At 43.5% G+C, this 288,358-nt stretch overlaps 6 protein-coding genes across 9 annotated transcripts in view; 3 read left to right on the forward strand and 3 right to left on the reverse strand.

Moving 5' to 3' along the window:
* Nucleotides 1–40,005: 40,005 nt before the first annotated feature.
* Nucleotides 40,006–42,528, reverse strand: LOC120048042 (leukocyte cell-derived chemotaxin-2-like). The gene is made up of 4 exons (XM_038993721.1): nucleotides 42,396–42,528; nucleotides 40,939–41,050; nucleotides 40,507–40,658; nucleotides 40,006–40,219 (listed from the first exon to the last, which is right to left on the reverse strand). The coding sequence occupies exons 1-4, from the start codon at nucleotides 42,433–42,435 to the stop codon at nucleotides 40,053–40,055; spliced, it is 471 nt and encodes a 156-aa protein (XP_038849649.1). The 5' UTR covers nucleotides 42,436–42,528; the 3' UTR covers nucleotides 40,006–40,052.
* Nucleotides 42,529–50,943: 8,415 nt separating this feature from the next.
* LOC120046965 (proteinase-activated receptor 4-like) lies at nucleotides 50,944–51,996 on the reverse strand. Its single transcript, XM_038992517.1, has one exon. It carries the CDS (start codon nucleotides 51,994–51,996, stop codon nucleotides 50,944–50,946), a length of 1,053 nt encoding a protein of 350 aa, XP_038848445.1.
* A 13,021-nt stretch (nucleotides 51,997–65,017) lies between these two features.
* On the forward strand, nucleotides 65,018–134,087 carry LOC120048043 (E3 ubiquitin-protein ligase RNF130-like). Of its 2 annotated transcripts, XM_038993722.1 has the most exons (10): nucleotides 65,018–65,150; nucleotides 65,712–66,173; nucleotides 89,153–89,347; nucleotides 105,036–105,286; nucleotides 114,062–114,133; nucleotides 118,843–118,925; nucleotides 125,706–125,802; nucleotides 128,204–128,426; nucleotides 130,694–130,787; nucleotides 131,503–132,256. In XM_038993722.1, exons 2-10 carry the CDS (start codon nucleotides 65,906–65,908, stop codon nucleotides 131,519–131,521), a joined length of 1,302 nt encoding a protein of 433 aa, XP_038849650.1. In that variant the 5' UTR covers nucleotides 65,018–65,150; nucleotides 65,712–65,905; the 3' UTR covers nucleotides 131,522–132,256. The 2 variants fall into 2 exon arrangements, with proteins under 2 accessions (XP_038849650.1, XP_038849651.1); XM_038993723.1 differs by lacking the exons at nucleotides 130,694–130,787; nucleotides 131,503–132,256 and adding an exon at nucleotides 133,034–134,087.
* Nucleotides 134,088–138,520: 4,433 nt separating this feature from the next.
* On the forward strand, nucleotides 138,521–195,487 carry LOC120048044 (TBC1 domain family member 9B-like). Of its 2 annotated transcripts, XM_038993724.1 has the most exons (22): nucleotides 138,521–139,012; nucleotides 148,449–148,556; nucleotides 152,906–153,024; nucleotides 153,962–154,190; nucleotides 157,915–158,173; nucleotides 158,516–158,723; nucleotides 159,109–159,273; nucleotides 162,789–162,959; nucleotides 163,512–163,662; nucleotides 165,853–166,067; nucleotides 176,280–176,397; nucleotides 182,518–182,803; nucleotides 183,048–183,177; nucleotides 183,321–183,419; nucleotides 186,824–186,892; nucleotides 187,366–187,606; nucleotides 187,845–187,910; nucleotides 188,290–188,361; nucleotides 188,829–188,879; nucleotides 189,674–189,733; nucleotides 192,488–192,579; nucleotides 192,677–195,487. In XM_038993724.1, exons 1-22 carry the CDS (start codon nucleotides 138,895–138,897, stop codon nucleotides 193,301–193,303), a joined length of 3,654 nt encoding a protein of 1,217 aa, XP_038849652.1. In that variant the 5' UTR covers nucleotides 138,521–138,894; the 3' UTR covers nucleotides 193,304–195,487. The 2 variants fall into 2 exon arrangements, with proteins under 2 accessions (XP_038849652.1, XP_038849653.1); XM_038993725.1 differs by lacking the exon at nucleotides 188,829–188,879.
* A 10,064-nt stretch (nucleotides 195,488–205,551) lies between these two features.
* On the reverse strand, nucleotides 205,552–209,634 carry LOC120048046 (sequestosome-1-like). 2 transcript variants are annotated; one of them, XM_038993726.1, is made up of 7 exons: nucleotides 209,319–209,634; nucleotides 208,149–208,244; nucleotides 207,564–207,886; nucleotides 207,160–207,448; nucleotides 206,835–207,037; nucleotides 206,492–206,708; nucleotides 205,552–206,274 (listed from the first exon to the last, which is right to left on the reverse strand). In XM_038993726.1, the coding sequence occupies exons 1-7, from the start codon at nucleotides 209,485–209,487 to the stop codon at nucleotides 206,120–206,122; spliced, it is 1,452 nt and encodes a 483-aa protein (XP_038849654.1). In that variant the 5' UTR covers nucleotides 209,488–209,634; the 3' UTR covers nucleotides 205,552–206,119. The 2 variants fall into 2 exon arrangements, with proteins under 2 accessions (XP_038849654.1, XP_038849655.1); XM_038993727.1 differs by having other exon boundaries at nucleotides 207,160–207,382; nucleotides 209,319–209,633.
* A 4,928-nt stretch (nucleotides 209,635–214,562) lies between these two features.
* LOC120048047 (alpha-1,3-mannosyl-glycoprotein 4-beta-N-acetylglucosaminyltransferase B) overlaps nucleotides 214,563–288,358 on the forward strand; it is a 182,480-nt gene continuing 108,684 nt past the window's right edge. Inside the window, exon 1 of the mRNA XM_038993728.1 lies at nucleotides 214,563–214,892. Coding sequence (XP_038849656.1) covers nucleotides 214,796–214,892 — 97 coding nt within the window. The 5' untranslated portion in view covers nucleotides 214,563–214,795. The remainder of the gene's footprint in view (nucleotides 214,893–288,358) is intronic.

Genomic DNA, 288,358 nt, shown 5'->3' on the forward strand with positions numbered 1-288,358 from the left:
TAAAAACATATACCAATTTCATTTAAGGACCAAAAACCTGACAGCTGTGCCATATAAATTGCAAAATAGTTGGGAAGAGATTCCATGGCACATGGTTTATGAATTGATTCACAAAACAACGCCGGATTCAAAACTTCAAATTTTTCAATTTAAATTACTATACAAAATTCTTGGAACTAATAGAATGTTATATATATGGGGGATACAATCTTCCCAGCTCTGCAGATTCTGCTGTGAGGAGGCAGAGTCATTAGATCATTTATTTTGGTATTTTGGTATATATTTTGGTATATGTAGCTCGTTTTTGGTCACAGGTCCAGGAATGGCTGAAGAATTGCAACATTTGCCTAGAACTAACGCTACAGATAGCAATACTAGGTGATTTGAAAAGCCATAGTCAATCAATCAATAATATAATAATTATTTTTGCAAAAATGTTTATTTTTAATTTACAATCTGTAGAAGCTATGAGAATATGAAGGTTCAATTCTTTTGTGAAGCACACAGCACAGTTGAAAAATATATGGCAAATAGAAATCCGAAATGGATGATGTTGAGAGATAGATGGGAGGGGTTGAATGGAGCTGAAGGGTGGGACTAATAACAAGATAAACAATGTAAAGCATACGGGATCTGTAAAATGTATATAGGTTTGGAACTTTTGTGAAATAGCATAGTTACAAATAGAAATCAAACTGGATGGACATCAGAAATAGAGGAAGGACTAAGAACAAACAAGAGAGAACTATTGTAAAGTAGACTGTGTCTGTAAAATGTGTATAAGGTGTATAAATTGAAGGTAAAAGCAGAAGTGTTTATTAGTTTACTCCAATTGGGGGATCGGTGGTAGGGTTTGCGGGGAATAATAATAAAGGTATATTCTTTAAAAAAGTATGTATGTCTATATAGGTATGTGTATGTATATAAGTGTATATGTATGCATGCGTGTATGGATACATATATTTAACAAAAAAGAAAAAAAAGAAAAAAGAAAATAACGAAAAACCCTTGAATGAGTAGGTGCATTCAAACTTTTGACTGGTACTGTATATATATATACATATATAATCTCGGTATACATAATCTTAATAGCAGGGCACTGTAAAGTCCATTATCCCTCTGAAGAGTATGAATTAGGTTGTTTGAGAATGTTTGAATCCTATGCAACCTGCCGAGACATAGTTTGAAGTACAATACCAATATAGCTACTGTAGTAGTTCAAAGCTGTGTGCTAGAAAACATTGGTAGAGCATGGTTGGAGTAGGCATTGTGGTGAGAAATTGCACCCGCTGATTTGGCCTAGCTTTTTGGCTTGCTCCTTACATGTTTCTGTGAACACATACACAATCACAGTTCGATTACCAATGGCAGTTAAGATAGTACCTGTTTGTGTATCAGATATTACCTATGTTGAAGTTAGAACACTTTAGATAAAACAATTATGGTCTCCACATCAAACGACTGAGGCTGGCGTCTGGCAAAAGCATCTCCAGTCCATCTGTAGAAATAGGCAGAGTTGAGGCACAGTTCATCAGTGACACATGGAAGGAAAAGGGTGTTGCTATTACTGGACATTTCTGCTATACTGTGTTATTAGTAATCACCTTATTGTGGATGTGTTGAGAGCCAGGTATCTCTGCATCTCATGCATCCACGAACACACACACAGTCACTGTACTATTACCAATGGAAGTTAGAGGTAGGGGATATCTGATACACAACATATACTATGTTGAAGTTTGAACAGGTCAGACTAAACATACCTAATTATCTTCTCCCCATAAACAACCATTGGTGAGCAGGCAAGAGGTGAGGCTGGAGGTGAGGTCTTTGCCAGAGCCACATTGATGGGCATAGCAGTGTAGATCAGTTCCTGGACTATCATCAAAAAGGTTGGTCACACACGCTGAAGAGGGCCCCCTTGCTGGTCTTCTCTAAGGTGCATGTTCGGCTGCAAACTGGATCTCTCAATCAACTGGTGGTGTAGACTGGGAGGGCAAGGCTGATTTAGTAAACAACCAAGTCGTAAATTTAATTTTGTTCTAAAAAAAGGACAAAGCTTTTTGCTAATGCACTTCACAACTAGTTTTTATTTTATTTAACCTTTAGTTAACTAGGCAAGTCAGTTAAGAACAAATTCTTATTTACAATGACGGCCTACCAAAAGGCAAAAGGCCTCCTGCGGGGACAGTGTTTTGTTCTAATAATATAGGACAAAACACACATCACGACAAGAGAGACAACACTACACAAAGAGAGACCTAAGACAACAACATAGCTTGGCAATAACACATGACAACACAGTATGGTAACAATACAACATGACAACAACATGGCAGCAGCACAAAACAGTGTACAAACATTATGGGGCACAGACAACAGCACAAAGGGCAAGAAGGTAGAGACAACAATACATCACGCAAAGCAGCCACAAAGGTCAGTAAAAGTGTCCATGATTAAGTCTTTGAATGAAGAGATTGAGATAAAACTGTCCAGTTTCAGTGTTTGTTGCTGCTCGTTCCAGTCGCTAGCTGCAGCGAACTGAAAAGACGAGCGACCCATGTGTGTGCTTTGGGGACCTTTAATAGAATATGACTGGCAGAACGGGAGTTGTATGTGGAGGATGAGGGCTGCAGTAAATATCTCAGATAGGGGGGAGTGAGGCCTAAGAGTGTTTTATAAATAAGCATCAACCAGTGGGTCTTGCGACAGGTATACAGAGATGACCAGTTTACAAAGGAGTATAGAGTACAGTGATGTGTCCTATGAGGAGCATTGGTGGCAAATCTGATGGCCGATTGGTAAAGAACATCTAGCCGCTCGAGAGGACCCTTACCTGCCGATCTATACATGATGTATTACGTCTCAGGGATCTAGCATAGGTAGGATTGTCATCTGAATCAGGGTTAGTTTGGCAGCTGGGGTGAAAGAGAAACGATTATGATAGAGGAAACCAAGTCTAGATTTAACTTTAGCCTGCAGCTTTGATATGTGCTGAGAGAAGAACAGTATACTGTTTAGCCATACTCCCAAGTACTTGTATGAGGTGATTACCTCAAGCTCTAAACCCTCAGAGGTAGTAATCACACCTGTGGGGAGAGAGGCATTCTTCCTACCAAACCACATTACTTTTGTTTTGGAGGAGTTCAGAACAAGGTTAAGGGCAGAGAAATCTTGTTGGACACTAAGAAAGCTTTGTTGTAGAGCGTTTAACACAAAATCCAGGGAGGGGCCAGCTGAGTATAAGACTGTATCATCTGCATATAAATGGAAGAGAGAGCTTCCTACTGCCTGAGCTTTGTTGTTGATGTAAATTGAGAGGAGCTTGGGGCCTAGGATCGAGCCTTGGGGTACACACTTGGTGACAGGCACTGGCTGAGACAGCAGATGTTCTGACTTTATACACTGCCCTCTTTGAGAGAGGTAGTTAGCAAACCAGGCCAAAGTCCCCTCAAAGACACCAATACTCCTTGGCTGGCCGACAAGAACGGAATGGTCTACCGTATCAAAAGCTAGGGCCAAGTCAATAAAAATAGCAGCACAACATTGCTTAGAATCAAGGGCAATGGTGACATCATTGAGGACCTTTTAAGGTTGTAGTGACATTTCCATAACCTGAGTGGAAAACCAGATTGCATACCAGAGAGAATACTATAGACATTAAGAAAGCCAGTCAGTTGATTGTTGACAAGATTTTCCCACACTTTTGCAAAATAGAAAATAGAAATAGGCCTATAATAGTTAGGATCAGCTTGATCTCCCCCTTTAAATAAAGGACGAACCGTGGCTGCCTTCCAAGCAATGGGAACCTCCCCAGAGAGGAGAAACAGGTTAAAGAGGTTAGAGATAGGCTTGGCGTCAACCTTAAAGAAGAAAGGATCTAAACTATCTAACTTTGGGGTCAAGTTTAAGGAGCTCCTTCAGCACCTCAGTGACCGCCTGCAGGGAGAAACTTTGTAGCGGGCAGGGGAAAAAGAGGGAGGAGTATCGGGGCTAGTCGCATTAGAAGGGGTGGGAGATGAGGAAATGTTGGACGGGCAAGGAGGAATGGCTGAGTCAAATAGGAATCCTGACTTAATGAAGTGGTGATTAAAGAGCTCAGCCATGTGCTTCTTGTCAGTAACAACCACATCAACTTTAAGGGACATGGGCAGCTGTGAGGAGGAGGGTTTATTCTCCAGGTCTTTAAACCATTTTACAGAACTTCTTGGGGTTAGAGCCACAGAGAGAGAACTGCTCCTTAAAATAACTAACTTAGGCCTTCGGGATAGCCTGAGTGCACTTATTTCTCATTTGCCTGAATGAGAGCCAGTCAGCCTGAGTATGCGTGTGCCGAGCCTTCACCAAATGCAATTCTTGAGGTGGAGTAACTCTGCAAAATCATGGTCGAACCAGGAGCTGAACCTGTTTTTAATTGTAATTTTCTTCATGGGGGTGTTGGTTAAGAATACCACTGAAAATATCAAAAAAGAAGGTCCAAGTGTCTTTGACAGAGGGGATCAAGCTGATCCTATACCAATTTACAGAGGCCGGGTCATGAAGGAAGACTTGCTCATTAAAGTTTTTTACCAAGCGTCTATGACAAATCAAGGCAGGTCGTTTTACTGAGCAGCCATTACGAACACTGTAAAACAATGATCACTCATTACAGTATTACAGTATTTTTTATTTTTTATTTTAATTTAACCTTTATTAAGTAAACACCAGACTGATACCTACCAGGATTATTTGTGAGGATAACATCGAGGAGAGTAGCCTTTTCTGGGTGCTTGGAGTCATAACTTGTGGGATTGGTAATAATCTGAGAAAGATTTAGGGAGTCCCATTGCTTTAGGACTTGGTCAGGTGGCCAGGAGAGAGCTTCGGGCAGGTAGGATACAGGCCGGTGCTGATGGAGGACGATAACACCCAGCAACAGTCAACGAAGAGCTATTTGAAAGTTTAATGCTTAAAACCAGCAAATCAAATTGTTTGGGGACAAACCTGGTGGAGACAACCGAGCACTGAAGGTGATCCTTGGTAAAGATTGCCACTCCTCCACCTTTGGAAGATCTCTCTTGCCGAAAAAGGTTATAACCAGAAAGGTTAACATCAGTATTCAAAACATTCTTCCTTAACCACGTCTCAGTAATGACAAACACATCTGGATTGGAGCTGTGAACCTACACTTTCAATTGATCAATTTTAGGTAATAAGCTTCTAGTGTTAACGTACAGAAAACCCAGGCTTTCACGAGAGCAGAAATCAGTGAAGCAGATATCAGAGCTAGCAACAGTAGATGGGCCAGGGTGTACATGCACATCATCAACAGTAATACAATAAAGGCACGGTGCAGGACAGGCAGAGCTCTGCAGTGTTAATTTATGACATTTGAATGTGCGTTAGATCATATTGTACAGCAATTTCATCAGGTAACATGAATACAAAGCCGGCGAGGTGTGGTTAGAATAGGATGGGAGGCCAAAAGTCTGTGTAACCAATAGAGAGTCAGAGTCCCGAGTGTGGGAACCAACATAGTCTGTCCCACGGTTGGGTAAACAAGAAAGTTCATAGTCAACAAAGCATGCAGGAGTCATGAGGCAAATAGTAAAATAGCTAAATGCACAAGAAAAAAAATATAACGACTTGGGGCTAGCCATTGTAAGTTCAGAGTCACTCACCCCAGCAGTGCCTGTATGCTGGAGGCAAGCAAAAGCTCGGGAGAGAGGGGGAATGTGGTGGGGGTACCAGTACCAGACAGGGCGAGACAAGCCAGGGCAGACGGTGGACAGATCGCCAGGTGGAATCCAAGCAGCAGTGCAGCAGTGCAGCAGGCAACGGGAGTAAGTGTCACCCACTTGGGAGAAGCTTTTATTTCTGGAGGCAGATTTATTGTAGAAAATGCCAGTGGATGGTCTCTGAACAGCGGGAGAGGACTTCAAAGACCTCTGGATTTTGGTGGGGTAGCCTGTGAGACTCCTGCCATTTGTTGGGCTCAAAGGGTTCGACACCGCTCACTTCACACCTCAGTGCGAATTGAAGTTGTATCTGGTCTGTCTCAGTTCCAGGTTGGATGGTGTCCTCAGGTCTCTGCTCTTTGTTTGCTAGAGCACCCGCTGTATATCTTGGAAAAATGAGTCCTTGGTAGTAGTAATCTTTCCAGGTAATTTTGTCCAAAATTAGGTGTAGGTCTGGAGTTTTGATCTGGAGTGAAGGTTATGCTGGGGAGGGTAGCATCCTGTATATGTCCCTGCCAAAAAATCCAAGTTTATCTAACTCCAACATGTTGAAAAATGTGAGAGCTCACTTGCAGCTGTCTCTCTCTCTCCCTTCCTTTGTGAATAGTTGTATCTACTTGGCTGTGGAAATAGCCTACAAGTCTATCAAGCTGTGTATTTTCGAAAACAAATTTTCAAATATATACTGAACAAAAGTATAAATGTAAAGTGTTGGTCCCACGTTTCATGAGCTGAAATAAAAGATCCCATAAATGTTCCATACGCACAAAAAGCTTTTTTCTCTAAGATGCTGTGCACACATTTTTTTACGTCACTGTTAATGAGCATTTCTCCATTGACAAGATAATCCATCCACCTGACAGGTGTGGCATATCAAGAAGCTGGGGACAATAAAAGGCCACCATAAAATGTGTAGTTTTGTTACACAACAAAATGCCACAGATGTCTCAAGTTCTGAGGGAGCATGGAATTGGCATGCTGACTGCAGGAATGTTTACCAGAGCTGTTGCCAGATAATTTTATGGTAATTTCTCTACCATAATCCACCTTTAACGTTGTTTTAGAGAATTTGGCAGTATGTCCAACCAGCCTCACAACCGCAGACCACGTGTAACCACATCAGCCCAGGACCTGCACATCCAGCTTCTTCACCTGCGGGATCGTCTGAGACCAGCCAGCCGGACAGCTGCTGAAACTGTGGGTTTGCATAACCGAAGGTGTTCTGCACAAACTGTCAGAAGCAGTATCAGGGAAGCTCGTCTGTGTGCTTGTCGTCCTCACCAGGGTCTTGACCTGACTGCAGTTCAGCGTCATAACCATCTTCAGTGGGCAAATGTTCACCTTCAATGGACACCCTCACACTGGAGAAATGTGCTCTTCACGGATGAATCCCGGTTTCAACTGTACAGGGCAGATGGCAGACAGAATATATGGCATTGTGTGGGCAAGCGGTTTGTTGATGTCAACGTTGTGAACATAGTGACCCATGGTGGCAGTGGGGTTATGGTATGGGCAAGCACTACGGACAATGAACACAATTGCATTTTATCGATGTCAATTGGATTGCACAGACATACCGTGTTGAGATCCTGAGGCCATTGCGTGCCATTCATCCTCCACCATCACCTCATGTTTCAGCATGATAATGCACGGCCCCATGTCGCAAGGATCTGTATAAATTCCTGGAAGCTGAAAATGTCCCAGTTCTTCCATGGCCTGCCTACTCACCAGACATGTCACCCATTGAGCATGTTTGGGACACTCTGGATCGACGTGTACGACAGCATGTTTCAGTTCCCGCCAATACCCAGCAACTTTGCACAATCATTGAAGAGGAGTGGGACAACTTTTCACAGGACACAATCAACAGCCTGATCCACTCTATGGAAAGGCGATGTTTCGCGCTGCATGAGGCAAATGGTGGTCATACCAGATACTGACTGGTTTTCTGATTAACGCCCCTACCTGTTTTGGGGGGGTATCTGTGACCAACAGAGGCATATCTGTATTCACAGTCATGTGAAATCCATAGATTAGGGCCTAATGAGTTTATTTAAATTGATAGATTTCCTTATATGATCTGTAACTCAGTAGAACTAGATACATAACCAGAAGTCTATGGTCTAGCTACCACTGCACTGGGGACCAACAAACTCCAACCACCTATTCTGCATGGGCTGAGGGAAGCTGAAGGTTGGGATGTGGAACTGGAGACAAGTGGGAGTGAAGTTGCTGGTCGGGGGTTAGAATGACGGTCAAAGATAAAATCAACATTTAAAAAAAAAAAAAGTTATAGTGACACTAAAAAGGAACATTGTTAGGTTACATCCAATACCTGTTTGCCTGAGGTTGATGACACGCAAGCGCTTTCGCCCCCCACAATGTGACAAAACAATCCTTCCTCGTTATAGAAATAGAGAACAGCTCAAACTCCTGGACGGGTTGGAATATCTGGTCACACGCAGAGCCTTCGCTCCCTTGTTGTAGGGAGAACCGTTCACATGCAATTAAAGTCTAAATAGATTGCATTGCAAAACAACCGTCCCCATTTAATTCCTGGATAATGACATTGCAGTTAAGTGGACCCATTCCTCTAGAGGTGTAGTGCAGGAAAAACCTCATTAACTTTTTTTGTATTCCGTTAATTTTTTTCACAAGAATCCCACCCTTATCTGTTGACTGATTAAAAGTGCACTGAGGGAAATTTTGTACAGATAACACACAGAAAATCTCAGCGGGGACACCTCCCGAGATATGCAAATCATTCTATTTTTACAGTGATGAAAGAGGAAGAATGAAAAAAAAAACATGATGCCGTTTCACCAGAACTGGGTTCAAGTACTATTTGAAATCGTTCAACTAGATCTAGCGTTTGCTTTAACCTGCCTGGAGTGCCAAATAAGCAGGTTTACAGTTTTGTGACTATTCTATTGCAGCAGACAAGCTGAATTAAGTCTACAGTTTTGAAATGAGGTCGGTGTTTCATGTTAGATTATGGCCTGGAAGAAGGTCACACTTTATTTGGATAGTCCGATGTAGAAGGTCATACTGTCAACACACTATCTGTTGATAAGCAACTGCTTGCTAAGGTTACTGTTAGGGTTGGGTTTAAAATAAGGGTTAGGGTAAGGGTTAAGGCTAAAGGTTAGGTTTAGGGATAGGATAATGGTTGGGGCTAGGTTTCGTAGATAGTTAGTTAAAATGTTACTGATAGTCCATCTGTAGATGCTCTACAGGCTATCCAAATCAAGTGTTACCTGGAAGAATGCTGTGGATCAAGTCCCCGACCAAAATGCAAAATGGCTGCCATGAGTACAGGAGACAAATGCTTATCAAAATGGGTCTGCATGTTGTTTTTCTGCTCCCTATCCTGGTCAATAATTAATCCATGACATGAATGATTTATGCTCTGTGTGGTCGAAAAAGGTTTGTTTCAGCATGGGTCAGGTATTGTTTTATGGTATTAACTGGGGACACCGGTGTCGGATTTAATTGGGGAAAGTATGTGGTATCCGTGTAGCTTTGGTTTTTGCTTATTAAGTTAAAGGCCTTATGCATGTGATTCTATTGTTTTCTTACATGCACGTACTAGCATATTGGCTAAACAGTACATGTATAGTCACTGGAGGTTGGTGGCAGTGGTTAGCATGCGCACAGTGTCCATAATGGGACAGCTACACGTTGGTGGTGGATGAAGTGAGTAATCTACTTAAGACATGAAGTGCTTTGAGACTCAACAAAATGTGCTGCTAGACAAATGCATTTCATTGTTTGTTTTTTTTTTCTTCTCTAAAGCAACTTAAGTGGCATAGACATGGATCAACAACACAAAGTACCAGGCACCATCTGTTGCACAATACAAGTACGGCAACTTTAACTACTGTAAGCAAATCTTTTTAAGCACATTCAATTTATTTAATGTGACGCCGACTGAAATATATACATGTATCTTCTCTTCTACTTGAAGATGTGGCAGTGTGTTTTGCTTCACAGGGTAACTAATTGCCAAGGGGTTTTGCGGCTATAAATAAATGCTGATATTTTAGTTTTTTAGTTCCAGGGTGTGGAAGTGAAAGAATCTAATCCTAGTCTTCATTCTCAGAAGAGGTTCTTATCGGGAAGCCCTGGGGGCACCAGTGTTTATCCTACGAAAAAGATGACATCAGACGGAAGCAGAGCGAAGGATTATGGGGGCTTGTAGGACGTGCTCAGCTGCCACTCAAGACAGCCGGGTTCAGAGGGGTGAGTCTTAAGAGGAGTCTGCCAGGTGAAAGCAAACATAATCCAAAAAAGCCAATGCGCAGTGGGTTTACCCATGAATTAACCATTGCAAGTATATTCTCTCCTATTGCAAAGCACAAGGCAGCCAACATAGTAGCACCTCCAGAGAACCATGACAACATGAAAGGTTTCACATTTTAATTGGACAGACTTGAACAAGTTAACGTTGGATAATACTTTTTTTTAACGGTTCTACTGACAGTGTCTGTAATTTGTAAAGTAATGTACACATTCTTGATGCAAAAGATTAGTATGTTGTCCCTAACCTCGGTCCTCTTGCACCAAATATACCATGAATCAATCTTTAACAAAGCGCTGAGGGGCGCAATCGTATCCCGAAAAGTCGGAATTAAAATTCCCCTCATGAAACTGATTTAACTGGCAGGGGCACATGTCATTAAATCTTTGTGTTTAGTTTCTTCTAATTACAAATGAATGGAATCACGCTGGCTGCATTCTGTCACAGCTATAGCAGTAAATAAAGACTGTTAAGGAGAACTCAGGAGATTTTCTTTACTTTCTGCTTCTTGATATCACATTGAGTAATTCTGGACCCAGTAAGGACATCTCCTCACGTCAACTCAAAGTAAGGCTTTTGACAGTCTTTTGAGGACCGATCATCAAGCCTCACACTAATCCTGGCACTCTGTACATTCTGCAGCACTCAGACACTGAGGGTAATAGAAATGTACGAATCCATGGTAAACAAGGTCATATTTTTAGTGTGCAGCACTATGGTAGCCTACATTCCATTTTCTTCTATCCGTAACTTAGTTGGCTAAGAGTGCTTTTCAGTGAAATGCCTCAACAATATTGATAATTTCACATTTCATTTGATTGTCATCTTTCTGAGCACACAAGCTTACCATATGTCAGTACATGCACTAAGAGATGAGGTGAAGGGTGAAAGGTGACACATTCAAGAATTATCTCTGTTAACTAATTGGTCAGCCTCTAGATTTAAGTTCTGGGTCCATACATGCTAAGAGAAGGGATTAAGAGATTCTACAACAAGGAGTGGAACCGGAACGAGGAGCTCCACTTCTTGTTATTTACAGATGAATGTCTGTGACAATAAAACAAATGGTTTTTACTGAATATAAACAATCCACAGTGTGTACTTTGTCCTGTTATGTATATACCAGTACACAATATGTTTGCTCTGTTTCTCCTGGTTACCCATTCTGCTCTGTTTCTCCTGGTTACCCACTCTGCTCTGTTTCTCCTGGTTAACCACTCTGCTCTGTTTCTCCTGGTTAACCAGTCTCCTCTTTTCTCCAATACACTGAAATTAATTCCTTGGCCCACTTGTTACAGTAAAGCATCCTTTAATAACTATAGCTCCATGTTTATCGGAGTGGGGTGCACCTACTTTGATTATTTTGACAATCAATATTGCTGTGGTAACAGTAGTTCTTGTTAACCCAGGTTGTGTATGAGGTCAAAGTACACAAGTGGGTCTGAACAATCAATTATTTCCAGCGAGGTATCATTACTTAAGGAAGGGCCAATTTTTCAATCAACAACCTACTTCACAATCTCTCACAGGAATGGAGCTCAAACCTGTGTACCGCTGTATGAGACAACCAGAGATCCGTGTGTTCACACGTGCATGTGTGTGTGTGCCGTCACTGTTAATCACTTCCTCCACCTTTCAAAATAGGGAGGGCAGCCAAAAGCCCCCTGCCAGGCTTCCTCATAGAGCTACGCCACAGGGCCAGTCAGGCCTCATCAAAGAGGGGCACCACAGGGCCAGTCAGGTGTCGTACGAGACACAGCGAGGACCCAAATTGATTTCAAAAGCCAGGGGGACTTACACGTTTACCTCGTCAAGCGAGCGGCAGAGCAAAGAGCATACACAAAATGAAGTGGAAAGTAAAATAAAGCAGAGGAAAGGGTTATGGGGTTGTGTGGGGTTCCCACGATAATGACATTCTCTCCCTCCCAGCTGCACCTTGCCAGTTTTCATATCCCCCTTATCCGAGATGGGCAGAGGCTGTAAAGGGGCCACCGACTGATACAATTCCTGGCACTGCTTTTGCTTCATGCTACTCTCCTCACAATTATCTTCCCCTGGCAATCATTCCTCCCTCTACTGGCGGATGTAAGGGGCTCCTCTCTCCCCCCTTTAGATTGGGCTCCCTGGTGACCCTGGTAGCCCGGCCAAGTCGGAAATCATCCCTACTGTAGCATTACTTGCATTATCTGGCTGGTTGATGCAATCTCTTTCTTCAAGATTTTCCCAAAATGGCTGCAGGTATGACTTCAGAGACCTCGCACTGACTCTAGATTACTCTAGATTTCCAGATACAACTGGGAATTACAAGAAGGTGAAAGAAAAATCTCAGGCAACAGTTGTGTCTATGTCAAATGGCTTTGAAAAATGGCTGCAGGCTGGGGAAATAGAGGGGGGTGTATCTATGTGCAAGTGGGGGAGGAGAGATAGAGAAAAAATACATAGTGATGTGTTCTTTATCATATAGTTATTTATTGTCATTGTCAAATGGCAGCATACACACTGAGCTACTCAGGTTTGGCAGGCACGAACACAACTCTGAGTAAATGATCGATCCTCAAAAGCAATGCAAGTCTATGTGTATAAAACATTTACAGTACAATGAAATCACACACTGTATTGCATAAATTCATGATCAATAATAGCAGAAAGTAATTTGGTGCCCTTGCATGACCATTGGTTGTGCTGGTTGGAATGGAGATCTGGGGAGGGAGAGGGCCCAGTGGGTTGACAGTGGGGTTGAGGGGTGGGAGAGGTGCTGGAGGTCATTCTAGACTCTGGGCCCAGGTGATTGGCCCAATGGTGAGGGGGTTGAGGGAGACAGACTTGGCCACAGAGCGGGACCTCCTCCTGGAAAACACTGGAGAGCAGGATGAGCTTCTGTGGTTACACAGGCTGAGGCGGCAGTGCAGGAAGACGTAACGGTAGCCCCCATACAGCAGAGCAGAGAATCGAGCCTGGAGGGATGAGGCGCTTTCCTCGACTGTCACGTGGGTACGATTGCTTGGACAGCTGTCCTGAATTATGTAGTATCAAAGGAGGTTGTCAGGCCTGGGGGATTCCGTGGTGAAGCAGTCGTCTAGAACGACCACGAAAAGCCCCGGGTCTGACTCGTCTACGGACACGCCCACATGCAGGGTGGAAGCCAGAAGCATAGTGACTGCCTGACCAGCTGGGTAATGCTCTGTGTAGTTGGAGTTACGATACAGAAACATGGAGGCTCTGGCCTTGGCACCGACTGCGACAACTGCATTGTCAGTTGGTATATGGGGTCTGATGGGCACATCCAGGCTGCTCTCTATCTCCAGAGGATAGATACAGGAGAAAGGAAAGCTAAGGGGAGAATAATTTTGTGCATCTACTGGATAAACTAATATGCTGTTGAAGTAGACAGCATGAGTGCCATTTGTCTTCACTGTGTTTCCACAGTGTCCCTCCCTGCGCTCCACCTGGTACCACACCATGCCATTGCGATCCTCGTGGGCGGAGCAGCGCCGGTCAGCCAGGTGAGCAGTGGTAGCGTTTATACCAGCAGCCTCCAGATGAGCTCTGCTGAGACCCACCTGTAGGAGGCTCCGCCCACATACCAGCTCTGGAGCTTTCCTCTCACATCTCCAGTTGATCTTATCCTCACTCACACAAGTCGGATCATTTCTACAGGTAGCACATACCATAGTGTTGACGTCTGCACAGTAGGCAAAGGTGCAATATGTTGGACTGACAAACTTGTAGACATAGTCGTTTCTATAGCAGGCTTTGACATGGATTGGGGTTTGTTTATATTGGCAGCAGCTATCATAGCTCCCACAGATACCCCCCTGAACCACTCCGTCCGACAGCTGGGGGTGGGGATCTGTGAGCCACATCGGGCTGTTGGTACTGTAGTGTCTTAGCTCTTATTACTTATTTATATAATAAGAAAGACTCTGAATACAAGAAATGGAACTGGAGCTTCACATTTACTGAACTGAGTGAGTACCAGAATAAACATAGAACAACCTGCGCATGACCAAGGATGCTCCATTCTTAAAGGGGACATCAGTAATTAACAGAACATAACATTCCTTCTTTTATACAATCAGAGTTATTTTTACCAAACCACAACTGAAACACTTCCCAGAACTTGTTGTAGTTATTTTGCATCTTTTAATTTGAACTTGAACAGTTAGTTTTTGTTTGTTTGTTTATAAGTCCAGTCTGTCTGGTGGACTGTGCCTTCGTTCTGGGTAGCGCCTAGGATTGTCCGGAGGCTCCTGAACATCCTCAGTGTGTGCTTGCTCCCTTATAGCTTCTGCTATAGCAGCACCTTCATCAACACGTTCCCTTCTTTCAGCCTGGGGTCTCTTTACTGCTCCACCATCCTCTACAGTTCCTTGTGTGTCACTCTCAGGAGCTCTCTGTGCCTGTTCTCTCTCGATTGTTGTGCTGTTTTCCGTGGAATGCATTTGGTTAATGTGACGCCGCCACATTATGTCTGGGCTCACTTGAACCTGGTAAGTTCTGGGTCCCGTTTGTGTATGTACGGTCCCTCTTGTCCATTTCCCTCCTCTTCTGTAGTCTCGCACCATCACTTCCTGTCCTGTTTGGAGATGGCGCTCCCGGCCACCGGAGAGCATCTTGGCTTGTTTGTTCAGCACTTCATTACGCCTGTTAGGCTTCATGATGTCCAGCCGTGTGCGGAGAGGCCTCCCGAACATCAATGCGGCTGGGCTTTCATTTGTCGTGGCATGTGGGGTGTTTCGGTAGGAGACCAGGAACTTGGCCAGTTTTGTTTGCAAAGTCCCTTCATCTCGTTTTGCTGCCCGGAGTCCTTGCTTTAGGGTTTGCACAAAGCGTTCTGCCAGCCCATTGGTGGCAGGGTGGTAAGGAGCTGAGGTTGAGTGTTTGATTCCATTTACTGACATGAATCTTGTAAACTCGTCACTTACAAAAGCTTGCGCGTTGTCACTTACTAGCTGCAGCGGCAATCCGAAGCGTGCAAACGTTGTTCTGAGACACTCTATCGTCTGAGCTGAGGTGGAGGAGTCAGTGCAAAACACCTCTGGCCATTTGGAATGGGCATCAACTATAACCAGAAACATGTGCTTTTCAAAGGGACCAGCGTAGTCCACATGAATTCTCTGCCATGGCTCTGTGGGCCATTCCCAAGGGTGGACTGGGACAGGAGCAGGCATGTGAATGGTTTCCAAACATCCGCTACAGTTCTTTGCCATATTTTCTATCTGTTGATCCAGACCTGGCCACCAGAAGTGGCTCCTTGCGAGCAGCTTCATTTTGACAATTCCAACATGACCTTCATGTAGTTGCTGCAAAACCTGATGTTGGCATTTCTGGGGTATCATGACTCTCATTCCCCACATCAAACATCCTTGGTACGTTGTAATTTCGTTTCTCCGCTAGAAATACGGAGTCAGCTCCTTTCTGCCAGTAGCTGGCCATCCTGACATGGTGTAGGTGTACACTTTTGACAAGGTCACATCTTTCCTTGTCTCCTGTTTGATAACTGTGCTTGTGACCGGTAGTGCCTCGAGCTGAGCGGTATGGAAAATGTCCACTGCATCCACACTCCTTTGTCTTTCTCTTGTACACGGCAGTCTGGATAATCCATCTGCATTTGTGTGGAGGGACGACGGCTTAAACTCAATGTCATACATATGACTGGCAAGGAACAAGGCGTATCGCTGTAACCTGGCTGCTGTCATTGCCGGAATGCCTTTCTTTGGTGAGAAAATGGAAAGCAACGGCTGGTGATCCGTAGCTAGTGTGAAACGCTTGCCATATAGGTATGCGTGGAATTTCTTGACGCCCCACACTAGCGCCAGTGCTTCTTTGTCAATTTGTGAGTAGTTTTTCTCTGCATCATTCAATGTTCGTGACGCGAATGCAACTGGCCTCTCTGACCCATCTTTCAGTGTGTGTGAAAGGACGGCCCCTAAGCCATAAGGGGACGAGTCACAAGCCAACTTCACTGGCAGTTCAGGGTCGTAATGCATCAGGACCTGTTCAGATGTGATGAGCCGTTTTGCCTCAAGAAATGCATTTTCACACTGTTCTGTCCACCGCCATGTCCTATTCTTTTCCAGGAGCTGATTTAGAGGCTGGAGTACTGCTGAAAGGTTTGGGAGGAATCTTCTGTAGTAATTGATCAGTCCCGCAAAAGATCTCAATTCTGTGATATTTTGTGGTCGTGGTGCCTGTACCATTGCCTCGACTTTGTCCTGTGTTTTGTGCAATCCATTGCGGTCGATTTCATGTCCACAGAAGACAATCTTGTCTTTGAAGAACTCACACTTCTGTAAGTTTGCCTGTAGACACCATACTCTTTCAGTCTTTTCAGGACCTCTTCCAGGTTAGCCAGGTGTTCTTTGTCGGTGCGTCCTGTTATGATCATGTCATCCAGTTCCTGGGATTGGGTTCCTGGGATTCCTTGCAAAATCTGGTCAATAGTTCATTGCCAAATGGCTGGGGCCGATGCGATGCCAAAAACCAGGCGGTTATACCTGTATAGACCTTTGTGTGTGTTTATTGTCAGGTACTGTTTGGAGCTCTCTTCAACCGGTAGCTACAGGTAAGCCTGTTTCAGATCGATTTTACTGAAGTGTTTCCCACCAGCTAGTGCAGCAAAGATGTCCTCCAGACGTGGCAAGGGGTATTGGTCCACATGCAACATTGAATTCACAGTTACCTTGAAGTCCCCACACATTCTAACAGACCCGTCTTTCTTCACAATAGGAACTATGGGTGTGGCCCATTCGCTTCTGTCCACTTTCGTCAGGATCCCTGTATCCTGCAAGCGATCGATTTCCGCTTCCACCTTTGGTCTCAGGGAGTATGGAACAGATCTGGCTTTGCAGAATTTTGGGGTTGCGTCATCTCTCAGTACAAGTTTTGCTGTGAAGCCTTTTACTGTTCCCATCTGATCACTGAAAACTGTGTTGTATTTCTTCCGCAAGTGTTCCAGTGTTTGGTCTGTGTCTTTCTCTTTGGACTGGAACGTGTGGAGCATTTTCAAATCACACCAGTTCAGCTTTATTTTTGAAAGCCATTCCCTGCCAAATAATGGGGGCCAGTTCCAGGCACCACATACAGCTGTAACTGCTGTGTTTGCCCCCCATAACTCACTCTGACCTGCAACGCCCCCATTGGGCTCAATCTCTCTCCTGAGTAGGTCTTCAGCAACACATTTGTGTTCTTCAGCTTGATAGCCTTGAAGTGCTCATTGTAGACAGTAGTGGAAATTATAGACACTGCAGATCCTGTGTCCAGCTCCATTTTGAGGGGTTTGCCTTCGATATCTGGTGTCACCCATATTATGCTACTGTTGGGAGAAGTCACTGTGTTTAACTCCATTGTACCAATTAATCGTTCATCTGAATCACTGCCACTGTTCTCTGCTAGTGCATTCACAGACCCTTTAATTTTCTCAGTTTTCCTGTTGTGACTGAATTTTGCTCTGCATGCTCTTTGAATGTGCCCCCTTCTACTGCATTTGTGACAAATTTCGTCTTTGAAACGGCAGTCCTCTGCTCTGTGACCATCTCTGTCACACCTGTTGCATTTTTCGGCCACACGGGGGCGCTGTCGGCTGCGTGAAAACTTGTGCAGGGAAGTTTGTGATAGGTCAGTATTTCTTTTACGTTGCAACTCAAATGCATCTTTCGTCGCGATTTCCATAGTCACAGCAATTTCAACAGCCTTTACAAACGTAATATCTGATTCTGTGAGCAAACGTTTTTGAATGTGTTCATGTTTCAGTCCACAAACAAATCTATCCCTTAATGTGTCATTTAGGTTCTCTCCAAACTGGCAATGTTCAGACAGTTTCTTCAACTCTGCTACATATGTACTAACACCCTCACCCTCATTCTGATCTCTCTTGTGGAAACGAAAACGTTCCGCGATGAGGAGTGGTTTAGGTGATAGGTGATTTTGCAATATCTCCACAATCTCTGTGAATGTTTTATTTGAGGGCTTCAGAGGGGCAGTCAGATCTCTTAGCAAACTGTACGTTTTTGGGCCAATTAAACTCAACAACGCTGGTACTCTCTTGTTATCAGCAATGTCGTTTGCAATGAAGTACTGTTCCAGTCGTTCAATGTAAGTTGCCCAGTTTTCTTGCGTGTCATCAAACACATCTATTTTTCCGATGCTAGCCATTCTCTTTACCTCCGGCTCCACGGGTCTTTGATCTGCCGCCTCGTTCTCGTTAGCTCTCCCCTCGTCGTCACTGCTTGCTAGCTGTTGTGCTACAGGGTCAAAATCTTCCTCTCTTCCTACGAGCTCCATCTGCATTCGTGATGCACACTGCAGGTAATCATCCTCGTCACCATTGTAGTGTCTTAGCTCTTATTTCTTATTTATATAATAAGAAAGACTCTGAATACAAGAAATGGAACTGGAGCTTCACATTTACTGAACTGAGTGAGTACCAGAATAAACATAGAACAACCTGCGCATGACCAAGGATGCTCCATTCTTAAAGGGGACATCAGTAATTAACAGAACATAACAGGTACCACATGTGTGCTTTTGCACACACCTCTCTGGCATCTGAACACTGGTGTTCCCCAGGAATATGCGATACTAGCCCCGAAAGTTGATATCCTTGTCGCAGTTCCCTATACCCCTGTAGTTGGTGGCACGCCAGGCGTCATTCAGTACAGAGTAGTGCTGGCAGGGGTCTGCACAACGAGATGTTCCACCAATACTGATACAGTCCTGTCCCACTGGACACTCTGTGTCTCCACACATAAACTGGACAGAGTGGGGGTCCACGTTTGGGCTGGTGTGCTGGACTGAGTGGAGGTTATCGTCAGAAGGCACCAGGCAGTTGAAGGACCCAAGGGTGTTCTCACAGACCTGAGGGGCGCAGGGCTGGTCAGGAAGGGAACACTCGTCAACGTCCACACAACACAGTATAGAGGACCAGCGGTAACCTTGACGACAGCAGGAGCCGCTTTCGCAGATCTTGGGGTCATAGCAGGTGATGCCGTTGCCAACAAAAGCCGTCTTGACAGGTGCAGGTGAAAGACCGTGTTGGAAAGGCATCTACCCTCTCACGTTCTACAGATGAGTCCAGACAGGTGGCTTGGTCGTGACACGTCTCACAGCTGGTGACAACTGTACCTGACCTATCACCAGTGCTGGCCTGTATAAACAGGAGCAGCAGCAGAGCCCCTGATGTCATCACTAAGAACCCCATCATTTAGATCAAAACAGCCTACACACCATTCACAGGAAGTATGTGCTGGCTTCTACCTGTGAACTTGAGAATTTATATTTTTCCAGAGACATCATGTGACTATCGATAAAATACTTTTATGTTGTGATTACGTGCTCTTCTTCTGAAAAATATGGCTCCGCTTAATCTGCGTAATTCTTGTCCCATGTAAAATACAACCTTGGAGATTCTAAAGTTGTTGAACCGATAAGCTTTGACTTAATTTACAATTGTACATCTGACACTGACAAATGTATTTGATTAGGTTTTGATTGTGTTATTTTTCCCATAATAGTCCCCCTGCAGAATGAGTCATGCAAAGTAAACTTCCCTAGTGAAAAGTAAACTTCCCTAGTGAAAAGTAAACTTCCCTATTGCATAATTGTCCCTATTGCCACAGCACACATAAAAAACAGAAACGGCACAAACAAAAGAACAACATGAATGACCTTAACTTGGAATCGGATTGAGTCGTGATGCTTTGTGGTTTTAAATATCATTTGTTTGGCATATTGGAAGTTGTCTTTCTGTTGCACTATGCGGATACAAGTTGAAAAGCCACAGAATATTAAAAGTAACATTTAGAATTAAAGAATTAAAGAGTCACAAAATTCTGAGTGAGAATCCGCATCAAACCCACCAAACAGATCAGTATGTAAATAGACAATGTTCTAATAGCTAGTTTTATTGCTGTTCTGATGTCCTTGGGGAAATATAATGGCTTCCAGAACGTGCAAAAAAATCCTTGAAATCCATCATGTTAGAAGTTGCTTCTTGGATGTTAATCTGACTTTAAGTATCCATTTACGCACAACAAAAGCAGAGCTGGCTATCACTTTGTTTTTTGTATCACATTTCCACAACGCATGTAAAGAAAAAATGATGACCCCATTATCTGTGCCGTGCAAGCATTGGAATAGCTTGATATGTTTCATTTCTTCACTAAGACCTCTGTTCAAAATATATTTCCAAATGAGGAGTGAGCTACTCATATTAAAGGGAAATTTCACCGTTTTTCAACTTCATCTCCAGCACCACCCCAACATCAACATATGTGAAAATTGCACGTTTCTATGTTTTGTCGAAAAGAAGATAGAGGAAGTTAAGTGTTTCCAATGTCATCATCAACCAATTAGTAGGCAATGTGTGCTCATAATTGGTTAAAATCACACAATGCACACCGATGATGTCATTGGAAACACTTATCTTCCTCTATCTTCTTTTCGACAAAACATAGAAACGTGCAATTTTCACCTATGTTGATGTCGGGGTGGTGCTTTTTTAAATGTCCCTTTAAAGCCACTCACAAGATTAACATTCTCATTTCAAAGGAGGCCAGACATTGTGGTTGTGCTTTGCCTGCCTAGCCTGCTCTTCGTCGGCCTGTAGTATTTATTACCATTGGCTCAGAAGGTATTATCAGCGTTCATTCAGTGCAGCACTTGCACACATGACAGTTCATTTTCTGCATGATGTCACAAAAGTCGATACCATCTTGTAAAGACAAATACCAGATAACGCTGGCTAACTGATGCAATTTAGGGGACGACCCTTAATCATGGGGTCATAGCAGGTGGTGCCTTCATGAACCATAAACCACTTCAAATCTCATACAACAAGACAGTCTGTCTATCTAATTAGCTGGACTTCATAAATGTTTTGCTGGCCTGCCCCTTATTTGAGTATGTTTCCATGTTTATTGCTATATTAAACTCAATTACTTGAGCATATTGCATAATAGTTAAGTGCTACACCTGTACAATGTTGTGCATTGCATGTGATGCACTTTTCTTTCTAAACTGAAATGAACATCCCTTTGAATAAGAGTTGTTATAAAGTAAGCAAGGCAAGGGAAATATGTAACTTGCCACAAAGCAGCCATCCCCTGCCCAGCAGGGAACTGAGAAGTGGTAGAACACAAAGCAGCCATCCCCTGCCCAGCAGGGAACTGAGAAGTGGTAGAACACAAAGCAGCCATCCCCTGCCCAGCAGGGAACTGAGAAGTGGTACAACACAAAGCAGCCATCCCCTGTCCAGCAGGGAACTGAGAAGTGGTACTACACAAAGCAGCCATCCCCTGCCCAGCAGGGAACTGAGAAGTGGTACAACACAAAGCAGCCATCCCCTGCCCAGCAGGGAACTGAGAAGTGGTAGAACACAAAGCAGCCATCCCCTGCCCAGCAGGGAACTGAGAAGTGGTAGAACACAAAGCAGCCATCCCCTGCCCAGCAGGGAACTGAGAAGTGGTACAACACAAAGCAGCCATCCCCTGCCCAGCAGGGAACTGAGAAGTGGTAGAACACAAAGCAGCCATCCCCTGCCCAGCAGGGAACTGAGAAGTGGTAGAACACAAAGCAGCCATCCCCTGCCCAGCAGGGAACTGAGAAGTGGTACAACACAAAGCAGCCATCCCCTGCCCAGCAGGGAACTGAGAAGTGGTAGAACACAAAGCAGCCACCCCCTGCCCAGCAGGGAACTGAGAAGTGGTAGAACACAAAGCAGCCATCCCCTGCCCAGCAGGGAACTGAGAAGTGGTAGAACACAAAGCAGCCACCCCCTGCCCAGCAGGGAACTGAGAAGTGGTAGAACACAAAGCAGCCATCCCCTGCCCAGCAGGGAACTGAGAAGTGGAAGCAATACAAAAGACAACCATTAGTTTGAGAGTATTTTAACTTTTTGTATTGTTTGTTGTTGTTTGGCAATGCCACTGTCAGCCAGAGAAATATGCTGAGAAGGATTATCACCACAGCAAGCAAGGTACTTAGAGTGAAACAGACAGGCCTGGATGAGATCTTTAAGGTCAGGGGCCTCCGAAAGGCTCACAAAATAATTTTAGACCCAAGCCACCCCCTGTACCCGGACTTTGAACTACTCCCCTCTGGACACAGGTATAGAGCACCCCTCGGCAGGAAAAACAGAACTAGACAATCATTTGTGCCAGGTGTGATATCTCTCCTAAATAGCTCGGGCTAATGTTCCTATCGACCCAGTAAGACCAGCAGGCTAGTCTCTTTTTATTGGCATGTAACTGTTATGAAAGTTGTATTGTCAATTTGTTTTGTATTTAAACGCCACTTTAAACGTGTACATGACACTGTAACACAATTTCCCCATGGGAAAAACAATATGCAACAATCTTCCTAATAAGGTCAATGCTTTAAGCTTGAATATTTTAGTGGGTCGCAAAAGTTTATTTCCTTGTGTTAAGTGAGCTAAGCACAGATTGAAAGCTTGAGTGAGTCAGGTTTTTTACCTGACTTTGTCTGTTAAGATTCTGAGAACTGTATGGTGTCCATGTTAGGACATCCTTGGTCTCAGACACTGTCGTACAAGTTACATACAACAACATGTTGGTAGGGAAGATGCAAGGTCATAATGATGTGGATTTACTACAATACAGGTCTGATTCAATCAATTTGTTTAACGTATACACAATACACTGTCCACAACATATTTGATCATCTTATTATAAGAATCCTGTTCTAATGCTACAATAGCCCCGAGTTGATCACATGGGGGATATTACGATGTAAGAGATGTAATGACGTATTAAACGATAGGTTCGCTCATTTATCTATATCAGGACTAATTAGGGTTCTGAATTCAATTGTTAATTTGTGAAAATGTATTATGTGCCTAAAACATGCATGTTCCTCATTAAGCTCTTACAGAATGTAAAGTAAACAACACCATTAACTACTCTGAAGGCAAGGACATGGTAGTAAAAGTAGCATGGTACTAAACACATACTGTATGCAGATATTAACCCACAGTGATACACGTTCAATTTACAGTGAATCCCCTACACAGGACAATTGAAGTTTTAGGGATATTTACTTTTATCAAAGTTAACTTTCCGGACCCCCTGCACTGACTGAATGCCTGATGTACTGTTAATATCCAGCACCATATTGCCGCTAAGCCTATCACTGGTGATATCAACTACGAACACTGAAAGGTCCTTTCTTCCTCAGAGAGATAAGCATTATAGCATGAGATGAGAATGAATGTCTCCATTCTGGGAGTGTTAAATCACCCAAAAGCCGCTCTTAATGTGGGCAACTCATGGTGATATGATATACTGTATAATGAAGTCCCTTATAAGAATTAAGCTGTAGCTTTCACGTCTCAGCATGGACCCTCAGATAAAGTCGGCCATCAGAATAGGACAACGGAGGAACACAGAGAGACGTTGTCACACCAGACTAGCATGGCTTTTTACGTTGCAAATGTCTGTTTTATATCTCTGTCTGGAAGAGGGAAAGAGAATACTGGGAGGGCAATTTAGATGTGAAACTTGTTTTTTTGGTTCAGAAGTTAAGCTGTAATATGTGACGGCTTTGCTTGGTTAAAGATTAATATGATGAAAAGAGGGAACATTTTCTGATCTCTATGGATATGCTGGTCTCTCTGGTCTCCTCCCCCCACATGTTTTTTTGATCTCTTCTTTCTTCCAGATGAACATCTCTGTCTGCATAATGACAACAGCGTTGGGGACAGCTGCCACAAAGATTCTCTCCAGAAGCAATTGTTTAAAAAAATGTTGAATTATGATATATTGTAATTGGCCTGAGGCCCCACCGAGACCTCTCCATAACCTAAAGCTGAATACATGCTAAATAATTCTCATGCCATGTTTTTGCATTAACTAGTCCTTAGGCTGCCCTGTGCCTCTTAGATACAGTCCAGACTTCTCTTAAATCGTTCTAGTTAAATCAGTTAGCAAACACTTAATCTATACCCGCGGGATGCTTTAGTCCATTCACAGAAGAAGCAGGTGGCTATTGCTATTCGGTGGTTTATATGCTTTTGAAAGAGTTCGTAAAAAAAATCTGCCTTATCTCTGAAGGGTTCCTATCGTTTGAAATATGCCTTATTGTTGAGAGAACCAATTTAGCAGTACATTTTTACAACACACTCCACCACACACTCTCTTTCTTCTCCCTCATTCTCGCCCCCTCCCATATGCGGAGTGTGATCACCATAATCATAAGTGACTAGTTTGACTTTCTGAGGAATGGACTTTTGTTTTCTCTAGATATTCTGGCAATACTGTCCATGAAAATTAACCACTCCCAAAACATTCCACGTCGTCATCTAACACACATGCATGCATGTTCACACACACATAAACACACACACTTCTATAAACACTATACAGACAGAAATATCCAGAAGAAGTGCATGGGTAGTTAAAAAGCTATAACCATGTCTGTATTTATACCAGAAGGCAGTTATTATAATTTGTGCAGTGATACAGACAGGAGTGTTGTCTCTAGGGAAAGAAGTTCTGGTTAACTGGTCTGTGCATACAGTAGTATTAGTCCTACTGCAACATTTACTTCCTTATTACCTCACAATGAACAATGCCCATGGTGGATTTATGTGTACAGTATGAGTATAATGTTCCATTGCACTCATTATTGCTTCTCATCACTGTTCTAGCCTGCAATTCTCCCACCATGCAATCTAAGACTGTTATCTGCAGCATGAGGGATGGAGAATAAGTTATTACCATGCTTAGGAAGTAAAATGGACAGCTTGCGGCCTCGCAACATGGACAATATTTACAGTTGAAGTCGGACGTTTACATACACCTTAGCCAAATACATTTAAACTCAGTTTTTCACAATTCCTGACATTTAATCCTAGTAAAAATTCCCTGTCTTAGGACAGTTAGGATCACCACTTCATTTTAAGAATGTGAAATGTCCGTATAATAGTAGAGAGAATTATTTATTTCATCACATTCCCGGTGGGTCAGCAGTTTACATACACTCAATTAGTATTTGGTAGCATTGCCTTTAAATTGTTTAACTTGGGTCAAACATTTCGTGTAGCATTCCACAAGCTTCCCACAATAAGTTGGGTGAATTTTGGTCCATTCCTCTTGACAGAGCTGGTGTAACTGAATCAGGTTTGTAGGCCTCCTTGCTCGCACACGCTTTTTCAGTTCTGCCCACATATTTTCCATAGGATTGGCTTTGTGATGACCACTCCAATACCTTGACTTTGTTGTACTTAAGCTATTTTGCCACAACTTTGGAAGTATGCTTGGGATCATTGTTCATTTGGAAGACCCATTTGCGATCAAGATTTAACTTCCTGACTGATGTCTTGAGATGTTGCTTCAATATATCCACATAATTGTCCTTCCTCATTCCGTCCCCATGATGCCATCTATTTTGTGAAGTTCACCAGTCCCTCCTGCAGCAAAGCACCCCCACAACATGATGCTGCCACCCCCGTGCTTCCCGGTTGGGATGGTGTTCTTCGGCTTGCAAGCCTCCCCCTTTTTCCTCCAAACATAACGATGGTCATTATGGCCAAACAGTTCAATTTTGTTTCATCAGACCAGAGGACATTTCTTCAAAAAGTACGATCTTTGTCCCCATGTGCAGTTGCAAACCGTAGTCTGGCTTTTTTATGGCAGTTTTGGAGCAGGGGCTTCTTCCTTGCGGAGCGGCCTTTCAGGTTATGTCGATATAGGACTCGTTTTACTGTGGATATAGATACTTTTGTACCTGTTTCCTCCAGCATCTTCACAAGGTCCTTTGCTGTTGTTCTGGGAGTGATTTGCACTTTTCACACCAAAGTACGTTCATCTCTAGGAGACAGAATGCGTCTCCTTCCTGAGCGGTATGAAGGCTGCGTGGTCCCATGGTGTTTATACTTGCATACTATTGTTTGTACAGATGAACGTGGTACCTTCAGGCGTTTGGAAATTGCTCCCAAGGATGAACAGTCAACTTAGTGTATGTAAACTTCTGACCCACTGGAATTGTGATACAGTGAATTATAAGTGAAATTATCTGTCTGTAAACAATTGTTGGAAAGATTACTTGTGTCATGCACAAAGTAGATGTCCTAACCAACATGCCAAAACTATAGTTTGTTAAGAAGAAATTTGTGGAGTGGTTGAAAAACGAGTTTTAATGACTCCAACCTAATTGTATGTAAACTTCCGACTTCAACTGTAGATGCAGTCTATCAATTCTAATTTGGCCATTTCATCCTTGAAATATAATAATACATTGCTGCCATCTACTGCTTTAGGTAGAGCAAAGCATCACATCTAATTTCCCATTTCTAATTGCCTTTGTGGAGCTAAGGAACATTGATTTGTAATTCTACATTAGATGCTATGTTAATGGTTCTTAAAGGGAGAGAGCGAGATTTTGGCAATCAAGCCCTTTTTCTATTTACCCAGAGTCAGATGAACTCATGGTTACCATTGTTAAGTCTCTGCATGCAGTTTGAAGGAAGTCTCTAATTAGCATTAACATAATTGCTAATTAACTGGAATTCTATGGGAACAGTCATTGCACTAATGCTAGTTAGCAATGGCTTGTGAAACTACCTTCAACTTCCTTCAAACTGCACGCAGAGACATACATTTTCATCTGAATATGGGGAAGTACTAAAGGGCTTAATTGCTGAAATCTCACACTATCTCATCAAGACAGTGACAGTTCAAATATCAAAAAATTGTATACATAGTAAATGTGTTACAAATATAAATTCATTTGTAAAAGGTGACATTAGGTTGACATTTGGATTAGATGTACATTAACAGTCAAAAGGTGTCTCTTTGACTGTTAATGTACAGTCAAAGAGACACCTTTGAGGGTGGGGTCAATGCTTGGGTCTGTCATTTTGACATAAACATGAGAGGTAATGCTTCTGTAAGCTCTGACATACTGCATTGGCATCATTGTAGAAATTATTTCCCCCTTCCATACCCAATCTCCACGCTTTATGTCTGAGTCCACAAAGAACAGCTTAAAGACCTGGCAAAGGGGGCACAGCCAGACCATTACCCAACCAATCCATGCAATCAATCAACCTTGACCTAATTGTTCCTTTATATAGCTTTACTCTACAAATTATACAGATGTAGGATCTTCATTTGAGACAGTTTTGCTACAGCAGGAAAAGAATCATGCAGCAACAGGAAATGTGAATTATTATGTGGATTATAATTCATGGATATTTTTTATAGGGGTTGATACATATTTTTCTTAGGGCAAATCAAGTCTGACATTTTTAAAGTGAAAATTACAAACTTTAGGAGCCTTTTAAACATCGCATACGCTACAAGTTTGCATTTCTTGCTGTGCAGGAAAATTCTCAGCAACAAAAGTGATCAAATTAAGATCCTACATCTGTAGCGTCTAATTATAGTCAAAACAGGGTGAATTATTAATAGACATACATTAACCTCCCACTTAATCACACACCAAATGTTCAAACAGACTCCCCTTGTCACGCCCTGACCATAGAGAGCCCTCGGTTCTCTATGGTGTTTAGGTCAGAGCCTGACTGGGGGGGTTATCTAGTTTATAGATTCTAGGTTGGTGGTTTGTGTGGTTCCCAATTAGAGGCGGCTGGTAATCGTTTTTCTTTAATTGGGGATCATATTTAGGTAGGCTTTTTCCCCACCTACATTTGTGGGATATTGTTTGTGTTAGTGTGTTTGGCCACTATGTCCTCACGGTTTTTTTGTTTTGTTAGTTTCACTTTAATAAATTATGTGGAACTATACTCATGCTGCGCCTTGGTCCGGTCATTTCCAAGATCGTGACACCCCTGGTGTCACGCCCTGACCATAGAGAGGCTTTTTATTCTCTATTTTGGTTAGGTCGGGGTGTGACTAGAGTGGGTAATCTAGGTTGTTTTATTTCTATGTTGGCCTGGTATGGTTCCCAATCAGAGGCAGCTGTGTATCGTTGTCTCTGATTGGGAATCATATTTAGGCAGCCATTTTCCCCACTGTGTTTTGTGGGATCTTGTTTTGAGTTAGTGCATGTGGCTCCGCTGATGTCACGGTTCGTTGTTTGTTTCTTTTTGTTTGGAAGTTTCGCGTAAATAAATATCTGGAACTTTAATCATGCTGCGCCTTGGTCCGTCTCTCCACACAACCGTGAGACCTGGACAGATACAGACCTTCTCCACTGAGTTTGATCCCCTTATTGATGACTTCCTTTCTGCTATCCTCTCCAGCGTACACTGGGGAAAAACGTTGAATGGAGCAAGGACTTCAATCATCCCACACAATGTCAACACCTGCATGAGGCCCATATGACTGTTTGAGCACAGATAAGAAAAGGTAGTTTAGCACACATAAAGAATTGTTTTGAAGTTGTGTGAACTGTTTTGACAGCATGGAGCCTTGATTCTAAAAAGGTGTTAAATTAATAAAAGCCCCTCTGGGTTTCTTACTTCTCCTGCACGTGTTTGCTTTGTTTACCTTTTAAACATTCATCATTGTTTTGTATTCTCTTGTATGCAAAACATTTATTTCACAATCATATATAAGCAGTCATCATGCTACATATAGGGTGATATAAAAGATAAGGTATCATGCTACATGTAGGGTGAAACATAAAAGATAACAGTTATCATGCCACATGTAGGGTGATATAAAAGATAACAGTTATCATGCTACATATATGATGAAATAAAATATAGTAATCACGCTACATGTAGGGTGAAATAAAATATAACTGTTATCATGCTACATGTAGGGTGATATAAAATATAACTGTTATCATGCCACATATAGGGTGATATAAAATATAACTGTTATCATGCTACATGTAGGGTGATATAAAATATAACTGTTATCATGCTACATGTAGGGTGATATAAAATATAACTGTTATCATGCTACATGTAGGGTGATATAAAAGATAGTCATTACGTTTAGGTTGACATAAAAGATAACCGTCATCATGCTACATGTAGGGTGATATAAAATATAACAGCTATTACGCTACATGTAGGGTGATATAAAATATAAGTTATCATGCCACATGTAGGGTGATATAATAGATTACAGTTATAATGCTACATGTAGGGTGATATAAAATATAACATTTATAACGCTAAATGTAGGGTGATATAAAAGATAACAGTTATCATGCTACATGTAGGGTGATATAAAATACAACAGTTATCATGCTACATTGTAGGGTGATATAAAATATAACAGTTATCATGCTACATGTAGGGTGATATAAAAGATAGTCATCATGCGACATGTAGGGTGATATAAAATACAACAGTTATCATGCTACATGTAGGGTGATATAAAAGATAACAGTTATCATGCCACATGTAGGGTGATATAAAATATAACAGTTATCATGCTACATGTAGGGTGATATAAAATACAACAGTTATCATGCTAGATGTAGGGTGATATAAAAGATAACAGTTATCATGCTACATGTAGGGTGATATAAAAGATAGTCATCATGCAACATGTAGGGTGATGTAAAAGATAACAGTTATCATGCTACATGTAGGGTGATATAAAAGATAACAGTTATCATGCTACATGTAGGGTGATATAAAAGATAACAGTTATCATGCTACATGTAGGGTGATATAAAATACAACAGTTATCATGCTACATGTAGGGTGATATAAAAGATAACAGTTATCATGCCACATGTAGAGTGATATAAAAGATAACAGTTATCATGCTACATGTAGGGTGATATAAAAGATAACAGTTATCATGCTACATGTAGGGTGATATAAAAGATAACAGTTATCATGCTACATGTAGGGTAATATAAAAGATAACAGTTATCATGCCACATGTAGGGTGATATAAAAGATAACAGTTATCATGCTAGATGTAGGGTGATATAAAAGATAACAGTTATCATGCTACATGTAGGGTGATATAAAAGATAACAGTTATCATGCTACTTGCAGGGTGATATAAAATATAGTCACCATGCTACATGTAGGGTGATATAAAATTTAACAGTCTTCATGCTACATGCAGGGTGATATTAAAAATAACAGTTATAGTACCACATTTGGGGTGATATAAAATATAGTCATCATGCTACATGCATGTTGATTTAAAAGATAACAGTTATCATGCTACATGTAGAGTGATATAAAAGATAGTCATCATGCTATAGTACATGTAGGGTGATATAAAATATTGTTATCATGCAACATGTAGGGTGATATAGAATATAGGTTATCATGCTATATGTAGGGTGATATAAAAGATAACAGTTATCATGCTACATGTAGGGTGACATAAAATATAGTCATCATGCTACATGTAGGGTGATTTAAAATATAGATATCATGCTACATGTAGGGTGATATAAAATATAGTTAACATGCTACATGTAGGGTTGAATTAAAAATAACAGTTATCATGCAGCGTGATATAAAAGATAGTAATCATTACCAGAATGTTACATTTGAACCTTCTTAGGTAATTGTTGTACCTGATCCAAAATAGATAATCTGGCTGTGTTGAGGCACAAAGTGAACTCTGAGCTTTGAACAATCTGGGATATTTTGTTTTTGATTGCTCAGTCTGAGCAATCCTTACAATTTATTTCCACAAAGTGGTATATATTCATGACACTGTAACAGCATGTTGAATTACATTATGGTTAAGGTATTCACAACACCATCAACATTATCTCATTGTACTACAGCTTTCGGGAAACGGCTAAAGATATGAATTAATCAATAGCTTTTGCTGTGGATTTTGGTTATTTTGCTATATTGAAGTCTATTTCGATTGGTGTGTTTACTGTGTTTCCCACAATATGCCAAATCAATAGAGAAACATTTAAATATTCAATTGGTTTCAAAAAAATGTCAAGACCGATACATGGGATAAGTATTACTGAGGGGATAGCATGTTTATTGTGAAAAAGAGTGAATGTTTAAACAAGACATTATCTCCATGTTATCCCAGATTTGCACATACAGCACATTCGGAAAGTATTCAGACCACTTGACTTTTCACATTTTGTTATGTTACAACCTTATTCTAAATGAATATTAAAAAAATTATCCACAATCTACACACAATACCCCATAATGACAAAGCAAAAACAGGTTTTTAGGAATGTTCTCTAATTTATAAAAAAGAAAAACCTGAAATATGACATTTACATAAGTATTCAGACCCTTTACTCAGTACTTTGTTGAAGCACCTTTAGCAGCGACTACAGTCTCGAGTCTTGTTGGGTATGACACTACAAGCTTGGCACACCTGTACTTGGGGAGTTTCTCCCATTCTTCTCTGCAGATCCTCTCAAGCTATGTCAGGTTGGATGGGGAATGTCACTGCACAGCTATTTTTGGGCTCTGGCTGGGCCACTCAAGGACATGCAGAGATTTGTCCCGAAGCCACTCCTGTGTTGTCTTGGCTGTGTGCTTAGGGTCGTTGTCCTGTTGGAAGGTGAACCTTCACCCAAGTCTGAGGTCCTGAGCACTCTGAAGCAGGTTTCATCAAGGGTCTCTCTGTACTTTACTCCGTTCATCTTTCCCTTGATCCTGACTAGTCTCCCTGTCCCTGCTGCTGAAAAACATTCCCACAGCATGAATGCTGCTTCCCTGCCACAACCATGCTTCCCCATAGGGATGGTGCCAGGCTTCCTCCAGACGTGATGATTGGCATTCAGGCCAAAGAGTTCAATCTTGGTTTCATCGGACCAGAGAATCTTGTTTCTCATGGACTGAATCCTTTAGGTGCTTTTTGGCAAACTCCAAGCGGCCTGTCGTGTGCATTTTACTGAGGAGTGGCTTCCGTCTGGCTACTCTACCATAAAGGCCTGATTGGTGGAGTTCTGACGAGATGGTTGTCCTTCTGGAAGGTTCTCCCATCTACACAGAGGAACTCTGGAGCTCTGTCAGAATGACCATCAGGTTCTTGGTCTCCTCACTGACCAAGGCCCTTCTCCTCCGATTGCTCAGTTTGGCTGGGTGGCCAGCTTTAGGAAGAGTCTTGGTGGTTCCAAACGTTTTCCATTTAAGAATGATGGAGGTCACTGTGTTCTTGGGGACTTTCAATACTGCAGAAATGTTTTGGTATCTTTCCCCAGATCTGTGCCTCGACACAATCCTTTCTTGGCGCTCTACGGACAATTCCTTCGACTTCATGGCTTGGTTTTTGCTCTGACGTGCACTGTTAACTGTGGGACCTTATATAGACAGGTTTGTGCTTTCCAAATCATGTCCAATCAATTGAATTCACCACAGGTGGACTCCAATCAAGTTGTAGAAACATCTCAAGGATGATCAATGGAAACAGGATGCACCTGAGCTCAATTTCGAGTGTCATAGCAAAGGCTCTGAATACTTACTGTATGTAAATATTTCTGTTTTTTCGGGGGGGTTTTGCAAACATTTCTTACAACCTGTTTTCTATTTGTCATTATGGGGTATCGTGTGTAGATTGATGAAGAACATTTTTATTGAATCCATTTTAGAATAAGGCTGTAGTGTAACAAAATGTGGAAAAACTTTCCGAATGCATTGTAAGGCATCATGCTCACTGCAGAATTCAATGGCCCAGATTTTCCCCCTGACATGATTCCCTTTTTTCCTAGCAACTGTATAACCTTTATTTACCTTCCATGGGGTCATTTTGACTTCACTGTTAGTTTTTCTCCATTGATTGGACACATTGTGGACACACAAATATCCAAGATCTTTTGTCCTCGTCTTGTCGTGTCCCGTGTATATATCTTTTTATATATTTTTCTTCTCATATCTTTTCATAGTTTTTTCTAAAACTCAACTTCAAAACACTCTCCTGCAACCCGCCTCACCCAATGTGGTGCGGATCTGGTTTTATTCTAAAGTATTATTCACCTCGAATCCGGAATCCCCCAACAGAAGCTAGCCAGCTCACTAGCTACTAGCTAGTAGTCAGCTAACCTTTAGCTCGGAAAGCTCTCGCCAGTTTGTACAACGCGACTCAAACCAGAGCATACCGGACCTATTTTCTCTCCATATCCCCGAATTCCTACCGCAAGCTTTGGACATTTTCCCCTGGATCTTCGCAGCTAGCTAGCTGCTATCTGAGTGACTACTGGCTAACATTGGTCCCGGAGCAAGCACCAATTAGCCTGGAGCTAGCCCATGCTAGGCCCTTTCTCCCGGCTAGCTAAAGAGGCCCATCAGCCACTCCTGGGCTACAATACCCGGACGCCTTCTACTGCCGGTACGGGGTATGGAACCCCACCGATCCTTCACGACTGGACTACGAAGTAATCTGCTCGAGGGGGTACTCAACTGCCTCTACATCGCGACGTCCCCTGAATGCCCATCCGCTAGCCAAGGCCCTCTAGCCGCAGCCCGCTAGCTGCTAGACGTGGCTCGCTAGCTGTCTAGAGCATATTGGACTGTAAGCTGTATAGATCCATCGACCAATTTCTTGGGCCACTATACCTATTTTGCCAATTGGACCTCTGCTACTCGGAACCCTACTAATCCATCACAACTGGTCTATCGATGACACCGCACGCGGAGGCTAAAACAGACTTTCCTCCATCGAGACGCCCTCTAAGGCCCTTCTGCTAGCTTGCTAGCCCCGGTCTGCTAGCTTGCTAACCCCGGCCTGCTAGCTGCTAACCCCGGCCTGCTAACTGGACCCCTATTGATCACCCGGCTACGCATGCCTCTCCCTAATATCAACATGCCTTGTCCATTACTGTCCTGGTTAGTGATTACTGTCTTATTTCACTGTGAGCCTCTAGCCCTGCTCAATATACCTTAATTAACCTACCAAGTTCCACCTCCCACATATGCGGTGACATCACCTGGTTTAAATGTCTCTAGAGACAATATCTCTCTCATCATTACTCAATGCCTAGGTTTACCTCCAATGTACTCACATCCTACCATACCTTTGTCTGTACATTATGCCTTGAATCTATTCTTTCACGCCCACAAACCTGCTCCTTTTACTCTCTGCTCTAAACGCACTAGACGTCCAGTCCCGATAGCCTTTAGCCGTACCCTCATCCTACTCCTCCTCTGTTCCTCTGGTGATGTAGAGATTAATCCAGGCCCTGCAGTGCCTAGCTCCACTCCTACTCCCCAGGTGCTCTCATTTGTTGACTTCTGTAACCGTAAAAGCCTTTGTTTCATGAATGTTAACATTAGAAACCTCCTCCCTAAGTTTGTTTTATTCACTGCTTTAGCACACTTTGCCAACCCGGATGTCCTAGCCATGTCTGAATCCTGGCTTAGGAAGTCCACCAAAAATCCTGAAATGTCCATCCCTAACTATAACATTTTCCAAAAAGATAGAACTGCCAAAGGGGGCGGTGTTGCAATCTACTGCAGAGATAGCCTGCAGAGTTTTGTCTTACTATCCAGGTCTGTACCCAAACAATTCAAACTTCTACTTTTAAAGATCCATCTTTCCACAAACAAGTCTCTCACCGTTGCCGTTTGCTATAGACCACCCTCTGCCCCCAGCTGTGCCCTGGACACCATATGTGAATTGATTGCCCCCCCCCCATCTATCTTCAGAGCGCGTGCTGCTAGGTGACCTAAACTGTGACATGCTTAACACCCCGCCATCCTAAAATCTAAGCTAGATGCCCTCAATCTCACACAAATTATCAATGAACCCACCAGGTACAACCCCAAATCCGTAAACACGGGCACCCTCATAGATATCATCCTAACTAACTTGCCCATCCAAATACACCTCTGCTGTTTTCAACAAAGATCTCAGCGATCATTGCCTGCATCCATAATGGGTCTGCGGTCAAACGACCACCCCTCATCACTGTCAAACGCTCCCTAAAACACTTCAGCGAGCAGGCCTTTCTAATCGACCTGGCCCGGGTATCCTGGAAGGATGTTGACTTCATCCCGTCAGTAGAGGATGCCTGGTTATTCTTTAAAAGTGCCTTCCTCACCATCTTAAATAAGCATGCCCCATTCAAAAAATGTAGAAAAATGTAGAAAAACAGATATAGCCCTTGGTTCTCTCCAGACCTGACTACCCTTGACCAGCACAAAAACATCCTGTGGCGTTCTGCATTAGCATCGAACAGCCCCCGTGATATGCAACTTTTCAGAGAAGTTAGCAACAAATATACACAGGCAGTTAGGAAAACTAAGGCTAGCTTTTTCAAGCAGAAATTTGCATCCTGTAGCACAAACTCAAAAAGGTTCTGGGACACTGTAAAGTCCATAGAGAATAAGAGCACCTCCTCCCAGCTGCCCAGTGCACTGAGGCTAGGAAACACTGTCAGCACTGACACATCCACTATAATTGAGAATTTCAATAAGCATTTTTCTACGGCTGGCCATGCTTTCCACCTGGCTATCCCTACCCCGATCAACAGCCCTCCAACCCCCACAGCAACTCGCCAAAACCGCCCCCACTTCTCCTTCACCCAAATCCAGATAGCTGATGTTCTGAAAGAGCTGCAAAATCTGGACCCCTACAAATCAGCCAGGCTAGACAGTCTGGACCCTCTCTTTCTAAAATTATCTTCCAAAACTGTTGCAACCCCTATTACTAGCCTGTTCAACCTCTCTTTCGTATAGTCTGAGATTCCCATAGATTAGAAAGCAGCCGCGGTCATCCCCCTCTTCAAAGGGGAGACACTCTAGACCCAAACTGCTACAGACCTATATCTATTCTACCCTGCCTTTCTAAGGTCTTTGAAAGCCAAGTTAACAAACAGATTACTGACCATTTTGAATCCCACCGTACCTTCTCCGCTATGCAATCTGGTTTCAGAGCTGGTCATGGGTGCACCTCATGTCACACCCTGGCCTCTGTTATATTGATTTTCTTTATTAGTTTAGTTAGGTCAGGGTGTGACATGGGGGATGTTTGTGTGTTTTGTCTAGTTTAGGGTGTGTGTATTGTTTAGGGGGTTGTGTATAGTGTATGGGGTTGTGTTCAGTATAGAGGTTTAGGAAAGTCTATGGTTGCCTGGTTTGGTTCTCAATCTGAGACAGCTGTTTATTGTTGTCTCTGATTGGGAGCCATATTTAAGGCAGCCATAGGCTTTAGGTGATCGTGGGTAATTGTCTATGTCTAAACGTTAGTAGCTTGTGTGTGCACTTTCGTTTTGTAGCTTCACGGTCGTTTGTTGTTTTGTATAGTTTGTAAAAGTGTTTCGTTTCGTGTTCATCTTCGTTATAAATAAAAGGGAAGATGTATTCATATCACGCTGCGACTTGGTCCACTCTTTCACCAGAAGACGATCGTGACAGAATTACCCACCAAACCAGGACCAAGCAGCGTGTTAAGCAGCAGCAGGAGCATACACAGGATTTCTGGACGTGGGAGGAAATTCTGGACGGTAAGGGACCCTGGGCACAACCTGGAGAATATCGCCGCCCTCGTGAAGAGCTGGAGGCAGCTAAAGCCGAGAGGCGGCGATATGAGGAGGCAGCACGGAAGCGAGGCTGGAAGCCTGAGAATCAAGCCCAAGAATTTCTTGGGGGGGGCTCTCGGGGAGTGTAGCTGGATCAAGTAGGAGACTTGAGCCAGCTCCCCGTGCTTCTCGTGAGGAGCCGAAGAAAGAACCAGAGACAGTCGGGCTGATATTGGAGGTGAGCAATGGGAATGAAGCTGAGACTGTGGATGAATTAATGGGGAAATTGGAGGAGAGAGAGAAGAGGGATTTGCTGTTGTGGAGCATAAAGCACCTCATCCGCTTGAAGGAGCGTGTGCGGGATTTGATGTCACCTGAGTCAGCTCTTCATGCTCGTCCTGAGGTGCGTGCTAGCAGTCTGGTGAAGACTGTGCCAACACCACACACTAGGCCTAATGTGCGTCTCCAGAGCCCTGTACGCACTGTTCCTTCTCCCTGCACTCGCCCTGAGGTGCGTGCCCTCAGTCCGGTACCACCAGTTCCGGCACCACGCACCAGGCCTATAGTGCGCTTTGAGAGACCAGTGTGCCCTGTTCCTGCTCCCCGCACTAGCCCTGAGATGCGTGTCCCCAGCCCGGTACCACCAGTTCCGGCACCACGCACTAGGCCTAATGTGCGTCTCCAGGGTCCAGTATGCCCTGTTCCTTCTCCCTGCACTAGCCTTGAGGTGCGTGTCTCCAGTCCGGTACCACCAGTTCCGGCACCACGCACCAGGCCTACAGTGCGCCTCAGCCGGCCAGAGTCTGCCGTCTGCCCAGCGGCACCTGAACTGCCCGTCTGCCCAGCGGCGCCTGAACTGCCCGTCTGCCCAACGGCGCCTGAACTGCCCGTCTGCCCAACGCCGTCTGAACTGTCCGTCTGCCAAGCGCCGCATGAACTACCTGTCTGTACTGAGCCTTCAAAGCCGCCCGTCTGTACTGAGCCTGCAAAGCCGCCCGTCTGTACTGAGCCTTCAAAGCCGCCCGTCTGTCATGAGCCTTCAGAGCCAGCCAGGATCCGCCAGAGCCGTCAGCCAGCCAGGATCCGCCAGAGCCGCCAGCCAGCCAGGATCCGCCAGAGCCAGCCAGCCAGGATCCGCCAGAGCCGTCAGTCAGCCAGGATCCGCCAGAGCCATCTGTCAGTCCGGAGCTGCCCCTCAGTCCGGAGCTGCCCCTCAGTCCGGAGCTGCCCCTCAGTCCGGAGCTGCCCCTCAGTCCGGAGCTGCCCCTCCGTCCAGTGGCGCCCTCTGGGATGGTATTCAATCCGGGACTCGCCGTTCCAGAGGCGCCACCAAAGCGGTTAGTGACTATGGTGGAGGGGGGTCCACGTCCCGCACCCGAGCCGCCACCATAGGAAGGCCCACCCGGACCCTCCCCTTCTGTGTCAGGTTTTGCGGCCGGAGTCCGCACCTTTGGGGGGGGGGGGTACTGTCACACCCTGGCCTCTGTTATATTGATTTTCTTTATTAGTTTAGTTAGGTCAGGGTGTGACATGGGGGATGTTTGTGTGTTTTGTCTAGTTTAGGGTGTGTGTATTGTTTAGGGGGTTGTGTATAGTGTATGGGGTTGTGTTCAGTATAGAGGTTTAGGAAAGTCTATGGTTGCCTGGTTTGGTTCTCAATCAGAGACAGCTGTTTATTGTTGTCTCTGATTGGGAGCCATATTTAAGGCAGCCATAGGCTTTAGGTGATTGTGGGTAATTGTCTATGTCTAAACGTTAGTAGCTTGTGTGTGCACTTTCGTTTTGTAGCTTCACGGTCGTTTGTTGTTTTGTATAGTTTGTAAAAGTGTTTCGTTTCGTGTTCATCTTCGTTATAAATAAAAGGGAAGATGTATTCATATCACGCTGCGACTTGGTCCACTCTTTCACCAGAAGACGATCGTGACACCTCAGCCACGCTCAAGGTCCTAAACGAAATCATAACCGCCATCGATAAGAGACGTTATTGTGCAGCCGTATTCATCGACCTGGCTAAGGTTTTCCACTCTGTCAATCACAACATTCTTTTTTGCAGACTCAACAGCCTTGGTTTCTCAAATGATTGCCTCGCCTGGTTCACCAACTACTTCTCTGATAGAGTTCAGTGTGTCAAATTGGAGGGCCTGTTGTCCGGACCTCTGGCAGTCTCTAAGGGGGTGCCACAGGGTTCAATTCTCGGGCCGACTCTCTTCTCTGTATACATCAATGATGTCGCTCTTGCTGCTGGTGATTCTCTGATCCACCTCTACGCAGACGACACCATTCTGTATACCTCTGTCCCTTCTTTGGACACTGTGTTAACTAACCTCCAGACGAGCTTCATTGCCATACAGTTCTCCTTCCATGGCCTCCAACTGCTCTTAAATGCAAGAAAAACTAAATGCATGCTCTTCAACCGATCGCTGCCCGCATCTGCCCGCCTGCCCGGTTCTGACTTAGAATATGTGGACAAGTACAAATACCTAGGTGTCTGGTTAGACTGTAAACTCTCCTTCCTGCTCTTATCCTACCTCATTTGCACATGCTGTATATAGTTTTTCTACTGTATTATTGATTGTATGTTTGTTTATTCCATGTGTAGCTCTGTGTTGTTGTATGTGTCGAACTGCTTTGCTTTATCTTGGCCGGGTCGCAGTTGCAAATGAGAACTTGTTCTCAACTAGCCTACCTGGTTAAATAAAGGTGAAATAAAAATAAATAAATAAAATTGTGGGAAACTATGGTTGCATTTACACAGGAGACCAAATTATTGGCAAAATATCTGATTTGATTGGTCAAAGATCTGTGCAAACACACGTAATGTCTCAACACCAAAAAACACTGAATCTGATCTTTTGAGTTCCGATTTATATCACATTCGTATGTGGTTCTCAATCATGATAGAATATTGGCTGCGTTTACACAGTCAGCCCAATTCTGATCTTTTCCCACAAATTTTTATTTTAACCTATCAGATCAGCTCTTTTGACAATAATTGGGCAAAATATCATAACTGAACTGCCTGTTGATCTGCCATTACCAAGACAACCACCAAAAAGTGACAGGAAATTAGCATTGCATCTGCATGCTACTTCAAAGGCTACATCAGCGTAAATGTGCAAATCTGATATGGGTCACATAAAACTAAGTGTGGACAGTCAGAAAAAAAGATTGGATATAAAAAAATATAGAATTGGGTTCATAGGATGACTGTGTAAACACTGCCAAAGGTCAGACACACACACTACTTGGCACCTTCTTGTAACAATTAAATTATGAATATAATGTAAACATAATTATTGCCAGAGACCGTTGTCTTGTAGACAGCTTTATAATCTCTCACGTGCCTCCAGTGCTTCCCATAAAGAAATAACAGCAGCATAACGGGTTTGCTGCTTGATATCCTTGTATGAATCATAAGACATCTGATATGTGTTTAATGTAGATAAACAAGGAAGTGAATAGTAGTGTATAACCAGTAACCCATATCAATGATAAATGTCATGTTGAGCTCTTTGAAACTTCAACACGTTGTTTGTTGTGGGAGTATCACAAAGGTAAGAGGTCAGAATATGATCAATTCATGATGGGTGGATAAATAAAAAGGATAAATAAAAAGGATAAATAATTGTTTTCACACAGTAAGGTCTATCATTGTGCTAATTTTGAGTATTTATTTAACCAATCAATCAGAAGTACTTGGTGGGGTCGGACTTGTCACACATCTGGACGTGGACGTGAGAAGTGGTTCCTGGGTAGACACTCTGCATGGGGAGCAGTGTCCCAATCCTCTGGCCCTTCTTCACCACCCCAGAGTAACTGTCAGGCTTCACGTAGAACAGCTTAAAGCACAGACCTGCAAGACAGAAAATCACAGTGTGAGTCAATCAATCAATCATTCAACCAGTCAATCAATTAATTTGCCATATATTCTTCCATTTCATTCTGCCATGACACATTAGTTGCCGGTATGTACTGTACCTCAGTGAAACAGTAGTCATTACATTGGGATGCATTATTAAAATAGGCATAGCATTTACAGTACTATTGATCTCCTTCCAGGGTATTAAAACAAATAATTCAGGATAGACTATTGATCTCCTTCCAGGGTATTAAAATAAATTATTCAGGGTAGACACTGACCCTCCCCACTGAGGTTGATCCCATCGTTGATGGCTGCCTTCTTCGGGTCTTTGTACACTATCACTTTGCCTTTGAGTGTCACGTCAAATGGAGCGTACACTGTGGCCCCGTCGTTACACATGATGTCAATGCCCTCATGCACATTTTTTGTTCTGAACATAGAGATTGGAAGGGGTTAATGCAGAAGGATTCACAAAGCATTCACAGTCTCTCAATCAGACCACTATGGTATGTTTTCACTTGTTGTTTTGTGAGTTTTGTACTGTGTACAGTCAGAGCAGGGGTCTCAGATCAAATTGATATTATTAATATTGTACTAATGGGTTCTTAGAAATAATTATTATGTGGTTACCATCTTACCAACTAAATTATGACGTAAACTGCGGACAGTCAAATGAAGCAAAACCAAACTGATACATTAACTTGCCATACCTGCTTGCTCCGTAGTGTCCTTGTCCCCATTTGTCCCCTGTCCTCCTCCTGTTACTGGAATTTCCGCTACACAGCTGACCAAACTTGGCCATCTGACACTCTGGCAACACAGCTAGAGATTAAATGGACAACAGATATGTTGACTGAGGAGGAAACCCTTTTATGCTGATATTCTTTTCCACTCAACAAACTAAAGGGCATTTATATTAAAGGGGCAGTGCTGTCAAAAAGGTGATTTCCTGTGTTTTATATACACTACCGTTCAAAGGTTTGGGGTCACTTAGAAAACAATTTTCTTTGTAGCTGGAAACAGTTCCAATGGCACATTGTGTTAGCTAATCCAAGTGTATCATTATCAAAGGATAATTGATCATTAGAAAACCCTTTTGCAATTATGTTAGCACAGCTGAAACTGTTGTTCTGATTAAAGAAGAAATAAAAATTGCCTTCTTTAGACGAGTTTAGTATCTGGAGCATCAGCATTTGTGGGTTCGATTATAGGTTCAAAATGGCCAGAACAAAGACCTTTCTTCAGAAACTCATCAGTCTATTCCTGTTCTGAAAAATGAAGGCTATTCCATGCGAGAAACTGCCAAGAAACTGAAGATCTCGTATGACGCTGTGTACTACTCCCTTCACAGAACAGCGCAAACTGGCTCTAACCAGAATAGAAAGAGGAGAAAGTTTGAGAAACAGACGCCTCACAAGTCCTCAACTGGCAGCTTCATTGAATAGTACCCGCAAAACACCAGTCTCAACGTCATCAGTGAAGAGGCGACTTCGGGATGCTGGCCTTCTAGGCAGAGCACTGACCAGAATAGAAAGAGGAGTGGGAGGCAGTAGTGTATATTGTATTTGAATGGTAGTGTATATTTCCTTTAATGTATACGCCGGGAGTCAGAAAGCAGGTGCAGAAGGTGAGTTTTAATACTGAAGAGATACAAAAGAACAAACATGGAACGCATACTGAACGTGAGAGAAAAACCAATAACACCTAAAGACTGATGATAAGAGAGGGCTAAATAAAGTACATTTTAAATACATTTTTGGATAAGTTTTTGGATTTGACCAATAATAAAGAGTTTTCCCTCTCTGCCATTAACAGCTTGTTTTCAGGTTACACGCCCATTAAGCTCCTCCAATTAAGCCCCTCTCTCAGATTTCTCCCAGACAGTCCTAGCAAAATGCTTGCCTGAGAAATTGCATTTTGCTAAGAAGTGCTTTTTTTAACCATTTTAATTGAAAACAATCACACTAAGGTACTAAATTATTACCCAGAAATGATTTGATATTGAGATAAAAACTGCATTGGACCTTTAAAATGCCAAAGTAATATTGAACACTAACAGCACCCAGAACCAAATCGCATGTTTGAGCTGACCAGCTACTTGATTTGATATATTTAATCTATTTGACAATGTGATAGCTATCGCAATGGATTGATCAAATAGTCTTACCTATGAGGACAACAGTAAGCAGAAGAATAGTAGTCTTCATGTTGAAGCCTGAGGGGATGCTTTCACTCAAGGAGAAACTCTACAAGGTCTTGCTCAGCAAGGTCTGTGCTTTAAGTACCTCATAGTGAGAACTTTCCCACATTACACACCCTTGTTTAAAACAATTGCCACAGAATGGAAAACCCAGGATTAGGAAATTCTTTGTTTAATTTGTGAAACCCAGAGAAAAATATTTGGTGTTCTCAATTGGTAGAACAAAATGGTGGACAGCAGGGTAAACAAATGGTGACATTAACCTAAACTCTGACCTTACCTGTTACTTGGCTAACAGGGTTAGTTCAGAACAGAGTATGTGAGGCTGAGTGGAGGGAGGAGTGGAGCGTGCCCAATTTGACTGGAGCATTTTTCCCAAATGCTGGAGCTTCAGCCTTCGCACCAGCTCCAATTTCCATCTAGTGGCCAAAATCGAAATTACACCTACACTCCTATCTGAATGTATGTCCTTTCTCTTAAATTTCATAGATGATGGGAAAAAAATGTGGAAACGCATGTTTTGTTTGTATTATCTTTTACCAGAACGAATGTGTTATTCTCCTACATTAATTTCATATTTCCACAAACTTCAAAGTGTTTTCTTTCAAATGGTATCAAGAATATGCATATCCTTGCTTCAGGTCCTGAGCTACAGGCAGTTAGATTTGGGTATGTCATTTTAGACGGGATATGAAAAAAGCGTGCAATCCTTATTAAGTAGTGCTCATTTCAGGAGCTCAGGGCATGCCTGGCCCATTATGCATTTGTAGTCTGCTTGTGTGCTGCTACAGCCCCTTGCTGTAACTACTGTCATGGATTTCGCAAAATATTTTCATAAAGAAACTGATTAAAACACACAGGTGAAAAATCAAGGTGACTTAAAGATGAGGACCCAGAGCAAGAGCGTGAGTGCGGTGATATAGTGTCCACAACTAAAGAATCATTGTGGAATCTGAAAAGACCGGTATACCGAAAGTATCAAAGTGTACTTACTACGTGCACATGCTAACAGAAAGGAACGAGGTGGGCAGCTAGCTAAGTGTGTGATTGTACAAAAGTATTTATAAACTAAAAGTCAATCTTTTAAAATGTTATTTCATTTTTGTTCTATTATCTACAGTTGAAGTCGGAAGTTTACATACAATTAGGTTGGAATCATTAAAACTCGTTTTTCAACCACTCCACAAATTTCTTGTCATCAAACTATAGTTTTGGCAAGTCGGTTAGGACATCTACTTTGTACACGACACAAGTAATTCTTCCAACAATTGTTTACAGACAGATTATTTCACTTATAATTCACTGTATCACATTTCCAGTGGGTCAGAAGTTTACATACACTAAGTTGACTGTGCCTTTAAACAGCTTGGAAAATTCCAGAAAATGTCTTTAGCTTTAGAAGCTTCAAATAGCTTTAGAAGCTTCTGATAGGCTAATTGACATAATTTGAGTCAATTGGAGGTGTACCTGTGAATGTATTTCAAGGCCTGCCTTCAAACTCAGTGCCTCTTTGCTTGACATCATGGGAAAATCAAAAGAAATCAGCCAAGACCTCAGACCAGGAAAAAAATTGTAGACCTCCACAAGTCTGGTTCATCCTTGGGAGCAATTTCCAAATGCCTGAAGGTACCACGTTCATCTGTACAAACAATAGTATGTAAGTATAAACACCATGGGACTACGCAGTCGCTATGACCTCAGGTAGGAGACGCGTTGTGTCTCCTAGAGATTAATGTACTTTGGTGCGAAAAGTGCAAATCAATCCCAGAACAACAGCAAAGGACCTTGTGAAGATGCTGGAGGAAACCGGTACAAAACTATCTATATCCACAGTAAAACGAGTCCTATATTGACATAACCTGAAAAGCCGCCCAGCAAGGAAGAAGCCACTGCTCCAAAACAGCCCAAAAAAAAGCCAGACTACGGTTTGCAACTGCACATGGGGACAAAGATCGTACTTTTTGGAGAAATGTCCTCTGGTCTGATAAGGACAACAAAGTCAAGGTATTGGAGTGGCCATCACAAAGCCCTGACCTCAATCCTATAGAAAATTTGTGGGAAGAACTGAAAAAGCTTTTGCGAGAAAGGAGGTCTACAAACCTGACTGTTACACCAGCTCTGTCAGGAGGAATGGGCAAAAATTCACCCAACTAATTGTGGAAAGCTTGTGGAAGGCTACCTGAAACGTTTGACCAAATGCTACCTGAAACGTTTGACCAAATACAATGCTACCAAATACTAATTGTGTGAATGTAAACTTCTGACCCACTGGGAATGTGATGAAAGAAATAAAAGCTGAAATAAATCATTCTCTCTACTCTTATTCTGACATTTCACATTCTCAAAATAAAGTGGTGATCCTAACTGACCTAAGACAGGGAATTTTTACTAGGATTAAATGTCAGGAATTGTGAAAAACTGAGTTTAAATGTATTTGGCTAAGGTGTATGTAAACTTCCGACTTCAACTGTATGTCAGAGGGACCATCAGGTTCTTGGTCACCTCCCTGACCAAGTTCCTTCTCCCCCGATTGCTCAGTTTGGCCGGGCGGCCAGCTCTAGGAAGAGTCTTGGTGGTTCCAAACTTCTTCCATTTAAGAATGATGGAGGCCATTGTGTTCTTGGGGACCTTCAATGCTGCAGACACTTTTCGATACCCTTCCCCAGATCTGTGCCTCGACACAATCCTGTCTCGGAGCTCTACGGACAATTAATTCGACCTCATGGCTTGGTTTTTGCTCTGACATGCACTGACAACTGTGGGACCTTATATAGACAGGTGTGTGCCTTTCCATATCATGTCCAATCAATTGAATTTACCACAGGTGGACTCCAAGTTGTAGAACCATCTCAAGGGTTGTCAATGGAAACAGGATGCACTTGAGCTCAATTTTGAGTCTCATAGCAAAGGGTCTGAATACTTATGTAAATGTGATATTTCCATTTTATATTTTTAATACATTTGTAAAAATGTCTAAAAACCTGTTATTGCTTTGTCATTATGGAGTATTGTGTGTAGATTGATGAGGAAATAAAGCTATTTAATTAATTTTAGAATAAGGCTGTAACATAACTAAATGTTGGAAAAGTCAAGGCATCTGAATACTTTCCAAATGCACTGTAGTTCAAATGTTTTACTTTGTCAGGCTTTTATTGTGTTACATGTATGTGCTTAACTTCAGACAAATCGTCTGTGCCTGTAACCTCAGAATATATACTCCTAGTATTCTCTCACCGTCAATCATTGTGTTGAGAATGAGATCCATTGTGCAATCAAACATGCGTACTCACCTGCAAAAGCTATAATAGGTCAAAATGACAGGTACGTCACAATGCATTAGCAGATAGTCACAGTGAGACTACATGTCACATGCTGGAGTTTTTTCTTGTCGCTTTACATAGGTTACATAGGTTACAGTTTATCTTTCTTTTGCAGTGAATGCATCAATACCAATAACATATTAATCCCAATAATAACATAGAAAAGTAGAAAGGGTATCTGATCTTAAGTTGAACATTAGCTCTTTGGAGGCACTTCAATGTCAATAGGAGTGAGAGCAGATGTGGGCTTTTCAGAGGCCGCTGAATATGATCTCAATGTGCTCAATCTCAACTTCTCCACTAGATGTCAGGCTACACCACTTTTGTTACTGGCATGTTTTTGTGCTTCATACAAGCGTTGAATCTTAATTTGACCAGTAACGCCATAGCAAAATAATCCTGCAGCAACAGGATTTGAACGTTTAGTCCATAATGTTGCTTGATCGGTGGTTAGGCTATTAGCTTGACAAAGGTAGGCTACATGAAAAGTGCAATAGTGTTAATATAACCATGTGTTAGTGCAGGTTTTCAGTGAATTTATATAAATGGCAAAGCTTAGCTGCATTTCCTGTGGCGCAGGAAACTTACCAGCAAATTAAGATATTTTCTATGTACCACTTCCCTTCTGTTTAATTAACCACTTAGCTACAAACAGTATCTGAACTGCAATCAAACCAACTAAGCTGTTTGGTTGGCTGGCTGGCCAGACCTAGCTGTGTGGCCGAACGGCCGGATCTAGCTGTGTGGCCTGACGGGTGTATCTAGTTGTCTGTCCGAACCTAGCGGCCGGCCAGATATCTGTGCTCTCAAGCTCTGGCTGGCAGGCCGGACCTAGCTATATGGCCGGTTGGCCAAACCTAGCTTTCTGTCCAGCAGGCTAGACCTAGCTGTCTGGCCGGCCGACCGGACCTAACTGTCTGGACGGCCAGCTGGACTTAGCTATCTGGACGGAGGGCCAGCCGGATGTAGGTATCTGGCCAAACGGCTGGATTTAGCTTTGGCCAGATTGCTTGGTCCGTACAGCCGGCCGGCCAGATATCTAGGTCCGGCAGGCCGGATACCTTGTTACCATTCATCAAATCATCACCAGTATTGTATCCACATTATATTATATATATTATATAGCACAAATACTTGGACAAAGGCCAGTGTTAATGATATGGTGACAAAGAAGTTGAGATGAAGATCCCACTTCCATTTAGACGTTATATTTGTCTTACCACTTTCCTTTTGTTCATGTCTCTTGAATTGTATTTTGAGTCTCACTGCCAACCTCAAACGACATGCAAATGCTTTCTTGGGTATATCTGATGCCTACATTTCAAAAATACATATATATATATTTTAGTAATTTAGCAGATACTCTTCTCCAGAGCGACTTACAGGAGCAATTTGGGTTAAGTGCCTTGCTCAAGGGCACATTGACAGATTTTTCACCAAGTTGTCTCAGGGATTCAAACCAGCAACTTTTCAGTTAGTGGCCCAATGCTTTTAACCGCTAGACTATCTACCACCTTAGCATATTTCATCACATCTGAACATCATTCAGGTTACTGTGGTCTCAGACCTTCCTGACGGTATTCAAACCCTATTTTCCCAACGTTTAAAATAATGTTCGAAAGAAAATAAATTCCCTTTGAGAGCCTCTTTGGAGAATCAATATAAACGACGTTCGAGAATTACTCTGGGGATGCTGTGAAATCCTAAACCTAATTATCTGTGTTTTAATGCCGATGCTAAGGCTAAGGCATTCCAGACCATTAGAGGAAGAAGCCATTAGCCTCACAGGTCATTTAGCCTCTATTTTGTCAGCCCACTATGAGGCTGGTAGTGTCTGCTATGGGTTTGCTAAGGCTAACCCTGTTAACATGCAAAGAGTCCTTTGATTGGTGGAGTAGTTATGTGTGTGACTGTTTGCATCCTAATAGCTCACAGGCATGTACGCACACAGTTACACACATACAGTACACGCGCATTCATACACATGCAAACATAGAGGTACACTCACAAACATATAGGTATGTACAGTGCATTCGGAAAGTATTCAGACCCCTTGACTTTTTCAAAATGTTGTGCAGCCTTGGATTCTAAAATGGATTACATTTTTTTAAATCCTCATCAATCTACACACAATACCCCATAATAACATAATGTACACGCATGTAAACACACTAAAATCCATGCTAATTTCATTATTGAGTAAAATGTATAAGTAGTAGCATTTTTTTCCTAATCGAAGTTAACCTTCTCCGCTTCTATTTTGGTAACGCTCAAACAAAGACTAGCCTCACTAACCACATACAGGAAGAGAAGAATTTGGTACGTTGCAAAGGCAGCATATGTCTAACCCACTTATTCTCAAACACGAACCTACAGTATTTCAGATTTTTTAAATGAATTTATTTAACCAGGCAAGTCAGTTAAGAACAAATTCTTATTTACAATGACTGCCTACCCCGCTGGGCCAATTGTGCGCTGCCCTATGGGACTCCCAATCACAGCTGGTTGTGATACAGCCTGGAATTGAACCAGGGTCTGTAGTGGCACCTTGAGCATTGAGATGCAGTGCCTTAGACTGCCGCGCCACTCGGGAGCCCAAGCCAAATGTGCAAAAGTATTTTTAAACAATAGTTTTTCTTTGCATGTCCATTTTCCACTAGAAACATGCAGATATAGTTTTCAATATCAGTATTAACAATGTTTATGAACAAAAAATACATACTTAGTCAAATGTATTGCAATCCCAATGGAGACGATTGTTATTATTCTGGTTCAGACCCACCCAACTGGTCACGGACAGCTTATGGTTCATTGAACAAGCACGGGACAGGTACAGGATGGCAAGAACAACTGCCGAGTTACACCAGGAATGCACAATCCCTCCATCAGTGCTCAGACTGTCCGCAATAGGCTGAGAGAGGCTGGACTGAGGGCTTGTAGGCCTGTTGTAAGGCAGGTCCTCACCAGACATCACCGGCAACAATGTCGACTATGGGCACAAACACACCGTCGCTGGACCAGACAGGACTGGCAAAAAGTGCTCTTCACTGACGAGTCGCGGTTTTGTCTCACCAGGGGTGATGGTCGGATTCGCGTTTATCGTCGAAGGAATGAGCGTTACACTGAGGCCTGTACTCTGTAGCGGGATCGATTTGGAGATGGAGGGTACGTCATGGTCTGGAGCGGTGTGTCACAGCATCATCGGACTGAGCTGGCAATCTCAACGCTGCATGTTACAGGGAAGACATCCTCCTCCCTCATGTGGTACCTTTCCTGCAGACTCATCCTGACATGACCCTCCAGCATGACAATGCCACCAGCCATACTGCTCGTTCTGTGCGTGATTTCCTGCAAGACAGGAATGTCAGTGTTCTGCCATGACCAGCGAAGAGCCCGGATCTCAATCCCATTGAGCACGTCTGGGACCTGTTGGATCGGAGAGTGAGGGCTAGGGCCATTCCCCCAAGAAATGTCCAGGAACTTGTAGGTGCCTTGGAGGAAGAGTGGGGTAACATCTCACAGCAAGAACTGGCAAATCTGGTGCAGTCCATGAGGAGGAGATGCACTGCAGTACTTAATGCAGCTGGTGGCCACACCAGATACTGACTGTTACTTTTGATTTTGACCCCCCCCCTTTGTTCAGGGACACATTATTCCATTTCTGTTAGTCACATGTCTGTGGAACTTGTTCAGTTTATGTCTCAGTTGTTGAATCTTGTTATGTTCATACAAATATTTACGCATGTTAAGTTTGCTGAAAATGAACACAGTTGACAGTGAGAGGACGTTTCTTTTTTACAAACTGTTTACAGTTTACAAACTGACATTTTGGTATACTGTTGTATTTCGTACTGTTCTTGATAGCTTTGTCATGTTTTCTATGTTGTGGTTTGATATTTCAATGGAGTTTCAGAGTACTGATGAACAGAAGTATTAACATGTTGGTGGTGTGAGCTGGTTTTGATGTATGGCTGCTGTCTGAATGTTCCACAGCAAACGCTTGGCCTTGTTGTTCTCTGCCCTGTGTTTTCCTGTGCACTGTGTATGCCTTGGCTTCAGAGTCGACAAGGAAGCATCCCTCTGTGTTTGATTTTGAACAAAAGCATTGTCAGCAGATTAACACAGGACCCATTTGGTTTCCACTCAAGTGATGACAGGGAAGTTTGAGAGAGTGTGAAATATATGTTTGGGGTGATACATCCTATAAAATGCTGAAGCACAAATATAAGTCCCATCATATTAAAAAAAAGTCAATATAACTTTACGGAAAGGAAATTAACCTGTGGATATCTTGTAAGCATAATACCCCATACTTTCATTGCAAATGTTGGTAAACAAATACCAGTGGAAACAATACAAGTTAAAATATTCAATCAGAAACATTTACTGGGTGTTTTAATTTTTAATTACTAAATTACCGGTACACATTCTGACAAAGCCACATCATGATGTTTTAGTAACTAAATACTTTACCTTGAAAACATACTCTAGGATCTATAATTCATGAAGGAAATGTCCAAAACTTGAATTGGTTCAATACATAAGCAGTCAGTCACACCTGGTATAAACAGAATGCATTCCAGACGCCTGCCCATTTTCACATGGACAAGCCTGAATTTGGCCAAAAAGTCTAAATAGAAACAAATGGTGGCATCACTTACGTGATATGCTGTTGGTGACCTCACAGCTACAAGCTATGCAGTTTATATTCCGCAGACAATTACCACGTAGCTGTAATACTGTACTGCTGATTCTGTACTCTGAGATATTCTTGTCAGTAAAGAATCTATAGTAGGATCTTCGCCTAAACAGTACAAAACATACAAATACAAACATAACTATATCACACCTGCCCAGACCCACTAGCCCTCACCCCTATCTCCAGTGCCCTTTACTTCTGTCATGTCAAAAACTGTATCCCTGCGTGATGATGATTCCTAAAGACTTAATTCCTCACCTCCCTCCATTGACTGCTTGTTTATGGGAATGGCACGGAAATGGCAAAGGAAGACCATCCATTTGGAGTTGTCTATGACAAGTCCTCACATCTGGCATAGCTGTGTATACCGAGTCACTGGATGTATACATGAGATGTCTCACATATACCATAAGAAAACATTGCGTGCCACAACAATGGAGTGAGCCTGAGTCTGATCTAGGTGTCTATACGTCTAGGCCTCTATTGCCTATTGGCCTCATGCTGCCTCCCCCTCTGACGTCCCCGGCCTCTGACTAGACATGGATAGCAGTGTGACCTTTGACCTTTGCGTCCCCTGTAAGGAGGACGAATAGGGCACCTGATTCCCCGTGGTCGAGTCTCTCCCGTTGTTGCCGCGGCAACACAGCACCATCATGACCTTGTCCCTGAAGTCGTCAGAGATGTAGTAGAAGATGAAGGGGTCGATGCAGCTATTCAACGTGCTAACGGCTAGGCTAACCATGTAGGGCACATACAGATCCTCCCCATTGTCCACCAGATAGGAGTCTGAGTAGTGCAGGAGGAGGAGGACGTTGCTGGGCAGCAGGCAGCCCACGAACACCACCAGGACCAACATGGTGACGTGCATTGCGTGGGCGTAGCGCTGGCCTCCTGCCACCAGGGTGCGTATCACAGAGACGTAGCAGTAGAGGACGACCAAAAGGGGGAGCAGGAAGCCGAGAAAAAAGAGTGTGAGGAAGTAGGGCAGGAAGTAGTTCTCGTGCATCTTCTCAGGCAGCGCGTCGTGGCAGGTGGTGATGCGCGGCTCATCCAGTGTGTAGGACTGGCGTGAGATGAGGAGAGGCAGCATGGCAGCCAACACCGCCACCCACACGCATAGGCTCATGTAGAAAGAGGTGCGGCGGCTGCGGAGGGTCTTGGCACCGAACGGGTGCACCAAAGCCACGTAGCGGTCCACAGCGATGAATGCCAGACACAGCACCGAGCCATACATGTTGCCGTAGAAGAGCGCCGTGACCACGCGGCAGAATGGCTCACCAAAGGCCCAGTCGTTGCCCTGTAAGTGGTAGACGATGCGGAAAGGGAGCACCATCAGTATCATGAGGTCGGTGGCGGTGAGGTTGATGAGGAGGATGGTGGAGGGCAGCTTCTTGGTACGGAACAGAAGGACCCACAGGGCCAGGAGGTTAGCTGGGAGGCCCAGAGTGAAGGCAATTATGTAGAGGATGGGTACGTAGAGCACAGTGGTGGAAGCCTGCACCTCCTTGATCTGCTTGTCATTCAGGGTGGTGAAGTTACACTTGGACATCAGCGTAAAGGAGCGCAGCCCTGTCCAAGAAGGCACAGAAGATTTGGCGATTCATTAGACATTATACATGCTACAAGCATTATACAAGGATTCTCAGCATACTGTATTTCATGTATGTTGATTCAAGGATTTAGTGTGGGCTTACATTACAAGTTTGTCAATATATTTCATTTGATATTAACAGTTCGTACACATACTGTACTGATGTTTTATCCAGGAGAAACTTTGCATCCAAGTCAAGCATTCAGACTCAAATTTCCTATTGACATGAATATGTGATTTACAGAAAAGATTGAGCTGGGCATATCTCAAATTAGGATTCAGCCCACTTTGTTAAGCTTGCAAGACTTTCACGTATTTAAATCATGCCGTGATGTCAAAGGGAGATTTGGGTGAAAATTTGAGTCAGTCAAGAGGATCTCAAGCTAGGATTCAACACATTAACCACGTTTCCATCCATAGTTTTTATGCAAGTAAAATCATATCATATTAAAAAAATCATGACAGCTGTGATGGAAAAGGTCTTCTCAGGAAAACATCTGTAGCATCCTGAAGGTTTAGCCTACAAACTACAGACCCCTCTACGGAAAGATGACTGTCAGGAACGCGACTTGTCTGAAGGTAGCCCAGTACCAGTTTGAAAAATGAATCGAAGTAGTTTGCCTAAAAAATGTATTAAGAAAGTGTCACAAAATATGGTAAAAATGTATTAAAAAAGTGTCACAAAATACCATACAAATATTCTTACTCATCATGTAGGCTAGTTCTTGAGCCTATGGGGGCGCCATTTCGACTTTGTTAAAATGAGTTCCCAAATTAAACTGCCTCGTACTCAATTCTTGCTCGTACAATATGCATATTATTATTACTATTGGATAGAAAACACTCTCTAGTTTCTAAAACCGTTTGAATTATTTCTCTGAGTGAAACAGAACTCATTCTGCAGCACATTTCCTGTCAGGGAGTGAGATTTCAGAAATCGAGGTCCCTGTTCTGAGGCCAGTTTATAAGTCCCCATGTAAGCCATCGGGCTACATGCACTGCATACGTCTTCCTCTAGATGTCAGTAAGCGGGGAGAATTTGAATGGAGTGGATTGCGCAATCTGGGGCCCTTTATAAGACCGTGGAACGGAAGTACCGTCCTTTTCAACGGTGCGCCTGACGCATGAAGACATCACAATGGCGTCCTGCAAACGCTTTCGTTTTAGTAGTTCTATATCTCCGGTCATGTTTTTATTCGTTATAGGTGTTAAAGACATCATAAGGTAGTTAATTTAAACCGACTTAGCAGTTTATAGCAGTTTATTGCGATTTTCTGGGATTTCTTTGTCATGCGCTTTCACGAGTTGGACACCTCTCCAGTTGGCGGCTAACATTAGCGGCTATTTCGACCGGACAAGAGGACATCTTTCAACCCAAAGACGATTGTTCTGGAGAAAGGACACCTTGCCCAAGATTCTGATGGAAGCTCAGCTAATAGTAAGCAGTCTTTATGCTGTTAATTCATACTTATGTTGACAAATGTCAGATAATAATTCCGCCATGAATTATGGTGCGGTCTCGCTTTAGCGCACGCTGTATGCTTGAAGTAACGTTAATTTTAAAAATGTAAGCCAGCGATTGCATTAAGAACTAATTTGTCTTTCAATTGCTGTCCAACCTGTATTTTTTAGTCAAGTTTTGGAATAGTTACTGATTAGAATAGGTGCCTCTTCAAAGATTTCTCCTGACATTTTCTGGGCAGCTTTGCTACTTTTCTCATTGTATAACCACGATTTGTGGCGCTAAATATGCACATTTTCGAACAAACTCTATATGCATTGTGTAATATGATGTTATAGGACTGTCAACTGAAGAATTCTGAGAAGGTTAGTGAAAAAATTAATATCTTTTGGTGGTTTATACGTAATCGCTATGTTTGGCTTGAATCAATGCGGTTGTGATGTTTGCTATTGTGGTATGCTAATATAACGCTATATTGTGTTTTCGCTGTAAAACACTTAGAAAATCTGAAATATTGTCTGGATTCACAAGATCTGTGTCTTTCAATTGCTGTACGCTGTGTATTTTTAAGAAATGTTTTATGATGAGTAGTTAGGTAATACACGTTGCTCTCTGTAGTTATTCTAGTCGCTTTTGTGAGTTGTGATGGTGGCTGCAATGGTAAACTATGATTTATACCTGAAATATGCACATTTTTCTAACAAAACATATGCTATACAATAAATATGTTATCAGACTGTCATCTGATGAAGTTGTTTCTTGGTTAGTGGCTATTTATATCTTTATTTGGTCGAATTTGTGATAGCTACTGATGGAGTAAAAAACTGGTGGAGTAAAAAAAGTGGTGTCTTTTGCTAACGTGGTTAGCTAATAGATTTACATATTGTGTCTTCCCTGTAAAACATATTAAAAATCAGAAATGATGTCTGGATTCACAAGATGTGTATCTTTCATCTGGTGTCTTGGACTTGTGATTTAATGATATTTAGATGCTAGTATTTACTTGTGACGCTATGCTAGGCTATGCTAGTAGCTTTTCTACTGATGGGGGTGCTCCCGGATCCGGGTTTGGGAGGTGTTAGAGGCTAGACTACCTGCACTGCATCTGCAAGCTGTTGGCTAGAGCACACATGCCAAGACTAGAGAAGGTACATTTACTATTTAAGTTTTTGTGATAAATCTATAGGTAGAGTTGAAAATGTGATGGAAACACATTGAACTTCAGATTTTTATTCTGTACATGTAAACTTAAGCAAAAAATGTAAATTTTGTGTGCAGTATGTTGTCACACAGTGATTTTGATCTGCAACAAGTCCGTTTGGTGTAGTGCTGAGCGATTAACCAAAACGACGGTTCTTTTTGGTTTTTAAATACTAATTGACCAATGTCAGTTGAGTATTTGAATTCCATTTGGTTCAGTTTTTTTCTGTGAGCTCAAGGCGCACATTGCAGTTTCTCTAGAGATAAATCCGATCCAGCCTGAACTGTGCGATGTAGCAGGGAGTTGTAGTTTCCAACAGGGCCAATACACTACATAGTTTAGCGTATAAAACTTGGTAAAACTACAATGGCCATAATCTACTGCGCATCTATTTGTCCAGTCTCTGTTTATTTTATGCCTGTTATGGAAGAGGCAGAAGAATGTTGTGAGGGGATATAGAGAGCAGCAGTGCCTTATTTACTTTGAAGAACTACAAAATAGTGATTTCGACAGACAGCAGCAGCTCTATGAGTTGATGACTTGGAATGAAATACTAAATTAATCAAATAAAACAAATGTAATATACACAACAACTGAAATATTTTATTAAAGTAAAGCAATGTGAATAAATTATGCTTAATAAGTGATAAGCAGTAATGTCAGTCACTATCATCATGGGACTTTTATTTATTGTTTTATTCTGTGTTGTTACAGCAACTCAAATAATCAAAACCGAAATCAAAAACCTTGATTATTTTTTAATAATCTAATCAAAACCGAACCAACCTCAAAAAGCACTAATTGCTCAACACTAGTTTGCCGGAAACACACCACTGGTGGGAAAATGCGCATATTTTCTTTATATTCACATGAAATCTGTCGCCAATTGGATGGAAACCTAGCTATTGTCACGTTCCTGACCTGTTTTCTCTTGTTTTTGTATGTGTTTAGTTGGTCAGGGCGTGAGTTGGGGTGGGCATTCTATGTTATGTGTTTCTATGTTTAGGTTCATTGTCTGTTAGCCTTATATGGTTCTCAATCAGGGACAGGTGTTTTTCATTTCCTCTGATTGAGAATCATATATAGGTAGGCTGTTTCACACTGTTTGTTTGTTGGGTGATTGTCTTCCGTGTCTGTATGTATGTTCGTACCACACAGGACTGTAGCGTTTGTTTGTAGTCTGTACCTGTTCGTGCGTTCTTCGTGTATTTGTAAGTTCTCATGTTTTAGGTCAGTCTACGTCGTTTATTTGTTTTGTAGTTTGTTTAAGAGTTTTCGTGTTTCGTCGTTCTGTTAATAAATATTCATTATGTCTTCATCACCCGCTGCGCCTTGGTCCGCTCATTCACCACAAGACGACCGTTACAGAATCACCCAACCAACGAAGGATCAAGCAGCGTGAGAAGCAACAGCAGCGATCGCAGGATTAGTGGACATGGGAGGAAATACTGGACGGGAAAGGTCCATGGGCTCAACCTGGAGAATATCGCCGCCCTCGTGAAGAGCTGGAGGCAGCTAAAGCCGAGAGGCGGTGGTATGAGGAGGCAGCACGGAGGCGAGGCTGGAAGCCTGTTAATCAAGCCCAAAAATTTCTTGGGGGGGGGCTAAAAGGGAGTGTGGCGAAGTCAGGTAGGAGACCTGCGCCTACTCCCTGTACTTACCGTGGAGAGCGAGAGTACGGGCAGACACCGTGTTACGCAGTAGAGCGCATGGTGTCTTCTGTACGTGTGCATAGCCCGGTGCGGTACATACCAGCTCCTCGTATCGGCCGGGCTAGATTGAGTATTGAGCCAGGTGCCATGAAGCCGGCTCAACGCGTCTGGTCTCCAGTGCGTCTCCTCGGGCCGGCTTACATGGCACCAGCCTTACGCATGGTGTCCCCGGTTCGCCTACATAGCCCGGTGCGGGTTATTCCACCTCCCCGCACTGGTCGGGCGATGGGGAGCATACAACCAGGTAAGGTTGGGCAGGCTCAGTGCTCAAGGGAGCCAGTACGCCTGCACGGTCCGGTATTTCCGGAGCCACCTCCCCGCCCTAGCCCAGTACCACCAGTGCCTACACCACGCATCAGGCTTCCTGTGCGTCTCCAGAGCCCTGTTCCTCCTCCACGCACTAGCCCTGTGGTGCGTGTCTCCAGCCCATTACCACCAGTGCCTACACCACGCACCAAGCCTCCTGTGCGTCTCCAGAGTCCTGTGCGTCCTGTTGCTGCTCCCCGCACTAGCCTGAAGGTGCGTGTCCTTAGCCCGGTACCTCCAGTTCCGGCACCACGCACCAGGCCTACAGTGCGCCTCAGCCGGTCAGAGCTGCCCGTCTGCCAAGCACCGTCAGAGCTGCCCGTCTGCCAAGCACCGTCAGAGCTGCCCGTCTGCCAAGCACCGTCAGAGCTGCCCGTCTGTCCCGAGCCGTTAGAGCTGCCCGTCTGTCCCGAGCCGTTAGAGCTGCCCGTCTGTCCCGAGCCGTCAGAGCTGCCCGTCTGTCCCGAGCCGTCAGAGCTGCCCGTCTGTCCTGAGCCGTCAGAGCTGCCCGTCTGTCCCGAGCCGTCAGAGCTGCCCGTCTGTCCCGAGCCGTCAAAGCCGCCCGTCTGTCCCGAGCCTTCAAAGCCGCCCGTCTGTCCCGAGCCTTCAGAGCCGTCCGCCAGACAGGAGCCGCTAGAGCCGTCCGCCAGACAGGAGCCGCCAGAGCCTTCCGCCAGACAGGAGCCGCCAGAGCCTTCCGCCAGACAGGAGCCGCCAGAGCCTTCCGCCAGACAGGAGCCGCCAGAGCCTTCCGCCAGACAGGAGCAGCCAGAGCCTTCCGCCAGACAGGAGCAGCCAGAGCCTTCCGCCAGACAGGAGCAGCCAGAGCCTTCCGCCAGACAGGAGCCGCCAGAGCCTTCCGCCAGACAGGAGCAGCCAGAGCCGTCCGCCAGACAGGAGCCGCCAGAGCCGTCCGCCAGACAGGAGCCGCCAGAGCCGTCCGCCAGCCAGGAGCCGCCAGAGCCGTCCCCCAGCCATGAGCCGCCAGAGCCGTCAGCCAGCCATGAGCCGCCAGAGCCGTCAGCCAGCCATGAGCCGCCAGAGCCGTCAGCCAGCCATGAGCAGCCAGAGCCGTCAGCCAGCCATGAGCAGCCAGAGCCGTCAGCCAGCCATGAGCAGCCAGAGCCGTCAGCCAGCCATGAGCAGCCAGAGCCGTCAGCCAGCCATGAGCAGCCAGAGCCGTCAGCCAGCCATGAGCAGCCAGAGCCGTCAGCCAGCCATGAGCAGCCAGAGCCGTCAGCCAGCCATGAGCAGCCAGAGCCGTCAGCCAGCCATGAGCAGCCAGAGCCGTCAGGCAGCCAGAGCCGTCAGCCAGTCCAGAGCTGCCGTCCCTCAGTCCGGAGCTGCCGTCCCTCAGTCCGGAGCTGCCGTCCCTCAGTCCGGAGCTGCCGTCCCTCAGTCCGGAGCTGCCGTCCCTCAGTCCGGAGCTGCTTCCCCTCATTCCGGTGCTGCCCCTTAGTCCGGTGCTGCCCCTTAATCCAGTGGGGTTAATTTGGAGGGTGGTCATTGGGAGGAGGCTACAAAACCGGGGATTGACTATGGTGGGATGGGGACCACGCCCAGAGCCTGAGCCGCCACCGTGGACAGATGCCCAACCAGACCCTCCCCTAGACTTTTGGTGGTGCGCCCGGAGTTCGCACCTTGAGGGGGGGGTTATGTCACGTTCCTGACCTGTTTTCTCTTGTTTTTGTATGTGTTTAGTTGGTCAGGGCGTGAGTTGGGGTGGGCATTCTATGTTATGTGTTTCTATGTTTAGGTTCATTGTCTGTTAGCCTTATATGGTTCTCAATCAGGGACAGGTGTTTTTCATTTCCTCTGATTGAGAATCATATATAGGTAGGCTGTTTCACACTGTTTGTTTGTTGGGTGATTGTCTTCCGTGTCTGTATGTATGTTCGTACCACACGGGACTGTAGCGTTTGTTTGTAGTCTGTACCTGTTTGTGCGTTCTTCGTGTATTTGTAAGTTCTCATGTTTTAGGTCAGTCTACGTCGTTTATTTGTTTTGTAGTTTGTTTAAGAGTTTTCGTGTTTCGTCGTTCTGTTAATAAATATTCATTATGTCTTCATCACCCGCTGCGCCTTGGTCCGCTCATTCACCACAAGACGACCGTTACAGCTATTAAGAAAAAATGTGTCTCATCAGCTTCAAAAGACGCTAGGGTCATGGGAGGGATCTAGCAAGAACATTAAAGTGGTCTGTGGTGTGTCAAAAGGTCAGCTTGACTCATCACATCCTCAGGCAGATCCTCTTGACGCTGAACAAATAACCCCTTAACTATGTAATTGACATTTACGCTGCAGCTGAAAGCACATAATGACCTCATGTCCCCTTTGAGACCTGGATGTTTAATAAATATTAATCTATGTGAGCTGGAAAGTTGAGAGTTAATGTGCATTAACCTAATAACAACAGCACTAACTGTGGTAAAATGCAAATGGATATTTTGGTATCCAGATTTAGAACTGTTACAGGTCTACAGTTGAGCATGTAGTGGCCAGGGTTGAGGAGTTACATGTAATCTGATTACCCCCAAAATACTTAACTGTAATTAGTTACATTACCAGATAAAATATTATAATCAGATTACAGATACTTTTGAAAAACGTAACTTCTTGGATTACTTTTAAATTCAGAAATTATGTTTGCGAGAAAAAAAATACATTATGACACCTTGCCGTTTTCTCAATGACATTCAATTCAGCATTGAAAAATGTTTACGTTTGTTCCACCTGAGCGAGTCACAGACCACTATGATGACACACCATATGCGTTTGATGGATCCTCTTTGTCTTCTTCTAATGCCTCTTAAGGGAAAAGTAATCCAAAAGTAACTGAAAGTTATCAGATTACGTTACTGAGTTTGTGTAATTTCAAAGTTCCGTTACTGATAAACATTTTGGACAGGTAACTAGTAACTGTGTCATTCCACGAAATGAGTGCCTTTTGCGTCCCTTTTGATATTTTAAGTAGAAATTGTGCAACAAGATTGGATTTTAACACAGAGAAATCAATCAATCAGATTTTTTGTGTCAATAAAGACTTAATAATGTGAGAAAATTCATCATTTTGACATGCCCCTCCATGCACCCTTTGTGACTTCTAGAAAGATTTTAACCCACTTAACCCCAAAATGTATCCAGGTTTCACCATCATTGTAAAGCCCTAGTTATTTTGCAGCTTTGACAGTCATTTCTGAAGATGATTATTTATTTCATGTGATTCATTTACGTCTGTCCCTCATTTTAAGGTCAACCCTTTCACGTGAACTAAACTGTTGTTTTAATATGGTGGATCTATTCCTTTTAAAATAATTATTTCAGAAGAAAAATTTAACATCTAAAAGTCAAATCATGGTGTAAAAGCAGGTAAGTTGGTTCTACTCATTTTTGCCATTTTCTGGTGTTTAGTGGTGGAAAACTGAGTGGGTCGAGCTTTAACACGTCAACTCTGTTACCCACTAGATAGTCAGGCTAGACTTGTTTGAACATGTATTCAAAAAATTGTGAAGCTTGGATTCAATTGCCACTCTGTTGTACACTGTCACGCCCTGACATTAGAGATCCTTTTAATTCTCTATTTGGTTAGGTCAGGGTGTGACTAGGGTGGGCAATCTATGTTTTCTATTTCTTTGATGGCCGGGTATGGTTCCCAATCAGAGGCAGCTGTCTATCGTTGTCTCTGATTGGGGATCATACTTAGGCAGCTTTTTCCACCTGTAGTTTGTGGGATCTTGTTTTTGGTACTGTGCTGTTTACCTCTACTAGATGTTAGGGTGTGTATTTGTTGTTTTTTCAGTGTTCATTTAATAAATTTTAATATATGCCTACCACGCTGCACCTTGGTTCACTCATTCCACCAACGAGCGTAACACACACAACAAGCTTACATCCCCCCTGTCACAAGGGTATTTATGGCTGATTTAAGATTAAATAGTCAACCCTGTTACTTTTTTTGGCACTTAATAGGCACTTACTATAATATTTGTTTTATTTAACCTCTTGAGATGGGAAAACATGTTTTTTTGTATCAAGTTGAACATGTGCTCTTCATGACCAAATGTGATATTAGGTGAAATCAATTGTGTGTTTTTTTTTACCAAGTTCCAACTGTAACGGAATACATTTAAAAAGTAACCTACCCAACCCTGGTAGTGGCTCAGTGTTGTGGACACATTTTTTCAAATCAGCCATGGAATTCATGCTTGCTGTTTAGCCATAACAGCTAGGCGGCAGGCTATAGTAAAAGTTCCCAGAGAGTTCAGGCCCATTTCAGCGAATGACCCTATAGGGAACGCATTCCTACTCTGTAGATAAGAGGTGTGTTCAGCTTGCATGCTGGTATCTTCAACATCACAAAAAAACCAAGACGAGTAAGATTGAACATGAACACCTACACACAAAAAATTCACACACATTTTGAATGTTTTAGGACAAAGCCTCGGTTAATGGTTTGCCTGATGGAAAAAAGACCTAAAGGAGTTTGGAATGAAGAAGAGATGCACCAACTTACGGATGCCGGTGCACTCCTCCGTGGTGGAAGAGGGGGAACAGCCATGTAGAAGAGAGGAGAGAAAGAACAGCAAAAGAAGAGTCCCGGCTGGGGCAGAGAGAGCCATGGTTCAGTAGAGGATCTGTAAGTTGTGGCTAGGATGTACTTCCGCAAGCAGAGAGCTCCCTTCCTTTCTCTTCTCTGTGTTCCACAGCCTCTCCTCCTATTACCACCTGCTCAGTAATATATTTTAGCCCCCTACTGGAGTTGTGTGAGTACTCCTCTTATCCGAATCCACTTGATGAAAGGAGATGCAGTCTGGAATTTGAATCTGAAGTGGCGGTGTAGAGCTGGTTCTTTTCTTACCAAGTCCACTTGTAATGCAGTGACTGTCTCTACAGTGGCAGTCACACACAAACACATTAAAAAACACACAAACACATACTTCATAGGTAATTGTCATTGTGTTCAAGAGCTCCATGCTCTGACATTCATTGAAATATCCTGTCCTAATCAACGCCTACACACTCCCTATCCTCTCCCTTGAAGCAATCTTTTTCTAATCCATACTGGACTCAATAGTGCATCTTCAGACACCATTTAAAACACAATCCACAAAAAGGCCCTCAGGTGTTGATGCCAGAAGAAAGACATTCCTGTCATTCTTCGGAGGACAACCTATTGTTGAATAAGCTTACAGTATGTCAATAATCATGCACTGGGCAGAGAGGATGTGCTTTCCACCCAAAGACAGAATGGAGAAGTATCCAACTATTGCTTTTATGTGCGACCTGGATTATTGTTTACGTAGCTTAGTTTATTGCTCCTCCTTAGGATTGTGGCACCAACTGAACATATTTGTGCAGTTAGTCCTTAATCTGCACACATACCCGAACCATTCCAAACCATACCATACCATAGCAAACCATAACAAACCATACCATACCTAACCATACGACAGTTGCGTGGTTGGATGTTGATCATAGCTGACACATGGTCAATTCCATGGTAACAGAATGACGCTGAGACACTTTAAAAGTACCAAACAAAAACTACTGATTGATCAATACAACATTACAAAGGAACAAATATCATACCCCCAAGACATGCTAACCTCACCATTACAATGACAGGGAAGGTTAGCATGTCTTGGGAGTATGATATTTGACTCTCTGCAACGTTCTCACTCACCATTATTCGTGATTCATTCATGGTTATATGTAATCATGGTAGCATAATGTAGAAGTGTTTCGAAACATATTCTATTCTTATTTACAATAAAAGTGACACCAAAATGACACAATACATTATTTACCATATATTTACATTGGGCACAAAATAATCTGAAACACAACCAAAATGAACTGCAAATGCATCCAACAAGTTTGTAGAGTCACAAGCTTGATTTAGTCATTGCAGACTAGGAATATGGGACCAAATACTAAACTTACTTTACTTTATTTATAAGAATCTGTAGTGGTGTCAATAAATTTGACCCCTACCTTTTGAAAAAAAAATGTGTACTTGTTAAACAAAATATCTTTCATGTTGGTCTGTATTAGTATAACCTAATATAATTTCCCCTGTTTTTAGCATACAATATAACTCACTATTTGAAGAATTTACTTTCTACAGACATTACTGCTCATCTTTAACAAGGGTGACAATCATTTTGGACCCCAGTGTATATCTCTTATTTTCACTAAAATATAGACCCTTATCTTTCATTTGACACAAATTTGTTGTGCTCCTATGAACTTCACGTTCATGTTAATGCGGCTTTTTACATGGAAATGCCCACATGCAAACTGGACAGAACTACGGTGTCATTTTCATTTGACCTAGTTCATTGTTTTAATAGTCTACAGACGAGAATGGATGTAGATTTAACTTTCTTTTTTTTTTACAGAATTATCAAAAGTATTAATTTCTTAGAAGTCACTTTTGCCTAATAGAGTAATGTTGGTCCGTATTTAACTAAAATAAACAGGAAATTACAAGACACAAAATGTTGTGGAGTTCTGTTTGGCTTTTTCCAGACTGTTCACTGTTACCTACTTCAACCACCAGAGGTCAGTCTTGACAAACAAAAGTAAAAAGCGCAACTGTTTTCTTGAGCTGAGAAAATATGTGGGTGGAATTTGGAAAATACTCCGTTGCCTGTAGGCCCTGCACGCAGTCTCTGATTCATCAGAACGTCAGCAAGACAGCAACAGTGGTATGCATTAATATAGGACATCTCAAACCTAATTCCACTACTGATAAGAGGGCAGAGGAAGCGAAAGAATACCTGCATAAAAACAAATGACAGGCCCAATCAATGTTTCTTAGGTAAAAACAGATATTTTATATCAGAGACAGCTCTGACACCTTTATTTACTTCAATTAAAGTGGACACCATGTCGCCCCCTTAGTTTTTCTGTCATATCAGGAGTGACATCTCAGAGATGCTGTAGTTAAACAGCCCATCGTTCCTAATTTACTGTAACTTCAACCGCGCACCAAAGCCTCAGTGATTTAGTACACAGCCATCCATACATAACAGTATCCAGGTTTGATGTACTGTAACAACAACCCAGCCATCTCTCTACTGTCTGTACTGGACCAAGTCCCACCTCTTTGATCTTTACTGCACGACTCCATTGAGAATCAGATCTTATATCATTCAGTCATTTTCCCACCTCAGCAGGTCTCTCCAGTGCCGCACGGATTTAGTGACAGGAGCAAGCCCGAGCGACATGTATCAATTAGCTTGTCACTGAGCCCCGGGTGGCCGCGGGCTCTCTTCTTACCAAAGGTAAGCCGATCCCTCAATGTAGCCACCTGCCTGGTCTAAGGGGAGACAATTTACTCTCTCCTCTCCTTTTCTGTTGCCAGACTCCCCCTCTCCTCCTCTACCACACTCTCCCTCTCTCCTGTCCTCCTCCACCACACTCTCCCTTTCCTCCTCCCCATCAGTCCCCCTCTCCTATCCTCCTCTGCCAGAATCCCTCTCTCCCTCATCCTCCCACGTCCTTCCTCCTAGTCATGATTTTAATAATGGATGAAAGTCTGTACACTGGCCATGGACTGGAGAGACTCATCTCAAACTCCCCCGCGTCATCCTGAGGCTACTGTTGGCTGTTAGTTTAAAATCGACTGGCTTTTGTGCAGAGCACAGCACAGGTGGGAAAATACAAGAGCCTGTCAACAATGGATAGAGCGGAACCAGAGGGTATAGTGGCAAATGGACAAAGCAGTGGAACACCAAGGGAAGCCATTTTGTGTTCAGATTGGAACAGTGTAACACACACACACACTGTGTGTGAAGGGGATCCATAAGCTTTGAGCAGGTGCTCGTTGTCTGGATGATTGTCATGTCCTATGGTCCCTTTTCCCCGAAATTGGTCTTGGTGAAAACACTGTCATAAAATCCCAAAATTCACAAGCAAAATTGATTAGGCTACATAAAGAGATCTTTATAGCTTAGTTTGGTTTTGATAGCATAAACCTGTCACTGCAGGATAGTGACATATTGGTTCCTCTAATCAATAAGACTATAGCCTACCAGTTTAGAACATGTCTTGAAAACGTTTTACCTAATTGACTGCCTACAGTTGGATATGAGGGACACTGTGACCGAACCACGCTTTATCAGTAGGCTATCATTTATTAAATAACGGTACCATTAATGTTGACAGGTGGGGTGATTGTAAGGCTATCTACAGGTGGCCGTCTTTTCAGATATTGAGAACGTTGGCGTGTTGGTTGGCCTACAAGCGCAGCTGTCGTCCTCTTCTAAGTCGCGCTGCGCTTGCGCTGTGTGGATCCAGAAGGGAAAGACCAGAGAGTGAAACGCATTATCGTTGTTTTGATGGCAAGGGCCACTGAACGTTCATAATAATAAAGCAAGTCAAGAGGTTTTGTATCAATATCGTTTTGGTTCGAGGAAATGGAGAAGGTAGGTACCGCGTCATGGCTTTCGAAGCTGTGAATCAATGCGAAAAAATTCGAACATTAGTGGCTCCGAGCAAAGGTAGCTCGCAATCATTGGCACGCTATTGTGAACACAAATCAGTAATGACAGCTGTTCACTTGTGGCAATAATACACAGCTGTAACGTTTGCATATTTTAGAAAGACATTGCCACTCAGACAGCGTGCCGGCTATTGAAAATCTGGATACGGTCTATAGGCTTTTCATAACCTTCTAATTTTAATGCATAGGCTATGTATTTGTTTTCGGGATAGCCTGCTAAGTACTCGAACGATATACATGCGCATTATAGTTGACATTAATATAGAGCCTATGATATTCAAGTGAAGGGCTCTCCTTAGGTTTTCATGCGATAAAAGGTTACATGTATTGTCTTGTAATATTAAGCAATTGACAGCAAATAGGAAAACTATAACATAAGGATATAGTCTACATCTGCCCAAAGCCATTTAATTTCATTATTTCAGCTTGTCTCCCTACAGTTCTAATGTGCGCTTTCATTATTAATTATTTTTTCGTTCCAAAGGAAGTGTAGGCTACACATGTATTGGAATAAGAAAACTGTGTGAAGAGCACAGCATGCTTTTATGACGGGACGCCACACGGAAGACGCCGAGCCCCTGTCTTTTTTTTTTTGGTGGAGGGGAATCGTTGGAGTGGTTCGATTCCCTGAATAACAGCTTGGATGTAAAGGGGACATTACAGTAAGACATTCCGAAGATGCCCAAGAGGTGGACCACAGCAACGCCATGCAGCTATCTCCCGGTCGTCTTGTTGGTGCTCGTTCTGCCCAGATGTATACTGTCGATCCGTGCTGACAAAACCATCAGCAAGGAAGATCATGTTAGTGCTACGGTCAATGCCACCGTACTTGACTCCAAAGGCAATCCTAAGCAAATTCTAACCAAGGACGATGGCATGTACGGCCAGAATTCACCGAAAGTGGACGCGAAAGGAATCGTGATTGCACCTGCACCGAATCATGGAGGTAGGTTGGCACAAGTGTGCAACTCTTGCTGCTTATGCACAGCAGACAATTCAAATAATTTTTTCACTAATTGGTCTTTTGACCAATCAGCTCTGTGATAAGAATTTGGCTGACTGTGTAAACGCATCCATTGTAGCCTATCTTTTACCGGCAGTGATGCATCATTGCATGCATGTTAAAATGTATGGTATTAATGCATGCATTACTTTTTGTACTCCATTAATGTATTTTTGAGTGATATTGAGGAATTGCCTTGTACTCAAGGTGTCAATAATACTACCCACACACACACACACTTTGCTTCTAAGTGAAACCTGTTCCCATAAAATGTTCAAGTTCCAGACATTGCATCTGTGTAATCTTCAACATCAGTGTGTGAATGAGAGGGAAATCATTTTCATACAGAGACCCTTTACGTGTTATATTTTCTAAAAGCCTTTTATAACCTCTAACATCTTATATAACACTAATTTAAAAAACTAGAGGTCAAGGTATGAGTTTGTCAAGCAATTGTATCTATAAAAACATCTGAACTATTTGACTCTGCTAGTGACACACACAGTAAACCAGACAGATGCAGTGCCTCTCCAAATGACACACAGTAACAAACTACTGTGATGTTAAGGATCCCTTTTGAAGGGCCTTCTACCAAATTGCTGCTGGATTAATTTAATAAATTCCCAATTGTTTGGGCAATATTTTCCTGTTATTTCAAGATGCAATATTATCACTCTCTTTCTTCAGTAGTCGCATTTCCCCTCCCGCCCCTGTTATGGGGCCACGGGTTGGAAATAGACTATGTTTCTGCAAAGCTAAACTAATTTCTCAGAATATCAAAATACATCTCTGACATGGACTACTTCCTGGAGATTTTCATTCACATTCTATTTTGTTCTGAACCGAGCACTACCTCCTTTTCAAGATTTGCAAACAGTGGTAACTTTTCTGTTCAAATTTTATCCTGTACGCTCACATTGGCTTTTTGGCTCTCCTTGCTGTGCAAACTCATATTTACCCCATTTCCCTAAGCCGCTTGTTTGAGTGCCTTCGGGCTAATCTGGCTGTGGTAAACAGACTGGACAGGCTGGATACAGCTGTCCTGTGTCTTTTCCTCAGCTTTCGGTAAGCACTAAACAGCAGCGTCCCCTAAATACCCTTTCCTAGGGCGTAACAGTTCTGAGGAGGCTCTGAAGGACTTGTGAGGGCTCGGCTTGTTGGGGAATCTGAGAAACACTCAGAAGGGTGGTTGGGGGCCATTTGGTTATGCTTGTTATTTACAACCATAACTTCATATTCCACCCCTTACATAGCAGGCCAAATGGCCCCCAAATGGCTTCTTGTGTGTTTGTGTGACTGCATTACTGAGCATAATTTCCCCCTATAGCTATGAACATTGTGTACTCTCTTTTGGTCCACTTCTCCCCTACTCCAACAACCATTAACCAGGTCTCTAAGCTACTGTAGTAGAACATTACATAGTGGGTAACTTAAACGTTTTAGCTGAATCATCCTGGTCCTTAGACTGTATTGCAGCGATAAGCCAATGGGGATGTACTATGTCAGTAATGCCACCGATGGGGGGCCATATCATCTTTCTGGCGTCGTAGGTGTGAACCTACGATCTTCACCGATCCTCTACGTCTGTCAAAGGAAGAAAGAGAGGAAGCAAGTAAACATCAGTAAAACTGTTTCTACCTTTTTGTTCTTGGTATAAGGACTTTGTTCTGAACAGTTTTTGTCTTGCTTGTTCACAAAGAACAAAAGGATACCCTTTGAAAGGTTTTACTCGTCCCTTTGGAGGATGATATGGAACACGATAGGTGTGTAGTTGCTATGGAAACTGAAGTGGCCAGATAAGCAGCACTACGGTTGCCATCCCTGTTGTGGGCAGAAGGCACCTTTTGATTCGTCCTAAGTGTATTATCAAACTTCAGTATGGGCAGCCTAAAGTGAGTTACAACGCTCCTGTTCTTGTAATGTCCGAACGTTTTATCAAGAACTTCATTGGTTGAAATCTGATTTGACGTAGATTAGCCTTGTGTCCTAGACTCTGCCTTGTTTTTGGTGTCGCTCGGGTTGACGACCAATCACCTAGTTTCCTTTGTCTGCTGCTGGTGCCGTAGTGGCAGTTTGGCCTTGGGGGAGTGGTGTGACCTGTGCTACAACCCTGCCAGCGAAAGTCAAACCGCCAACCCCAAACTCGGTCAGGCAAAGTGGAACGCCAACAGCATGTTAACAACCATATGACCAAAGGAAGGGCTAATGTTCACCAAAGTAACAAATGGACTTGTTTGTATGACTTGGGCCATAGTTACTTGGGAGATCCCTGTTGTAGTGTATTACATCAAAGGAGAAGTGCTATTAGTCATGGTAAGGTTCTTCAAAGTTATTTATATAGCCCTTCTTACATCAGCTGATATTCTTCTGTTGAAGGGGTTACTGGACTGAAATAAAATTGGTTTCCCCGCTGGCCGCACTCTGCGAGTGCCGTACAGGAGTCCGTTACTCTGCTTGCTCCATTGCGTCTGTACATAGGCGAGCAGGAACACTACCCTGTTTTTGGTCTTTCTTCAATTCAATAGGTCTGACAGAAATCAATCTCTTAGCACCACACATGTACCTGACTCGATGGAATTATCATCAGCACTCCATTTGATTTCAAGGATGTCGCATGGCTGTTGACTCTAAAACACCATGCTTTGGCAGTCACCTGCATTCCATTTGACACTTGTGTTTGTATAGCTGACGAAATGAGAAAGAAATGACTTAGGATAAGGTAGAAGTTGCCTGTGTAACATTTTATTCTAATGTAGCCTTTTCCTCAGTATGAGACTACAGCATCAAGCCTCTTTGGCCACCCACCTTCACTTCTATCTATCCAACAATCCATCCACCTGATTTTGCAGAGTCACTAGTGCTAGGTGTGTTGCAGGCCCTTGGCTTCCAAATACTGTGCTCAAATTTTTTCGACTGCTATTCTAAGAAATTTAACACGTTCTACACCAGGACCCAATATTGTAAGGACCTCATAACAATGGCAAATATATTGCTGCAGTGGCTGCCAGCTGTCGCTTCAATGGAGGACATGAATAGAAATGGAAACAAAATCCTGGCTTCATCAAAGACTCTGACTCTGGAGTCTTGGCAGAATCAGAGCACCTATAAAGTACAACTACTCTCTTCGCATTGACCTTTCTTTGTCTGTAGCCTTTGAACCTTGACCCTTAGTTGTGCCTAGGACATTTTAATTCAAACTACGCTCTGCTGATATTTTGAACCTTGAACTCTTTCTTTGCTCTTTTACTGTCAAATTACTCAAGGTGAGGTGTCAAACCAATCGTATCCGTTTAATTCAGTTCTCTTTTTATATTAGGAAAGTTTTTTTAAATATCTTGTAACATTCTCACATAACCTTTTTATAGCCCCTTAATTAAAATGGTTTATTATACCAAGTGTGAGTACCGGTAGTACTTCAGGAGAGAAGTAAAAACATGATCTACAGCCTCCTCCAGATTCAGGGCCTCTTGGAACATAAACCAGTTGATTTAGCACTTCCTGCCTTTCCATCTATGGCTCTATGTCTGTCTGGCTGTGGAACTGTAGGACTGAGGCGGAAGGCATATGGTGGGGAGATCAAACGATCAGAACCAAAGCTGTTCTGAGCCCTTCGGCGAACCATAAAGATGAGCAGTCCCTCGGATGAATCCTTGCCTTGCTTCTTCTCTCCCATTCTCTCCTATGCTCCATTTACTTCGACTAGTCTCTCCTCACCACATGTCTGACTCAGCAGCCAATGAGAAATCATTCCAAAAACTAGCCAACCTATCAAGACATTCAGCATCCCACTAACACCCAAACAGAATTAAGACCGAGCAGCCTTGTCAGATGGATGGAGGCCTGTCGTAAAAAATACTTGGCCAACAAGACCATGTGTCAATGGAAACCCTGTTATGCCATTGCGTAGTTGCCGAGCCCAGGGATTTGACGTGCTTGAGTGAGCACACATGGTGGTAAATGACCCTGGCAATGCGTGGCTCTGTGGGATGTTGGCTAATTAGCCCCACCCCAGGCCATGGACGACCAACTCTCCCTAGCTACTGGGAAGAAGGAAGGACAACTGTCGGCTTGCCCAGTTATTTGTACTGTCCTTACAGGCTGTCACACTTGAAATTGTGCACAGCAACTGATGGCCAAGGCCGGCCCACTCGTTAGGCAGGATTAGGAGTCAGATTGAATAGGGTGTCATTTTCTGAGCTAAACTGACCAAGACGCACCTCCAACAACACACAAAACCTCACATAATTCTGCCCAAGTGACAATTTCTCTCAACCAGTGGCATATGGGCTTTTTAGGTGAGCGCTGATGCCGCCTTGTGACACGCAGTGCTCATTCGGTTAGACGGGGGCGCAAAATATTTCACTTACCCATTCCCAGCGTGCCTCTCCAGGGTGCTGTTGTAGAGACGCATCGCTGCGGCGCTCCACCAATGTGCCGTCATAAAAATCATCTAACATAAACCATGTAGCAGATACTCTTTCTACCATATCCTGTCTGTGGCCTTTTCTGCAGCCTGTAGGCTGGCGATACAATGTAATGAGACAGACACTTTTTACATCATGCAGGTTTCTCCGATCAAATAGTCTAACCTAAATGGCACCCAATCAAATAAAAAATGTGCTGACATGTTAACAAACATATCCTAAAAACAGGAGAGTTAAAAGTAAAATGGACAATATGGAATGGACAATCAGGCTGCTCACAACTGCTGTCCAGGAGTTTCATTCTGTGGGCTAAATTGTCATGATCAATGGTTTCAAGTTTGTAAATGTAAATTTTTGACTAGCTGATCTTAGCAAAAAATTAAATCCTTTGCATGTCCTGCTATGTAAACACATTACAAATAGGCTCAGGTTAACTCCAGAGGAAGGCCCCAAAAATTGTCAAAGACTCCAGCCACCCAAGTCAGACTGTTTGTTCTCTCTGCTACCTCACGGCAAGCGGTACCGGAGCACCAAGTCTGGGAACAAAAGGCTCCTTAATAGCTTCTACGCCAAGCCATAAGACTGCTGAATAGCTAATCAAATGGCTAACTGGACTATTTGCATTGACCCTCTTATTTTATTACTGTTTGCACAGGCTCGATGTACACTCACTGGACTCTAACCACACATACTACATTGACACTCCAACACACACACACACGGACACACACACTTGCATATTGACGCCATACACACACACTCACATTCCTTCACACTCTTCACATACGCTGCTGCTACTCTCTGTTTATTATCTATGCCTAATCACTTTACCCCTACCTACATGTACATATTACCTCGACTAACCCGTACCCCTGCACATTCACTCAGTACCGGTACCCCTTGTATATAGCCTCATTATTGTTATTTTATTGTGTTACTATTTTTCCTTTCTGGTAGCAAAGGTTTCTTACTTACTTTTTAATAACTCTGCATTGTTGTTTAAAGGCTGGTAATTAAGCTTTTCATTACAACACCTGTTGTAATCGGCGCATGCGACCAATAACATTTTATTTGACAAAGATCGGTAGCTGATATTCAGAGCTTAAATAGCCAAAATGATTAGTCACAGGAATCAGGACCAGTAAAGCCAATGCAATGGCCTGTTTTACAAATGGTGGGGCTAACACATGGATAGGCATTCATACAATTCTATTGCAGGCCTACCTTCCAGTAAGGATGTATTTTTTTGGTCCTGTCCAGACCAGCAGTCTTTGTTGGAGCATTCCAGACCAGCAATGACTTCCACAGACATTTGCTTTTGGTTCGGTCTGGACCAGCCTTGATTTGACCCAAACCTAGATGTCTATGTATGGTTCAGATTTTGTCTGTTCTGGACCGGCCTTGATTTGGTCTAAATATAGACGTCTAGAAATGACGTCTTTTCAACTTTCATTTAAACCTGATTTAAACATCCAGAAAATATGCATTTTCAACGTTTCAAATTTTTGTTAATTCAGAACTGAAAATGAACCTTATCCAGAAAATACAGATTTTATTTTTGCAGGGCAGCAATATTTTTGTCTCACCTAGGGTGGCAGAATAGCCAGGACCTGCTTATAGCTGTACTACTGTATGCCTTGTGAACTTTCTCTCAGTATCACTATATCTACTGAATCGCACAATTAACATTCAAAAGGAATTTGGGTGGTAACATGTAATATTGTAATACCATACAACATACACTCTGATCAGGGCAGGGCAAAATAGGACAAACAGAGGATTTTAGTCAGTGGTGACCATTGACAACCTTGGTAGTGGTGTTCCATCCAGTGTTCTGTTATTAGACTGCAGTGTATTATTTCCATTGTGTGCTGCGAGCTATGGCTCGGTGTATGTGAGTGAGGGAAGCCCTGGAGCAGATGGAGGGAGAGCGCAGTCTCCTAAGCCCTCAGTGATGATGACGGATGGGACATTTTTGATTGGCGGAAGGGTGGTGAGTCGAACAGAACGCTCCATCCGCATTATTAAGGAGAAAATGTGCCGTTAAATGACCTCGGCCCCATCAGCCTAGCCACAGAGACAAGATGAATGTAAGCACAAAGGGCAGCAGCATGCACTCTCTGTCATAACGGCATCTCTCTGGAGTTTTACTGGGGTTTTACTGTACTGTACATTTGGTAATGTTGGTATATTGAATAAGTCCCAATTGGTTGTCTGTGGTAGGGTGGATGCCACGTGCCCTGCACAATTCAGACTTTTGTTAGCCTTTGTTATTTGATCATTTGATTTGATTTATTTGGATCCCCATTAGCCAATGTCAATGGCGACAGCTAGTCTTACTGGGGTTCGACATATAACGAAAAATACATTACAGACAAGATTTTACAATTTACGTACATTTTAAAAACATGAACATGTAGTGTGTGTGTGCATCTACCAGTTACACATGTCAGTACATACACACAACAGGTAGGTCACATTGGGGGGAGGTGTTGTGCCCTGAGGTGTTGCTTTATTATAATTTTTTAAACCATGACTTTACTTGTACAGGATGATGCCCAAGGGATTGACATTCATGACAGAATTCCACTCACTCACTCACCAGCATCTTTATTACTGTCCATAATTTTGAATATAAGGTTATTTGAGGGAATAAGTAGGCTATAATAACCTTCCCTTGACCCTGTCCTTAAGAGGGCGTCTATATAATTCCTGTGTGAGATTGTTACTTCACAGCAGGTGAGTCAGATGAGCTTATGTAATATGTTTCCCAGCACCAGTCCTCGAGTACCTCCAACCGCACACATTTTTGTTGGAGTTGTTGGGGGTACTCAAGCACTGGAGTTGGGAAACACTGTATGACATCAAAGTTTTAGAGCTTTCTTGGTTGAAAAACTAATCTGGGAAAGATACAGTATGTTCACTAATAGCCCAATTCGTACGTGACTAAAAATGTGTCAAATTGCAGGAAATGAACTCGACAACAGAGAGAAAAAAATGTCAGTTTTAAAGAGTGAGGTCGCTAATGTCACGTTCTGACCATAGTTCTTGTGTGTTTTGCTTGTTTTAGTGTTGGTCAGGATGTGAGCTGGGTGGGCATTCTATGTTGTGTGTCTAGTTTGTCTGTTTCTATGTTTGGCCTAATATGGTTCTCAATCAGAGGCAGATGTTTTGTGTTGTCTCTGATTGGGAATCATATATAGGTGGCTTGTTTTGTGTTGGGGTTTGTGGGTGGTTGTTTCCTGTCTCTGTGTTTTTCTCTGCACCAGATAGGGCTGTTTCGGTTTGCCACGTTTGTTATTTTGTTAGTTGTAAGTGTTCACAGTTTTCGTCTTGTTTATTAAAGTCATGTTGAACACGAGCTACGCTGCGTCTTGGTCCGATACCTGTTACACCCTCTCTTCTCGTGAAGAGAGGGAAGGCTGCCGTTACAGCTAAAATGTTTTGCTCGCAAGATGGGCTCTGTATGGATGTGGGTACGCAGATCCACGAGCCACTGTGGCACTATTTTTATGGCCCCCACCCACATCAGTTTTAGAGCTTTCTTGGTTGAAAAACTCATTATAGTATGTTCACTAAAAGCCCTATTCATACGAGACTAGTATTACTATAGAACGTTCGTTATGTGATTATTACCCCAGCATGTCCATTTTGCAGTGGTCGATTGGGATGGGATGAGTTTTCCCAAACTGTCCTTGTAATTCTTTTTTTTCCTCATTCAAAATTATGACAGAAGCCTGGAGGCTCCTTTAGGTGTGAAGATATTTCATATGTCTAGGGATAGCCTAATGGCCTTCAGTTTGGAGAAAGTCAAAATAATAATGTGTGTCAATACTTTTAAAAGAGAAGTATGGCAAGTTGATATGACAAACAGATCCTTCATCTGTAGGCTACATGCATAGCACTTTGTTTTAAGCATCAATTTGTTCCCATTTTCTTGCCCAAACTGGATGCAGCACCTGTTTTAAACTCTGTAATATCCCTCAAAACACAAGGATGACGATTCACACGGTATACGTATTATCAGGGTACCTGGGAGTTTGCTGAAAAACTAACATGGCCGATTCGGGCAGGACTAAACAACAGATGTGGTGATTTGTGCTTGGTCATACTTAAGACACCTCTGAAATGGCTGTTGAGATACTTCTGCAAAACCCCAGTCTAGGTTTCAGTTTAACACCACTGCATTTCACAACATCCCACGTTTTGATCGTTTCACTTTGAGGTTAGCTTTGCAACGCTGTGATGTTCAGTACACAGGTGTCCTTCCTCCTAAACGCCGCTCTCGCTGTATTGTATATATGCCATCATGCCAAGCAAATAGAAGTGAGATGTCAAAGAGGAACAGGTGCTTTCGTGACATCAAACCCCACCAACATCTCGCTAACGGTTGGCGCCATGCACCGTGTAAAGTGTTGTTGATTCTCGCCACGATACCAGCAGCAGTTTTCCTGTGTTATCGGGTCAGATTCAAGCTTCCTGTTGTTCTCCCAACTGCATAGTGCAACATTGCTCTGAGTCACCCCACAACTCTTCTTCTGATTTAATATCTCACCCAAGAAGGCGCTTCAGGAACAACATTCTAAATTGCAGCGTAACGCTCAGATATTAGTAGGAATGAAAATGACCCTGTTGAAAACGTCAGCATTGTCTTTGTAGTGATGTGCACTATAAATGGTGGTTTCCAGTCTGTTTTTCAAGGCCCTTTGCTATAAGGGCTATTGCAAATGCTCTGTTGTTTCCGCTGAGACATTACCATACATACATGTAGGGTTTTTAAGCCTGAGAACTAGGCCACGCCTCCAGTGGTTGAATCTCTATGGAGTCAGCTTATTAGTAAGCCGATTGCCAATTGGCCAATCAGTTCAAATGTTGGTCAACTCATTTCATATTAACTTACCTCAGGTGAAAAGAATAAAGAGGTCTTCATAATTTCAAGCAGCAATACTCTGCTCATTGATTACCCAGAGTGCCTGTGGGTGTTCAATTCACATCTTTCCACTATAGCCCATGTCCCAAATTTAGAATGCCAATGATGATTAAAACAAACTCTGTGACCCTTAATTACTGTCTAGCCATTTAATGAGTATTGATGGCAGCGTAGGCATCTGGGATACCGTTCACCCTCAGGCACTCTGGGTAATCATCATTATGCTCTGTGTTTGTCATACTGTGTGTGTGTCGTGCACGCAAGTGATTTACTTGCAACTTTTCTGTGGTATATTGCAAGCCTTTTATTTGATCCCATCACTTCATATGAGATGGAATACTGTGCTCCCTCCATCTCTTTGAACAGTAAGCCAACTTCATAATTTTCACAGTCAGGGTGGCTTAGCCATCTAATGTCAGCCCTGACATTGATACAGTATGGAGCATTGTGTGTGGATGGGTCTGTGCTTGTCCTGTGCGCATGCCCCAACTGCCAATTCCAATGCCTCGAAGGCAGACCCTAACTGTCACTACTAAGCGCCAAAACCATCAAATGCAGCCAAAACCATCAAATGCAGCCAAAACCATCAAATGCAGCCAAAACCATCAAATGCAGCCAAAACCATCAAATGTAGCTAAAAACATCACATTTTGCTAAAACCCGGCCTAATCAATATGTGCAAATGATTGGAGCGCTGAGAAAAACTGTTCAACAATGTGGTAAAGTCATTTTTCCCTGGAAGGGTTGCGACTACTGCTACTACTACCGCTGCTACTGCTACTACTACCGCTGCTACTGCTACCCCTGCTACTACTACTGCCACTGCTACTGCTACCCCTGCTACTACTACTACTACCGCTACTACCACTGCTGCCGCTGCTACTGCTACCCCTGCTACTACTACTGCTACTACCACTGCTGCCGCTGCTACTGCTACCCCTGCTACTACTACTGCTACTACCACTGCTGCCGCTGCTACTGCTACCCCTGCTACTGCTACCGCTGCTACTGCTACCGCTGCTACTACTACCGCTACTACCACTGCTGCCGCTGCTACTGCTACCCCTGCTGCTGCTACTACTACTACTACCGCTGCTGCTGCTGCTACTACTACTACTACTACTACCACTGCTGCTGCTACCCCTGCTGCTACTACTACCACTGCTGCTGCTACCCCTGCTGCTACTACTACCGCTGCTGCTGCTACCCCTGCTGCTACTACTACCGCTGCTACTGCTACCCCTGCTGCTGCTGCTACTACTACTGCTACTGCTACCCCTGCTGCTGCTACTACTACTACCGCTGCTGCTGCTACCCCTGCTGCTGCTACTACTACTACTACTACCACTGCTGCTGCTACCCCTGCTGCTACTACTACTACTACTACTACCGCTGCTACTGATACCCCTGCTGCTGCTACTACTACTACTACCGCTGCTGCTGCTACCGCTGCTGCTACTACTACTACTACTACTACCGCTGCTGCTGCTACCCCTGCTGCTACTACTACCGCTGCTGCTGCTCCCGCTGCTGCTGCTGCTACTACTACTGCTACCCCTGCTGCTGCTGCTACTACTACTACCGCTGCTACTGCTACCGCTGCTGCTGCCGCTACTACTACTACCGCTGCTGCTGCTGCTACTACTACTACTACTACTACCGCTGCTGCTGCTACCGCTGCTGCTGCTGCTACTACTACCGCTGCTACTGCTACTACTACCCCTGCTGCTACTACTACTGCTACCCCTGCTGCTACTACTACTACTAGTACTACCGCTGCTGCTGCTACCCCTGCTGCTACTGCTACCCCTGCTGCTACTGCTACCCCTGCGGCTACTGCTACCCCTGCGGCTACTGCTACCCCTGCGGCTGCTACTACTACCCCTGCTCCTACTACTACTACTATCGCTGCTGCTGCTACCCCTGCTACTACTACTACTTTTCTGTGAAATGCGTACTTACGAGCCCTTTCCCAACAATGCAGAGTTCAAAAGTAAGACATTTGCTTTAAAAAAATATATGTTTTATTGTTTTACTAATTCCAAGACTAGGGCCACCGAGTGGCGCAGTGGTCTAAGGCACTGCATCACAGTGCTGGCTGTGCTACTAGAAATCCTGGTTCGAGTCCAGGCTCTGTCGCAGCCGGCCGCGACCGGGAGACACATTTGGCCCAGCGTCGTCCGAGTTAGGGGAGGGTTTGGCCGGCAGGAATGTCGTTGTCCCATCGCACTCTAGTGACTCCTGTGGCAGGCCAGGCGCATGCACGCTGACACGGTCGCCAGGTGTACGGTGTTTCCTCCGACACATTGATGCGGCTGGCTTACTGGTTAAGCGGGCATTGTGTCAAGAAGCAGTGTAGCTTGGTTGGGTTGTGTTTCAGAGGACTCGCGGCCTTCGTCTCTCCCGAGTCCGTACGGGAGTTGCAGCGATGGGACAGGACTGTAAATACCAATTAGATACCACGAAATTGGGGAGAAAGAGTAATTTTTTAAAAATAAGGCTATATGCAAGGGCTACCGGTACTGAGTCAATGTGCAGGGATACGAGGTAATTGAGGGTGTGTGTGTGTTTGCCTACCCTCACCACCTGGGGGCGGCAGAAAGTCCGTGGTATGCAAATTGGAGTGGGTCTAGGCTAGGGTGTCTGAGATGGTGTTGATGTGAGCCATAACCAGCTTTTCAAAGCATTTCATGGCTACAGATGTGAGTGCAATTGTTTGGACATGATTTAGAAAGAAACGCACACAAACCTATGTAAATTAGATTTTTCTATATTTAACTTTCAATACATTTTGCAAAGTTTTCACTTTGTCATTATGCGGTGTTTGTGTGTAGATGGGAGAAGAGAAATAATTTTAGTACATTGTCTTACGTAAGACAACAAAATAAGTCAAGGGTATGAATACTTTCTGAAGGCACTGTAAATGTTCAGGAATGGGATAGTGCTGACACGCCAACGATAGTGGCTAAATTTAATCTGCCCAAATTCGCCTGGAAGGCGGTTTATTAACATTAAACAGCCATTTTGTGTGCATTTCTTCCCCCATACATTATACATGTTCACATCATACACGCGCTCACACCCTTAAAGGTGCGATCTGCAGTTGCTGCATCCATTTTTAGACTTTTAAATGAATGATGTATACCCATTGATTTTTGAAGAATATATTTTACTTCTTTGTTTGTAAACAAACACTGTATAGCCTCTAACTATAATTGTTAGATCATAGATAGTCAGTCCTTGTACCCATAGCTCTGTCTGTGTTTGAGGTTACATTGCCCCATCCCTCAGCTCTTTACCAAATCAGTGGCAGGATGGCACTTGCTATTGTTTGAACTGCAGATTGCCACTTTAAATCATCCTTCCTGAATGAGTGCCTGTTCATTAGGCTAAAATGAACGTCGGGCATGGTTCTCATGGCATTGAGTGAAGTCAATAGAAGTCGTCCTGACTGCGGCCTTTTTACAGTGAACAGTCAAGTACTGTACCGCTCTACCTTTTCTCTCCTAAGAGCTATTGACCTGCTGCTCACGTTTTACCAGGCTGTGTATGAAGCACTTTTTTTTGTGTTTGGGGCACATTTGGGTTGCTAGTTTTGTGCATGTGTATTAAATCTTGACGGCCTGTGTATGATTCATTTAGTGAATATGTTTAGTTAATGATAACGTTACGTACGTGATAGTGTGTTGTCTCTCTTAAATTCTCAGAATTTTAAATGAACTGCTCATTATGCGCTCAACTATAGTACATGCTCACACACACACGCAGATATAGACATACACGCATATGCCAGGACTGACTCAATGAGCCACACACACATGTAGAGTAAATCCTATGGGGACAGTGAGCATTTGCTCCCTAGTGTTGACACTGCAGCCTGATGAATATTACACTGTCTGTCTCTGAGTGTGTGTCCATGGAAGGTGAACCTACAGGACAGGGACCATGCCGCCACCATGCACTAGAGGGAAAGAGGGGTAAAAACACACACACACACACCCTCACTCACAGAATACACTATCAATCACCAGTCCCTAGTACACACACCCTCACTCACAGAATACAACTAGCAATCACCAGTCCCTAGTACACACACACACCCTCACTCACACAAGCTCACATTACAGTATTTTAATGCATAGATCCATCAGCGCTGATTTGAGTGTTTACGGGAACAAGAAAGGACGCTGAAACAAGCAGAAACACTCGCTTCTCCTTCCCTGCCTTTCTGAAACACAATACAAGGTCACAGACATTGATTGTATCAGCCCAGTCTCTATCAGCCCTCTGTCTGCTGGGTCTTTGCTATTAACAGTAGAACCGCTGGGCATCGATGGACCCCCCCCTTCAAGCTAATGAGCAGTCATTCTGACTGCAACATTCTAACGGTGTAATTAATACATTTCATATATGCTATTGCGAAATTAATAATTTGGTTGTGTTTATGAAAGTCTTAGGTAACATTACAATACTGTAGGCTATATGTAAACAACATATTACAACTATGAAACAGAGCATGTGTTGGAACGCGGTAAGAGTATCTTTTTATAATGACGCACAGTCAAATGATGAAAACATAAGTAGCCTAAACATCACTTTAAGCACCAAGTGGGCTTGATAAATAGTGAAAATCAGCACAGAAGCAATAATGTCATTATAATGAATGTGTCGATATGACAGCAGTCAAAAAATGTCAATTATTGTCAGCTCGTGCTTAAATGGTGTCAGGGAATGGCATCAATCGGAGCATGCCCATGTCACATAAATAATGAATATAGCCCGTAGCATTGTCATCATATAATTTGGTGGTGGCACATGCTCAGTGCGCATCATTCTGTTTTTTAAATGTTTTAGATTATAATTAGAATAGATCAATACGATAGAATGGGACACTGTTCTTCATTCACAATTGGTGATTATATAATTATGCATAGTTCGCTTCCACTCGCTCATTATCTCACCCAATCTCCCCCTTTCTTCCCCATCATACTGATACTTTATTGCTTAGTTTACGAGCCCTTTTCCAACAATGTTCTCTCCTCACCGTTTCATTTGCTGTTATGTGTGAAATTAGTTTCGGTTTGATTCCTGGCTGTGTCACAGCCAGCCGTGACCGGGAGCCCCATGGGGCGGCACACAATTAGCCCAGCGTCGTCCGGGTTAGGAGAAGGTTTGGCTGGTGGTATTTCCTTGGCTGGGTACGTCTCTAATAGCTATCCCCACCTGGATTGTGCAACATTTACCTATTATTCTTTTCAAAAAGCTCTGAAATTAATTGTCATTGCTAGACAACCATTTTCAGGTCTTGCCATAGATTTTGAAGTACAGACGATTTTGTCAAAGCTGTAACTTGGCAACTCAAGTGCAGATATGGCTTTGTGTTTTAGGTTATTGTCCTGCTGAATGGTAAACTCATCTCTGTGTCTGGCAGAAAGCAGACTGAATCAGGTTTTCCTCTAGGATTTTTGCCTGTGCTTAGCTCCATTTCTTTTTATCCTGAAAAAGACCCCAGTCCTTAACGATTACAAGCATACCCATACCATGATGCAGCCACCACTATGCTTGAAAATATGGAGAGTGGTACTCAGTAAAATGTTGTATTGGATTTGCCTCAAACATTACACATTGTATTCTGGACAAAAAGTTAACTGCTTTGCGGCATTTGTGCAGTATTACTTTAGTGCCTTGTGGCAAACAGAATGCATGTTTTGGAATATTTCCATTCTGTACATTCTTCTTTTCACTCTGTCAGTAAGGTTAGTATTGTGGAGTAACTTCAATGTTGTTGATCCAGCCTCAGTTTTATCCTATCACAGCCATTAAAGTCTGTAACTGTTTTAGTCACCATTGGCTTCATGGTGAAATCCCTGAGCAGTTTCCTTCCTCTCCGGTACTGAGTTAAGAAGGGTGCCTGTTCTTTGTGGTGACTGGTTGTATTGACACACCATCCAAAGTGTAATTAATAACTTCACCATGCTCAAAGGGATATTCAATGTCTGCTTTAAAAAATTGTATCCATCTACCAATAGGTGAACGTCTTTGTGAGGCATTGGAAAACCTCCCTGGTCTTTGTGGTTGAATCTGTGTTTGAAATTCAATGCTCGACTAAAACCTTACAGATTATTGTATGTGTGGGGTACAGAGATGAGGTAGTCATTAAAAAATCATGTTAAACACTGTTATTACACACAGAGTGAGTCCATGGAACTTATGTGGCTTAAGCTCATTTTTACTCCTGAACTTATTTAGGCTTGACATAACAAATATGTTGAATCCTTATTGACTCTACATTTGAGCTTTTCATTTTTAATTAATTTGTAAAAATACAAATAAAACACAATTCAACTTTGACATTATGTGGTATTGTGTTTAGGCCAGTGACAAAAATCTCAATTTAATCAATTTTAAATTCAGGCTGTAACACAACAAAATGTGGAAAAAGTCAAGGGGTGTGAATACTTTCTGAAGGCACTGTCAAAAGTAGTGAATTATATAAGGAAAAGGGTGCAATTTTAGATGCACATAACATATTTTGTTATGGGTTTCCTGCCGTAATGAAAAGCTTTGCAGTCCACTGGTTTAGCAGGGCATGGCTAGTACACAACATTAGGGTTGCAAAGGGTCAGGAACTTTCCGGTAAATTTCAGGATTCTTTTCTGAAATTTTCCATGGGAAGTTAAGCCTTGGAATTTGGGGAATTTTGCTTAAATTCATCAAAGTTAGCTTAACAGTGAACCTTTTTTATGGGATACACACAATTCTAGGTCTTGTGGCATACTTTGGTTAAACTATCCCCAATTCAATGGAATTGCAACCCTCTGCATGCACAGTGCATTCTTCCATCACATATGCAGTGCACTCTTCCATCACATGTACAGCTGATTCTCAAGATCTTGCACACTAATGAGATGCTATTGAGCCCACGCTACTACACTGCCTGAGCCAAGGACTACATGTTTTCTGGTAAGTTTTGATTACAATACTGGGTGGGGTGGGGTGAATATATTTTATGACATGATTCTTTTTTGTTAACTAGTCAATAGTATCTTACATCTTAAGTGTATAGTATCTTAAGTGTATTTAAATAATTTCTAACTTGTTAACAATTTCTGCTAATTAGTTTGTGGGTTTTAGCTTCCTTGAGCCTTGGGGCACCTTAAATAATACATTTGGGTAAAAAAGCCAACTCTGCTCCTTCATTCATTGAATCAGATGGCTCATTCATCACAAAGCCCACTGAAATTGCAAACGTCTTTGCTTATCTTGCCAATGAAAAAGTAATTAAACTTAGGGATGACATGCCAGCAACAAACGCTGACACTACACATCCAATTATATCGGACCAAATTATGAAAGACAAGAATTGTACTTTTGAATTCCGTAAAGTCCGTGTGGAAGAGGTGAAAAAATTGTCTATCAACAATGATAAGCCACTGGGGTCTGACAATCTGGATGGACAATTACTGAGGATAATAGCAGACGATAATGCCACTCCTATTTGCCACATCTTCAATGTAAGCCTACTGGAGAGTGTGTGCCCTCAGGCCTGGAGAGAAGATGAAAGTCATTCCGCTACCCAAGAATACTAAAGCCCCCTTAACTGGCTCAAATAGCCGAGCAATCAGCCTGTTACCAACCCTTCGTAAACTTCTGGAAAAATTATGTTTGACTAGATACAATGGTATTTCACAGTAAACAAATTGACAACAGAATTTCAGCATGCTTATAGGAAAGGACACTCAACAAGCACAGCACTTACACAAATTACTGATGGTTGGCTGAGAGAAATTGATGATAAAATGATTGTGGGGGCTGTCTTGTTAGACTTCAGTGCAGCTTTTGACATTATCGATCATAGTCTGCTGCTGGAAAAACGTATGTGTTATGGCTTTACACCCCCTGCTATAATGTAGATAAATAGTTACTTGTCTAACAGAACACAGAGGGTGTTCTTTAATGGAAGCCTCAAATATAGACCAGTTAGAATCAGGAATTCCCCAGGGTAGCTGTTTAGGCCCCTTGCTTTTTTCAATTTTACTAAAGACATGCCACTGGTTTTGAGTAAAGCCAGAGTGTCTATGTATGCGGATGACTCAACACTATACACGACAGCTACTACAGCGACTGAGATGACTGCAACACTCAACAAAGAGTTGCAGTTAGTTTCAGAGTGGGTGTCAATGAATACAGTCGTGGCCAAAAGTTTTAAGAATGACACAAATATTAATTTCCACAAAGTTTGCTGCTTCATTATCTTTAGATATTTTTGTCAGATGTTACTATGGAATACTGAAGTATAATTACAAGCATTTCATAAGTGTCAAAGGCTTTTATTGACAATTACATGAAGTTGATGCAAAGAGTCAATATTTGCAGTGTTGACCCTTCTTTTTCAAGACGTCTGCAAACCGCCCTGGCATGCTGTCAATTAACTTCTGGGCCACATCCTGACTGATGGCAGCCCATTCTTGCATAATCAATGCTTGGAGTGTGTCAGAATTTGTGGGTTTTTGTTTGTCCACCCGCCTCTTGAGGATTGACCACAAGTTCTCAATGGGATTAAGGTCTGGGGAGTTTCCTGGCCATGGACCCAAAATATCAATGTTTTGTTCCCCGAGCCACTTAGTTATCACTTTCACCTTATGACAAGGTGCTCCATCATGCTGGAAAAGGCATTGTTCATCACCAAACTGTTCCTGGATGGTTGGGAGAAGATGCTCTCGGAGGATGTGTTGGTACCATTCTTTATTCATGGCTGTGTTCTTAGGCAAAATTGTGAGTGAGCCCACTCCCTTGGCTGAGAAGCAACCCCACACATGAATGGTCTCAGGATGCTTTGCTGTTGGCATGACACCGGACTGATGGTAGCGCTCACCTTGTCTTCTCCGTACAAGCTTTTTTCCGGATGCCCCAAACAATCGGAAAGGGGATTCATCAGAAAAAATGACTTTACCCCAGTCCTCAGCAGTCCAATCGCTGTACCTTTTGCAGAATATCAGTCTGTCCCTGATGTTTTTCCTCGAGAGAAGTGGCTTCTTTGCTGCCCTTGACACCAGGCCATTCTCCAAAAGTCTTTGCATCACTGTGCGTGCAGATGCACTCACACTTGCCTGCTGTCATTCCTGAGCAAGCTCTGTACTGGTGGTGCCCCGATCCCACAGCTGAATCAAATATAGGAGATGGTCCTGGTGCTTGCTGGACTTTCTTGGGTGCCCTGAAGCCTTCTTCACAACAATTGAACCGCTCTCCTTGAAGTTCTTGATGATCCAATAAATGTTTGATTTAGGTGGAATCTTACTGGCAGCAATATCATTGCCTGTGAAGCCCTTTTTGTGCAAAGCAATGATGACGGCATGTGTTTCCTTGCAGGTAACCATGCTTGACAGAGGAAGAACAATGATTCCAAGCACCACTCTTGTTTTACATTTACATTTAAGTCATTTAGCAGACGCTCTTATCCAGAGCGACTTACAAGTACATACATTCATACTTTTTTTGTACTGGCCCCCCGTGGGAATCGAACCCACAACCCTGGCGTTGCAAGCACCATGCTCTACCAACTGAGCCACTGAAGCTTCCAGTCTGTTATTCGAACTCAATCAGCATGACAGAGTGATCTCCAGCCTTGTCCTCGTCAACACTAACACCTGTGTTAACGAGAGAATCACTGACATGATGTCAGCTGGTCCTTTTGTGGCAGGGCTGAAATGCAGTGGAAATGTTTTTGGGGGATTCAGTTCATTTGCATGGCAAAGAGGGACTTTGCAATTAATCTGATCACTCTTCATAACATTCTGGAGTATATGCAAATTGCCATCATACAAACTGAGGTAGCAGACTTTGTGAAAATTAATATTTGTGTAATTCTCAAAACTTTTGGCCACGACTAAGTTAGCCCTGGATTGTAAACTGTCATGGTCAAAACATATTGATGCAGTAGTAGCTAAGATGGGGAGAAGTCTGTTTATAATAAAGCGATGCTCTGCCTTAACAACACTATGAACAAGGCAGGCCCTAGTTTTGTCGCACCTGGACTACTGTTCAGTCGTGTGGTCAGGTGCTACAAAGAAAATTGCAATTAGCTCAGAACAGGACAGCATGGCTGGCCCTTGGATGTACACAGAGAGCTAATATTAATAATATGTATGTCAATCTCTCCTGGCTGAAAGTGGAGGTGAGTGACTTTATCACTACTTTTATTTATGAGAGGTGCTTGAATGCACCGAGCTGTCTGACTAAACTACTGGCACACAGGTCAGACACTACTGGCACACCCATGCATACCCAACAAAACATGCCACAAGAGGTCTCTTCACAGTCCCCAAGTCTAGAATAGAGCCACGACTACATGGAACTCTATTCCAGATCAAGTAACTGACGCAAGCAGTAAAATTTGATTTAAAAAAACAGATTAAAAAAGCACCTTGTGGAACAGCGGGGACTGTGAAGCAACACAAACATTGGCACAGACACACGCATACACACACGATAACATACGCACTATACATACACATCGATTTAGTACTGTAGATATGTGGAAGTGTTGGAGTAGGGGCCTGAGGGCACACAGTGTATTGTGAAATCTGTGAATGTATTGTAATGTTTTTAAATTTAATAAACTGCCTTAATTTTGCTGGACCCCAGGAAGAGTAGCTGCTGCTTTGGCAGCAGCTAATGGGGATCCATGATAAATACAAAACAGAGTGTTAATTCACCTGTTTCCACACATGTTTCATTTTAAAACATTCATCTTACAAAGGAGTTGTTTAATCTAACTGCTTAACTATTTATCTCTACATGGAATTGTATTTTTTGTATTTTTTTTTTTAAATGTTTCTTATCCTTACAGGAAAATGCCACGGGCACTATTTGATGTGTGGAGACATTTCACTGCTGCTAATGTAGAAGGAAAAGCTGTGTAAATTTGCAAATGCTGTGCCAAATCATATGTGAAGAATGCAACAGATGCAGAATCATCGGGCCAAGTGCATAAATTTCCCTCAGTGCTCACAACAAGAAACCTCTGACAAAAGTCCCTCTACTTCTATTCGAGGTGAAAATTCTGAGTCAGACACCTTATCGATAGCAACAGCTCATGGTCCTCCTTTTTTTGACTCAATGGAGGAACGTAGTCAGAGATGCTGATTAATGTCTTGCTCGAGCTGTGTATGCAACTGGTTCACCTCTGATGCTCACCATCAATGCGTACTGGAAGAGATTTCTGAATGTTCTTCGCCCAGCATATACCCCTCCAACCAGACATGCTTTATCTACTCATTTGCTGGATGCAGAGTTCAACAGAGTTCAAGTGATGGTCAAGCAAATCATAGAGAAAGCAGACTGTATTACAATCATCTCTGATGGGTGGTCGAATGTTCGTGGGCAAGGAATAATTAACTACGTAATCTCCACCCCTCAACCAGTATTCTACAAGAGCACAGACACAAGGGACAATAGACACACCGGTCTCTACATTGCAGATGAGCTGAAGGCAGTCATCAATGACCTTGGACCACAGAAGGTATTTGCACTGTGCTGCTCATGCATTGAATCTGCTCCTCAAGGACATCATGGCACTGAAAACAATGGATACACTCTACAAGAGAGCCAAGGAAATGGTTAGGTAGGTGAAGGGTCATCAAGTTTTAGCAGCAATCTACCTCACCAAGCAAAGTGAGAAGAATAAGAGCACCACATTGAAGCTGCCCAGCAACACTCGTTGGGGTGGTGTTGTCATCATGTTTGACAGTCTGCTGGAGGAGAAGGAGTCTCTCCAAAAAATGGCCATATCACAGTCTGATGATATGGACAGCCCCATCAAGAGGATCCTCCTGGATGATGTATTTTGGGAGAGAGTGGTAAGCAGCCTGAAACTCCTGAAACCTATAGCAGTAGCCATTGCACGGATTGAGGGAGAGACTGCCATCCTGTCTGATGTTCAGTCTCTGCTTGCAGATGTAAGAGAATGAAATCTGTACTGCCCTGCCCACTTCACTGTTGCTCCAAGCAGAGGAAACTGCAGTTTTGAAATGCATCAAAAAGCGTGAAGACTTCTGCCTGAAGCTCATACAAGCCACAGCGTACATGTTGGACCCCAAGTATGCTGACAAGAGCATCCTGTCTGGCGCAGAGATCAACAAGGCCTATGGTGTCATCACTACTGTGTCTCGCCAACTTGGCCTGAATGAGGGCAAGGCTCTTGGCAGTCTGGCGAAGTACACTTCTAAGCAAGGGCTTTGGGATGGAGATGCAATATGGCAGTCATGCCAACATATCTCATCAGCCACCTGGTGGAAGGGACTTTGTGGATCTGAGGCTCTTTCCTCGTTGCCTCCATCATCCTCCAAATCCCACCAACATCAGCCGCCTCAGAGCGCAACTAGTCCTTGTTTGGGAACACACACACACACCAAAGCACGCATCAGGTTGACCAATACAAGGGTTGAAAAATTGGTGGCCAACCGGGCAAATTTGAGGCTTTTTGATCCTGACAACGAGCCATCCTCAACAAGGTTGGAACTTGACAGTGAAGATGAGGCCTCAGAGTCTGATGTTCAAGAGGTGGACATTGAGAAGGTCCAGGGAGAAGACATGGCAGCATGAGAGGAAGACAACCAAGGCTTTAGTTTCTAGACTATCATTTTACAGATGTATGTTAAACGTTTTGGGGAGATGCGATGGATCATTCAATATTCCCTTTCTTTTATTGTTCAGTGAAATCATCCCATGTGAAGAGTCAACTCATTTAAAGTTCAATTCATAATTAAATAGTTTTCTATTGGAAGGATTTAGTCATTTGCAATTGTCTACTTATGATAAGGTAAAAGGTTTATGTTTCTGTCTCCATATAAAATGGTACATATATCTAATACAAAAAACATCTACATTTTAAATGGTATTAATATTAATTTGCATATATTTCCGTTAATTCCCATATATTCCCACGGAAATTTTCCACCTCCTGAATATTCCCCAAAATGTGCAACCCTACACAACATTGACCTGAGTGACTGGTAACTACTGAAGAGTTTCCCATTTTGTAAACGGCTCATGCTTTCTGCTTAATGTGTAAACCTTTTTTCTTTTATGTCTTCTCGGCAGTCACTCCGTGCAGTACTTAGCGTTGATGTTGTGATTTGTTTTTCTATAGTGACCACTGGATTTCCACTGGATAAGCCACTGGATTTCCTGGTTGTGGATTTGTTAAAGGGCATTAAACTGTGTTTTTTTAATTAGCACGAAATGTGAGCTAGTGACTGCTGTCCATAGGCAGCTGTGTGCATTTTTAACTACTTCATACACTGGCAGAGGTTAAGCAACTCACGGAGACTGAGGTGTGTGTGGGGGGGTTCTAATCCACTCACTCTATGCTGCATCTGTGCAGGGGTGAAACCCCCACAGTAGTTCCATGCTATGACTTTTGATTTACAATTACTTTATTTGATTACTCAATTACATATTCATGAGTTATAAATAGTTTATCAGCATCCCTTCAAATACACTGACACCACTCACCATTTTATACAGCCTGGTATGGTTCCTAACCCTTCACCCCTCCCCCTCTCCAGTTGTGGACCGCCAGGGCTGCGACCCCCACACTCGCTTCGCGGTGCCTCCCCGGACGGGGCACTGGGTGGCCCTGCTGCAGCGCGGCAACTGCACCTTCAAGGAGAAGATCCTCAAGGCCTCGGCCTTCAACGCCTCCGCCGTGCTCATCTACAACAACAACTCCAATGAGGACACCGTCAAGATGGGCCACGAAGGTGAGGTCACATAGTATCATATTCAAATGGGTTGTTTATACGGCTAAGGCACTTAACGGTTCATTTGCTCCAGCGGCGCCGTACTACTATGGCTGACCCTGTAGAACAACACATTTCACTGCACCTATCCAGTGTATGTGACAACAAAATATCAAATTAAAATGTATTAATTGTATGGCTTGGAATTCTTATATGGCTTAAGGATTATGTATGGCTTGTATATGGGTTTTGATTTGACTCATAAAAGAACTCCTTGGAGGACACTGTCTAGATGTATCCATATGGCTTATGCCTGACCAGGTAGTCATATTCTTATGGGTACGTATGGCTTGGCCTATTTATATGGGTTCATTGTTTATACATCCTATTCGTCTGCCTTGTTTGTATGGCTCTTGTTATATGGTCTTATAGCCAGCTAGCCTGCTGTGTTGGTGGTGAAGTTAGCATTTAGCTCTTGTTATATGGTGTTATAGCCAGCTAACCTGCTGTGTTGGTGAAGTTAGCATTTCGCTCTTGTTATATGGTGCTTATAGCCAGCTAGCCTGCTGTGTTGGTGGTGAAGTTAGCATGTAGCTCTTGTTATATGGTGTTATAGCTGGCTAACCTGCTGTGTTGGTGGTGAAGTTAGCATTTAGCTCTTGTTATATGGTGCTTATAGCCAGCTAGCCTGCTGTGTTGGTGGTGAAGTTAGCATTTAGCTCTTGTTATATGGTGTTATAGCTGGCTAACCTGCTGTGTTGGTGGTGAAGTTAGCATTTAGCTCTTGTTGTATGGTGTTATAGCCAGTTAACCTGCTGCATTGGTGGGTGTATGGCATTATACTGCCTGCCAAGGGTCATTTGATAGTGTGTGTGTGGGGGGGGTGGCATATACCAGTCATAGTGCAGTGTGTTTGCTGGCAGTTTGTTGTTTGTGGCTGCAGGGGACAGTAGAGGGGACAGACAGTGTGGCTGTCCTGACTGAAGGACATGGAGACTGACTCCTGCGTGCTGGACCTCAGCCACAATCACAGCCAAACACCAACACAGCCAGCAGGCTTGGGTATGGCCGGTGTACTGTTACACTGCAACACTCACAGATACACACACGTGGGCCAACACGGGCACACAAACATATTTTGTCACAGCTGTCTCTTTCTCTCCTTTGCTTCACATGTGTTTCTTCCTACTCACTCTCTGTCATTGATACGACCACTGTCTTTCTCAGCTTATTTTGGCCACAATGTAAAGTTGTATGAGTAAAGTCAGACTTTCTGACCTTTTGATCACAACTTTTTCCATGAAGCTCGTCTAAAAACAGACATCCCATATAATATAACCAGATACTTGAATGAGTGTCCTGTATGAGTGAGTGATTGACAGTAGCTGACGGCTAGCCTAGAGCTGTTTTGCACGTCACCTTAGCGTCACCCCACCCCAGGGGATACTCTGAGCTAATTCAAGCTAACGTTGAAAAGCCTGTATGAATGAGACAATAAAGAAAGATTCTAGTGAGGAGGTGAAGAGAGAATGAGAGGGGGCGGGAGCTGGTGTAGAATCACTATAGCACTGAGGACCCGATCGTTGGGAATGTGTAACCTTTTTTTAACTAGCCAAGTTAGTTAGGATCAAATTCTTATTTACAATGACGGCCTACCCCACCCAAACCCGGACGACTCTGGGCCAATTGTGCTCCGCCCTATGGGACTCCCAATCAAAGCTGGATGTGATACAGCCTGAATTCGAACCAGGGACTGTAGTAATGCCTCTTGCTCTGAGATGCAGTGCCTTAGACCTCTGTGCCACTCGGGAGCCCAGGCAGGCAGACAGTGGTGGTTAGAGGACAGGAAACGGGAGGAGTGAGGAAAATAAATACTGAGAAGAAGGGAGAGAGGGGATGAAAGAAAACAAAGTAAGAAATATTGTATAGCATCCATAGACCTGGTAAGCCGTGCAGACAATGGTTGTCTGAGTCTCGCAGCGGTAGGAGAAGGAGGGAGGAAGTGGGAGGGGTAGAGAAGAGTCAGAAGGTGTGACAGCACTATCTGGGTTTGATCGATGGACTGTTTATAAATATAGAAGGAGTCCCATGACTAATTTATAAGGTCATTTTCTACCATGAACGAACGGTGGAATGCTGATAGTTCCCCCGAGCGCATACTATTCAGTATCGATCATTGTTTGCCTGAAAAGCACATAATTTATCACGGGTGGGAATTATTTATTAATGTCATGGAATATGGGATATGCTGTATATGGATTTGACTTTGAAGGAAGAAGAATCACAGCTGTGGTGTGTGTGTGGGGGGGTGTATGCGTGTTGTACACATACATATTTGTGTGTTTCAGTGCAGCAGCAGCACTGATACAGTGCAAGAGGGATAAGGGCATACCAGAGATGATGCGTGGAGATATGGGTCAGAGATAGACATCAGCCTTGCACAAGAAGGCACACTGACAACCTATTAAGGTTCCGACCCTTTTTTTCAATTTGCGCCTAAAATGAAATACCCAAATCTAACTGCCTGTAGCTCAGGCCCTGAAGCAAGGATATGCATATTCTTGGGTACCATTTGAAAGGAAACATTGTTTTTATGGAAATGTGAAAGGAGTGTAGGAGAATATAACACAATAGATCTGGTAAATGATAATACAAAGAAAAAAAACAAGCATTATTTTTTTTTGTACCATCTTTGAAATGCAAGAGAATGGCCATAATGTATTATTCCAGCCCAGGTGCAAATTGGACTTTGGCCACTAGATGGCAGCAGTGTATGTGCAAAGTTTTAGACTGACGTAATGAACCATTGCATTTCTGTTCAAAATTCTGTATCAAGACTGCCCAAATGTGCCTAATTTGGTTATTAATAACTTTTCATGTCCAAAATTGTGGACTCTCCTCAAACAATAGCATGGTATTATTTCACTGTAATAGCTACTGTAAATTGGACAGTGCAGTTAGCTTAAATTCTTGTTAATCTTTCTGCCAATATCAGATATGTCTATGTCCTGGGAAATGTTCTTGTTAATTACAAACTCATGCTAATCGCATTAGCCTATGTTTGCTCAACCGTCCCGTGGAACTAGGCAAGTCAGTGAAGAACAAATTCTTATTTACAATGACTGCCTACACCGGCCAAACCCGGACGACGTTGGGCCAATTGTGCGCCGCCCTATGGGACTCCCAATCACAGCCGGTTGTGATACAGCCTGGATTCGAACCAGGGTGTCTGTAGTGACGCCTTCTGGCGTTTGGACGTTTCTCCCAGGATGAACCAGACATGTCTATAATTTTTTTCTGAGGTCTTGGCTGATTTCTCTTTGTTTTCCCATGATGTCAAGCAAGAGGCACTGAGTTTGAAGGTAGGCCTTGAAATGAATCCACAGGTACACCTCCAATTATGTCAATTAGCCTATCAGAAGCTTCTAAAGCCATGACATAATTTTTTTTAATTTTCCAAGCTGTTTAAAGGCACAGTCAACTTAGTGTATGTAAACTTCTGACCCACTGGAGTTGTGATAGTGAATTATAAGTGAAATAATCTGTCTGTTAACAATTATTGGAAAAATACTTGTCATGCACAAAGTAGATGTCCTAACCAACTTGCCAAAACTATAGTTTATTAACAAGAAATTGGTTGTGGTTGAAAAACTAGTTTTAATGAATCCAACCTATGTTTTTGTAAACTTCCTACTTCAATTGTGTGTGTGTGTGTGTGTGTGTGTGTGTGTGTGTGTGTGTGTGTGTGTGTGTGTGTGTGTGTGTGTGTGTGTGTGTGTGTGTGTGTGTGTGTGTGTGTGTGTGTGTGTGTCAGATAATCATGGAAGTGATGGAGTCCAGGTGAGTCTGATGAGACGCAGGTGTGTATAACGATTGTGACAGGTGTGCGCCATAACGAGCAGCCTGGTGAGCTAGAGACTGGAGAGGGAGCACACGTGACAATTTTTGAGATTCTTCATTGTAGCCACCCTTTGCTTTGATAAGAGCTTTGCACACTCTTGGCATTCTCTCAACCAGCTTCATGTTGTAGTCCCCTGGAATGCATTTCAATTAATAGGTGTGCCTTGTTATTTTGTGGAATTTCTTTAATGCGTTTGAGCCAATCATTTGTGTTGTGACAAGGTAGGGGTGGTATACGGAAGATAGCCCTATTTGGTAAAAGGACCAAGTCCATATTATGGCAAGAACAGCTCAAATAAGCAAAGAGAAACTACAGTCCATTATTACTTTAAGACATGAAGGTCAGCCAATGCTGAACATTTCAAGAACTTTGAAAAACCATCAAGCGCTATGATGAAACTGGCTCTAATGAGGACCGCCACAGGAAAGGAAGACCCAGTTACCTCTGCTGCAGAGGATAAGTTCATTAGAGCCTCAGAAATTGCAGGCCAAATAAATGCTTCAGAGTTCAAGTGACAGACACATCTCAACATCAACTGTTCAGAGGAGACTGCGTGAACCGGGTCTTCATGGTTGAATTGCTTCAAAGAAACCACTACTAAAGGACACCAATAATAAGAAGAGACTTGCTTGGGCCAAGAAACACAAGCAATGGACATTAGACCGGTGGAAATCTGTCCTTTGGTCTGATGAGTCCAAATGTGCGATTTTTGGTCCCATCCGCCGTGTCTTTGTGAGACGCAGAGTAGGTGAACGGATCATCTCAATATGTGTGGTTCCCACTGTTTAGCATGGAGGAGGTGTGATGGTGTGCAGGTTCTTTGCTGGTGACACTGTGATTTATTTAGAATTCAAGGCATACTTAACCAACATGGCTACCACAGCATTCTGGAGCGATACGCCATCCCAGCTGGTTTGTGCTTAGTGGAACTATGATTTGTTTTTCAACAGGACAATTACCCCAAACACACCTCCCAGGCTGTGTAAGGGCTATCTGACCAAGAAGGAGAGTGATGGAGTGCTGCATCAGATGACCTGGCCTCAACCAAATTTGGGATGGTTTGGGAGGTGTTGGAATGCGGAGTGAAGTAAAAGCATCGAACAATTGCTTGGCTTATGTGGGAACTTCTTCAAGACTGTTGGAAAAGCATTCCAGGTGAAGCTGGTTGAGAGAATGCCAAGAGTGTGTAAAGCTATCAGCATGGCAAAGGGGTGGCTACTTTGAAGAATCTGAAATATATTTTAGATTCTTCAAACACTTTTTTGGTTACTACATGATTCCATATGTGTGATTGTATAGTTTTGATGTCTTCACTGTTATTCTACAATAGAAAAACCCTTGCATGAGTAGGTGTGTCCAAACTTTTGACTGGTTCTGCTTGTGCATATTATGTTTGTGTGAGCAAATGATGAATTAAGTGTTAGTGTGTATGAGTGTGTAGTTCCCTGTGAGTGTGCATAGGGAGAGTGAAAAAATAAAATACAAGTGTCAACTCTGTCTGTGTAGCCATTTTGTTAGCTATTTAGTGGTCTTATGGCTTGGGGACAAAAGCTGTTCAAGATCCTGTTGGTGTCAGACTTAATGCACTGGTACCGTTTGCTGTCGGGAAGCACAGAGAACAGTCTATAGCTTGGGTGACTGGAGTCTTTAATGATTTTCCGGGCCTTCCTTTCACACGGATATAAAGGTCCTGGATGGCAGGGAGCTCAGCCCCAGTAATGTACGGAGCTGTCCGCACCACCCTCTGTAGCGCCATGCGATCGAGCGCGGTGCTTTTAACTAAACCAAGCAATGAATTAGCCAGTCAAGATGCTCTCAATGGTACAGCTGTATACATTTTTGAGGATTTGAGGGGCCATGCCAAACCTTTTCAACCTCCTGAGGGGGAAGAGGTGCCTTCGCACCTTCTTCACGACCGTGCGTGTGTATGTGGACAATTTGGAAGTCTTTAGTGATTTGGACACTGAGGAACCTGAAGCTCTCGACCTACTCCACTGCAGCCCTGTTGATGTGGATGGGGGCGTGCTCGCCCTCCAGTTTCCTGTAGTCCCACGATCAGCTCCTTGGACTTACTGACGTGGAAGGAGAGATTGTTATCCTGACACCACACTGCCAGGTCACTGACCTCCTCCCTGTAGGCCCTCTCATTGTCACCGGTAGTCAGGCCTACCACTGTCGTGTCGTCAGCGTGCCCACACAGTTTTGGGTGAACAGGGAGTACAGGAGGGGACTAAGCACACACCCCTGTGGGGCCCCCGTGTTGAGGGTCAGAGTCGTGGAGGAGATGTTACCCGGAGGAGATTCCTACCCTCATCACCTGCGGTCTGCCCGTCAGGAAGTCCATGATCCAGTTGCAGAAGGTCCTAAGCTTGGTGACGAGCTTGGAGGGGACAATTGTGCTGAACGCTGAGCTGTAGTCAATGAACAGCATTCTCTCACAGGTATTCTTCTTTTCTTGGCGGGTAAGGGCAGTGTGGAGTGTAATTGAGATTGCGTCGTCTATGGATCTGTTTGGGCAGTATGCAAATTGGAGTGGCTCTGGGATGATGGAGTTGATGTGTGCCATAACCAGCCTCTCAAAGCTCTTCATGATTATAGATGTGAGTGCTACAGGGTGGTAGTCATTGTGGGAGAGGGCGAGAGAATCTTGTTTACGCCTGCTCTTGTGGTCCCTGCAGTCTCATTCTAGCCCAGCGTCTTACTGTGTTTTTGGCTGTGTTATCAGCCAATTACCTGTAGGCAACTGTGCTTACATGCTTGTGCGATATGTTACCAGAGCATCAGCATCTCTGGGACTGTGGTAGTCACGAGGCTGAGGAACTGGCTGTATCATTGTGTGACAAACAGGTGAAGGTTAGTTAATGCTCCCCCTGTTAGTTCTACTCTCAGTGGACGCTCAGACAGGACAGATACACCAGATGACTACTGTATGAGTCATCAGAGAAAAGACTGTTGGCTTATGCCCCTGCCCTCTCAGACGCAACACACACTTACTGAAGAGCGTGCACACACACACACTTTAAAAAAAATGTTTTTACTTAACCTTTATTTAACTAGGCAAGTCAGTTAAAAACAAATTCTTATTTACAATGATGGCCTAGGAACAGTGGGTTAACTGCCTTGTTCAGGGGCAGAACAACAGATTTTTACCTTGTCAGCTCGGGGATTCGATCTAGCAACCTTTCGGTTACTGGTCCAAAGCTCTAATCACTAGGCTACCTAATATATCATTCCTCTCTGTGTAAATTCATTTAGACACTTAGCAACACTTAACATTGTTGCCCTTTATACCATCATGTATTTACTGTACGACTACATTTGGCAACTACAATCTAATTACTTAGCTGTAATCAGTAGCTGTAGATAATGACAAATTATTTAATTGTGACGAAAGCAAACCATTAGTTGCATTCTGTTTTAAATTAATGTTTTTGGAGTTTAATCACAGAAGTCTTTTTGTCCAATTTAAGTGCAACTCAAAGGTCAACCCAAAGTATTGCTCCTTTTTTCTGTGTTAGCTTGTTCATATATTTTCAGGCTTACAGAGTAGGAGGGTATGAGACTAGTTCATCTTAACTTTAATAGATATTAACATCCAGACCTTTAGCATGTGACACTGGAGTTAATAAGTCAAGCTGTGTCATGGCTGGTTGGCCCCTGGGCTATGGTATAACACTTGTGCTGCGTCTGTGATAGCCTAACCAGTGCTGGGTCTATGGTGAACTAGCCTGGCCCCATAAATCTAATAATTTAATGGTAGCGGCCCGCTGCGCACGGCCCATTGTTTTGACTGGCTGTGATTTCCTATCGATCCCTGGTTAATAGAGAGCATCATAAAGGCAGGTGCACTTCTTTTGTGATAAGCAGAGGTGGTGCAGATCGTGTGTGTTAGGGCCAGGGCAAGGGTGTGCGCGTTTTGTGTTGATGCACATCGGATATAGATACAAATTGTGCAATTATACACATATTGCCATAAGGTGGAGAAAAATGTTTGCAGTTTTAATATTTGTTCTTAATTATTATTTTCTTCATATTTTTTGAACCTTTCATTTAACTAGGTAAGTCAGTTAAGAACAAATTCTTATTTACAATGATGGCCTACTGGGGAACAGTGGGTGAACTGCCTTGTTCAGGGGTAGAACGACAGATTTTTACTTTGTCAGCTCGGGGATTCGATCCAGCAACCTTTTGGTTACTGGCCCAACGCTCTAACCAGTAGGCTACCTGCCGCCCCAAATGCCAAGAGTGTGCCAAGTTAATGGCCGGTAATTCGACCATGATAACAAGTTTAAATACTTGGCCGCTAAACTAATTTGCCAATCTAAAAAAGTTAACTGATGACATGGGCTAATTGATTGTCTTAACTAGATAAAAACATTTACAACGTGCACATTTTGAAATTGCACCTTGTATATTCTACTATTCTAACTCTCAACAGTAAGTTGAGACCCTGACTGAGTTCTTCAGGAAGGAGTTGATCAGAGGGCCTTCAAAATGCGGGTCGCCAGTTGCCCATCCCTGGTTTAGATGGTGAAGTGAGGGCAATTCATATTTATAGTAGGTTAAAACAGGCCTTTTACAAGATTAAATTATAACAGGAGCATTTGAATCTTATTAAAGAGATGGAGTCTAGACAGGCTACTTTAGGAAACTTTCTGAATGGACATATAGGCCTATAGAGAGAATCAGCAAACAGGAGCGCTAATACGTTTTAAGGAAAGGAGAAATATTTGCTCGTGTCGGACATACGCTGATGGCTTTGATTGGCGGGTGCTTTTACGGGTGTATGTGTATATTTCTCCTTTCCTTTAAACGTATTAAAAACACCTATGCCTACCTTAGCCTACTTTCAGGAAAGCCTACGTAAGAATATTATACACAACGCAAAGGACTAGAGGTCAATAGGGAATTAAAGATCAATGGAAAGTTATTTTTCAGTTCAACATCTGTTTAGAATCTGTGTAAGGCTTTCAGTCCTGGACTCATAGCTACGTGTGACAAGATATCGTTGGTCTGAATCGTCTATACATTGAGCCTGAAACAGGATACTTGTTATTTGGTCATTGGCCCAATTTTACTGCAAGGAATTCTAATTGGTCAACCACAGGCTAGGGTTGGGGGTTATAAATTACATAATGTATCTTTGTTCTGTGGAGAGAACTGAGGACAGGAAAGAAGGAACATCTACCTCTTGTTATTTTTGAATAAACCTGTTTCTCTCCCCTTGATTTGTTTTGGGGTCTGTGTTATTGAAGAATAACATCAACTGCTAACAGCTATAAGATGATGAATTAAGACTGAGCTGCTGTTCCTCCCATAGAAGGCCTGTCCACTGAGAGACCTCTCCATCATGGTTGACAACTCCACGTTGACCCCCTCCCAGAGTGTATAGAACCTTGGCGTGACCCTGGTCAACACCTTGACGTTCTTTGCAAAACATCAAGGCAGAGACTCGCTCCTGCAGGTTCCTGTTCTACAACAACCATAGAGTTTGACCCTACCTCACACAGGAAGCAGCACAAGTCCTAATCCAGGCACTTGTCCTCTCCTGTCTGGACTACTGCAACTCTCTGTTGGCTGGGCTCCCTGCTTGTGCCATCAAACCCCTGCAACGTATCCAGAATACTGCAGCCTGCCTGGTGTTCAACTGACCCTCCCTACCTTCAGGCTATGCTCAAACCCTACACAACAACCCAAGCACTCCATTCAACGCTCCATCAACATTGACAGGACAGAGAAACCAGACACATGCTCAAATCAAATTGTATTTGTCACATACACATGGTTAGCAGATGTTAATGCGAGTGTAGCGAAATGCTTGTGCTTCTAGTTCCGACAATGCAGTAATAACCAACAAGTAATCTAACCTAACAATTCCACAACTACTACCTTATACACACAAGTGTAAAGGGATAAAGAATATGTACATAAAGATATATGAATGAGTGATATTACAGAACAGCATAGGCAAGATGCAGTAGATGGTATAGAGTACAGTATATACATATGAGATGAGTAATGTAGGGTATGTAAACATAAAGTGGCATAGTTTAAATTGGCTAGTGATACATGTATTACATAAAGATGGCAAGATGCAGTAGGTGATATAGAGTACAGTATATACATATGAGATCAGTAATGTAGGGTATGTAAACATTATATTAAGTGGCATTGTTTAAAGTGGCTAGTGGTACATTTGTACATAATTTCCATCAATTCCCATTATTAAAGTGGCTGGAGTTGAGTCAGTATGTTGGCAGCGGCCGCTAAATGTTAGTGGTGGCTGTTTAACAGTCTGATGGCCTTGAGATAGAAGCTGTTTTTCAGTCTCTCGGTCCCTGCTTTGATGCACCTGTACTGACCTCGCCTTCTGGATGATAGCGGGGTGAACAGGCAGTGGCTTGGGTGGTTGTTGTCCTTGATGATCTTTATGGCCTTCCTGTGACATCGGATGGTGTAGGTGTCCTGGAGGGCAGGTAGTTTGCCCCCGGTGATGCGTTGTGCAGACCTCACTACCCTCTGGAGAGCCTTACGGTTGTGGGCGGAGCAGTTGCCGTACCAGGCGGTGATACAGCCCAACAGGATGCTCTCAATTGTGCATCTGTAGAAGTTTGTGAGTGCCTTTGGTGACAAGCCTAATTTCTTCAGCCTCCTGAGGTTGAAGAGGCGCTGCTGCTGCTGCAACGCTGTCTGTGTGGGTGGACCAATTCAGTTTGTCCGTGATGTGTACACCGAGGAACTTAAAACTTTCCACCTTCTCCACTACTGTCCCGTCGATGTGGATAGGGGGGTGCTCCCTCTGCTGTTTCCTGAAGTCCACAATCATCTCCTTTGTTTTGTTGACGTTGAGTGTGAGGTTATTTTCCTGACACCACACTCCGAGGGCCCTCACCTCCTCCCTGTAGGCCTTCTCGTCGTTGTTGGTAATCAAGCCTACCACTGTAGTGTCATCCGCAAACTTGATGATTGAGTTGGAGGCGTGCATGGCCACGCAGTCGTGGGTGAACAGGGAGTACAGGAGAGGGCTCAGAACGCACCCTTGTGGGGCCCCAGTGTTGAGGATCAGCGGGGTGGAGATGTTGTTACCTACCCTCACCACCTGGGGGCGGCCCGTCAGGAAGTCCAGGACCCAGTTGCACAGGGCGGGGTCGAGACCCAGGGTCTCGAGCTTGATGACGAGTTTGGAGGGTACTATGGTGTTAAATGCTGAGCTGTAGTCGATGAACAGCATTCTCACATAGGTATTCCTCTTGTCCAGATGGGTTAGGGCAGTGTGCAGTGTGGTTGCGATTGCGTCGTCTGTGGACCTATTGGGTCGGTAAGCAAATTGGAGTGGGTCTAGGGTGTCCGGTAGGGTGGAGGTGATATGGTCCTTGACTAGTCTCTCAAAGCACTTCATGATGACGGAAGTGAGTGCTACGGGGCGGTAGTCGTTTAGCTCAGTTACCTTAGCTTTCTTGGGAACAGGAACAATGGTGGCCCTCTTGAAGCATGTGGGAACAGCAGACTGGGATAAGGATTGATTGAATATGTCCGTAAACACACCAGCCAGCTGGTCTGCGCATGCTCTGAGGACGCGGCTGGGAATGCCGTCTGGGCCTGCAGCCTTGCGAGGGTTAACACGTTTAAATGTTTTACTCACCTCGGCTGCAGTGAAGGAGAGCCCGCAGGTTTTGGTAGCGGGCCGTGTCAGTGGCACTGTATTGTCCTCAAAGCGAGCAAAACAGTTATTTAGCCTGTCTGGGAGCAAGACATCCTGGTCCGCGACGGGGCTGGTTTTCTTTTTGTAATCCGTGATTGACTGTAGACCCTGCCACATACCTCTTGTGTCTGAGCTGTTGAATTGCGACTCTATTTTGTCTCTGTACTGGGACTTAGCTTGTTTGATTGCCTTGCGGAGAGAATAGCTACACTGTTTGTATTCGGTCATGTTTCCGGTCACCTTGCCCTGGTTAAAAGCAGTGTTTCGTGCTTTCAGTTTCACGCGAATGCTGCCGTCAATCCACGGTTTCTGGTTTGGGAATGTTTTAATCGTTGCTGTGGGTACGACATCGTCAATGCACTTTCTAATGAACTCGCTCACCGAATCAGCATATTCGTCAATGTTGTTGTTGGACGCAATGCGGAACATATTCCAATCCGCGTGATCGAAGCAGTCTTGAAGCGTGGAATCAGATTGGTCGGACCAGCGTTGAACAGACCTGAGCGAGGGAGCTTGTTGTTTTAGTTTCTGTTTGTAGGCTGGAAGGCAGTCGTGGTCAGCTTTTCCGAAAGGAGGGCGGGGGAGGGCCTTATATGCGTCGCTGAAGTTAGTATAACAATGATCCAAGGTTTTACCAGCCCTGGTAGCACAATCGATATGCTGATAGAATTTAGGGAGTTTTGTTTTTAGATTAGCCTTGTTAAAATCCCCAGCTACGATGAATGCAGCCTCAGGGTGTGTGGTTTCCAGTTTACGAAGAGTCAGATAAAGTTCGTTCAGGGCCATCTGTGTCTGCTTGGGGGGGGAATATATACGGCTGTGATTATAATCGAAGAGAATTCCCTTGGTAGATAATGCGGTCGACATTTGATTGTGAGGAATTCTAGATCAGGTGAACAGAATGACTTGAGTTCCTGTATGTTGTTATGATCACACCACGTCTCGTTAATCATAAGGCATACACCCCCGCCCCTCTTCTTACCAGAAAGATGTATGTTTCTGTCGGCGCGATGCGTGAAGAAACCAGCTGGCTGCACCGACTCCGTTAGCGTCTCTTGAGTTAGCCATGTTTCCGTTAAGCAGAGAACGTTACAATCTCTGATGTCTCTCTGGAATGTTGCCCTTGCTCGGATTTCATCAACCTTATTGTCAAGAGACTGGACATTGGCGAGTAGTATGCTAGGGAGTGGAGCGCGATGTGCCCGTCTCCGAAGCCTGACCAGGAGACCGCTACGTTTGCCCCTTTTACGGCGTCGCATAGGGTCGCAGGCTGGGATCCGATCCATTGTATTGGGTGGAAGGCAAAACACTGGATCCGTTTCGGGAAAGTCATATTCCTGGTTGGAACGATGGTGAGTTGACGTTGCTCTTATATTCAGTAGTTCCTCCCGACTGTATGTAATGAAACCTAAGATTACCTGGGGTACCAATGTAAGGAATAACACATAAAAAAACAAAATACTGCATATTTTCCAAGGAAGCGAGGCGGCCATCTTGGTCGCTCACATGGTGCACGTAAATGATGGTTATGAAATAAACCAGAACTTGTTTCTCTCAAGTGTAGCAGGTTTTTAATGTAACCAAATGACAGGGATTAGTGGTAAATTGCCTGTTTTACAAACGGTAGGCATTCATAGAAGTACATTATGGGCCGACATTGTAAAGCCTAGACTACTATTCTACATTGCGGGGATAGGAGGACAACAAAGAAAATGGGGTCTCGCCTAGGGCACCATATCGGCCAGGACACGGCCTGATCAGCGTTGATTCATCTAGAAATGAAGAAAAGATTCCGTATCAAATTATACCATGCCAGGTTGAAGAGGATTGGCACATTTTCCATTTGACAAAACATTAGAGCATTATAGGCCTCAGTGCCAGTACAACCTTGTCGACTGCTGTTGAATAATTAATGAATAGTCAGAACATCCAACCTTTTTTAATAAAATACCTATTTATTTATTTGTTTACTAGCAAGCAAAGAAAACGTACATTGTGTAAAAGAATGTCCACACATCAAACAATATTTGTACTGAAGTGCCATGTAGCGCTCTACACCCCCGCCCGTCTAGCAGATCGCTGCTGGAGCATCAAAAGAGGAGAGGAGGAAATGTATAAAGTTTTTAATAGACTAAGTTAGCTAAAAAAAAAAATGAATCATTAGTAAACACACCCACTATTAGGTAAAGTTTATCTACATGAAATGAAAGATAATTAAACGGTTTAATGGTTATTTTATTTTCATGATGGTCTTCATCCATAACCGTCAGTTACACGGTTATTACATTTTTGTCACAGCCCTATTGATACCATCTGAAAAACTGTAATTGTGGAGTGAACTATCCCTTTAATTGTGGGGTGAACTTTCCCTTTAATTGTGGAGTGAACTATCCCTTTAAGTACACGCAAACCTTGGGATTCCAAATCCGAATGACCACAACAAAACCAGCCCCCTTAGCCAATGTTAACACATCCCTTCCTCCCTCTCTCCTCTTCCTCCTCCTCTTTGTCAGGTAGCTCAGTGCAAAGGTGGCCTCAATCGCCACATTTCCTGTGATATCCGTGCTCCCCAAAAAAGCTGAGTCAGGAGCCAGGCGGCTTTTGGCTAAAGGGCACCTTTAAGAGAGGGCTCCCACAGAGGAGAGAGGGAGGGAAAGGTATAGAGAAAGAGATGGAGAGAGGTAGAGATCAATAGCGTAATGACTTAACTGTTGCCTTTCAGCCTGTACGACAGGGAGTCATTATACCCAGCCTTCTGAATTACAGACCTTTCTTTCTCTCCCTTTCTCGTGTTCTCTCTTTCTCGTGTTCTCTTTCTCTGAACAAGAATAAAAAGTATTGGAGGAATTCCCATCTCAAAAGAAGCAGCCATGGTTTAATGATAATTCAAAGTCAAACTTTCAAGGATGTTTGGTGATTTTAAAAAGGAGATGATTGAGCTGTCAGGGAATGTCTTGTTACTTCTTTCATCACAATGTTTTAAGGCGCAACATTTTTTTAGCACAGAGCAGCCATGGTGCTGGTGGTCTTATTCTCATGAGGATTGAGACAAATGTCCCTGGTGTGTGTGACATCAGTGTGCTGTCGGCCATTCGTCAATAATGGGGCAAGGTAAACTGCCCCGCACTCCTCTGGTGGTCATCACTCTCTCTGCTCCTTCTGAAACATCACTTTACTGTTCTAAACACACACACACACACACACAAACACTGATGTACAGTAGACACGCTTACACGCACACAGACACACAAAGTGCACTTTCCTGCTGCTATTAGTGGCAAGGCAAGCTGTGGTAAAGAGCCCGGGGGGACAGAGAGGAGTCGTCTCCAGCAGTAACATGACTCCCCCTGGCCTGTAGCAGTTAGCTGTCTGGATTTCACTCAAATGAAGATGATGATGATCACAGATGGCTCTACCACTGCTCAGTATAGTTTAAAATAAACCTATTCATATTTTCCACAGTAATGCTCTCTGCTAGTCATTGCGATCATTGTCAATGAATGAATTGCTCTGCATGTATACCACATCCACTGTTGCTGTGTATAGGCCTGGACCAGGGACATAATAGTTCACATTTATTCACATGGGGTATATTATTCACATGATGAATTTATTCACACATACATTTCTCCAGTCTCCACATGTATTTCCTCAGTCCATGGGACATTCAATCCTCCGTCACTACACAGTTGTTTTTGGCTGAGCAGGTGTTTAGAACCCTGTGTTAATAAATTAGGAATGAGAATCTATTGACTGGCTCTGAGTCTTTTCATAGTGGCTAAAGAGATTGGTTCCACTTTGCCAGAGCTGGGAACTGTTCCTATATCTGTAGATTTTGTTAATGACTTGGCTCTGTGGATCCTGTCAATGTGGGTGAAGAGAAATTGCCTACGCAATTATTGTGTTATGCATCTGACGTGTAAAAGCTGGCAGATACATATAGTGGAGGGAACATGAATAAGTGTATGCTAACTGACTGACTACCTCAAATAATGGATTGGAGCTGACTGGCCATGTTTTTCATTGGCTTGATGTGTCACAAAGAAAAGTTCTGGTTGGATTACCACTAAAACCTAGCCACTATTAACTCCCCTCTACTCTCTCAGGTACGGGCGACACGGTGGCAGTGATGATCACCGAGTCTTACGGCAAGGAGATCCTGGGTCTGCTGGAGAGGAACCTGACGGTGCTGGTGAGTGTGGTGGTGGGCCAACACGGCCAGGCCAAGAACATCAACCGCGGCTCCCTGGTCTTCGTCTCCATCTCCTTCATCGTACTCATGATCATCTCCTCTGCCTGGCTCATCTTCTACTTCATCCAGAAGATCCGCTTTACGAACGCACGTGACCGCAGCCAGGTAGGACATAGAGTATGTTTGCTAATGGTTACTCTTTCTATTACTGCCTGGTATTTATTTTGTGTTTATTTACTAAGGGTCCAATTTTTGTAAATTGAGATCCACACATGTAGCTCAAAGCCCTTTACCACATTTGAATGGTTGTATTGCAGTCAGGTAATACTATCACGTTGTTTTAGATTTTTCTTTGGAAGGAGGGCAGAGGTCCTGATATTAACACACAAGGCTACAAAAATCCATCTACTTAAAAAAAAAAAAAAAATTATATAAGAAAATGTTTGTTTTTTACATTAGAGCGAAGTAGTGGTGACTCATTTTGCCAAGCTTGGAGTTTTTAGTTGAGGCATATGCTCTCAATGTCACTTTGACACACTGGTTTTCAGGTGTCTGTGACTAATCGGATGACTCATATCAGGTAAAGGAAGTGAAGAGCAGGTCAAGTGCCAGTTGTCCTCTCCTTCATGCCCTCCAGATGTTTGTAGTCTGGCTCAAGTTGACCGCCCTGTGCTCCCTCTCACTCGCGCTCTCCTGTTGGGTGGGGAAACCAGCAAGAGGAAGCAGCAATGCAATTTTGATGCTGTAAATTGCTTATGAATCCTTAATGGAGGATCGTTGTGGTAAAACTCTGCTTACTCAGCGTCCGGCATCTTTGAAATACACACTCAACCCTTTCAGTTGGTCTAGTGCTAAGACGCTACCTTTAGTACCTGAACTGTGACAATCTAAGCCAAGATAGTAGAGGTTAGTGGGGCCCTGTCTCAATTATCTTAAATAGTCTAATTTCCTTTAGCCCCACAGTCCTTTCTGTGGAAAAAGGAAAGAATTCCAAACAAGGAGCCATTTTAAGATTGTTTACAAACAGTCCTAATGTAGCATCTGCCAGCGAGGGACTCCTCTCTCAAGTCATCTGTCAGAAACAACCCCTCACCATATTTGTCACTAAATTCTCTGGTCACTATAACACTGTAGTTATCATTCACACTCTGAGTAGGCGAAAGGTGAAAGACGTTGATAGTGTAACCCAACAAACACACTCAACTGCCCAGTCAACAGCTTCTGCGTGTTTCCAAAGCTCACACCTCTCTCACTATCGCTCTCCCAAGGTATATTCTTTCACATTATAGCACAGTATAAATCAGTGGGGTCAGTGTTAATGAGTGAAGAGCCACTAATCAGGTGAGTTATAAAGAAGTCCACTCTACTCTACAAACGGATCCCTAGTAGTAGTGAATGGGACTGACCAGACCTACTACCTCTAATCACAGGGGGAGTCTCTCTCTCACACACACACGCATGCAGATGTGTAGAAATTATACTAAATAATAATTAACGACAGTCATCAATCTGACTCCATTATTATATGAATAAATGCAACAGGCCCTGTCTGCCTCTGGAGGATCTAGTCAAGATAGTGCATCATTACATCACCAACTCACTAATGAACATGTCTTTCTTGCGATTATTGGTATTTTATTAGGATCCCCGTTTAGCTGTTACGAAAGAGGCTAGATACAAATAGCTTATCCTGGCGACCAATGTTCTAGCATTAGTTTTTTGAGTCAAGTAGATCAGGGATGTCAAGGTGGTACCCAAGCATATGATATGTGTAGTGTAACTAACGACTATCAAAATACCTACTAAATTATGAACGCATATTCAATCTTCGATTTACTCTGTAAAACAAGGAATGCATTTACTCAATTCAACTAATAGGATTTATTAGTCACTAAATAATTGACACTTAAACAATTACATGAAATACATTACTGTCACATGTGCCCCCTCTCTGGCCTCTAGGTCACCAGGCTGCTCATTATGGAGCACACCTGTCATCACCGTTACGCGCACCTGCGTGTCATCAGACTCACCTGGACTCCATCACTTCCCTGATTACCTTCTCTATATATGTCACACCCTTTGGTTCCTTCACCAGGCGTTATTGTTTTTGTTTCACGTCTGTGCGTTGTTCGTGTTTCTTGTTTTGTATTATGTTGCGTTTATTTATTAAAACATTCACTCAGCGCACATCGTTACAATTACAGAATAACAGAGTATCAAATCAAAGTTTATTTGTCACGTGCGCCGAATACAACAGGTGTAGACCTTAGTGAAATGCTTACTTACAGGCTCTAACCAATAGTGCAAAAAAGGTATTAGGTGAACAATAGGTAAGTAAAGAAATTAAACAACAGTAAAAAGACAGGCTATATACAGTAGCGAGGCTACATACAGACACCGGTTAGTCAGGCTGATTGAGGTAGTATGTACATGTAGATATGGTTAAAGTGACTATGCATATATGATGAACAGAGAGTAACAGTTGAAAGAGCATGCTGACCAGACCGGACACGTCGCGTGCCAACGAGCGTCTGTGACGCCAAGGGCTAAAATAGAAGTCATTCCTATTTCTGACGCAGATCGCGCTGCAAGTCCTGCCTCTCCCAACTCCTCATTGGTTTATAGAAGCAGGTACCCACGTGCCATCTCCTCATTGGTTATACCCACGTGGGTGATTGAAAGACGAACTGTTTTGCCGGTAGTCGTGGTAATACAATGAAAGTTTAGATGCGATCACCATATAAGTTCAACGATGAAAAAGCCTGGAAGGAGGAGAGATGACTAGAAACGATTCGGTTGGCCGTTTTATGTGTGGATTAATTGTCGGAGTAGAGGTCCTTGTGCATTTCAGGTAAAATAACAACTCAATGTTTATATCCCAGGACAAATTAGCTAGCAACAGCAAGCTAGCTAAATAGGACAAATTAACGTTAGCTAGCAGGTGCAAGCTAACTAGCTAAATTGCCATACATGTTTAATGCTTTTCTACCTGTCCCCAAATTAATGTCATTGGTTCAGAATGGGCACAGACGTCAATTATATAAACGCAACATGAAACAATTTCAAAGATTTTACTGAGTTACAGTTCACATAAGGACATCAGTCAATTTAAATTAATTCATTAGGCCCTAATCTATGGATTTCACATGACTGGGAATACAAATCTGCATCTGTTGGTCACCTTAAAAAAGAAAGCTTGGCTAGGATCTGAAAACCTATCAGTATCTAGAGTGACCACGTTTTGCTCATGCAGCACGACACAGCTCCTTCCACGACATCAGAGTTGATCAGGCTGTTGATTGTGGCCTGTGGAATGTTGGCCCACTCCTCTTCCATGGCTGTGCGAAGTTGCTGGATATTGGCGGTAACTGGAACACGCTGTCGTAAATATGCTCAATGTGTGACGTGTGGTGAGTATGCAGGCCATGGAAAAACTGGGACATTTTCAGCTTCCAGGAACAGTGTACAGATCCTTGCGACATGGTGCCGTGCATTATCATGCTGAAACATGAGGTGATGGTGGAGGATGAATGGCACGACAATGGATCTCAGGATCTCTTCACGGTATCTCTGTGCATTCAAATTGCATTCCCCAAAATGCAATTGTGTTCGTTGTCCGTAGCTTATGCCTGCCCATACCATAACCCCACTGCCACATGGGGCACTCTGTTCACAACGTCTGCTATCTGCCTGGTACAGTTGAAACTGGGATTCATCTGTGAAGAGCACACTTCTCCAGTGTGCCAGTGCCCAATGAAGGTGAGAATTTGCCCATTGAAGGCGGTTACGGTGCCAAACTTCAGTCAGGTCAAGACCCTGGTGAGGACGACGAGCACGCAGATGAGCTTCTCTGAGACTGTTTCTGACAGTTTGTGCAGAAATTCTTCGGATGTGGACAGTTTCATCATCTGTCCAGGTGACTGTTCTCAGACGATTACACAGGTGAAGAACGCCGGATGTGGAGGTCCTGGGCTGGCGTGGTTACATTTGGTCTGCGGTTGTGTCTCCAGTTGGACGTACTGCCAAATTCTCTAAAACAATGTTGGAGGCGGTTTATGGTAGAGAAATTAACATAAAATTATCTGGCAACAGCTCTGGTGGACGTTCCTGCAGTCAGCATGCCAATTGCACGCTCCCTCAACTTAAGATCTGTGGCATTGTGTTGTGTGACAACTGCATATTTTAATGGCCTTTTATTATCCCCAGCACAGGGTGCACCTGTGTAATGATCATGCCGTTTTAATCAGCTTCTTAATATGCCACACCTGTCAGGTGGATGGATTATCTTGGCAAAGATAAAATGCTCACTAACAGGGATGGACACACATTTGTGCCCAAAATTTGAGAGAAATAATATTTTTGTGCATTTGGAACATTTCTGTGATCTTTTATTTCAGCTCATGAAACGTGGGACCAACACTTTACATATTGCGTTTTATATTTATGTTCAGTGTAATTTCATTGAAATGTGGAAACAACATTGCAGCAACCAGTGTGTTCCTAGTGAGACATATCAACATTCATAACTCTTTACGAACAGTAACATCTTCACACCCCTGACGGTGTCCCCAGGGTTCTGTGGGAACGTCCCGCCCTGGTCCTGGTCCCGTCCTGGTGATTTCCACGGCAAAGGTGGGGCTCTCCTGTGAGATGTTATTATACAGCCATCCATCCGAACAATGCTATATTGAATCAACACATCAGGCTGGCTTTAGCAAGTCGCTAGACTCATCTTCATCACTAGCCTTTGTCTCTTTTCCAACTACACGCACACATACAGGTCTCCACGCTGGCCTTTTAGGTTCGCGCATGCGTTTAAGTTGAACAATTTAAGGAACACCAAAAAAATTAGGAGCACAATGAAAAACATTTCAGATAATGAAACTAGAATCGTTCATTTTTCTAGGCGCACTGGTACCCCTAAATAAAAATTCCTATGCGAGTAAAATGGTTGCTCTACAACCCTGACAAACATAAACACTATCGCTGTCTCTCTCTCCCACTCTTTCTCATTGTGTCTACACTACTGTTGCTAAATCACCAGCCTGTTTTACAAATGAGGTGCTTTACAAATGTCTCTCTCTCTCCACACTGTGACTGCGGGACTGCGGTTGAAAATTAGCCGGCTGGCTAAAACCGGCACTTTTACTGAAACGTTGATTAATGTGCACTGTCCCTGTAAAAATAAAATAAACTCAAACTACATAGCTACAGTTAGACCCTGCTCTCTCCACACTGTGGCTACATAGCTACAGTTAGACCCTGCTCTCTCCACACTGTGACTACATAGTTACAGTTAGACCCTGCTCTCTCCACACTGACTACATAGTTACAGTTAGACCCTGCTCTCTCCACACTGTGGCTACATAGCTACAGTTAGACCCTGCTCTCTCCACACTGTGGCTACATAGCTACAGTTAGACCCTGCTCTCTCCACACTGTGGCTACATAGCTACAGTTAGACCCTGCTCTCTCCACACTGTGACTACATAGCTACAGTTAGACCCTGCTCTCTCCACACTGTGACTACATAGTTACAGTTAGACCCTGCTCTCTCCACACTGACTACATAGTTACAGTTAGACCCTGCTCTCTCCACACTGTGGCTACATAGCTACAGTTAGACCCTGCTCTCTCCACACTGTGGCTACATAGCTACAGTTAGACCCTGCTCTCTCCACACTGTGACTACATAGTTACAGTTAGACCCTGCTCTCTCCACACTGTGGCTACATAGCTACAGTTAGACCCTGCTCTCTCCACACTGTGGCTACATAGCTACAGTTAGACCCTGCTCTCTCCACACTGTGACTACATAGTTACAGTTAGACCCTGCTCTCTCCACACTGTGGTTACATAGCTACAGTTAGACCCTGCTCTCTCCACACTGTGACTACATAGCTACAGTTAGACCCTGCTCTCTCCACACTGTGACTACATAGCTACAGTTAGACCCTGCTCTCTCCACACTGTGGCTACATAGCTACAGTTAGACCCTGCTCTCTCCACACTGTGGCTACATAGCTACAGTTAGACCCTGCTCTCTCCACACTGTGGCTACATAGCTACAGTTAGACCCTGCTCTCTCCACACTGGCTACATAGCTACAGTTAGACCTTGTTTTCTCCACACTGTGGCTACATAGCTACAGTTAGACCCTGCTCTCTCCACACTGTGACTACATAGCTACAGTTAGACCCTGCTCTCTCCACACTGTGGCTACATAGCTACAGTTCTCTCCACACTGTGGCTACATAGCTACAGTTAGACCTTGTTTTCTCCACACTGTGGCTACATAGCTACAGTTAGACCCTGCTCTCTCCACACTGTGGCTACATAGCTACAGTTAGACCCTGCTCTCTCCACACTGTGACTACATAGTTACAGTTAGACCCTGCTCTCTCCACACTGTGACTACATAGCTACAGTTAGACCCTGCTCTCTACACACTGTGACTACATAGCTACAGTTAGACCCTGCTCTCTCCACACTGTGGCTACATAGCTACAGTTAGACCCTGCTCTCTCCACACTGTGACTACATAGCTACAGTTAGACCCTGCTCTCTCCACACTGTGGCTACATAGTTACAGTTAGACCCTGCTCTCTCCACACTGTGACTACATAGCTACAGTTAGACCCTGCTCTCTCCACACTGTGACTACATAGCTACAGTTAGACCCTGCTCTCTCCACACTGTGGCTACATAGCTACAGTTAGACCCTGCTCTCTCCACACTGTGGCTACATAGCTACAGTTAGACCCTGCTCTCTCCACACTGTGACTACATAGTTACAGTTAGACCCTGCTCTCTCCACACTGTGGTTACATAGCTACAGTTAGACCCTGCTCTCTCCACACTGTGGCTACATAGCTACAGTTAGACCCTGCTCTCTCCACACTGTGGCTACATAGCTACAGTTAGACCCTGCTCTCTCCACACTGTGACTACATAGCTACAGTTAGACCCTGCTCTCTCCACACTGTGGCTACATAGCTACAGTTAGACCCTGCTCTCTTGCAACATTGTGGCTACATAGCTACAGTTAGACCCTGCTCTCTCCACACTGTGACTACATGGCTACAGTTAGACCCTGCTCTCTTGCAACACTGTGGCTACATAGCTACAGTTAGACCCTGCTCTCTCCACACTGTGGCTACATAGCTACAGTTAGACCCTGCTCTCTCCACACTGTGACTACATAGCTACAGTTAGACCCTGCTCTCTCCACACTGTGGCTACATAGCTACAGTTAGACCCTGCTCTCTCCACACTGTGGCTACTTAGTTACAGTTAGACCCTGCTCTCTCCACACTGTGACTACATAGCTACAGTTAGACCCTGCTCTCTCCACACTGTGACTACATAGCTACAGTTAGACCCTGCTCTCTCCACACTGTGACTACATAGCTACAGTTAGACCCTGCTCTCTCCACACTGTGGCTACATAGCTACAGTTAGACCCTGCTCTCTCCACACTGTGACTACATAGTTACAGTTAGACCCTGCTCTCTCCACACTGTGGCTACATAGCTACAGTTAGACCCTGCTCTCTCCACACTGTGACTACATAGCTACAGTTAGACCCTGCTCTCTCCACACTGTGGCTACATAGCTACAGTTAGACCCTGCTCTCTCCACACTGTGACTACATAGCTACAGTTAGACCCTGCTCTCTCCACACTGTGACTACATAGCTACAGTTAGACCCTGCTCTCTCCACACTGTGACTACATAGGTACAGCTACACCCAGACGTCTTTGGCATCTCTGCAAAGATTGTGCCACTTATTTTCTCAGACGGGAATTACAGACATGAAGAACCCTGCCTTAAAGATGACAGAATGGTTTGATTCTTGTGCCCTTTGTGACCTTTTCATTGAACATTTTCCAGTTATTAGTGTAAAATGCTTAAGATTCTGGCTCTAGGTCTTTTGACATTGTCCCAATATATTGAAGCCTTGCTCGTTGGCACCTTAGTCTGCCCTTGGTTGAAATGTCCAAAGATCAACTCTGAAAGAGAGCGGCTCACCAGTTGGGCTGGTCTGTGATTCACTGACCCCTCTCCTGGTCAGAGGAATAAGGCAACCTCACAGAGACTTTACACACAAATAGAGAACTTTATTTCCAGAGGACATATGAGATAGATGTGGTTCTGTACAGAGAAGAGATATGAATAAATATATTGTTCATAATAAACGTAGCATGAGAATGGAGTAATAGAACAATAACAAGATGTACTGTATAAGGAGATGGTGGCATAAGCAAAGGACTGTATAACATAGCAACAACTAGCAACATTAACCAATAGTAAATGCACAAGTTTCAATTACATCCCTCACTGTCCATGCCCTCCATCTCTCTTGTCCGCTTGGAGAGAGAATGAAGAGGCTCTGACCTGAGCAGGCAGAAGGACTGTCACGTGTCCTGCCTCCTAGCAACATCCCTAGCAACCTACTGGTAGAAGGTAGCAGAGGACACTGGGAGTTTGGGGAGACCGTATATGATACCCTAGTTTCTCTGACACCATCTGGGGATGGTTTGAGTGAGCTACATGACGTTCTAAAACTCACAGGCCAGGGAATTCAAATATAATAGAATTATTCATCGATTTTTACAGCACAACTCGCCCTAACAATCGTGTCTTTGACTGGATAGGAAGTCGATGTTTCTGCTCTGTTTTGCACAAATTCCCCAATAGTTTGAAATGTTTAAAGCAAAAAGAATGTTGAATTACTGTACTTCTATTCATGCTACACTATGGAGTTTGGGGAAATTAGTTTGAGAAGAGTATTTTATGCCGACTAAGTTATATTTCATTCCTATTGTTAATTCAACCCTCAGGCTACATTTGCTCTCCAGATTCACCTTAATATTATCTCCCTCCCTCCCCCTGCTCTCCCTCCCTCCCTTCCTCCCTTCTCTCTCTCTCTGCCAGCGTCGACTTGGAGATGCAGCTAAGAAAGCCATAGGGAAGCTGACAACCAGGACAGTGAAGAAAGGGGACAAGGTAAACCTGCCGGCACTATTTCTTGTCCATGTCACCCCCTGTCCAACAACTTAGTAACTTTCTCAACCATGTATTGCCATTTTTCCATGCTGTCTAGAGATATGGGATTGAGCCTTTCCAGAATTTGAGAATATCCAGTCTAGTTGATCTTGGTCCATAATCCAGCCTTGTCTGACTGATGTTAGGAAGAGATGATAAATACATTTCTGCCTGTACAAACCAAGACATTCCTCCCAATACCCATTCACGCTGTCCTTTCTTGGCTCTTCTTCTCTTCCGGACCAATGGTTGGTTGAAGGTTCACCATTAGTAATATGGCTTCTGACATATTTCTCTCGCTAATCAAGTCCTTCCAGGAATGGTGGCCCTGAAGGATCTGACACAAGGACGTTTATTATCGTATTAGGCTTTCTTCTTTATTTATGCCTCTCACCTCGAAAAGGGTTTACAGCTCCGAATGAGGTTGTCAAAGGTGATGGATGAGTGTATGGATGGACGGACGGACGGACGTGTCCGCTTAAACGCTGTCTTTTTAGGTGATTGGAGACAATCTGGCTGCAGCCATACGTGTCAAAGGAGAGAATTGATTTATTGATCGAGGGATCTTGCACTCTTGTGAATGTTAAATACAAACTCTGCTTGTGTTCGTTATTCAAATATTCCAGAATATGTGGTTGGTAGTCAACGTGTGTAACCTGAACAACTAAACGAAGACGAACGATTCAAATCCTTTCTAAATCCTCCTATAGTAACACCAGATGCATTTCTTACAATGATACATGCAATAAATGGTAGAAATGCCATCTGACTGAAAAAGTGAAATGCTAGTGATGTGTAACGGAGGTTCTTAGAGTGTCTCCAGTGAAGAAGAGTGTCAGGGCTGACGGGGCTCGGAGAAGGGGAGAGCGGGTTGGTCCTCTCCGTCCGGCCCCTCCTCTCCTCTGAGCCCTCGTCAAGGTCAGACAGGTCTCTGTTCATGAATAAACCATGGGCCTTGGAGTGTGCCGCAGAAATTGAAACCTCCCATCTGGAGGAAGTCCGCCGGGAGTGATTGACCTCACTGAGCCAGATGTCACGCTTGGATATTGGGGAGCAGAAGGATAAAAGGGAGGGGGGAGAAGATAGGCACTAAGGGGCCAAGGCTCTTGGTAGATAATACAGCCTGTTACAGTGATGACGGATATGACAACAGGCTACAGTGTCACTGGTCACAAATAACCAACCAGTTTCAGGCCACGACGTCCCTCTGGACAATAAATGATGTTAACCTTGCCCATGCTTGATGACTTTGGACGTAAGAGCCCTTATGACTGAGTGGAAGGAGGGTTTGGGAGAAACAGCGACAACCGTGTGATAGCTCTTCCCCTGCTGTAACACAATGGCGAGCTCTTGCCATAACCATCGACAGCCGACAAGGACTGCTTGCGTAACAAGCTGCAGTCGAGAGCTAATTACATTATACCTGATACTGTCGGGATACAATACGAAGCATTCTAAGCCAGTATGTTTGGCTGCCCTTCCCTTATCTATACAACCTTTTATATGGTTATTACAGCGAACGCATAAATTCACTATTTGTGGACCCATGTGGGAACCAAAGCTGTAACTCTGGAGTTATGAGCAACATGCTCCAACCATCACTTCTACTGTGTATCAGAAATTCATGTAGCAGCATTCACTGCATCTCTAACATGTTGCGGCTGCTATGGACTGTTAAACTAATGACCTTCATAGCATAATTAAACATTATTGCTCAGCTGGAGGGCCATTTCCTTCATAGACCAACAATAACACCATTGTCCAGCTCAATCAAAACGGAAGCGCTGTTGTTCAATTGATTGAAATACCAGTGCCAACATTAAAAGGTCAGCGCTGTCACCTATTTTACCAGTCCCTAGGACATGGGCCAGGCCTCTGTCAACTCCATCTCTGTCAACACTGACGCTGGTCAACTCCGGGAGCACTTCACCACATTCAATAGTGCACTGGTCAGCTCCGTAACCCATGTGTCACAGTCCATATAGGACACATTCAGGCCGCGTCAGGGACTATTCCATCACATCCGTAGCCAACTGATAACACATCAGTTCCGTCTCATAGTCCAAAGTTACTTGTGGTGGTGAGAGACACTTCTCTGCCCTTCCACAACCCCAGTCATCCGCGGGCCCTACAAAGCTCAGATTCTGCCATCATGAAAATCTGCCATTAGTGACACAGATCTGCTTTATTTTAGCCGAAGCCTATTTCACACACGGCCTGGTCTGTGCTGTGTGCTGTGTGCTTTGGCCTCATTCTGTGCCAGCAGCCTCTGTAGAGGACAACATTCATATTTAATCAGGCAGCCATTTACAGCAGCTTGCCTCGCTCACAGTAACAGGAAGTCAGGGTTGGGGGGGAAATGGAGCAGACTCCCCAGGGTCTTAAAACTGGTCTACTGCCCCTCCCCCACTAGGTCAGATGGGCCTCAGTACTATGTTTTTGTCCTCTGTATCTCTGCATGGCGACCTGGTACGGATCACTATCTGTTCTATACAACCTGTCAGACTTGAGCAGAACTCCCATACCCAGAACTCCCATACCCAGAACTCCCATACCCAGGAGTACTTGTCACTGCTCTTCCAATTTTGCATAGCCCTTTCTAAATGGTTTAGTCGGTTGGAACAAAGTTAGAGAGAACGGGATCTTAAGCACTTACAAATTTCTAACATATTGTGTGATATATATATCTCAACAGTGAAGAGGCGACTCCGGGATGCTGACCTTCTAGGCAGAGTTGCAAAGAAAAAGCCATATTTCAGACTGGCCAATAAAAATAATAGATTAAGATGGGAAAAAGAACAGACACTGGACAAAGGAACTCTGCCTAGAAGGCCAGCATCCCGGAGTCGCCTCTTCACTGTTGAGATATATATATCACACAATATGTTAGAAATTTGTAAGTGCTTAAGATCCCTCGCCTCTTCACTGTTGACGTTGAAACTGGTGTTTTGCGGGTACTATTTAATGCTGCCAGTTGAGGACTTGTGAGGCGTCTTTCTCAAACTTTCTCCTCTTTCTATTCTGGTTAGAGACAGCTTGCGCTGTTCTGTGTAGGGAGTAGTACACAGCGTTGTACAAGATCGTCAGTTTCTTGGCAATTTCTTGCATGGAATAGTCTTCATTTCTCAGAACAAGAATAGACTGATGAGTTTCAGAAGAAAGGTCTTTGTTTCTGGCCATTTTGAGTTTGTAATCAAACCCACAAATGCTGTTGCTCCAGATACTCAAGTAGTCTAAAGAAGGCCAGTTTTATTGCTTCTTTAATCTGGTTTTCAGCTGTGCTAACATAATTGCAAAAGGGTTTTCTAATGATCAATTAGCCTTTTAAAATGATAAACTTGGATTAGCTAACACAACGTGCCTTAGGAACTCAGGAGTGATGGTTGCTGATAACGGCCTCTGTACGCCTATGTAGATATTCTATTAAAAATCAGCTGTTTCCAGCTACAATAGTCATTTACAACATTAACAATATCTACACTGTATTTCTGATAAATGTTACGTTATTTTAATGGACAAAAAATGTGCTGTTATTTCAAAAACAAAGACATTTCTATATGACCCCAAACTTTTGAACAGTTGTGTGTATGTAGGTATATGTTTGTGTGTGTGTGTACAGTCAGCACATACATGTCGGACTAGGCTAGTGTTCCCAGGCATGACTAGAGAGATGACAGGTCTGTGTTGTCTCAGTTCTTCCTGGCGTATCGATCGGTCCCTCCCTGTTCGCTTGGCACCGCGTGCTAATTCAGTCCCCGGCCAGGCGGGGCTGGGCAACCGTCTGTCCTTGTGCACCTCTGTGGCAGCTTCTCTACTGTCAGCAGAGATGGTTAGCCACCCTCCATAAATAACACAGCATTGATTACATCTGTCTGTCTGTCTCTCTCTCTTTCTCTCTCTCACACACATTCTCTCTTTATCAAACGGTTCTCTTTCTTTCTCTCCATCACACTTTTCTGCCATCCGTCTTTCAATCTATCACCCCCTCTTTCCTTCTTTCCTTATTTCCTTCCTTGGCTCTGCACCTCTCTTGTCATGCTTTGTGTCATCGCCCTCTATCGCTGTCTTTCACTCCCTCTCCCTTTACCTCTTTGCCCCTTTCACACCTCTTCTTCTCTCCTCTCTTCCCACCTTCCCCTCTCTCTCTTCCTCATATGGCATACTTAAGCATGACACCTTGTGATGGACATGCCAGGGCAGTCAGTCAGTCAGACGTGCCGCCACCTGCCGTGGCCGTTGTCACGGTGATGGGTGTGGTTGACACGGCAACGTGGCCATCAGTTCCATCCCTGACATGCTGATTCAACAAGAGTACTCTACTTAATTGTACTCTGTATACTGAACATGTTTCCCCTAACATTATGTTCCTTTACACAGGCAGCCAACCCTACAATAATATAAAACGTTCAGTCCCAGCCCTGCTGGATGTCTAAAGGGTATTGATGTCTCTCCAAACAAACATTCAAGAGGAAACACTGACCATGTTTGGCACTGCACCTCGGCCTGTTGAACAAACCAGCTATTTATCATCTGGTTGAAAGTGAATATGAATTGTCAAAAGCAAAATGTCTGATTGATTGTCACTGTTCTTCCTCAGTAATAGATTGCTTTCTGTTCATTGTAGCTGTCTGACACTGACTGGCCTGTTCTGTTTGTCTTCTGTGCTGCAGGAAACAGACCCGGACTTCAACCACTGCGCCGTGTGCATCGAGGGATACCAGCTCAACGACGTGGTCCGCATCCTGCCCTGCAAGTGAGTGTGTGTGTTTGGTGGGTTGACTGTGTGTGTACCTATATACATCCTAAGCTAGGAGTGTGGGACAGCCTGACACAGCCCTTGTGGCTTTTACACGCAACAAACTCTCACTCGGATTCGGAATACAACATGTCCGCCATCCACTCATTCTCAATGTCACACCATCCACTTACATCCCCTCCCTCCTCTCCTTCCCTCCCTCCCTCCCTCCGAAGTGCGTTTCTACCCCTCCCTGAAGTTTCTCCTCCTGTCTGAGGCAATCTCCACACCCATCCGTCACATGGCGCCCTTTCCTTCCCTCCCTCCTCACCCCCCCCATCAGATCCGTCTCACACCTTTCCTGCTGATCTGCTCAGTGGGACGACTGCACTGACACACATCAGACTAGACCAGAAACACACCTCCCCACAGTTCAGCCATAGTTAATTTGCACATATTAAGATGTGTCACACCACCAATAAGAAAAGGTAGAAAGTTAATACTGTATTTCTGCAGGTGAGGTGACAAATCTTAAACCATAAAAACCTTGATACAATAGGAGGAGTCTTTACTACCTGTCAATCACCTCTGGTTTGACCATTTGGGTCTGATTTAGGATCAGTTGTAGAACACACACACGTGTTGGTTTAGTGGATCACTATGCTTTACAAAGGAAGTGGAAAATGTAATGTCAGTGAGAGTTGACATTTAAGCTCTTGCCAGGAAAAAGGAGCAAGAGAGAGGGAAAAGAAGATGGAGTTACAGAAAGTAACAGACCAGAGGAGGTATTGGAAGAAAAAAAGAAGAATTATAACGAGCACAGGAAGGAAGGTGAGAGAGTGTGACAAAGGTAGAGAGAAAAGAGAGTTGTTCTCTAGCTAAATGGAGTCTGGTCTGTTTTGGAAACACAGACACTATCAAGCCTGTCTTGTCTCGCAGCACACTGTGAGTCATAACCCCTGCTAGGTAGCTCCGGCTATATTTAGATCCAGTGCTGCCAAATGACTTGCACCCACAAACACACACACTTCCTCTTCCCCCGACACACACATACACATACAGTTGAAGTCGGAAGTTTACATACACTTAGGTTGGAGTCATTAAAACTCGTTTTTCAACCACTCCACAAATTTCTTGTTACAAACTATAGTTTTGGCAAGTCGGTAAGGACATCTACTTTGTGCATGACAAAAGTAATTTTTCAAACAATTGTTTACAGACAGATTATTTCACTTATAATTCACTGTATCACAATTCCAGCAGGTCAGAAGTTTACATACACCAAGTTGACTCTGCCTTTGCACAGCTTGAAAAATTCCAGAAAATTATGTTATGGCTTTAGAAGCTTCTAATAGGCTAATTGACATAATTTTTGTCAATTGTAGGTGTACCTGTGAATGTATTTCAAGGCCTACCTTCAAACTCAGTGCCTCTTTGCTTGACATCATGGGAAAATCTAAAGAAATCAGCCAAGACCTCAGAAAAACAATTGTAGTGCCTCAGGACTACCTGGCATGATGACTCCTTGCTGTCCCCAGTCCACCTGGCCTTGCTGCTGCTCCAGTTTCAACTGTTCTGCCTGCGGCTATGGAACCCTGACCTGTTCACCGGACGTGCTACCTGTCCCAGACCTGCTGTTTTCAACTCTCTAAAGACAGCAGGAGCAGTAGAGATACTCTCAATGGTCGGCTATGAAAAGCCAACTGACATTTACTCCTGAGGTGCTGACTTGCTGCACCCTCGACAACTACTGTGATTATTATTATTTGACCATGCTGGTCATTTATGAACATTTGAACATCTTGGCCATGTTCTGTTATAATCTCCACCCTGCACAGCCAGAAGAGGACTGGCCACCCCTCATAGCCTGGTTCCTCTCTAGGTTTCTTCCTAGGTTTTGGCCTTTCTAGGGAGTTTTTCCTAGCCACCGTGCTTCTACACCTGCATTGCTTGCTGTTTGGGGTTTTAGGCTGGGTTTCTGTACAGCACTTTGAGATATCAGCTGATGTAAGAAGGGCTATATAAATACATTTGATTTGATCCACAAGTCTGGCTAATCCTTGGGAGCAATTTCCAAATGCCTGAAGGTACCACGTTCATCTGTACAAACAATAGTACGCAAGTATAAACACCATGGGACCATGCAGCCGTCATACCGCTCAAAAAGGAGACACGTTCTGTCTCCTAGAGATGAACGTACTTTGGTGCAAAAAGTGCAAATCAATCCCAGAACAACAGCAAAGGACCTTGTGAAGATGCTGGAGGAAACGGGTACAAAAGTATCTATATCCACAGTAAAACGAGTCCTATATTGACATAACCTGAAAGGCTGCTCAGCAAGGAAGAAGCCAATGCTCCAAAACAGCCATAAAAAAAGCCAGGAGGCCGGAGGTGAACAGCCTGGGATCGAACCCAAGGTCTGTAGTGACGCCTCAAGCACTGCGATGCAGTGCCTTAGACCGCTGCACCACTCAGGAAGCCCTAGCTATCTTTTTTATTTATCTGTTATTTTACCAGGTAAGTTGACTGAGAACACATTCTCATTTACAGCAATGACCTGGGGAATAGTTACAGGGGAGAGGAGGGGGATGAATGAGCCAATTGTAGACTGGGGATTATTAGGTGACCATGATGGTTTGAGGGCCAGATTGGGAATTTAGCCAGGACATCGGGGTTAACACCCCTACTCTTATGATAAGTGCCATGGGATCTTTAATGACCTCAGAGAGTCAGGACACCCGTTTTAACGTCCCATCCGAAAGACTGCACCCTACACAGGGCAGTGGGATATTTTTTAGACCAGAGGAAAGAGTGCCTCCTACTGGCCCACCAACACCACTTCCAGCAGCATCTGGTCTCCCATCCAGGGACTGACCAGGACCAACCCTGCTTAGCTTCAGAAGCAAGCCAGCAGTGGGATGCAGGGTGGTATGCTGCTGGCTATTCATCTTAAAATGAATGCACTAACTGTAAGTCACTCTGGATAAGAGCGTCTGCTAAATGACTCAAATGTAAATGTTTAGTTTGGCCCAACTGACACAAGGACGATGTACCCACTCCTTCCTCAGACCAGTTCAGTCCAGATCAGATATCAGAAATGTAAACGGGCCGTCTACCATTAATGCTCTCCATCCATCCTGCTTATCCAGTCTCTGTCAAAGAGGAGCAATCAGAGAGGCTTGGAGAAGGGGAAGTGAAGAACACAGGTCCTTCCTATGAGGCAAAAAGGGCAAGACTTCATATACAGTATTACCTCGTCCTCACAGAAGGTGTGGACATGCTGATAGTCGGGCTAGCGTTAAATGAAGTTGAAAAGTCAGAAGTGTCTGAGCAGGGCTCTCCAGATCGCCTTCCCTCCAGGACATCTACAGCACCCGGTGTCACACGAAGGCCAATAAGACCACAGCCACCCGAGCCACGGCCTGTTTACCCCACTACCATCTAGAAGGAAGAGACTGTACATGTTCATCAAAGCTGAGACCGAGAGACTGATAACCAGGCCATCAGACTGTTAAACAGTCATCACTAGCCGGACTCCACCCAATACCCTGCCCTGAACTTAGTCACTGTTACTAGCCGGCTACCACCCGGTACTCTACCCTGCACCTTAGAGACTGCTGCCCTATGTACATAGTCATTGAACACTGGTCACTTTAATAATGTTTACATACTGTTTCACCCACTTTACATGTATATACTGTATTCTAGTCAATGCTCATCCTATATAACTACTGCTGTGTGCACACCTTTTCTAATCATATATTGTCCATAATGTCTATACACACCATCAAATACAGATAGATTTGTATTCCAGACACTGACATTGCTCGTTCTGATATTTCTTCATTTACATTTTTTTATTTATTTGTGTGTGTTGTATTGTTTGTTACTACTGCACTGTTAGAGCTAGAAACATAAGCATTTTGTTGCATCTGCAATAACTTAAGCAAAATATGTGTACGCGACCAATAAAATGATTTGATTTGACATCGTTGCAACTGATTTTAAACATTTTTTTTTGCCTCAGGCCTCAACCTGCTATTATTTAATTAGGTGAAAGACATGCAATGCACAATAATCATTATCTCAGAACTACTGCATACATAAGTGTCAGTTAGTCTACCTAAAGAGCTAATTTCTGTTTGCAATCCATAGGTAGGCTAATTACAGATTTGGAGTAACCTGTGCAGTTGACTGGTCATGTTAGTAGTACCAAAATGTACCTTTTGATTTGTGCCCTTCATCAGGTATGTGGTTTTAGGGCACACTGCAATGATACCAAGATGGACATGATCCTGATGGTAAACGCAGAGAGAGCGAGAGAGAGAACAATGGAGAGGCAGAGCGAGAGAGAGAACAATGGAGAGGCAGAGAGAACAATGGAGAGGCAGAGAGAGAGAGAGAACAATGGAGAGGCAGAGAGAGAGAGAGAACAATGGAGAGGCAGAGAGAGAGAGAACAATGGAGAGGCAGAGAGAGAGAGAGAACAATGGAGAGGCAGAGAGAGCGAGAGAGAACAATGGAGAGGCAGAGAGAAAGAGCGAGAGAGAACAATGGAGAGGCAAAGAGAGAGAGTGCGTGAGAACAATGGAGAGAGAGGTGAACATGGCTGTTTATGTAGAGTGGAGTTTATCGGTCCTTATCACATGTGTGCATACTGCATCCTCCTCTGTGTTCATACTGTATCTCTGAACACCAATCCCTCTGGTGCCTCCCTTAAGTACACGCTGCTATCCCCAATCAATAACTAAAAGCATTGAAGTAAAGGAGTACACTTGACCTGCCATCAGCCATTCAATTTGTCTCTGTACGTTTAATATCAGTCTATAGGACAATGTCTTGTCAATAGAGGGATGATTTTCTGGTCAGACTTGAATGGACTGACAGGCAGGCTGGCTGGCAGGCAGTCAGACAGGAAGACAGACAGCCAGGCAGGTAGGCAAGCGGACAAATATTTTAAATGCCGTAACATGCCATCTGGATAAACCGAACATACCAACCAAGACAGGAACAACAAACATAAGTATCTCGGTATGTTGTTGTTGTTCTGTGATGGCATCTGTTATAGTATCTAATAGGTATCTACCCGTCTGTCCGACTGTCATTTTGTTCTCTGTTTTTACTCTGCTCTAAGAAAGAGTGTGTTTACTATGGCACCCTATTCCCTATATAGTGCGCTACATTTGACCAGAGCCCAATGGGCCTTCTGGGATGCAGGCAAAGACTGTGAGCGGAATCTTTTCCAGACTGGAGTGTCTCACTTACAGCATACACATACAGACAGACTGACTTTACATCAGTCACACACACATTTACACTGTCAAACAATCACACAAACTACTACACAAGCTCACCCTTTGACACATTCCCAAACACTATCACACTGGTTATATAAACAGACATGCACGCACACACACACAATCAAAGCTTATTGACACACACACACACACACACACACACACACATGCTTATCCAAGTCTCACTACAATCACAGCTTATCCAAAAGTCTCTCTCTTGCAGGACTGCTTCTTACTGCCCACTGACTTTCTCCCCAAGCCATTGTATGGTAAACAGACTCATCATTAATGTATGGAGCCCTTGTTTTCTGTGCCCCCCTTGAAAGAAAGTAAAGCATTGGTAGAGGGCCGCTGCAAGTGGCTTCGATAAGGAACAGAACATGCCCAGGAAATGCCCGGCCATGTTAGACAGGCACTTAACAGAATCAACATGCACTTTTATGTTTGTCCTTAGGAATCGGCGGTTAAGTATTTTCTATTATGCATGGTTGGTACTGGCACTTAAGGATTTGTTCTTTAGCGATGATGTAATGGGGTCTTGTATTGTTTTATGGATGCTCATCATGAGGATCTTTAATGTTGAAATGATTTATGCACCATGCTTTTGATAAAGCCATTAAGCAGTTAAGGTTAGTGATATATTATGAGGTAGGCAAGACAAGCTACAGTAAATCTGGTCCTAATGGTCCTTTTGAAGTGCATTGAAACTGGCAGCCCGGCATCATATAAAAATAGGGAGCAGAAAGCTATCTCAAACATGAAGTTTCTCTCAGATCCACAATGGCTGTCTTGTGTCATGACGGACAGACAATGTCAACCTTGTGTCCAAGTTGCGCCACAATGATCACTGTGTCTTAAAGCGTGACTCGTTTTGGTAACACTTTATAATAAGGTCCCTTAATAAACCATTTATAAACAGGTTGTAAAGAGTTGACTTACCATTTATGAATCGTTGTTCCTACATTTGTAAATGTCAGTGAGCAATCTCTTAAGTCTTGTTTTATTCTTTTTTCTATTTTAGGATACCCATTAGCTGTTGCTGAAGCAGCAGTTACCCTTCCTGGGGTCCACATTTATACATTTTATTTATAAATACTATTTTAAGTAAACTGCCTTTTTCATCAGCATGCTAGCTTAGCATTAGCAAGCCTAGCATGCTGACGAGAAAGGCAGTTCAATTAAAATAGTGTTTATAAATGCATAATTGACTATTTAGAGATTGCTTATTGACATTTACAAATGTAGGAATAATGATTCAGAAAGGGTAAGTCAACTGTTTATAAGTGGTTTATTACAGGACCTTAATAAAGTGTTATATTTACTCTTTCATACTCTAGGCCCTCCTTGTCAGCTCAAACAGAGCGGTCATTGTGCAATCGCAGGACGTAAAGGGGCCATGTCTGTCTTTGAAGAGTCGCATATAGGCTGTTGTGGGGCTTGTTTGTGGAGGTGGTTTCCTGCTCTTCAACCGTGTTCTTTGTTTCTGTGTCTCTCTGCACAGGCATGTCTTCCATAAGCTGTGTGTGGACCCCTGGCTGAATGAGCACTGTACTTGTCCCATGTGTAAACTGAACATCCTCAAAGCTCTGGGCATCATGGTGAGTATTAGTGTAGTCAATATCTCAATGCCTTATCAGTAGAAATGTGTTAGAAGTCAGTATACAAATGTTATCCGGCAATGCCAGTACTCATTCAAAAAAAATTGTGATCAACTTCACAAACGACTCGACCCAAATAATGAGGAAAAATATCATATATTGTCATCTTCTCAATTTACATGGTTGTTGATTAACAGTAGAATACAACAAAACCTGTGTTGCGTTGTAGATTAAGGCGTTATTTCCCCAGATTGCCCTTCACATGCTGCTGCTCCCCATCATTGTGACAGACCATGTTCATCCTTGGGCGCGCTCAGTACGATGTAACGTTTTGGAACATTCAGATAGAAATAGGCTATGTAGAACAAACATGCCTCTCTGACATGTAGAATAAGGAATCACATCAGCTTTATTCATGGAATTTCTATCTGCAACGTTGGAGAATGTTTTGCGACTGAACATGGCCCAGGCAATTGCGTAACCATCTGTTTATGCCAGCTGTATATGACCTCATCCGTAGTCCTAGTATTCCCCCTGCTGGTAAGTTATGGAACTATTGCTCAGACGTCAGAAACTAGTCAAATCAGGACTAAAGTGGTATCATCACATCTGATGAGCTGCTACAAGAGCTATTTTCTCTGAAGCTAAGTGTTCATGTTAAGGTCATGGTCAAAATCAGGGTCAGCGATCAGCATGAGTTAATACGACACAAATTAGACTTTCCTCTTACCCTTGTGTTTAACCACTAGCCATACCATTCCTCTAACCGTTGTTTAACCACTAGCCATAACATTCCTCTAACCCTTGTTTAACCTCTAGCCATAACATTCCTCTAACCCTTGTTTAACCTCTAGCCATAACATTCCTCTAACCGTTGTTTAACCTCTAGCCATAACATTCCTCCAACCGTTATTTAACCACTAGCCATAACATTCCTCTAACCCTTGTGTTTAATCTCTAGCCATAACATTCCTCCAACCGTTGCTTAACCACTAGCCATAACATTCCTTTAACCCTTGTGTTTAACCACTAGCCATAACATTCCTCTAACCCTTGTGTTTAACCACTAGCCATAACATTCCTCTAACCGTTGTTTAACCAATAGCCATAACATTCCTCTAACCCTTGTGTTTAACCACTAGCCATAACATTCCTCTAACCGTTGTTTAACCACTAGCCATAACATTCCTCCAACCGTTATTTAACCACTAGCCATAACATTCCTCTAACCGTTGTTTAACCACTAGCCATAACATTCCTCTAACCCTTGTGTTTAACCACTAGCCATAACATTCCTCTAACCCTTGTGTTTAACCACTAGCCATAACATTCCTCTAACCGTTGTTTAACCACTAGCCATAACATTCCTCTAACCCTTGTGTTTAACCACTAGCCATAACATTCCTCTAACCCTTGTGTTTAACCACTAGCCATAACATTCCTCTAACCGTTGTTTAACCTCTAGCCATAACATTCCTCTAACCGTTGTTTAACCACTAGTCATAACATTCCTCTAACCGTTGTTTAACCACTAGCCATAGCATTCCTCTAACCGTTGTTTAACCACTAGCCATAACATTCCTCTAACCCTTGTGTTTAACCACTAGCCATAACATTCCTCTAACCGTTGTTTAACCTCTAGCCATAACATTCCTCTAACCGTTGTTTAACCACTAGCCATAACATTCCTCTAACGGTTGTTTAACCTCTAGCCATAACATTCCTCTAACCCTTGTGTTTAACCACTAGCCATAACATTCCTCTAACCCTTGTGTTTAACCACTAGCCATAACATTCCTCTAACCCTTGTGTTTAACCACTAGCCATAACATTCCTCTAACCGTTGTTTAACCTCTAGCCTTAACATTCCTCTAACCCCTGTGTTTAACCACTAGCCATAACATTCCTCTAACCGTTGTTTAACCACTAGCCATAACATTCCTCCAACCATCGTTTAACCACTAGCCATAACATTCCTCTAACCGTTGTTTAACCACTAGCCATAACATTCCTCTAACCGTTGTTTAACCACTAGCCATAACATTCCTCTAACCCTTGTGTTTAACCACTAGCCATAACATTCCTCTAACCGTTGTTTAACCACTAGCCATAACATTCCTCTAACCCTTGTGTTTAACCTCTAGCCATAACATTCCTCTAACCGTTGTTTAACAATTAGCCATAACATTCCTCCAACCATCGTTTAACCACTAGCCATAACATTCCTCTAACCGTTGTTTAACCACTAGCCATAACATTCCTCTAACCGTTGTTTAACAACTAGCCATAACATTCCTCCAACCATCGTTTAACCACTAGCCATAACATTCCTCTAACCGTTGTTTAACCACTAGCCATAACATTCCTCTAACCCTTGTGTTTACTCCCCTACCCCCTTTAGCCCAACCTACCGTGCGTGGACAACGTCGGCTTCGACATGGACCACAGGATAGGGCGCAGCCAGACGATGGCCAGCCAGCGGACAGCCCTAGTGGACCTGTCCAGTGAGACATCCATCAGCCTGGAGCCCCTGCAGCAAGGCCACCCTGGCACTGGACCCCAGATCCCCTCAGAGAGCGGAGAGCTCACCCCCCGCACCGGAGAGATCAACATCGCCGTCACCAGTAAGCAGCTTCCGCCTTGGACAACCTTTCTAGTCTTCAACTCAAGTTTAGATTTTATTTCAAATGACTTTATTGATATGAAAGGTTACATTCAGCATTATATATTATATTATCATCAGAACACACTGTGACCTATGCACAGCAAGGCACTTAACCCTAATTGCTCCAGGGTCACCGTTGATAATGGCAGACCCTGGCCGTGACCCCACTCTCCGAGTGTGTCTCAGGGAGAGTTGGGATATGCAAAAAAAAAAACATTTCCAATTCACACATGCGTATAATGCACACTTGTATCTGTGTAAAATGGGACAAATATAAACATCCACCAAATGTATATAATTATTATGTAAGCTCGGAACATAGGAATAAATCAAATGTAGCCTTTTCATAGTTCACAAACTTAGTGAAGGCATTAGCCTCTGAAAAATGAAAGAAAAAAATATATATATCTTGTTATGCTATTTAAATTAGGTAAAATTAGGTAAATCTAAACTAAACTAAAGGCAAAATTATAATTCTAAACCACTTGCACGCGCGCACACACACACACTCAAAAGATAGATCCTAAATCCCTCCCTGCCCCTTTATCCCTCCCTTCACTAAAAGTGAGATTAGTTGTGTTCTGTTTTGTCAGCAAAAAGACAACCACTTTTAAAAGGATTACACGACAACCTCTGGATCCTCTCCTGCTCTCTGTCTCTCTCTCTGTCTCTCTGTCTTTGACTCTGCATTTAGATTTCAGTCTCCTTTCACACTTTCCCTTGACCTTGGACACAGACACACACCCCCCCAGAGACTTGTCTCTTGTAGGTCACATTGCTCCCTGCACCCCCCTCTGACTCCCCGCTGCCGCTGTCTGTTTAATCCATAATCCCTATCCAACTGATCCTAGCCCCAACCATGAGAAGGCAAAATGCACAACTGACCTAAGAGGACCTCTTGAACCACAATCTGTTTTACTGTGCATAACTATTTATGAAGGAGGGGAAGATGTGATTTCACAGCACTGCACCAAAAAAATAAGAACATGCACTGCAGTTATTATTGCAATACTACTACTTGTTTATTACTGCAATACTACTTGTTTATCGTTCTTTCACTTATAGCTAGTAATTAGAAATCAGTAATGCTGTGTGTCATGTGTTGCTGTCTTGCTATGTTGTTGTCTTAGGTCTCTCTTTATGTAGTGTTGTCTCTCTTGTTGTGATGTGTGTTTTGTCCTAGATTTATATTGTATTTATTTTTATCCCAGGCCCCCGTCTCCACAGGAGGCCTTTTGGTAGACCATCATTGTAAATAAGAATTTGTTTTTAACTGACTTGCCTAGTTAAATAAAGGTTAAATAAATAAAATAAAACATCAATTTGAATGAATAGCTGATCCTGTGAGTAGTTCATAATCTGAATAATAGTGAATAAGAGTTGCTAGATAACTCTTAGTACCTAAACCTGTTTCAGGATAGGCCTACTTTCATAAATTAATTGAAATCAGTCTTATATAAATCCACCCAATTTCTGCTGTTTGATAATGTGACCCAGGTTCCTCTCATTTCTGCTGTTAGATAATGTGACCTAGGTTCCTCTCATTTCAGCTGTTTGATAATGTGACCCAGGTTCCTCTCATTTCTGCTGTTTGATAATGTGACCCAGGTTCCTCTCATTTCTGCTGTTTGATAATGTGACCCAGGTTCCTTTCATTTCTGCTGTTTGATAATGTGACCCAGGTTCCTTTCATTTCTGGTCAACCTCAAAGGGCTCCTATAGTGAAAGTTATGCCTGTTCTCTTTCAATGTGGACAGTTTTACCTGACTTTTCTCAATTTAAAGAGACTGCACGTTACGTTAGTAACATGCAGTATAGATGGACCTAGATGTGCCTCGGTTTCTCTTTTTGTCGCCGTTGGATGCGTCTGCAGTGTGGATGCATGTGTGGATGGCGTGCGGTGTGGATGTGTTTTGTGCCTGTGTGTACATAACTGTCTTTACGCTATGCCCATGCTTCCAGGTCTTTCTCTCCGGTCTTCAAGCTTGTCCTGGTGAATGTCTCCTTTCTCCTGCCTCTCTCCGTGTCGCTCTCTGGATATTTCTTTGGATCTTAAGGACGTCTTTTATTTATCTCTTCGTTTTCCTGACTTTACTGCTGGATTTCAAAGAGGAAAGATCTTTTGTGTTTTCCTGTTTGGCCTCGTCGGTTTTTAACCCAATGCATGTTGGGCTGCAATGACCCCCCCCCCCCCCCCCCCCCCCCCCTCTTTCCTTTTATTGACAGAGGAGTGGTTTATAATCGCCAGCTTCGGCCTTCTCAGCACTCTCACTCTGTGCTTTATGATCATCAAGGCCACAGCCAGCTTCTCCAGCCCTGAGTGAGTACCACCATATACTTCCAGAATTCAATACATTCAATATGTCTACTCCTTCATTACATTTCAATCAAGCCTATTGATAAAGCTTGAGTCACAGATTATTGTTGTCTATTTAATTTCTGCTTAACTAAGCCTGAATCCAGGGCTATACTTCTTGATTTATGGATATCGGAAAATTGGCTCAACTCAGGCTACTTTGAACCATTGTCAAGACAATGGAGTTTGGATACAGTCCAGACCGATGCAAAACAGTCAGACTGTTTCAAATGTATTCAAATGTGGCAAACTTCCATTTCCATGAATTTACTAAACTTGGATCGCAGCTAACATAAATCTAATAACAGCATAATTGTTTCATACTGTACAGTATATGTGTACTGAAGTTAAGTACAGTTGACATGGGTACTGGCATGTATCTAATACAGAGAGAGTTTGAAAAGTAATGAAATATTGGATTGTGAATGTTTTCACATGAACTAAAAAGGATACTGTATAAAGTAACACGGAAGGCTCCATCCATCCCCTCTCAGACAAACTTCAAAAGTATTGGAGCTAAGTGCCTTAACACGAGAACATCATGGTTTAAAAGAAGATTAAAAGTATTTATGTTCAGATCAATTACATTCCCCTTCTCTGTTCCTACGTGTCTTTAATGCTCTGTCTTTCTTCTGCTACCTTTTCTAACATCGTTCCTTTTCTCTTCCTTCTCTTCCAGCCTGGAGTGGGAGAAGTGAAGATGATCGCCTTATTGCCCCTCTCCATCCTTTCTCTGGCGGAGCCTCAATATTGCCTTCTTCTGCCATATGTTTCTGTATTGTATTTTGTAAGCTTTTACTACTGTACTGGCTGAGCCTGGCTGTAATTGTTTTTAGTGGTTGTAATAGGGCAAAGCGCTTTGAGACATTAAATCTTCCCTCCTTTTGACTTATGTTCTCTTTCATAATCAATACTTTCCGCGTGTGTGTGTGAGTTTCTATATTTAATGAAAGACACCCATCATTCTTGTGCTCCCAAACTAGACACAGCTCGCTACAGAAGGTTGAAGTTTCATGTTCTTCTTTGCTCATTCATGACCTTGACTTGAAAATACACTATGACTGACCAGGTGAAAGGGATGATCCCTTATTGATGTCACTTGTTAAATCCACTTCAATCAGGAAGGGGAGGAAACAGCTTAAAGAATCGATTAAGCCTTGAGACAATTGAGAAATGGATTGTGCATGTGTGACATTGAGGGTGAATGGGCAAGACAAAATATTTAAGTGCCTTTGAATGGGGTATGGTAGTAATATTGCAACTCAATACTAGGAAGGTGTTCCTAATGTTTGGTATACTCTGTATTTGGCTGTAATGCAGCACTATCCCCAGTAGGTGGCACTATTTCTTAGCGATTACAGTACAGGTCTATCCTCCCACATCTGATTCGTATCAGTTCACAACTTCCACATATCTCTGCTTAGTTCTTGTTCAGGCTGGCCTGAATGATATTGATGATTAGTATGAATCAATGGGCGGTCTGCGTGATCTTCCATGTATCACTCTCTTGACTTGAGGTTGTATAGCATGTTGAGGATCTTTGAAGATTCACAATGGGCAATTCCACGGTTAGGGAATGATGCAGAGACTCAGATTTTCCACTTTAAAATGTATGCCAAACAAAAACCAATGATAGCAAAGTTAAACAAAACATACAACTCCATGCACAAGGACGACTTTTAGACATTTTCCCAATAAATAAATATTTACTTGAAGAACATTGCAGATGCAAGGTTTGGTAACAGAATGACGGCACCAACAGCACAAACCATCATTCTGTTACCAAACTGCATCCGCACTGTTCTTTAAGTAAATGTGTTTTTGTCAAATTTTCAGTGGAAATTGTTAAAAGTAGTCCTTGTTCATAGTTTGCTTCATGGTTTGTTTAACTTTACAATAACTGTGTTTTGTTTTGGCATAGGTTTAAAGTGGAAAATCGGAGTCACAGCATCTTTCTGTTACTGTGGAATTGCCTTAATGTCACTGTTCAGTTTGACCTCACCCACCCTTACATTATTACTCAACTGTAAATGTCGATCATGGTGTCCAATCCCAGTGTCTCCTGCAATAATGTTTACAGATGCCAAGAAAGTATAAATAATACCTTTGTTTATGGTGCTAGCATCAGCTTTTCTAGTTAGGTATCTTACTGACAGATGTCATGTTTCTTGGTGTCACTGATATTGACATCTTCCCATGTTTCTTTGCAGGTGGCCACTTCTTCAACCGGAACTCCCTGTCCCCACGCAGTTTGGTCTGTGAGATGGAGCTACCTGACACCCAGGCATCGCTCGACCGCTACGATGACAAGTCGTGAGGGTCGTCTCCGTGGTTTCGACACCCCCCCCCCCCACACACCAAGGGACAGATGGCCTTGTACCTTCCTGCACACCTGCGAGTCATTGTGTGTGTGTGGGAGGGGGGGGGTAGGAGCGGCACAGCAACCTAGATGGCAACCTTGACTAACCTGTGGAACAATGACATGATGACATCAGAAATTTTCTACCAGTGCAGAATGTACTATTGCCTGTCAAAGAAAAGAGGGGATACTCGTCCTCTCTTCTCCCCCTGGTTAGATATTCAGTAAAGTCCTTCCTTGACACTTTCATTTCAACAACTGACTCTGACATCTGTTTCTAGATGCGGTAGTGGGTAATTATCCCTTTCTAGTCTTACTTTGCAGGATCTCGGCGTATCGTCCATTTGAAATGTGCTAGACATAATAAACCACTTGTTAGTGCAGCCTACAATACATCTGTATATATGACTAGCAAACCGTCATTTAATTTAGCTTCCTTTGGCTCTAATGCGGTAAGAAAGGTCTCTTTTTCCGTAAAGGCAGCAATGGAAAAGTTTCTTCCCTGGTGGACCAGTTGGCTCTGTTGTATTTACTATGCTGCCTAAAGGACAGTGGAGATGATATTTTGACTGGTGGGACATGTCCAGACATGCCTAGTCTCTCCCTCTATATGGCCATGTGACTGGTGTAATGCACCCACCATGGTGACTGGGTTCAAGAATAAGACCAGTGGAACAATGGACATGCACTGATGCAACATTCTGAACTCTGTGAAAAGCAGTATAGCAAAACCAATGTCTCTGTATAAAAATAAAAAAAATACATTTTAACGTGTACTTAAAAAAGCCTATGAAATACCCAGATCGTGTATTAATCAACCCCTGTGTGTGTGTACAGTACCAGTCAAACGTTTGGACACACCTAAGGTTTTTCTTTCTTTTTACTATTTTCTACATTTTAGAATGATAGTGAAGATGTCAAAACTATGAAATAACACATATGGAATCATGTAGTAACCAAAGAAAGTGTTAAACAAATCAGAATATTTTATATTTGAGATTCTTCAAAGTAGCCACCCTTTGCCTTGATGACAGCTTTGGACATTATTGGCATTTTCTCAAATGATTGGCATTGTTTTGGTTACTACATGATTCCATATGTGTTATTTCATAGTTTTGATGTCTTCACTATTATTCTACAATGTAGAAAATAGTAAAAAATAAAACCCTTTGAATAAGTAGGTGTCCAAACTTTTGACTGGTATTGTGTGTGTATGTATGTGTATACACACACACACACAGTATTTACAATCTATATACATTATATCTCTAAACCGGCCTCTTGAAGTACTGTTTGTTTTCCTTTCACAATCTTGTACAAGCGAAATGGGTGGAAGGGTTTGTCCTCTGTTCTTGTTGTCCCCTTGTTATCTTTATCTGATATTTGCGATGATGTAACGCGGGGAGGGGAGTGTGTCAGTTTCAGGTCACTGTGTTACATACAGCACTGCCTCAGCATTAAAAAGTGTAATTATTGCCTACGTCCTGTTGATGCCCATTCCGATGTGTGCCGCTTCTTCCTGAAACACAGCTCAATGTTATTAACATTTCAGCTGGAGTTTGGAGAAGATTCTATTCAGATGAAATAAATTATTAACTTCACAGTGTGGTGAAAGTGTATAGTGATGAGCTTGATGCTCCTTTCCAATAAATAGAGGGTTTAGTGACACGATGGTCGGTACTTGACTGCCATTTGACAAATATAAATATCCCTAATAATCTAATGTAGACAAGCCTACCTGCACTGTATCTGCAAGCTGTTTGCTAGAGCGCAGATGCTATTTAATGCAACAGTTTGTGACAACTATCGGTTGTTGAAAATGTCATAGAAATGCATTGAACTTTAGATTTTTATTTGGTACATGAAAACTTAAACTAAAAAGTAAATTTTGCGTGTGCTACGTCATCACGCATTGACTTTTATCCACAAGTCCGTTTGGTGGAAATACACCACTGTTGGGAAAAATTACATTTTCTTTGATGATTTTAGAAAATTTGCATGAAAATCTGTTGCCAAGTGGATGGAAACCTAGCTATAGGGAGCGTTCATTGGCATAATGAATTTGGGGCATGATTTGGCATTAAATCAAATGCCATTACATTTTTGGAATTTTAGATTCTTTGTCTAATTTTTATTGGTAATTATTAGTTCTCAAAGATTATCTTAAAAAATATACTGAACAAAAATATAAATGCAACATGTAAAATTGTTAGTCATGTTTCTTGAGCTGAAATAAAAGATCCCAGAAATTTCCAAACACACTAAAAGTTTCTCTAAAATATTGTGCACAAATTTGTTTACATCCATGTTAGTGAGCATTTTTCCTTTGCCAAGATAATCCATCCACCTGACAGGTGTGGCATATCAAGAAGATGATTGAACAGCATGATCATTACACAGGTGCACCTTGTGCTGGGGACAAAAAGCCACTCTAAAATGTGCAGTTTTGTCACACAACACAATGCCACAGCTTGCAATTGGCATGCTGACTGCAGGAATGTTCACCAGAGCTGTTGCCAGAGAATTGAATGTTCATTTCTCTATCACAAGCTGCCTCCAACATCATTTTAGACAATTTGGCAGTATCTCCAACCGGCTTCACAACTGCAGACGATGTGTAACCATACCAGCCCAGGACTTCCACATCCAGCTTCTTCACCTGTGGAATCATCTGCAACCAACTACCCGGAGAGCTGATGAACTAAGGAGTATTTCTGTCTGTAATATAGCCCTTTCCTAGGGAAAAACTCATTCTGATTGGCTGGGCCTGGTTCCCCAAGTGGCTGGGCCTGGCTCGCCAGTGGGTGGGCCTATGCCTTCCCAGGCCCATCCATGGCTGCGCCCCTGCCCAGTCATGTCAAATCCTTAGATTAGGGCCTCATTTATTTATTTCAATTGACTGATTTCCTTTTATGAACTGTAACTCAGTAAAATCTTTTAAATTGTTGGATATTGCGTTTATATTTTTGTTCAGTATATTATGTTAAGTCTAGTCTGAGGCCAGGCTGAATAAACTGCATTGTTTCGTAAGTCATAGTTGGAGAATCACACACCATTTGATCGCGTGACTCCAAGTTTACTGTTATTAATATAAATATTTGCGCTTAAAGGCATTTCCGCCACCATTTGTGGCATAATTAATTACACCGATGCAAAAATATCCCACCATGTCGAACGAACAAATGATCAGTTGGCATTTATACAATTGTACCGAAACTACCATCAGAGCTGTCATGATTCGTTTAATATGGTATGGCTTTACTCACATAAAAACTGTGCAGGGAAAGTGGTTTGTGATTACATTTTCACTTAACCCATTTAATCCTGAATTTTTCCCAGACATGAAAATATCCAAATCAAGTGTCATTAGTAACCCTTTACATTTTCATGTAAAAGTAGGTGAAAGTGTTTTATGGTCAGTCACAATTGTGACCGGTGGGATAATGTTATGTATACCAAATTAACATATTTCTCCTATGCAGTCATCAAAATTCTTATATATCCCAGCCCAGTTATCAACACATTTAAAACTCTGTCACTGGCAGTCCCCAATATTGCCACTAGAATGCCCCATCACATTCTAGTGTGACTATTGTACGTATCAAAAACCTTTATACAACACCGATATGAATACTGAGAGCAAAGACAAAAAAACAACCATCAACATATTTCAACATTGTTACTTTATTGTAATATATATTGTAACATTGTTACTTTAGTGCAATATTCATTGTAACATTGTCATTGTGACATTTTAGTGCAACATTCACTAACAATTGTATAGCAGTCGTGTGATTCATTCACATTGAACATAAAGGTAACATTTAGGATAGAGGTAGCCTGTATAATATGCATTCAAGTAGAGGCCTACACAGAACAAAATAATATATATATATACATAAAAAGCGTCACTGCACATTGAGTGCTTATATATATATATCATAGAGGTAGGCTTCAGAACCAAGTGCACGATTAGTTTGTGCATCACTATTTTGAACTACGATCAGTCAGACCTGTCATAAAGTATGTCTTGAATCAATTGACCTTTTTTCCCAAAAACATTTCAGTCATTTTGATTGTCTTTTTCGTCTACTTTTCTTTTCTTCCTGGAGTCTGTTGTACTGCTTCTCCTCATCCTTTATCGACATTTCTATTTTTCAGCCATTTTTCATTCACTCTTATCTCCTTTTCTACTGTCCATGGTATATCTTGAAGCACTCAATGTACAGTGGCGCTTTGCATTTCTCACATGCATAGGTAGTGCGTTTGTCACAATGACGACATCTCTGGAACCGGTGCATCATGTTGATTGGCCAGTGAGAAGTTTTGTCATATCTTGCCTGATCTTTAACAGTAGCAGCCAGTAAAGATCTCCTTCCGTGGCTCAGTGGTTTCGTGCCAAACTTTTGCATATTTGGGCTGTATACTATGTGGTTTGGAATCACATAGGTGGCAGGCCTCTTCGATCATTTGAACACTCAATCTTTATTTTTGACCACTTGCAGCTTTCCCCTTGGCTCTTCTGGCTGACCTCTCGGTCAGGTAGAGGCCCTTGGCTCTTCATTATCAACAATGGGGGGGGGGGGTAGGTCATCATCACTGATAACGTTGTTCCTGTCATGATCTGTTTGCATAGGATCAGCATATGCATTCAACAGCCTGGCTGGCATATGGCCTGTCCATAGTCCATATCTGACCCATCGCTATCACAATCACTGAGGACAGCATATTTCTCATTATGAGGGATAACTGCAATGTTTGCATGCCTTGTCTGGGCAGTCACCTAGATCCAACATATCCAGAACTTGACTCAAAGTGAAACTAAAAGAAAGTTAGGTAGAACAAGAACTATGTATGTGTATACCTAGATGCACTGTTATCCCACAGGTCACTATTGTTGCCGTCAACATGTTTACACATTCTATGACCACACTGAACAAAGTTGAATAATTGCAAATCCATATATCAATACTAGACACCTTAAAGATGATGTGTACCAAAAATCCTTGTCCCATCTTTATGTTAACATACTTTACTAACCTTTTTTTTGGGAGCTTTGATGCAGCCATCGTCTTCTCATGGTGCAACCAGGAAGTAAACAGCTCTGGTCATGTGACAATTTACACTAAACATGTGACACTGCACATATTTCATTGTAACCCTTTATTATTTCAATACTTGCTGGGAATGCATTGATACATCATTCAATAAAAATGTTTAGAGCCTTTATAACTGAAAACGTTTTTTACGGTCGCTATTGTGACTGATGGGATTAAATAGGTTAAATTAATACAGTGAGTCAAGCAGCGATGCAATGTAAACTATGATATGAACGTAAAGTGGACGTGTTTACGTAAAAGTAGAAAGCGACCAGTTTCGAGGGTCGTCACTAGTTATCCCAGCCTATTTCTACAATTACGCTTCTTAAAATTGAATGTTAAACCTAACCCTAGCGTTAAAACATGACCAAAAGGCTAAAGTTTTGTTTTCACGAATTTTTACGATATAGACTATTTTGACTTTGTGGCTGTGGTAGCTAGTGGAAACCGTTTCCGAGTAGACAACAGCAGAGCAACCAGCTGCACAGACGGACATGAACTCAAAACAGCAGGCAACACGTCTGCAAAACATGCTTGTGTGAAGTCGCTTACCGTACACTTTGCACCATAATATCCAATAATAAGTGTGTAATTTGGAAAAAGCTTATTCAAAATGTGGATAACTCCAGAGGAGGTGTTGCTTGCCAATGCTCTGTGGGTGAGCGAAAGGGCGAACCCCTTCTTCATTCTCCAGAGGAGAAAGGGCCATGGCAAAGGAGGGGGCATCACTGGTAACTATACAATAATATTATTTGGTTTACAATTGCTCTCATATTTCAGAAAAATTTAATTTATGTTGGCTAATGTAATGAGGGCTTTAGCTAACGTTAGCTAGAAAGCTTGGTGTGTTAGCAAGGTAGCTGGCGCGCAGGCTAGCTGTTGACGTGTAAAGTGGAGCTGGCTAACCAAGTTAGCGCGTTGTTTTTTCTTCGTCTGCAGCTAACTAACTAACGTCGTTGATAGGTTTTATTTGCTGGTAGTATGTGCATTTTCTCACATGCACCACTAAACAGTACACACAGCTAGTTAATAATAGCTAGTAAACTATGTCAGCCTAACCATCCCAATAGTGTTTGATTGCGGACCGCAATTCGTTCTTGCATATAGCTATTTCTGCATTTTAGGAACGCCCCCTTCAGCATACAGTTAGTTCCTTCATGAACGACCCCATCTCCCGAACATCCCATTGGTTCCTGCATGAACGAAAACCTGCTCTCGCTGTCATCAACAGAACTGCCGTAAAACAGTGCACCGACCAGCAGAGGGGCGAAGGTCACTGTCTACCTGCGTCGCTCCCTCTAGTTCCTCTGGTACAGAGCAGGCGGGGGCAACACTGCTAGCCAACCGTGTGAGCACAAGGTGTCGCTCGCGCCTATTGTGTATCGGAGTCCCCAAGGACAAGCTAGCTAACGTTAGTCCTTCACTCCCACCTGCTAAAGGACACTGTCAACTGTTGTCGCCCTCGACTATTATTTTTCTGTGGTTTTTATCGCCGGTTGGCATCCAACGTTATGGTACCTACTGTACCGACCGTTATGGCAGTCAAGCAAATCATTCCGCAAAGAGTCGTTTACAATCTAGTCCTGTAGTGGTCACAGCCGGAGCTCGTTTCAAAGGTATCAATAAATAATCTTATTTGAATGCCTAGCAATCAACACATGTACTCTCCAGGGTATGTGGGACATCCCACCTGGCCAACATCAAGTGAGATTGCAGAGCGCCAAATTCAAATACAGAAATACTCATTATAAAAATTCAGAAAACAAAACATTTTACATAGGTTTAAAGATTAACTTGTGAATCCAACCACGGTGTCAGATTTTAAAAATGCTTTACGGCGAAAGCATACTTTACGATTATTTGAGAACATAGCCCAGCAGACAAATCATTACAAACAGTAACCAGCCAAGGAGAAGAGTTACACAAGTCAGAAAGAGATAAAATTAATCACTTACCTTTGATGATCTTTATATGGTTGCACTCAGAAGACATTCATTTACTCAATAAATGTTCCTTTTGTTCGATAAAATCTCTCTTTATATCCAAAAACCTCAGTTTTGTTTGCGTGTTTTACTCAGTAATCCACAGGCTCAAACGCAGTCACAACAGGCAGACAAAAAAATCCAAATTGTATCCGTAAAGTTCATAGAAACATGTCAAACGATGTTTATATTCAATCATCAGGTTGTTTTTAGCCTAAATAATCGATAATATTTCAACCGGACAATAACGTCGTCAATATAAAAGGTAAACAAGAAAGGCACTCTCTCCGTAGTGCGCATGAAAAAGCTCTGTGACACTGCAAGGTCCACTCATTCAGACTGGTCTTACTCCCTAATTTTTCAGAATACAAGCCTGAAACAATTTCTAAAGACTGTTGACATCTAGTGGAAGGCATAAGAACTGCACTTTGAGTCCTAAGTCAATGGATACTGTAATGGCATTGAATAGAAAACTACAAAACCAAAAAGAAAACTACTTCCTGAATGGATTTTTCTCAGGTTTTCACCTGCCAAATCAGTTCTGTTATACTCACAGACACGATTTTAACAGTTTTGGAAACTGAAGAGTGTTTTCTATCCAAACCTAACAGGTATATGCATATCATATCTTCTGGGCCCGAGTAGCAGGCAGTTTTATATGGGCATGCTTTTCATCCAAAATTCCGAATGCTGCCCCCTACCCTAGAGAAGTTAAAGCAGTGGTTCTCAACTGATTTTGCTTGGGGACCCACATTTGACAATGACAATTGAGTCGCGACGCAATATTATGGACTGTCGATAATTCCATTTTGTAATGTTGTATTGCTGCTGCCTTATTGGGCAGGCTTCACTTGCAAAATCACGGTCTACTCTTATGGTATTAAAGTCATTACACAGCCATATTAACTGAGAAAACATTTATTATGAATTCAAGAATAAGCCATTTTAATTAGTAGACCTGTTCAGGAGTGGGGTGTAATACATTATCAGACTCAGAACATGATATCAAAACCAGTTCAATAATGTTAATGAACAGTAACACAACAGTTTTTAAAATAGGAAAAACAGCAATCATTAGGAATTCTTAATCATCAATTACCATGTGAATAGTTTCACAACCTTAACGTTTTTTTAAAGGTTTACGTTTTTAACCAGTTTAATAAAATGTAATATGAATGTCAGTATTAATTAACAATAATACTTAACATAGTGAACAACAACTCATTAACCTGTTTATTTATTGTGTGTGTGGCCTATCAGTGGTAAAGCTGGGGGTGTTTCTTCAGTTTGATAAGTTTATTGAAGCCTGGGGTGACGGTTGACAGGGCAACTGAGGTATTGCTGGCTGTCCAGTTTGTTTCTGCTTTTAGTTTTCATCACGGCCATAGCAGAGAAGCCACTTTCACACAGATAGGTAGCATGATTCTGATTGCATGACAGGAGAGAGCAGGATATTTTCCCACTATGCTGCACCAGAACGGTGGCCGAGTCATTTCCGGGATGCGCACGCTCAGTCTGCGATCAAATGATAGCTCCACCAGCTGATCCTCTTCATTGCCTGGCAACGTGACGCTTCCCATCTCCACTCCAAAGGGGAGATTGGAATCCAGTCGTCTTGTCTCCTGTTCTCCTCCGGGAAGTAGTCGCAAAACTTTCCCTGCAGCTTGACAAGATGCTGTTTAATGTTTTTTTCAGTGTGTCGCCGTGCGCTTTGTTGCTCAGATTCTGAATTTTGAAATCAGCATTGGGAAACATGTCAATACTCCCGTGAGAAACATGATTTGCCCAAACAGTAAGCTTCATCTTGAAGGCATCCACTTTGTCCCTCTTTTCAAACCGACTTTGCATTGACACATGAGCGAATTCAGATGATCAAAAATATCTGCCAGGTAGGCAACCTGTGCGAGTCACTCCTCACAATCGAAATGTTCGGCCAGAGATTACTTGTTTTCTGAAAGAAACGCAGCAATCTCTGCTCGAAGCTCATAAAAGCGACCCAACACTTTACCCCTGGAAAGCCAGCGGATCTCTACATGATAAAGCACCTGCTGGCGTTCGCTCCCCATATCCCTGCAGAAGGCCTGGAAACACCTGCTTTTCGCGGAACTCTTTTTGATATAGTTGACACACTTGATCACATCCTGGAGAGTGACGTGGAGCTCAGGCACCATGTCCTTTGCTGCCAATGCCTCCCTGTGTAGGAATCAGTGGTTCCACGTCGCACTTGGTGCTCTCTCCAGGATCCGCTTTACTACCCCGGAGTGCTTTCCCGTCATGGCAGGTGCCCCATCAGTGGTCACACCGACGCACCCATCCCAGGCCAGTCCCACCGAGCTCAGGTGCATATCCATTGTGTTAAAGACCGCCTCTGCAGTGGTGGTGGTGGGCAAATCAGCACTAAAAAGGAACTGCTCCTCGAAGTTATTATCCCACATGTGTCTGACATAGACCATTAGAATTGCATGGTTAGCCACATCTTTGGATTCATCAAGCTGCTGTGCGTAATGGCCATTTTCACTGATGCGCTCGGATGTCTGGCGCGTTATGTCCTCAGACATGTCCTTGATTCTCCTCCTCATGGTGTCATTGGATAGGGGTGTAGTTTTAAGTTTGTTGGCGGGTGACTCTCCCAAGATTTTAGTGCACATATCAATCGCAGCAGGGAGTATGAAATCCTCTGCATTGGTGTGGGCTTTTTTGCACTTAGCAATGCGCTGGGGTACAATGTATGATGCGCGAAGTGCCTTTTCTTGTACCGTGCATACGTTCTTCAATGAGTCTTGTGAGGCCACCAGATATCGACATCTTCTTTTAAAAAAGTCAGCTGTCTTATCTTTGTGACTTGGATGCTTGGTGGACCCCTACAAATCAGCCAGGCTAGACAATCTGGACCCTCTCTTTCTAAAATTATCTGCCGAAATTGTTGCAACCCCTATTACTAGCCTGTTCAACCTCTCTTTCGTATAGTCTGAGATTCCCATAGATTGGAAAGCAGCCGTGGTCATCCCCCTCTTCAAAGGGGGAGACACTCTAGACCCAAACTGCTACAGACCTATATCTATTCTACCCTGCCTTTCTAAGGTCTTTGAAAGCCAAGTTAACAAACAGATTACCGACAATTTCGAATCTCACCGTACCTTCTCCGCTATGCAATCTGGTTTCAGAGCTGGTCATGGATGTACCTCAGCCACGCTCAAGGTCCAAAATGATATCATAACCGCCATCGATAAGAGACATTACTGTGCAGCCGTATTCATCGACCTGGCTAAGGCTTTCGACTGTCAATCACAACATTCTTATTGGCAGACAGCCTTGGTTTCTCAAATGATTGCCTCGCTTGGTTCACCAACTACTTCTCCGATAGAGTTCAGTATGTCAAATTGGAGGGCCTGTTGTCCAGACCTCTGGCAGTCTCTTTGGGGGTGCCACAGGGTTCAATTCTCGGGCCGACACTCTTCTCTGTATACATCAATGATGTCGCTCTCGCTGCTGGTGATTCTTTGATCCACCTCTACTCAGACGACACCATTCTGTATACCTCTTCTTTGGACACTTTGTTAACTAACCTCCAGATGAGCTTCAATGCCATACAACTCTCCTTCCGTGGCCTCCAACTGCTCTTAAATGCAAGTAAAACTAAATGCATGCTCTTCAACCGTTTGCTGCCCGCACCTGCCCGCCCGTCCAGCATCACTATTCTGGACGATTCTGACTTAGAATATGTGGACAACTACAAATACCTAGGTGTCTGCTTAGACTGTAAACTCTCCTTCCAGACTCACATTAAACATCTCCAATCCAAAATTAAATCTAGAATCGGCTTCCTATTTTGCAACAAAGCATCCTTCACTCATGCTGCCAAACATACCCTCGTAAAACTGACCATCCTACCGATCCTCGACTTCGGCGATGTCATTTACACAATAGCCTCCAACACTCTACTCAACAAATTGGATGCAGTCTATCACAGTGCCATCCGTTTTGTCACCAAAGCCCCATATACTACCCACCACTGCGACCTGTACGCTCTCCTTGGCTGGCCCTCGCTTCATACTCGTCGCCAAACCCACTGGCTCCAGGTCATCTACAAGTCTCTGCTAGGTAAAGCCCTGCCTTATCTCAGCTCACTGGTCACCATAGCAGCACCCACCCGTAGCACGCGTTCCAGCAGGTATATCTCACTGGTCACCCCCAAAGCCAATTCTTCCTTTGGTCGCCTCTCCTTCCAGTTCTCTGCTGCCAATGACTGGAACGATCTGCAAAAATCTCTGAAGCTGGAGACTCTTACCTCCCTCACTATCTTTAAGCACCAGCTGTCAGAGCAAATTACAGATCACTGCACCTGTACATAGCTCATCTGTAAATAGCCCATCCAATCTATCTCATCACAATACTGTATTTATTTATCTTGCTCCTTTGCACCCCAGTATCTCTACTTGAACATTCATCTTCTGCACACCCTACCATTCCAGTGTTTAATTGCTATATTGTAATTACTTCGCCACCATGGCCTATTTCTTGCCTTACCTCTCTTATCCTACCTCATTTGCACATGCTGTTCACAGATTTTTCTACTGTATTATTGATTGTATGTTTGTTTATTTCATGTGTAACTCTGTGTTGTTGTATGTGTCGAACTGCTTTGCTTTATCTTGGCCAGGTCGCAGTTGCAAATGAGAACTTGTTCTCAACTAGCCTGCCTGGTTAAATAAAGGTGGAAAAAAAAAAGTAAAAAATAAATTGGTGTCCAGATGCCTTTTCAGTTTGGAGGGTTTCATGCTCTCAGCTTGTTGCATAGTACGCACTGCTGTCTACAGTCACCCTGCCTGTCTTCTATATATGTTAAACCATATTTGATGAAGCCAGGGTCGTATTTTCTCCTTGACAGGGGCTGTGTTGTCTGCCTTTTTGTTGACATTGGAAGCAGCAGTAGATGAAGAGGGAGATGCACCTTTTAAAAATGTGTCCATGATGTTACTCTGGCAGCTAGGGCTGGGCGGTAAACCGTATTTTATGACATACCGGTATTGATGCAGGGACCGGTTTGGGTTTTTCCTTTACCTTCTATAACGGTATTTGAATGTTTGGTTTGTTAAATGTGATACGCCATTGGTAATGTCAATTTTTATAGTTTACTTCGCTACTTGAGTCATCTCTCTCCGCTCTTTCTCGCCGTGCCACTTTCCACACAGACCTAGCCACGCCCCCTGTCACTCAAGGAGCGCATTTGTTGTACCTCAACCATGAGACACTTGGGTTCAGTCTGCATGGTCAATGCAGCACATGCAAAAATGTTGATGACAACAATACTGTTTTCACTTTGCTTCTTAATTTAAATCCACTAGTGTTCTATAATGACACTATTATTTTGTGTTTCATCAGCAAACAGCTAGTTTGTCTTTTCTTAGCAAGTTGCCCTAAATCTTGTGAGACGCTAATGCTAAATCTAGCTAATAAATGTACTGAGTAAGAGCAAACGTAGCTAGCTAATACAGCCTGATAATATCAGTGATGCTGTAGACCTGAATTTGTTTTGGTTGAAGTGAAATTGAACAGTATAAAACAATCAAAATGGAGAAAGACTCATTGAAATCACTTAAAATGTATGTGTTGCCACCCTAGGATCACTCACTACTCATAAAGGAAATGTAGAACTTTTATTATTCAAAACTAAAAATACCATCATACTGTCCAATTAAAAAATACTGTGATATAATATTTTGGTCATATCGCCCAGCCCTACTGACAGCTAGCCAACATGAGTTAAATGACAGCTAACTATCCACATGTGCAATACCTGCGGAGACATCTGCATAGTTAGCAATCAAGATATATGTCAGAAGATGATGGGGGCGAGAACGTTATTGTATTGGTCAGTGAGTGTGTGCAGCGCGAAAACCCTCCAAGTCCGAACGTAGCTAGCCATTTCACCACTGCCGACGCGCTGCACGTGTAAAGTCAGCAACAATAAGCGGTGCGGCGCACGCACGCCTGTGTGTAGCGGTAACATTGTGAAATTCAGCAACAATATGCGGTGAGGCCATATCCTTTCAAAATTAAAGGTTTGGTGTGGCGGTTACCTTAAATATTTTTTTCGAATTTATTTTTATTTTTATATAGCACAAGTCCCACGTCCTCTTAAAATCCTCCCGTGTTGGGGTCGCGACCCCCCCCCCCCCCCCCCCCCTCCAGTTGAGAATCCCTGGATTAAAGGACATTTTTACAAGCCTCAGTCATAAATGACCACTCCAATAAGCCCCCTATGGTGAACGACGTGAATGGAAGGCCCGTAAAATCATGACTCTTTCGAGTTTTCAGTTCATTGTTTGTCGGTAGGGGGTCCCTTGTGCTCTTGGCATTACTGATTCAAATGAACGAAATTAGTCAAAATATTTGTTCTTTTGACTGAACGAGTTGAATAGATCAGAGTCAGTAAAAAGAGCTGAACTTCCCATCACTAGTTTCTGCAGATGCAATAATGCCCAAATGCAGGAACTCCCCGAATTGCGGACCGCAATTGCACCCTTCTCAACCAACCTGAAACCTGAGTGTAGCTAGCCCTGTCATATGACCAAAACAATGGAAGTTGGATTAGCCTCCCATATTGAATTTGGATGCTATCATAAAACACCAGATATAGTTATCTCCAGTTATTCTAGTAACTAAGGGAATAACAATGTCATGTAATAAAAAAACTACTTCGTATTAAAGAGATCTTTAGAAACTTTAGGTTAGGTAGCTATCTACTTCAACAGTTATGATTTAATCAGATTAATTACTAAATTAGACCAAATCACTCCCATCTGAAAGACTACCCAGACGTCGTCAAGTCTAATTTTAAAGAGCCGAAAAACAAGCCGATTGGCATGTGTTTCTTTCTGTTTCTCATTATAAATTCAGTTTTGGAGGTGCGTTTCCTGACCGATTCCGCATTTGGTTGATAATGTTTATCCCCCATGAGACACTGTAGATGTGGAAGCCTATTTCACTTCCTCCAAATCCTCAGAATGAATCTAAGATAATTCGATAAATCTGTAATTAATTGTTATGTTTTTGCCGAGAATGTTTTATATCTAAGATGTTTGGTGCAGTATTTCTCAAGTAAAAAAAAATGTGAGATGTTATGTAAACAAAGTCGGGGTGCTGTGCATGTCTGTTGCTGTCTATGCTATTTGATAGAGAGCAACCACTGCAGCTGTTCACACCATGTTAGTGGGCAAATGTACATTGTCAAATCAAAACCCAAATCAAAACTCACTTTTAGATGAGACTGACTTTATGACCAAAATTATCCTATTTACACTTTGTATTCAATTTTGACACTAGAATAACTGTTTCTGACTTATGCCGATGCCACATGGCCCGTTTTCAAAGGGATGTGTTGCTTTTTAAAGGCAGTCGCTCTTTAAAGTTACTCTTTCATTCACAAGAGTTTGAGATTTCCCTTTGATGTAGATATTCTTCCCCAAGTCCTTGTCTGTATTAGCCACAGCGTCACTGCCGCTGTTTTGCTGAACAGTTCTAGGAACATAAGTCTTATACAAGCCTACAATACACCAGTCACATGAAGACCGTAAAATGTAGGCTATGAAATAGTAAATCATGTAGAAATGCGTGAGGTGTATGTGTGCATGTGTGTGTGGTGTGTGTGCTTGCACACACGTGAGTTTGAATGTCTGGCTTTGGGCCAGCAGGCGTCGGACTTCCTCAAGCTTAACAAACAGATGTCAGTTCAGATCATAGCCAAATAACCTTTGTTTACCCAGCTTAAAAGTCATCCATGCAAAGTAAGGACTCCTCCAGCCAGCAATACCATATTTTGGATGATTGACCCTGTAGTCACCTATTGGGATTCCTGATTGACCTGTAGTCCCCTTTTGGGATTCCTGTAGGCCTATTATCTCAACTAGTCAGTTGAAACATTATAGTGAGATACTGCATTAGTATGAGTAGCCTAGCGGTTAAGAGCATTGGGCCAGTAACCTGAAGGTCGCTGGTTCAAATCTCGAGACGACTTGATGAAAAATCTGTCTGTGGCCTTGAGCAAAGGCACTTAGCCCTAATTGCTACTGTAAGTTGTTCTGGATATTGGATAAGAGCATCTGCTAAATGACTCAAATGTAAATCGTGTTGTAAGGGGCATACGTCGAATAGTAGCCTGACTTGTTGTGCTGCTTTTCTTCAGGCTTGTTGGTGGGCACCATGGATGTTGTCCTGGACTCCAGTGCCAGAGTGGCTCCCTATAGGATCCTGCACCAGACAGGGGACTCGATCTTCTGCAGCATCGCATGTGGTGGGTGCAAAACCATGCCATGACACCTCTGAATATTCTGGGACAGACAAACTTTCTTTGAAGCTAACCTATTTAATTAAAACTGAATAAAAGCGCTAGGCATATATAAATGTGATCCATTATCATCAGGTGTTAAGAGACCTCTCCTTGATCTGCAATGTTCTAGGTTTATCCCATAGATATTACAACCAGTAGATAGTGATAGCTCTGACGTCATCCACATATTCCTATGGAAAACTCCCGATGGAGCATGAAGCTGGAAGTATTTCAATTTGAAGCGCGCCATGTTTCTGGATGGGGCTGGATGGCACCAAAAACGCTAAGGATCATGGTGAAAGTGGCCGAAACTAGCAAAGGATCATGGTCGAAGTAGTCGTTTTCATCCTGCCTGAGAGAGTCAACCTTAATGTCTATGGCATGAGGGCGCGAGCCTCCTCGTAGCCTGCGAGCATCCTCGTAGCCTGCCGGCCTGTGATTGGTCTGTGTCAGCACGTGGTCCTGTGTGATGAAAAATGTAGTACCGTAGTTGGAATGGATTACTATTTAATTAAATATCTAAATTCGTAGCAAACTTTAAAATAATTCACAGTGGAGATCAAATTTTTGTTGACCAAAGTTTTGGGGGGGCCGTTCTGGTATCGTAATTTACGTAGGCTTTCTAGGAAAGACCAGGGCTTTTGGCACCGCTAGTTCCAGAGCTTGTGACTGAGGGGTACCGGAGCGAGAGAGAAGGCAGACGATCCCCCCAAAATTATATCCTCTCCACGCTCCAGTCAAATTACACGCGATCCTCTCACCCCAGAGCTCATGGCTGAGCGGTACCTGAGTGAAATTGGAGTGCGAGAGAAGGCCGAAGCTCCCCAATTTTTTAAAATCCGCTCCACTCTCCAGCCAAATTACTCACGCTCCACTCACATCCTCTGGTTGCTACGCAGTAGCCAATCAGCAGAGCTTGTGACTTCACACTCCAGACCGGACACTGAGGGACTGGTTTATTCACATCTGTGCCAAGAATGTTAAAGTGACAAGGAGAGGAACACACTTTAGAACAGTGTTGTATTACTCAAGTCCCGATTTTCATGACTTATAACTCGACTTGTACTCGACCATTGAGGACTCGCACTCGCCATCTAGACCATTAGTGACTCGGACTGACTTTCTCGACCATTAGTGACTCGGACTGACTTTCTCGACCATTAGTGACTCGGACTGGCCCCCTGTGACTTGTATTTGCACTTGGACTGGATAGACTACTATGATGAGCAGAATATTAGCAGCGCTGGATGAGCAGAGCAGCGAGGGTTCTGTTCTCTTTTTCTTTTCTTTTTTTTTTTTTTATCCCATTTTCTCCCCAATTTTCGTGGTATCCAATCGCTAGTCATTACTATCTTGTCTCATCGCTACAACTCCCGTACGGGCTCGGGAGAGACGAAGGTCGAAAGCCATGCGTCCTCCGAAGCACAACCCAACCAAGCCGCACTGCTTCTTTAACACAGCGCGCCTCCAACCCGGAAGCCAGCCGCACCAATGTGTCGGAGGAAACACCGTGTACCTGGCCCCCTTGGTTAGCGCGCACTGCGCCCGGCCCGCCACAGGAGTCGCTGGAGCGCGATGAGACAAGGATATCCCTACCGGCCAAACCCTCCCTAACCCGGACGACGCTATGCCAATTGTGCGTCGCCCCACGGACCTCCCGGTCGCGGCCGGCTGCGACAGAGCCTGGGCGCGAACCCAGAGACTCTGGTGGCGCAGCTAGCACTGCGATGCAGTGCCCTAGACCACTGCGCCACCCGGGAGGCGAGGGTTCTGTTCTCTAGCAGTGGGAAGGATCCAACACACCCGGCACACACAGCCTACATTAGCTGGTGAGTTGTGGAGGAGCAAGCGATGAGTGTGGGCAGGCAGGCTCCGCTCCGGCTCAGCCTCCGATCATAGGCTACACATCGTACAAGCCACTCTCTTGCTTCCCCGTAACCACCAGTCACCAGCCTGCTATTTAGCTTTGCCTGGTTAAGAAACAGAAACTTCTTCACGAAATTGAAAACAATAGTATTGAGTTTAATAGCACAACAGTGTAGCTATTTGTCTCTCGTTGTGGATAGAAAAGTAGTCTGTCTTTGAATTTTCATCTTGCTCTACCCTCCCACTTCCCCCTCCCTGCATCCCATAGTCAGGTTCTGACAAGTCTCCCTTTAGTTTTCACTCTGCAAATAACTACTCGATTACAAAAAAGTAGCTGAGAGCCCGACTTACCATTTATGTATTTAGTAAATAAGTAGTGAAACGCTATTGAGTAGAATTTGTGGTAGTGATGAATAATATTTAGGGCTACCGAGTGGCGCAGTCGACTAAGGCACTGCATCTCAGTTCTATAGGCGTCACTACAGACCCTGGTTCGATCCCGGGCTGTATCACAACCGGCTGTGATCGGGAGTCCCATAGGGCAGTGCACAATTGGCCCAGCGTCGTCCGGGTTAGGGGAGGGTTTGGCCGGGGTAGGCTGTCATTGTAAAATAAGAATTTGTTCTTAACTGTATATACAGTTTTTTAAATGAGGGAGTGGGAGTGGCGCCATCTGGTGGTGACTAGAAACAATTGCATGATAAGACCTATTATAAATTGATGGACTCGTGACTCCAACTTGGACTCGACTCGTACTTCAGCCATAGGGACTCGACTTGTACTCGAGCACAGGGCTTGGGACTCGACTTGAGATTTAGTGACTCTGATACGACATTGCTTTACGATATCAAGATTCACCTATGCTAGCTGCACTAAAGCACTCTGGCTTGAAGTTTGAAGGTACAGATCCCCTAATGCTAACCTTAACCATCAGTGGGGGAAATGCTAAACTGACCCAGGATCCTAACTAGGGCCAAACCCTATACCGACTAAACAACACCTAGACCCACTAAACCACACCCACTAAACCACACCTACAGTGCATTCGGAAAGTATTCAGACCTCTTAACTTTTTCCACATTTTGTTACGTTACAGCCTTATTCTAAAATGGATGACATAGTTTTTTCCCCTCGTCAATATGCACACAATACCCCTTAATGACAAAGCAAAAACAGGTTTTTAGAAATGTTTGCAAATGTATTAAAAAAAACGGAAATATCACAGACCCTTTACTCAGCACTTTGTTGAAGCACCTTTGGCAGCGATTACAGTCTAGAGTCTTCTTGGGTATGACACAACAAACTTGGCTTACCTGTATTTGAGGAGTTTCTCCCATTCTTCTCTGCAGATCCTCTCAAGCTCTGTCAGGTTGGATGGGGAGCGTCGCTGCACAGCTATTTTCAGGTCTTTCCAGAGATGTTCAAGTCTGGGCTCTGGCTGGGCCACTCAAGGACATTCAGAGACTTGTCCTGAAGCCATTGCTGTGTTGTCTTGGCTGTCTTGGCTGCTGTGATCGTTGTCCTGTTGGAAGGTGAACCGCCCCAGTCTGAGGTCCTGAGCGCTCTGGAGAAGGTTTTCATCAAGGATCTCTCAGTACTTTGCTTCGTTCATCTTTCCCTCAATTATGGACTAGTCTCCCACTCCCAAGTGGGCTGTCATGTTCCTTTTACCGAGGAGTGGCTTCCGTCTGGCCACTCTACCACGATGGCCTGATTGGTAGAGTGCTGCAGGGATGGTTGTCCTTCTGGAAGGTTCTCCAATCTCCACAGAGGAACTCTGGAGCTCTGTCAGAGTGACCATCGGGTTCTTGGTCACCTCCCTGACCAAGGCCTTTTCCCCCCGATTGCTCAGTTTGCCCAGGCGGCCAGCTCTAGGAAGAATCTTGGTGGTTCCAAACTTCTTCCATTTAAGAATGATGGAGGCCACTGTGTTCTTGGGGACCTTCAATGCTGCAGACATTTTTTGGTACCCTTCCCCAGATCTGTGCCTCAACACAATCCTGTATCTGAGCTCTACGGACAATTCCTTCAACCTCATTGCTTGGTTTTTTCTCTGACATGCACTGTTAACTGTGGGACCTTATATAGACAGGTGTGTGCCTTTCCAAATCATGTCCAATCAACTGAATTTACCACAGGTGGACTCCAATCAAGTTGTAGAAACATCTCAGGGATGATCAATGGAAACAGGATGTCTCATAGCGAAGATTCTGAATACTTTTTTGTATTGCTGTTTTATATTTGTAATAAATTAGCAACATTTCTTCATTTTTTTTGTGATTTTTGAAAAAATGGCTGTAACGTAACAGAATGTGGAAAACTGGAAGGGGTCTGAATACTTTCCAAATGCACTGTATACCCTCTAAAGCACACCTGTACCCTCTAAAGCACACCTGTACCCGATTTTTACCTTCGTGTTGTTGTGGGTAAATACTGTGTTTTCCCAGGCTCCTCCCGGAAGGAGATCACAGAGCATTGGGAGTGGCTGGAGACCAACCTGCTCCAGACGCTCTCCATTTTTGACAACAACGAAGATATCACCACCTTCGTCAAGGGGAAGATCTCGGTAGGCACTGCTGCCACAAAGTATAGTTCAACCTCATAGAATTAGAACAAATTAGAATTCAATGATCATACCCTGTTATGTCCTAGCTAATTGTTGCTCCTTCGTTAAGCTACTGACTCAGTTCCTCCACTAAATGCAGATCTATGCATCATTGTCACTTTAATCTAAACTAGAGGCCTTTACAGGTCCAAAAAGTTGGACCCGTTCCAAAATTATACTGGGTCATTTTCATCCGCACCCATACGTAGATTTTCTATAATATAGAGATCCATTTCGAATTGATCCGTCGACAACTAGACCCGTTCTGGATAGACCTGGTCCAGTCCCGGTCCGATCCTAGTGAGGGAAGCAGCAGAAAAGTAGATTTTTAGCTACTTTAATAACTGGAGCTGATAAAGCGCAAGGGAGAGGTGGTAGACATAGGTAACGCTCTAGTAGGGGCCGTGCTGTGTGTGTAGGCTGCTGTGAGTGTGAGCGAGTGACACAGCAACAGGGAGGGAGGGAGAGAGAGACAGCAACCAACCAAGCCGACTTTCCCTACAGTAGACTAAAAGCTGCCATAGCTAGATTATTTATCATCCAAAATGATTACGTGTAGTACCTCCTCTTGACTGCCTCAAACCGGGAGAAGCTAGTTAAGCTATCCATGTAGGCTAATTGAGGCTGCATGTGCTTTTTTGTTCTACACAGTTACAAACAAAAACAACAACCCATACATTTTAATTCAAACTTCCAATGATCAGATATCTCCTAACATTTGCCATACATGGAGGCTCTGACTGTAGCCTATTGCTGCTTTGATGACTTATGATTGGCCAACAACAAGCTACACGCGCCACTCATGAAAAACAAGAGCAGCAGCATAAATGATACAATTTCTCTCTGTCTATATATATTGTAACAGAACCTAACTCCCTCCTCTACTCTTTCTATCTAGGGCATCATCGCCGAGGAGAACAAGAGCAAGGCTGCCCTGGAGGATGAGGACTCTGGCAAGTTCCGTGAGGCTGAGCTGAAGATGAGGAAGCTGTTTGGCATGCCCGGCGAGGAGAAGCTGGTCAACTACTACTCCTGTAGCTACTGGAAGGGCCGTGTGCCCCGGCAGGGCTGGGTCTACCTCAGCGTCAACCACCTCTGCTTCTACTCTCTCCTCCTGGGGAAAGAAGGTGGGTGTGGAGCAGGGTTTCCGTTAGCTGTAAATGCCGGGTAAAAAAAAGATTAAAAAAAGATATATATCAAATGTATTTATATAGCCTTTCTTACATCAGCTGATATCTCAAAGTGCTGTACAGAAACCCAGCCTAAAACCCCAAACAGCAAGCAATGCAGGTGTAGAAGCACGGTGGCTAGGAAAAACTCCCTAGAAAGGCCAAAACCTAGGAAGAAACCTAGAGAGGAACCAGGCTATGAGGGGTGGCCAGTCCTCTTCTGGCTGTGCCGGGTGGAGATTATAACAGAACATGGCCAAGATGTTCAAATGTTCATAAATGACCAGCATGGTCAAATAATAATAATCACAGTAGTTGTCGAGGGTGCAGCAAGTCAGCACCTCAGGAGTAAATGTCAGTTGGCTTTTCATAGCTGATCATTGAGAGTATCTCTACCGCTCCTGCTGTCTCTAGAGAGTTGAAAACAGCAGGTCTGGAACAGGTCAGGGTTCCATAGCCACAGGCAGAACAGTTGAAACTGGAGCAGCAGCACGGCCAGGTGGACTGGAGACAGCAAGGAGTCATCATGCCAGGTAGTCCTGAGGCATGGTCCTATGGCTCAGGTCCTCTGAGAGAGAGAATTAGAGAGAGCATACTTAAATTCACACAGGACACCGGATAAGACAGGATAAATACTCCAGATATAACAGACTGACCCTAGCCCCCCGACACAAACTACTGCAGCATAAATACTGGAGGCTGAGACAGGAGGGGTCAGGAGACACTGTGGCCCCATCCGATGATACCCCCGGACAGGGCCAAAAAGGCAGGATATAACCCCGCCCACTTTGCCAAAGCACAGCCCCCGCACCACTAGAGTGATATCTTCAACCACCAACTTACCATCCTGAGACAAGGCCGAGTATAGCCCACAAAGATCTCCGCCACGGCACAACCCAAGGGGGGGCGCCAACCCAGACAGGAAGACCACGTCAGCGACTCAACCCACTCAAGTGACGCACCCCTCCTAGGGACGGCATGGAAGAGCACCAGTAAGCCAGTGACTCAGCCCCTGTAATAGGGTGAGAGGCAGAGAATCCCAGTGGAGAGAGGGGAACCGGCCAGGCAGAGACAGCAAGGGTGGTTCGTTGATCCAGTGCCTTTCCGTTCACCTTCACACTCCTGGGCCAGACTACACTCAATCATAGGACCTACTGAAGAGATGAGTCTTCAATAAAGACTTAAAGGTTGAGACCAAGTCTGCGTCTCTCACATGGGTAGGCAGACCATTCCATAAAAATTGAGCTCTATAGGAGAAAGCCCTGCCTCCAGGTGTTTGCTTAGAAATTCTAGGGACAATTAGGAGGCCTGCGTCTTGTGACCGTAGCGTACGTGTAGGTATGTACGGCAAGACCAAATCGGAAAGATAGGTAGGAGCAAGCCCATGTAATGCTTTGTAGGTTAGCAGTAAAACCTTGAAATAAGCCCTTGTCTTAACAGGAAGCCAGTGTAGGGAGGCTAGCACTGGAGTAATATGATCAACATTTTTTTTTATATACACACACGAATAGACTGACGAGTTTCAGAAGAAAGTTCTTTGTTTGTGGCCATTTTGAGCCTGTAATCGAACCCACAAATGCTGATGCTCCAGTTACTCAACTAGTCTAAAGAAGGCCAGTTTTTTATTTCTTCTTTAATCAGAATAACAGTTTTCAGCTGCGCTTACATAATTGCAAAAGGGTTTTCTAATGATCAATTAGCCTTTTAAAATGATAAACTTGGATTAGCTAACACAACGTTCCATTGGAACACAGGAGTGATGGTTGCTGATAACGGCCTCTGTATGCCTATGTAGATATTCCATAAAAAATCTACCATTTCCAGCTACAATAGTCATTTACAACATTAACAATGTCTACACTGTATTTCTGATCAATTTGATGTTATTTTAATGGACAAAACATTTGCTTTTCATTCAAAAACAAGGACATTTCTAATTAACCCCAAACGTGTGTGTGTAATATGTGTGTGTTAAAATTGTTGCCAGCCAAATTATCAACAACAAAAAAATCCATTGCTAAATAATGCTTTGTATTAATTGGTGGAAATACCAGATGATGTGCTCAAACTTCATAGGCAAATATACTTCGTAGGATAATAAATCCTTAAAGCTGCTTGGAAATTAGTGTTGGGTGTGCCTTAATAAAAATTTTACTCGGGCAAAAGATGCAAGGTCCTCATAAGGGACTTCAGCCAGGTCTACCCTGACTGGGCAAAATTTGTGAAGTCTGTGTTGATTATACCTGTTTCCAGTGTGCTGGCCGAGAGGGGGTTCTTTCTCCAAAACAGAGTATAGACAGCCTCAAGATCGCGCCTTCTTGAGGATAAAGTAACGAGGCTGATGTAAATTATAGGCAAATTGTGTTCGTCAGGCCCGTTACTAGCAGTTCTACCTCAGCCCTAGGCAAGATCAACATATGCCGCCCATGTCATGTATAGTATTAAGGTTTGGAATGGATTGATAGAGTACAGTAATGATGTGTATCATGCACAATTGGTGCATTTCAGTTCAGCTTATTCAGTAGCACTTGGAAATGAAACATCATTGCCAACTTTTCACATCGGACTGTTACAATGTTGCAATCACTAGGCAGCCAACTGCCTATACTAGGAAACCGAGTTGTTATCAATGCTAAATCGCAGCGGGAGTTGGGTGGGCCGGGCCAGTCATGGCAAGAAGAGATCCAGCTTTTGTCAAATGTAGCTAACCATTTTCTTAACCTAATTTTCCTAACCTGAATGTTAATTCTCCTGACCTGCTACGAAAAGTCAAATCTGACTGCTGGATCCCTTCTAGCCATGACCGGCCCTGGTGTTCGTAAACAGCCATGTTTTATTTATTAGGTCTAATTAAAATGTTCATGCCTAGGCTAAATTAAATTAGAGAAGCCTAGATTGTATTTGAAAACAGCTGTGTTTTTATTAATTAAAATTGTCATACAAATAGCCTATAGGACATGTTGTTTGCAAATGTATTACTATGTAGGCATCTAAGCAAAACATTATTATTATTTTATGATTTATAGCAGGGAAGAAGAAGCAACAGGCAATGTTTTGCTTTTCAATAAAACCTGTCATGTTGGTATAAGAACATTACAGGCTAATTTCTATGCTGTTAAGATGAATTACAATAATATAAATGTGATTTTGAGCACTGTGGGTGTACGCCCTAATGCGTTACACACCCAATTCATATGGATGTCTGGTAAATTAAAATCTTAACGGAAACCCTGGTGTGTGCATGCATGTGTGTCTGAGAATGAAAGCAATGCACTGTATGTGGGCAGTGATCATATGAGATTCCAGAAAAAGAGAATGAGGTGTGTTAGCGTGTATGTTGAGGAATGTGATTGACTCATAGTGAATAGCCCCACTTCAATGTTGCAGCACCAACCCACTTGACAATTCTGTACTAATTCAATCCTCTAAGATAGCATTCTATGAAATCTACCTCTCTTTCTTCCTCCTACTGTTTCTGCCCCTCTACTGAACACCTTCTATCTCTCCCTGCTCCCTGCCCCCAAGGACTCCTTCCTTTGCTCTCTCTCGCTCTCTTCTCTTCCTGTCTCTATCTCTCTTTTTCTATGCTCTATCTCCCTCTGTCTCTCACCCTATTTTCTGGGCAAAGTAAAATATTTCTGTGAAAGCGTCTGCTAAATGATCTCCCCCACACTCCATATAGTGACCCTGGTGGTGCAGTGGACGGAGGTCACCCGCCTGGAGAAGAACGCCACGCTGCTGTTCCCGGAGAGTGTGCGGGTGAGCACGCGGCACACGGAGCACTACTTCTCCATGTTCCTCAATGTTAACGACACCTTCAAGCTCATGGAGCAGCTGGCCACCATCGCCATGCGCCAGCTGCTGGACAACGAGGGCTTCGCCGCCGACCACTCGCTGCCCAAGGCCTGCAAGACGCTCAAGAATGTCTCGGCACTGAAGAGGTAGGAGGGTTCAAGAGTAAGGAATGTCCTGTTTTTTTCTGACCATTAAAAAATGTGGCATTTCAAACAACTGTTTTCACTGAAATGAAGTGGTACTTCCAAGAACGTGTCTTTTAACTCTATAGAGAACAGGTGTAGACAATTCAGGTCCGAACACACCTGATTTAGCTAATAAAGGTCCTCAATGTAGTGGTTCGTTTCTGTATCTCACCAATACATCACTTTTGGGGGTATAGTTCTAGACAGTATTCATATTTTTAGTGTATATATTTACTGTATCTGTAGTTTTTCTTCATTTTGCTAATTTACTCTCTTCCACTCACTACTGGATGTCAACTACAGGGACCTGGACGCACGGGCCAAGAACGAACGTTACCGGGCGCTGTTCCGCCTGACCCAGGACGAGCGCCTGGACGGACACACAGACTGCACGCTGTGGACTCCCTTTGCCAAGATGCACATTGTGGGCCAGCTGTTTGTCTCCAACAACTACATCTGCTTCTGCAGCCGTGAGGAGGACCTCTGTCAGCTCATCATCCCCCTTAGAGAGGTGCCTACACACACAACCCAACGCAAAGCACGAGCCCTCTTTCTTTTGTTTCCTGCCTCCTTTCTTTCTCTTTCCCCCTCTTTTCCATATATCCTGCATCCCTCTTTCCTATTCTCTCATTTGAATTTTCTCTCTTTCACTCTCACTTTCTTACCCTGTATCTGTCTTTCTGTTTTTCATGGGGGACGTAACATACCCTCATTGTGGGATGTGCCTAATGTTCTTAAAGTTGTACATTAGTTATCTTTCCTTCGCTCTCTTGCTCTCTTCCCCTCCCTCTCTCACCCCCCCTATGTTTATCTCTCCTTCTCTCTCCTCCTTCCACGCCATCTTTCTCTTCTACCCTTCTCTGTCTCTCCTCCCTTCCCTCCATCCTGCTCTCTAGGTGTCCATTGTGGAGAAGGCAGACAGCAGCAGCGTCTTGCCCTGCCCCGTGTCCATCAGCACCAAGAACAAGATGACCTTCCTCTTCGCCAACCTCAAGGACCGCGACTTCCTGGTTCAGCGCATCTCCGACTTCCTGCAGCGCACCCCTGAAAGTGGCCATTCGGTGAGCCAATCAGAGGGGAGGTGTGCTGTTTGGGTCTACCCTTTGAGCTAGGCTTGGGCTAGGCTTGTCGTAGCAATTTCCTGTATTACTAAATGAGGAGAGTTACAAACCACACACCAGTCAGAGTACTTAAATTTCATATTTAATAATATGAGCTTCACCATAGCCCTGTGACTCTCAGATCAATTCAGTGTCTATAATGAATTCTGAGAGTCCCTATAAAAGAATACCAAGATCTTTTATAGCCAAGATACACCCCCCTAGTCGACATGACAAACCACAGATAATAGGAACTCTTCACAAAAGGCCTTTTACTTGAGAAAGGAGTATCCCATAGCCAGATAGCATTAGCTATAAATTATCGTTCAGTTTGGTCTCTAAGACGAGGTTCTAATCTCGTTCCTGGTACTTCATAGTACAAAAACATTACCTCACTATCTGGAATGCTCTTTAGGCTTTATTGGCCAAAGACATCGTAAATCTCCTCTGTCAGTGCTATCTCATAGAGGCCCATCCTCAGTGGAACACTGAACACACAATAGTCGACAGATTCTATTCTGTCGAATAAAACAACCATTCTAATGCAATACAAAGATTATAATATAATCTTTCAAGCACTATAACATAATCTCGCAATTTTCCACGACAGGCTTTACCTTCATGCCAACTTTGTGCCATACCGGGATGTTTGGTAATGCACAAGGGGCGCTGTTTTCAAAGCCAATGCTAACAAGTACATGTTAAAGCCCATAGAGAATGCTACCTAAATGCTAATGAGCACATACCTAAACTATACAAGTAACCAAAAAATGCTACACAGTTTGCTGCACGCACAAAACAAATATTAGCCAGCAAGGTTCTTGGTCCAGGAGAGGATTTTCTGCTGTTACCAAATGAATGCTTGATTTTGCAAGAATAGATAGTTACTAAACTAGCTACTAAATTAGCAAACCATATGTACAACTGCAGAGCATTTAGCACATGTTAGACGGTTAATTGAATAGTTATAAGATATCTAGCTGGCAAACATTTAGTTGTGAGTTCCATACTGTAACTAGATCACCTGGCGTGTGCTGCACAACAGTGAGTGACTCAAAAAGCTCCGGTCTCTTGTTGTGTGCTTGTAAACAAACACCGCGTGACTGGGGACTACCGTAACCTTCATAATAATGTGACAGGTGACACGAAGAACGCAATGTTTTTTATCTCCTAACCTATTGCACAAGTTGACTGCAGGTATTTTCTTAAAACCTCTCTCGGGTACGTGAGACGGTAGCGTCCCACCTGACCAACATCCAGTGAAATTGCAGAGAGCCAAATTCAAAAACAGAAATACTGATTATAAAAATTCAGAAAACATACAACTGTTAAACATAGGTTTAAAGATGAACTTCTTGTGAATCCAACCACGGTGTCAGATTTCAAAAAGGCTTTACGGCGAAAGCATACCATGCGATTATCTGAGAACAGCGCCCAGCAGACAAATCATTACAAACAGTAACCAGCCAAGTAGAAGAGTTACGCAAGTCAGAAATAGAGATAAAATGATTCACTTACTTTTGATGATCTTCATATGGTTGCACTCAGAAGACATTACCGTAATTTCCGGACTGTAAGCCGCTACTTTTTTCCCACGCTATGAACCTCGAGGTTTATACAATGACGCGGCTAATTTATGATTTTTTTTTTTTCCACAAGATTCACACCGCCAAAAAACTGAGCACCATCACATAATGTGACGTAAATCGAGCGCGCTCAAACTTCCCATCATTCTGATTACGGTAGTCATTTTGTCACCCTCATCATGGCAAAGACACGGAGAAATGCATATGATGCAGCTTTCAAGTTGAAGGCGATCGATCTGGCTGCACGGGAGCTTGGCCTTAATGAGTCGATGATAAGATGTTGGAAACAGCAGCGTGAGGAACTGACTCAGTGCAAAAAGACAACAAAAGCTTTCAGAGAAGAAAAGCAGATGGCCCGAACTAGAAAATGAGCTTGAAGACTGGGTCAACACACAGAGAGCAGATGGCCGAGGTGTTTCAACTGTGCAGATCCGACTGAAAGCCAAAACAATCTCCACCGCAATGAAGTTTGACTTTCTTGGTAGGCTACTGTTTACTGCTATTTTTTTTATTTTTGTTACAAGCCGTGTTTCGTTAAAGCCTATTTATTTTTGTTACAAGCCGTGTTTGGTTTAAAAGCCTATTTATTTTTGTTACAAGCCGTGTTTCGTTTAAAGGCGGTGTAAAGTTCATTTGTTTCAATGTACCGGTAGGCACTTGCGGCTTATAGACATGTGCGGTTTATTTATGTACAAAATACATATTTTAAAAACATTCAGTGGGTACGGCTTATATTCAGGTGCGCTTAATAGTCCAGCAATTACGGTAATTTACTCAATAAATGTTTGTTTTGTTCGATAAAGTCTCTTTATATCCAAAAACCTCAGTTTTGTTCGCATGTTGTCTTCAGTAATCCACAGGCTCAAACGCAGTCACAACAGGCAGACAAAAAAATCAAATTGTATCCGTAAAGTTCACAGAAACATGTCAAACGATGTTTATATTCAATCCTCAGGTTGTTTTTAGCCTAAATAATCTATAATATTTCAACCGGACCATAACGTCGTCAATATAAAAGGTAAACAAGAAAGGCGCGCTCTTGGGATTGCTCATGAAAAAGCTCTGTGACACTTTAGGGTCCAGTCATTCAGACTGGTCTTACTCCCTAATTTTTCAGAATACAAGCCTGAAACAATTTCTAAAGACTGTTGACATCTAGTGGAAGGCATAGGAACTGCAATTTGAGTCATAAGTCAATGGATACTGTAATGGCATTGAATAGAAAAGGATACTGTAATGGCATTGAATAGAAAACTACAAAAAGTAAAAAAAATCCTACTTCCTGGATGGATTTTTCTCAGGTTTTCGCCTGCCAAATCAGTTCTGTTATACTCACAGACATTATTTTAACACTTTTGGAAACTTTAGAGTGGTTTCTATCCAAATCTACCAATTATATGCATATCCTAGCTTCTGGGCCTGAGTAGCAGGCAGTTTACTTTGGGCACGCTTTTCATCCGGAGGTGAAAATAGTGCCCCCTACCCTAGAGAAGTTAAAAAGTAGCTACAAATATTTATTGATTTATTGAAAAACTTCAAAGAAATAGTTTCAACGGTATTGATGTTATTTAAAAACCATCCTGTGTCTTTTTCCAAATACCCCGGTATATGTTATAAACAGTATACCGCCCAAGCCTACTTTGAACTGTCAGTCACGTTCTGTCGTGAACGAGATCGCAATTGTGATGGATAATAGGGCTTTTTGATGTATACAGTGATTTTTATGCTACTTTCTACATAACAATAATATGCTGTAATCACTCATTTGTGTTCATACTTTTGGCAGAATGATTTCTCTGAATGCATTAGTTGGTTACACATATCAAAATATCCTTATATTCTTTCTCTCCTAACACCCCTTTAAATCCCCGATCTCCTCCTTCTCCCCAGGGTTCTCCCAGCCCTAGTACCACCCCTCTCTCCTCCAGCCTCCCCACACCCACTGGTGCAGCAGGGGAACCGTCCCAGAGGCGCCACTACAGCCCCAGCCTGCCAACAGCCACTCAGGGCCTGCTCCACATCTACCAGAAGGACGCCCCAGAGGAACACGGACCCAAAGCTGTGAGTTCAACCCCACTCCCAGACCCACGTCAACGGCTTGGACTGTCTTATGCTTTTAGAATATCCTACACACTTTCTATAGGGTTTTATTACTTCAGTGTGGTCATCATCTGTTTTTAAGCTGAAGTGATCCTTTCTAAACAGTATTTTATTGTCCCTACCTAATGATGTAGACAGTTGGATGCTTTAGAGTGTAGGCTAATGTATGCTGTGTCTATGGTTCTGGTCCTCAGGGTTAACATTACACTAGAGGAAATACTATCTTAACCAAATGTGTGCATAGGCAAGCTTGAAGGCCACCATCTGTTCATTCATCTAGCTCAGCTATCTAGCTCAGCTTTAGGTTCCCAAACGCAAGGGATTGTTGGATCACTGACTCTTAGTAGTACGTCTTTGTTTGCTTTTCTCATGGTGCCAAAGGAGCATAGCCACCGTGGACGTACAGCATTCTGGTCGTTATATCGTTAAAACACCCCTTTAGCTCAATTACATTTTTGTTAGGTCATACTGATATACTGACTCCCCCCCCCCCCCTTTCTTTTTCCTCCTCAGACAAAGGAGAAGATGAAGGAGGAGTCGTGGAACATCCACTTCCTTGAGTTTGGCAGGGGTGTGTGTATGTATCGTACCTCCAAGACCAGAGAGCTGGTGCTCAATGGGATCCCTGAGAGCCTCCGAGGGGAGCTGTGGCTGCTCTTCTCAGGTTGACATTTGTTTGTACCATATGACCTCTAGTTTGTACTAATAATAGTTCATTGGTGATGTGGACACCAAGGAACTTGAAACTCTTGACCCGCTCCACCACAGTAATTGCACTCAATGTTTCTTAACTTGTGCTGAATCTGATGAAAGTTATTCTCAACTTCTGCTTTGGCTGTGCAGAGTCTAGGTCTACATATGAGCCTCTAGCTTTAACCACTAGGCCACTTGAACTGTAGCAGACACACCATGTCTTTGGGATGTTTTTAGCAGCAACTCAGTGGGGTTTCAAACCACCAACCACAAGTAGTGTCATTGCAGAGGAACTTCTCCTCAAATGGTTTCTGTTCTTCTCTGTGGGTTAAAGTTTAGATGGCCCTAGCAGACTGTACTTTTCCCTATATAAAGGTAACAGAATTGTAGATTGTTAAGATAAAGTAGATAATTTACCAAATATAAACGAATACACTGACTCAATATATGCCATATATGGTTTCTTCAAACACAATGATTTTGAATGGCAGAGTTTGAAGGTTAAATAGAGCGTAGAGATAAATAGTTTCTATGAGCAATAAGAGGACATCTATGTTTATATGTGAGTGCTCAAAAGTTATACAGCTGCACCATCGAGAGCATCCTGACTGGTTGCATCACTGCCTGGTATGGCAACTGCTTGGCCTCCGACCGCAAGGCACTACAGAGGGTAGTGCCAACGGCCCAGTACATCACTGGGGCCAAGCTTCCTGCCATCCAGGACCTCTATACCAGGCAGTGTCAGAGGAAGGCCCTAAAAATCGTCAAAGACTCCAGCCACCCTAGTCATAGACGTTCAATGATACCGAATTCCTAGCTGCAGACTAGTAGTCAATATCAAAACTTGTTCTTATTTGTCTAAGAGTTTAACCACGTGGTATGGTTAAAGATTCAGCAATGTTACTTAACCTTCGTTCTCCTCCTAATGGAGAAAAACATGGTCTAATGGTAATTTCTCAGAGTTGAGCTTTTATTCGGATAGCAGAGAGGGGCTGTCCTTGGATGTCTGACCCAACTGGCTCAGGGGCGGGTCCTCGGGTTTAGTTCAAATCAAACGGGATTTGTATTTTTCTTCATTAAACAGTCCAAAATCATATTACACAATTATACAAACAGTATCATACTCACTCATTCATTTTATACAACAAACAGATGTAAACCTCATATCTGAGGTTATTATATAAACAGCGGTATGGTAATGCAGCCACCCCGTCTCTCATGAGTTTCCCACATGGGGACAAACGGACCGGTTCATATCTGGAATCTCCACCGAGCTTTAATACTTTTTCCGGAAAACATGAAATATGTTCGTACCTCAAGTTCTGTGAGGTGGAGGAAACTTCCTTTGTCCTGAAAGTTTACCCTCTCTCTAATACTGTTTAGCCATGAGGAGATTCTCAGGAATTTACGACGTCTCTCTGTGATCACAGCATGGGTTGAAGGAGGAAAGGGAGAGGCAGGGAGAGGGGGATGGGGTTTGCAATACCCAAGCAGGCAACGTCATGACAATTGTGTGTGTCAAGACTACATCCACATCAGAATTCGGTTGGTATCAAGGACAGCAGTCACTCCTACCTTGTGAAGGTAGTGTATGTTTCAGTCTCTCTGTTGCCGTGGTTATTTGGGAAGTGTTGTTGTTACCTAGTGGTGCGATGTCAACAAGCTGACCCCTCCCCTTCGTCTTTCTTGTCTGACTCATCTGAGATCAGCTGACTCCCTGGACTCCTGAGTCATATGGTCTAGCTAAGTAACGGTTACGAAACTGAGCCCATAAGTTGTGTTGCTATGTGGATGTGTCATACTATGTTAAAATGGTAGCACTTAATAAACGGGGCTAAATGAACAGGATTGTGTCATGCAATGATATCTGGAGTGAGAGTTAATGACTAGTCTAAATTCTGTTTTCAGGAATCCCTTGAATTAGTGTTTTCTAGCAAATATGTAAAGGTTAACCATGTTTTTGATGGTACAACACAGAAACTACCAGTTGTCTGAATCTGACTTTTTTTTACATATATTTTTTTTTACAATGGTTAGAATCAAATGGATCTAAACATGAAATAATTTGCCCACTGACAAACCCATATTGTCTGTATCTGTCTTATAATCTATTAAGTTAACCACTTACCCCCATCCATCAATCAATCCATCCCCTCTCCAGGAGCTCAGAATGAGATGGACACCCACCCTGGCTACTACGCTGAGCGGGTGGAGCAGGCCATGGGCCGCTGTACCCTGGCCACGGAGGAGATTGAGAGGGACCTGCACCGCTCCATGCCTGAGCACCACGCCTTCCAGAATGAGATGGGCATCGCTGCCCTCCGCAGGGTCCTCACTGCCTATGCCTGCCGCAACCCTGGCATAGGATACTGCCAGGTATGCCGACTTGTTTTGTTTTTCTGGGGGGGGGGGGTTGTACAGCATTTTAAAACTATGCAGGTGGTCAACATTGTAAGTAGCCTTGTCCACACATCAGAAACATCATTTTTTTGTAGTGTAATGCAGCTTGATGCATAAGTACACTCCCTGGACAGGACGCTAGTCTATCGCAGGGCCACATTATCAACACTGACTTAGACTTTATATTACAATTTCTTACTTACACTACATGACCAAAAGTATGTGGACACCTGCTCGTCGAACATCTCATTACAAAATCATGGGCATTAATATGGAGTTGGTCCCCCCTTTGCTGCTATAATAGCCTCCATTCTTCTAGGAAGGCTTTCCACTAGATGTTGGAACATTGCTGCGGGGACTTCCATTCAGCCACAAGTGAGGTCGGCCACTGATGTTGGACGATTAGGCCTGGCTCGCAGTCGCCGTTCCAGTTCATCCCAAAGGTGTTCGATGGGGTTGAGGTGCAGGCCAGTTCTTTCACACCGATCTTGACAAACCATTTCTGTATGGACCTCGCTTTGTGCACGGGGCATTGTCATGCTGAAACAGGAAAGGTCCTTCCCCAAACTGTTGCCACAAAGTTGGAAGCACAGAATCGTCTAGAATGTCATTGTATGCTGGAACTAAGGGGCCTAGCCCGAACCATGAAAAACAGTCCCAGACCATTATTCCTCCTCCACCAAACTTTACAGTTGGCACTATGCATTTGGGCAGGTAGCGTTCTCATGGCATCCGCCAAACACAGATTTGTCCGTCGGACTGACAGATGGTGAAGCGTGATTCATCACTCCAGAGAACGTGTTACCACTGCTACAAGGCGGCGGGCTTTACACCACTCCAGCCGATGCTTGGCATTGCGCATGGTGATCTTATGCTTGTATGCGGATGCTCGACCATGGAAACCCATTTCATGAAGCTCCCGGCAAACAGTTCTTGTGCTGATGTTGCTTCCAGAGGCATTTCGGAATTTGGCAGTGAGTGTTGCAACCGAGGACAGACGCGTTTTACGCGCTATGCGTTTCAGCACTCTGCGGTCCCGTTCTGTGAGCTTGTGTGGTCTTCCACTTCACCACTGAGCTGTTGTTGCTCCTACATGTTTCCACTTCACAAGAATGTCACAAGAATGTCTTAATAATTTGGCTTTTATTTAACTGAAATTAACCATTTGGTTCCTGATACTGGCCAATTGAGTTGAATTCTTTTAAGTAGTAGAATGTGCCCATAGCTATAATTGGAAAATGTCATCTAAAACAAAGCGTAAATGTTTTCTTGAAACATAATAACATCATGATATTTTAACTAGGTTCTTTGACTGTAAATGATTCTCAGAGTGACTACTCTTATCCTGGTGGCTTCTCATTGACCCATAAACTGTTTATTCATTACTGTAAAGCAGTGTTTCCTCTGGAAAATGTGTTTGCTGTGGGGGAAAAGTAGTTGGGGGTTTCGGGTCTTGGTTCTGTTGACTTAGTTCTGGTGACTTTTTAAAAGGAAAAACCTCACTGTCTAAAATATAATTTCCTCCCCCAGAAATGAGCTCAATTACGTATTGGTAAAATTATTATAGTATACAGGATGCAACTTAAGGTTGAGTGCAGCTATCTAAAGAAACACAACAGAAACCTTCTTTCTGAAATAAAAATGTTTATCTTGACAAAATTAACAGAGGAACATTTGACTGAACATGAATTAGAGCCCACTAAGTCATGTTCATTACAAAAGGAGGGCGTTGGAAATCTCTGTCCAGGTTCTGACAAAAACCTAGTTCTGACATAGTTTACAGCTTGTCAGAGCACTTTATTCTTCTGGGCTTTTGGAAAAATATTTGTAATTGAACTCTTTGATGGGGGGGGGTGTTGATGGAGAGCCGCATGCAGGCGGTGAGATGCTCTCCCTGCAGTCTATTCCTCAAGTCTGTTTTAACCTGCAATAACAGAAAGAATAATAAGAGAAAGGAGAGGGACAAAGAGGATCTACTTTCACATGTAAATGTTCTTACACCCTCTTACAATTAACGGAAGACACTGGTATAGTCGGTGCGTTTGCATGCCAGCTGGTTAAGGCAGGGGTAGACTGCCCCCACTCATCAAACTGCGAGGCCAGCTTTGTCATTGCCGTCAGCTGGTCAAACCCCTGAAATACATGAAAAACAAAAATATGTACACAATTAAAGAAGAGCCAACAGAGTGGTAGTTCAACAGGAAAAAGGGCTGGTCAACACTGGCCTAAAATGTTCTCTTCAAAAGATTGTCACACTCATGCCATACCTTGAATGCTCCAACTAGCACATGTTGCTTATAAGAGGGCCACTCTTGCAGCACAGCAGCCTCTGGCTCTTGCAAGAACTGCCTGGAGAAGAGGGTCAGGTTAAAGGTGTTTATCCTCTCACTAGAGAACACAGCCTGAGGTCCCAACACACTGAAGGCCCCCAGAATCTCCAGGTGTTGGAACCTCTGATCTAAGCTGTCCTGGAGGCAAAGAAGATATGGATCTTTTGTTTGTTTTAGTTTATCTAACACACATGATGTAACATTGGTTTCATCACAGCATTTAAAAACAAATGTTTTTACCTCCTCTCTGGTCTTGGTCTTCACCTGGCCTATTCCTCTCCTCCTCCTCCTTGATGTTGAATGCGCCCAGACCCATTGGGTCATCGAGGTTGGTGGAGTTGGCTCAGAAATAAACACATAATACTGTAGACTACTACAGACTAAATATGCACAAACATTTTTAGCCCTTAGCCTAATTAAAGGAAATTTGACTTACCACGTGGCGTATTACAGTTGAAGTCGGAAGTTTACATACACTTAGTTTGGAGTCATTAAAACTTGTTTTTCAACCACTCCTCAAATTTATTGTCCTAACCGACTTGCCAAAACTATAGTTTATTAACATCTACTTTGTGCATGACACAAGTCATTTTTCCAACAATTGTTTACAGACAGATTATTTCATTTATAATTCACTGTATCACAATTCCAGTGGGTCAGAAGTTTACATACACTAAGTTGACTGTGCCTTTAAACAGCTTGGAAAATTCCAGAAAATTATGTCATGGCTTTAGAAGCTTCTGGTAGGCTAATTGGCATCTTTTGAGTCAATTGGAGGTGTACCTGTGGATGTATTTCAAGGCCTACCTTCAAACTCAGTGCCTCTTTGCTTGACATCATGGGAAAATCAAAAGATATCAGCCAAGACCTCAGAAAAACAATTGTAGACCTCCACAAGTCTGGTTCATCCTTGGGAGCAATTTCCAAACACCTGAAGGTACCGCGTTCATCCGTACAAACAGTAGTACGCAAGTATTAACACTATGGGACCATGCAGCCGTCATACCGCTCAGGAAGGAGACATGTTCTGTCTCCTAGAGATGATACTTTCGTACTTTGGTGCGAAAAGTGCAAATCAATCCCAGAACAACAGCAAAGGACCTTGTGCTGGAGGAAACGGGAACAAAAGTATCTATATCCACAGTAAAACGAGTCCTATATCGACTTAACCTGAAAGGCCGCTCAGCAAAGAAGCCACTGCTCCAAAACCGCCATAAAAATCCAGACTACGGTTTGCAACTGCACATGAGGACAAAGATCATACTTTTTGGAGAAATGTCCTCTGGTCTGATGAAACAAAAATAGAACTGTTTGGCCATAATGACCGTCGTTATGTTTGGAGGAAAAAAGTGGAGGCTTGCAAGCCGAAGAACACCGTCCCAACCGTGAAGCACGGGGGTGGCAGCATCATGTTGTGGGGGTGCTTTGCTGCAGGAGGGACTGGTGCACTTCACAAAATAGATGGCATCATGAGGGAGGAAAATTATGTTTATATATTGAAGCAACATCTCAAGACATCAGTCAGGAAGTTAAAGCTTGGTCACAAATGGGTCTTCCAAATGGACAATGACCCCAAGCATACTTCCAAAGTTGTGGCAAAATGGCTTAAGGACAACAAAGTCAAGGTATTGGAGTGGCCATCACAAAGCCCTGACCTCAATCCTATAGAAAATTTGTGGGCAGAACTGAAAAAGTGTGTGTGAGCAAGGAGGCCTATTAACCTGACTCAGTTACACCAGCTCTGTCAGGAGGCATGGCTACCCAAAAATGTTTGACCCAAGTTAAACAATTTAAAGGCAATGCTACCAAATACTAAATGAGTTTATGTAAACTTCTGACCTACTGGGAATGTGATGAAAGAAATAAAAGCTGAAATAAATCATTCTCTCTACTATTATTATGAGATTTCTCATTCTTAAAATAAAGTGGTGATCCAAAAACAGGGGATTTTTACTGGGATTAAATGTCAGGAATTGTGAAACTGAGTTTAAATGTATTTGGCTAAGGTGTATGTAAACTCCCGACTTCAACTGTATATAGCCACGGCTTCAGTCTGTCAATTTTAAGCCACTTAGGGTCCCATCCGGATTGCTGGTGGCTCGCACTTGGCCTTACTCCTCTCCTTTTATCTTATCCTCTTTCTTCTTCTTCTTTCTGATCTCCTCTCTCAAATCAAATGTATTTATATAGCCCTTCTTACATCTGCTGATATCTCAAAGTGCTGTACAGAAACCCAGCCTAAAACCCCAAACAGCAAGCAATGCAGATGAGGAAGCACAGTGGCTAGGAAAAACTCCCTAGAAAGGCCCAAACCTAGGAAGAAACCTAGAGAGGAACCAGGCTATGAGGGGTGGCCAGTCCTCTTCTGGCTGTGCCGGGTGGAGATTATAACAGAACATGGCCAAGATGTTCAAATGTTCATAAATGACCAGCATGGTCAAATAATAATAATCACAGTAGTTGTCGAGAGTGCAACAGGTCAGCACCTCAGGAGTAAATGTCAGTTGGCTTTTCATAACCGATCATTGAGAGTATCTCTACCGCTCCTGCTGTCTCTAGAGAGTTGAAAAGAGCAGGTCTGGGACAAGTAGCACGTCCGGTAAACAGGTCAGGGTTCCATAGCCACAGGTAGAACAGTTGAAACTGGAGCAGCAGCACGGCCAGGTGGACTGGGGACAGCAAGGAGTCATCATGCCAGGTAGTCCTGAGGCATGGTCCTTGGGCTCAGGTCCTCCTCCGAGAGAAAGAGAATTAGAGAGAGCATACTTAAATTCACACAGGACACCGGATAAGACAGGAGAAATACTCCAGATATAACAGACTGACCCTAGCCCCCCGACACAAACTACTGCAGCATAAATACTGGAGGCTGAGACAGGAGGGGTCAGGAGACACTGTGGCCCCATCCGATGATACCCCCGGACAGGGCCAATCAGGCAGGATATAACCCCACCCACTTTGCCAAAGCACAGCCCCCACACCACTAGAGGGATATCTTCAACCACCAACTTACCATCCTGAGACAAGGCCGAGTATAGCCCACAAAGATCTCCGCCACGGCACAACCCAAGGGGGGGCGCCAACCCAGACAGGAAGACCACGTCAGTGACTCAACCCACTCAAGTGACGCACCCCTCCTAGGGACGGCATGGAAGAGCACCAGTAAGCCAGTGACTCAGCCCCTGTAATAGGGTGAGAGGCAGAGAATCCCAGTGGAGAGAGGGGAACCGGCCAGGCAGAGACAGCAAGGGTGGTTCGTTGATCCAGTGCCTTTCCGTTCACCTTCACACTCCTGGGCCAGACTACACTCAATCATAGGACCTGCTGAAGAGATGAGTCTTCAATAAAGACTTAAAGGTTGAGACCAAGTCTGCGTCTCTCACATGGGTAGGCAGACCATTCCATAAAAATGTAGCTCTATAGGAGAAAGCCCTGCCTCCAGGTGTTTGCTTAGAAATTCTAGGGACAGTTAGGAGGCCTGCGTCTTGTGACCGTAGTGTACGTGTAGGTATGTACGGCAGGACCAAATCGGAAAGATAGGTAGGAGCAAGCCCATGTAATGCTTTGTAGGTTAGCAGTAAAACCTTAATCAGTCCTTGCCTTAACAGGAAGCCAGTGTAGGGAGGCTCTCTCATTTTCTCCTTCCATCTCGCTTCCTGACTCTCTACTTTCCTCTGTTCTACTCTGCTCTCCTCTCCTTTTCTCCTTCCAGCTCCCTTCCTGGCTCTCTCCTTTCCTCTGTTCCACTCTGCTCTCCTCTTTCCTTTTCTCCTTCCAGCTCCCTTCATGGCTCTCTCCTTTCCTCTGTTCCACTCAGCTCTTCTTTCCTCTTCCATTCTGCTCTCCTCTCTCCTTTTCTTTTTCCATTTCTCCTCTGCTCCTTTCTGGCTCTCATGCATCCCTACCTCACTCCCGGGATTCTGTTTCTTCTCTGTCCAGTAAAGTAAGCCATACACTTGTTTTAAAAACGATAGCTTAAGCTTTTAACCTGTCTCGCCCCCCCGTTCCGCTAGCGGAACTCCTCCCACATTCCACTGAAAAGGCAGAGCGCGAAATTCAAAAAATATTTTTTTAGAAATATTTAACTTTCACACATTAACAAGTCCAATACAGCTAATGAAAGATACACATCTTGTGAATCCAGCCAACATGTCCGATTTTTTAAATGTTTTACAGGGAAAACACAATATATATTTATGTTAGCTCACCAACAAATAGAAAAAAGCAGACATTTTTCACAGCACAGGTAGCAAAATCAAAATCAACCAAACTAACCTAGAACAAACCAAAGAAACCAAGAAACAACTTAATCAGATGACAGTCTTATAACATGTTATACAATAAATCTATGTTTTGTTCGAAAAATGTGCATATTTGAGCTATAAATCAGTTTTACATTACTGCTACCATCATAGCTACAGTCAGAAATAGCACGGGAGTAGCCAGAGTAAATACAGACACCAACGTCAACTACCTAATTACTCATCATAAAACATTTCAGAGAAATATATGGTGGATAGCAAATGAAAGACAAAGTTCTTGTGAATACAGCCAATATTTCCGATTTTTGAAGTGTTTTACAGCGAAAACACAATATATCGTTATATTAGCTTACTACAATAGCTATCACACAACAGCATTGATTCAAGGCAAACGGTAGCGATAGCACAGTTCGACAGATATATGAAATAGCATCCCAAATTGGGTCCTTATCTTTGTTGATCTTCCATCAGAATGTTGTACAAGGGGTCCTTTGTTCAGAACCGTCTTTGTTTGGATCCAGAACGAACTATTTCCCTCTTGAATTAGCAAGCACACTGGCCGTGCGGCGCTAACCTCTCCTTCTTGAACAAATTCCTCCAACGCATCACGTCTAAAGTCCCGAATAAATTTCAATAATATAATTAAACTATATTGAAAAAACATACTTTAGGATGATATTGTGACATGTATCAAATAAAATCGAAGCCGGAGATCATATTCACCTATAATGACGGTTTTCCAGGAGGCGATTCCAGGTCCAACTTCGCGCCTTCCAAAAAAAAATAATGGCGGACCTCTCACTCCAAGAGGTTGTATTCAATCCCAGAACGAGATAATCAAGTAATTTCTGCTCTCACTTCCGCATGACACCCAGGGGAAGGTGTATGACGTGTTTCTACAGTCATAAGTGACATGCCCTTTTATAGACAAGCTCTTGAAGAGAGACCTCGCTTTTGGAAATCTCACTTCCGGATAGGAAATGGGCTGTAAAAAGAGTTCTGTTTCACTTAGAGAAATAATTAGAACGGTTTTAGAAACTAGAGAGTGTTTTCTATCCAATATTAATAATAATATGCATATTGTACGAGCAAGAATTGAGTACGAGGCCGTTTAAATTGGATACGATTTTCCCCAAAAGTGAAAACAGCACCCCCTGTCCTTAAGAAGTTATTAACTTCTCTGGGATATGTGGGACCCACCTCGACAACAGCCAGTGAAATTGCAGGGCGCCAAATTCAAAACAACAGAAATCCCCAAAATAAAATTCCTCAAACATACATTTATTTTACACCATTTTAAAGATAAACTTCTTGTAAATCCAGCCACAGTGTCCGATTTCAAATAGGCTTTACGGTGAAAGCACACCAAACGATTATGTTAGGTCAGCACCTAGTCACAGAAAACCACAAAGCTATTTTCCAGCCAAGGAGAGCCCTCACAAAAGTCAGAAATAGCGATTAAATGAATCACTAACCTTTAATGATCTTCATCAGATGGCACTCACAGGACTTCATGTTACACAATAAATGTGTGTTTTGTTCAATAAAGGTAATCTTTATGTCCAAAAACCTCATTTGAAATTGGTGTGTTACGGTCAGAAATGCATTGTCTCAAACAAACATCTGGTGAAAGTGCAGAGAGCCACATCAAATTACAGAAATACTCATCAGAAATATTGATAAAAGATACAAGTGTTATTCATGGGAATATAGATAAACTTCTCCTTAATGCAACCGTTGTGTCAGATTTCAAAAACGCTTTACGGCGAAAGCACACCGTGCGATTGTTTGGTAAGCGCAGAAAAACAATCAGCCATTTTCCAAAGAAGGAGAGGTGTCACAAGTCAGAAATAGCATTATAAATATTCACTTACCTTTGATGATCTTCATCAGAATGCACTCCCAGGAATCCCAGTTCCACAATAAATGTTTGTTTTGTTCGATAAAGTCCATCATTAATCCAAATACCTCCTTTTTGTTTGCGTGTTTAGTACACAAATCCAAACTCAGGAGGCGCGGGCAAGTCCAGGCGAAAGTTCAGGCGAAAAGTCATATTACAGTTCGTAGAAACATGTCAAACGATGTATAGAATCAATCTTTAGGATGTTTTTATCATAAATATTCAATAATGTTTCAACCGGAGAATTCCTTTGTCTTTAGAAAGGAAAAGGAATGCAGCTACTTCTCACGGGAGCGCGCGAGACTGAGCTCATGGCACTCTGCCAAACACCTGCTTGAAACAGCTCTCATTCCCTCCTTCACAGTAGAAGCCTCAAACAAGGTTCTAAAGACTGTTGACATCTAGTGGAAGCCTTAGGAAGTGCAATATGACCCCATAGACACTGTATACTCGATAGGCAATGACTTGAAAAACTACAAACCTCAGATTTCCCACTTCCTGGTTGGATTTTTTCTCAGGTTTTTGCCTGCCATATGAGTTATGTTATACTCACAGACATCATTCAAACAGTTTTAGAAACTGTTTTCTATTCAAATCTACTAATTATATGCATATTCTAGCTTTTGGGCCTGAGTAGCAGGCAGTTTACTCTGGGCACCTTATTATCCAAGCTACTCAATACTGCCCCCCAGTCCCAAAGAAGTTAAAGAGTTAGCTAATTAAAGAAAGTTTAATTTAATTCAGGCTAATTTAACGTTAGCCTAGTGGTTAGAGCGTTGGGCCTGTAACAGAAAGGTTGCTAGATCGAATCCCCGAGCTGACAAGGTAAAACATCTGTTGTTCTGCCCCTGAACAAGGCAGTTAACCCACCATCATTGTAAATAAGAATTTGTTCTTAACTGACTTGCATAGTTAAATAATGGTTCAATAAAAAGAAAAAGCCAGCTAAGTTAACGTTACCTGATACTCTTGTTCCTGCGCCCATTTTCTCTTTCGCTGCTGTGGCTGGAAATATTTCAAACTCATCTGAGAGAAAAAAAATCGAATTGAAGACCGATAAATGTAGCTATCTTGCTAGTTCCAAACGAACTAGCTAATTAACTTGCTAGACTAGTAACACTAGTTAACCATGTTTCTATCATCAACATACTTGTGGATATTGGATAGCTATATTGGATAGCTAGTTGCCGTTACAATTGTGGCAGCAGTATTATAGACCTACATTTTGATAGTAAAGTTTTTAGGTTATAGCTAGCTTATGTAGTTAATGAGTTGGTTAGCTATCATTAGTCAAACAAGCAAGTACCTTGCAGTTTCTCACGCAGGAGCACTCAGGTGATTCAAGTGAATTGTGTTTCGCGCCGCATGTCGTCTATCGAGCACTGGTCAGTCATACACTGGTCACTGGCTCTCTGTGATCCTTGTGTTGCAGGCTGCCTGCCACCGCTCACAGAGCTAAATAACCTTTAGAACTGTGCTGAACCCAGACAGATTATCTATTTACCAAGAAAAGCGAATGTGCTTTACAGAACTCTATTGAAACTGTTTAGTTTCTTTTGGTGTGGTGGCAATGATTCCGCCATGCTGCAGCGCCACACTTAACCTTTACAGCGGTGTTTCCTCTGCATTCATTTATCTGTCTGTTTCTGTTGTTATTAACCTCTGTATCTATCACTGAACCGCTCTCGCTCTCCAGGCGATGAACATTGTGACGTCGGTACTGCTGCTGTACTGTACGGAGGAGGAGGCCTTCTGGCTTTTGGTGGCTCTGTGTGAGAGGATGCTGCCTGACTACTACAACACCAGGGTGGTGGGTGAGTGACTGACACAACCTCTCATAGACACACACTTGTGTTTAATTCCGTTGGGTTATGTCTTTGTTTTGTCGCTCGCTACACGCTTAGGAAAGAATTCTCTGTTAAGATTCCACCAAATCGCCTAATTTCAGAGTGTTTGATAGGGTAGACAAGCCCATTCTTGGTTCACTGCCCTTCAAATGGCTGTCACTCAAATTACATTTATAGTAGTCACACAGTGACCTTGTCCCAATACCTATACTTGTGCTCTAAATTAGTAGGCTATTTGGGTATGGAAAAATAGAACGTTCTATAGTATGTGAAATTTATAAAATTGAGAATGCTTTAAATGCCAGGATGTCATACTCATTTCGGCTTTTCATCTAGTAGAATTCCCTGCACACTATTTAGGAAGAGCATTGTCTTTCCACACGTGTTTGACATTAGTTGATAATCAGAATAGGGGACGCGTTCTACAAAATTGAACGAATGTCTGGGGAACAAGCACGATTGCACATCTAAGATGACACCTTCTCAGCAATGATCCCTCTAAACTGCACGCAGCTCCCATCGGACTGCCGCGCCGAATAAATATCAGCCCACACAGAAGCACGAGATTGAACTTCACTTAACTGTCTAGAGTTTTCCCCCTTAGTTAAACACTATCAACGTTTCCCTTTACTGTGGGAATTGTGATCGAATCAACGCAATATTAATGCAATGCAACATACTGAAACAAAACAAACTATGCAAGAGATTTTGTTGTGGGGAGAACGCATCGGAGTAGGATTCTATTGCATTAACACGCACGACTCAGCCCGTACTCTACACAGATCAGTGAGGCATAACCAATCAGAGCTGCAGTAGGCCTATATGCAAATAGACCAATGCTATACAGTGCCTTCAGAAGTATTCAGACCCCTTGACTTTTTTTCCACATTTTGTTACTTTACAGCCTTATTCTAAAATGTATCAAATCGTTTTTTTTCTTCTCATCAATCTACACACAATACCCTAGAACAGGGGTGTCAAACTCATTCCACGGAGGGCCGAGTGTCTGCAGGTTTTTGGTTTTTCCTTTCAATAAAGCCCTAGACAACCAGGTGTGGGGAGTTCCTAACTAATTAGTGATGTTAATTCATCAATCAAGTACAAGGGAGGAGCGAAAACCCGCAGACACTCGGCCCTCCGTGGAATGAGTTTGACACCTGTGCCCTAGAATGACAAAGCAAAAACAAAAAATTTACATAAGTATTCAGACCCTTTACTCAGTACTTTGTTGAAGCACCTTTTGGCAGCGATTACAGTCTTGAGTCTTCTTGGGTATGACGCTACAAACTTGGCACATCTGTATTTGGGGAGTTTCTCCCATTTCTCTGTAGATCCTCCCAAGCTCTCTCAGGTTGGATGGGGAGTGTCGCTGCACAGCTATCTTCAGGTCTCTCCAGAGATGTTAAAGTCCGGGCTCTGGCTAGGCCACTCAAGGACATTCAGAGACTTGTCCTGAAGCCATTGTTGTGTTGTCTTGGCAGTGTGCTTAGGATCGTTGTCCTGTTGGAAGGTGAACCCAGTCTGAAGTCCTGAGCGCTATGGAGCAGGTTTTCATCAAGGATCTCTCAGCACTTTGCTCCATTCATCTTTTCCTCAATCCTGACTAGGGTTGCACATTTTTGGGAATATTCAGAGGTGGAAACTTTCCGTGGGAATATATGGGAATTAACGGAAATATCTGCAAATTAATATTAATACGATTTAAATGTAGATGTTTTTTGCATTAGATATATTTACCATTATATAAACATTTTACCTTTATCATAAGTAGACATAATTGCAAATGATTCAATCCTTCCAATATAAAAATAAATACATTTAGTTACAAATTGAACTTTAATTAAATGAGTCAACTCTTCACATGGGATGATTTCACTGAACAACAAAATAAAGGGAATATTGAATGATCCCCAATGATCCATCGCATCTCCCCAAAACGTTTTCAACATACATCTGTAAAATGATAGTCTAGAAACTAATTCCTTGGTTGTCTTCCTCTCAGGCTTCCATGTCTTCTCCCTGGACCTTCTCAATGTCCACCTCTTGAACATCAGACTCTGAGGCCTCATCTTCACTGTCACTTTCCAACTTTGTTGAGGATGGCTCATTGTCAGGCTCAAAAAGCCTCAAATTTGCCCAGATGGTCAACCATTTTTCAACTCTTGTATTGGTCAGCCTGTTGCGTGCTTTGGTGTGTGTGTGTTCCCAAACAAGGACCAGTTGCGCTCTGAGGCGGCTGATGTTGGTGGGATTTGGAGGATGATGATGGAGGCAACAGGGGAAAGAGCCTCAGATCCACAAAGTCCCTTCCACCAGGTGGCTGATGAGATATGTTGGCACGACTGCCATATTGCATCTCCATCCCAAAGCCCTTGCTTAGAAGTGTACTTCGCCAGACTGCCAAGAGCCTTGCCCTCATCCAGGCCAAGGTGGCGAGACACGGTAGTGATGACACCATAGGCCTTGTTGATCTCTGGACCAGACAGGATGCTCTTGCCAGCATACTTGGGGTCCAACATGTACGCTGCGGTGTGTATGGGCTTCAGGTAGAAGTCTTCACGCTTTTTGATGTATTTCAGAACTGCAGTTTCCTCTGCTTGGAGCAACAGTGAAGTGGGCAGGGCAGTACGGATTTCTTCTTAGATCTGCAAGCAGTCTGAACATCAGACAGGAAGGCATTGTCTCCCTCAATCCGTGCAATGGCTACTGCTTTAGGTTTCAGGAGTTTCAGGCTGCTTACCACTCTCTCCCAAAATACATAATCCAGGAGGATCCTCTTGATGAGCCTGTCCATATCGGCATACTGTGATATGGCCTTTTCTTGGAGACTCCTTCCCCTCCAGGAGACTGTCAAACATGATAACACCACACCAACGGGTGTTGCTGGGCAGCTTCAATGTGGTGCTCTTATTCTTCTCACTTTGCTTGGTGAGGTAGATTGCTGCTATAATTTGATGACCCTTCACATACGTAACCATTTCCTTGGCTCTCTTGTAGAGTTTATCCATTGTTTTCAGTGCCATGATGTCCTTGAGGAACAGATTCAATGCATGACTAGCACAGCCAATGTGTGTGATGTGAGGGTAGGATTCCTCCACTTTAGACCAAGCAGCCTTCATGTTCGCAGCATTGTCTGTCACCAGTGCAAATACCTTCTGTGGTCCAAGGTCATTGATGACTGCCTTCAGCTCATCTGAAATGTAGAGACTGGTGTGTCTGTTGTCCCTTGTGTCTGTGCTCTTGGAGAATACTGGTTGAGGGGTGGAGATTACGTAGTTAATTATTCCTTGCCCACAAACATTCAACCACCCATCAGAGATGATTGCAATACAGTCTGCTTTCTCTATGATTTGCTTGACCTTCACTTGAACTCTGTTGAACTCTGCATCCAGCAAATGAGTAGATAAAGCATGTCTGGTTGGAGGGGTGTATGCTGGGTGAAGAACATTCAGAAATCTCTTCCAATACACATTGCCTGTGAGCATCAGAGGTGAACCAGTTGCATACACAGCTCGAGCAAGACATTCATCAGCATCTCTCTGACTACGTTCCTCCATTGAGTCAAAAAAATTCTGATTGCAGGAGGATAATGAGCTGTTGCTATCGATAAGGTGTCTGATTCATCATTTTCACTTTGAATAGAGGTAGAGGGACTTTTGTCAGAGGTTGATTGTTGTGAGCACTGTGGGAACTTCATGCGCTTGTCCAGATTATTCTGCATCTTTGTTGCATTCTTTACATATGATTTGGCACAGTATTTGCAAATGTACACAGCTTTTCCTTCTACATTAGCAGCAGTGAAATGTCTCCACACATCAGATAGTGCCCGTGGCATTTTCCTGTAAAGATGAGGAAAATAATTGAGTAAAAAAAAACTAATACAATTCCATGTACAGATAAATAGTTTAGCAGTTAGATTAAACAACTCCTTTGTGAGATAAATGTTATAAAATGAAACATGTATGGAAACAGGTGAATTAACACTCCTCAGTTAGCAGGCTCAAGCAAGCTAAAACCCACATCGTAGCAAAAACGAACTAGCATAAATTGTTAACAAGTTAGAAATTATTTAAACACACTTTGCTGTAGGCTACTATTTACTAGTTAACAAAAATGTATGTCATATAAAATATATTCACCCCACCCAGTATTGTAATCAAAAGTATGTAGTCCTTGGCTCAGACAGGGTAGTAGTATGGGCTCAATAGCATCTCATTAGTGTGCAAGATCTTGAGAATCAGCAGTACATGTGATGGAAAAATGCACTGTGCATGCAGAGGGTTGCAATTCCATTGAATTGGGGATAGTTTAACCAAAATATGCCACAAGACCTAGAATTGCCTTGTGTGTATCCCACAAAAAAAGGTTCACTGTTATAAGCTAACTCAATTTAAGCCAAATTCCCAGACTTAACTTCCATTGGAACATTTCCGGCAATTTCCTGGAAAGTTTCCGACCCTTTGCAACCCTAATCCTGAGGAGTGGCTTCCGTCTGGCCACTCTAGCATAAAGGCCTGATTGGTGGAGTGCTGCAGAGAGCTGGTTGTCCTTCTGGAAGGTTCTCCCATCTCCACAGAGGAACTCTAGAGCTCTGTCAGAGTGACCATTGGGTTTTTGGTCACCTCCCAAACTTCTTCCATTTTAAGAATGATGGAGCAAACTTTGTTCTTGGGGACCTTCAATGCTGCTGGAAAAAAAAGTACCCTTCCCCAGATCTGTGCCTAGACAGAATCCTGTCTCGTAGCTCTACGGACAATTCCTTTGACCTCGTGGCTTGGTTTTTGCTCTGACTTGCACTGTGGGACCTTATATAGACAGGTGTGTGCCTTTTCCAAATCATGTCCAATCAATTGAATTTACCACAGGTGGATTCCAATCAAGTTATAGAAACTTCAAGGACGATCAATGGAAACAGGATCCACCTGAGCTCAATTTCGAGTCTCATAACGAAGCGTCTTAATACTTATGTAAATAAGGTATTTCTGTATTTTGATTTAAATACATTTTTCAAAAGGCACTCGCACATCTGAGCAATCGTATTTGCAGGTGCATGGCAACAATTGAACAAGAATTTGCAAAAATTCTAAAAACCTGTTTTCGCTTTGTCATTATGGAGTATTCTGTGTATATTGCTGAGGAATTGTTTTTATTTCATAATTTTTAGAATAAGTCTGTAATGTAACAAAATGTAGAAAAAGTCTAGAAGTCTGAATACTTTCCGAAGACACTGGATATGGATCTGTTCCATTCACTTTGAACTGGACTCTCTGACTGTGTTTACAGCATGAGCGGTCAGGAGTAGATGCGCTTGTTCTGAGATCAAAGCGAGAGCTGCATGTAGCCACATGTGCACATTTTGTTCATATCCTTTGCTAGTTAGTGAGTCATTAGCCCAGTTACAGATCATTTGTAGTCAGTGATTGCTTCCTGCAAGAGGACAAAACGTGTAGATTTTTAGACATCTTTGAAAAGCGAGTAGGGAAATCAAGCTTTTTTTGTGTGTCTTCAAGGGGCAGTGTTGTATTTTAAGACCGGCTTGAATAAGCTAAATAGGCAGAGGGTAGCATAATTTGTCTGATTCTCTGTAATAATGGCATGGGAATAATAATGCATTGTATTTTGTAAAGTGGTTTCTTGCATCAAACACACCACCATCTTCAGTCACCTCCTTGTCTGAAGGACAAGTGGATAAACGGGTTAATGTAAAGCCCTGCATGTTTTTTTCAAAAGTCTCATGGAATGTAGGTCTACGTTGAACACTGCACATTGGCTGCTACTGTAGGCTGAATGATAGAACAGCTATTTCCATGTTGAAATGTTATGGGATGCATTTTCTCCGTTGTTTATGATGGTAGGTCACTCTGGTAGGCCTGCATTATGATCAAATAGCCACAGTAGCCTACTTGACCAGTGTCTGAAAACTATCTTAAAGCGGGTACAGCATCAGTGTTCACAGTAAACGTGCAATGGATAATTCTTTTTGAGGGAACATTGCTTCTCAGTATGGATGAGAGGTATGTTGAAATTTGTTGCTTATTTCATACCTTTTTACTAAACAGTATGTTCTAAATAGTCTCTCTCTCTCAGGTGCTCTCGTTGACCAGGGTGTGTTTGAGGAGCTGACTCGCGCGTGCCTACCCTTCCTCTACGAGCACATGCAGGAACTGGGAGTCATCTCCACCATCTCCCTCTCCTGGTTCCTCACCCTGTTCCTCAGCGTCATGCCCTTCGACAGCGCCGTGCTTCTGGTCGACTGCTTCTTCTACGAGGGCATCAAGGTCATCTTCCAAGTGGCGCTGGCCGTGCTGCACGCCAACATGGACACCCTGCTGGACTGCAATGATGAGGGAGAGGCCATGACCATCCTTGGACGGTGAGTGGGGGAATAAAAGGGATGGAAGGAACAAAGTCTCAAGTGCTTCTTATCTAATTCACTTGACTGAACTGACTAATTGACACCAATACACATTGCGCAGCCAAAATGTTTAATTGGAATGGTAACTATAGTGTAACTATATAACTTATGAATGATGGCATTACTTCTCTAGACTAAAGAAGCTATAGCCATATTGCCCTGGAGTGAGAAATATTGGATTCTCTCTCTCACTCACTCACAGGTATCTGGACAATGTTGTCAACAAGCAGACCGTGTCTCCGCCCATTCCCCACCTCCACGCCCTGTTGACCAGTGGAGATGAGCCACCGCCTCAGATTGACGTGTTCCAGCTCATCAAGTCATCCTGTGACGTAAGACATGACTAGTAGAACCACGTGACTTTTTCACACAACTCGCTTGTTAAGTCAAATCACATAGCACAAGGAGAGATTGATTTCGATTCTACATATTAGTGACTTCACTGCCTTTTCCCTCTGTCTGTGTACCTGAGCAGAAGTTTGGTAGTTTGCGTGCTGATGTCATCGAGCAGATGAGGTTCCATCAGAGGTTAAAGGTTATCCAATCGCTGGAGGACACCGCCAAGAGGAGCGTGGTGAGTTCATACGTCAAAGAAGCAGTGGTGTAAAGTAACTAATTAAAAATATTTTGAAATACTACAGTACTTAAGTATTTGTGGGGGGCATCTGTACTTTACTTCACTGTTTATACATTTACTTTTACTCCACTACATTCCTAATGAAAATATGTACTTTTTAATCCATACGTTTTCCCTGACACCGAAAAGTACTCGTTACATTACGAATGCTCAGGCAGGACAGCAATATGCTCCAATACACGCACCTATCAATATAACCGTTGTCATCCCTACCGCCTCTGATCTGGCGGACTCACAAAACACAAATACTGCTTTTGTAAATGATGTTGGCTGGCTGTCCATGTGACAATTTGAGTACTTTTTCCACCACTGCACTTAAGTACATTTAAAAACAGATACTTTTAGACTGTAACTCAAGTCGTTTTTAACTTGGTGTCTTTCACTTTTACTTGAGTCATTTTCTATGAAGGTATCTTTACTTTTACTCAAGTATGACAATTGAGTACTTTTCCACCACTGCAAAGATGTGACCATGAATGAAGCGCTTGGTGACCTAGCTTCTGACCGTTCCCTATAAAATGACCCTCTGTAAACAAGAAAAACAGAGCAGTGGGATAATGTTTATCCAAGTCTGTACTGTGTTGCATACAGTTGAAGTCTGAAGTTTACATACACTTAGGTTGGAGTCATTAATACAAATTTTTCAACCACTCCACAAATTTCTTGTTATCAAACTATAGTTTTGGCAAGTTGGTTAGGACATCTACTTTGTGCATGACACAAGTAATTTCTCCAACAATTGTTTACAAACAGATTATTTCACTTATAATTCACTGTATCACAATTCCAGTGGGTCAGAAGTTTACATACACTAAGTTGACTGTGCCTTTAAACAGCTTGGAAAATTCCAGAAAATTATGTCATGGCTTTAGAAGCTTCTGATAAATTAATTGGCATAATTTGAGTCAATTGGAGGTGTACCTGTGGATGTATTTCAAGGCCTACCTTCAAACGCAGTGCCTCTTTGCTTGACATCATGGGAAAATCAAAAGAAAATCAGCCAAGACCTCAAACAAAATTGTAGACCTCCACAAGTCTGGTTCATCTTTGGGAGCAATTTCCAAACGCCTGAAGGTACCACGTTCATCTGTACAAACAATAGTACTCAAGTATAAACACCATGGGACCACGCTGTCTCCTAGAGATGAACGTACTTTGGTGCGAGAAGTGCAAATCAGAACAACAGCAAAGGACCTTGTGAAGATGCTGGAGGAAACAGGTACAATAGTATCTATATCCACAGTAAAACGAGTCCTATATCGACATAACCTGAAAGTCCGCTCAGCAAGGAAGAAGCCACTGCTCCAAAACCGCCATAAAAAAGCCAGACTACGGTTTGCAACTGCACATGGGGACAAAGATCGTACTTTTTGGAGGAATGTCCTCTGGTCTGATGAAACGAAAATAGAACTGTTTGGCCATAATGTTTGGAGGAAAAAAGGGGAGGCTTGCAAGCCGAAGAACACCATCCCAACCATGAAGCACTGGGGTGGCAGCATCATGTTGTGGGGAATGCTTTGCTGCAGGAGGGACTGGTGCACTTCACAAAATAGATGGCATCATGAGGGAGGAAAATTGTGGATATATTGAAGCAACATCTCAAGACATCAGTCAGGAAGTTAAAGCTTGGTCGCAAATGGGTCTTCCAAATGGACAATGATCCCAAGCATACTCCCAAAGTTGTGGCAAAATGGCCTAAGGACAACAAAGTCAAGGTATTGGACTGGCCATCACAAAGCCCTGACCTCAATCCTATAGAAAATTTGTGGGCAGAACCAAAAAAGAGTGTGTGAGCAAGGAGGCCTACAAACCTGACTCCGTTACACCAGCTCTGTCAGGAGGAATAGGCCAAAATTCACCCAACTTATTGTTGGAAGCTTGTAGAAGGCTACCCGAAATAGTTTGACCCAAGTAAAACAATTTAAAGGCAATGCTACCAAAAACTAATTGAGTGTATGTAAACTTCTCACCCATTGGGAATGTGATGAAAGAAATAAAAGCTGAAATAAATCATTCTCTCTACTATTATTCTGACATTTCACATTCTTAAAATAAAGTGGTGATCCTAACTGACCTAAGACAGGGACATTTTATTAGGATTAAATGTCAGGAATTGTGAAACACTGAGTTTAAATGTATTTGGCTAAGGTGTTTGTAAACTTCCAACTTCAACTGTATCTGCTTTCACATGACATTTCATATGTTTTAAAAACAATCAGAAAGAAACAGCATAATGCAGACGTGTCAATTATCACTTAGCAATGGCTATGGAGGACAAAGTGTTGCTCTTGGAACATTCAGACAGAAACCACATTGGCCCAACTCTCTATACACTGAGGGAACACCTTCTCTTTCCACGACTGACCAGGTGAAAGCTAAAATCCCCTATTTGATGTCACTTATTAAATCCACTTCCATCAGTGCCAGGCGCACCAGTTTGTGTCAAGAACTGCAACGCTCAATAGTTTCCCGTGAGTATCAAGAATGGTCCACCACCAAAAGGACATCCAGCCAACTTGACACAACTGTGGGAAGCATTGGTGTCAACATGGGCCAGCATCCCTGTGGAATGCTTTCGACACCTTGGAGAGTCCATGCCCTGACCAAATTGAGGCTGCTCTGAGGGTAAAAAGGGGGTGCATCTCAATATTAGGAAGGTGTTCCTAGTAAATGTCTCAGGATTAGGTTATTCATTCCAACCTTAAAGGGGGCTCACGAGTGGCGCAGCAGTCTAAGGCACTGCATCTCAGTTCTAGAGGCCGTTATTGGGAGTCCCATGGGGCGGCAGGTAGCCTAGTGGTTAGAGCGTTGGGCCTGTAACCGAAAGGTTTCTGGGACAACTCCCCGAGCTGACAAGATACAAATCTGTCGTTCTGCCCCTGAACAAGGCAGTTAACCCACTGTTCCCTGGTAGGCCGTCATTGTAAATAAGAATTTGTTCTTAACTTACTTGCCTAGTTAAATAAAGGTTAAAATAAAAAATAAAAAAAGTTTTTGGCAATGAGGCCAAAATGCTAGCAGATACCCATAGACTTCCAGTAATTGTGCTAACGCTAGTTAGCATTACCTCGCGAAACTACCACACTAACTTCCTTAATACTGGACACAGAGAAATAAAAATTCCACAAGTTCATCTGACTCTGGGGAAGTAAATAAAGGGCCTCATTGCCAAAATCCCAAAGAATCTCTTTAATAATGATCAATTGTGGATATGAGATGTATGGAATAGGTTATGTTAAGGAACAAAAACATGTGCATGCCTAAGTCATACAGTGCCCACTTAATATGCTGTAGCCAGAGGTGTTTCTCTGTCTGATGTAGAGCTGTGTGTCTATCCACAGGTAAGAGCTATCATGACAGACTCAGCCTTCAGTATCGGGGAGCTAGAGGAACTCTATGTTCACTTCAAGGTAACAAATCATCGTTATTATCGTTCCTACGGCTTTTTACATTATTACCCAACAGTGGTTTTGAACATTTAGTTTTCTCTGTTAGCAATGTTGTTCTTAACTCAGGCGTGTCAACTTAGTGTGGTGGGTGGTAAATAAGTTGTTTGATGCTGGTCATGGTTGTGATGACAAGTCACACAGCTGTCACACGGTATGTGTTATGTAAGCATTATCAATAGACTGAGAACAAAACAAGTTGTGGCTCATGCCCCAAACAAGTGTAAGACAACACATTTCACTGCACCTATCCAGTATATGTGAAAAAACATTTTGTCTTTTTTTAAACTGAATGCCGGCAACAAAAGCCATCATTATCAAGCCATTGTCAATAGCTCAAATCTCTCAACTGTCAAGCACCATTGCACTATCCATTCAATGTTTCAATCAGCCAGTACCACCTCTGAGCTGCATCCCACTCCCCTTCCCCATGGCAGGCCAAGCACATAATGAGCTGCTACTGGGGTTCCAGCACCACAGCGGCGGAGCGCCACGACCCCAGCCTGCCCTACCTGGAGCAGTACCGCATTGACCTGGGACAATTCTGCCAGCTGTTCGGGGCCCTGGGCACCTGGCTCTGTGGGACGCACACCGCCACGCTGGCCGCACGCCTCTTCCGCCTGCTGGACATGAACAAGGACGGCCTCATCAACTTCAAGGAGTTTGTCACGGGTCTGAGTGAGTTTGAAGAAGTAGAGAATCGTAACTTTCTGTTGAAAATATGAACTGATTTCTATATTAAACATGGATGTGTCGGGAGGAGGGGTCGGGGTTGTGCAGCTGGTGTTTTGAGATATTTTCGAGACCAGTTATGTGCTAGTTTGTAGCAGGATAAATCTCACTGCTTAATTGGCTGGTAGTGATTTTATGATTAGTCAGCATGGATCCCACTGACCCACCACGTGTCTCCCAAAAGGTGGGATGTACCACGGAGACATGACAGAGAAACTCAAGTTACTGTACAATCTTCACCTGCCGCCAGGTAAGCAGGGAAAAACACAACTCTGCCGGTCCAATAACAGCCCGATCAACTCATTGCAGACATACTGCAGGACATTCCCAGTCTCACTAATTAGCTTCACACACATTTTTTCCACCTCAAACACAGTTCTAGTGAATCAGCACAGTCTTGTGGCCCTGTGCTTTGGGTGGTGTGTTTTTTTTAAAGGGACAGGCACCATGTATATGCGTGACGGAAGAATTGTGTTGGTGTCTGTGGGTGTGTTACTATAATGTTTCAGAATGGGAACAATTGAGCAGTTTTGGAGAAAGTATGCACGTGCGCGCTTGTAGGTATGATTTGTCAATGTGTGTTAGGATAATACATACTGGGGTGAACATGCTTCTTGTTTCTCTTACAGCATTGTGTCCAGAGGAGGCCGAGTCTGCACTGGAAGCTACACAGTTCTTCACTGATGATGACACTCCACAGGGTACACACACACACACACACACATCGATGTTGCCATAAACGTACTGCTGTTGCTGTAAACGTAACATATTCCCTCAGGAGGGAACACACACACGTGTGAACCATCTTTCATACTGTAGTTTGCTCACAATTTCCATGTGATATTTGACATGTTGGTTCGATTTTTGTTTTTTTTGCTTGAAGCAATGAGTGGTCCTGGTCCCTTGCATATGTCTGTGCATTGAAAACTAATTCCTACTACTGACTTAACCGACCGAATGTGTATTCTCATCTTCCTATCGTTTGATCCCCTCCTCTCTGCCTCCCTCTTTCTCCGCCCGCCCTCTCTTTCCTCCGTCTCGCCTTCCTCCCTTCTCACTTTGTCTTAATCTCTCCATCTTGCTCTTTATCTGTCTCTCTCTCTTTAATTCTTTCTCTCATGTCTGCCCTCTCTCCCCATCTGGTTCCGTTTTCTTCTCACCGCTCCAGAACCTCCCTTCCTGTCTGATCTGGACTTCCTGGTGCAGGAAGTGACCTCAGGTTTGTCTCTCTGTAAATCTCTGGGTCACAAAGACACTTTTGATCAACAAAATGGTGGCCACCGTATTCAGGGGGAATAGTCAATCTCATGTTTGAATAATCTGCAAACTTGTGAAACAATGATTAGTTGTAGTTCATAGAGTTAGTTAATTCGTAGTTCACTCTCTAACCTGTTAATATCCCCCCATGTGGTATAGCACACTCAGTGACATCATACCAGCAGATTACACAACTATCTTTATACAGAGTGGAGACCCTTGATCAAAATGCTCTTTGTAGTACTGGCCCCCTTTAATTTCCTCTCCCTGTCCACTTGGTACAGTCCACTCTGGGCTCTCTTTGGTACGTTCCGGTCCAGGTGTGAATGACATCGCATCGCTTTCCCCCTGTATAATCTGCTGTGGTATCCGCATCTTCCATCCCTGCCTGTTACCCTCCTAGCATCTGGGGGCTAGTTGATTCACCTCCCTGCCTGTTACCCTCCTAGCATCTGGGGGGCTAGTTGATTCACCTCCCTGCCTGTTACTCTCCTAGCATCTGGGGGCTAGTTGATTCACCTCCCTGCCTGTTACTCTCCTAGCATCTGGGGGCTAGTTGACTCACCTCATCTTCTGTTAAGTGAATGTCTCACACACTAGCACAATCATCTTCCACTGGAAAGACCCCCCTCCTCCCAACCCCTGTCTAGATAACCCACTTTCCTACTTGTCACTGTGTAGTGTGTACACTGGTGTGGATGGTCTGATTAGTGGCTTTGTGGGCATGGTGATGGTGGTGGTTGTCTCTGTCTGCAGGAGAAGAGGTGAAAGAGGCTGAGGACGCATCGGGAAGCGGAGATGCAGAGGAGAAGAAAGGTGAGCCTCACCCCCCTGCCTATATTAATGACCTATATTTATGACCTTTCTACAGTACTGGTCTTCTTCCTTGTCCTGCCCTCTGCAGGATTCAAACGGTATTGCTATACATAGAGTACCTTCAGAAAGCATTCATACCCCTTGACTTACATTTTGTCGTATAACAGCCTGAATTCAAAATGTACAGTGGCAAGAAAAAGTATGTGAGCCCTATGGAATTACCTGGATTTCTGCATAAATTTGTCATAACAATAGATAAACACAGTCTGCTTACACTAACAGACAAACAATTATGCATTTTCATGTCTTTATTGAACTCAGTGTGGATGGGAAAAGTATGTGAACCCTTTGATTTAATAACTGGTTGACCCTCCTTTTTGCAGCAATAACCTCAACCAAACATTTTTTGTAGTTGCGGATCAGACCTGCACAATGGTCAGGAGGAATTTTGGACCATTCTTCTTTACGAAACTGTTTCAGCAATATTCTTGGGATGTCTGGTGTGAACCGCTCTCTTGAGGTCATGCCACAGGATCTCAAATCAGGTTGAGGTCAGGATTTTCTTCTTTTGAAGCCATTCTGTTGTTGATTTACTTGTATTTTGGGTCGTTGTCCTGTTGCATCACCCAACTTCTGTTGAGCTTCGATTGGCGGACAGATAGCCTCACATTCTCCTGCAAAATGTCTTGATAAACTTGGGAATTCATTTTCCCGTCAATGATCGCAAGCTGTCCAGACCCTGAGGCAGCAAAGCAGCCAAAACCATGATGCTCCCTCCACCATACTTTACAGTGAGGATGAGGTTTTACTGTTTTTTTCCACACAGTGTTGTGTGTTCCTTCCAAACAACTCAACTTTAGTTTCATCTGTCCACAGAATATTTTGCCAGTAGCACTGTGGAACATCCAGGTGCTCTTTTGCAAACTTCAGACATGCAGCAATGTTTTTTTGGGAGAGCAGTGGCTTCTTCCGTGGTGTCCTCCCATGAACACCATTCTTGTTTAGTGTTTCACGTATCGTAGACTCGTCAGAGATGTTATCATGTTCCAGAGATTACTGTAAGTCTTTAGCTGACACTAGGATTCGTCTTAACCTCATTGAGCATTCTGCGCAGTGCTCTTGCAGTCATCTTTGCAAGACGGCCACTCCTAGGGAGAGTAGCAACAGTGCTGAACTTTCTCCATTTATAGACAATTTGTCTTACCGTGGACTGATGAACATCAAGGCTTTTAGAGATACTTTTGTAACCCTTTCCAGCTTTATGCAAGTCAACAATTCTTAGGTCTTCTGATATCTATTTTGTTCAAGGCATGGTTCACATCAGGCAATGCTTCTTGTGAATAGCAAACTCAAATTTTGTCAGTTTTTTTTTTTTATAGGGCAGGGCAGTTCTAACCAACATCTCTAATCTCGTTTCATTGATTGGACTCCAGGTTAGCTGACTCCTAAGTCCAATAAGCTTTTGGAGAGGTCATTAGCCTAAGGGTTCACATACTTTTTCCAACCTACACTGTGAATGTTTAAATTATGTATTCAATATAGACAAGAAAAATACAATAATTCGTGTGTTATTAGATGAGCACACTGTGTTTGTCTATTGGTGTGATTTTAGGACCAATTCCAAATGGTTCACATACTTTTTCTTGCCACTGTATTACATTTGTTTTTCTCACCCATCTACACACAATACCCCATAATGACAAAGTAAAACATGTTTTTAGAAATGTTTGCAAATTTGTTGAAAATTATTTACTTAAGTATTCACACCCCTTTGCTATGACACTCTAAATTGAGCTGAGGTGCATCCAATTTTCTTTGATCATCCTTGAGATGTCACTACAACTTGATTGGAGTCTGTGGCCTAGTAAATTGTTTGGACATGATTTAGAAAGAAACACGCCTGTCTATATAAGGTCCCAAATTTGACAGTTCATGTCAGAGCGGAAACTATAGCATGAAGTCCAAGGAACTGTCCGTAGATCTCCGACAATTGTGATGAGGCCTACATCTGGGGAAGAGAATAAAACAATTTCTAGAGTGTTGAAAGTTTCCAAGAGCATAGTGAACTCCATCATTGGGAAATATGGAACTACCCAGACTACCTAAAGCTCGCCATCCAACCAAACTGAGCAACCGGGCAAGAAGGACTTTGGTCAGGGAGGGGACAGAACTACAGAGTTCCTTGGCTGAGATGGGAGAACCTGCAAGAAGGACAAGTCTCTTCAGCGAAGATTTACAGCCAAAGCAATGCTGGAATGGCTTCAGAACAAGAATTTGAAAGCCATTGAGTGGCCCAGCCAAAGCTCAGACGAATCCCATTGAAAATCTGTGGAAAGCCTTGAAGATTGCTGTTAACCGCCGCTCCCCATCTAAACTAACAGAGCTTGAGAAAATCTGTGAGGAGGAATGTGAGAAAATCCCAAAATACAGCTGTGTAAAGCTGATACAGACATACCAAAGACGACTCAAAGATGTAATCGCCGCCGAAGGTGCTTTTCCAAAGTATTGACTCGGGTGTGAATACTTGTGAATGATATATTTCTGTATTTCATTTTGAATACATTTGCAGTCATTTGTAAAGATATGTTTTCACTTTGTTATTATGGAGTATTGTGTGTAGATGGGTGAGAAAAGAAATCTATTTAATCCATTTTAAATTCAGGCTGTAACACAACAAAATATGGAATAAGTCAAGGGGTATGAATACTTTCTGAAGGCACTGTATCCAGTGTAATATTGTGATATCTGTTTCAGAGGTGAAGGACTATAAGTACTACCTGCGGATGTGGGCCATGGAGAATGAGCCCAAGAAGGAGACCATTAAAGACCTTCGCAGGATGAACCAGGTACATGCCACATTACTGAAAGATGACCATAACTTGACCACTCATACACACTTAGAGAAGCCATTTCTGCCTGATCCCCTGTGTGTGTTCCCTACAGGAGCAGTTCATAGAGCTGTGTAAGACCCTGTACAACATGTTCAGCGAGGACCCACTGGAGCAGGAGCTCTACCACGCCATCGCCACTGTGGCCAGCCTGCTGCTGCGCATCGGAGAGGTGGGCAAGAAGTTCACCAACAATGGCGCCAACAAACCAACCGACAACACCAACGCCCAGGCTCCCGCCGCTGAACTGCCCCAACCCGAAAAAGAGGAGCCGAACGGGGAGAGCAGCTCAGGGCAGTCCCTGGTCTGCAGGGCCTTGGCGGAGGCCCAGCTGGAAACGCCGCCTCAGCAGACGTCGGACGAAGAAGTGAAGGATGACACGTCGGTCTCGTCCTACTCCATAGTGAGCACAGGTTCGCTGCAGTGCGAGGACATCGCCGACGACACAGTCCTGATTGGCTGCGCCGGCGACCAGCAGCGGCGGGGCAGCATACTGGACGGCGATTGGTCCATCACCTTTGAGCAGGTGCTGGCATCGATGCTCACCGAGCCGCCCCTGGTGGAATACTTTGAGAAGAAGGGAGACATTCAGGCAAGGATGGCCGCCTGTGAGATGCAAAGGAGGGTGGAAAGGCAGGTGAGCTCGTCAAGCGACCACGAATTGGCCCAGCTCTCAACCTGACTCACCTCACTTCTCACCCGTAGGGGAAACCCATCACTGTCCTACTCAAGTTACTGTCGCTCCTTGCCTCACTACCATTTCACAGGGAGCTCTAGACCTGTATCTCTGTTGTGATTGTCATCCTTATACAGAACCAGATGTGTGTGTATGTAGGAAATATATCTATTGAAACAAAATACTCCAGAGTCTGCCCAACGGATCCTACCTTTTGATAAAAGCCACATGACCCAAAACATTTAAGGCTGGTTTCCCAGAACCGGATTCCACCTAAGCCTGTTCCTAGACTAAAAAGCACTTTCAAAATATAGATTCTCCATTGATCATGCTTTCTATTCCAGGACTAAGCTTTAATATTGGTCTGGGAAACCGGGCCTTGGAGCGTAGTGGCTAATCCAAGGGTAGGATGTTGGTACTCAACTGTATTATTGTATCTATCCCTGTGCCCTTTCTGTTGCTTCTCTGCACTCTGTGGACCACCAATCAAAGCTGTGGATAAATGCCTTTAAATATAAGACCTGTATATGAGACATGTATACGTTTGTGTGTCTGTGAAATCCACAGCCGTCTCAAACTAAAGAAAGAAAGCCTTGCCTTAAAAAAAAGACTAAACTAGATGTTAGATTTTTTGGAAACAGCTTGTTTTTGTTTTATGTCGTTTTTTCTTAGGGAGAACGTTGGCGTTACCAGTCGGTTCTCTGGCCAGTACTTGTTTTATTAGTCCCAATTCAGCAGTCTTAACTAACAGTCAATGAATCTGCAGCCTTCAGATAAGCATGGAGCTTCTCTCATTGAGTGACTTGCCTGCCACTCGTAACTTACTAGGACCTGATTAGACTGTTCATTCATCAAATTACCTCAAGTATTGTTTTACCAACAGAAATACTATAACCATTACAGTTACTAGGCCTAATTGTCAGTTTTATCTATATATTCGGGCCGAGGTAAATTGAACACCTGTAAGTAAGTGTTCGATGGTTACCCCTGCAATGCACTTCTGTCATTTCAGAATAGCAGTAAGGAAACACTTCCTGATGGTTTACTGAAAACAAGCAACTACTATTTTTTACTGATTGCAATTACATTTCAGTTTGAAATATTTGTTTAATGTCATGTAATGCTTTTTGTTGGATTATCCATCACGCCTGTAGGTGTCAAACTGTAAATTGCTGCATATCATATTCGTAGTATCTTCTGTTCAAAGCTTGTAAATGTAAAAAAGAGATGCTTTGTACGCAGTATTTTGATTTACTACAAACCCACATTGGTCACAAACAGATATTTTACACAGGCAATTCTACAGAATGCTTAATGCCCTCTTTCGTCAACAGCTATCTTTAATGTTTGACCAGAAAAAAGTATATTTTAACAACCCCTTGTCTTTAAACCATTCAGCTCCCCTACTTCGGAAGGGACTGGACAGGTGTAAATAATGGCTCCAGTCCGGATGAGGTTTGGGGATTGTCTAGAATATTGCTCACACCTATCTAGTTCCTTCAGAACTTCAGACACTAGAGTAGTAAATAGGAGTTAGGGATTGTTAGACAAGGCTATTGGCTCCTCAGTTTGTTTCCCCTATGGCTATCCAGACATGTCTGGTTATCAGCGGAGAAATGTGCTGCCGCTGATCAATTCTAATCTCAGAAATGTTCTTCTGTAACACTAAAACTAGACTGTAGTAAAAGGTTGTCTGGCTGGCCCATTGTGCATAACGAAACACAACAGTCCGGCGTTGTTTGTAGCATTACATACCAAGTTTATCGGCACTTTGTAAGATAATTGTTTTATACCCCAAGGTAAATTTATCACTGTTATTTGGCCTAAAATATTTTATATTTATCATTTATCACTGTTATTTGGCCTTTTTTTTGCACACAAACCCTGTCTCACTCTTTGTATATTATTTGCTTTGCACCTGCCTATGTTTCTGATATATAATGAAAATGATTAATTGTACTTGTTTACCTTGCAGACTACTTTCTAAATGTGAAAACAAAGAATGAGGAAGCAGTTTGGGATCCTTTTTGGTTCTAGGATAGCCTATGTGGCTGTTGCAAGTCTGTTTATCCACCTATAGCTATAATGTCATCACTGTTTTCATGTAACAGATTTATTTATTCACAAACTTGCATTTTAAATTATTTGATCAGTACTGTGCTATGTTGTGTACTAAATACAAATAGTGAATGGAATAACTTGTTTGTTTTGTCATAGGATGGATGGGTGGTGGTGGAAAATGCAGGCAGGTGAGGGGGGGGTCAATGGAGGCCCTGAGAGGATAAGAGCCACTCACTCAGCACTATGAGCTCAGTGTAGTCCTAGCTGTTCCCTGTCAGATCCTGAGAGGACACCACAGAGCAGACGTATATGCCGCTATCTCCCCATCTGGGCAAGGTTCAGGTCTGCGTCTAAAGACAAAAGTAGGATGGAAGTTTGGAGGGGTCACTGGCAACACAGTCACTGTCATTGGTAAACGTAGGAATACCCCACTGCTGAAGGAGACAAGAAAGCCTGATTTTAACTTCTTAAAACCCCACCTAAATAAACGTAAATCCTGGGGGAAATGTTCTGTGGACCAATGAAACTAAATTACTGTTCTTTTGCAATATAGATCAGGGCTAATGACCAAATTAAGCATTCAATGAAAATAACACCCTCCCTTCAATCAAGTTTGATAATGCTGTGGGGTTGCTTTGCTGCCTCTGGTACTGGGGGCCTTGAACGTACTAAAGGCATCATTAAATCAGCAGATTATCAGGTGTTTTGTCGTCCAATGTCAAACCCAGTGTCCAAAAATTGGTTCTCCATTGAAGGATGTGGGTCTTCCAACAGGACAACGACCCCAAACCCACATAAAAAAGCACCCAACAATGGTTAAGAATGTGCTGGACTCTTCTGGAGTGGCCAGCGAAGTGTCCATATACCTATGTCGGGGCCTCCCGAGTGGTGCAGCGGTCTAAGGCAATGCATCGAAGTGCTTAAGGCATCACTACAGACCCGAGTTTGATCCCAGTCTGTGTCACAACCTGCTGTGACCTGGGGTCCCATAGGGGGGGGGGGGCACAATTGGCCCAGCATCGTCCGGGTTAGGGGAGGCTTTACTTGGCTCATCGCGCTCTAGCGACTCCTTGTGGCGGGCAGGACGCCTGCAGGCTGACTTCGGTTGTCAGTTGAACTGTGTTTCCTCCAACACATTGCTGCGGCTGGCTTCCGGGTTAAGCGGGCGGTTGTTATAAAGCGCAGTTTGGCGGTTCATGTTTGGGAGTACCCATGACTTGACCTTCACTTCTCCCGAGCCCATTGGGCAGTTGCAGCGATGAGACAAGAACATAATTGGATCGCAATTGGATATCATGAAATTAGAGAGGAAAAAAGGGGGATTAAAAAACAGCAGTTGGTGGAGGGCACCCCTCAAGTATTGAAGAATTAGAGCAGTTTGCTGCTGAAAAGTGCGCCAAATTGCCAGAAGAAAGGTGCAGCAAGCTCATTGATGGCTATAACGTGTTTGTCTGCAGTTATCTTGGCTAAAGGCTGTGCATCCAAGTACTAGCTGTGGTGGCAGGTAGCCTAGTGGTTAGAGCGTTGGGCCAGTAACCGAAAGGTTGCTAGATCGAATCCCCGAGCTGACAAGGTAAAAATCTGTCATACCACCACCATGGGGCACTCTGTTCACAACAATGACATCGGCAAACCGCTTGCCCACACAACGCCATACACGCTGTCTGCCATCTGCCCGGTACAGTTGAAACCGGGATTCATCGAAGGTGACCATTTGCCCACTGACTGCAGTTTGGCATCATAACAAGACCCTGGTGAGGACGACGAGCACGGAGATGAGCTTCCCTTAGACCATTTCTGACAGTTTTTGCAGAAACTCTTTAGTTGTGCAAACCCACAGTTTCATCAGCTGTCTGAATGGCTGGTCTCAGACAATCCCGCAGGTGAAGAAGCCGGGTGTGGCAGTCCTGGGCTGGCGTGGTTACACGTGATCTGCGGTTGTGACGTATTACGTTTTATGTAGCCCTAGGCCTATCATGAAAAGGAGGTTCAAACATGCTGGCCCACATGTCTTACGTTGGCTATTCAAGTATCAATAATTAGACTGATGATTCCTGCTCTGAAAATGTCTGAACTTCAATTAAATTTTAGTATGGTAGACTAGTCCTACTCTAGACAGTATTATTATCGAACAACTCTCGCGATTCTACATGCAACAGGTCTACAATGTTCAGAAATAACTTCAGGCTTTCTACACTGATAGTAGGCTGCATTCCGCACATGACAATGTACATTAGTCATTATATGTACACTACCATTCAAATGTTTTTGAATGCCTACTCATTCAAAGGTTTTTCTTTATTTTACTATTTTCGACATTGTAGAATAATAATGAAGACATCAAAACTATGAAATAACACATGGAATCATGTGGTTAGCAAAAAAGTGTTAAACAAATTAAAATATATTTTATATTTCAGATTCTTCAAATAGCCACCCTTTGCTTTGATGACAGCTTTGCACACTCTTGGCATTCTCTCAACCAGCTTCATGAGGTAGTCACCTGGAATGCATTTCAATTAACAGGTGTGTCTCCTTAAAAGTTAATTTGTGGAATTTCTTTCCTTCTTAATTGCGTTTGAGCCAATCAGTTGTGTCAAGGTAGGGGTGGTATACAGAAGAATGGAAAGAACAGCTCAAATAAGCAAAGAGAAAAGACATCATTACTAAGGACCGCCACAGGAATGGAAGACCCAGAGTTACCTCTGCTGCAGAGGATAAGTTCATTAGAGTTACCAGGCTCAGATATTGCAGCCCAAATAACTGCTTCAGAGTTCAAGTAACAGACACATATCAACTGTTCAGAGGAGACTGTGTGAATCAGGCCTTCATGGTCAAATTGCTGCACAGAAACCTCTACTAAAGGACACCATTTAAGAAGAAGAGACTTGCTTGGGCCAAGAAACACGAGCAATGGACATTAGACATGTGGAAATGTGTCCATTGGTCTGGAGTCCAAATTGGAGATTTTTGGTTCCAACCACTGTGTCTTTGTGAGACGCGGTGTGGATGACTGGATGATCTCCGCATGTGTATTTCTCACCGTAAAGCATGGAGGAGGATGTATTATGGTGTGGGGGTGCTTTTCTGGTGACACTGTCCGTGATTTATTTAGAATTCAAGGCACACTTAAAACTTCTTAAGACTAGGGGGCGACATTTTCGTTTCTGGCTAAAAAACGTACCCATTTGAAACTGCCTATTTCTCAGCCCCCGAAACTAGAATATGCATATAAGTGTCAGATTAGGATAGAAAACACTGAAGTTTCCAAAACTGTAAAAAATTTGTCTGTGAGTTAAATAGAACTGATATTGCAGGCTAAAACCTGGGGAAAATCCAATCAGGAAGTGACCCTGTATTTGAAACCTCTCTGTTCCTATGCATCCCTATTGCCCAGTTAAAGGGATATCAACCAGACCTCTTTTTCTATGGCTTCCCTAAGGTGTCAACAGCCTTTAGACATAGTTTCAGGCTTTTATTTTGAAGAATGAGCGTAAAAGGGCACATTGCGTAAGTGGATAGATGGGGGCTCTCAGAGTGAGTTCTGCGTAACAGAGAAAGGCGGCCATTGTTCCTCCCTGTCCTAGTGAAAAGTTACCTGATGCTAGGTGTACTTATTGTTTTGTCGAGCGATCGATAAACTTACACAAACGCTTGTGCCCACATGTAGGACCACCCCGAATTGCGGGCTGCAATTGCATCCTTGTCATTTCCAGAGAAAGGGGGCGTGTCTACTTTAGGGGTGGGCAGAGTAGCAGTAAAAACCCAGACTGTGTTTCTTAATAATGTTTAACCCTTGGACTACAATGGTCATACCCCTGCAGAAATCTAATTAAAATAATTGTAGAAATCCCCATCAAAATCTGTCTGTTTAAACTAGAGATGTGTTTTTTTGCATGGGCTGCGTCTCAATTACCACATCCGCCGATATCGCCCTTCCACATCTGTGGTGGAAGAGCTAGAGCAATGTTTGTCAGACCATGAGACATCCCGAAAATTGGTGTACTCACGAAAACGTCTGTAGCGTCCAAACGGTTTGGCCTACAAACTATGACCAATCTATTGAAAGCTGACAAACTCACAAGCTCACAAACTCAATGGTGTTCTCCGTTTAGCCTCACAAGACTCAACTGGTACCAGTACCTTCCGAATGTTTTTAATGGAAGTATATATAGTGATAGTTTAGTGCCTAAAATAAGGGGATAAATGCATGCAAAAAGAAATATCTATTTTTTTTCCTGATCTTTCTTATCTGACACTTCAGAAGAAACATCCTTTTGATTTTGTTTTGGACTATCTGTTGTTCCATGCAGTAAATCTGTTATTCAATGCGTTGTTATTGGCTAATAGAAGGTGTATGGGTGGGGTTCATGAAGGAACCAATGCAGGAACCAATGAGATGCTCAAGGGGGGTTGTTCATGAAGGATCCAAATGGGATGCCCACATGCAGGAACACCTGGAATTGTGTGCTGCAGTTGGACACTATTGCATTGGGTTTCTGAGCATCAAATTCATAATGGGAACCACTCAGTTGCACACTATTGGAGATGCTAAACATTTCCATAGCCTCCCACGCCACGTTTGCGCCGTCACTCTGCTTCCCTTCCATTGAAAATGAATAAGAACAGATGTATATGGGCTGTAATGACTTTAAATTGAACAACTTCCTCTTTCGACAGTTTTGAAAAACATTCCTGGGAAAATAACAGCATCTCAAGCTTGTCGTTTTTAACTACTACAACTAAAACAAAGAACATGGTTCAGGAATGTAATGTCCTAAGATGCTGTTTATGCCAAACCTACCAAGTGCAACAGGTAACAAAAGTTTTCAAGTTGCTACTAGCTAGCTTGTATGCGTTGCATGTGTAAACATTTGCTCCATTGATTTCGGGTTAAAATGAGCAAAACAAATGCAAGCTTAGGCTGGCAAGCTCTGGGGAAAAGCAGTCGGTCATCAAGGTAAACCAGCTAGCTAATGATTTATTCAGACCACACAGTTGGCAAACATGTTGTAAATTATTTGTAAAAACATTTGTTTTGTGTAACCTTTCCAGGAGTTTGGACGTAGCTCTGGAGTGGATTGTAGACATCATGTTCAGAAGCGCAATGCCAGGCATAGAGAGAATGCTCTTCTGTTATACAAGTGTTGGAGGGAAATATGTCAGAAGACTTGGACACACGTGACCTGTATGTGTCAGTGTCTTCCCTAGTTTAATTTCCAGGTGCGGCGAAAAATGTTTGCCAAGATGATATCGCTGTATGCTATGTCTCTGTTTATTATTTGTGCTAGGGAGGACGTGGAAGTGGCGCAGTAAGAGCTGGTTGACAAAGCTCAGGAGTGTAATGACCAGAATGTGAGTTCACACCATTGTTATTGTTCAACAAACGCATGTTTTTGACACGTCACAGTCAATTGAATGTAGGCACAGGCTGTCGAGCACAAAGGATTATAGCGCTAGGCCTGAACTTGTCTTGCATTCCCATGCTTAGTTTAGGGTAGTAGTGTAACAGTTTAACTTTAGTCTGTCCCCTCGCGAACCAGGGACCCTCTGCACACCTCAACAACAGTCACCCACGAAGCATCGTTACCCATCGCTCCACAAAAGCCACGGCCCTTGCAGAGCAAGGGGAACCACTACTTCAAGGTCTCAGAGCAAGTGACGTCACCGATTTGAAAGGCCATTAGCGCGCACCACCGCTAACTAGCTAGCCATTTCCCATCCGTTACAGTAGCCATAAGAAAACATTTACAGTTCAAAATGACTGTATTCCTGTAGGCAGAAGAGGCTAATGGGAGTCTCAGGAGTAAATACCTGCAGTGAAGAGGTTGAGGAAGAGGAGGAGAATGTTTACACAGACAGAAACCATATCCAAGGCAACAGAAATGTCAGTTATGTCCATAGCTGTGTTTGAATACCCATACTAACATACTGTATACTACATACTTAAAGAGTATGTATTATACTATTAGTTCATTTTAGTATACTGTAAACGAACAGTATCCTTTCAGTTGATTGAGCATACTAGCTCTTTGAAAATCTACCGGAAGTTGATGCTGTTGCTATGCAACCTCTTGCAACCTAGTCAGCATAACAAATTACTAGTTACACATTTTACCACTTCGGGTGGGTTCTTAAATTCAACCTGAAGTGCCAGAGTGAGCTTGTAAATTCACAGCATTGTCCGTTTGTAAATTCAGAGTGTTTTGCTCTCGGAGCGCACACTGGATGCTCAGGCCGAGGAGTAGGATTGATTTGAGAGTGCTGGTCTTACAACGGCAGTCAAGCACCCAATCTGATGTTGACTAGCTTGCTAGCTACTTCCAGGCACAAATGAGACCACTCTTGACCATTTTACTCCACTAGCAGAGCTGGTTAGGTGGTTTTCATGTTATCCAGAGCGTTGGTGACTTTGCTGGCAACAATTGAATTACGCTTTTTTGCCAACGTTTGCTGACACCGCCCATATTCAACTGGTGTTGAGCGCTCGTAAATGCATTATTCTGTGCTCTGGTACACTTATAGGAGAGTTCTCTGAAATCGGAGTAGATAGCCAGAGCGAATTTACGAAAGTGCCAGAATGTCGATTGAGAACGCACAACGACTATACTATTTAGCTAAGAATTACGGGAATAATCAAGTCAATAAACGATGGGTAGTTAGTTAGTCTATAGGTAATATACTGGCAAGTTTTATGTATAAGTAGTCAACTGACTTTAGGTAGGTAGCTAACAACGTACTGGTACTGCTGTAATTATATGCTATGCGGTTTGTAAGGGCACCGTAGCTAACAAATTATCAGCCAACATAACATGTAAGGTAACTTATTTGAAAAGTCATTACTTTATTACGTTGCTCAACATTTTCTTAACATTTTGTCATACGGAATTTGTATCCTCTCTCTTTGTACTTCGGCTGCATATTTTCCACCATTTTCTTAAAATCTGAAGACTATGTGAAGCCACGCCCATTTCCTGAAGAATTACATTATGGGCCCTAAAGTACGGAAATAGTGTCCTCTGCGTGTATACTTCACTTTTTGGCGAATTTATTACGACATCTGGGCGGGAACTTTTGGCATACTAACTATATCCATACTATGACCAATATGCATACTATATTCTCAATTCACATCACAAATAGTACGGTTAGAATGAGTATTCGAACACAGCTCGACTCATGCCAAGCGAATTATACAGAACAAAAATATAAACGCAGCATGTAACAATTTCAACTATTTTACTGAGTTAATTTATTTCAATTGACTGATTTCCTTATATAAACTAAGGCCTAATCTATGGATTTCACATCACTGGGCAGGGGCACAGCCATGGATGGGCCTGGGAGGGCATGGCCCAGCCAATCAGAATGTTTTTTTTTTTTCCACAAAAGGGCTTTATTACAGACAATTTTCATCAGCTGTCTGGGGGGCTGGTCTCAGACGATCCCTCAGTTGAAGAAGACGGGTGTGGAGGTCCTGGGCTGGCGAGGTTACATGTGGTCTGCGGTTGTGAGGCCGGTTGGACGTACTGCCAAATTCTCTAAAATGACGGAGGCGGCTTATGGTAGAGAAATGAACATTCTATGGGGAGCGTGTATATCTCGGTGGAGAAGAGGGCAGCATGCCTCCTACACAAGTCGGCGAAGGTAAGCAGCTAATGCTAATTCATACATAAGCGGTGTCTATCTTGTATGTGCTACAGTATGTACAAAACTAATATGCTTTCTCTGGTTTGTATTTACCAAAGCTAACTCAGACACCCCAGCTCATTTGCCCCTGTAGAATGGTCTCCCAACCCGTCAGCTCCCTGAAGACCACCAGTCCCAGCTTACAGCAAGCCCCCTACTGTAACTGCAACCTTCTTGATCCTGGGGTACTGCAGTCACACAGACCTCCAAATGGGCCCAGATCCTAACTTCTGCCCCTCCTGAGGAAGAGGAGACCAACTGGAGTGATGCAATGCAAGTTTCCAATGTGATGCTCAAGGACCATATGAAGGCCCCTATAGGACAACCAGGCTGTGGTGGTATTTCCATATTGGTGGAGGTTATGGTTTTCTGGGGAAGAGCATAGGGAAGACATTTCAAATCAAATCAAAATCAAATCAAATTTTATTTGTCACATACACATGGTTAGCAGATGTTAATGCGAGTGTAGCGAAATGCTTGTGCTTCTAGTTCCGACAATGCAGTAATAACCAACAAGTAATCTAACCTAACAATTCCACAACTACTACCTTATACACACAAGTGTAAAGGGATAAAGAATATGTACATAAAGATATATGAATGAGTGATGGTACAGAACGGCATAGGCAAGATTCAGTAGATGGTATAGTGTACAGTCTATACATATGAGATGAGTAATGTAGGGTATGTAAACATAAAGTGGCATAGCTTAAAGTGGCTAGTGATACATGTATTACATAAAGATGGCAAGATGCAGTGGATGATATACAGTACAGTATATACATATGAGGTGAGTAATGTAGGATATGTAAACATTATATTAAGTGGCATTGTTTAAAGTGGCTAGTGATACATTTGTACATAATTTCCATCAATTCCCATTATTAAAGTGGCTGGAGTTGAGTCAGTATGTTGGCAGCGGCCACTAAATGTTAGTGGTGGCTGTTTAACAGTCTGATGGCCTTGAGATAGAAGCTGTTTTTCAGTCTCTCGGTCCCTGCTTTGATGCACCTGTACTGACCTCGCCTTCTGGATGATAGCGGGGTGAACAGGCAGTGGCTCGGGTGGTTGTTGTCCTTGATGATCTTTATGGCCTTCCTGTGACATCGGGTGGTGTAGGTGTCCTGGAGGGCAGGTAGTTTGCCCCCGGGGATGCGTTGTGCATACCTCACTACCCTCTGGAGAGCCTTACGGTTGTGGGCGGAGCAGTTGCCGTACCAGGCGGTGATACAGCCCGACAGGATGCTCTCGATTGTGCATCTGTAGAAGTTTGTGAGTGCCTTTGGTGACAAGCCGAATTTCTTCAGCCTCCTGAGGTTGAAGAGGCGCTGCTGCGCCTTCTTCATAACGCTGTCTGTGTGGGTGGACCAATTCAGTTTGTCCGTGATGTGTACACCGAGGAACTTAAAACTTTCCACCTTCTCCACTACTGTCCCGTCGATGTAGATAGGGGGGTGCTCCCTCTGCTGTTTCCTGAAGTCCACAATCATCTCCTTTGTTTTGTTTTGACGTTGAGTGTGAGATTATTTTCCTGACACCACACTCCGAGGGCCCTCACCTCCTCCCTGTAGGCCGTCTCGTCGTTGTTGGTAATCAAGCCTACCACTGTAGTGTCGTCCGCAAACTTGATGATTGAGTTGGAGGCGTGCATGGCCACGCAGTCGTGGGTGAACAGGGAGTACAGGAGAGGGCTCAGAACGCACCCTTGTGGGGCCCCAGTGTTGAGGATCAGCGGGGTGGAGATGTTGTTACCTACCCTCACCACCTGGGGGCGGCCCGTCAGGAAGTCCAGGACCCAGTTGCACAGGGCGGTGTCGAGACCCAGGGTCTCGAGCTTGATGACGATTTTGGAGGGTACTATGGTGTTAAATGCTGAGCTGTAGTCGATGAACAGCATTCTCACATAGGTATTCCTCTTGTCCAGATGGGTTAGGGCAGTGTGGTTGCGATTGCGTCGTCTGTGGACCTATTGGGTTGGTAAGCAAATTGGAGTGGGTCTAGGGTGTCAGGTAGGGTGGAGGTGATATCGTCCTTGACTAGTCTCTCAAAGCACTTCATGATGACGGAAGTGAGTGCTACGGGGCGGTAGTCGTTTAGCTCAGTTACCGGTTCACTCATTGTGGGTTTGGGGAGGCAGCCAATAGCAGAGGTCCCGCCTATATGGCCTTACCTGAGAGCAAAGCACCTGTCTGTCATCAGCCCCCGCACACCAAGCACTGCCCTCTACACAGATGACGACTTTGAAAAATCATGTAATGGTTGCTCCTTTTTCAGTAGATGCTGAGTGCATCTAAATACTAAGTGGCCTAGTATTCTTCTGTAAACACTGAATGTTGTCATTTTAAACAGTTCTCAAACTCAATTGCTTGAAATTTGATAATGGTTTCTGCTTATGAATAATTTCACTGACACAACTACTTAATCCCTAGATTTTGTCAAACTATTATTTGTAATCTTAATGTTGGCAATACATTTAATGAGACAGTAGGAGAATGACACCACAGTTTCTTTGCAGAAGTATTTTATTTGGTTTTGAAAGGGGAGAAATGTTTTCAATGTTAGACAATCATTATTCACACCTTTCACCTTATTATGTTGACACTGGTAATGAACATGTATTACTTCTGGTATTAACTCTACATGATACGTGTTAGAACAGTTACTTGATTAATCAAACTCAATAGATAATACTTGCTATTGAGTGAACACTGAAATTATATATGTTAGTTAATCTTAACTTTTATCAATCCAATTTAACATGAACCCATGTATGTTAGCTCACACTTTCAGTTAAATGACATCCCATTGAAAAGAGTTTAACAAAGGTTATAGAAATATAAATTTCCATTTGGATAAATATTGACTAGTAAACCCTTTATACTGTACTTCAATGTCAGTACAACCATAACATTTAAAATCGCAATAATTATTTTCAGATCTAATAGACTTATTGTGTGAGTAACTGCAAGTGCCAGAGGTGTTAATGAGAGGGACGGAAGAGAAGGCAGTATTGGTGAAGTGGCTATCATAGGGGGATGTAGGTGTCCCTCAGGGTACTGTGTTGGGGCCCCGTTACTTCTTGGCGGGTTTGGAGTAGTGGATGGTGTCCAGGGCGGCCCCGACGTCACAGTCCTTAGTGTGGAGGAGGCGGGTGAGCCAGCCCCCCTCATCTGTGAAGCCCATGGCCAGCATCTGGGACAGGGACTCCACCAGGCGTGGGTCGGCATCTAGAGAGACAGGACACAGTGGAGGGTCAGTCTCTGGCGTAGGCAATTCTACTAGTAATCAGGGATATCATGATATCATAGTAACCATGATGCCTACGACTAAATGGGGATATAACTACCATTGACTGAAGTCACTACTACTAGTAGTGAGGATAAGGATATTACCACAGCAACTGCTACTTGTGATAGTTAAGATAACTCATATCCTCCATCTTACCTTGAGGAAGGTGGGGGTAGGCTGCGGCCTCAGCGAGAGTGAGGGACTTCTGTGGTTCCTGTGAGGGACCCTGGGGGACAGTAGGGGACCCTGGGGCTTCCAGAGAGCCCTCCTCGCCTACCCTGAGAGACTGGAGCTCCCCTGTAGAGGGATCCACCTCCTTGGAGGTCAGGTGGGTCCACTCATCGTCACCACTGCCCCCTGCATCTTTACCACCCTACACAGAAAGATACATAGAGTTCAACAATTCATACCATCTCAGAGAGGCCAATGTATTTTATTCTTCACCATTACTTGTGATTTAAGTCAATGTTTAATTAAACTTTTCTTGTGTGCATCATACCGTAGCTAAATCACTCGCGCTTCCTAGGCTGCTAAGCCCGTCCACCTCCATGTCCCCGTCTTTAGTCCCATCTCCCTTGGACCCCCCCGTCCCGTTATTGCTCCTAGCACTGGGGGGGCCTCCTGACCCAGGTGGGGTCAGATTGGGGGTCATCACCTTGGTCCTCTTTGCCTCCAACTCCACATCAATATCCACATCGATACCTGCAGGCAAGATAGTGTAAGTAAGCAATTTCAGTGTATTTAAATGTAGAGTGGTCAGTACATTTCAAATAATGGATTGATGATAATGAAATTATTATATGGAGCTTTTCTCTTGGTCTTACCCAGTGGGCTAAGCATGGCTGCCACCCCTTCTCCAATGTTCTTCAGGTAATCCATATTGGCTTGGGACTGCTGGGAGGCAGCAGATGAGGCATCAGAGGGCTGTCTGTCCCCTGCGGCTGCCTGGCTTGGCTGGGACCCAGAGGGACCAGGCTGGGTCTGGTTTTGGGCCTGACCCCACGTGCAGTGTCTCATCTTCCTCATCCACTTCCCACGAGGGAACCACTGAGTAGAAGAACAACAACTATAGAGGCCATTTCTCCCTAACCACACATACGCCCCCTTTTGTTCCTGGACTAAAAAAAAATATTTAAATGGAGTTTTAAATTGCTCAGATATGCATATATCTGCAAGTATATCCACTTAGAAAAAAAGGCATAAACACATGACAACATATGGGTCTCACCTCAAATGCGTTGTTGAAGGGGTGCCAGATGGGCAGGAGGACGTGCTCCTTGTGAAGCCCCTTGGCTTGGCACGTGGAGCACAGGTCATAGTCAGGGCACACGGTGCACTTGAAGCGGGTCCCCGCCACTGAGCCCTCACATTCGTCACAGGTCACATTGGGGTGCACCATGGGGGGCCCGTGACCGTGGTGGCCATGACCATGGTGGCCGTGGGGTGGGGGAGGTCCCATATGAGGTGTTCCAGGGGGAGGGGGGAAGGCGAAAGGGGGGACACCACCGGGGAAGGCAAAAGCAGGGAATTCACGCCTATGCTCCTTCTTCTCTGTAAAGAAAAGAAAGTTCACTACATGACCAAAGGTATGTAGACACCTGCTCGAACATCTCATTCCAAAATCATAGCCATTAATAATTGTGCTCAATTTTATACACCTGTCAGCAATGAGTCTAGCAGGTGTACTTATGAACTAAAGTGTCAGTAACAATGAGAATGCTAAGTTATTCTAGTAATGATGACTTAATACATTACACATTAGTAACAATTCTATTTATTTTTTATCTATTAGATTTGATCACAAAAGACTCACCCTTGATGAAGAGGCGGAAGGTGTAGTCCTTGATGCAGGTGAGGCCCATGATGAGCTCATCATCAGTGGAGAAGGCGATCATGTCACCGTCTTCATCTGGGTAGAAAATAAACAAAGATGTCACATCTCACCCAGATAATTACATAATAGCTGCCAGAGTTCACAAGTAAGGACATCTGTCCACAGCTTATCCTCACTAGCTTTTTTATTTGAAGAACAATGGTTAGTTTAGGGAATATTGTTCATACAAAAGGTGTTGTGCTAAGACCAACAGGGTTGTCATTTTCCAAGTCAGTTTTTTTTTTTAATGCCCCATTTAAAAAAAAATCTATGCAGTCTTATCAATTCATATTGAATAGTATAATTCACTACTTGGTTTGACTGTTGGAATTTAATTGACCCCAACCCTGATGCCCAATATGGAAAACATAAATGTCGTGATACCAGTCAAGATTATTCCTGTATGAAATAAAGTCACCTCTGATTCCCTTGGGTTGAGGAGGCTTATTGGGAGTAGAGCTCTAATAGAGTTGGTATTAACCCAGGAGGGGGGAAAAACTATGTTGCTAAGTTACGGCAAGAGACCCCACTTAGCAATCCTAAACACTGGCATAAAAAAAAAGTGCCCCCTTCACTGTATCCCATGTTATAATGAATGGATGTTTTGTCCACTATGAACTGCCAGGTGTTTAGGCAGGGCTAGTTGAGATAAATGTAGTATAACAACCTTTGCCTGTTGAAGAATGAAGACTTTAGTTGGTAACTGACTTAAATTTACCACATTGCATGTATGACAAATGAAACGGGGCCTGCTCACTCAATTTCTATCTGACATTCAGCATAAAATGCAATGTTAAATGTAGGCCTGTAAAAACGCTCTGTACCAGCTCTATCAGATTTATATAGTGCAATATGGTGCATAAAGACAAATTGTCTTGTTGAGCTCTATTTTGATCGGCAGATGGCTGAATTTATTGCAATTTTGACACGCTGGTCTATGCTTCGACATTTAGCTGTAGTCTAGTTTGTCCAGTGCGCACTGCGCTGCGCGCGGCGGACAATATTATGGAAGATTACAGCCAAACACCAATATTAAGATATGACAACATACTAAACGCAATCGAAGACACTACAGTAGATTCCTATAATGGTTCACTAGTATAGGCTTACCTTTGTAATACATTTGGTAGGTGACATTTCGCAGGGTTGAGAAAACATCCTCAACCTTTTTTTTCAGATACTCAAAACTCGTTGAAACATCTTGGTCGACAGCAATGCGACGAATTTCTTTCGGCGCGTCCTCCTTCCCAAGGAGATAGGCTTTGACGGTCATAGACATGGTTGAGTCTTTTCACAATTACAGCCCTATACTCGCTCCGAAATATTTGTTGCGCAGTTAAAATCTTGAAGGCCCGCTCCACTGCAAACTCGGTCGCTGTCAGTGCGTCGTGCTTTTCTGGGTACAGTTCCGTTTATGAACCTTATATCGTTGTCACGTGTAGTATTTATGCAGCTGTCTAGCCAATCACGAGGGCTTGGAGCTGCTTCATGGGGAAGTCCACCGTTTCTAAATGGCGAAGGTACGTGGTATTCTGTTTCATTGGGACGTCCATACACTCCATTAAAGTAGAAATGTAAGGGTTACTGTAAGGGTAGGAATTAAATGGGTAATCATAAATTGTTCCATCCAGTTTTTGACTTATAAATTAATTATATGTACACATTGATTTTGAAAAATATAACTTATAAATGGCTTAGTTCAACCGTCCCCATCAGAACCCCAAATAAACTGGTTTTAAACAAAGTAAACGTAAACAAAAACTACATCGTTTTAACCATGTTTTGAGGCTATGATTTTGATATCATGGATGGTCAGTCATTGCATCCAAAGCTCTGCCTATGAATTTGTGAGTGGTTACATTTCTCAAGCCCTATCCATAAGCTTATTAGCGAAACAGGGGAAGGGAAAACGCTTTGTTATTGTTTCTACTGCTGATTCCCGATTTAAGGTTAGGGTTGGGTTTAGGGTAGGGATGTCCCAAGGACACCGGATAGCACTAACTAAATGACAAAGCTCTGCTCCTTCTGTTGTTGTGCGCAAAAGGATTCCAAGCTAATTGAAACAAATGGGTGGGACGCTAAAGGTTGAATGAAGTTGAAGGACGAGGTATGACAAGGCACTTTCCGTACCGGAATTCCCCGCGTGAGATCAGTGTTGATCTACACTAGCTCGAACTGTTCCAGTGACTTCAAACATTGACCTTGACTTGCCTAGTTAAATAAATAAAAATATTACACATTGACCTCGATGACTGTGATGATATTTGAAGACGGGCTTTACTGATCTTCTCGTCCAAAAAAATCCCCATAGCCTCGATCTATTTTATTACTATGTTATTAATAGTCTTAATAGCACTAGGCCTATAGTAGTGAGAGAGACAGATTCCATTAGTTCACGAGTTACCTACTTCTGTATAGCAGAATTCTAAGTTATAGGGGTATAGGCTAATACAAAGTCCATAATACACCTACATGACCATGCACCTTGTTTTAGTGCAGATAGACGTAAACGAAAGACTATGTGTCCTAGCCTTGTTGGTCTACTTTGACTAAGCATTCTTGCAGTCATCATGAGTGAAACATGTTGGTTCCATGGCCTTAAACAAGACATGAGAAACAATATGTTTCATAATAGTTCACTTTATTTATTGTTTTTCAATATACAGTACCAGTCAAAAGTTTGAACACACCTACTCATTCAAGGGTTTTTCTTATTTTTTTAAACTATTTTCTACATTGTAGAATAATAGTGAATACATCAAAACTATGAAATAACACATGGAATCATGTAGTAACCAAAAAAGTTTTAAGCGAATCAAAAGATATTTTATATTTGATATTCTTCAAAGTAGCCACCCTTTGCCTTGATGACAGCTTTGCACACTCTTGGCATTCTCTTAACCAGCTTCATGAGGTAGTCACCTAGAATGCATTTCAATAAACAGGTGTGCCTTGTTAATTTGTGGAATTTCTTTCCTTCTTAATGCGTTTGAGCCCATCAGTTGTGTTGTGACAGGATAGGGGTGGTATATAAAGGATAGCCCTATTTGGTAAAATACCAAGTCCATATTATTGCAAGAACAGCTCACATAAGCAAAGACAGACAACAGTCCATCATTACTTTAAGACATGAAGGTCAGTCAATCCGGAAAATTTCAACAACTTTGAAAGTTTCTTCAAGTGCTGTCGCAAAAACCATCAAGTGGTATGATGAAACTGGCTCTCATGAGGACCGCAACAGGAAAGTAAGAGCCAGAGTTACCTCTGCTGCAGAGGATAAGTTCATTAGAGTTACCAGCCTCAGAAATTGCAGCCCAAATAAATGCTTCACAGAGTTCAAGTAACAGACACATCTCAACATCAACTATTCAGAGGAGACTGCGTGAATCAGGCATTCATGGTCAAATTGCTGCAAAGAAACCACCACTATTATAGGACACCAATAAGAAGAAAATATTGCTTGGGCCAAGAAACATGAGCAATGGACATTAGACCGGTGGATCTGTCCTTTGGTCTGTTGAATCCAAATTTGAGATTTTTGGTTCCATCCACCATGTCTTTGTGAGACGTAGAGTAGGTGAACGGATGATCTCCGCATGTGTTGTTCCCACCATGAAGCATGGAGATGTGATGGTGTGGTGGTGCTTTGCTGGTGGCACTGTCAGTGATGTATTTAGAATTCAAGGCACACTTAACCAGCATGGCTACCACAGCATTCTGCAGCGATACGCCATCCCATCTGGTTTGCGCTTGGTGGGACTATCATTTGTTTTTCAACATGACAATGACCCAATACACCTTCAGGCTGTATAAGGGCTATTTGACCAAGGAGAGTGATGGAGTGCTGCATCAGATGACCTGGCTTCCACAATCACCCGACCTCAATCCAATTGAGATGGTTTGAGATGAGTTGGACCGCAGAGTGAAGCAAAAGCAGCCAACAAGTGCTCAGCATATGTGGGAACTCCTTCAAGACTGTTGGAAAAGCTTTCAAGATGAAGCTGGTTGAGAGAATGCCAAGAGTGTGCAAAGCTGTCATCAAGGCAAACGGTGACTACTTTGAAGAATCTCAAATATTTTTTGATTTGTTTAACACTTTTTTTGGTTACTACATGATTCCATATGTGTTATTTCATAGTTTTGATGTCTACACTTATTATTTTACAATTTAGAAAATAGTAAAAATGAAGAAAAACCCTTGAATGAGTAGGTGTGTCCAAACTTTTGACTGGTACTGTATCTACCAATATTCATTTCAATATATCCACCAAAATCATCTAGGTTACACATAATTTTATTTGTTTGTTATTCATTATTGTGCAGTAGCCTAGCCTATACAAAAATGAAATGAAATGAAATTTGATCATTACACCTTCGAGGTGACACATTGCATTAGGCAATGTTCGATGCATTCTTAATCAGAAAATATGCAACCAAAGTGAAGCGTCTGATGAAAGCTGTGTGAAATAGCTTTACTTTTCGTCTCATCCTCCTTTACTGCCTCTTAGTGGTGCTCCGTCACCTGATTCTGACGCATAGGTCCCATGACTGCTTTATCAAACAGTATATTTTTCCCCCGGGCGAGTTTGGTAATCCGTAGAACGCGCACGATGCTTCTAGAAACAGATGGGTTTTTAGAAACTAGATCAAATTGTTTGTGGGCGTATTACTATGTTGTCATAATAATTCGTGGATCTCAACCATCAAGTCTCTGGATTATGACTGAATGTATTTTTTGTTGTGCTTTTATAAATTATTGTTGTCACTCTGTGTCCAATTAATCTATCATTGTTGCCATAAGGCTTGAATGACCATGTTCATAGGCTAATTTAAGGTTATCCCATGGTTACCTTATTGATATGATGAGTAATTGTCATTTTAGCAATAATGGTAGGGAAAAGGCGCAAGGTCATGGCTATAAGGGATTCTCCTAACCTGCTACGTTAATTACTCTAAACTTCTGTGTAAATTCTCCAAACCTGCTGCTACGAAAAGTCAAATCAGACAAAAAATGTATTCCGTCTAGTCAAAACCAAGACGCACGTAAAGTAGTAAATGAGCTATGTGTAAAGTTTTTCTTTCACCGCTAGGTGATAGCATTTCTCCACGAACCATGTGCCTAGTCTACTACATGGTGCAAGGCAGGGACCTATTCAAATTGGAAGATATTGCTGAGAAGTTCCTGCACATCTTGTTGTAGTTTTACCTTCTTTTCCTGGCAAATGATTTATGTTAATAATGGTATTGTCTGTCACTTACATTTTTTAAATTTAGGAACATACTTACATTTTTTAAATTTAGGAGACGCTCTAATCCAGAGCGATTTACAGTACGTAGTAGTTAGTGCATACATTTTCCGTACTGGTCCCCTGGGTTAATCTCAACCACAACATTGGTGTTGCAAACTCCACGCTCTACCAACTGAACCACACGGGGCCATTTTCATTGGAATAACCTCTATGGACATCATTTCATTTGCTGACATTATTCCTGTATTATGATTTATTTTATGGCGCATTTATCAAAACAAAAGCATGTTGACAGACAAGAAGTGTCTTGTTGGATAGGGGCGGCAGGTAGCCTAGCGTTAGAGCGTTGGACTAGTAACCGAAAGCTGACATGGTAAACATCTGGCGTTCTGCCCCTGAACAAGGCAGGGGCACTGTTCCTAGGCCGTCATTGAAAATAAGAATGTGTTCTCATCTGACTTGCCTAGTTAAATAAATAAAAATAGTTTGAAAAATATGTATATATATATAATTTTTGTAAGATAGACTACTTGTTAATTGTTTTTCAGTTCGACAGTAGTAGTGAGTATGTTTGCAGCTTGTTTGCAGAGCGACTGACATTTGTAAACAGTTTGCGCAATGGTTTGTTAATTTGGCTAATTAATGCAGCCTATAAAACAGGTGTGTTCCGGCCAGATGTGGAGAGAAATGCACTGCTCATTCGGACCCCAAATTTGAATTGGGTTTATTATTCAACGAAAAAGTGATTAATTGAAAGCCCGCTTCTAGGTAGGCTAAATAACTCATATGGATTTGGGCACATGGTTTACCTTTCCACGTTATAGCAGAAGTAAAATTCAATTTAAAGCACTGTCAAATGTTTCAGCCAAGTGAGGCAATTTCATTCTTTCATCTTGGTGCTGCACTTGCGATCCACTTGCATGCCAGGCGCAGCATCCGAATGGATGAAGAAGTACTTGTATGCTACCTCGGGCACTTAGGCCTACGTCATTAAATTAAATGAGGGGAACATGAACATCAACCTGGAGCTGCTGCCTTTCACATTTCCCAACGCCCACTCGCAACACTGTATGGCATCTCTTTAACCACTCCGCTCTGACTCGAGGAGAGAGAGAAAAAATATCCCTCCTTTTCTGGCAAACCTTCCTGGGGTGTTCACTGCATGCTTGTGTGACTGAGTAGTCTACCCGAGAGCAGAGCGCCGCGCAATAACAAACTCAGTCCTCCGCTCCGACTGCCAGGCGTAAAGAGGCATTTATCTCCTGGAAGCACCGCAAACGAGCAGAGAGAGCCCAGATACCCCGCACTCGGTTCGGACATGAGCCCGGGGATCCGGAGATGAGGCTCCGAAATGGCACCTTCCTAACGGTCGTATTGTTTGGTCTATGCGGACTCATTTCGCTCTCCTGGTACACGGCATTCAGCAATTCCAAAGGTAAGGTAGCCGCTATAACGCACCACGCTGCGGGGGTGGGTTGAGGCGATTTGGAAGATTTCGTCTGCTATCGGAGACCCGAGCCTACACAAAATATCGGTCTGATATCGTGTAGCGTTCACTTGCGTTTCTGTGTTTGGAAATAAACTGCTGGTGTTGGTGTATGATATTGACATGTTGTTATCCTTCGACCGTGAAGAATAGGATAGAGTTTTCACCGGGTGGTACGGTCAGACTCTCTACCTTTGTCACGCATTTTCCTTGCAGCTTTTGCTTACATTGAGCAGGTTATGTTGATAAATACATAATTCTAAAGGCCCCCAGGACGAGCGTTTTTATATTCCTCAGCCTGTGCTTGCAGAGTGATATTTGGTATATTTTCCACTGTATAAACACAGCGTTAACATTATGAATCCGATTGCGCAAAACGCGCATCTCAGGCATCAAGATTGAAACAACGTAGCTAGAGATTATTCGTGCTGATCCAATGTTACTGTGTAGCTCTGGTTTGCAATATTCGGCCACTTTAGCATCTAACGTTCTGGAATCCAATTGACTGGTGGTTGAACTTGCAAAATTCTACCTCTGCAACCTGCAAGGTGGCTGTGGATTGTGCATGCATGGATGGATTTTTTCCCCCTTGGTTTGTACATTTTATAGAGCTTTGAAGTTGTTGTGCAAGGGGACGTGTCCTTCCTAGGTTGATAGTTCCCTCAAAGTGCTGGCTGTTATAGTTATTGACAGTTCACACACATGTCTTTCATGGACCCCCCATGGCGTTGGCAGCCTCACACTCCCCTTTGGTCCCTGCCAAATGTTCTCTACACTGAGAGGCTATAACAAACAAAATCACAACTATGTATGTATTCCTCTTCAGCGATTATTAGTCATCGAACTCTGCATAGAAGTAAGTTGATAAAGTCTGTTCAACTAAATAGGGACTTGGAAGCCACTGCCTCTCACAATGTTGTTGGGAACTTTAATGTATGATGTCATGATTATCTGTTTTTCTAATGATGAATAATATCTTATAAAAATGTTGAAGAAAAAAAGAAAACATGTCATGAGGCAAATTCCCATAAGATTAGTACGATAGATCTGAAATCCAGCCGTTTTTCCCTGTTATAGTGCAGTGGCAAAATTCCCTGGACGTTGGTGCCACATTTCAGAGAAACCTGATAGGGTAATGACTCATATCTATTTCTAGTTGGTTTCACTCCGATGGAATCAACCCTTTAAAAATGTGAGATTATGCTTCTCAGGAGCTAACACAACATTAGCACCATAGTGGAAGTGCACCTGCACTGTGTTGGGTGTGTGTAGTTTACACCAGAGCTCTAGCTGGATGCAGGTACATTTTTCATTCTGTTAGAACCCTGCACACAAAGATGAATGTTTTCATGCCGAACACATGCTTTGGGGAATGTTTCTAGACACACTGCACATTTACCTTCCCAAATTGCCAGTTATTATCTAATAATAGCAGTCCTATTATAACAGTTAGATAATTGATCCTGGGGGTCTTTACACTTCCCTGATTGCTATGTTTAGGTTGTGCTACAGAGAGGATATGTTGGGCACAGAGAGTGAAGCATAGACTATAATGTGATGAAAGATGCATTCTGAAATCAATCAACTCCAACAAATTCCCTGTGTCATATCAAAATAATGGCATACCTTCCCCAACAACTCTTCGATTACAAGGGGCAGGCAAGGAGTGGGAAGGGTGTGTGTGCAGTGTAGCTTATTAAGACTGTTAACATGCCTTATATTCTGAGTTAATTGTGGAGAAACTGCGTCTCCTCCCTTCCTCTCTGCCCCCCCCCCCCCCTTCCCCCTGTTTCCTGACAAGATATCATGCTCCTCAGTATCACCGTGGTTTCCTGTTGAAAGCCATATTTCTGTCTCGTGCATCCTGTCTACTGTCATGTGTTGTTGACTGGGGTATGTGACTGAAATTGACTCCTGTACTGATGGCAATTAACTTGGGAGCAAAACAGGGAGAGATTGCACCGCTGTGTGTGTCAGTAAGTGTCTCGATGCGCCCCTCCGAGCCAGCAGGCACTTGGGCAAATTAATTCAGTCAAGCAAACAGCTAAACATGATTTCAGAAGCTTGTTTGATACATTTATTCCGCTGAGGGCTGTTTCAATCTATCTGTGCTTGCCGATTAACATTGCACTGAACCTTGCCACTCGTCAGATATCAATTTAATATCAACAGTGTCAGATAAGTCAATGTTTCCCAGGAATTAATGAATGGATTGAATAAGAAATTATTATTGATTATGATTATTGATACACAAATGCAGGTGAGTGAGTAAGTGAACAAATTATGTAATGGGTGGAAGAATAACTGAAAATGAAGCCACGGGGTTTCTCTCTCTATACAACCCAAAACTAATTCAGTACATCTGAATTCTCATGAACAGACCTTTATCTTAAGCTTTTTCTTTTTGAAACACTAATTCTCTGTTTAGTTCCTCAAAGTGACTTTCTCTCTGATGCGACTTGGCCTACGGAATTCCCTGGAGCACAATGACTCTTGGGAGATGTGAAAGTTGGTTTGTCACTGATAGGCCACCGCACACACACAAACACACAGTCTTGTACAGCTAACCTTGTGGGGACACACAATTCAGTCCCATTCAAAATCCTATTTTCCCTAACCTGTACCTTAACCCTAAAACCAACCTTAGCTCCTAACCCTTAATGTAATTCTAATCCTAACACTAATTCTAACCTTAATCCTAAACCCCCTAGAAATAGCATTCGACCTTGTGGGGACCAACAAAATGTTCCCAGTTGGTCAAATTTTTGTTTGTTTACTATTCTTGTGGGGAACTCATGTCCCCACACACCACATGCTCGCTGCCTGGTAGACTTTTTTTTGCACTCTCATGCTCTGTTTCGCTTTTGATTGAGCTTTTGTTGTGGCTTTGTATAGGCTATTCTAATGTGGCCTCCAAACAGAATGTTGTAGAAAACAGAGACTGGTCTTATCAGGTAGCTCGCTAGTCAGTGTCATTTTCCAAGCTGTACTACACCCATAATGTGTCCTCTGTGGATATTCATACTTGTCTTTGTCCACGCTTCAGTACACAAAGAAGAGTGGTGATTCTGAGAGCAATGGAACTTTGGATTGATCCTTTGTTCTTTTGTCCTCTCCTCTTTCTCTCCCTCGTTCCAGTGGGATGCGTAGGGGCAGGTATCATGTTGCTCTGTACGTCTGAGGAAACATTGATAGTCCTCCACTGCATTCAGAAGTCCCACACCGAGACCATGGCTAGATATGAGGGGAAACACGAGCCTGTGTGTGTGGACACAAACACCACCAGCGGGGAGAGACCGGGGTCTTCTTTTGGGAAACTGGGTAACCCAAGGATGTTGGTCAGTTTCATCAATACTGGGACAAAAGAGCTCTGTGTCTGTGTCTGTGTCTGTGTGTGTGTGTGTGTGTGTGTGTGTGTGTGTGTGTGTGTGTGTGTGTGTGTGTGTGTGTGTGTGTGTGTGTGTGTGTGTGTGTGTGTGTTAGCGAGCTTCCAAATAGAAATGCTTTATCAGTAACATTTACATGTCTTTGATACAGCATCCTATCTTTCAAGTATTCAGTGTGGTTTCATGTGTTAGAAGTTCTTTGAAGAAAAATAATGATTGAATGAAAAGAGAGAAGAAAACATCTGTTGTGGAGGAGAACTAGACTTCTTTTGTGTGGGATGTTAAGGTGAACACGCAAATCAGTGGATGATGGATCAGGTAGCATCTAGTTAAATGTTTCAATAAATGCGTGTCGGGAAGGAGTTGTAAATGGTAAAATATAATGCAAAGTTGAGAGGATGACTATTGCCAAACGTGACTAATGACAGGGTCTGCTCTCTTCCCACCTGGTCTCCAAGGAGACCAACCACAGGTCTTTACAATAAAGGGTAGAACTGCATTTTCTGTTGCATGTTTGGTGAGAGAACAGATACTGGTGCGGTAGGCTTTGTGTTCTCTAGTCTAGGAGTCACGTGAAGGTTGATCTTGTGGGTTCTGGCATACGGTGTAAATGTACAACTTTCTATCTCCTTCATAACGACCTGCAATGGTCTTACACACTCAATCACAAACACGTCTTACACTTTGTCTGTGTTTTGGCTTACCACACATAAGTGGCATTATTTACTGACAACGCTGGCAAGGATGTAGTTGGCAGCAGCTGGCACAACCAGCATGCCCCCTACCCTGCCCCTAATCCACAGCCTGCCCACAGCAGGGCACAGAGAGCCAGACAAGGGAGGGGAAGGGAACTGTATACAAAATGTGTGTGTGTGTGTACTGAATGGCTAGTATCACCCTCATGTCAGTCCACGCCTCATTTAGTTCCACTACCTCTAGTGAGCGTGCTAAAATTCACACTCGGTAGCTTGACTGTGAATATTGCTGTCCCATGAGTTGTAGATCTTACTGTATTGACTTGGAAGCAGAATGCTGTCCCGTGAGTTGTAGATCTTACTGTATTGACTTGGAAGCAGAATGCTGTCCCGTGAGTTGTAGATCTTACTGTATTGACTTGGAAGCAGAATGCTGTCCCGTGAGTTGTAGATCTTACTGTATTGACTTGGAAGCAGAATGCTGTCCCGTGAGTTGTAGATCTTACTGTATTGACTTGGAAGCAGAATGCTGTCCCGTGAGTTGTAGATCTTACTGTATTGACTTGGAAGCAGAATGCTGTCCCGTGAGTTGTAGATCTTACTGTATTGACTTGGAAGCAGAATGCTGTCCCGTGAGTTGTAGATCTTACTGTATTGACTTGGAAGCAGAATGCTGTCCCGTGAGTTGTAGATCTTACTGTATTGACTTGGAAGCAGAATGCTGTCCCGTGAGTTGTAGATCTTACTGTATTGACTTGGAAGCAGAATGCTGTCCCGTGAGTTGTAGATCTTACTGTATTGACTTGGAAGCAGAATGCTGTCCCGTGAGTTGTAGATCTTACTGTATTGACTTGGAAGCAGAATGCTGTCCCGTGAGTTGTAGATCTTACTGTATTGACTTGGAAGCAGAATGCTGTCCCGTGAGTTGTAGATTTTACTGTATTGACTTGGAAGCAGAATGCTGTCCCGTGAGTTGTAGATCTTACTGTATTGACTTGGAAGCAGAATGCTGTCCCGTGAGTTGTAGATCTTACTGTATTGACTTGGAAGCAGAATGCTGTCCCGTGAGTTGTAGATCTTACTGTATTGACTTGGAAGCAGAATGCTGTCCCGTGAGTTGTAGATCTTACTGTATTGACTTGGAAGCAGAATGCTGTCCCGTGAGTTGTAGATCTTACTGTATTGACTTGGAAGCAGAATGCTGTCCCGTGAGTTGTAGATCTTACTGTATTGACTTGGAAGCAGAATGCTGTCCCGTGAGTTGTAGATCTTACTGTATTGACTTGGAAGCAGAATGCTGTCCCGTGAGTTGTAGATCTTACTGTATTGACTTGGAAGCAGAATGCTGTCCCGTGAGTTGTAGATCTTACTGTATTGACTTGGAAGCAGAATGCTGTCCCGTGAGTTGTAGATCTTACTGTATTGACTTGGAAGCAGAATGCTGTCCCGTGAGTTGTAGATCTTACTGTATTGACTTGGAAGCAGAATGCTGTCCCGTGAGTTGTAGATCTTACTGTATTGACTTGGAAGCAGAATGCTGTCCCGTGAGTTGTAGATCTTACTGTATTGACTTGGAAGCAGAATGCTGTCCCGTGAGTTGTAGATCTTACTGTATTGACTTGGAAGCAGAATGCTGTCCCGTGAGTTGTAGATCTTACTGTATTGACTTGGAAGCAGAATGCTGTCCCGTGAGTTGTAGATCTTATTGTATTGACTTGGAAGCAGAATGCTGTCCCGTGAGTTGTAGATCTTATTGTATTGACTTGGAAGCAGAATGCTGTCCCGTGAGTTGTAGATCTTACTGTATTGACTTGGAAGCAGAATGCTGTCCCGTGAGTTGTAGATCTTACTGTATTGACTTGGAAGCAGAATGCTGTCCCGTGAGTTGAAGATCTTACTGTATTGACTTGGAAGCAGAATGCTGTCCCGTGAGTTGTAGATCTTACTGTATTGACTTGGAAGCAGAATGCTGTCCCGTGAGTTGTAGATCTTACTGTATTGACTTGGAAGCAGAATGCTGTCCCGTGAGTTGTAGATCTTATTGTATTGACTTGGAAGCAGAATGCTGTCCCGTGAGTTGTAGATCTTACTGTATTGACTTGGAAGCAGAATGCTGTCCCGTGAGTTGTAGATCTTATTGTATTGACTTGGAAGCAGAATGCTGTCCCGTGAGTTGTAGATCTTACTGTATTGACTTGGAAGCAGAATGCTGTCCCGTGAGTTGTAGATCTTACTGTATTGACTTGGAAGCAGAATGCTGTCCCGTGAGTTGTAGATCTTATTGTATTGACTTGGAAGCAGAATGCTGTCCCGTGAGTTGTAGATCTTACTGTATTGACTTGGAAGCAGAATGCTGTCCCGTGAGTTGTAGATCTTACTGTATTGACTTGGAAGCAGAATGCTGTCCCGTGAGTTGTAGATCTTACTGTATTGACTTGGAAGCAGAATGCTGTCCCGTGAGTTGTAGATCTTACTGTATTGACTTGGAAGCAGAATGCTGTCCCGTGAGTTGTAGATCTTACTGTATTGACTTGGAAGCAGAATGCTGTCCCGTGAGTTGTAGATCTTACTGTATTGACTTGGAAGCAGAATGCTGTCCCGTGAGTTGTAGATCTTACTGTATTGACTTAGAAGCAGGTTAGAGTGAATTCTACTCTTTGGTAGGTTGTCCAGGTTTTGGTTTTGCCACACTCACAGTTGCTCTTCCCCTGTCAAACAGCCCAAAGGTGTGTGTGTGTGTGTGTGTGTGTGTGTGTGTGTGTGTGTGTGTGTGTGTGTGTGTGTGTGTGTGTGTGTGTGTGTGTGTGTGTGTGTGTGTGTGTGTGTGTGTGTGTGTGTGTGTGTGTCAGCCATCCATGTCCCCAACCCCTAACGTGTATGCAAACTGTGGTAACCTTGACAATAACTCTGGCCTTGCATGGGTGGGTGGCCCTATATACACACACACACACACACACACACACACACACAGAGTCTGACGCTGGGGGCCGTTGTCATGAGGCTAGCCATAAAAGCATGCCCTATGAGTGTGTTTAAACTACATGCAGTGCAGAGTAAGAGGGGGAGAATCAAGTAAGAGGAAATGGTTTATGTTTTGTCTGAGTATTTATCTTAAGATTCAATTTACTGAGCATTTCCTTTGTGCATTGATTGTATCTATGTTTACTTTGTGTATTTGTGCACTAAACTGTCTTGTTTCTGTCAATGCATCAAGGGGAGATTTCCGACCAGGGTAAATGGAAAGGTTCATGTCCATTAACGTATTCCACATTTTTTTGTTAGTCTAAATAAAACATTTATTAAATCATGTTTTTTTCTTTCCCGTCTACACACAATACCCCATAATGACAAAGTGAAAACATGTTTAGAAATGTTTGCTAATTTATTGAAAATAAAATATTAATTTACATACAGTACCAGTCAAAAATTTGGACACACCTACTCATTCAAATCAAATGTTATTTGTCACATGCGCCGAGTACAACCGGTGTAGACCTTACAGTGAATGCTTACTTACAAGCCCTTAACCAACAATGCAGTTTTAAGAAAAATAAGTGTTAAGTAAAAAAATAGATAGGTTAAAAATAACATAGTTAAAGAGCAGCCGTAAAATAACAGTAGCGAGGCTATATACAGGGGGTACCGGTACAGAGTCAATGTGCGAGGGCACAGGTTAGTCGAGGTAATCTCTACATGTAGGTAGAGTTACAGTGACTATGCATTGATGGTAACCAGAGAGTAGCAGCAGCGTAAAAGAGGGGGTGGGGGGTCTTATGGCTTGGGGGTAGAAGCTGTTAAGAAGCCTTTTTGACCTAGACTTGGCGCTCCGGTACTGCTTGCCGTGCGGTAGCAGAGACAACAGTCTATGACTATGGTGGCAGGAGTCTTTGACAATTTTTAGGGCCTACCTCTGACACTGCCTGGTATAGGAGGTCCTGGATGGCAGGAAGCTTGGCCCCAGTGATGTACTGGGCCGTACGCACTATCCTCTGTAATGCCTTGCGGTTAGAGGCCGATCCGTTGCCATACCAGGCAGTGATGCAACCAGTCAGGGATTTTCACAGGTTTTTCTTTGTTTTTACTATTTTCTACATTGTAGAATAATAGTGAAGACATCAAAACTATGAAATAACACACATGGAATAATGTAGTAGCCAAAAAAGTGTTAAACAAATCAAAATTATATTTTAGATTCTTCAATGTAGCCACTCTTTGCCTTGATGACAGCTTTACACACTCTTGGCATTCTCTCAATCAGCTTCACCTGGAATGCTTTTCCAGCAGTCTTTAAGGAGTTCCCACGTATGCTGAGCACTTGTTGGCCGCTTTTTCTTCACTCTGCGGTCCAACTCATTCCAAACCATCTTAATTGGGTTGAGGTCGGGGGATTGTGGAGGCTAGGTCATCTGATGTAGCACGCCATCACTCTCCTTCTTGGTCAAATAGCCCTTACACAGCCTGGAGGTGTGTTGGGTCATTGTCCTGTTGAAAAACAAATGATAGTCCCACTAAGCTCAAACCAGATGGGATGGCGTATCGCTGCAGAATGCTGTGGTAGCCATGCTGGTTAAGTGTGCCTTGAATTCAAAATAAATCACGGACAGTGTCACCAGCAAAACACCACCACACCATCACACCTCCTCCTCCATGCTTCATAGTGGGACACGGCAGATGGAACCAAAAAATTCAAATTTGTACACATCAGACCAAAGGACAAATTTCCACCGGTTTAATGTCCATTGCTTGTGTTTCTTGGCCCAAGCAAGTATCTTCTTCTTATTGGTGTCCTTTAGTAGTGGTTTCGTTGCAGCAATTCGACCATGAAGGCCCGGTTCACGCAGTCTCCTCTGAACAGTAGATGTTGAGATGTGTCTGTTACTTGAACTCTGTGAAGCAATTATTTGGGCTGTAATTTCTGAGGCTGGCAACTCTAATGAACTTATCCTCTGCAGCAGAGGTAATTGGGTCTTTCTTTCCTGTGGCAGTCCTCATGAGAGTCAGTTTCATCATTCCGCTTGATGGTTTTTGAGACTGCACTTGAAGAAACTTTCAAAGTTCTTGACATTTTCCAGATTGACTGACTGACCTTCATGTCTTAAAGTAATGATGGACTGTCATTTCTCTTTGGTTATTTGAGCTATTCTTGCCATAATATGGACTTGGTCTTTTACCAAATAGGACTATCTTCTGTATACCACCCCTACCTTGTCACAACACAACTGATTGTCTCAAACACATTAAGAAGGAAAGAAATTCCACAAATTAACTTTTAACAAGGCACACCTGTTAATTGAAATGCATTCCAGGTGACTACCTCATGAAGCTGGTTGAGAGAATGCCAAGAGTGTGCAAAGCTGTCATCAAGGCAAAGGGTGTCTATTTGAAGAATCTTAAATATAAAATATATTTTGATTTGTTTTATACTTTTTTGGTTACTACATGATTCCATATGTGTTATTTCATAGTTCTGATGTCTTCGCTATTATTCTACAATGTAGAAATAAAGAAAAACCTGTGAATGACTAGGTGTGTCCAAACTTTTGACTGGTGCAGAATCTTTAGTTTTGGAACATCCGACTCACTTGGATGACACATCTGGTGCTCGACTAAAAACTAACTTGTCTAGCACAGCAGCATGCCCAATAATACTTGGGGAGACATATTAATACTTTGAAGGGTGTCATGTGGGTCATTTGGTGGTACGAGATCTAGCTAAAGAAATGAAGAAGGAAAGAATCGAGTCACTCTCTTATACGCCGGCGCTATGATTTATTATGTCACAAGCCAACATTGCTGTAACGTTGATTCAAAGTTTTCGTCAGGGTTTCTTCTTGACAAGACAAACAGGTTTGACATGATCTACACGCTCAGGTGTTTCCACCCAGGTGACGTTGTTTCCTAGTTGGTTAGGGGGGCATGGCTCCCAATGCAGGAACTGACTTGTCCCTCCTAATTTGCAACAATGTTGTGCATCATCTGATCCGCTGTGTTTGTCACTTATTACACAAGCTGGCATGTGGCCAAAGGCCATATTATGGAAGACACACACACACACAAGCACGCTTACATCATAAAATAAAAATTCCTCAAACAGATTGGGCACGTGCAGGTGGTGTTCATTGATAATTAAAGAGGCCGCTGTCTCGTCCTCGATATCCATATGGAGAAAAGTATGTATGTGTGTGTGTGTGCACTCCAACACATACACACACACAGAAATGGTAGTGGGGAAATGTTGTGTCTGAAGTTGTATGCTAATTTGCTGTGAGTAATAAACCTGGAACTAAGTCTATTTATGGGTGTTTGTGTGATTTCTCTATCTCTTTACTATATTGTGATTAAGCACTGTGTATGGCTAGTGAAGGTGCAGGTGTCTCATCCAAGCACGAGGTGTCCAGTGTGTGGTCTAGAACACTGCCAGCCTACAACATGGCAGGCCTACTATCCCTCAGTGTGTGTGTGGTCACACTACGGCTTGCTGCCAGTGGTGTCAGGAGGACAGCATGTGAAGAATCTATAATTTGTCTCTCTCTCTCTGCATCTCTCTCTATCTATCTATCTATCTATCTATCTCTGTGTGTATTTCTCTCTGTGTGTATCTCTCCTTGAGACCCAAAGGTCTAGTAGGGGGAGAGCCACGTTTACCCCGAGGGCGTACTCTCCCAGTAGTTCTTTCTGGAAACTGTGTGTTCCTTCCTATCATTGACACGCAATGGCTTCCTCTCTCCTTCAGCTCCAAGCACCAACTACAGCACTGGCATGCATGAAGGATGATGCATATGACAGTTAGAACAAATACAGAAGACTGAGTCAAAATGTGTACCAGTGTGTGGTGCAGCCAAGTCACCCATGATACAAGTCAGTATTCGACGTTCATCCATGTCTTGAGGACTTTGGGAGATAACATGGAAACCAGCCACTAGTGGCAGCAGTGAGCGCTGTTAGCTTCAAGTAGGTTTTTCTTGGGCATTGTGAACGGGATGGCCGATGACATGCATCTGCCTCCAATTCCAAATGTTGTAAATTCGAATCCACCTTATTTTTGTTTTAAACCTATCCCAAGCCTTAACCCTTGCCTTCACCGTTCGTAGTTAATGCCTGCACTTAACCCTACCTTAAAAATGCAGAGTTAATGCCTTAACTTAACCTTAAACACTTTGAAATTTGACGTTTGAGAAACATGGATGAACGTTTAATTCTGATGTGAGACTGTGAGAGCCGGTAGGGTGGTGTGTCTGTTGTCTGCAGTTTGGTAAAGGGGATGAGAGACTATAGAAATGATACACACACACACACACACACACACATCGATCCTATTCAGCCTGATACCAAATCAATATGATCAGATAGACTCCTCACACGGTCACCCTCTGTCTACACATGTTTCATGGATCCTAAACTCGGACACCCAGAACTAAAAACGTAAGTAATTGTGTCAGATAATCGATTAGGTTATGAGGGAGACTTGTTAAAACGAGGAGCTCCACCCCCCCCTCGTTCTCTCTCTCTCTCCCTCTTTGCAAGTTATGGGAAAGTCTATGGGCCAAATGTCCCCTCCCCTTAAGATATTTGAGCTTGCAACATCGTGATTTGTACAAATGACCAGTGACAAATCTGCTCACCAGAACAAAGTCCCTCATTAGTCGTCACATCCCACAGTCTGACAGATGCTACGACACCAGTTATGTTACGTGCCTCTGTCTACAAGAGATTACAGGTCCCACATCAGTTTTGTCTTGTCATATCTGTGTTTGTTTTGTTTATCTTTGCAGTGGTAACAGAATTTACGGATTTTGTCAGGGTAGAGAATGGGCTGGATCAGACCAGTGGTGCAGAGATACAATTACGCCTGGTTCCCCTCACTGTTCTAGCCATCTGCTGTTGGAACACTGTTGTTCCACTCTGACATTTAGAGGAGAGTCAAGGATGAGTGTCTGAGGGAGTGACAGACTGAGGTAGTGATGGGTGTGTAATTGCCTATGGCACTCAGAGATTGCTATAGGTTGGCTCAACTTGTCTGTCTTGTGCTGGGCTTTTTATGGCACTTTGAGAGTTTTGGGATAGTTTGGCTGTGTGTGTAGATATCTGGGAAGGTTTACAGTATTCATTGTTTGCGTACATACTGTAGCTGCTGCTCTAAACAAATGACATATAGTGTTTTCCTTGCTATGTCTCTTTGCCCTAAAAGCACTCTTATTTCCAATACTGCCTCATTTTCCTCTCCACCACCTCCTACACCGTAGAGGAGTTAGCTTGTTAGAGTGAGAGGAGGCGAGACTTCCTCGTTATCCTCCTGTGATCCGCTCTCTCACAAAGAGCCTTGATCCATAACTGGAAATGGTTAGCTTTTGTGTAACTGAGGAAAAACATGGTTTCTCCTGCTTGCTAGCTTTCTGTCGCTCTTTTTCCCCCTCTTGCTTTCTCACTCGTTCTTTCTCTCTCTCGCACACAATCTCTCGCTCCATCTCCTGCTCTCTCTCCTGTTCTCTCTCGTTCTCTCGTTCGTTCTCTCCAACCTTATGGGTTTGTGAGCCTCAGTTACTGCTGTTTCCCCACACTGAGACAACCGTCTACTACCAGAGGACTGGCTCATTCTGACACTCTCTTAGTTAGTAGGGAATATTGTGTGTGTGTGTGTGTGTGCTACTGTGTGTGTGTGTGTGTGTTGTTGAATGGTGCACTGCATGGTTGTGTATAGGTAGTCATTATGGGCACTATCAGCAAAGAGGACCTGTCATGTTCAGTCATGTGAGCATGAAATGCATTCTGGGCTAGATGCCCACTTATACAATATGGCATTTGTGACGCACTGTCAGACACACACACGCACCACCCCAACCATGCAGACACGGGTACTGGTAACAGGCTTAGTTATGTTATCCTGTGCTGTGCTTTGGTTCTTTAGTCCTGGGAGGGACAGTGACATCTTAGACGAGTCTAAACAAGCCTGTGCCAGAGGTATTATATCACCCTGTCTCCTGTGTGTAATCAACGCATGTTAGGGGCAGTCAGCCCGTGTCATCCCCATGCTCATACAACCTATTTGACTCTGCGCCAGCTTAGAAACAGTGCGACTCAGCCAACATGGACGACATTGCTTGCTACCTCACTAGCTATGTTTCCATTTCCATTCCATTGTGACGTGATTTTTGTTGTTGTCGATGTTTAGAAGGTTTGCATAGAAAATGGATGCAACATATTCCTGCTAGAATGCATTTCCATTTAACGATCTTGTGCCGATCAAAACAGCTGGACGTAATGACGTCACACCTAAAAACAAAACCTTTTTCGCAAAAAGCTACACTGTCGATTAAAAAATATAGTGGTTGAAGTGTTTCCATTACCCATTTAGGCAAACTGCTCATTAATAAACAGCCTGTATGCCCTCACACCTGTTTCATGTCTCAGGTAGCCCGCGAAAGGCTACGACACTGCAACAGCAGTCAACAGCCATCTTAGTACAGAACATGGTGAAACTTGCCAGCCAACCAGAAAAAGCAAGGTGAAGCCATTCAGGCAATCTTGAAAGTCAGGACAATCCTTGTCCTGCAAAGGAACATCATTTTTATACAGTGGCTTGAGAAAGTATTCACCCCCTTGGCGTTTTTCCTATTTTGTTGCCTTACAACCTGGAATTAAAATAGATTTTTGTGGGGTTTGTATCATTTGATTTACACAACATGCCTACCACTTTGAAGATGCAAAATATTGTTATTGTGAAACAAACAAGAAATAAGAGAGAAATACAAACTTGAGCGTGCATAACTATTACCCCCCCCCCCCCCCCCAAAGTCAATAGTTTGTAGAGCCACCTTTTGCAGCAAGGTCATTGTCCTGCTGGAAGGTGAACCGTCCCAGTCTCAAATCTCTGGAAGACTGAAACAGGTTTTCCTCAAGAATTTCCCTGTATTTAGCGCATCCTTCAATTCTGACCAGTTTCCCAGTCCCTGCCGCTGAAAAACCTCCCCACAGCATGATGCTGCCACCACCATGCTTCACTCTGGGGATGGTGTTCTCGGGGTGATGAGAGGTGTTGGGTTTGCGCCAGACATAGCGTTTTCCTTGATGGCCCAAATGCTCAATTTTAGTCTCATCTGACCAGAGTACCTTCTCCCATGTGTTTGGGGAGTCTCCCACATGCCTTTTGGCAAACACCAAACGTGTTTGCTTCTTTTTTTCTTTAAGCAATGGCCTTTTTCTGGCCACTTCTGTAAAACCCAGCTCTGTGGAGTGTACGGCTTAAAGTGGTCCTATGGACAGATACTCCAATCTCCACTGTGGAGCTTTGCTGCTTATTCAAGGTTATCTTTGGTCTCTCTCTTGCCTTTCTGATTAATGCCCTCCTTGCCTGACCCGTGAGTTTTGGTGGGCGGCCCTCTCTTGGCAGGTTTGTTGTGGTGCCATATTCTTTCCATTTTTTAATAATGAATTTAATGGTGTTCCGTCTGATGTTCAAAGTTTCAGATATTTTTTTATAACCCAACCCTGATCTGTACTTCTCCACAACTTTGTCCCTGACCTGTTTGGCGAGCTCCTCGCTATTCATGCTGCCGCTGCCTTGGTGGTGCCCCTTGCTTCTCGGTGTTGCAGACTCTGGGGCCTTTCAGAACAGGTGTATATTTACTGAGATCATGTGACAGATCATGTGACACTTAGATTGCACACAGGTGGACTTTATTTAACCAATTGTGACACTTCTGAAGGTAATTGGTTGCACGAGATCTTATTTAGTGGCTTCATAGCAAAGGGGTGAATACATATGCACGCACCACTTTTCTGGTTTTTATTTTGTATAATTTTTTGAAACATATAATTTGTTTCACTTCACCAATTTGGACTATTTTGTGTATGTCCATTACATGAAATCCAAATAAAAATCAATTTACATTACAGGTTGTAATGCAACAAAATAGGAAAAACGAGGGGGATGAATACTTTTGCAAGGCACTGTAGTTGAACAAGCAGTAGGCTTTTAGAATTTAATGTGGAGTGGAGCTTTATAGTTATGCGGTGACATCACGTACCCCAGATAACTTCAAAATGATATGGCAATCATAATTTATTTCAAAAATACTGTTTCAATTATCATTTGTCGCAAAACAACAAAAGAGAAATCCACTCCTGTAGAACTAATGAAAATGTTGTCGATCTTTATGAAAATGTCTTCTATATTGCACATGTCGCAAATATTTTTTGCGACATTGCTTTTGTCAAGTAAACCTGGGTCAATGGAAACCTGCATACTGACTCAAAGCGAGCCAAGTTAGGCTAAAGACTAGAGCAAAAGAGCCAAAATTGATGCCATACTCATAACCCTGTTGACTTAGAGCCAGTCTATAGATGCAGTGTAATGTAGCCAACATGGACCCCACACTCATATAACCCCATTGACTCAGAACCAAGCTAACCAGTGCAAGTGAGCAAAAATGGATGCCTTCCTCATCTACCTCATTAACTTAAGGCCCAGCCAGCCTAGATTACCTGCATCAGAGCCAAAAAGCTTCTTCATTGACACCTCCAGTGGCTTAGTGCCAACTTGCTGATTGTAACAGCAATTGTGAAACAATTGGGCATCAGCTGAGAGTAGGTGGGCATCAGCCGAGAGCAGGTGCAGCATAGACCCACCAGTCTCTACAAGTGTGATTCATCTATCAAGGGGGAAACTGTCAAACAGTTTAGACGATTTATAGTGGTGATATATAAAGAGATATCTAGCACACTCCCCCAATGCATGTGAACAAGCAGTCTGTCTCAATCACAAATTGATTTGTTACTCTAAATGATACACCTGAAACCCCAACCATTTCACATAATCATATCCCTTTGTCTGTATTATGTTTCCAACGTGTACTACTCCAATCAATTCCCCTGCTTACGTTTGTAACTGAGCGATACCTCGACCCAAAATGGCCGAATTCGAAGTCCACTGCACTCATACAACTCCCTTAGATGGAGTTTATTTTCCTCATATTCTGGGCTCGCTGATGCAATCTATCCTCCAAGTTGTCTGAGGGCTAATATAGGCTCCAAGGTGACTGGATTGCTCTGTGTTAGAGGTGAGAGTGATGGCTCTCTTCTCTTTAGCAGCGAGATGACAGGTATGTTAATGAAACCTCGGCCAATCACGAGCCCCGGTAATAAGGTCTGAGTCACTAACAGCTCTTCCCAAACTCCCTAAATGAAAGGGAGAGAGGGAGGGGGGGAAAGAGATATACAGGTGCGATAGTAGAACAACGGGACATTATGGTGGGGAGGGAGAGAACTGTAAAGAGAGCAGCAGGGAGGTCGAGAAAGAAAAAGGGGAAGGATAGGGAACCAGTGAGAAGGAGCGAGAGAGGGAGAGATGGGAGTCTGTAAGACTGGCTCTAACCAGAATAGAAAGAGGAGTGGGAGGCCCCGGTGCACAACTGAGCAAGAGGACAAGTACATTAGAGTGTCTAGTTTGAGAAACAGACGCCTCACAAGTCCTCATCTGGCAGCTTCATTAAATAGTACCCGCAAAACACCACTCTCAACGTCAACAGTGAAGAGGCGACTCCGGGATGCTGGCCTGCTAGGCAGAGATGCAAAGAAAAAGCCATATCTCAGACTGTCCACATAACAAGAAAATATTAAGATGGCAGAAGAACAATGGACAGAGGAACTCTGCCTAGAAGGCCAGCATCCCGGAGTTGCCGGGATTGATGCATTTCAATTAACAGGTGTGCCTTGTTAAGTTCATGTGTGGAATGTCTTTCCTTCATAATGCGTTTGTGCCAATCAGTTGTGTTGTGACAAGGTAGGGAGGGTATACAGAAGATAGCCCTATTTGGTAAAAGACCAAGTCCATATTATGGCAAGATCAGCTCAAATAAGCTAAGAGAAACGCCAGTCCATCATTACTTTAAGACATGATCAGTCAATATGGAAAATTTCAAGAAATTTGAAAGTTTCACCAAGTGCAGTTGCAAAAACCATCAACAGCTATGATGAAACTGGCTCTCATGATGACCGCCACAGGAATGGAAGACCCAGAGTTACCTCTGCTGCAGAGGATAAGTTCATTAAAGTTACCAGCCTCAGAAATTGCAGCCGAAATAAATGCTTCAGAGTTCAAGTAACAGACACATCTCAACATCAACTGTTCAGAGGAGACTGTGTGAATCAGACCTTCATGGTCAAATTGCTTCAAAGAAACCACTACAAATCAAATCAAATGTTATTGGTCACATACACATGGTAGCAGATGTTAATGCGAGTGTAGCGAAATGCTTGTGCTTCTAGTTCCGACAGTGAGGTAATATCTAACAAGTAATCTAACAATTCCACAACAACTACCTAATAAAGGACACCAATAAGAAGAAGAGACTTGCTTGTGCCAAGAAACACAAGCAATAGACATTAGACTGATGGAAATTTGTCCTTTGGTCTGGAGTCAAAATTGGAGATTTTTGGCTCCAACCGCCGTGTCTTTGTGAGACCCGGTGAACAGATTATATCTGCATGTGTATTTGCCACCATAAAGCATGGAGAAGGAGGTGTTAAGGTGTGGGGGTGATTTGCTGGTGACACTGTCTGTGATTTGTTTAGAATTTAAGGCACACTTAATCAGCATGGCTACCACAGCATCCTGCAGCACTACGCCATCCCATCTGGTATGGGCTTAGTCCCACTGTCATTTGCTTTTCAACAGGACAATGACCCAACACACCTCCAGGCTGTGTAAGGGCTATTTGACCAAGAAGGAGAGTGATGGAGTGCTGCATCAGATGACCTGGCCTCCACAATCTCCCGACCTCAACCAAATTGAGATGGTTTGAGATGAGTCGGACCGCAGAGTGAAGGAAAAGCAGCCAGCAGCCAAAAAGTGCTCAGCATATGTGGGAACTTCTTCAAACCTGTTGGAAAAGCATTCCAGGTGAAGCTGGTTGAGAGAATGCCAAGAGTTTGCAAAGCTGTCATCAAGGCAAAGGGTGGCTATTTGAAGAATCTCAAATATAAAATCTATTTTGATTTGTTTAACACTTTTGTTGGTTACTACATGATTCCATATGTGTTATTTCATAGTTTTGATGTCTTCACTATTATTCTACAATGTAGAAAATAGTAAAAATAAAGAAAAGTAGTAGTAGTTGTGTCCAAACTTTTGACTGGTACTGTATATATGTATATGTACGTACACTGTGTACTCTGTGTGTGTGTGTGTGTGTGTGTGTGTGTGTGTATCAAATACTTGGGGAGAACAAGTATTTGATACACTGCCGATTTTGCAGGTTTTCCTACTTACAAAGCATGTAGAGGTCTGTAACAAAAATCCAGAAAATCACATTGTATGATTTGTAAGTAATTCATTTGCATTTTATTGCATGACATAACTATTTAATACATCAGAAAAGCAGAACTTAATATTTGGTACAGAAACCTTTGTTTGCAATTACAGAGATCATACGTTTCCTGTAGTTCTTGACCAGGTTTGCACACACTGCAGCAGGGATTTTGGCCCACTCCTCCATACAGACCTTCTCCAGATCCTTCAGGTTTCGGGGCTGTCGCTGGGTAATACGGACTTTCAGCTCCCTCCAAAGATTTTCTATTGGGTTCAGGTCTGGAGACTGGCTAGGCCACTCCAGGACCTTGAGATGCTTCTTACGGAGCGACTCCTTAGTTGCCCTGGCTGTGTGTTTTGGGTCGTTGTCATGCTGGAAGATCCAGCCACGACCCATCTTCAATGCTCTTACTGAGGGAAGGAGGTTGTTGGCCAAGATCTTGCGATACATGGCCCCATCCATCCTCCCCTCAAAACGGTGCAGTCGTCCTATCCCCTTTGCAGAAAAGCATCCCCAAAGAATGATGTTTCCACCTCCATGCTTCACGGTTGGGATGGTGTTCTTGGGGTTGTACTCATCCTTCTTCTTCCTCCAAACACGGCGAGTGGAGTTTAGACCAAAAAGCTCTATTTTTGTCTCATCAGACCACATGACCTTCTCCCATTCCTCCTCTGGATCATCCAGATGGTCATTGGCAAACTTCAGACGGGCCTGGACATGCGCTGGCTTGAGCAGGGGGACCTTGCGCTGCAGGATTTTAATCCATGACGGCGTAGTGTGTTACTAATGGTTTTCTTTGAGACTGTGGTTTTCTGGATTTTTATTTTAGATTCCATCTCTCACAGTTGAAGTGTACCTATGATACAAATTACAGACCTCTACATGCTTTGTAAGTAGGAAAACCTGCAAAATCGGCAGTGTATCAAATACTTGTTCTCCCCACTGTATATATATACATACAAAAACATAATTTAGCAGTGGTGGCCATGATTTAGCAGCTGCGGTGCATGTCTTCTATACATTCTCATTTGGTGCTGCAGCACCTGTTTCCCGCACATTATCTGTTGTATTACAATTTATCCGCAATGACCTGCTTATTGTGAAACAGAGGATGGCAGAGTGTGTTTCTCTTCAGTCAGTTCCCCTTGTCACCGTCTCTTGTCAAGATCAGCGCTACTCCCCCCCCACCCTCTTTTTGGTTACACCTCAAATCTGTTCTTATCAGTCTTAACAGATCATGCTACCTAAGTGGCTAACCGCTAAGTCGCTGACCTTTGGTCGAATACAAATTACTGTTATTAGCTCAACATGACACAGACGTTTGAGGAAGACGAAATGTTTGATCATGCCTGGACTAGAAGATGGCCCTTATTAATGAGTCTCTCTCAGGGATGGATGCTTGGTTGTGTTTTAGTTTTAATGGACACTATAAATAACAGTTTTTAGACGGTCAGCGCCATGTTTAGTGTGTGTTAAAACTGTTTATGAGGGGCTGTGAGGATCACAACTTTGTGTACTGGTTTTGGAGAGAGAGAGAGTGTGTGTGTGTGTGTGTGTGTGTGTGTGTGTGTGTGTGTGTGTGTGTGTGTGTGTGTGTGTGTGTGTGTGTGTGTGTGTTGTTCATGTGGGTGTGTGTTGTTCATGTGGGTGTGTGTTGTTCATGTGGGTGTGTGTTGTTCATGTGTGTGTGTGTTGTTCATGTGGGTGTGTGTTGTTCGTGTGTGTGTGTTGTTCATGTGGGTGTGTGTTGTTCATGTGGGTGTGTGTTGTTCGTGTGTGTGTGTGTGTGTGTGTGTGTGTGTGTGTGTGTGTTGTTCGTGTGTGTGTGTGTGTGTGTGTGTGTGTGTGTGTGTGTGTGTGTTGTTCATGTGGGTGTGCGTTGTTCATGTGGGTGTGCGTTGTTCATGTGGGTGTGAGTTGTTCATGTGGGTGTGTGTTGTTCATGTGGGTGTGTGTTGTTCATGTGGGTGTGTGTTGTTCATGTGGGTGTGGGTGTTGTTCATGTGGGTGTGTGTTGTTCATGTGGGTGTGGGTGTTGTTCATGTGGGTGTGTGTTGTTCATGTGGGTGTGTGTTGTTCATGTGGGTGTGTGTTGTTCATGTGGGTGTGTGTTGTTCATGTGGGTGTGTGTTGTTCATGTGGGTGTGTGTTGTTCATGTGGGTGTGAGTTGTTCATGTGGGTGTAAGTTCACGTGTGTGCGCCCCATGTGCTTGTGGCTTGTCCGGGCCAGCTCTTGGGACCTCATTACTCTGTGTGTGTGAGCACAGCTCCACAGGCCAGACCCCTTGGGATCCTCAGACACACTCTATATGTAGAAACACAACCCACCTAACTTCCACACTACTCTACTGGCTCTGAGACCCTGCTGGTACGCTCCTCCATCTACCTCTCTCTTTCTCGCATTGTGTTTTATAGTAAACCCATTGTTATGGTATGACTGTGTTATTGGCTGTGCGTGTGTGTGTGCTTGTTTGAGATACATCTGTGTTTTCGAGGGAGTCAAGGTACATAATAACGGAATGTTTTTTTATAGAGCTCACCATAGCAACTACAGTCAGTGCAGGCTGGAATAGTCAGAACTGTCTTTATAACTGAAATGGCATTCATTAGACTATAGTCGTGGCCAAAAGTTTTGAGAATGACACAAATATACATTTTCACAAAGTTTCCTGCTTCAGTGTCTTTAGATATCTTTGTCAGATGTTACTATGGACTGCTGAAGTATAATTAAAAGCATTTCATACGTGTCAAAGGCTTTTATTGACAATTACATGAATTGATGCAAAGAGTCAAAACATTTTTTTCAAGACCTCTGCAATCCGCTCTGGCATGCTGTCATTAACTTCTGGGCCACATCCTGACTGATGGCAGCCCATTCTTGCATAATCAATGCTTGGAGTTTGTCAGAATTTGTGGGTTTTTGTTTGTCCACCCGCCTCTTGAGGATTGACCACAAGTTCTCAATGGGATTAAGGTCTGGGGAGTTTCCTGGCCATGGACCCAAAATATCAATGTTTTCTTCCCCGAGCCACTTAGTTATCCACCTTGCCTTATGGCAAGGTGCTCCAACATGCTGGAAAAGGCATTGTTTGTCACCAAACTGTTCCTGGATGGTTGGGAGAAGTTGCTCTCGGAGGATGTGTTGGTACCATTCTTTATTCATGGCTGTGTTCTTAGGAAAAATTGTGAGTGAGCCCACTCCCTTGGCTGAGAAGCAACCCCACACATGAATGGTCTCAGGATGCTTTGCTGTTGGCATGACACAGGACTGATGGTAGCGCTCACCTTGTCTTCTCCGGACAAGCTTTTTTCCTGATGCCCCAAACAATCGGAAAGGGGATTCATCAGAAAAAATGACTTTACCCCAGTCCTCAGCAGTCCAATCCCTGTACCTTTGGCAGAATATCAGTCTGTCCCTGATGTTTTTCCTGAAGAGAAGTGGCTTCTTTGCTGGCCTTCTTGACACCAGGCCATCCTCAAAGTCTTCGCCTCACTGTGCGTGCAGATGCACTCACACTTGCCTGCTGTCATTCCTGAGCAAGCTCTGTACTGGTGGTGCCCCGATCCCGCAGCTGAATCAACTTTAGGAGATGGTCCTGGCGCTTGCTGGACTTTCTTGGGTGCCCTGAAGTCTTCTTCACAACAATGGAACCGCTCTCCTTAAAGTTCTTGATGATCCGATAAATGGTTGATTTAGGTGCAATCTTACTGGCAGCAATATCCTTGCCTGTGAAGCCCTTTTTGTGCAAAGCAATGATGACGGCATGTGTTTCCTTGCAGGTAACCATGGTTGACAGAGGAAGAACAATGATTCCAAGCACCACCCTCCTTTTGAAGCTTCCAGTCTGTTATTCGAACTCAGTCAGCATGACAGAGTGATCTCCAGCCTTGTCCTCGTCAACACTCACACCTGTGTTAACGAGAGAATCACTGACATGATGTCAGATGGTCCTTTTATGGCAGGGCTGACATGCAGTGGAAATGTTTTTTGGGGATTCAGTTGATTTGCATGGCAAAGAGAAACTTTGCAATTAATTGCAATTCATCTGATCACTCTTCATAACATTCTGGAGTATATGCAAATTGCCATCATACAAACTGAGGCAGCAGACTTTGTGAAAATTCATATTCGTGTCATTCTCAAAACTTTTGGCCACGGCTGTAGTAATAACGACACCACCACCACACACTTGTTTCTCTTGAATCCCTATGTGAAGGCTGTACATAAAGTTTTTCAAAACGCTTCTTATGGACAAGTTCAGATAGTCCCTCCCTATTTCAGTCTGTTCCATTTAGTGACTTATGAATACCACCCTCGTCCAAATCAAAATGTCACCATTGTGTACAGTCCCTCCTGCTCTCCCTGTCCAAGGTGGAGCTGGTTAAATTGGTTGCTATTTAAGTGGCCCTCCAGACCTGGCCTCAGTCTTAAATGAACGCTTTGTGTCATGTCAACACCAGAAACTTCCTGGACAAGGGCTTGGCTGAGGGAGGAGAGAAAAGGGGAAGGCAGCCCCCTGTATTACACAATTCCCCCCATTCACCAAAGGTAACTGTTACTTGAGCACCCTCACCTTGGTCTCAGATGGGGGAGGGATAGAGAGAGAGAGCGGCGGGGGGGGGGGGGGGGGGGGGGGGTGGTGAAGTTGCCACTTAACACTGATGTAAGGACAGGTTTGCATTTTTCCTAATGGTTAATGTTAAGATCTTTATCTATGGGAGACTAAACAGGGGGAGGGGGAGGAAAGAGAGGGAGGGAGGGAGTTGAGCATTTCCAAGAGGTCCTGGCATACTGATACTCCCAATAAAGCACTGATTGGTTCATAGAGATAAGCATCTCTCTGAGCTCTGGTTGCCGCCTCGACCATTGAGTGTCCTGTCTGTCAAATGTGGGTTCCCACGGAAACAATGACTCCCCTGTCCCCTCGCCCTTGAAAGAGCTTCAAAGACTGTCTGAGAAATGAGTGTGTGGGTGTGTGTGCTTGCTTGTGTGCGTGCGTGTACACTGCTAAAGTGGAGTGTGTATATCAGACAGTGTATTCATTTAATTCATGTTTTACTCCATCCACAGTGTCATCTCAATGTTTACTTTACTTATAGGCTCAATACTCTAGGTTTCACATGTAACTATTTCCCCAAGACTCACATTGGCTGTCCTTATAACTAGAACAAGACTGGTTGGGATCAAGTTGAAGCTTTAGACCAGTCCAGTGGCCTCTCACTAGGGTATGATGTGTACTGTCCCCCCAACCCCCACACACAAACCACTGGTGTACCACACCAGTGGTACACCAGTGGTACACGCAGCCCCCTCCCCAGATAGCATATGAACAGGTCATAAGCCATGGCAAAAATGTTTAGAATAGCATGAGATTAGCTATTAAACGGCAGAAAAAAATGATCTGCCCCATGGCATTATGTGTAGAATTGCTGGGAATTGGCTTTAAAAATGCAAAATTCTCTCAGCCTCATTGCAAAATGTGTAGAATAGCATGAGATTAGCTATAAAAAAGCAACATTTTCTCTCTGCCCCAAGGCAATATATGTAGAATTGCATGAAATTTGCTTTAAAACAGCAACATTTCTCTCTATGTTTGCTGCTTTCATTTAATCACTGATAACTGTTTTGGATCTCTTTGCCACTTTCTGCAATCACCAGGGCCCACTTGACAGTGGCCAGGCCCTAATGTCAGGGATTGAAGCTGTTCATGACAGCCCATCCCCTGGATCCGAGGAGAGACCCTCTCAACTGAACAATAATCAAATGGTATGAATTAAATAACATCCAAAATCATGAACTATCCTATTGGGACTACCATAGGATCATAATGGTTACATCTCAGGAATGTTTTGGTCGGAACTAGAAGCATAAGCATTTCGCTACACTCGCATTAACATCTGCTAACCATGTGTATGTGACAAATACAATTTGATTTGATTTGTTGGTGCAGATCACCTCCCACAATAGATCTCCAGATCAGTCATTGAAGTTCCTATATCTGAATTTGTGCCAAACACTGAAGACAAACAATACCTTAGGAATGAATTCAAAGAGCTTGTGGGACTTCTTGTTGTGACACAGTCGCCGCAATTTGAGCACTACAAGTCTAATGTTAAATGGCACTTACCTCACAAATACTCAGATGTAATGGCAAGGACATCGGATATAATTCCTTTATGGCTACTGGATGAAGATGAAAGACAGTAAAAAGACATGATGAGGGTTATCAAACTACTTAATGAACATTATGTCCCATATTCTTCCATAGAAGTAGATGGCAAGACTGCTCAGATCCCGCTTGTGAACTTGACATTAACAGGTGATCAGTTCACATTATCAGGTGATTCGTTGACATTATCAGGTGATCCGTTGACATTATCAGGTGATCCGTTGACATTATCAGGTGATCCGTTGGAATTATCAGGTGATCCGTTGACATTGACAGGCGATCAGTTGACATTACCGGGTGATTCGTTGACATTGTCAGGTGATCTGTTGACATTATCAGGTGACCCGTTGACATTATCAGGTGATCCGTTGACATTATCAGGTGATCCGTTGACATTATCAGGTGATTCGTTGACATTACCAAGTGATCAGTTGACATTAACAGGTGATCCGTTGACAAAACAAAATGCAGATGCACCAATTGGACATTTGAAAAAAGCCCTTGAACCAATAGACAAAGTGAAAGGGTTCCTGCCAGCTGTTGTGGACTTCTACTGAGACCCTAGAATGGGAATTGTTCTATTAAATGCCACAGTTAGAGATGTAATGTAAGAAATAGGAAAAAATATGTGGTACTGAAACCAATGACAGTGTAAACTCACAAAATGTGTATATACTTTTAGAACGTTCCATTCTGTTGCATTTATTTGTGTAATTATTTGAACTTACTTTTACTTACAATGTTATGTACTGTTAACATTCTTCCTGTTGTTGCGGTCTGAAACTTTATGTCGGAAAATGTTTTATGGGCTGTGATGTGTACACCATGTTCGAGCAGTAACAACTGTTATAGCTGAGTTAATCATTCCCTAAAACCTCAGGGATGATAGACAGTAGGACTATTGCATGTCTCATGTCAGTAATGGGCAGAGCAGAAAACATTTCCTCAATTGCGAAAGGTAAGGTAATTGCGTGTCAGAATGTTGTCGACAATTTTGTAAGGGTTATACTCATTGGCTGATGTGCAATAAACAAAAAAACTCCCATGAACACCTGTGTGCGCCACAAGGTAATGTAATTTATCTCTCAGGTATTGCCTATGACCGTCATGGACCAGCCTATCTTGTCTTGACTGTAATTGCTGCCCTGCATGCCTCTCAAAAGTGCTTGAATTGCCCTCACATACGTCCTTGCAGTTGCATGAGGTAGCGCAATTGTCACAGAAGTCACGTTTGGGTGATATTGGTTGTGTGACCTCATCATCAAAGAGCTGTAACAGTTTCACCCACGTGCGGCTGGTACAGTTTGACATACGGTGTCATCTTATCTGAAACTCCAACAAGCTGTCTTCCACGATACAGGATACGTGAGTGTGAGCTTGTGCCGTCCCTCCCTGCTCTTCCATATGCCTGCATGTAGGACTCAAGGTCTTGAGGTGGTCCATAGTTGACTACATGACGGGCATTCTTAAAGTCTACCCTCTTTCCCAGTGCTGAAGTAGCCATCACAACTCTGAGATTAGATAACTCATCTTTCAAGGCCTGCGATCATGTGCAGTTTTATGTGCTCGGGTGTCTCTGAGTGGTACATGTTGAAAAGTATTTTTTCCAGTCTGCCCTCTGCTCCCGTTGGATGCACACACTTCTCCCCAAGGAAATGCTGAAAAACCTGGTTATACAGCAAAGCACAGTCTTTAATTCTTTTACAGTATACGACAGTCCTTGGGGTCTCAGGCCCCTTTGACTTCAACTCTGTGAGTAACCATGAAAACGTCTCTACAGGGTCAGGCGACACCTTCTTCACTGCCAGTCTGATGTTGTCCCTGTCAGGACTTTTCACCACCTCAACACGGTGCTGCCCTGGTGCTTCATTATGTTCTTCCTTGTAGCCTTGGAAGCTGTAGCTGTGACGGCCAATACAGGATCTGGACTGGGTAGGAGTGACCGCAGCTCGCCAACCATTCCACACCACTTCCGGAAAAGCAGCCTCTTTTCCCCTGTGCCTTTCCCCTTTATAGGAAATCGGACAAAAACAAGTGCAATACTGGTTCAATGACAACATTGTCATGTTGAAGGAAGAGCGTGGACTATGTGTTAACTTAAAATTACACTTCTTTAAATTAAGGTCCAACATCATTTTTTAAATGTGATATACAGTATACTAAAGCACAAACACAACTGATCAAAGCATTAGCAGGTTTCATGCATGGTACACTTGTTTTACAAGTCAGATAATACCAGGGCATATCTAATCATAGAAGGTCAATTAACATGAACACAAATGGCAATAAAAACTCCCCCCTTCTCCCCACATAGCCGTACCAACCCCCCCATATCTCTCTGACAGTTTTAGTCAACTTAGCCAAAAATATGCTCAAAATACATTTTAGCAACACATAACTCCCAATTGAACCACGTTGTTGACCTCATCGACAGCCATTCCAATGAGACGCTTGCGGAACAATAACGTTTGACGTAGGCATTGCCATTTCTCTGAGCCAACAAAAGTTTCAGAAGTCTCGAACACCGTTGGCAATTTTCTCGTCCTCCATCTCACTTTGACACGCTTATGTGGCGGTGATTCCTTGAGAGTTCAGAACACAAACCTGATCCTTGATTACTGACATCAGAGGAGGAACTAATATTACCATCGATTTCTCCAATTTCAATAAATCGCAGACTGTCGGCAACACGTGATACACTAAACTTTTCCCATAGCCTGTAGGTAGACCCACCGAAACATCTGTTTTCTTTAGTAGAGTATTCAAGCAGCGGAGTTGTAATGTCTTCATAGAACACATTCTGACTAAACAGAAACATTTCCTCCACCTTTTCTTCAAACTAGCTAGCATACAGAACAACTTTATACAAAATGTGTCCTACCCGGTCGGAAAACAGTGACGAACATATCGCGTACCACCCCCTTCAACGGGCGTATGGATAAGGGCTCCTGCCAAGTAACAGACAATCAAAGCGTTTTTGCGATACAAAATTCTCCAGACCTCCAAGGGAGGCGTGACAATGTGATTTTGGAGGTATGGCAACGCGAGACTGGAGTCTACTAAGAGGAGACTGGGTTGTATTTAATGTTGGCTGCAAAGAATTTAAACAAAATATTTAAATGATCTAGCAGATAGGTAGGCCTAGTTATTGACCTTCACCTTGCAGTGCTTCATTTAACCCACTGGAAAATGTATGTCCTCAACAAGAAAATAAGAAAATCCTAACTCTATCTGAGGAGACTGAGATTATCACGTCATGATAAACCTTAAATCCAGACCAGAGCCCAACTCCCCCCTACCCTAGGACACTATTTTCTGTCTTTTATGGTTTGAAAAGAGATTATTCAAATATGTATTATGTACTTGTTAATCTCTGAAAATATGCAAATTGCTTGCACCTTTCCTAATACCTTTAGTGATTGGCAGTAAATAAGGGTGGGAACCATTGATAGCACCTTGTCTCTAGCCTCCTTCACTATCCAATCTAGGCAGTTCAGGTTATCTGCAGGAACTTGACTCAGGCCAAGTCTGATGTGTCCTGTTGGGCTCACTGTCACTTTAGTTGCCTTCTGCTTCCAGCAGAAGCTTGGACACCCGGCCTCTGGACTCAATGTCTGCAGATGCTGTCAGCGCCAACACAGGTGTACCTGAAAGACAAATACATGCACCAATCCATCAGTAATAATAGCCCTTATAATAGCCTAAAGTTCGGGAAAGTATTAAAAGGAAGCATATCAAAAGTGCACAAGCGTGTTCTTTCATGTCCCTCACACAGACCTAGAGGCTCTCCACCCAGCATGACATAGAGATATTATCATGTTAACTGGAAATCAGCTGGTTAGGCTTCCTCTTGAATTTGAGGGCTACAGGATAGGGTTGAGAAGGAAGTTAAAATGACCAGGGCACAGACCTTGCGGGAGACGCAGCATAACTGCAGTACGCCACTTAACCCTCACAGGGTCAGCAGTGTTACTGCAGCGTTGTTAGAGCGTTCTCCAAGCGTTTGACAACTGTCATTAAAGTGAAAGGGTGAGAGAAAGAAGAGGAGTTAACTCATCTTTCATTTAAGGGGGGGCAGGAATGTGTGTAGTTAGCTGAAGACTGTAAGACAAGGCAAGAATTCTCCCTCACACACCCTTCTCTATGAAAAAGAGAAAGAAGAAAATATCTATGGAAAAAATCAACCTATACTGTATATAGAGAGAAACAGAGAGAGAAGCACAGGATAGAGCTGTCAGAAGGAGGTGGATAGATTGACCTGGAAAGAGAGAAACCAGTCGTTCTTTATTCACTAGACTAACTACTGGGAAGGAAAGGGGGTACAACTAGCTACCTTGTGGGAAAGCAAGTACCGGTCCATTAGTGAGATTAATAATTGCAGGGAGGCCAGATGGAAAGAGAGGCAGATGGGGCCCCTGTAGCGGACAGAGGCGAGCCCACCTACAGACACACACACTATGTTTACATTGCCGCACAAGCTCACGTGCATACACAGTACAGTATACCATTATACACACACTCATACTGTGAATACATAAACATACTCCCAAATGCATTCTGCCACATTCGCTAATAAACACACATACACACACACACAGGGTTGGGCCACAGTTTTACAGCTATTTTCCTTCAATTCTACACATTTTGCCATGGAGAAATGTTTGCAGTTTTTAATATGATATCTGAGTAAGAGTGACTAACAAAATAAATGGGGGCCCCCGGTCGGTAATTCGATCATGATTACTACAAGTTTAGATAGCTGGCTGTTCTAACTTAACTATCTAAAAAAATGTTAGCTGACATGGGCTAATTGAATGAGAACAAGAGAAAAACTGCTGATGCACAACCACATTTCCAAATTGCACCCTGTGTATTCTACTGTTCTACGGAAGGGGCCACCGGTTGCCCATCTCTGGTATAGATGCTACAGTCGTGATGTTATTGAAGGAGAAAGCCCTGCTCTGTTGGTTCAGTGTGAACCGACCATCCAGTTAAAGTCCAGGCTAGAGCTCTAATCTGGCTATTCCCCAGGTGTACCAGTATATACATACTGTATATACTAGTCCACTGGCCAGCCCACAAGGTCAGGGGGGGAAGGGTATGTGTGAGTGTGTATGCAATAGCAGGTTGCAAAAGGTCATACACACTCTTTCTCTCTGACAGTGTTTGTCAAGCTTCTATTCTGACACACCAAGTAAGGAGAAAAATGTGAAACTTATCAGCAAAGATCCTGAACAACAGCAAATTGCCATTCATCAATTTTGAGTCATTTCCTAGGCGCTTGAGTGTTCCTGGAAATAGAAAGAGCCTCCTTCTTCAGAATGTTCAAGGGTCTAAGCTAGGTTATTTTTATGGTCATAAGACCCCTCTCTCCTCATTTCCTGTCATGGCGTTTTCCCACGATGCTCTCTGCAGTTGTACAGTGATGGAAAGCTCTAACCTCTAAGGGGGCTTGCTGACTGATTGCCACTACATGAGGGAAATGGTATAGAGAGCTATCCCAGGGAATCACTGTTACTGTCTGTCAACCATGTTACTGATGTATTTATTTTTAATTTAACTAGGCAAGCCAGTTAAGAACAAGTTCTTATTTTCAATGACGGCCTAGGAACAGTGGGTTAACCGCCTTGTTCAGTGGCAGAACGACAGATTTATACCATGTCAGCTCAGGGATTTGATCTAGCAACCTTTCGGTTACTGGCCCAACGCTCTAACCACTAGGCTAGCTGTAGCTCACTCTGTCTTACTGTTTCCTCTGCTGTGAGTACTGACTAAACTACAGTCAGCAACATTACTGCCTTTTTTTCTCACTCATCTCATCTTCTCTCTTGTTCAGTTCTATTCCTTTCCATTCAATTCAACAGGTGTTATTTTCCTCATTATTAGGATTGCCAAAATCAATTAATGATTTGTTGATTTGTTGATTGAACATAAATGTACCAGAGAAAGCTTTAATAGTAACTGCAATGTAAAAGTATGTCCCTCCTTCCATCCCTACGTAGTGACAGTATGACAGTAAACCCCTGTCATGATAAATTGTTTCCCATTGACACCTGTCCCTCTGACACTCCTGTCCCCTGTCATCAGCATGACACATGTCCTTCTCACACTACTGTCCCCTGTCATCAGCATGGCAGATGTATGTGATCGGCCCCTCTGCAGTTGTTATATCATTATGGGAATGTGCTCTCCAGGCTGAGAAGAGAGGGATGGGTGGGATGGGGTGAAAAGAGTCCACTCAGGCAACCGCAGCACTCTGGGTCTGCTCTGTATTGACCATCTAGCGTCCGTGGTCCCCGGCAAGGTCAATTGGTTCTGAGCTCTGACAAACCACAAGATGTGAACCCTGACCCCATCATCCGGGAGCAGCCTTCTCCCCCACCAGACTGCCAGCGCCGTCTCTCAGCTCTCTTCTTGTTTCTCTTGCTCTCTGTCTCACCAATTATTTTTCTGTGTCTATCTCACACTCACTTGTTTTGTCTGTCTGTCTATGCCTTCTCCTCTGCTTCATGATTCTCCCTTCCTCTCTCTCTCACTTGTTTTCTGTCCCTCACTCTGTTTCTCACTGTGGCCGTCTCTTGCGATTCTCCCTTCTGTCTCTCTCTCTCAATTCAATTTCAATTTAAGCAGCTTTATTGGCATGGGAAACATGTTTACATTGCCAAAGCAAGTGAAATAGATAATAAACCAAAGTGAAATAAACAATACAAAATTACAGTAAACATTACACTTACAAAAGTTCCAAAAGAATAAAGACATTTCAAATGTCATATGTCTATATACAGTGTAGTAATGATCTGCAAATAGTTAAAGTACAAAAGGGAAAATAAATAAAAATACAATGGTGTTTGTTCTTCACTGGTTGCCCTTTTCTTGTGGCAACAGGTCACAAATCTTGCTGCTGTGTTTGCACACTGTGGTATTTCACCCAATGGATATGGGAATTTACCAAAATTGGATTTGTTTTCGAATTCTTTGTGGGTCTGTGTAATCTGAGGGAAATATGTATCTCTAATATGGTCATACATTTGGCAGGAGTTTAGGAAGTGCAGCTCAGTTTTGATCTCACTCATTTTGTGGGCAGTGTGCACATAGTCTGTCTTCTCTTGAGACCCAGGTCTACCTTCGGCAGCCTTTCTCAATAGCAAGGCTATGCTCACTGAGTCTGTACATAGTCAAAGCTTTCCTTAAGTTTGGGTCAGTCACAGTGGTCAGGTATCCTGCCACTGTGTACTCTGTTTAGGGCCAAATAGCATTCTAGTTTGCTATGTTTTTTGTTGTTGATTCTTTCCATGTCTCTCTCTCTCTTTCTCTCTCTGTCACCATTTCTCTTACTTTCTCTCTTTCCCTCACCTCCGTCTTGGTGCCCCAAGCATTCCCCCTCTCCTGTCTGTCACTCTTCTCCGTCTTCACCCCTTTTTCTTCTATTTTCAACCGTGGCAATGTATTTCTCTGCTGGCATGAACACACTGCCTGAACAATTAAGATTCAAGCAATATAAGTCCGTGTGCGTGTGTGTAAAGTAGGCGGTATAGCCTCTCTGATTGACAGTGGTTTTCTTATTGGATTTTGGTTCTGTAGTCTATCCCCCACATTGTGCAGTAGCTGGCGATAGGTGGTGTTCCTTTAAATGAGTGGTTAAGGAGTAAACTAAAGGCCTAACAGTTCACGCTTTACTGGTCATGAATGGTATGAAAATGTGTGCGGGTAGATATGGCAGAGGTGTTGACCCATCATTGTTTAGATACTGTCGAGTTGGCAAATTTTATTTAGCTGAACTCTACTCTCTGAAAGTTAATAATATCTCTCTTCCCTGGTGAACTACACAACGAAGGGTTGCTCTATTTGGTATTAGATGGTGAAATGACACACTTCTGGCCTCAACTTCCAAAGTTCACCTTTCCATTGTCCTGCATCACCTGGGGTATTTCTCTCCGTTCCTCTTTATTCCCTCGTTCTTTTCCTCCATCCATCATTTACTGTTGACTCAGTGGTTTGGCACTGATGGCTTGTCATCTGCACTCTTATTGGTCCCATTGCTAAGGCTCTGATTGGTTCCACTGGGTCTCCGTAATGGCTGTTTTTTGCCGTGGGTTGTAAGTTGTGGATGAGTTTGTCTGAGACCCCTGTCCTGGTCGTAAAGTGCCGACATGCTTTTCCTCTTAACAATCGGCTTGTGTGTTTTATAAAAGATCTAAGGGCTCTCAAGCATTTCACAGACACACACACACGCAAACTAACACAGCACACTTTTACACAAGCAAAATCCCATTCGCTGTGTAAATAACTCAATCTGACTAGCAGAAATAGGTAACAATGCAATAAGAAGCTTGGAGATGTACATGCACGGGTGTTGGACCACTGTCTGGTCTTCCCTGGTGTCAGATGATGTCAGAAGGGAATGCTATGCCGCTGGTGAAATCACTTTGATTGGCAGCTCGGAACTGCTCCGTTGCCTCTGCCTTGACAAACAAGCCAAGCAGTATGGGTCCCTTTCAGCACCCTCAGCCTCCCAACTGGAGATGTCAGCCGTGGGCACTGGTGTCAGCACTGGGATTAGATGAAACGATTCAACGATAAGGCCGGACGGACACACGAATGGACTTGACAATGATGGGCTATACCATGAGGACACTCAGGAGGAGGAGCCAGAAGAAGCTGTGTGAGAAACAAGAAGGAATGACCCACTGGTTGACGGCAAGCTGTCGGAGATAGTAGTGCGCCAGTGCTCTTTTCAACGTCCTGTGTGCTTTTCACCTTGATTTAGAGAGCTCCTGTCCATTTTGTTTGACGGGAAATGTCAGCTGGAGTTGTTTTTGATAATAGCCAAAAAGAGAACGCAACTCCAAAACTAGCTCTGCCCTCGCCGGCTGGCGTGTTTACATTGCGTAATTCGTGCATATTTGGTGATGAGGACTGGTCTGCTGAAAGGCTTGATTTACGTCCTGTTTAGAGAGGCTGACTTCATAGGACCCCCTGAGCACACACAACCAACTCTGTTCAAACTTTGTTCAAACTTTTTTGAAACTCTGAGAGAGTCCACTTTCACACCGAGCCACACAAGACTAAGGTTCCAGGCAGATGGCGTTCTCTTCTCAGACTCATAAAAGCACTCCAAAAGCTTCTTTGTGAGTGGTTTAAAGTTTCGTTTGATATAACTATCTCATTCAGTAAATAAATACTGAATAAGTCTAAGGTTGGATAGACGTCCTTGATGCAAGTCTGTTTTGATATTGTGGTATAGGTATTGGATCAACAGTGATTGAACAACAGATTGGTTGATAGCCCTAAACAGACTATAAATAAATAAGCTATCAGTAAAAAGACTCAGAATCTTCAGAAAACACACCACACATCTATTACAACACACCACGCACATCTATTCCAACACACCACGCACATCTATTACAACACACCACGCACATCTATTACAACACACCTCACACATCTATTACAACACACCACGCACATCTATTACAACACACCTCACACATCTATTACAACACACCTCACACATCTATTACAACACACCACGCACATCTATTACAACACACCACGCACATCTATTACAACACACCACGCACATCTATTACAACACACCTCACACATCTATTACAACACACCTCACACATCTATTACAACACACCTCACACATCTATTACAACACACCTCACACATCTATTACAACACACCACGCACATCTATTACAACACACCACGCACATCTATTACAACACACCTCACACATCTATTACAACACACCACGCACATCTATTACAACACACCTCACACATCTATTACAACACACCACGCACATCTATTACAACACACCACGCACATCTATTACAACACACCTCACACATCTATTACAACACACCTCACACATCTATTACAACACACCACGCACATCTATTACAACACACCACGCACATCTATTACAACACACCACGCACATCTATTACAACACACCTCACACATCTATTACAACACACCTCACACATCTATTACAACACACCACGCACATCTATTACAACACACCTCGCACATCTATTACAACACACCTCGCACATCTATTACAACACACCTCGCACATCTATTACAACACACCACGCACATCTATTACAACACACCACGCACATCTATTACAACACACCTCACACATCTATTACAACACACCTCGCACATCTATTACAACACACCACGCACATCTATTACAACACACCACGCACATCTATTACAACACACCTCGCACATCTATTACAACACACCTCACACATCTATTACAACACACCACGCACATCTATTACAACACACCACGCACATCTATTACAACACACCACGCACATCTATTACAACACACCTCACACATCTATTACAACACACCACACACATCTATTACAACACACCACGCACATCTATTACAACACACCTCACACATCTATTACAACACACCTCACACATCTATTACAACACACCACGCACATCTATTACAACACACCACGCACATCTATTACAACACACCACGCACATCTATTACAACACACCTCACACATCTATTACAACACACCACGCACATCTATTACAACACACCTCACACATCTATTACAACACATCTATTACAACACACCTCACACCTATTACAACACATCTATTACAACACACCTCACACATCTATTACAACACACCACGCACATCTATTACAACACACCTCACACATCTATTACAACACACCACGCACATCTATTACAACACACCTCACACATCTATTACAACACACCTCACACATCTATTACAACACACCACGCACATCTATTACAACACACCTCACACATCTATTACAACACACCTCACACATCTATTACAACACACCACGCACATCTATTACAACACACCTATTACAACACACCACACACACAGAGACTTCATCACAGCAGAATAACATGGACAATAAAACAGTCCCTCACCATTGACTTACTACTATCGTTCCCCTATAGTTTGGCCTGTCCATGACCTCAACTGTAATGACTGGAATATATTCTCCAATGTGAATGCCCTCATGACTGGGCCCTCAGTAAACATGTCTGGTGGTTGCTGGGAATCACAGTCCGTATCTGTACCGGGAAGGGTGTGACCCAGACTGGGTGGAATGCTTATCTCAGTTGATTGTGGGTCCCCATATTAAACATACAGACATACAGTAGCTTATTGAGATACACAACAGTTCTGAGTTATTGGATCACAATCCATATGGGTTCTGAGTAGCGAGGTGTCCAAATAGTTTGATTTATGTTTTTATATCTTAACTATGACACAGTTGTTTTCTTGTATGGAATCCATATTAGGAAGTCATCAGCTTGGTCAGGGGTGCCTGATGTGGGTCAAAGGTCTCATGGCCTGGTTTCTATGACGTACTGACCATTAGAGGTCTGGGGATTGATGTACTTGATATGCTACTGGTGTTGGCCCAGTTGTTTATCCCATCATGTTTTTGCCACTTTGTTATGAGCCCTTTCCCCTGCTGAGTTTATTATGAGCCCTTTCCCCTGCTGAGTTTGTGTGTGTTTAAGTCCATACTAATAGCCCGTAAATCTTTTCCTGCCCAATGTTGACCTTCTTTTTTCTCTCTCTCACAACCAGCACTGTGCTCTTAATCGGTGGGTTACAGACACATCTGTTGCCAGAGTGGTCCGAAAGCGGCGGGAAAAGGGAGCAAATGACTCGCTAGCTTTTCCAATACAAGGGATGAGAGGGGGACAAAGGGTGGGACAAAGGGATTTTCCTGGAGAAGAGTGGCTAATGGCCTCTCTCTCTCTTTCTGTCTCTCTCTCTGCCCATCTCTCTGCCCATCTCTCTGTCAGTATCTGTGGTTCCAACCATAGATAAAGAGATTATGGGCCATAAACAGGGCTTAAGAGACGGTTGGGATCGGCCTATAATGTTGTTGCCCTGGTTAATGCGTGGTCCTTTGGTCTGCAGAGCAGTAGGAGGTATTACACCATCCAGTCACACAGAGAATACGGCTTGGACTGTGCTTGACTCTGACTCTGACTTGTTGTTGTGTTTTTTTTTTTTACATATATTGTTAAACCTTTGTTTGGCTGAGCGAATTAATCTGAATGTTCGTTATTCTGGCGCAACAATTATGATATCCCTGGAATGTGGTTCCAGAGTTTGATTGAATATCAACCTTATATTGAATGGGTGATGTAGTCCTGGCTGCTACTAGGGCAGTGTTGGCTGTGCTCCTAATTGTGCTTATCTGCTTATCCCTCTTGACAATATGTTTAAGTGGAGAGGGGGAGAGAGGGAGAGAGGGAGAGAGCTCACGTCATCAATTCAAGAAACAATCATCACACTATAGAGAATAAGGATTTCTTGCATCAACATCAATTCCCAGCCTCCCTGTCTGATCCCTCTGTCTGTCAAGGTTGTATAAATAAAACGGCAGCCTCAAATCACACACACACACACATACACACATACACACACACACACACACACACACACACACAGTTGTGTGTGTGTGTGTGTGTGTGTGTGTGTGTGTGTGTGTGTGTGTGTGTGTGTGTGTGTGTGTGTGTGTGTGTGTGTGTGTGTGTGTGTGTGTGTGTGTGTGTGTGAAGCTGTATGGTCCTTCACGCATGGTCAGCCCACAGCCTTGCACGTTCTAGCCGGTGAAAACGGGTGCTGTCTGTCTGTCAGTCCTGCAGTGAGAGCTTATGACAATGGCATCCTGTCAAAAGGGAAGTGTAGTTTCCTTCTCTGTGTCACAGCAGTCCAACTAAATGTACTGTCCCAGGGTATGCCCAACAAACTCTCTGACCTCAGGAAGTGAAAAAGAACAGAACAAACTGCCTTGTCAGATCTTTTCACGCTCCATTTAACATAATGGGTCAGAAAGGAAAACACACACTAGTCGTAATTAAGACAACAACAAACCCCTTTGATACAAAACAACACAGCGATGGATTTGTCCACAGACAACCCACTGCCCGAAATAAGCAGATCTAGCTAACTCACCTTTTTGAAAAGAAAAACTATTTTCCTTTTTAGCGTTTGTCTGAGCATGCATTCTTCTTACACTATCTTCACACTGCTTGGTTTGTTTATTCTGTCTCTGAGGAGAGAACAAACAACAAACAGTAAACAGAAAGTAGGCCTTTAAGCCCAGGCCCAATCATCTGCCCCTGTGGCTCCCTGTGGGAATTCTGGGAAATTGAGTTTGACATCCTCCCTAATGTATTTTCCTCCCACTCTCTCGTCCTCTTTGGTCGATTAGCACCACTTATAGACTATGTATGTTTACGTTACCGCTCCCTGTAGATTAAATTCAAAATGGTGGACTAATTATGGAATGGGAAAGGTGTAATGAGCAAGCAAGTGTTTACTGCTTAGGGAAAAGCAGTGGAAAGAGTTTAATAATCACAAACGAGAGGGGTCAAAAGTAAGCTAATGAATGGGATGTATACGCAAACACCCATTTTTCAAAAGGGCAAATGATACACTTAAGCTGTCATGGGAGTATTTTGGTTAACCTGTTTGGCGTGCAAGCCCGACACCGGTACACTTATGACAACAGCCAGCTCAAAGTGCAGGGCGCGAAATTCAAAATATATATTTTTTAAATATTTAACTTTCACACATTAACAAGTCCAATACAGCATATGAAAGGTACACATCTTGTGAATCCAGCCAACATGTCCGATTTTTAAAATGTTTTACAGGGAAGACAAAATATGTAAATCTATTAGCTAACCACGTTAGCAAAAGACACCATTTTTTTTACTCCACCAGTTTTTTACTGCATCAGTAGCTATCACAAATTCGGCCAAATAAAGATATAAATAGCCACTAACCAAGAAACAACCTCATCAGATGACAGTCTGATAACATATTTATTGTATAGCATAGGTTTTGTTAGAAAAATGTGCATATTTCAGGTATAAATCATAGTTTACCATTGCAGCCACCATCACAACTCGACTAGAATAACTACAGAGAGCAACGTGTATTACCTAATTACTCATCATAAAACATTTCTTAAAAATACACAGCGTACAGCAATTGAAAGACACAGATCGTGTGAATCCAGACAATATTTCAGATTTTCTAAGTGTTTTACAGCGAAAACACAATATAGCGTTATATTAGCTTAGCACAGTAGCAAACCACACAACAGCATTGATTCCAGCCAAACATAGCGATAACGTATTCACCACCAAAAATATTAATTTTCACTAACCTTCTCAGAATTCTTCAGATGACAGTCCTGTAACATCATATTACACAATGCATATAGAGTTTGTTCGAAAATGTGCATATTTAGCGGCACAAATCGTGCTTATACAATGAGAAAAGTTGCCAAGCTGCCCTAGAAAATGTCGGGCGCCATCTTGGAGAGTCACCTAGTCTAATCAATAAATAATCATAAACTTGACTAAAAAATACAGGGTGGACAGCAATTGAAAGACAAATTAGTTCTTAATGCAATCGCTGAATTACATTTTTAAAATTAACCTTACTGCGCAATACAGGGTGCAATGCAGGGTGCGATAACGCAAGGCTACACTGCAAATAATGGCGTCTTATGCATTTTACTTTTTTCAACAGAACAACGAATTATCAGCATAAATAGTTCTTACTTTTAGCTGAGCTTCCATCAGAATCTTGGGATGGGTGTCCTTGTCCAAAAGAATCGTTGCTGGGTTGGAGAACGTCCTCTTCCATGTTGTTCCATAGCAGTAAACAATGGCATGCGAAAGAGAGAGACCCAATTTTCTACAACGTCACAAAATGAAATACCCGAAAATCGCAATATACTGACATAAACTGATATAAATCGGTTTAAAATAACAAGATTATGATGTCTTTAAAGCCTATATCGAATAAAAACAGAGCCGGATATATATAGGAGCTAAAACCAGAGCTTCTAAAAAGACATGCCAAGACCCTCTCTGCGTCAGCGCGAGGATCCAAAAGGGTGGACACCTCGATTCCAACCAATTTATAGACTTTCTGAACTGCGTAGAAACTCCATTTCAAGTCTCCCTATTCACTAACAACCAGGGGAAGGCGTATGCAGTGCATCTCAACCAATAGAGGACAGGCAAATTAATACACAGGTCTCAGAACAGCCAGTAAAATTCTGCATTATTACATACACATAGGAAAATTGCTCTAAGTCGAGTTCTGTTTCACCCACAGATATAATTCATACGGTTTTAGAAACTAGAGAGTGTTTTCTATCCAATAGTAATAATAATATGCATATTGTACGAGCAAGAATTGAGTACGAGGCCTTTTTGAAATGGGCACCTTTTACCTGGCTACTCAATACTGCCCCTTGAGCCCAAAGAGGTTAATGGAATGGGTAGAGGAAGCTAAATGCAAAGACCTTTAGAGTCTGTAACTTCAAGAATTTGTACAGTAAGGTAAGATCAGGTAAGGTACAGTTGTTGAATGTGTACAGTAAGGTAAGATCAGGTAAGGTACAGTTGTTGAATGTGTACAGTAAGGTAAGATCAGGTAAGGTACAGTTGTTGAATGTGTACAGTAAGATCAGGTAAGGTACAGTTGTTGAATGTGTACAGTAAGTTAAGATCAGGTAAGGTACAGTTGTTGAATGTGTACAGTAAGGTAAGATCAGGTAAGGTACAGTTGTTGAATGTGTACAGTAAGATCAGGTAAGGTACAGTTGTTGAATGTGTACAGTAAGGTAAGATCAGGTAAGGTACAGTTGTTGAATGTGTACAGTAAGATCAGGTAAGGTACAGTTGTTGAATGTGTACAGTAAGATCAGGTAAGGTACAGTTGTTGAATGTGTACAGTAAGGTAAGATCAGGTAAGGTACAGTTGTTGAATGTGTACAGTAAGGTAAGATCAGGTAAGGTACAGTTGTTGAATGTGTACAGTAAGGTAAGATCAGGTAAGGTACAGTTGTTGAATGTGTACAGTAAGTTAAGATCAGGTAAGGTACAGTTGTTGAATGTGTACAGTAAGTTAAGATCAGGTAAGGTACAGTTGTTGAATGTGTACAGTAAGGTAAGATCAGGTAAGGTACAGTTGTTGAATGTGTACAGTAAGATCAGGTAAGGTACAGTTGTTGAATGTGTACAGTAAGTTAAGATCCGGTAAGGTACAGTTGTTGAATTTGGGAAAATAGCTTTTCTTTATGTTCAGTTGTACATACTATCTACAATATAAGGAGGAGAGTTTCACCCATTCGTTATTTTTGGTTGATGCCAGGCCTAAGGAACGCTGACAGTTTTGAGGGAATGACAGACACCACTTTAGGAAGCCAGTGGGGGGTCCTCATTGGAGGAAGATGGAGTTTGTCTTGAGCTGCCAGGCAGTCGCTGCTAATCACTCCGAGTGGATTTAGTTTGACTCCGATGGTCTCAGATTGGGTGGGAAACAATGCATCTGTGATATTTGAGCATTTCCTGTTGTGCTGTAAGTTGACATTTGGAAAATGTAACCGCTCATTTGTGGTTTGTTTATTGATTGTATTGAAGCGGACTATAAAAATAAAGGCTTTATCAGCTAAATAATGGCTCATTCTTTCTTCCTTACATGCTGCAAGTCCCTGTTCTATTAAGGTTCTGATACATGTGGTGATGTGATGGGGAAACAGGGTTTGGTGACCCCTTTATGGGTGGGATTGTCAGTCCCTTTCAGCTATTGCCTCATGTTACCCCATGCCACCCAATGCAGCTCCTTTCAACCTTTACCTCAAAGGCCTTCCATTAGGTTAAAACAATCAGTGCAATGACTGACATGATAACCAGGCCCATTATGGGGCACTGAACCCTCATTCCACCCCTATTGCTCTATCAACAACTGTAATTGAGTGTATTTAAAACATGTCTCATTGGAGCTGCTATGGCCGCCATCGAGCTGTTAAAAGATACCCCATCACCATTAGATCAGGTTCCAGGCATTTCCATTTTGGAAGCGCGCCCTCTCTGTCTCCGGTTCGTAGAGTCGCGCTGTTGTTTGTCAGAGTAGCAGGTGGGTAGCGAGAGAGCTTCGGTGCCAGCCGAGCCAATGTCACCTGCAACCAGCATGTAAAACCGGCCTGCTCCCATTAAAATATGTAACTGTCATGCTTGATTGACCCCCTCTATGTAAATATGTGGGATGGATAGGTCCTATTGGAAAGTGTGGGATGGGGCACTGCAGTCGTACCACAAAACCACTGTGTGGGGGTGGTGACAGAAAGAGACACCGATAGAGTTTTGGACTTGGTTATGTGTTGCCAATTTTAGACTCAAGTTTGGCTGCAATGCTACACTCACAGGGGGTTACGGGGATACGAGAAAGGTAGCCAATCGCTTGGCACTTAAAAATGCTATTAAAGACGGCAGCATAGGTATAATGAAATTACGAAGTACATTTTATTACAGAGGAGGGGTATACAGAGCCAGCAAAAAGTCTTCAAATGTATAATCACCACAAAATACCAGCATGTGGCTTGGTGAGTTCCTCACCGTGCTGAAAATAGGCTGACAATTACCCTTGATATTTGTGTCCACTAGTTGATGGGCAATCTACTGCTGTGTCCAGTTATTTTTGGTGCAGGGCACACTTACTTCATTGGTGACCTCCACAATAGTGTATGTCTGTGGTTTCCTGTTTGGACAAATCTCTATGATTAGGTATGTCGTGTCTTTGGCTATGCTGGATTAAGTGATATGACATGCTATTCTATAAAATCCTTTCTCCGTAATTAATATTACCTGATTGAGCTAATCATGTAAATGTAATTAACTAGAGAGTCGGGGCACCACGAAATAATATTTATAGAGCTGTTATCGTCCGAATAAACTCTTAAAGACCTAGTAATATTTTACATCAATAGCAGTCAATATTAATCGTCACCTTAATTCAGTCTCATCTGAAAGTTGGTTATCTTCACGAACCCTGGCTAACAAGTTGAATCAGCAATACAAAATGGGGTTTAATTATTTATTTACTAAATACCTAACTAATCACACAGAATTACATATACACAGAATGAATCATACCTTGATTGCAAATTACGTCATAAAGGAAAACGTCCCTATCGGGCGGAACAGATATGACAGCTGGTTACACAAAAGAAAAGGGGGCTGGGTTTGAGTGAAAGAGCGGGAAGACTTGAGGAACCAAGGGAGAAGCCATGCTATCGTAAATACAGTATTGTAACGTTTGTCGTCGGGAGAAGGAGAGGAGGACCAAAGTGCAGCGTGGTACGTATCCATAATTACTTTTAATCAAGATGAATACACGAACAAAAACAACAAAACGACCAACAAACAGTTCTGACAGGTGCAACAAACACTAACCAGAAAATAACCACCCACAAACAAAAGTGGGAAAACAGGCTACCTAAGTATGGCTCTCAATCAGAGACAACGATAGACAGCTGCCTCTGATTGAGAACCATACCAGGCCAAACACATAGAAATAGAAAACCTACACCTACAACATAGAATACCCACCCACATCACACCCTGACCAAACTAAAAATAGAAACATACAAAGCAATCTACGGTCAGGGCGTGACAAGTATCTTATGGATTCTAAATTACCGCCCATTTGGAAAAGAAAAATGCAATAAATATTTACTCTGAGCTGCGCTTCGGTAGGTTGGTGGTAGATGGAAGGCCATGTTGCCCAACCGAGTCCTTTGTCCTTTGAAGAATGTCTCTGCTGGTAAATTGGACACGTTGTAGTAACGTCGTTGTGTGGTAGACGGGATACTCTGTCTGTTCTTTCCTAATTTACGTTTGCAGCTGCTGTTGCTAACTCAACGTCTAGGAGGTATCACTTCTGTAGTGAATAAGAGTTCAAAGTTCATACCATTCGCAACCAAAGCTCACGCTGAGGTTGGCTTAGTTTTGTAGTTGACATGTTAGTCCTTTTAACGCAGAGGCTGCAGACCTCATGTACTTGGAACAGGAGGTTACATTTTCGTCAAGGGCTTATATAGTGGAGGGAGAAAAGGGGTGTGTTTCATAATTTACAACCTATGTCTCTTTACGTGGGCGGGCCACTGAGTCGGGCCTAATTCACTCATGAAAACACAATTCTCACATTTTTAGAAGCTAAAATCACATTTCATCCCATCACGAATAATTTCATATTCAAACATTTAAATTGAACAACAATTCCATGTGAATCCGATAACTCTGATGTGTAGACTTTCCACTGTAGAGTTTATGTCATCCTATCATTGATGAGAATGTCTCAGATGACAACCGAACTGACATCATATTCATTAAGTACCACCGCATATGTTCAATTGGTCGGATTACCAGAATATAGTTCATTTCCCCCCACCTTCTGATGTTCCCAGAATCTCTATGTTAACCAAGGGGTTTTCTAATGTCACATCAGTAGGGTAGAGAGAGGAAAAGGGGGGGAAGAGGTATTTATGACTGTCATAAACCTACCCCCAGGCCAACGTCATGACAGGTATGTTAGTGCTGGGCTGGCACGAAAGCCTGCACACTGTTGTGGAAAACTCTATCCAAAGATCTAGGCAGAGACTATTTGAGGTCTAATAATACGTATTTAATATAAGCAGATGCAGGGGAGATCTGTCTCTCGGATCACAGATCAGGGAAGAACTCACAGGGGAGATGGTTGCAGGTCCCTTATATACAGGAGGGGTGAAAATACAATCATATTGTTTACACAACAGTTATTTTATACAAGCAACAGTTCCAGAACGCAATGGCCTTGTGTTAGGGTGCAGACATAACAGGAGTCTATGAAATGCAGTTCATCACAGTTCAACACAGCACAGAGCGTAAACCTTGAGAAGCGACAACAGCTTACCCCAAATTCTGCCACCACAACACACTGTAGACCTCAAGGATCAGGATTGGAAGGGTTCATAGCTTTGGGTCAGACTTTGGTATGGAGGAACAGGTAACTACAGGTTACGCAAGGTTTATGTAGGCTGTATGTATGGTTTTGTAGGTGTTATGTAGGGTTTATGCAGGTCCAGGTTAATTGAAGTGAGAGCATTTAACCTGTGAACTGTACTGTACCCTAATCTTATCGCCACAGCTTTAGTCTGATAATCTTATCAAAGTCTCCACCAATCCCTGCTAAGCTCTTGCTTGGTTAATGAACCGAGAACGATAATGGCACACACACACACACACACACACACACACACACACACACACACACACACACACACACACACACACACACACACACACACACAATAGGGAATAAGGCAGTCAAGATTTCATGTCCTTGTTTATCCTCACTTCCTATAGTGTGTAGTAGCCTGTTTTTTGGGGACTTTGTGATGGCTGAATACATACTGTCCTTTATTCTCCCCTGTTTCCTTTTTCATCAATCACCCATCCTTTCTTCTTCTTCTCCACGTAATACTCATCTCTTATCCCCTCTCTCCCTCTGTCCACGTCTCTCTGTCATTCTCTCTCTGTCCCTCCCTCCCTCCCTCCCTCATTCTAGTGTCCAGTTAGTGTCTAGAGGGGACTCTTCATGAGAACTCCTTCCTCTCATAGTTAACTGCCTCTGTCATCTCTCTGAAATGAAGAGAGAGGAAGAAGGAAAGAAAGAGGGAGAGGGGGGAAGAGAGAGGAAGAAGGAAAGAAAGAGGGAGAGGGGGGAAGAGAGAGGAAGCTCTAACCACCGCCTGCTCCTTCTCACCGTCTGACAACTTGGTAGAGCCAGCTGAGAGGCAGAGCATTGCAGAAGTGAGGAAGAGAGAGAGAAAGAGAAAATTAGACCCTAACAATTATAGGGGAATATTTGTCACCAGAAACATGAGGGAAACTGTTCTGCTGTATTCTCAATGAACAAATACAGACCTTCCCCTGACAACATAAGGCTTTCAGCAAAAAATGAATTGGCTTTCTAACCAAACACAGAACTACAGCCCACTTACACACACTAACACACCAGCATGTTCATCAGAACAGCAGAGGAGAACTATTTGCATGTTTTGTTGATTTTAAGAATGCTTTTGATTCTATATGGAATGATGGATTATATTACAAAAAACCCTCCAAAGCAGCGTTGGGGGTATACGACATCATACAATCTATTTACTCAAACAACACATATAGTATTAAACTGAAAAATAAAATCGTTTTTTGCAAGGGTGAGGGGTGAGAAGGGTGCAGTTTGAGTCCAACCCTGTTCAATTTCTACATCAACGAACTAGAAGTGGTGTTGGACCGATCTGCAGCCACTGGACTCGCCCTCAGATATGAGGTCAGATTTCTGCTCTACACAGATGACCTTGTCCTATTGTCACCAACTGAGTAAGGTCTACAGGAACAACTTCACATTCTTTAGCATCACCTGAGCAAACATCATCAACTCTCAGAAAACCAAAGCTGTGATTTTCCAGAAAAAGGCCAGGAATCAGAGCAGCAGACACTCCTTCAAATGTGGAAATACTGTGGTAAATGGTACTACTACCTGGGACAAACAAATCAGTGCCTCTGGTGGATTTGGTCTGGCAGTGAATGCACTATTTGGAAGCGAGGTTTGAGGTCCAACCTGTAATTACAATTATAAACATTGGCAGAAAAACCCAATAGAAAATCTACATACAGAATTCTGCAGAATTATCCTAAATATCCAAGAGAAAGAAACTTGGCAGGTTCCCTTTATTTGTAAATATTTAATAAAGGACACTAAAATGTTGGCACCATTTTGAAATCAATCACCAAAACATCCTTACAATCAAAGCAGTGGAAACCCAAGAGCTGAACCCTGAAGAGAGTCCCCTGTGTCAGCTGTTAAAAACACTAAACAATCCTATTATCCAAACACACAGGGAAATCAATGAAATTGTTACAGAAATTAAAACCTCCTATTTGACAAATTGGGAAAATTAAACAAAAACACATAAACTAAATTGCTACCTGGCCCATCAAAAGAGAGTAAAAAATTGGCAGAATAACTCTACTCTGTCAGAAATACAAAACAGAGATTGATCCCGACCAAATACATGCTCAGCGACCATCAATTGGCTATAGAAAAGGGGAGACCCAAAAAGACATGGCTACCCAAAGAGGAGTGTCTATGTGGTCACTGCACGACAGGGGAGATAAAGACGGAGATGCACTTTTTCCTCTACTGTGAGAAATACTCCCAAATAAGATCATCTTTTTTCAAGAAGATCAATCAATTCCAAACTTCTGTGCATTTACTAATGAGGGAGAAAGCCTGAATATTACTGCCCGATACATGTATGATTGCCATAGCCTGAGGGCATCACATGACTATTCATTCTCTGAAATATTTACATTGTATACAACTGACAGTAATACATAGTGGAACCATCATCCATGTACATTTTGTTGTTTATTTATTAGCCATTATTTATTCATATTTTTAGGATCTTATTTAATTAAATGTATCGACTGAAGATTACACAATACAACAGCAGTAGTGTTGTACCTGTATACATGATTATATGTACTATTATTATTATTACTACTGAAATGAACTGGATTTCATTATCCTCATTGCATTGTACTGTATTTACTGAAATGCTGTAACACTATACTGCTTTGGCAATATCTACAAATTGTATTTCATGCCATTAAAGCAATTTGAGAGGGAGAGGAGAGTGAGTGAGTGAGAGGGAGGAAGAGAGACCGAGAGAGGGAGGGAGAGAGTGCTAATCAAAACCCCAGGAAGATGGCTAGCAAACTCACTCCTCGTTTTGTCCACCCACAAGTAGGATCTTCCACAGCTGAAGAGACAGGCCATTGTCAAAGCCCTTCTGCTTATTGAAGCTCTAATTGCTGCTCCAATAACCTTGTTAACCGTCTACTTTTTATGTAGTGCAGCCTGCCACTGTCTTCTCTAATTTGTGTCGATGGGTCGCGCCCGTAAGAGTGTATTAGCCCTGGCCCCTAAAGGAAATTACATTTCATTTAACTGAGGGAGGGACCAATAGTTAAGAGAAAGAACAGAAGTGATTGAGAGAAGAGGAGAAAAATTAAAAAATGGATTGATTAGAGAGGAGTATGGAGGGATGAGGGAGTGAAAAGTGGGGGAAAGGGAGAAAGAAGGGGAGAGAGTGAGTGAGGGAGGGAGGAAGGAAGGAAAGGAGGGAGGGAAAGCCTGATTATGAGATTTGGTTTCTAAATGGGTTTTCCATGGTCTGTGTGGGGGACAGAGGGATGAAGGGGTGGAGGGATGGAGTGGAGGGTTGTAGACCCCACAAAACCCTTCCAGCCCCTCCCACTCTAGTCAGTCATTACTCATACACACAGATCTAGGATCAGTACCCTCCCAAAGTCTGGACCTTAACCATTATGGGGTAAAACACAAAACTGTCCTTAGATCAGCGTCTGGTAGCAACAATGTCCTACCAATCCCCCTCACAACAGGCCCCTGAACAGTAGTAAAAAAAGCAAAGCAGTCTGGGAAGGCTTAGTCCTCCGAGACAGAAATCAGACCGCAATCCCTCAATATTTTTCTACCGTGAGTCACTAGGCAGAATCCTACTCAGCCGTTCCTAGGCAATGAGCCGGAAAAATAACCAGCATTCTTCTCTGCACTCCCTTCTTTTTTCTGCCTGTCTCTGTGTCTCTGTTGCTCTCTCTCTCAGGAATACTTGAAAAGGACAAAACATCGGCCCTATGCCGAAGTAGAAAAGAAGGAAATTAAAAAGGTTGGGACAGGAGGGGAGTGCTAAGGCGGTATGTTGGTAATTACGCTGTGTGTCACGTTCCTGACCTGTTTTCTGTTGTTTGGTATGTGTTTAATTGGTCAGGGCGTGAGTTTTGGGTGGGTAGTCTATGTTATGTGTTTTCTATGTTGGGTTAATGGGTTGCCTGGTATGGCTCTCAATTAGAGGCAGGTGTTTGGCGTTTCTTCTGATTGAGAGTCATATTAAGGTAGGTTGTTTCACATTGTTTGTTGTGGGTGGTTGTCTCCTGTGTCTGTGTTATGTTACGCCACATGGGACTGTTTCGGTTTTGTTTGTTCGTTCGTTTTATGTAGTCAGTTTTCCTGTTCATGCGTTCTTCGTGTTTCATGTGAGTTCGTCGTTCAGGTCTGTCTACGTCGTTTATTGTTTTGTAACTATTCAAGTGTTCGTTCGTGTTTTCTGTTTTGTTAATTAAAAATCATGTCATTTCACAACGCTGCGTTTTGGTCGAATCCCTGCTCCTCCTCTTCGGATGAAGAGGAGGAGGAACATCGTTACAGAACCACCCACCAAACCCGGATCAAGCAGCGGGTTAACGGACAGCAGCGACAGCAGCAGTGGGTCAAGGAGGAATGGACATGGGAAGAGATTCTGGACGGAGAAGGACCCTGGGCAGAGCCAGAGGAGTGTCGCCGTCCCAAGGCGGAGCTGGAGGCATCTAAAGCGGAGAGGCGACGATATGAGGAGGCAGCACGGAAGCAAGGCTGGAAGCCCGCAAGTACAACCCAAAAATTTCTTGGGGGGGGGCTAAAGGGTAGTGTGGCGAAGTCAGGTAGGAGACCTGCGCCAACTTCCCGGGCTTACCGTGGAGAGCGAGAGTACGGGCAGACACCGTGTTACGCAGTAGAGCGCATGGTGTCTCCTGTACGTGTTCATAGCCTGGTGCGGGTTATTCCACCTCCCCGCACTAGCCGGGCTAGAGTGAGCATTGAGCCAAGTGCCATGAAGCCGGCTCAACATATCTGGCCTCCAGTACGTCTCCTCGGGCCGGTGTACATGGCACCAGCCTTACGCATGGTGTCCCCGGTTCGCCAACACAGCCCAGTGCGGGTTATTCCACCTCCCCGCACTGGACGGGCTACGGGGAGCATGCAACCAGGTAAGGTTGGGCAGGCTCAGTGCTCAAAGGAGCCAGTACGCCTGCACGGTCCGGTATATCCGGCGCCACTTTCCCGCCCCAGCTCAGTACCACCAGTGCCTACACCACGCACCAGGCTTCCAGTGCGTCTCCAGAGCCCTGTTCCTCCTCCACGCACTCTCCCTGTGGTGCGTGTCTCAAGCTCAGTGCCTCCAGTTTCGGCACCACGCATCAAGCCTCCTGTGCGTCTCCAGAGCCCTGTACGCACTGTTCCTTCTCCCCGCACTCGCCCTGAGGTGCGTGCCGTCAGCCCGGTACCTCCAGTTCCGGCACCACGCACCAGGCCTACTGTGCGCCTCAGCGGGTCAGAGTCGGCCGTCTGCCCAACGCCTTCTGCACTGCCTGTCTGCCCAGCTCCGTCTGAGCCATCCGTCTGCCCAGTGCCATCTGAGCCATCCGTCTGCCCAGTGCCGTCTGAGCCATCTGTCTGCCCAGCGCCGTCTGAGCCATCTGTCTGCCCAGCGCCGTCTGAGCCATCCGTCTGCCCAGCGCCGTCTGAGCCATCTGTCTGCCCAGCGCCGTCTGAGCCATCTGTCTGCCCAGCGCCGTCTGAGCCATCTGTCTGCCCAGCACCGTCTGAGCCATCCGTCTGCCCAGCGCCTTCTGAGCCATCCGTCTGCCCAGCGCCTTCTGAGCCATCCGTCTGCCCAGCGCCTTCTGAGCCATCCGTCTGCCCAGCGCCTTCTGAGCCATCCGTCTGCCCAGCGCCTTCTGAGCCATCCGTCTGCCACGAGCCATTAGAGCCGCCCGTCTGTCCCGAGCCATTAGAGCCGTCCGTCAGTCAGGAGCCGCTAGAGCCGTCCGTCAGTCAGGAGCTGCCAGAGCCGCCAGCCAGTCAGGAGCTGCCAGAGCCGCCATCCAGTCAGAAGCTGCCAGAGCCGCCAGCCAGTCAGGAGCTGCCAGAGCCGCCAGCCAGTCAGGAGCTGCCAGAGCCGCCAGCCAGTCAGGAGCTGCCAGAACCGCCAGCCAGTCAGGAGCTGCCAGAGCTGCCCTACAGTCATGAGCTGCCCTACAGTCATGAGCTGCCCTACAGTCATGAGCTGCCCTACAGTCATGAGCTGCCCTACAGTCATGAGCTGCCCTTCAGTCATGAGCTGCCCTCCAGTCATGAGCTGCCCTTCAGTCATGAGCTGCCCTCCAGTCATGAGCTGCCCTCCAGTCATGAGCTGCCCTTCAGTCATGAGCTGCCCTACAGTCATGAGCTGCCCTACAGTCATGAGCTGCCCTCCAGTCATGAGCTGCCCTCCAGTCATGAGCTGCCACTCAGTCCGGAGCTGCCACTCAGTCCGGAGCTGCCACTCAGTCCGGAGCTGCCACTCAGTCCGGAGCTGCCACTCAGTCCGGAGCTGCCACCCAGTCCGGAGCTGCCACCCAGTCCGGAGCTGCCACTCAGTCCGGAGCTGCCATTAGTACAGAGTTGTCCCTCTGTCCTAAGCTACCTCTCTGTCCTGAGCTACCTCTCTGTCCTGAGCTACCTCTCTGTCCTGAGCTACCTCTCTGTCCTGAGCTGTCTCCTCTATTTAGGAGGGGCCTTAGTGAAGGTTCCTGGACCATGGTCGGGGGCGAGGGTCGCCACTCAAAGGACGCGAAGGAGAGGGACAAAGACAGTGGTGGAGTGGTGTCCTCGTCCACCGCCGGAGCCGCCACCGCGGACAGATGCCCACCCAGACCCTCCCCTTGAGTTGTAGGGGTGCGCCCGGAGTTCGCACCTTGAGGGGGGGGTTCTGTCACGTTCCTGACCTGTTTTCTGTTGTTTGGTATGTGTTTAATTGGTCAGGGCGTGAGTTTTGGGTGGGTAGTCTATGTTATGTGTTTTCTATGTTGGGTTAATGGGTTGCCTGGTATGGCTCTCAATTAGAGGCAGGTGTTTGGCGTTTCCTCTGATTGAGAGTCATATTAAGGTAGGTTGTTTCACATTGTTTGTTGTGGGTGGTTGTCTCCTGTGTCTGTGTTATGTTACGCCACATGGGACTGTTTCGGTTTTGTTTGTTCGTTCGTTTTATGTAGTCAGTTTTCCTGTTCATGCGTTCTTCGTGTTTCATGTGAGTTCGTCGTTCAGGTCTGTCTACGTCGTTTATTGTTTTGTAACTATTCAAGTGTTCGTTCGTGTTTTCTGTTTTGTTAATTAAAAATCATGTCATTTCACAACGCTGCGTTTTGGTCGAATCCCTGCTCCTCCTCTTCGGATGAAGAGGAGGAGGAACATCGTTACACTGTGGTATTGAAATGGCGTTTCACCGCGGTAATGCTACACTACATCCAGGCCCCACGCCAGACGGGTCCCACAGAACACAGATCAACTCCCACGAGGCAATGGGGGAAACTGGGTTTTTGCTACCTGCCTACTGCCGTGTGCAGGGAAGTGCAGCGCTTCCTGCCACCGGCCATCTGTGGTTCCCGCACACTATTACTCTCTCTCTCTCTCTGTGTCTCTCTGTCTGTTTCTCGTTCTATCTCTCTCTCTCTCTATCTCTCTCTCTCTATCTCTCTCTCTCTCTGTCTGTTTCTCGTTCTATCTCTCTCTCTCTCTCTCTATCTCTCTCTGTCTGTTTCTCGTTCTATCTCTCTCTCTCTTTCTGTCTGTTTCTCTCTCTCTCTCTCTCTCTCTCTGTCTGTTTCTCGTTCTATCTCTCTCTCTCTTTCTATCTCTCTTTCTATCTCTCTCTATCTCTCTCTTTCTATCTCTCTCTTTGTCTGTTTCTCGTTCTATCTCTCTCTCTCTTTCTATCTCTCTCTCTCTCTCTCTCTCTCTCTCTCTGTCTGTTTCTCGTTCTATCTCTCTCTCTCTTTCTATCTCTCTCTCTTTCTATCTCTCTCTCTTTCTATCTCTCTCTATCTCTCTCTTTCTATCTCTCTCTTTCTATCTGTCACGTTCCTGACCTGTTTTCTGTTGTTTGGTATGTGTTTATTGGTCAGGGCGTGAGTTTTGGGTGGGCAGTCTATGTTTTCTGTTTCTATGTTGGTTTTGGGTTGCCTGGTATGGCTCTCAATTAGAGGCAGGTGTTTGACGTTTCCTCTGATTGAGAGTCATATTAAGGTAGGTTGTTCTCACTGTTTGTTTGTGGGTGATTGTCGTCCGTGTCTGTGTCTGCGCACCACACGGGACTGTAGCGTTTGTTCGTTCGTTTGTTATAGTCTGTACCTGTTCCTACGTGCTTCGTGTTATATGTAAGTTCTCATGGTTTAGGTCAGTCTACATTCGTTTTTGTTATTTTGTAATCCTTCCAAGTGTTTGTTTTCGTGTTTCGTCGTTTGATTTAATAAATCATTATGTATTCACAACCCGCTGCACTTTGGTCGAATCACTACTCCTCCTCTTCGTATGAAGAGGAGGAGGAATGCCGTTACAGAATCACCCACCAAACCCAGATCAAGCAGCGGGTTAACGGACAGCAATGACAGCAGCAGTGGGTCAAGGAGGATTGGACATGGGAAGAGATTCTGGACGGAGAAGGACCCTGGGCAGAGCCAGAGGAGTGTCGCCGTCCCAAGGCGGAGCTGGAGGCATCTAAAGCGGAGAGGCGACGATATGAGGAGGCAGCACGGAAGCAAGGCTGGAAGCCCGCAAGTACAACCCAAAAATTTCTTGGGGGGGGGCTAAAGGGTAGTGTGGCGAAGTCAGGTAGGAGACCTGCGCCAACTTCCCGGGCTTACCGTGGAGAGCGAGAGTACGGGCAGACACCGTGTTACGCAGTAGAGCGCATGGTGTCTCCTGTACGTGTTCATAGCCCGGTGCGGGTTATTCCACCTCCCCGCACTAGCCGGGCTAGAGTGAGCATTGAGCCAAGTGCCATGAAGCCGGCTCAACATATCTGGCCTCCAGTACGTCTCCTCGGGCCGGTGTACAGGGCACCAGCCTTACGCATGGTGTCCCCGGTTCGCCAACACAGCCCAGTGCGGGTTATTCCACCTCCCCGCACTGGACGGGCTACGGGGAGCATGCAACCAGGTAAGGTTGGGCAGGCTCAGTGCTCAAGGGAGCCAGTACGCCTGCACGGTCCGGTATATCCGGCGCCACCTTCCCGCCCCAGCTCAGTACCACCAGTGCCTACACCACGCACCAGGCTTCCAGTGCGTCTCCAGAGCCCTGTTCCTCCTCTACGCACTCTCCCTGTGGTGCGTGTCTCAAGCTCAGTGCCTCCAGTTTCGGCACCACGCATCAAGCCTCCTGTGCGTCTCCAGAGCCCTGTACGCACTGTTCCTTCTCCCCGCACTCGCCCTGAGGTGCGTGCCGTCAGCCCGGTACCTCCAGTTCCGGTACCACGCACCAGGCCTACTGTGCGCCTCAGCAGGTCAGAGTCGGCTGTCTGCCCAACGCCGCCTGCACTGTTCGTCTGCCCAGCACCGTCTGAGCCATCTGTCTGCCCAGCACCGTCTGAGCCATCTGTCTGCCCAGCGCCGTCTGAGCCATCCGTCTGTCCAGCGCCGTCTGAGCCATCTGTCTGTCCAGCGCCGTCTGAGCCATCCGTCTGCCCAGCGCCTTCTGAGCCATCCGTCTGCCCAGCTCCTTCTGAGCCATCCGTCTGCCACGAGCCATTAGAGCCGCCCGTCTGTCCCGAGCCATTAGAGCCGTCCGTCAGTCAGGAGCCGCTAGAGCCGTCCGTCAGTCAGGAGCTGCCAGAGCCGCCAGCCAGTCAGGAGCTGCCAGAGCCGCCAGCCAGTCAGGAGCTGCCAGAGCCGCCAGCCAGTCAGGAGCTGCCAGAGCCGCCAGCCAGTCAGGAGCTGCCAGAGCCGCCAGCCAGTCAGGAGCTGCCAGAGCCGCCAGCCAGTCAGGAGCTGCCCTACAGTCATGAGCTGCCCTTCAGTCATGAGCTGCCCTTCAGTCATGAGCTGCCCTCCAGTCATGAGCTGCCCTCCAGTCATGAGCTGCCCTACAGTCAGGAGCTGCCCTCCAGTCATGAGCTGCCACTCAGTCATGAGCTGCCACTCAGTCATGAGCTGCCACTCAGTCCGGAGCTGCCACTCAGTCCGGAGCTGCCACTCAGTCCGGAGCTGCCACTCAGTCCGGAGCTGCCACTCAGTCCGGAGCTGCCACCCAGTCCGGAGCTGCCACCCAGTCCGGAGCTGCCACCCAGTCCGGAGCTGCCACTCAGTCCGGAGCTGCCATTAGTACAGAGTTGTCCCTCTGTCCTAAGCTACCTCTCTGTCCGGAGCTACCTCTCTGTCCTGAGCTACCTCTCTGTCCTGAGCTACCTCTCTGTCCTGAGCTACCTCTCTGTCCTGAGCTGTCTCCTCTATGTAGGAGTGGCCTTAGTGAAGGTTCCTGGACCATGGTCGGGGGCGAGGGTCGCCACTCAAAGGACGCTAAGGAGGGGGACAAAGACAGTGGTGGAGTGGTGTCCTCGTCCACCGCCGGAGCCGCCACCGCGGACAGATGCCCACCCAGACCCTCCCCTTGAGTTGTAGGGGTGCGCCCGGAGTTCGCACCTTGAGGGGGGGGTTCTGTCACGTTCCTGACCTGTTTTCTGTTGTTTGGTATGTGTTTATTGGTCAGGGCGTGAGTTTTGGGTGGGCAGTCTATGTTTTCTGTTTCTATGTTGGTTTTGGGTTGCCTGGTATGGCTCTCAATTAGAGGCAGGTGTTTGACGTTTCCTCTGATTGAGAGTCATATTAAGGTAGGTTGTTCTCACTGTTTGTTTGTGGGTGATTGTCGTCCGTGTCTGTGTCTGCGCACCACACGGGACTGTAGCGTTTGTTCGTTCGTTTGTTATAGTCTGTACCTGTTCCTACGTGCTTCGTGTTATATGTAAGTTCTCATGGTTTAGGTCAGTCTACATTCGTTTTTGTTATTTTGTAATCCTTCCAAGTGTTTGTTTTCGTGTTTCGTCGTTTGATTTAATAAATCATTATGTATTCACAACCCGCTGCACTTTGGTCGAATCACTACTCCTCCTCTTCGTATGAAGAGGAGGAGGAATGCCGTTACACTATCTCTCTCTCTCTCTCTCTGTTTCTCGTTCTATCTCTCTCGCTCACACACATACAGTCTTTGCCGCTCACAAATCCTTTGTAATAACAACATGCTGTTTGTCATGTCTATAGAGACAGAAAGCATTATTTGGACCTTTGACCCTGAACAGTCTTGACCTGTCATTGACCAAGTCAACATTGTTTTCATTCTCTCATGGCCTGGAGGGAACAGCACTTGAGTTGTACATTAGAGACCAACTGTTCTGAGGACAGGAGAGGAAAGAACAGAGCTCCTAGACTACCTTTAATGTCTCAACTACGTTTCTACCTATGCTGCTGTATAGTCCCTATGTGACAACTGTGTATTCTACTGAGATCAATCTGTTTGACCTTAAAGTTGCCATATCGTTTGTAAGAAAAATGTTATGTTGCTTGTTTACTTTATTCCAAGCTATATCAATCAAAAGCTGTTAACTAGGCAATAGGTTCCCTTCATGACCCTATCTAGAGAATAGGATTTATTTAGCCAGCGGTGTCAACACATTCTCCCCTGACTGCCTCGTAGTTGACTGCCTCGTAAAGGGACTCTAATAATCCATTTACATCCATTCATTTCTCCTTCATTCGGTTCAGGGGAGTGACAACAGGGAAGGAGACAAATGATTTGAAAGAAGAACCGAGAGTCATTATACTGCACAAAGCTAGATTGTTGCCCCTCTCCAGCCTTCCCCCTCCCTCTTTCCCCTTTTCCATAAACCACCACAGTTGAGTGCATTGACAGAGTCCCGTTGTTTGCACTGGCTTAGATCATATCTAGATATATATTTCCTAGAGCAGTTCCACATTCAGGTAATTAGTTTTCTGAAAAAGGAGTACAACATTGTTAGTCTTGTTTCTTTAGATCCGGGCATATCTGTGACTTGTTTGCGTTATACTATACAGGGGATTTATTAACTTGAAGCGATTGGGTCAAGGTCAGTTTGAACAGAGCTGTATAGCCTCACACTTAAGGAAACAAGTATTTGTCCCGCATAAACCCAGTTTGAGTTAAATAACGAGGTATTACTGTTTCTGGGTTGTCCTCTATGGATGTTTCACACATTCCCAGACTACCAACAGACAGCCCATGTGATTTGTTAATGGTTAACTCACTCTGTTGACATGCATTAACATGCTTACTAACCATGAATTATGTAATCAACTATCGTTAGCTACAAAACTACAAATGTAGTTGTTGCAGTTGACATCCAAATGAAAGGATGTGTTAGTTGAACATCTGTAGATAATTCTGAAGGAATTACTTTAATGTCTAATAAGTGCAAGATGTGATGCCCAGGTCATTCTCAATGGGACGTTTGTAAAGCAGAGTTAACGAACGCAGTCACAAGGCTGATACAGAGTCACCCTAACGAGAGTCTAATTAACTCCATTAACAGAAGCCCCAAAAAAGTATTTTAATGAAAATGAGAGACATAACTTACCTGGAGTCTCAGATAGTGACACAGGCTACACTCGCTCTATTTCTCTGTGTCTCACTCCATCGCTTCCTGTCTTTCTTTCTCTCTTCCTGGTTATGATGTATTGGACCTTTTAGCAGTAGTTTCTCTAAAGTCGTTATGTCATGTGTGTGTGTGTGCTCAGATTTATTGCTAGTATACTAGTGTGTGCCTGTGCTCGTGGTCATGCGTGTGTGTGTGTGTGCCCAGATTTATTGCTAGTATACTAGTGTGTGCCTGTGCCCGTGTGTGTGTGTGTGTGTGTGTGTGTGTGTGTGTGTGTGTGTGTGTGTGTGTGTGTGTGTGTGTGTGTGTGTGTGTGTGTGTGTGTGTGTGTGTGTGTGTGTGTGTGTGTGTGTGTGTGTGTGTGTGTGTGTGTGTGTGTGCATCCCCGCATGCACCACACTGTTCCCATGTCTCCATTTGGCTCCATTCCCAGTGATGGGCATATGCCCATGTCATCTCCTGCCCTTCAGAGTATTGGCCTTATGTGGAAATAAAGGGACAGTGAAATATGGAGCACTCCCACCAGCTATAATTGACTTTGATTTTGTTTTATCAACCAATTAATCAATTTGCAGTGCAAATTACGCTACTGGTCAAAAGTCTTAGAACACCTACTCATTCAAGGCTTTTTCTTAATTTTGACCATTTTCTACATTGTAGAATATTAGTGAAGACATCAAAACTATGAAATAACACATATGGAATCATGTAGTAACCAAAAAAGTGTTAAGCAAATCAAAATATATTTTATATTTGAGATTCTTCAAATTGCCACCCTTTGCCTTGATGACAGTTTTGCACACTCCTGCTTTACCTATAAGCACTGATGGAGGAAATTACAATTTTGAACCCTGCTATTGGCTGAAGTATCATGAACTGCCAATCAGGGACCCATAAACTAAATCTTTGAGCCAATGAGAGCTGTTATTGATAGCTCATAGCAATCTTATATCGGAGTGGCTGCGGATCCGACTTTTCCCCAGACGAAATAGCCCAAAGCTTCTGCAAATGTGCGTATCGCGGATCACGTTCTGCGCATGTGTTTATTCTCTACATACGCACAGTCTCTGCTCTACACATAGAGAACAGGCTGCTCTGGTGAATGGTGATTGTTTAATAAAGTTAGATCAAAGTCTGCAAGGTCACATAATGATGGTATTCTACGTAACAGAACCGGATATAATAGTATAATATAACATTACTGTAAGACAAAAACACCACCGCATTTTTCTCTCATGTGGCCCAAAGGCAAAATACAGAGGCTATGCTACAGATATCACCATCTGCTCTAAAATGCACTCACAGTACATCATTCAAAACAGCACTGTTGGCTACTTGGAAACAACACTTTATAACTCAAGAGGCTGTAAATGCATATCTCCATGAAACTGACTGAGATCAAATGGTTGGCATAATAATTACATACACAAAACACAAACTGATGACCCTGCTTTGTAATGTTTCTTACACAAGAAATGTATTAGTAACAAGTAATGTGGGATATTGCTACATTTCATGACATTTTTTGTGACCTGAGTCTTTTAACCAAAATATCAGTTGAGACAAATAGGTTTAGCTGCCCCTTTAAGGGCGGGAGGTTACCGTGGTAACGGGGCCACTCAAGTCATGTCAGTGTGTCTGTGTGTGATATTTGGGGTGTGACTAGAAGCAGATGGCGTCTCTTCTCTATCAGTTGAAGCAGCAGACTCAAACTAAAATTGAAAAACAACCGTTCACAACCTTGTGAACAAAACAATGTAAATAGCCATAAAACAGGAGGACAAATTCTCTCTTTGTAGACTTGAGTAAATTAGACCAAAAATGAATCCATTATCACATCACTCAGTGTGCACAGCTCACCTGCTAGGCAGTGTTGCTGCGTGAGGTGGGATATAGGATTCGTGCTTCTCTGTGTGATTAGCAGCTATGAAACAAAACATATTTTTTCTGCTATGAATCGCAACTCGCACATGTTCTCATACTTGACTTAAAAATAAATACATCCGCAAATGCGAACGTAATGCTCGCAATGTAGAGACCTGCAAATTGAACACCCGCCAACATAACTGGTGATAGACATTCTTACCGGCAAGTGGCGGGTGTTAATTTTATGCCCTGGAAGGTGGCACACAGTAATGTGTGCTTAAAGTAGAGGTAAAGAAACACATGCAGAATGTGATTTGCACATGTGCAGAAGCTTCGGAAGAGAAAGGTCAGATCCGCAGGCCTATCTACATGTAGTTAGATTCAGTGGCCTCTTTAGCTATTAATCATGTTAACCTTTAAACCCTGAGCCTACAGCTATGAATAATGTTAACCTTTGAACCATGAGCCCCTACAGCTATTAATCATGTTAACCTTTGAACTCTGAGCCAACAGCTATAAATAATGTTAACCTTTGAACCCTGAGCCTACAGCTATTAATGTTAACCTTTGAACCCTGAACCTACAGTATATCCTTTCCATTGAATACTTCCAGAACTAGAATATATATGATCCTGTAACCTTATTACTCCCAACCTACACCAATTTCTCATTGAAATCCAGAGTGTGACAATATGGTAATCACAGGTCTAGGATCAGCTTCCTCTCCCCCAATCATGACCTTAACCATTAGTAGGCTAACCAGAAACCTGACCCTAGATCAGTGTATAGGGGTAAAGTAATGTTTTTGTGTCCCACTGTGTTAATAACAGAGTTAGGTTGTGGCGAGGGCTGCAGAGTGATGGTTATGTTCATCTCAGTTTACGAGGTATATCTCCTGTGGAGCGTAGTGCTGCAGTGTTTTATCTGGGAGTGTGGCGGGGACCAGGGGAGATAGCAGGGGGGAATAAGGACATGCGTTGGAGTTTAGAGGACATCTTGCCACTTACAGTTATCTGGAGATAGAGAGTTAGTGTGTGTGGGGGGGGGGATACAGGCTAATTAAAACTAGTAGAAATATTATTGAGAGCTTACTGTCAATGGTATGGTGACACCATTCTCTGTACACCACACTATTCAAAATCAATTTCAAGACATTTGTGGGAAATCCTATATTATATTCTGGTCTGTATAAATTGGTAGTAATCATTGAGAATAGTCTATAGACAGATGTCTGTCTGTCTGTCTGTCTGTCTGTCTGTCTGTCTGTCTGTCTGTCTGTCTGTCTGTCTGTCTGTCTGTCTGTCTGTCTGTCTGTCTGTCCGTCTGTCCGTCTGTCCGTCTGTCCGTCCGTCCGTCCGTCCGTCCGTCCGTCCGTCCGTCTGTCTGTCTGTCTGTCTGTCTGTCTGTCTTGAGCCTAATAGACAACGAACATGCACACTAAAATACTTAGATATAAAACAGATTGTGGCATTAGTCATGTAAACAACTAACTCTGCCTATATTAATCGGCGTACGGTCAAAATTGGTGAAAAAAAAATGGGTTTTCTGATCAGTCTTTCAAATTATTAGGACATGTAAACACCTTAATCTGTGTTCCAGCGGTGTATTTGATCTGCACTAGTACTAGCAGAGTTTGGAACATCCTAAATGTAGGCGTCTTAGAAGTAGTTTTCACATACAAACTTTATACTGTATGTCCAAACTCAGAATCAAATATGCTTCCCAAAAATAACAAGGCTGCTGTGGAAGAACGTTTATTTTGATTGCCGGAGACAGAGTAGTTAATGGGGTTGAAGCCCTGAGGATAGACCCCTCTCTCTCTCTCTCTCTCTCTCTCTCTCTCTCTCTCTCTCTCTCTCTCTCTCTCTCTCTCTATATGCATCTCTCTCTCTCTCTCTCTGCATATCTCTCTCTCTCTCTCTCTGCATATCTCTATCTCTCTCTCTCTCTCTGCAAATCTCTCTCTCTCTCTCTCTCTCTCTGCAAATCTCTCTCTCTCTCTCTGCATATATATGTATATATCTCTCTCTCTCTCTGCATATCAATTCAATTCAATTCAAGGGGCTTTATTGGCATGGGAAACGTGTTAATATTGCCAAAGCAAGTGAGGTAGATAATATACAAAAGTTAATTGAACAATATCTCTCTCTCTCTCTCTCTCTCTCTCTCTCTCTCTCTGCATATATCTCTCTCTCTCTCTCTCTCTGCATATCTCTCTCTCTCTCTCTCTCTCTCTGCATATCTCTCTCTCTCTCTTTCTCTCTCTTTCTCTCTCTCTCTGCATATCTCGATCTCTCTCTCTAGCTCTCTCTCTCTGTCTCTCTCTCTCTGCTAGTCTGAGCTGCCTGTCTATGCTTTTAAACCAGGGCTCAGGTCGAAAACCAAGAAATAAGCTGAGCTGGCCTTTTTAAACCAGACATCAAGTTATTTCAAGCAACTGTGTAGGCTGTTATGTGTCATCCTTTACATACTGTTCTGTGCTGGGAGGTGAAAGTGGTGTGTGTTTGAACTTTTTTTTATTTTACCACGTAGATTGACTGAGAAGAACACATTCTCATTTACAGCAACAACCTGGGGAATAGTTCAAGGGGAGAGGAGAAGGGATGGATGAGCCAACTGGAATCTGGGGATGATTAGGTGGCCATGATGGTATGAGGGCCAGATTGGGATTTTGCCAGGACACGGGGGTTAACACCCCTACTCTTACGGTAACTGCCATGGGATCTTTAGTGACCACAGAGTCAGGATTTACCCATTTAACGTCCCATCCGAAAGACGGCACCCTACAAAGGGCAATGTCCCCAGTCACTGCCCTGGGATATTTGTTTTTAGACCAGAGGAAAGAGTGCCTCCTACTGGCCCTCGAACGCCACTTCCAGCAGCATCTGGTCTCCCATCCAGGGACCGACCAGGACCAACCCTGCTTAGCATCAGAGGCAAGCCGTGTGTGTGTGTGTGTGTGTGCGTGCGTGCGGGTTAGTAGAACTACGACTACAGTTGTCCTCTTCTCTGACTGATGATAATGGTCCCAGTATTCAGTGAGGTGTGTAGTGGTCTCTGGATTTGGCTAACGTACACACTCTCTCTTTCTCACACACTCACACACACACTGTGGTTTGACTGCTCTATAAGGAATGGAAAAATCCCCCTGCGGCAGAGCACTACAAAGTGGAGAGGGGTGTTAAGAGAGAGTCTTCAAAAGGAGGGTACATCCATATGAATAAAATTTGACAGCATCTCTACATGGGCAAACATGTATGGAAAGATATGTTTAACCCATTTAATCCCCATTTTTTTCCAGACATGAAAATATCCAAATCATGTGTCATTAGTAACCTTTTGAAATAATCGATCATTGGATTTTAAAATTTTTCATGGAAAAGTAGGTGAAAGTGTTTTATGGTCAGTCACAATTGTGACCGGTGGAATAATGTTATGTATACCGAATTAACATATTTCTCCTATGCAGTCATCAAAATTCTTATATATCCCAGCCCAGTTATCAACACATTTAAAACTCTGTCACTGGCAGTCCCCAATATTGCCACTAGAATGCCCCATCACATTCTAGTGTGACTATTGTACGTATCAAAAACCTTTATACAACACCGATATGAATACTGAGAGCAAAGACAAAAAAACAACCATCAACGTATTTCAACATTGTTACTTTATTGTAATATATATTGTAACATTGTTACTTTAGTGCAATATTCATTGTAACATTGTCATTGTGACATTTTAGTGCAACATTCACTAACAACTGTATAGCAGTCGTGTGATTCATTCCCACTGAACATAAAGGTAACATTTAGGATAGAGGTAGCCTGTATAATATGCATTCAAGTAGAGGCCTACACAGAACAAAATAATATAATATATATATATATACATAAAAAGCGTCACTGCACATTGAGTGCTTATATATATCATAGAGGTAGGCTTCAGAACCAAGTGCACGATTAGTTTGTGCATCACTATTTTGAACTACGATCAGTCAGACCTGTCATAAAGTATGTCTTGAATCAATTGACCTTTTTTCCCAAAAACATTTCAGTTATTTTGATTGTCTTTTTCGTCTACTTTTCTTTTCTTCCTAGAGTCTGTTGTACTGCTTCTCCTCATCCTTTATCGACTTTTCTTTTATCTCATTTTCTACTGTCCATGGTATATCTTGAAGCACTCAATGTGCAGTGGTACTTTGCATTTCTCACATGCATAGGTAGTGCGTTTGTCACAATGACGACATCTCTGGAACCGGTGCATCGTGTTGATTGGCCAGTGAGAAGTTTTGTCATATCTTGCCTGATCTTCAACAGTAGCAGTCAGTAGAGATCTCCTTCTGTGGCTCAGTGACTGTGCCACTATCCGTGAGAAGGTGAGCAGGTCGATGGTCCCTCCCATAACGTCTCTGTAAAATAAATGTCTGTTTACGAGTGCACTGTTGAGAGGCCATGCAAAGATGGGCCACCACCACTTCTTACACCTGATGGAGATATGGTATCTTGAAACCTGTAGGTTGTGAAGGTCAACACCCCCCATGTGCTCATTGTATCGGTTGATGCATTTTGGTTGTGGGACTTTGTCAAAAGGCACGTCGCTCCTTGTTCCATCTCTTGACAGAGGTCTCACTGTATTTCTCCTCCATGTTTGTTGCCACTGTGACAATGTTATTGTCTTTCTAACGGGCCAGCAACTTGTCTCCTTGGGTCAGAACCTCAGAGATTTCCCGTGGTAACTTGATGAAGTCCTTCTGTGGCTTGAATGGGACATCAAACAGACGATTTTGCCTCATCGTTCCAGAGCTCCCATATCCTCTTTTTGTCATTTCATCGAGGAGTGCAAGCGACGTGAAGAGGTTGTCATGAAGGAACTTGCAACCTTGAGGCACCTGAGATTGCTTAGCAACACCAAGAACGACACTGGGCCCATGACCCAACCCAGTCTCAGGGAGGAGTGTGTGGGATCCACCATATGGCTCCATGTGATGTAACCACTGGATGAGGCAAGGCTCCATAGCTTGTAACCAAAACGGATTGCTTTACCTCTTATGAATTGCTTACATCCATGTCGGCCATAGTATTGGATCATGCTCTCATCCACTGACAGCCATTCCTGAAATGGCATGACTTTGTATGACTGATTGAGCTCGGAGAAGATGGGCCTAACCTTAAAAAATGGGTCGTCAGTGATCTTTGTGTTGTCAACCACATGAACTGAGGCCATTATTTAATCAGAGCGATTTCTCCGCATTGCATCTGAAGTGCTTTCATTGTGTACACCACTGTCAAGTGACCAGTAAATGTGTCTTCTAGGAACAGAGCTGTACCCAGATGTGATAAGGATCCCATAGAATGTAAGGAGCTCATTCATACTCAGTTGCTTGTCCTTGATACAGTTGCTTGTCCTTGATACAGTTGCTTGTCCTTGATACAGTTGCTTGTCTTTGATACAGTTGCTTGTCCTTGATACAGTTGCTTGTCCTTGATACAGTTGCTTGTCCTTGGTACAGTTGCTTGTCCTTGGTACAGTTGCTTGTCCTTGATACAGTTGCTTGTCCTTGATACAGTTGCTTGTCCTTGATACAGTTGCTTGTCCTTGATACAGTTGCTTGTCCTTGATACAGTTGCTTGTCCTTGGTACAGTTGCTTGTCCTTGATACAGTTGCTTGTCCTTGATACAGTTGCTTGTCCTTGATACAGTTGCTTGTCCTTGATACAGTTGCTTGTCCTTGATACAGTTGCTTGTCCTTGGTACAGTTGCTTGTCCTTGGTACAGTTGCTTGTCTTTGATACAGTTGCTTGTCCTTGATACAGTTGCTTGTCCTTGGTACAGTTGCTTGTCTTTGATACAGTTGCTTGTCCTTGGTACAGTTGCTTGTCTTTGATACAGTTGCTTGTCCTTGGTACAGTTGCTTGTCTTTGATACAGTTGCTTGTCCTTGATACAGTTGCTTGTCTTTGATACAGTTGCTTGTCCTTGGTACAGTTGCTTGTCTTTGATACAGTTGCTTGTCCTTGGTACAGTTGCTTGTCTTTGATACAGTTGCTTGTCTTTGATACAGTTGCTTGTCCTTGGTACAGTTGCTTGTCTTTGATACAGTTGCTTGTCTTTGATACAGTTGCTTGTCCTTGATACAGTTGCTTGTCCTTGGTACAGTTGCTTGTCCTTGATACAGTTGCTTGTCTTTGATACAGTTGCTTGTCCTTGATACAGTTGCTTGTCCTTGATACAGTTGCTTGTCCTTGGTACAGTTGCTTGTCTTTGATACAGTTGCTTGTCCTTGATACAGTTGCTTGTCCTTGATACAGTTGCTTGTCCTTGATACAGTTGCTTGTCCTTGATACAGTTGCTTGTCCTTGATACAGTTGCTTGTCCTTGGTACAGTTGCTTGTCTTTGATACAGTTGCTTGTCCTTGATACAGTTGCTTGTCCTTGATACAGTTGCTTGTCCTTGATACAGTTGCTTGTCCTTGGTACAGTTGCTTGTCCTTGATACAGTTGCTTGTCCTTGATACAGTTGCTTGTCTTTGATACAGTTGCTTGTCCTTGATACAGTTGCTTGTCCTTGGTACAGTTGCTTGTCCTTGGTACAGTTGCTTGTCCTTGGTACAGTTGCTTGTCCTTGGTACAGTTGCTTGTCCTTGGTACAGTTGCTTGTCCTTGATACAGTTGCTTGTCCTTGGTACAGTTGCTTGTCCTTGGTACAGTTGCTTGTCCTTGGTACAGTTGCTTGTCCTTGATACAGTTGCTTGTCCTTGGTACAGTTGCTTGTCCTTGGTACAGTTGCTTGTCCTTGATACAGTTGCTTGTCCTTGGTACAGTTGCTTGTCCTTGATACAGTTGCTTGTCCTTGGTACAGTTGCTTGTCCTTGGTCTGGGTGGAGTAGAGGTTGGACATTTCAATGGTGATCTCTCTTAGGGTGGGTGGATACATTAGTAGGAAAACATCCATTGGGTTGGGTCAGCTTTGTTTTACACATTCTGCAGCATTTGGGCTGTATACAATGTGTTTTGGAATCACAGCGGTGGCAGGCCTCTTCGATTGTTTGAACACTCAATCTTTATTTTTGACCACCTGCAGCTTTGCCCTTGGCTCTTCTGACTGGACCCTCTGGCGGGTAGAGGCCGTTGGCTCTTCATTATCAACGGTGGAGGGTGGTGGATAGGGGAGGGGGGGTATTTCATCATCACTGATAACGTTGTTCCTGTCATGATCTGTTTGCATAGGTTCAGCATATGCATTCAACAGCCTGGCTGGCAAATGGCCTGTCTCCCCCTCATAGTCCATATCTGACCCATCACTATCACAATCACTGAGGACAGCATCTTTCTCATTATGAGGGATAACTGCAATGTTTGCATGCCTTGTCTGGGCAGTCACCTAGATCCAACATATCCAGAACTTGACTCAAAGTGAAACTAAAAGAAAGAACAGAGTAGAAAGTTAGGTAGAACAAGAACTATGTATGTGTATACCTAGATGCACTGTTATCCCACAGGTCACTATTGTTGCCGTCAACATGTTTACACATTCTATGACCACACTGAACAAAGTTGAATAATTGCAAATCCATATATCAATACTAGACACCTTAAAGATGATGTGTACCAAAAATCCTTGTCCCATCTTTATGTTAACATACTTTACTAACCTTTTGTTTGGGAGCTTTGATGCAGCCATCGTCTTCTCATGGTGCAACCAGGAAGTAAACAGCTCTGGTCATGTGACAATTTACACTAAACATGTGACACTGCACATATTTCATTGAGACCCTTTATTATTTCAATACTTGCTGGAAATGCAATAAAATGTTTAGAGCCTTATAACTGAAAACGTTTTTTACGGTCGCTATTGTGACCGGATTAAACAGGTTAAATCAAAACGGAGACTGTCAAAAAGTGATTGAATTCAAATTGATTTATCCCAACTTAAATGGTCTACTGTGTTATCTATAGCTCTATGATTTCAATAGGTTTCCTATGGAGGATTGACAGTATCATTTAAAACAACTGATATTCCCATTCAGGTCAACATTCTCTGAAGTGTGGACCTCCAATCATCTTTGTGGTACCATTTGAAAGTAGAAATGTCATTTGTATTCCCATTTTAGTACATCTGTCAGCCATCACATTACACCCACCCTGTATTCAAGAGCATGTTGTGTCTCAACAGATGGTGGTCACAACACAAGCACCTCAGATTATGTAAAATGGGGTCTATGCTACAACGTATGTGAATAAGAAAAAATCGGAGTTTACACATTTTTTGATAATTGAAGTTTAATGTGAAAAGAACCACATTGCTATGATTTTAATATATATATATATTATAAAACAGTTTGACAACTCTGTAAGCTTTTAAATGATATCAATCTCAACTGTTCATCTTTAACAATGGTGAAGACATGGTTGTCTCGAGGTATGGTGGGGTATGCAAAATAGGTCAAATTTGAGCACCTTTATCTCTTGAATGTTTTGGCATTCGGGTCCAAAAAGTTACGTTTTGAGCACTTCTACAAGGTACAAATAAGTATGGAATGTTTTGTTAAAATCAAAACGGGTGCTGTCAAAAAGTGATTGAATTCAAATGGATATACCCAGGAGAAATGACGCTGGTTCATGGGAATAGATGATGAAGGAGAGAGAAGGTTCAAGAGGATAGTCGGAGAGAGAGAGTTTCAGACAGAGTGGGGATTGTGTTGCTATGTGCAGTTGAGAAGAGGGAAGGTTCAAGAGGATAGTCGGAGAGAGAGAGTTTCAGACAGAGTGGGGATTGTGTTGCTATGTGCAGTTGAGAAGAGGGAAGGTTCAAGAGGATAGTCGGAGAGAGAGAGTTTCAGACAGAGTGGGGATTGTGTTGCTATGTGCAGTTGAGAAGAGGGAAGGTTCAAGAGGATAGTCGGAGAGAGAGAGTTTCAGACAGAGTGGGGATTGTGTTGCTATGTGCAGTTGAGAAGAGGGAAGGTTCAAGAGGATAGTCGGAGAGAGAGAGTTTCAGACAGAGTGGGGATTGTGTTGCTATGTGCAGTTGAGAAGAGGGAAGGTTCAAGAGGATAGTCGGAGAGAGAGAGTTTCAGACAGAGTGGGGATTGTGTTGCTATGTGCAGTTGAGAAGAGGGAAGGTTCAAGAGGAGAGCGGGAGAAGGAAAACAAGCACCCAAATTGACTGTGACTGCGTGCTGATGTGTTGATGCAGCTGGATCACTCTTAGCCAATCAGAACACCCCATTTCCTTCCTCTCCGTCATACTGGCCAATAGCTGTGGTGTTCCTCCACACCATGGGGCTTGGGGTAGAATTTGTCCTTAGGCACAGCTCTATGGTCAGATTACTCTCCCCATATCCTAGACGTGACCAAAAGGGAGTGAACATACTAAGCTGGCCTTGGATCAGTGTGTACGGACAACTCCACCCTACTGCCACCAGGCCTTTGTGACTGATGGCCCATAAACAAGGAAGGACAGCTTTTAATAAACTCTGCTTCTGAGCAGACAAGTGCTCCTCTCTCTCAACATCTCTCTTTCTCCCTCTCTTTTTCTCTCCCTTTTCACTATCCCCTCTGGTTCCCCTCTTTTCCCTTTCTATCCCTCTTTCTCCATTCAGTTGAGGCAGTGTGAGCTGTGTGTGTGAGGTGAGCAGTCCTGACTGGTAGACTGGAGCGGGAGCTTGTGGTCTTGGAGGTATAGCACCTCCAGCGTGTTGCCCTTTCCTGGAGCCAGACTAGAGGAACCCTACTGTAGGCCCCAGAGACCTGCTAGGACTGTAGAGAGACTGTCTGTATTAACTGTTGGAACATTCCAGACTGAAATGAATTCAGTCATGCTACAGCACTTGTGATGACAGATACTGTGAGTTCATTAGAAACGAAAATGACGCCCGATGTCCCGTGTATGGACCTAATTTATGCTTTTACCGAGAAATTCCCTCACTGGAAAAATCAATATTTGTAGTTGAGTTGAGTTTTGTATGTATTTCATCAAGTGATAGTGTTTTGTAGATGACAGCAGTTGAACGTACCCAAGTCTGTTCAATGAACATTTGACCCAGGTCTTGTTTCCAGGGAAACTGGACTTTTATAGATGCTCGGCCAAGCTGACAGAACAGACACACCCACCCACACACACACCCACACACACTACTTAGATACACTACACTACACTACACACTACTTAGATAAAAAAACACAGGTATGCAAAAAAATTGCAGGTTGACAAGTTTTTCAGAGCACTAAGACGCTAGCCTTGTCCACAAATCCACCTGAGGAATCCATGTAATAACAACACATGTCTATGGAGGATTCCTCCAAAAGCAGAACACAACACCACAGCAACCCAAACAATCTTAGTCAGACATCTTAGTCAGACATTAAGGCTATTCCCAACCTTGTAAAATGTACTAATGTGGGAAGAACAATATCCAGCCCATTTATTCAAATGTCCAGGCCTACACGTTACAGTAGTTTCCCCTCGGTTTTAATACCAGATAATGGGTGGTTTTTAATGAGCGTTTTGGCCTTTCTAAAACCCTTTCTCAGGGGTATACTCTCAACCTCTCTTCTCTCTCCTCTCTCTGTCTCTTTCTCTCTCTCGATTCAATTCAATTTGCTTTATTGGCATGATGAAACAATGTACATATTGCCAAAGGGTACTTTGAAGATTAAGGGATACATTTTGCAATATTAACATAAAAAAATTATTCTCTCTCTATCTTAGAAACGTGAAATAAACTTGTTTATTTTGCCCTCTCCATCTCCATCTCTCTCCCTCCTTCCGTTTGACACTTGTCTAAAGGGCCGAGGGAGAATTGAAGTGGTGCTAAGCTTTCCCCCAGTGTAGGTCATTAGAGAGAACAGACCAAAACTCTCAGATTGTTAAAGCAGCCGGGAGTTGGTGTTTTGCCCCCTGGTTCCTCATTAGCTATTATTAAATAGGAAGCTGATAACTCCTACTATTATAGGTCACTACACTGTTATGATGTGAGGCTGGTGTTGGGTTCGTCAGTATATTGCAATTTAGCGCAGAGCATTTTCTTTCTTTTTTTGCTTCTATTTCTCTGCTTTCCATCCATCTCTTTGCTCTTTGTCCATCTTCCTCTCGCTTTCTCTCTTCTTCATCTGTCTCTCACTGCTTTGTCGACCTTTCTCTCTCATTCACTCTCTTCATGTCTTGTTCTGTCCATTTCTCTTTTTTTCTCCCCTCCTCTCTTTCAGCTCTACCTGGTCTTATCATGTTATTTCCTCTCAGACAAGGAAGTCTCTGGCTTTTAGCCAATTCTGTATTTAGAAAGATTGAAAAACCTTTATTGCTTTGTTTTCAACAGATGACTGATTGTGACTTTCTTTTCCTCTCTGTCTCTCTCTGTCTCTCTCTCTCTCTCTCTCTCTCTCTCGCTCTCTCTTTCTCTCTCTCGCTCTCTCTCTCGCTCTCTCGCTCTCTCTCTCTTTCTCTCTCTCTCTCTCTCTCTCTCTCTCGCTCTCTCTCTCGCTCTCTCTCTCTCTCTCTCTCAATCTCGCTCTCTCTGTGTCGCTCTCTCTCTCTCTCTCTCTCTCTCTTTCTCTCTCTCTCTCTCTCTCTCTCTCTCTCTCTCTCTCTCTCTCTCTCTCTCAGTAGACAGCTTACTACTATCACCAAAGTTACTATAGTCTCTACTATAGGATATTACATTGACGTTTTTGAGCCCATTTGAGTTACATTGAATGGGCACTCACAGACACTGAGAAATGGAGGGCCCAACCATTGTTAGAGATTGGAAAAATCTGCCATTGCATTTTCCATTACAATTTCCTAGTTAATGGACTCTGCCCAACTCCTGTCCCCAAGCACTATTCTCAACACGCTTTTCTCATTGTCTGTCTGTCTCTGTCTGTCTCTGTATGTCTCTGTCTGTCTGGAAGGCAATCTGTTAATGTCCCTAACAGACTCTAGATATGTGATCTCATAGACTTCGAGAGAATGAGGAATGGCCCTTGGTGTTTTTCTCATTCAGTGCTATAGTCGTTTTACATTTATTCTTCATTTTGTTCGGCCGTTTGGCTGAATGTTGTCCCCTCCATTTCGTTTCAGTCTAGTGGCTTGCGGTGCTGCCATAGCGTCTGTGTTTTCTGTGTATTTCTCCAATGGCTTGTTAACAATAAAGGACTTTTTAATATGTGTTGTTGAGTTAAGGCTTCCAAGGCAGCGTTAGCCTGAAAACAGTTGGGAGCCCCAACGTGAATGCCAGCGAGTAACGGTTCACTGTAGTTCAGGCTTTACTGCGCAGGAAGAGAGGGAGCCCAAATCTTTAATTACAGGAACGACGCAACAATCAACACTACAGAATATCTGCCCTGGTACCATGAGTGAGATGGGAGAGAGAGGGAGGCCTTCTTCTGTTTCTTTGGTTTGCTCTTTCTTTACCTCTGTTTCTGCTCTTTCTTTTTGTAAACTCTTTCCTTCTCCTCTTGTCTGTGTGTCTGTCTGTCTGTCTGTCTGTCTGTCTGTCTGTCTGTCTGTCTGTCTGTCTGTCTGTCTGTCTGTCTGTCTGTCTGTCTGTCTGTCTGTCTGTCTGTCTGTCTGTCTGTCTGTCTGTCTGTCTGTCTGTCTGTCTGTCTGTCTGTGTCTCTGTCTGTGTCTCTGTTTGTGTGTGTCTCTGTCTGTGTGTCTGTATAAACATGTGTGTATTGGTTTTGTGTACAAGAGATATATATTTCTCAGCAGACAGCAGACATTCAGTTGTAGCTCCTACGCCTTGTAAGCGCGTTACACTGTTAATTTTAAAGCTCTGGAGCTGCCCTCAGGCTACAGAGAGAGAGAGGTGAAGGAGGGATGAGGAAAGGGGAGGAGGGGAGACGTTGATGAGTGTGTTTGTATCAAAGTCATGCCGTGCTGTGACTCAAATACCTTTGGCCTAATTTTCAGGTGCTGCATGAGTAAAAAAAGACAACACTTTATTTGGATAGTCCACCATTAGATGCAATATAACAATTATGTTGACTTGATGTACAGCTTATTATTCATAGACTATCTGTTTCAATTCAACTGCATTCAACTATTATTCAACCAAAAAGTGATTTTGGTAACTGGCTCCTCTTCAGTATATTGTGACACCCTCTCTTCTCACCTCACTCTCTCTCCATCTAACTTCTATATATCTTCTTGTACTGTTCCTTCCTCCTCTCTTGCTTGCATTCTCCACTTCAACTCCTCTTCTTTTTCTCATGTGCACAGATGGCGTGTGAAATTCCCAGCGGACTAATTTAGCATTGCCCGGCTCCCAGCATGGAGCACTTAACACACCTTCACACTCTCACAGTGCAAGTCATGTCTTCTCTATTCCTCTCTCTTTCTCTGTCTTTCTCTGGCATGTGCCTCGCCCTTCCTCTATCTCCCCCTCTGTCCCTCTCTCTCTCTCTCTGTCCCTCTCTATCTCCCCCTCTGTCCCTCTCTCGCTCTCTCTCTGTCCCTCTCTATCTCCCTCTCTGTCCCTCTCTCGCTCTCTCTCTGTCCCTCTCTATCTCCCCCTCTGTCCCTCTCTCGCTCTCTCTCTGTCCCTCTCTATCTCCCCCTCTGTCCCTCTCTCGCTCTCTCTCTGTCCCTCTCTATCTCCCCCTCTGTCCCTCTCTCGCTCTCTCTCTGTCCCTCTCTATCTCCCCCTCTGTCCCTCTCTCGCTCTCTCTCTGTCCCTCTCTATCTCCCCCTCTGTCCCTCTCTCGCTCTCGCTCTGTCCCTCTCTATCTCCCCCTCTGTCCCTCTCTCGCTCTCTCTCTGTCCCTCTCTATCTCCCCCTCTGTCCCTCTCTCGCTCTCTCTCTGTCCCTCTCTATCTCCCCCTCTGTCCCTCTCTCGCTCTCTCTCTGTCCCTCTCTATCTCCCCCTCTGTCCCTCTCTCGCGCTCTCTCTGTCCCTCTCTATCTCCCCCTCTGTCCCTCTCTCGCTCTCTCTCTGTCCCTCTTTATCTCCCCCTCTGTCCCTCTCTCGCTCTCTCTCTGTCCCTCTCTATCTCCCCCTCTGTCCCTCTCTCGCTCTCTCTCTGTCCCTCTCTATCTCCCCCTCTGTCCCTCTCTCGCTCTCTCTCTGTCCCTCTCTATCTCCCCCTCTGTCCCTCTCTCACTCTCTCTCTGTCCCTCTCTATCTCCCCCTCTGTCCCTCTCTCTCCGTCGCTCCTTCTCTCCCTCTTGTTCTTCATTTTTCTCTACTTAGTAGACATGCCTCATACACACACACACACACACACACACACGCACACGCCCATAGAGCTAGCCTTTTACAGTTGGCCTTTCATAGCTATGTATTTTATGTGCCCTAGTAGCCACTAGCGAGCGCTGACCTAAAGGCTTCTCATAGGACTGGCATCAAGATCAATGGGCATAATGTTCTAATGGACCCTCAGGAGGACTTGGCCTTGAGGGCTGCTAGGAGTGCGGATTCTCACAGTACAGAGGAGAGGCTAGCCTTGAGGGCTGCTAGGCGTGGGGATTCTCACAGTACAGAGGAGAGGCTAGCCTTGAGGGCTGCTAGGAGTGGGGATTCTCACAGCACAGAGGAGAGGCTAGCCTTGGGGGTTGCTAGGAGTGGGGATTCTCACAGTACAGAGGAGAGGCTAGCCTTGAGGGCTGCTAGGAGTGGGGATTCTCACAGCACAGAGGAGAGGCTAGCCTTGAGGGCTGCTAGTGGTGATTCTCACAGCACAGAGGAGAGGCTAGCCTTGGGGGCTGCTAGGAGTGGGGATTCTCACAGTACAGAGGAGAGGCTAGCCTTGAG

The sequence above is a fragment of the Salvelinus namaycush genome, chromosome 5, assembly GCF_016432855.1.
Source record: "Salvelinus namaycush isolate Seneca chromosome 5, SaNama_1.0, whole genome shotgun sequence".
Classification (NCBI taxonomy): domain Eukaryota; kingdom Metazoa; phylum Chordata; class Actinopteri; order Salmoniformes; family Salmonidae; genus Salvelinus; species Salvelinus namaycush.

Bases quoted from the DNA above. Each gene is read 5' to 3' on its own strand.
- LOC120048042 (XM_038993721.1), bottom strand. From the start codon at position 42,435: ATGAAGACTACTATTCTTCTGCTTACTGTTGTCCTCATAG. The intron at 40,659-40,938 runs GTATGGCAAGTT...CTCTATGTTCAG, and splicing joins GGACACTACGGAGCAAGCAG to AACAAAAAATGTGCATGAGG. The intron at 40,220-40,506 runs GTCAGTGTCTAC...TCTGTCTTGCAG, and splicing joins GATCAACCTCAGTGGGGAGG to GTCTGTGCTTTAAGCTGTTC.
- LOC120046965 (XM_038992517.1), bottom strand. From the start codon at position 51,996: ATGTCCAAGTGTAACTTCACCACCCTGAATGACAAGCAGATCAAGGAG.
- LOC120048043 (XM_038993722.1), top strand. From the start codon at position 65,906: ATGCCCAAGAGGTGGACCACAGCAACGCCATGCAGCTATCTCCCGGTC. The intron at 89,348-105,035 runs GTGAGGTCACAT...CTACTCTCTCAG, and splicing joins CGTCAAGATGGGCCACGAAG to GTACGGGCGACACGGTGGCA. The intron at 125,803-128,203 runs GTGAGTATTAGT...TACCCCCTTTAG, and splicing joins TCAAAGCTCTGGGCATCATG to CCCAACCTACCGTGCGTGGA.
- LOC120048044 (XM_038993724.1), top strand. From the start codon at position 138,895: ATGTGGATAACTCCAGAGGAGGTGTTGCTTGCCAATGCTCTGTGGGTG. The intron at 183,178-183,320 runs GTAAGACATGAC...GTACCTGAGCAG, and splicing joins TCATCAAGTCATCCTGTGAC to AAGTTTGGTAGTTTGCGTGC. The intron at 183,420-186,823 runs GTGAGTTCATAC...GTCTATCCACAG, and splicing joins ACACCGCCAAGAGGAGCGTG to GTAAGAGCTATCATGACAGA.
- LOC120048046 (XM_038993726.1), bottom strand. From the start codon at position 209,487: ATGTCTATGACCGTCAAAGCCTATCTCCTTGGGAAGGAGGACGCGCCG. The intron at 207,449-207,563 runs GTGAGACCCATA...TTTTTAGTCCAG, and splicing joins CCTTCAACAACGCATTTGAG to GAACAAAAGGGGGCGTATGT. The intron at 206,275-206,491 runs GTAAGATGGAGG...CTGTCTCTCTAG, and splicing joins CTACCCCCACCTTCCTCAAG to ATGCCGACCCACGCCTGGTG.